Raw genomic sequence first — 288,358 nt, forward strand, 5'->3', positions numbered from 1 at the left:
TCATCTTTTTAATTGCTCATAGTCTTAGACTCCTCTGAGTTCATTCAGGCTATACTGAACTTTTTATAACTTAAGGAAACCATCAGCTCTCTTGTTTTGATGGGCTTAATCCCGAGGCCTTATCTATTCTTGTCACCTTCTCACTCATCTTTTCTAATCCTTACTCCTATCTAGCTAAAACCTTGTTGCTCTACCATACTTTAGCTTGCGACCTACACATATCTATTCATACTACTCGCAAGCTTCCTTTCACATGCTAGCACAATATACTTCCTTCCGCGCCTTCTCAGTTGTCTTTAAATGTAAGCAATTACTTTTCCTGGTCGTTCTCCCACTTACTGCATGGATACTTAGCTTATCTTAGTGCCCGCGAATACTGGAATTCCCTGTAACTCATATGATTTCAAATATCACTTTTGACTTTCGTTCATTAGTCACGATAGGTACCACTTTCTTATGGAGTGCATCCAATGTTGTAGTGAGACTATTATTACAAGACCATTTAATCTTCAAGTTACTATTCTTAGGTTGAAGCTTTATTCCTTATTTCCTCAGCTAGTCTTTCCTTGTAGTACTTAGGGAAGACACTCCGAGTCTTGTAAAGTTGCGAGCTTATTAGATCATATACCGAAGGGGAAGTGCCTCGGTGTATGTTTTTTGGTGATGATATGGTTCTGATTGATGAGATGATAGGCGGCGTTAACGAGAGGTTGGAGGTTTGGAGACAGACCCTCGAGTCTAAAGGTTTGAAATTGAGTAGGATTAAGACTGAATATCTGGAATGCAAGTTCAGCGATGTGACGTGAAAAGCAGAATTGGACGTGAGGCTTCTCTCACAAGTCATCTCCGACAGAGGTAGTTTCAAATTCCTTGGGTCAATTATCCAGAGGTTGGAGAGATAGATGAGGATTTCATGCATAGTATAAGGGTAGGGTGGATGAAATAAAGGTTATTGTCTGCAGTACTGTGTGACAAGAATGTGCCACTAAAACTTAAGGGCAAGTTCTATAGAGAGGTGGCTAGACTGGCCATATATTATGGGGTAGAGTGTTGGCCAGTCAATAATTCTCATATCCAGAAGATGAAAGTAGCAGAGATGAGGTTGTTCAGATGGATGTGTGGGCATACTAGGTTAGATAAGATTAGGAATGAGGATATTTAGGAGAAGTTGGGCATGGCTCCCATAGATGACAAGATGCGGGAAGTAAGGGTTAGATGGTTTGGGCAAGTGCAGATGAGAAGTCAAGATGATCCGGTTAGGAGGTTTGAGCGGTTGGCTTTGGTGTTATGAGAAGAGTAGAGGGAGGACTAAGAATTATTGGGGTGAAGTGATCAGGCAGGACACGGCTCAACTTCAGATTTTTGAGGATGTGGCTCTTTATAGGAAGGTGTGGAGGCCGAGCATTAGGGTTGAGGGTTAGGAAGGAGTCAAGCATTTTTCTCCTTTGTTCCAAAGGGGGGATTAGTCTCTTAGGGTATTGTCTTGGACTATTAGTGGTGTATGTTAACTCCGCACTATTTTTCCATTTTTTTACTGTACTGTGGCGTTATTACTGGTTGTTGTTATTACTTTTCCATCAATTTTCTTTTTCCTATGATGCTTATATTATTTTTCTGATTTTTCTTGCCATCACAGAATCTATTGTCGATTTTCGTCTCTTTGAGTTGAGGGTCTCCTAGAAATAGCCTCTCTACCCCTATGGGGTAGGGTTAACGTCTAAGTACATATGACATAGGCATCGCAAATGCAAAGCCTACCCCAACCCTAAGCCTATCGCAAATGCAACAACTGGTCTGCAAATGCGAACCTAGTAGGCTCGCAAGTGCTAGAAAGCAATCACAAAAGCGGCCTGCTCCAGTCCCAGCACCCCATTACAAATGCGATCAGGGGTTCGCATAAGTACTCATCGCAAATGCGATATTAGTTCCGAAATTGGAAAAGTTGGTCCCCTAGAGCAACATCACAAAAGCGAGCAGGATCTCTTAAATGCGGTAATCGCAAATGCGAGAGCAGAACAGCTGCAAAAATCCTAACATCTCTCAAACTCTCCGGGACATGTCCAAAACTCAGCCGAGCCCACAGGGCTCCACTCCAACCATTTGCACAAGTACATCATCATCATACGAACTCACTTGTGCGATCAAAATACCAAAATAACATCCAAAACAATGAATCAGACAACAAAACACACGAAAATTACAATGAAACTTAACAATTGCAAAAAGACAACATACATCTAATTCCTATTAAACAAAATCAGAATGACACCTAATTTTGCAGACATGTTCCAAAAATGAAAAAACGGAGTCGTACAAAGTCACAAAACTAAAATCCGATCCCGATAGACATAAAGTCAAACCATGGAAACTTAGGAAAATTCTAAACCTTCAAATTGTCAACTTTCGCCAAAGTACCAAATCAGCCTAGAAACCTCTGAATCCAATTTCGGGCATATGCCTAAATCCAAAATTACCATATGGCCCTATTGGAATAATGAAAACTTTGTCCCGAGGTCAAATACACAAAATTCAATCTTGGTCAACTCTTCTCACCTAAAGCTTCCTAGTTGAGAATCATTCTTCCAAATCAATCACGAACTGCTGACGAACCAAAACAAATGATACACACAAGTCATAATACACCATACATTTCTACGCATGACCTCAAACCACCTAACTGGATATAAATTCTCATAACAACTTGTCGGGTCAATACATTCTCCCCTACTTAAACATGTGTTGATCCTCGAACGTGCGAAGAATCATCCCAAAGCCATCATGTCACCGTATAAAATCACCATTCCCTTAACCATGGGTGATCTCACTTCATCCCAATCTATAAAAGTCTGACAACACAATCTAACTGATGATCATTACTTTAACATTAGCTCACAACGCTTAGAACCCAATCTCCAACTTCCCCAATTAATTATGACACACGATTCTCTCATCTATATTCTGTATAAGTCAGTATTAAACTGCATCAATATGTAACCATATCCCAAGTGTATTCAAATGATATTCCACATAACTCAGATACACATAGCCATAGCTTCCAACCACAATAGTCATTCAAATAGAAAATATTGTACCAGTATCTAACATCCTATCAATAAAAACCTTGTTCTAAATCTTCGAACACAACCAATGATGAAAGAAACATACATAAACTCATAATCCCCCATCACATCAACCAGTCATGGAGCCCTATTGCATGACGAGAACCAAAGCCAAAATCTAGGCTGAATAAAGACACTATAGTTCCAAATATAGCTTAATCAAATTTGATGGCACTCAATTCAGGCCCCAATAACTTCACCTCATCCAATACAAGCTGCTCTACCAATATGCCACACAACTCCTACATAGAGCCGCATACCATGCAATAAGTGCATCAAACAAGCAACAAATTCGATGTACCCAATAATTAAATAGAATCAAATGAGATAACTGCCCCGCAAGCTCAACAGATACCACCATGAAGCGCAATGCAATGAATCCATCACACATGGGATAAAAATAACACAAGAATTAAGCCCAAAGGATCATATCCCAATATAACTCTGATATGATGCGTGACCCAATCGAAACACCTGTACACATAGGATACGTCGAGCCGTGATGAAAAACCATATACACACATCAATAACAAACACGCAAAGTGCATGACCATAACCATGAAAAAATGGATAGCATTCAACACCCCGAGAATCATCTCGCTCGAATTTCGCCACAAGGCCCCCAACAGAATCGCATCAGGTAAAAGTAATCAACAGATCACAACACATCATAGCATATGAGAGTAACACATGGAACATATCAGAACACGAATAATATCCACTCAAACTGATAACACATCCCTCCACAATAAATGTGTTGGGTAGACAAATCCGACCTGATGTAGAATACACATTCTCATTAGGCCTACCAATGGCCTCCAAATAAATTCTGATCCTCCAAAAATAGGTAGATAACAATAGAAATTTGCACAATAATCGATCTATAACACATCCCTATGAGAATCCTCTTCGTCTTCAAATACCTAGAATACCATAATCCCCCAATCCCAACTACATTATTCAAATTACTGACATATTCATCATACACAATCGTTCCACGAGAAATACTTCCATAATTCCTTATTGCCACATAGATAAATCTAAACATCAGTATTCAATCAATCGGGCCATTAGCGTAATACATGTCAGGCATCTGCTAGTCAAAGCACAATACGCCTTTTGGAGTGCGTACCCTTCTTAGGTGGTACCAGATAATGATAGCATTCTTCTAAACATCAGAAACCGTCCATGCTATCTAGAACTTGTGACCCCATACAGGAGAAAACTCATAACACACAACATGTTCCTTATGTTGCTGGCAGACATCCTGCCCAAGCTGTCCTCGACACTATCAAGAACTATTCGAAACCCGTCCATACATAAATAAGCAATCAGAACTGAATTTTCCCAACATAACCATGTCTCGCAAGCCGTCAAACCCAAGTGTATTGACACAAAATACCAGTAAAGCATCACGACACAAAAGGAACACTAGGGAGTTGAAAGAAAATGCTTTGCAGAAAAAGGTATTTCTGTGTCCCACTATGCGGCTGCAGAATTGCTCTGTGGGCCGGAAAGTAGTCGCAGAGTGAGGCAGTCAATTGGGCAACTTTTGGATTTCATTTCGCGGCCAATTATGCTACCACAAAATGATTTCGCGGGACCGTACATCAATCGCAAAACTAGCATGGAGATTGTTTGGAGGAAAGTTTTGCGGCGCATTATACGATCGCAGAACGGGTCTGCGGGCCGCAAAACGGCCGCATACCCAGTCAGTGGTGCCCAGTTTCGGAGGGCCATTTCGCTGAATGCAGAAGTATTATGCGGTCGCATATGCGACCACAGACCTGTGTTGGGGCTCTTATTTTTCTAATTTTTGAACCTGAACCCATTCTAATAAAACACCATTGGGATCGTTTTAAAAGGGAAAACATATATTTCTAGAGTGAGGGAGTGTCATAGAGTTAGAAAAGGAGTTCCTAAGCTTCATCCACCAATTCTTACTCAAATATTGGAAGATTAATAAGGAATGCACACTAGGCAATTAGTAAGATAATTCATGGGTATGGGAGTTGTTTATTTTGCATGCATGTGTTATCAAGGGATGTAGGGACATTGTAGATCTAAAAATGATAAAGCATGGGTTGTGGGATGATGGAATCCTCCATAAAGGACCTTGAAACCATAATATGCACCTAGTGTTTGATAAAATGCTTGAATGAGCTAGAACCATGATCAACTTCCTAATTTTGGTTCAATTTGTTACATTTCTAAAATAGATCGAAGTTGCTAAGAATTCCAGAATATATTAAAGTCTAAAGAAGCTCAAGTGAGGTATGTTGGCTAAAATATTCTCTTAAAATTGAACCCCATAATATCCATGTAAGTCCTGAGTTGCTCATTATGAATTGATTAACCCGGATAAGCTGGTGTCAAAAGACATGTTTGATCAATATGTAATTCAATGCTCTTGTTATGTTGTACTACTATTTAAGAATGTGTTCAAAGTATGGGTTGCATGTCTAAATTACTTGACTTCAAGTTGTGTTTCAAGTGAAAGCTAATGAAAATTGTGTAAGAAACCGTAATGCGCCTAGGACTCCTACTTGCTCATATGTGTGCTTATATGTCTTGAATAGAAATGTGTTGTTGTTGGAAAGTCCATGATGATGGTTGAAAGTAAAAAGGTGTTCATGAAATATGAAACATGAAATACGAAATACGTAATGGGCAATGTGAAATATGAAACACGGCCAACATGCCAAGAGAAATAATACAATTGTGACCACTAGTGCCAATAAAATGAAGAGATGTGCAAGAAATATGAAACGGGATGATTGATAGAAAAAGATGATGTGTGACATGAAACGGCCTACCCGATCGGGTCGTGATCGGATGCCATGCCGCACACATGGTGGTGAATATATTGGGAATTGTAATCAAAACTATAAACAATGGTATATCGGTACTAAAGGTCTCCCAACTTAAAATGTGGAAATCTACTTGAAAAATTATCTCATTCCTAATTTGATATTTGGTAATTACTTGAGGCTTTTACTGATATCATGATTGTCCTAACTTGCATTACTGTTCGTTCTTATGAGAGGGTGTTTAGTCATATATACTAGTACTATTCGACAGTACTAATGTCCCTTTTCTGGGGGCATTGCATCTTTCATGGATGTAGGTAGTTCCACAGCAGGATGCACTGATCAGTGATAGTGACACACTCTTTTCCTAGCTGACTTAATGAGCCCCACTTCACTCGGGGTCATGTATCGTTTGTTCATTATATCATTATGTTTTGAGGTATAGCCAAAGCCTTGTTGACGGTACTATCACTGTACTCTTTGTATTTATTAGAGGCTCTGTAGACATAGTGTCGGTGTATATGGGTGTTGGGAAAGTCAAACAAATTATGTTGTGTTTTGATCACTTGTTCCACTTCAAACCATGAGAATGTATGCATTTTAAGACTTATTAAATGAACTAACTAATAGTAATGAATTTGGTATTGTCTACATGATCTTCTTATTGGTTAATTAACAAAGATACATGTTCTCTTTAAATCATGGGAGAGTTTGGGTAGAAAGAATTCAACGGGCTTGCTTGATCGGGTTCACTCGGTTGAGTGCCGGTCGCGCTCCCCGAGTTTGGGATGTGACAAACTTGGTATCAGAGCGTAAGGTTTTAAAGTGTCCTAGGTTGTCTCGGAGCCATGTCTAGTAGAGTCCTTCTTATCGGTGTGTTGTCGAACACATCTATAATTAGAAGGCTACTTGGACATTTAGGAATAATAACCTTCTTTGATGTTCTTGATCGTGCGATAAAGCTGATTGTACGATTGTTCCTCCTTTAAATCGTGCATTGCTCTAACTTTCAGTAAATGGCACCTACAAAGAAGACAAGAACTGTCTAAGAAGCCGATGTTACCCCAGGAGTGGCGGTTGATTCTATCATTGATGATGCAGGTGAATACCTGAGGGGTGAGGATATTCCCCTGATTACTACACCGCCTGGTTGTACTATTCCTGCTCAAGGTGCACCAATTCCTACTCCTGACGAGGGTGCAACAAATCCTCTACTTAATATTCTGGTTTCACCTCCATCCCCAGCTTCCGGTCCCGGTGTTTGAGATGTGTGAGGACTCCCGTGAGGAGGGGAGCCCTTCGGTGAGGTGGAGTGAGTTTGCCGACGCTTTCATGGATCATTTTTGCCTACCGAGACTAAGGCGGTCTATGGTGAGACATCCTAGCCGATCGGGTCGTGATCGAACGCCATGCCGCACACATGGTGGTGACTGTGTTGGAAATCGTAATCAAAATTGTGAATAGTGGTATACCGGTACCAGAGATTTCCCAACTTAAAATTTTGAAATTTATTTAAAACTTATCTTATCTATAATTAGATATTTGGTAATTGTTTGAGGCTTTAACTGATATTACGACTGTCCTTACTTGCATTACTGCTCGTTTCTTTGAGAGAGTGTTTAGTATATATACTAGTACTATTCAACAGCACTAACGTCCCTTTTGTCGGGGATGCTGCATCTTTAATGAATGGAGGTGGTTCCACAGCAGGCGACACTAATCAGCGATAGCACTACACACTTTTTTCAACTGATTTGGTGAGCCCCACCTTACTCTCAGGGTCATGTATCTTTTGTTCATTTTATCACTATGTTTTGAGGTATAGCCGGAGCCTTATTGCCGGCACTATCATTGTACTCTTTGTATCTAATAGAGGATCCGTAGACATAGCGTGGGTGGAATATTGGTATGGGGAATGTAAAATTGGTAATGTTGTAATTGTATCACACGTTCCACATCAAACTATGAAAGAGTGTGTATTTTGAAACTTATAAATGATGTAACTGCTTATAACGAGTTTGAGTTATTGTTTACTTGATCCTCCTCACCGCTTAATTAATAAAATGGATTTTATTGTTATTCTTAAATAAGTTCGGGTAGAAGGTAATGTACATGCTTGCTCAGTCGAGTTATCTCAGTTAAGCGCCGGTCGCGCACCCTGAGTTTGGGGCGTGACACTTACTTGCGTGGTTTCTCGGTCTTCTCTGTATAAGCGCATTAGAGCGCGTCAGTGTGACGACCCCTATTTGCTTGCCCTTAAAGACACAATACAACACGGCGATGCCAAGGAGGTTTCTATTAGAGATGATGGGGCCGGATATGTGTGCCTAATATGTATGGGTTTCATGAGTCTATCCTTGAGGAGGCTCACACTTCGCAGTATTCCATTCATCTAGGTGTCACCAAGATGTATCAGGATTTGAGTCAGCACTTTTGGTGGAGAAGAATGAAGAAAGATATAGTTGAGTATGTGGCTCGGTGTTTGAGTTGTCAGGAGGTGAAGTACGAGCATCAGAGGTTGGGATATTTGCTTCAGAGACTTGATATTCCAGAGTGGAAGTGGTATCGTATTACCATGGATTTCGTTGTTGGGCTCCCACAGACTTTGAAGAAATTTGACGCAGTGTGGGTTATTGTGGATAGACTGACCAAGTCTGCACATTTCATTCCGGTTGTGCCTTATATCCACGAGATTGTTCGTCTCCATGGTATTCCGGTGTACAATATCTCCAATTGAGGCACACTCTTCACATTGTATTTTTGGAGAGCTGTGCAGCGTGAGTTAGGCACAGAAGTTGAGTTGAGTAGAACATTTCAAACCACAGACATACGGGCAGTCCGAGAACACCATTCTAATCTTGGAGGATATGCTATGTGCCTATGTTATGGATTTCGGGGGTTCATGGGATCAGTTTCTATTGCTTGCAGATTTCGCCTACAGCAACAGCTACCTATCGAGTATTTAGATGGCTCCTTAGATGCCTTATTGTCATAATTCAATGATATTCTCATAAGTTTCAAGTATGGTTGTGTATTCTATGTTCCGAGTTGCTTCCAATAAATTAGATTGTCCCGAATAAGCAAAGTATCGAGAATTATGTATTCAAAACGTGTTCCGAATGTTTCTATCACATTATGTTATCTTTTGGGAATGTGTTCAAGAATGATATGTGTATTAGAATGCTATGTCTTTGAGTTGTGTTTCAAATGAAGGTTATGATGCCAAATTGTGTGAGAATATAAAGTGTGGCCCACGTGAATTGGGGATATAAAGTGTGGCAAACGTGCCAAGAGTGAAAGTTATACTTGTTGCCAATGGTGCCAATGGAATGAGAAGATATGAAAGAAGTATGAAATGCGATGATTGATATAAGTGAAATTTATACTTGTGGCCAATGGTGCCAATGAAATGAAACGATGTGAGAAATATTATGAAATGAGCTTTGATTCAACTATTCCAAAATTGACTTCGATAATAGAATTGACTAAAAGCTCATGAACTCAAGTGATGCCCATATGTGGCTGTTTTAGCTAATGCTATGCTTTGTGAGTATTTTTAATGTGTTTTGCGTTCTTACATGTTCGTGAGTGGAAATTTTGTATTCTACATTTTAGGGAGAAGTATTTCAAGAATAAATGATGTGTTACTTTTGTATGAGTTTAACTGGTGCTTCGACTCCCAATCATTTTACTCCATTTCTTGGAAAGAAATCCATTGTGTTTAAAGCCTCAATTACTAATGAACTTAAAGTTGTGATTTCCGAAATATTCTATTTGTTGATAATTATGATGATGATGATCCATGAAAGGGAATAAATGAAAGTGTGGAATATGAAATACGGCATTGTGCCATGAATGAAGAATCATATGTATGGCCAAGAGCCAATATAATAATGATGTTATAAGTGGTTAAAAGTACCAATAAAGCTATATACGATATGAAAGGTCATGAAGTAAATAAAATTCATATTTATGTTTTCTTTGTATGCAAATCAAATAAAATGTTATTCCCCTTATTCGGGAGGAGATTGATGTGTTAAAATGTTATTCCCCTTATTTAGGATGAAATGATTGATAGAAATGGATGATGTCTCGGAGGAGATGGCCTTGCTGATCGGGTCATGATCGGACGCCATGCCGCACACATGGTGGTAATTGTGCTTGAAATTGTAATTAAAATTATGATTGTGGTCGATGTCTCGTATTAGATGGCCTAGTCGATCGGGTCGTGATCGGACTACGTGCTAAAAGTATGGTGGTATTTGTATTGTGAACATTAATATTATGAACAGTGATATTGTGAACAATGGTATATCGGTGATAAAGATCTCCCAACCAAAAATAATATTATCTTCGTAGTTTTTAAATTAATATTTCTTAACTTGGAAATTGGTTATCATTGATTGTTGATTGTTGTTTCCATGGTTTTCCCTTTTATGTTGGCATTCTATTTTGAAAGAGGACAGTTAGCTTTACATACTAGTACTATTCCATATGTACTAACATTCTTTTTGCCGGGGGCACTGCATCTTCTATGGATGCAGGTGGTTCATCAGCGGGCAGCTTTGGTCCTCATTAGCAGTCACTCTCTATTCAGCAGGTTTTGCTGAGCCCTATTCTATTCCGGGCTTTAAGTCATCTACGTTGTATTTTGAACTATGAGGTATAGCCGGGGCCTTGTCGACGACACTTCCATTCTTCACTTTTGTTGCACTTAGAGGCTCCGTAGACAGGTTGTGGGTGGTATACAATGTTGGGAATCGAACTAGAAATGTTGGAATTTGGAAAACATATTTTTCATTATATCTATAAACTTGTAATAATTTGGAAATTATAAATGAAGCTACTAATGGAAATGAAATGGGAGTTGCTAATGAAATCTTTTCAATGTTTGATTAATGGAGTACATCTCCTCTTTATTCATGGATGAGTTTGGGTAGAAGGAAATCTAACAGGCTTGCTCGGCCGGTTCATTTGGTTGAGCGCCGGTCGCGCTCCTCAATTTCGAGGCGTGACAAACATGCTATCAGAGCCAGGTTTTAAAGTGTCCTAGGATGTCCTGGAGCCGTTTCTAGTAGAGTCCTTCTTATCGGTGTGTTGTCAACCACATCTATAATGAGTAGGCTACTTGGAAATTTAGGAATTTCACACTTATTTGGTACTACAGATCGTGCGATATATCTCAAGATAGGAAGTTAATTTCCTCGTCATGTCTCATTTTCCATATGAGTAACCCACGAGTTCGAGCTAGCAAGAAGTGGCTAGAAGATCCAGTTGCTAGGAGAAACTGTCCTTGTCTCTATTTTGTGACCACGCCACCAGATCATGTGGTTAGAACACCTAAGAAACGAAAGAGTTTTGTTTGTTCCATTAAGCTAGAATGCTATATTAGTAAGAAGCGCCACTTAGGGACGTGTTGGTTGACTCTTGAAATGTGTTATGGTAGTGGAATGAGAGGGCACAAGAAGAAAACATGCAATAGGTTGGGTACACCTAGATGGGTCTACCCGATATGCGGGCGGGAACATTTTGTGCCATGTTGTGAGTATGCGCATAAGTGTGTTAAGGGTGGCAAGCTTGGGAAATTACCAAGGCCCATACAGAAAACTGTTACAGAGATTTTTACTTCCGATGTGAAGTCCTGGAGCAAATATAAGAGGTATTCTTATGACTTATGTGAAAAGGGTAAATATTAGGTCAGTGGGGCGAGTCAACTTAGCGGACTTCATACCAGTTGCGTGTAATGTAGGAGATGTCATTCGGGGGGTATGTCACTATGATACCAATATATGTTATGGATATGGATTCAAGGGGCATCAGTTAAGATACTGTCCTATTAACCTAAAGTCATCAAGTAAGTCACTCGTTAGTACATCATTATGAACATGCATAATTTTTCCTTGTTGTATATGTACATAAATATGGTCTTAACAAGACGCTGAATTACAAAACTTTCCATGTACTTACTTTCTGAATGAGACGTATTATTCGTGAAGCCACTCTATCACAAATTCTCTTATTTACAACATCTTGTGGATAATTATTTCCTTGAAGTGAGTTATAACCCTAGGCTAATACTACCCATTTATTTCCCCAAGTTCTCAACAAAGGGCTATACCTGATGAATTTCTTATAGGACCTTCTGATTCAAATGGATAACATTTGCTCACTTATGCTTATGCATGCACAGTCATAAATTTTACCTATGTGGTATCAAATCCAGTGTATAGCGCCCCAGTGTTGATATCCTTCTTGAACCACTACTTTTTTCTCCGGTGTATGTGGCGCCTATGGTTTGAACAATCACTTTACTCTTTTGTGAATATTATCATCCTTTTCAACGTGTAGTAGCATGAGAGCATGTCTCAGCACCTATCATATGTGTACATGTCAATTGAAAGGGGTCACTTGTCTGCAAAAACATTTCTGGGAAATTTGAGATTTTCACAAATTCGTCACAGGAAGATCTTTTTGTTGGCCCATTTCAGTATGACTTTCATGTCCACTCAGATCATTCTGCAGTAAGTGGCTCACTTTGTTCCTATTATTGTAGTTTCCCATAAAGTGGCCTGGTATTGCAGCTTGAGAGTTATTATGGTAGAAACATGTCTGGCTCATAGCAAATTGTTCATTCTCTCTAACCAATATATGATTTCACCCCAATATTAAGATGTCCTAGCTATGCGGTTTCACTCGTGAAATGTTGAAATTAGATGCTTTCAGATTTTGGTACATACCGTACGCATATTGATTTGAAAGACAAAATTTTCGTATCTCTAGTCCTCTCATATAGGATCAACTATTGGCAAGGGTTAAACTGTCATAATGATAATAATCTCACAAGTGTTCAACTTCTTTTTTTCATCCTAATTGGCTTGTGGGATATCTATTCCTTATGTTAGTTAATGTTAAGAGCATAATGCAACCACATGTACTTTGAAACCCATATCACATTCAGGGTTCCAACATATTCTCACTTTGAGTTAAACGGATTTTCTCTACATTCCAAGAGGAGACTAGCATCACGTACTTGGCTATTTGTCTTTGAGGCATACTATTGCCAGACAAGGCACATATGGAATGAAACAATTGTTGTTGTCCTTTTCATGACTCATAGTCTTCCAAGAATAACTGATGCTAATGTCTTTATCCTCCCGATCATGCCTCCCAAAGATCACATGTCTAAAATGATTCACTTCTTTTACATCTTAAGATCATATACATGGTCCATACATTATTAATGCCCACTAGGCAACTCTATGCCTCATTTGTCGAATCAATGATGTCATCACAATGATTAACCATGTCAGCGCTATTGGTAGTATCTTTCATGTCTCTTAAGATATAACCACCTGAAATGCCCTGCAAGTACATTGATGGAATCTTGAAATAAAAAAACATTCCAGCCCAATCTCGGACCTCATTTTTCCTATTTATAGTAACCTATGGGGTTTGAAGATTCAAACATGTCAAAGAAGAAGCGTCATCCCGTGATCAAATATATTGGATAGGAAGTTTTATGTTCATATGCAAGCTAGCACGCCTTAGAGTAATTGTTGGAGGTCACCAAAGGTTTAATTGGGTGTTCGGCGTAGGGATTTAGAGTTGAAGAAAGTGAACGGGTTATTCTCAAGATTTTTACTATGAATATATTGGGTGAATTGTTAAGGAAGGTAAACTATGTGTAGTCACATTAGGCCTTATTAAATCTTGATGGAAATAGGACAAAATATGAGTATGATGTGTCCCTATTATTGTCCTCTGTGTACCCGGTGTTTCATGTGTCTATGTCTAAGGAGGTAGTTGGAAATACTTTGTCTGTCATTCCGGTGAAAGCTAGTGAAGGTGAAGTTAATGGATAATCGGATTATGAGGGGTATCTATTTGCCATCTTTGTTGGATAAGTCCAAGAGTTGAGATTGTCTACGTTGATGTGTTATGGCGAAGTAAGTAAGTTGAGGAGGCCACCTTGAGGGCCAAAAGTGTTAAGGAAATAAAATCTTCTCACTTTAGTGTATAGTCAAATGACTGTGGATCAAAAGGTACTTTCATTGTGTTACGATTTAAATATGTGCAGTTCATGTCCAGATGCTCCTTTTGATAATGTAATGTCGGTAAATGTTGAAATTTATATTATTTGTATGTTATGATGCTTTGTTGAGTTGTGGATGTGTTGTTAGGAGTTGTTTTGGGGTTACTCTGGCAGGTGGATAGGCCCAATTACAAGGTGGATAGTAAAATTTGGGAGCTTAAGATGTGTGGAAGAAGGATCGAGTTATGTTAAGTGTTTGGGGACGGACTCTACTCCTCATTCGAGGACGAATGTTCTTAAGTGGGGGAGAATGTAGAACCCCGGAAAATTTCGAAGTACATAAGGGCTATTAAGAAAGTTGATGTGTGCTAATTATATCATTTTGTGTGGAGAAGAGGACTATTAATATGATGGATATCAATTGGATATGATAATAAGTGTACGAGGCACATTATAAGTGATGTGGGGTCTAAAGAGAGCCCTAAGTCCAAGTCAAGTTGGAAATTACATAATAGACTAAAGTTCCAAATGAGTACGCACAAGACAAAACTCTGGACTATCATATCTACATATATATAGGGATTTATGTGATTAACAACCTATCAAATGAAATATCTTTGAGTCTAGTTTCAAACGCTTCAAACCGTTCATCAGTTGGACAATCATACAAGAAGTTATGGCCCAATTACAAAAGGCTGACAGAATGTGATTCTGCGGCCGCAAAATTATTCTGCGGACCGCAAAAGTGGTCTGCGGACAGTTGAATGATTGCAGACCTGACCAGTTTAGCCCAGTTCTTGGCACCAGTCTCATGGTCCATTCTGCGATGGCAGACCTGAGTTCTGAGGGTTCATTTTCCGATTTTTATAACTCGACCCCATTTTTAGAGAGAAGTGAGAGTATTCTTGAGAGAGGAAGAAGCTCAAGTGCTTTTTTCATCAAGATATTGTCAAAGCTTTGAAATCCAATAAGAAAATCTCACAAGATCTTCATTCAAGAGGTAAGGATCAAACCCTAGTTTTAAATTTCGAGTTTGGGGTACAAAATGGGTGATGGGAAGTATGATTCATGGGTGTAAGAGTATTATTTATACATGCATGTACTAATAAGGTTTGTGGGAATATTGTTGAGCTAAAATAAGTAAGGATTGGGTTGAGAATTTAAATAAATCTTGTGGAAGAACCTTGTAACCAATTTGCACAGCTACTGTTTAATAAATTGCTCGAATGACCTGAGACCATGAATATCTTCCTAATTATGGTTCACTTTTGTTATGTTTCAAATTAGATTTAAGTTGCTAGGATTTCCTGAATATTGTAGTAATTTATGGAAAGCTTAAAGCGAGGTATGTTGGATAAACTACTCTCTTATAATTGAATTCTAAGATTTTCCCGTAAGTTTCAAGTATGGTTGGTTTAAGTTCCTTATTCTCATGTTTCGAGTTGTTCCCAATAAATTCAATCATCTTGAGTAAGCAAAGTGTCGATAATTATGTATTCAAAATATGTTCCGAATGGTCCTATCACATTATGTTATCCTTCGGGAATGTGTTCAAGAATGATATATGTGTTAAAATGTTATGGCTTTGAGTCATGTTTCAAATGAAAGTTAGTATGCCAAATTGTGTTAGAAAAACTCAATATGCTTAAGACTCTTAATTTCTCATATGTGTATCTAAATTCTTGATTGGAAATGTCTTATTGTTGATAATCTATAAAGATGGTTGGAAGTGAAATAAGTGAATTGGGGATATAAATTGTGGCCAACGTGCCAAGAGTGAAAGTTATACTTGTGTCCAATGGTGCCAATGAAATGAAATGATGTGAGAAAGATTATGAAAAGAGCTTTGATTCAACTATTCCAAAATTGACTTTGAAAATAGAATTGCCTAAAAGCTTATGAACTCAAGTGATGCCCATATGTGGCTTTTTTAACTAATGGTGTGCTTTATAAGTAGTTTCAGTGTGTTTTGCATTCTTACGTATTATTGGGTGGAAATTGTGTATTTCCCTTTTTGTGGAAAAGTGTTTCAAGAATAAATGATGTGTTACTCGTTTATGATTTTAACTTGTGCTTCGATTGCCAGCAATTTTACTCCATTTCTTGGAAAGAAATCCATTGTGTTTAAAGTCTTCATTACTGATGATCTTAAAATTGTGATTTTCGGGATATTATATATGTTAATATCTATGATGATCATACATGAGAGGGATAAAATGGAAGTGTTGAATATCAAATATGGCCACCGTGCCTTGAATAATGAATCTCGTGAATGGCTAAAAGAGCCAAGGGAATATTGTTGTTGTGATTGGTTGAAACTACTAATGGAGATTTATACAATGTGAAACATGATGAGGTAAATATATTTGTATTTATGTTATCTTTGTGTGCAAACCAAAAATGTTTTTGGGAGTATCGATAGTCACCGAGGAAGGGTAGGTTCAAATAACCTAACCCCGAAACTAGATGTGCCGGTGTAGGAATGGATTGTGATTATTCCCTTTCTTTGGGATGAGATTGTTGTGATAAAATCATTTTCCCTTTATTGGGATGAGATGATTGATAGAAAAGGATGATGTCGATCCACACGACATTGTGGTTAGATGGCCTAGCCGATCGGGTCGTGATCGGACGCCATGCCGCACACACAGTGGTGATTGTGCTGGAAATTATAATTGAAATTGTGATTGTGGTTGATGTCTCGGATGAGATGGCCTAGCCGATCGGGCGTGATCGGACTCCGTGCTAGTACTATTACATATGTACGAACGTCCCTTTTTTCGGGGGTGCTGCATCTTCAATGGATGTAGGTGGTTCATCAGCGAGCAGCTTTGGTCCTCATTAGCAGTCACTCTCTATTCAGCAGGTTTTGTTGAGACCTACTCCATTCCGAGATTTAAGTCATCTTACGTTGTATTTTTTACTATGAGGTATAGCCCGGGCCTTGTGGCCGACACTTCTATTCTTCAGTTCTGTTGCACTTAGAGGCTCTTTAGACAGGTTGTGGGTGGTATTTGATGTTGGGAATCGAACTAGAAATGTTGGTCTTTGGAAAACATGTTTTTCACTATATCTATAAACTTGTAATAATTTGGAAATTATGAACGAAGTTGCTAATGGAAATGAAATGGGAGTTGCTAATGAAATCTTTTCAATATTTGATTATTGGAGTACATCTTCTCTTTGTTCATGGATGAGTTTGGGTACAAGAAAATCTAACAGGCTTGCTCGGCCGGGTTTATTCGGTTGAGCGGCGATCGCGCTCCTTTCGGGGCGTGACATGTTGATTGTTGATTGTTGATTATTGATTAAATGTGTTGTTTATCTTATGGGTGATTAAGAATGATATTGATTGTAACAATTTGAGATCTTAGGATTAACTAGGAGCAAGAGGATGGGTTATTGGGTGTAGAAACACCATTAATAAAGGCTATGATGCTTTATGCCTACCAAGTGTTTGATAAAATATCTAAGTGACTAAAACATGAGCATTATCGCTAATATTGGTTCATCTTGATATATATTGCCCTAGTGTATTGTTGAAAGAGGCAACGAGCTTTGTGATACGCTTAAAGTAAATGTATGTGAGGCAAAGTCTCTATGTTTGTGAATGTTTATGAATCTCCCTTTGTCTCATTCTTTATGACTATTATGAATTGCATCATAAAGTAATTATACCTCAATTCCATGAATAGTAGTAGAACTTTTGTTATCTATATAACATAGTTTCATAATTCATTCTATATCCCATGAGCCTCAGTTATGACATATCAATTTATTATGAATACATGTCTCAGTGCAGTTCTATTAGACATTCTAGTATTATGTAACTCAATATGATTCAGTATTGCACTATCATGTATTGTAGTATGATTTTCATTTCCTGATTTTAAACCCTGAATGATGAACACCTGTATTTGGGCCTGAGGCTGCAATTTATGCTTTATGAATCTGTGGGCGTGAGGCCGTTGTTTATGCTTTATGCATCTTTGGGCTTGAGGCCGTAGTTATGTATATGTACACTTGGGCCTGAGGCCGCAGCTTGTGCACATATATATTGAAAAGATGGTAGAACAGGTTGTAGAGAAGTCTTTTCAGAATGCAGGAACCATCAAAGCCTTGGAGCACAGGTTAGCAAGCTTGCAGTACGATATTTATCCGCTTGGTACTTCTCTTTTCCATTTCTTCCAGCAACACCAGAAATAGATGGTGTCTTTAAGAGAACAAATACACCACTTGAAAAGTGATCACTTTGTGCCCTAGTGCATTCTCACCCCAAAGATATTCCCCTCCTCGTCTTGATTATCCTTTTTCTATCTTTTTTTATCCCCAAAGAAAAAGCCATATAGCTGCTCATAACCTATTTGCTCAAACTACTAAAGAACCCAAATTTGATATTGCAAAATTAGTTTGGGAAAGTAAAGATCAACTTGCAGCCTAGAGACACGTGAAAAGAAGAGGGAGGTAGGAGAAATCTCAAAAAATGCCAACTATGAGAACCTCATGATCTCTACCCTTCAAATACCAAGCCTCTATGTTGTTGAACCACATAGTGATTTAGAGGAGGTAACATATCAAGGGTTTGATACCCAACAAACAGAGCAACTTACTTATGTTTCTATCCAAGAAGTTCCAACAGAGGATAGTTTTGAGGTAAGTACTATTTCCTCCCAATATTCTTCAGAAGAAGAACTTCCTCCCATTTTCATGAATCAGCCCATGGAGCCAGAGGTCTCCGAAGTTGAAGATGATTATTATGTGATGACTTATGAGTCAATTCCAGAAAGGAGATATGATTCGGCAATAGCCAAATAGATAGGTACTGGTTTCCATACCTTTACCTTGGATGATATAAAAGTCTCAAGATTTCCCCAAAGAATCCAAGATTTCTACACTTGGATGGTGACCAAGAATTTGGCAGAGCGAGAAATTTACATAATTCTATCAGAATTCACTTTTCACCGTTAAGGTATTCTTCGATACTGGTGGAATTCCCCTGGGTTGCAGGACAATAATGCTTTCCTTACTTCCAAAAATTTTACTTTTAACATTAGAATCTTGCATGAAGTTTTTTGCGGCGATCAAATTTGTATCATCCCTACCAAAGATGTTGACGGGTCGAACCATGACATCATAGAAGATAAATACCAGTCAATAACTGCTCCGAAATTAGTTACATTAGGCAAGCCATTTTTTATGCTCTTGATGATATATGTGCAAAAAGATCTACTCTAAAACAGACAATGAAGAATGATCCAACACTTGATAGAGCTTGCCCAGGTTGGACTTGATCATATGAAAGAATGATTTCTCATGAGAGGCGCCAAAGAAGAAGTTCCAAAGATTCAGGTTTCCAAAATTCTCAAGCGACATGTCAAAGTTCAGAAGGAAAAAAAATATTTTCGAAGGGGAAGGCATGGTAATGCAAGAGGAAATAGAGTATGTTTTATTTGTAATAAAATATGACATTTTGTGAGGAATTGACTGCAATCAAAGCAGTGTATTAGACTTCTCTCTAAAATTACAGACTACACATGCTTTCATTTTAGCAAAGATGACGATCATGAATCCGTTTCTCACTTGAAGATGAGCCCACATAAGAGAATCTATTTTCCCTGGATGTTTATCAAGAATATCATGATGATCATTACCAAATTTCAGAACCAAATCCAAAGGTCAAAGAAGAGATCCACAGCATCACGATGATCCTGCAAGAAGAAATCAAAGTCAATGCATCCAAGTGGGATAAATAAACACATGTCATAGCTTTCGACCACTCGCACCTTAAAAAGCCAATCAAGGATACTTTTGCTTTCCATATGATACATCCCATGTAGCACTCTCCCTGTGGATATAATCCAGAGTATTTCTTTGAATGAATAGATCGAAGCATATCTGACCATGGAATGGACTGTGCACTTTCACATCGAAGGTAGAAATGTGTAGTGGTTCAAGGTTCGTTTCGAATGTCACTACCCATGAGAAATTGAATGTTCCTTCTAAGAATGCCTTGAGGAGTTAATAGAACACTATCGGGTTCCCAAAAAGAAAAACAAGAAGAACAGAAATAAAAGGTGCAAATCATCTGCAGAATGCCTTCCATAAAGGTATAAATACCTTGTCAGCTATAACCTTCGGGAATGGCCAAAATTTCCAGAGAAAATGCCAGGCCAATCACCCTAGTTGGGAAGATGACGAGGTAGCCGCTTTTTCCAACAATCCTGAAATACTAATATATAGCCCTATTAGCGGTGGATATACCCATGATTTTGCACCTCTTGAACATTTCAGCAAATATGGTGCAGATCATGTCCCCAAAAATCCCCAAAAAGAATGTTGTTTTTCTCCAAGGAGAAAAACCACCATCTAGTGACTTTGAAGCAACAATCAATTGTCAGTCTGAAAATTATATTTCTCAAAATAGAATCTTGAACAACATTGATAGCACTGTTAAAAATATTTTACACACTCAAAATAAAATGCTTAGCAGTGTGGAAAATGAGAAAAAGGTCGAACAGGTTGTCGAAAAGTCTTCCCAACATACAGGATGCATCAAAGCCTTGGACCACAGGTTAGTAAGATTTCGGTACGATAATTGTCCGCTGAGTACTTCTCTTTTCCATTTATTCCACAAAGTGATGGTGTCTCTAAAGTGATGGTGTCTCTACACAACTACACCTCTTGAAAAGTGATCACCTTGTGCCCATGAAACCCATATGTACTCAGGTCACTTCTCTTCTTCCCACAAGTACATTCTCAGCCCAAAGTTATCCCCCTCCTCGGCTAGATTATCCTTTTTTTATCTTTTCCTCTCCCTAAAGAAAAATCCATATAGCTGCTCATAATCAATTTTCTCTAACTATTAAAGAATCCGAATTTGACATCGCAAAGTTAGTTTGGAAAAAATAATGCACTTGCAGCCTAGAGACACCCGAAAAAGAATAGAGATATAGTAGAAAGCTAAAAAAATGCTAACTATGAGAACCTCAAGATCTCTACCCTCCAAACCCCAAGCCCCTATGTTGCCCAACCACATAGAGATTTAGAAGAGGTAACATCTCAAGGGTTCGATACCTAGAAAAAAGAGGAGCTTACTGATGATTTGATCCAACAAGTTCCAATAGAGGATAGTTCTGAGGTAAGTACTAATTCCTCACAAGTTTCTTCAATAGAAGAACTTCCCATTTTCATGAATCAGCCAGGGAGCCAGAGGTCTTCGAAGTTGACGATGATCATGATGGCAGGACTGATGATCCCATTCCAGAAAGGAGATATGATTCCTCCGCAACCAAACAGATAATGAAGAATGCTCCAACACTTGATAGATCTTGCCGCATGTCATATTTAATCATCGGAATGAATGATTTCTCGTGCCAAGCACCAAGGAAAAAGTTCTAAAAATTCAGGTCGCCAAAATTCTCAAGCGATAGGTTCGAATACTAAATACTTCAGAAGGACACCTTATCTCACCGCATGCGTTTCGACCCTAATCCTAATACCACCGCATGCGTATCAATATCACAACATATCACAAATTGTACTTCAAGTGCCCAATATCACAAATTGCTAAAGAAGTCAACAACAATAGTATTTCCAAAATAAATAGCCCATGGCTAAACCACTATATGCATAGGAGTCTTAACAATAGTGACCGAAAGTGAATAACTCCACAAGAATGGTATTTCAACAATTTACAACGTTACCTCAATGTGAACTACGACCATTATAACTGAATACCAAATTCAGCAATAAGATATTCCAAGAAATAGCAACTTCAAGTAAGGGACTCATCTGTTAAATAATGAACAAGGAATAGAGAGGACAATAACTTCAACTAAACATGTGAAGACAATTAGCAAGTGTTGTGACAAGTATTAACGTTGACAGTAAAGCATGTGAAGATAGACTAAAGATGATGAATATAACATATTATGGCAACTCAATTAAAGGCATGAAAGGAAAATACATAGCTAAAACCGGTCAATTACAATATTTAGCACGTGTACACGCTCGTCACCTTGCGTACACGGCTTCCACATATCACAATTAACACAAAACAACACCAATCCTACGGGGTAATTCCTTGACACAAAGTTAGGCAAGACACTTACCTCATAACATGCTAAATCAACCCACTAGTAAGTTCCGACAATTATCCAACACGGAATGGCTGGAATCTTGCCAAAACAACTTCATACCATAAATACAAACTATAGGAAGCTATTCCAAACAATAAAGTTGCAATCTTTAAAAAGAAACACAAAGTCAACTTAAAAAGTCAACCCCATGCTCACCTCTCGGAACCCGACCAAACTTACAAAATATGAACACTCATTCGATTACAAGTCCAACCATACAAGAATTACTCAAATATGACTTCATATCGCCTTTCAAATCCCCAAATTTTAGTTTAAGAAGTTTCAAAAATTTTCCCAAAAATTTACAAGTCAAATCACTAATTAGAGGACAAAAATAAAAATAAATTCATGTAATATAGCCAAATCTGGGTTAGAATCACTTACCCCAGTGATTTCTTAGAAAATACCTCACAACATCGCCATAAACTTAGCTCTCTAGGTCCAAAAGATTAAAATGTGATAAACCCCTCGAACACCCCCTTTTCTGCCCAGCGGTTTTCGCTTTTACGGGCACACTAACGCACCTGCGGAAAAATCCATCGTAGATGCGATTCCAACTAATGCCATAAAATTCTGCTTCTGCGGAACCTCGACCGCACCTGCGGTCATTCACAAGCTCCTTATAGTTCTACTTCTATGAAATAACACTCGCGCATGCGGATGCGCATATATGCTCAGTTGTCCGCACCAGTGAACCCAGGGCTGGGCTGGCCTTCTCCATTCCTGAGATACACCCTCACACACCTGCATGTCCGCACCCGCGGCCAAAGCCTCCGCTGATGCGATGACACCGAAAGAACAGACCTCATCAATTCAACAAAGTCCAAAATTATACTGAATTCAATCTGAATCAGACCCGGGGCACTCGAGACCCCTTCCTAATATATCAAAACATTCCAAAACACATAACGAACCTACCTGTCACGCCCCAAAATTGGGGAGAGTGACCAACGCTCAACCGAGTGAACCCGGCCGAGCAAGCCTATTAGATTTCCTTCTACCTAAACTCATCCATAAATGGAGATAATGCATATTTTCATTAATTAGACAATAAGGTGATCATGTCTATAATACCAATTCATTACCAAAAGTTTCATCATTTTAAAGTCTCGAATTTTACACACATGTTTCATAACAAGTAATACAACCATAACATAACATTGTTTGACCTTCCCAGCACCAATATAATACCCAGACTATGTCTACGAAGCCTCTATAGATAAATAAGAGTACTATGATAATGCCGACAACAAGGCCCCGGCTATACCTCAAACACATTACACAAGGAACAAAAGATACATGACCCCAAAATGATGAGGGCCCACCAAGTCAGCTGTGAAGAGGGTGTACCGCTGTCACTGATCAATGTCTTCTTTTGTGGAACCACCTGCATCCATTAAAGATGCAGCGCCCCGGCAAAAGGGACGTTAGTACCGTCGAATAGCACTAGTATGTATAACTAAACACCTTCATAGTAGAATGAATAATATTACGAGGAGGAACAATCATAAAATCAATGGAAGCCTCAAACAATACCAAAACATCAAGTTAGAACCACATAAATTTTCAAGTAAATTTCCATATTTTTAAGTTGTAGATCCTTAGTACCGATGTATCATCGTTCACAATACCAATACCACCGTACTTTTAGCACGGAGTCTGATCACGACCCAGTCGGCTAGTCCATCTCATTTGAGGCATCAACCACAATCACTCTCAATACCAATACCACCGTACCTTTAGCACGAAGTTTGATTACGACCCGATCGGCTAGGCCATCTCATTAGAGATATCAACCACAATCACAATTTCAATTACAATTTCCAATAAAATCACCACCATGTGTGCGGTAAGGCATCCGATCATGACCCGATCGGCTAGGCCATCTCATTCGAGACATCAACCTTTTTATATCAGTCATTTCATTTCATACTTCTTTCACATATTTTCATTTCATTGGCACTAATGGCCACAATTATTAAAACATTATTGGTTTGATGCATTGGAAACTAGACTCAAAGATCTTTAATTTGATAGGTAGATTACCTCCTACGTCTTTATAGTTTGGTAGCACCATGCGTTTGATGTAGGATGTTGTGCGAACTGAGACATCCTTTCCACTTAATGTATCCAATTTGTTCCACACAAATGCCTGCCATTCACAAAACTCCTTAGTATGTTGCAACACACATTAAACACATATTTGCATTTCAAAATGATGTGGTTCTATCCCATGGGTCTACTTTAATACTCGAACACGTTATTCCCAAATACTGTTGGCGCACCTTAAAATCTTAAATCATTAGGAAATTTTAACGGAGCCTTACATTATCCCCCGCTTAGGATCATTCGCCCTCAAAGAGTGCGCCATTGACACCTAATGTGACTTAAATCTTTATCTACACACCAAAAGCTCCAAAATTTGGCTAACTCTACTAATTTCCAGAAATTTTGACAGAGTCTCCCCTATAACTGGGCCTATCCACATGTCAGAGAATCCCATAAACCATTCCTAATAACATATACATAATCTGATGACACAATATAACATAAAAACAACACCGATCGTTGACTCATAAGCAGTATATTACGAGAAAGGAACACCATTGGCATAAGTTGTACAAATGAACATTAGAAAGGAACGATTACATAGCTATTCAAACAAATAAGGGTACTTCTTCTTCATTTCTTCCTCGGCCTCCCAGGTGGCCTCTTCAAACTGTTGGTTTCGCCATAACACTTTCACAGAGGCAATTTCTTTATTTCTCAACTTTCGGACTTGGCGATCAATAAGAGAAACTGGAATCTCGGCATAAGTCAATTCCTCATTAACCTCAATAGTCTCGATAGGAACAATGAGTGTCGGGTCTCCAACTAGTTTTTTCAACATAGACATATGAAATACCGGGTGCACTAATGACGTCTCAGGTGGTAGCTCAAGCTTGTACGCCACCTCACCGATCATTTAAATGATTATGTAGGATCCGACATACTCGGGCTCAATTTTCCTTTCTTACCAAATCGCATTACACATTTAATAGGGGAAACTTTCAAGAATACCCAATCATCTTCTTTGAACTCCAAATCCCTACGACGAAAATCTGAATAGGACTTCTGACGACTCTGAGTAGTCTTCAACCGCTCCTTAATGATCTTAACTTTTTCAATGGCATGATGCACGAGGTCTGGCCCTATCAACTTTGCTTCTCCAATCTTGAACCACCCAATGGGAGATCTACATCTCTTTCTATATAAAGCCTCGAACGATGCTATCTGAATGCAAGCACGATAACAATTGTTGTAGGCAAATTCTATGAGTGACAAATGATAATCCCAACTACCTTTGAAGTCTAGAACACAAGCACACAACATATCCTCAAGCGTCTGAATAGTCCTCTCTGCCTACCCGTCAGTCTGCGGGTGAAAGGCTGTACTAAGATTCAACTGAGTACCCCGACCTTGCTGAAATGTCTTCCAAAAATAAGCTGTGAACTATGCCCCCCAATCAGAAATGATATAAACTAGAGTGCCATGCAACCTGACTATTTCTTTGATATACAACTGAGTATATTGTTCCCCTATATCGGTAGCCTTAACCGGCAAGAAGTGTGCTGATTTCCTGAGTCGATCCACAATCACCCAAATCTAGTCAAACTTACGAGGAGTAAGAGGTAATCCTACCACAAAGTCCATATTAATCATTTCCCACTTCCACATTGGAATTTCTATGTTCTGCACCAACCCACCGGGCCTTTGGTGTTCGGCCTTCACTTGCTGACAATTTGGACACTTCGCCACAAAGTCTGATACATTCCTCTTCATATTATTCCACCAATAGACTTCCTTAAGATCATGATACATTTTTGTACAACCCGGGTGCACGAAATACCTTGAAGAGTGAGCTTCAGTCATAATTCTTTCTCGATGACCATCCACGTTTGGAATACATAGTCGTCCTTAGTACCTTAGTGTACTATCATCCATGCCAAGAGAAAAGTCCATGGTCTTATGTTTATGAATTCCCTCTTTCAGTTGTGCAAACAATGGATCGTTGTATTGCTTCTCCTTCACTTCCACAACAAGTGATGATTCAACCCTATTTTGCACAATTACCCCTCCTTCACTAGAGTCCACAAGACGAATTCCCAAACTACTCAATCAGTGAACTTCCTTGTCCAATGGCCTTTGATATGCCTCCAAGTGTGCTAAACTAACCATAGATTTCTGGCTAAGAGCATCCGCCACAACATTAGCCTTCCCCGGAAGATATAAAATATCAATGTCATAATCCTTGAGTAATTCAAGCCATTTTCTCTGCCTCAGATTCAACTCCTTCTGTTTGAAAATAAATTGAAGGATCTTATGATTCGTGAATATATCCACATGGAACCCATATGAATAATGACGCCAATATTTCAATGCAAATACCACCGCTGCGAGTTCTAAGTCATGTGTTGGATAGTTCTTTTCATGATTCTTTAGTTGCCTAGAAGCATAAGCTATCACCTTCCCATGTTGCATTAATACACAACCAAGCCCGATCCTTGAAGCATCACAATATACAAAAAATTAATCTATACCCTCTGGTAGGGTCAACACCGGTGTCGTAGTCAATATTGCTTTCACCTCCTGGAAACTCTTTTCACAAGCATCTGACCATTGGAACTTAATTGCCTTCTGCGCTAATTTAGTCAATGGAGAGGAAAGAGTAGAAAAACCCTCCACAAACTTTCTGTAATATCCAGCTAAGACTAAGAAATTGCGTATCTCCGTAGGAGTTGTAGGCCTCGGCCAATTCTTCACACCTGCAATTTTCTAAGGATCAACCTTAATTCCTTCACTAGAGATGACATGACCCAAGAATGTGACAGATTCAAACCAAAATTCGTACTTTGAAAACTTTGCATATAAATTTTGATGGTTTAGGGTTTGTAGAACCACCCTGAGATGATCAACATGGTCCTCTTGCATACAAGAATGTTGTCAACGAACAGTATCACAAAGGAAACAAGGAACGGCTTGAAAACTCGGTTCATAAGATCAATGACGGATGCCGGGGCATTTGTTAGCCCAAACAACATCACAAAAAATTCAAAGTGCCCATATCAGGTTCTAAAAGCTATTTTCGGAACATCCTGCTCTCTGATTTTTAATTGGTGATACCCGGATCGTAAATCAATTTTGGAGAAGTACCTGGCACCTTCCAATTGATCAAACAAGTCATCTATCCTTGGTAGTGGGTATTTATTTTTTATTGTGACCTTGCTGAGCTGTCGATAGTCAATACACATTCTCAGTGACCCATCCTTTTTCCTTACAAAAAGGACATGTGCGCCCTAATGTGACACACTCGGCCAGATGAAACCTTTCTCTAACAAGTATCTCAATTGTTCCTTTAGCTCCTTCAATTCTGCTTGTGCCATTATGTAGGAAGGAATAGATATAGGTTGTGTGTCTGGCATCACATCAATCCCAAATTCAATCTCACTGTCTGGTGGGAATCCATGGAGCTCATCCGAAAAGACTCCCGGAAATTCATTCACAACAAGCACGGACTCAACTGTAGGTGCCTCAGCATCGGTGTCCGTAACCTGGACCAAATGGTAAATACATCCCTTGTCGATCATCTTCGCGGCCTTAAGGTAAGAAATAAACCTACCCTTCGGCACCACATCATCCCCCTTCCACTCAATGACTGGCTCATTTGGAAATTTGAACCTAACGGTCCTGGTTCGGTAATCAAGCTTGGCAAAACATGAATAAAGCCAGTCCATTCCCATTATTACATCAAAATTGACCATCCCCAATTCAATGAGATTGGACATGGTGTCCCGACCACGCAACGTGACAACACAATCCTTATAAACCCGCACGGCCAAAATAGACTCACCAATCGAAGTAGATACAAAGAACAGCTCATGAAGTTGTTCTAGTTCTATCCCAAATTCCATAGCAACATAAGGAGTAACATATGGTAAAGTGGAACTGGGATCAATAAAAGCAGACACATCATGAGATTGGACAGTCAATATACCTGTAACAACATCTGGAAAAGCCTTCGAATTATGACAGCCCCTCATAGCATAGAAACGGCCGGATCCTCCCAAAATCTGCGCTCCACCCCTAGCTGCACCACGCCCTATGGGTGTTGGAGTGCCTCGAGCTGGAGGAGGTGTTGTGGATGTAGTAGCTGCAGAATTGGCTGGTTGTGCTAGCCCCTACCTGCACCCTGGCGGGACGAATGGCAATCCCTCTGAATGTGACCCCTCAATACGCATCCATAGCATATGGGTAAGTCCATGTAGCATATTCTTAGGTGTATCTTTCTACACCTAGGGCATGGGGGCCTCCGCTGCTATTGGAATCTACCACCATGATGACCCTGCTGATAGGAGCCCTTGTTGCCCTGATTGGGCGTGAAACAGCTCCACTGCTGCTGCTGACTGGGCCTTGCTGATGGTGCACTAGCCGAACACTAAGAAAAGGACTGAGATGGCCCTGACGACCCTCCCTTGAATATTGACTTACCACCACCAGAAAGACAACCAAAGTGGCCTGTAGACCGGGCCTTATTGCTACCCTCTCACTCCATTCTGTTATTCAATTTGTGGCTCTCTGTGGCTTGAGCGAATGCCACCATCTTACCATAGTTCATATCAAAATTCCAGGTAGCTGTAGCGGCCTCATTAATTACCAAGGGACTAAGGCCCTGCACAAACCAGCACACTCTAGCCTCCATAGTGGGCAACATGTAAATAGCATACTTGGACAGGTACGCGAATCTCATATGGTAATCCCACACACTCAGGCTACCTTGCCTCAGGTTCTCAAACTCAACAGCACGGGTTGCCTTAGTCTCGGCAGGCAAGAAATGATCAATGAAGGCATCGACAAACTCACCCCACTTTGCCGAAGGGATCCCTTCTTCATGGGACTCCTCCCACAGTTTAAACCAAGAAGATGCCACCTCTTTTAAGCGGTAGGAAGCCAATTACACTGCCTCCGTTTCAGTAGCACACATAACTCGTAGAGGTTTGTGCATATCATCAATGAAGTCTTGAGAGTCCTCCTCTCAATTAGTACCCATGAATACTGGAGGATCCAAATAGATAAACATGTTCACCATGGAACTAGAAGAATCCCCTGGCTGATTGGAAGAAGTGGGTGCAACATTTGATCTCTGGGCCTGGGAAGCCACTATTTGAGCCAACATCTGTATGACTCCCCTAAGATCAACATCAGAAACACCAGAATCACAAGTTGGAATTGGAGGTGGAATTGGTATATTAGTTGGAGGGACCAGTGCACCCTCAGTTGGTGTAGGGACAGGTGCGGTCTGTTAAGTTGTAATAGAGTCAGGTAGTGTAGTAACTGGAGGAATATTCTCACTCCTTGGTTGCTCACCCGCATCATTAAATATAGAATCAATTGCCACTCCTGGGGAGACATTAGCTTTTTGGCCAGTTCTTGCCTTCTTCTTAGGTGTCATATACTGAAAGTTAAAGCAAAGCACGAGTTAAAGAAGGAACAATCTTACTATCAGCTTTATCGCACAATCGTGAACATGAAAGAAGGGTATTATTCCTAAATGCCCATATAGCATCCTAACTATAGATGTGGTCAACAACACACCAATAAGAAGGAATCTACTAGACATGGCTCCGAGACATCCTAAGACACTTTAAAACCTTAGTCTCTGTTACCAAGTTTGTCACGCCCCAAACTCGGGGAGCGCGACCGGCGCTTAACCGAGTGAACCCGGCCGAGCAAGCCTGTTAGATTTCCTTCTAACCAAACTCATACATAAATGGAGATAATATATATTTTCCTTAATTAGCCAATAAGGTAATCATGTCAACAATACCAATTCATTACCAATAGTTTCATCATTTTAAAGTCTCCAATTTCACATAGTCTGAAATGGAACAAGTAATACAACCACAACATAATATTGTTTGACATTCCCAGCACCACTATACAACCCACACTATGTCTACGGAGCCTCTATAGATAAATAAGAGTACTATGATAATGCCGGCAACAAGGCCCCAGCTATACCTCAAACACAATACACAAGGAACAAAAGATACATAACCCCGAAATGAAGTGAGGCTTACCAAGTCAGCTGGGAAGAGGGTGTACCGCTGTCACTAATCAATGCCTCCTGCTGTGGAACCACCTGCATCTATTAAAGATGTAGCGTCCCCTACAAAAAAGGACGTTAGTACCGTTGAATAGCACTAGTATGTATAACTAACACCTTCTCAATAGAATGAATAATATTACAAGGAGTAACTATCATAAAATCAATGGAAGCCTCGAACAATACCAAAACATCAAGTTAGAACCAAATAAAGTTTCAAGTAAATTTCCATATTTTTAAGTTGGAGATCCTTAGTACCGATGTATCATCGTTCACAATACCATTATTCACAAAACCAATACCACCGTAGTTTTAGCACAGATTCCAATCATGACCCGATCGGCTAGGCCATCTCAATAGAGACATCAACCACAATCACTCTCAATACCAATACCACCGTACCTTTAGCATGGAGTCCGATCACTACCCGATCGGCTATGCCATCTCATTAGAGACATCAACCTCAATCAGAATTTCAATTAAAATTTCCAATACAATCACCACCGTGTGTGCGGTATGGCATCCGATCACAACCCAATTGGCTAGGCTGTCTCATTCGAGACATCAACCTTTTTATATCAGTCATTTGATTTCATACATCTTTCACATCTTTTCATTTGATTTCAAATTCTTTTTCCACTTTCAAACGTCAACATCGTCATTAACAACAACAAGGCTTTTCAATTCAAGACTTTAAATATTCATGGGAGCAACTAAGAATCTTAGGCACATAGAGACTTTTCACATAATTTGGCATAACAACCTTCATTCGAACTTGACTTGAAGTCTTAACATTTTCAACACACATCCCATACTTTGAACATATCCTCAAATGATAAGATAACACGATAAAAACATTTGGAATTCATATTGAACATATATCTTTCAACACAAGCATATTCGAAATGGCCAATTTTATAATGATCAATTCGAGACTTACACAAATTACACGAACACCGTGGGATTAAATTCTAAGAGAAGAGTTTAGCCAACATACCTCAATTGAGCTTCCTTAAACTCTAAAATGTTCTGAAATTCTTAGCAACTTCAATCTATTTTAGAAATACAACAAGTTGAACCAAAATTAGGAAGATGATCATGGTTCTAGCTCATTTGAGTATTTTATCTAACACTAGGTGTGCATTAAGGTCTGAAGGTCCTTTTATGGAGGATTCCATCATCCCACAACCCATGCTTTACCATTTTTAGCTCACAATCTTCCTACACCCTTTGATAATTCATGCATGAAAAATAAATAACTCCCATAACCAAGAATTGTCTTGCTAATTAACCATTTTTAGATAAATTTCGAAATTTAGGGCTAGTGAGTTTTCCTTGTTAATCTTCAAAGATTTGAGCATGAATTGAAGGACAATTTGTTGAAGATCACTCTCCCACTCTAGGGCACTCTCTCACTCTCAAAATATTAGGTTGTAGCTCAAAAATGACTTAAGCCCTCTCTCTACCCGACCTTGGGGTTATTTAATGGGCTCCTACGTGCGCGGCCGCGCACCTGGGCAAGTGGCCGCGCACACAAGGCAGAAACTCCCAAATATGTGCGGCCGCGCATATGACATAGGTCCAGTACAATGGCCATAACTTTCTGTATACATATCCAAATGACGAACGGTTTGATGTGTTGGCAACTAGACTCAAAGAGCTTTAAAGTAGGATGTTGTTCGAACGGTTTGATGAGTTGGCAACTAGATCACCTCCTAAGTCTTTATAGTTTGGTAGCAGCATGCGTTTGAAGTAGGATGTTGTGCAAATTGAGACATCCTTTCCACGTAATGTATCCAACTTGTTCCATACAAATTCTTGCCATTCACAAAACTCCTTAGTATGTTCCAACACATTGTAAACACATATTTTCATTTCAAAATGATGTGGTTCTGTCCCATAGGTCTCCTTTGATACTCGAACACGTTATTCCCAAATACTGTTGGCGCACCTTAAAATCTTAAATCATTAGGAAATTTTAACAGGGCCTTACACTACTAGAGGCCAAAAATCACATCAAAAAACATCAATTCTATGAATCATAGCCTAATTCAAACCTATTGAAACTATGAACATCCGACTTCCAAAACTAATGCCGATTCATACCAAAACAACTCCGATTGACCTCAAATTTTGCACACAATTCATAAATGACATGGCGAACCTATTCTAATTTCCATAATTGGAATCCGACCCCAATATATATAAAGTCAACTCCCGGTCAATCTTCTCAACATTCCAAACCTTCAACTTTCTAACTTTTGCCAATTCAAGCTGAAATGACATATGGACCTCCAAATCACTATCTGGACATGCTACTAAGTTCAAAATCACCATTTGGAGAACAATCAGAACTCCATTCTAGAGTCCTCTAAATAAAATTAAAACTACGGTTAACTCTTTCAACTTAAACTTCCAACTTTGGGACTAAGTGTCCTATTTCACTCTGAAACTCACCCGAACATAAACCAAACACCCCAAAAAAGTCATAAAACCATAATACAACATATAGGAGAAAATAAATAGGGGATCAAAGTAAAAATACTTAAAATAGCAGGCCGGTTCATTACACCGATCACGAGGAGTAAGTCCCAAGCACGTAGAGTGTTCTTGATGGCAGGCAAAATGTACTTCAAGTACGCAAAGTGGTGACACATTTGCAAAGCGTTGGATGGGAGTGGTCATCGTGATCATGAGTGGATGGTTGCATTCGCGTAGAATGGTGAGTTCAGCTTAGGTGTTAGACAGTAAGCCTTCGCGACCGCAATGTTTTTCAGTGTTCGTGTAGTTCAAGAGTGTGTTGTGCTTTGTGATTGCAACCATGGGCTCGCGTTCGCGTAGAGTCTTTTGGAGGACCGGGAAGTTTGTTCTTTGTGATCGTAAGGATATGATTGCGATCGCGATGGGTATGCCTGGGCATACTATTTATCATCTAAATTTCAAGGGTTTGGTCACTACACCATATTTTGAGTTAGAGAGCTCGGTTTTGGGCAATTTGGGAGGGGATTTTATCATGATTTGGGTTAGGGTAATTACGTTTTACTTGAATTTATTTATATTCCATGATTCTATCATTGGTTTTAGCATATAATTGGTTAATTAAAGTGACGAAATTGGAGATTTTGGTAAAAATAATTCCTAAAGTTAAAATTTAGGATTTGAAGGTCATTTTAGGTCAGAATTGGATAAAATTGGTATGGTTGAACTTGCAAGTGAATGGGTGTTCAGAGTTCATGAGTTTTATTGGATTTTAAGTTGTTGTCTCGGGGTTAACTTTTCGGGATGACTTTTTGATTTTGATAAAGATCGAAGCTTTATTGTTTGAAGTTTTTTTCTACAACATTATTTGATGATATTAAGTTGTTGGTGACTAGATTCGAATTGTTCGGAGGCATATTCGCGTGGGAAGGGATTTTTGGAGTATTCACTCGCGCGTTTTAAGATAAGTAATATATCTAATCTTGGATTTGAGGGTAATTAACCCTGGGAACTATGTTACATGAGTCATATTGAGGATTTAGACTATTATGAGATTTGTTTTACTATCGTGGCTTGTTATAAACATATTGTCGGGAATGGGTGCGTGCAGCGAGGTATTCATGATTAGTGGTGGTTTTAGACTATTATGAGATTTGTTTTGCTATCATGCCTTGTTATATCCATGTTTTCTAGACTTGTAAGTTTATTTGAGCCATGATTCATGTTAGAAACCACATATAGGCTATGTTCTATTTGTTTGAAACATCATTGGGCTTGTTCTTGCTGTTTATGATCTATTTGGCTATATTGCACTCATAATCTCAGTCATGATGCTATGTCTGTGTATGATATCTTTGTCTCAATACTTTCTTATTTGATTCTTCACATGTTGTTGGTGCCTCATATGTGTAACACTGTTTAACTGAGTTTTGTGAGATGTGATTACCTGAGACTTGAATAGTTAATGACTAAGATTGGCCTGTAAAGCCGATTTGGTATTAATTTTGAGGTGACGTGTATGCCATGCTCACATTGGGCTAAGTGTTATTGTTTTGGGGTGACACGTGCACTAGGCCCTATTATTTGGGCTATGTGATTATCATTAGTGCTTGGGTAGGATCCGCCTATCAGGAGTCTGAGATGCCAACAGTAGGTGCAGGCATATTGTTTTATATACCTGCTTGATGATGAGTAGTTATGCCAGCACCTGTACAATGCTAAATGTGATTATTCTTGATGGGTCCATAGTGATATAGTTAAATTGACATGTATATTTGACATGTAATTTCCTCATGCTAGCTAGTAAATTTATTATCCGTGTTGGACTTTAACGGTTATATATGGAAAGTATGCCTAAATTCCTGATATGTGAACGAGCTGAACATGATATTATTGAGCTACATGCATACACTGTTTTTCCTTTTTATCAGGAGTTGTTATTAGTTATTAATATTGGTATCTTAATGTTTCTTCTTATCTCGTCACTACTTTCAGACCAGGGTTAGTTTTGTTACTTATTGCATGGGGTTGGTTGTACTCACACTACACTCTGCACTTTGTGTGCAGATCCAGGTACTACTAGACGAGGTGATCTCTAAAGTTCTTGTAATGACCTGATTAGTCATTTTGAATATTGTAGCCACGTTCCCCTATTTATTGTCTCTTCCTTTTTCATTTATGGTTACGTGACTTGCCAGGATGGTTGATTTGGTTCCGGATGAGTTTCGGAGTGAATTAGGACACTTAGTCCCAAAGTTGGAAGCTTAATTTGAAAGAGTTGGCTGGAGATTAACTTTTGATGGTTCCGATAGCTTCGTATATTGATTTTGGACTTAAGCATATGTTCGGATGTGAATGTGGAGGCCCGTAGGTTGTCTAACTTCAATTGGCGACAGTTAGAAAGTTGAAGGTTTGGGAAGTTGATAGGCTTGACCGAGGGTTGACTTTATTGATATTTGGCTCGGATTGTGACTTCGAGAAGTGGCATAGGACAATTATGATATTTGGAACTTGCATGCAAAATTTGAGGTCAGTATGATGTGTTTGGGTTTGTTCGCCGTTTGTTTTGAATTTGGAAATGTTCATTAGTTCATTAGGCTTGAATTGGGATACGATTTGTGGTTTTGTTGTTTGATGTTATTTGAGGCTTCGAGTAAGTTTGTATTGTGTTTTAGGATTTGTTAGTGTAATTGGCTGAGGTCCCAAGGGCTTCGGGTGTGTTTCGAATGGGTTTAAGACTTTCTTCATGTGTTGGAACTTTTGATTTCTATGCTTCTGGTATCCTTCTTCGCGATCACGAAGAATGGGTCGCTATCACGTAGAGTCTTTGCTAGCACATGGATTTTTTCACTTCGCATTTGTGAAGAGAAGGATGCATTCGCGAAGCCTTGGGGTGTTTGTTCATTGTGAATGTGAGTGTCGGGCCGCGTCCGCATAGAAAGAAGTCGAGGTTGTATGTTAGCAGGCATTGCTCATCGCGGTCGCAACGACGGAGCACCAATCATGAAGCCTGAGGACATTTTGTCACCACGTTCGCATTTGTAGCATCGTGTTCGTGTAAGAGGTTTAGGGATTTGGTGAAATTTGTTCTTTGCGATCACGAATTCTTTTCCGTGATAGTGGAGAGTTGGTGAAATATAGTACTTTATTTTGAGGGTTTGGTTCATTTTAACATATTTTGAGTTGTAGAGCTCAGTTTTGTGCAATTTTGGAGAGAATTTTCACAGTTTTGATCGGGGTAAGTATTTTTGACTCAGAATTGCCCATTATTCATGATTACATCATTATTTTTATTATTTAATTAGTGATTTGTGTTGGATAAATTTGGTGTTTTTTAAAAGCTTTCCAAAATTATAAATTGAGGATTTGAAGGTCGATTTGAAGTCAAAAATGGATAATTATTTTATGGTTGGACTCGTATTGGAATGGGTGCTCAATATTTGTATGTTTGGTCAGGTTCTGAGTTTCGAACCCGGGTTGACTTTTTTATTTTTATTTAAGATTGAATCTTTATTATCCTGTCACGCCCCGAACTCAGGGAGCGCGACCTGTACAATACCTTCTACCCGAACTTACTCATTTATGATAGTAAAATCCAATTTATTATTTAATCAATGGGGAGGATCAAGTAAAAAACAACACCAATTCATTATATCAGTTACATCATTTATAAGCTTCCAAAATACATACTTTTTCATAGTTTTATGTGGAACATGTGATACAATTACAATATTACTAGTTTGACTTTTCCCACCCCAACATACCACCCACGCTATATTTTTGGAGCCTCTATTAGATACAAAAGAGTACAATGATAGTGCGGACAGCAAGACTCTGGCAATACCTCAAAACAAGGTGATAAAATGAACAAAACATACATGACCCCGAGTGAAGTGGGGCTCATCAAATTAGTTGGGAAAAGAGTGTAGTGCTATCGCAGATCAGTGCCGCCTGTTATGGAACCACCTACATCCATTAAAGATGCAGCGCCCCTGGCAAAAGGGATGTTAGTATTGTCGAATAGTACTAGTATATATGACTAAACACTCTCTCAAAGAAACGAGCAGTAATGCATGTAAGGACTAATCATAATATCAGTTAAAGCCTCAAACAATTACCAAATATCAAATTAGAGAGAGTATAAGTTTTTAAATAAATTTCCAAATTTTAAGTTGGGAAATCTTTGGTACCGGTATATCACTATTCACAATTTCGATTACGATTTCCAACACAGTCAACACCATGTGTGCGGCATGGCGTTCGATCACGACTCGATCGGCTAGGTCATTTCATGCGAGACATCAACCAAATCACAATTTCAATTACAATTTCTAACACAATCACCGCCAAGTGTGCGGCATGGCGTCCGATCACGACCCGATCATCTAGGCCATCTCATGTGAGATATCACCCTTTTCTATCAATCATCCCATTTCATATTTCTTGCACATATCTTCATTTTATTGGCACTAATGGTCACAATTGTATTATTTCTCTTGGCACATTGACCGTGTTACATATTACACATTTTGCATTACGTGATTCGTATTTCATGTTTCGCATTTCATGCACACCTTTTTACTTTCAACCATCATCATGGACTTTCCAACAACAGACATTTATATTCAAGACATTTAAGCATACATTTGAGCAAATAGGAGTCTTAGGCACATCACGATTTCTTACACAATCTTTCATTAGCTTTCATTTGAAACATAACTTGAAGTCAAGGCATTTAGATATTCAACCCACACTTTTAACACATTCTCAAATAGTAGTACAACATAACAAGAGTATTTTAATTACATATTGATCACGGATGTCTGTTGACACCGGCTTATTCGGGTAATCGATTCACAATGAGCAACTCGGGACTTACATGGATATTATGGGGTTCAATTTTTAAGAGAAGAGTTTAGCCAACATAGCTCACTTGAGCATCCTTAACTCTAAAATGTTGTGGAATTCATTGCAACATCAATATTTTAGAAAAGTAACAAATTGGATTAGGAAGATGATCATGGTTCTAGCTCATTTGAGCATGTTATCAAGCACTAGGTGTACATTAAGGTTTCAAGGTCCTTTTATGGAGAATTACTTCATCCCACAGCTCCTTGTTTATTATTTTAGCTCAACAATCTCCCTACATCCCATGATCAATCATGTATGCAAAATAATCCACTCCCATACCCATGAATTATCTTACTAATTGCCCATTTATAGTTAAATTTCGAAATTAAGAGATAGGGTGTAGAATCTTACCTCTAGGATGAAGACCTACTGTGCTTCCCTTGTTAATTCTTCCAAGATTTTAGGTAAGATTGGGAAAAAATTGATTGAGGAACTCTCTCCCTCTCTAGGGCCCTTTCTCATCGTAGAGGTAAGATTCTGAAAATGGGTAATTAGCAAGATATTGTTTGGGCATGAGAGTTGTTTATTTTACATGCATGTGTTATCAAATGGGTGTAGGAAGAGTATTGAACTAAAAATGGTAAGGAATGGTTTGTGGGATGATGGAATCCTCCATAAAAGGACATTGAAACCTTAATGCACACTTAGTGTTTGATAAAATGCTCAAATGAGCTAGAACCATGATCATCTTCCTAATTTTGGTTCAACTTATTATATTTCTAAAATAGATTGAAGTTGCTAAGAATTCCAAAACATTTTTGAGTTTAAGAAATCTCAATTGAGGTATGTTGGCTAAACTCTTCTTTATGAATTGGAACCTCAATATCCTTGTAAGTTCCAAGATATTTATTACAAGTTGAGTATTCCGAATACGTTTTGTGACAAAGATATATGTTCAATTCATGTTTGAAATGATCTTGTCATGTTGTATTATAAATTGAGCATGTGTTCCAAATTATGGATTGTGTATGTACGTGTTATGATTCCAAGTCGTGATTTATATGGAAAACTATTATGCCAAACTGTGTAGAGATTGTGATTTTGGTTACACCTCCACCCGCATATATTGGGGTGAGGCGGCAAGGCCGCTTTGTGTATGATTTTGGTATTGTTGTTGCACCACCACCCACCTATATATATTGGGGTTAGGCGGCATGGACGCTTTGTGTAGGTATTGGTATCGTTAATGCATTTCCACCCGCATATATTGGGATGAGGTGGCAGGGCCGCTTGTGTGAAAATGGGTATTGTGTTTACACATCCACCCGCAAACATTGGGGTGACGCGGTAGGGCCGTTTGAGTAGATATTTGGTATTGTTCTTACACCTCCACCTGCATACATTGGGGTGAGGCGACGAGGCCGCTTTGTGTGAAAATGGTTACAGAGGATCTCATCTTAAATTCTATAAATATTAATGATAGCACTTGATGAGCTTGCTTTGGTTTAAACGGGTATATATGATATTCTATTGTCGCCTTGATTCATCATATTCATACTGTACTTTCGAGTTCTTAAATTGGTGTTTGGTTTGCATACTAGTATTATTCGACATGTATTAACGTCCCTTTTTCGGCGGGCGCTGCATCTTTAATGGATCCAGGTGGTTCCACAGCGGAGGATACTGACCGGTGATTGCAGTGCTCATTCTTCCCAGCTGACTTGGTGAGCCCCGTCTCATTCCGGGGTTGTGCATCTTTTGTTTAGTATGCGTTATCGTGTTTTGAGGTATAACCGGAGCCTTTTTGCCGGCCCTATCATTGTACTCTTTGGTATTTATAGAGGTTCAGTAGACTAAGTGTGGGTTGTATATGGGTGTTGTGAATGATAAACAAGTTGTGTTGTTATTAAATCACTTGTTCCACTTGTTCCACTTTGAACTCTCTCTCTACCCAGCCTTGGGGTTATTTAATAGGCACCTACGTGCGCGACCGCACACCTGGGCAAGTGGCCGGGCACACAAGGCAGAAACACACGCGTATGACATAGGTCCAGTAAAATGGCCATAACTTTCTGTAGAAATATCCATATGATGAACGGTTTGATGCATTGGAAAATAGACTCAGAGGGATTTAATTGGATAGACCTATCACCACCTATTCCATTATATAGAGGGAGTGCTATTCATTTGAATTCGGGCCTTGTGCCAATTGAAAGATCCCTTCCACTTAATGTATCCAATTTGTTCCATGTTCTTGCCATTCACAAAACTCCTTAATATGTTCAAAACACACCTTAAACATGCATTATCAATTCAAAATGGTGTGTCTCTATCCCACAAGTCACCTTTAATACTCAAATACATTATTCCCAAATAACATTGGCGCACTTTAAAATCTTAAATCATTAGGAATTTTTTACGGGGCCTTACATTCTCCCCCACTTAGGATTATTCATCCTAGAATGAGGAGTAGAGTCCGTCCCCAAAACACTTAATGTCCCGACCCAAACCGATGGGCCGCGACCGGCATCCAGTACCTTACTCAACCGAGTACCAACGTAACGTATCTTTTCATATCACATTATTATAGGTAAATGAACCAGAAAGGCTGTCATGAGATGACTAGACTAAATCATGAGGGAATACTCAATATAGGGTGACCCAACCTGATATGCCGACTTATGCATTTGACGTAAGGGCCTATAAGGCCAGCATGATCCTTAATATACTCAAAACATAGGCCAACAAGGCCATACAAATATCCGTATACATGACATCTGTCTACATGCCTCTAAGAGTACATAAATATCATAAAGGTCAATACAAGGCCCCACCATACTAATCTATACATGTCCAAATCATACTGACCAAATAAGCAACTCCGGAGCAAATGGAGCGCACCAACATCTTCCTCTGAGCTGATATCTTACTTGGAGGACTCTCAACATGTCTATCGGAACCTGCAGGCATGAAACGTAGCATCCCCAGGCAAAAGGGACGTCAGTACAAATAATGTACCGAGTATGTAAGGAATAAAAATCAGTAAATAAAAGACATAGAGAAACATGGAGTAAAAGACTCAACATGTAAGTCTGAATAGCTCTGTGAATCATTTCATATTTATAATGTCATGCATATGCGTATAAATGTCATACCATGCATAGGTATATGTATTCATAAGATCATCAAGCCTCTGAGGCCATCCCATCATATCATCTCGGCCACTGTGGGCAAATCATCAACGTATACCAGCTGATCAAGTAGTGGTGCGTATAAAACGTCATAACCTTTTCCCATATCCCATATACATATAATATACCTGTACATAATTCCATCTGGTCATGGGTCAATGTACATGCATTGATGCATGAAATGCATAAGAAGTGCGTTAATAAGATTTCTCTTAATGTCATAAGATCAATATGCCTTTCGGATAACTTTATCAACTACATATTTTTTTGATACCCATGAACAAAAGATATAATAATAAGACACATGGGGAATCAAGAATATAGACACCCCTAGTATTTTCAAGAATAGAGTCATTTATGAAAGTTGCGTATTTTACTAGTTTCGTTTGTATCATTTGGATCATACCAAAAGGGAGAAGGGATAGCCTTAACATACTTGAGCCGATTCTCTTGACAATCCATCTAACACACGTCAATCATGATGAAACACGTAATGGCGAGATTGAAGTAGGGAAAAAACCAAATGATATACTTGAGAAAGGTTATACCGGGCTCCCTTAGAATTGCAAATCTCGTTGCTATTACATTGTGTAGTCTCGTATGAATTCCCAAATCCCCTCACATTTTCGTTCTTTCCTTTACCCTTTCTACAACTCTTCCAAATGAAATTATGTTATGGATTGAAGATAAGGTGTAAGGATTACTAATATGCTAAAGATAATTCATGAATTCATGACTAATAAAGTGTAAGGATGACTAAAATAAACTTCCCTTTCTACATGTTTGCCATGTGCATATATGAATTGTCACCAAAGGATGACCAAGGACATTGTCCATGTGCCACCTAATTACCTAAAATTAAAGAGTCATCATGTAGTCTTAATTCATTTCCACTTGTTGCCACGTTATGTTTCCACCAAACTTATGCAAAGATTTTAACTACTTAATTAATTTCCCACTAAAAATCCATAATTACTCAATTATCCCCATAATTAAGAATTATCTCAAATTACTTAAAATACTACTCACTTTTAACACGCTTTGTACATCATACTATCATGGTCGCGTGGTAACTTGTATGGCACTAGTCCATACATACAAGGTATTATAGGTTGGATCGTATTTTATCTCAAAATGTCAAACTTTGACGAAACTCATTTTATTTGATTTTCTTACCCTCTCACCTTCATGAATGTACTTATATCCTCTAAATAATCTTATCCTTGAGTTGATGTCAATTACCCTACGCCAAATCTAACGTACAATACTACGTGGTGTAACATCATTCCCCCCTTTGGAACATTCGTCCTCGAATGTTGATTGATGCACTTTATCATTCTCATAACCCATAGCTCTTGCGAATACTTTAATACTCTCCTTTCCATTTAGGAAACTGTTCTGTGAATAAATCCAAATGCCAGGGCATTCCAACCTTTAGGCCTCTTTCTCACACCACGGCCTGTGGTCGGAATTCATCCAATCTCATAACTTTTGCTACCTTCTGTCATGCTGCCTGTACGACTTTTTCCTTGTATGTGCGCCAATGCGACTCTTCCCTCCAGATTTTAGCCAATCTCTAGGCCCCACTTTTAGAACAAATACAAAACTTGACAAGATGTCCGTCTGGGCATCTATAGGTGTACTGAAGTTCTTCGCTCGTTACTTTGTCGAATTTACAACTATTGCTATATCTTGTTTCATAAACCCAGTTATCTATCCATATGACTTTATTGCATCTAGGTAGGTCATACTATACCATAACTCTTACTTCGATTTATCGTTGCTGAGGTCTGCTACCAAACTCCAGGTTACTCTCGTTTCTTATCCTATATGAATAAATCTAAGTCCTATAATGCTTTCTCATTACTGTTCATCTTAAGAATGATGGCCTAATCTCATCTCATACTTTGCAACTTTTATCCATCCATTGTTGATTCACCTCAATGTTTATCTACAATTTACCACTGATAACTTGACACTTCTTACGTAATACATTGTCACTAGGGCTTACGTCTCATCAGGGAATATCTGTAGTGACTTGCCTAATCCACCTAGGGGCGATACTATACTTCAATAACCATTTTTTTTATAGAATTCCAACGTGATTCATCTTATGGGAGGGGACTCTAATCCCATGCCGTCCATGAAATCCCTTTTTTTCAAATCATTACTCAATCAAAGGCCCAAACGTCATCCTTTATCTATCACAATTACACCCTTATTCTACTACCATACTAGCATTCCATCTCTTTTAAATGCTATTAGTCTTAGACTTCTTTGAGCTCATGCAGGCTATACTGAGTTTTCTATAACTCAGAGAAACTGTTAGCTCTCTTGTTTTCATGGGCTTAATCCCGAGGACTTATCCATTATCGTCACCTTCTCACTCGCCTTTTGTTTCCTTACTCCTGTCTTCCAAAAACCTTGTTTCTTTTTCATACTTAGCTTGCGACCTACACATATCTATTTATACTACTCGCAACCTTCCTTCAACTTGATTGCATCATAGATTTCCTTATGTCATTCTTGAACATCAAGCGAGACATCACATTGTCTCTAACTCTTCTTTACTCTCTTAATTAAACTTCTTAATACCTAGAAACCATAGGCTGGAAAATATGCCACTAATGACACTGCTGTTACTAAATATCAGCGCTGCTAGCCCTCTATCTGAAGTATAGATTATTCACAACCTTCTGCACCTGAGTATCTCGTACGTTGCTCATCTTTACCTTACTTACCTTAAAATCTCGCATCACATATTCTATCCATTTCATGACCTTCCTTCCACATATGTATAATTCACATCCATATACTAACTTCTTATGAAGCTGGTACTCTTCATAGAATATGGTTGTTGTACTCTTGTACTTCTGATACTAAGAGTGATTCTGCAATGTTTTCAATCACGATTTCTATATTTTTCTGGGTCGAATAATCAGACCCCAGATTTACTTGGTTGATGTAACTCGTTAGTTTCTTCTTCCTTCTGATCAACCTTTATGTAGGATTAAGCTATCTTCCGATCTACGACTCCTGGTATTAGTTATTACTTTAGCCTTTCATGGGCGCTATGGAATATCCATGATACAATCTTATAACAATTCAATCCTTTGTCTATGACCTAGACTCAATTCTTTCTTTTAACTTATACCGGAGTGTTTTACGGCTTGTATGATTGTTAACATATATGCTGCATGGATAATACTCCGAAATCTTTAGTGCATTCGCAATGTAACTAACTCTGGATCATTGATCGAATAATTCCTTTTGTTCCTTCTTAACTTTCTTTAAATGTAAGAAATTACTTTTCCTGATCGTTTTGCTACCTGTTGCATGAATATTTGGCTTATGTTAGTGCCCACACATATTGGAATTCCATACAACCCATATGATCTTGAATATCACCTTTTGATTTTTTTTTCTTCTTCCCGTTCATTAGCCACGATAGCTTACTTTCTTATGGAGTGCATACATTGTTGTTGTGAGACTGTTGTTACAAGACCATCTCCTCTTCAAGTTAATATGTTTAAGTTGAAGCCTTCTTCCTTATTTCCTCAGCTAGTCTTTCATTGTAGTACTTAGGGAGGACCCTCTGACTCTTGTAAAGCTGCTAGCTTATTACATTATATACTCGACATAATTTGTTTTGTTGTCCTTCCTTGCCTATGATTATCCTTAGTTACTTACCTTCACGCCCTTGTGCTTGTTGGGTTGCTTCTGAACTGATATTTTGACTATCTTCCTAGTGGCACTCTCTTTTATTTCTGTAACACTCATACGGTACCTTTAACTCCCCCATCTCCTAACTGAATAATTTTCAAGGATCACGATGTCATACCTGCGAGACTGAATTCCCCATGTTGGGGTTCACTATGTATCTTGCACGATATGTTGATTTGTCTGTATACTCTTATCTAGCCATAACTAGGCTCTTGTTAAATCAACTACTAACTATTCGTTGACCCATTCTCATATCAACATTCCGCGTAATCTTTCTTGGGTTATTTCCTTTGTCTCGCACTGGCTCCTTATCTATTAGTAAAATCTTGGACGTGAACCCTTACTTCCTCTCCTTGACATCGTGTTTGCATAATGTTCTGGAATCGTTGCATATCTGTAGGATTTGAATGAGTGCAACCTCATCCCTTTCTCATTTTTATCACATTCTCCCTTTACCATTCCATAGTTACTAAAATCACTTAATTCTCACTTAATGCCACATCACTCCATATTCCCCCTTTTAGGGGAGTACTAAGATTTAGAGCTACAACGATCTACCTATAGATGTTTTACCACTTCATCTTTGGCATCTTTTCACATCATCGATAACCCTTACTCGCCTTGCAGTAATCCTTATGTACCAAGGATAACAAAATTCCTTACTCACGAGGGTGTCACCTACTATAGCTGGCACACATAGTCCCTTAAGCTTAACTTTGTGCACATTGCTTGCTTTAGGGAATCGTCTTCCTGAATGATCTTTAAAGGGTATTCTTCTATCGTCCATTCTGTTATCGCCGGAACGCAATCTCTGAAATTCTCATGATGCCGACTATTATCAAATCACTCAGTCCCTAATTCATATTTAGTTTACCTTGTTCACCAGCCCATACTGATTTGAATTACTATGGGGTCTAACTTTTCCTTATGGTAATCACGTTACAATCACGAACTTATTTCTCAAAATGAGGATATGACTTTATGGCCTATACTCTTTTATTGTCTCAAGACCTGTCACCTCTAGTCTTTTCCTTCACTTGACTATAGACTCTGTAATACTGTCATTATTTTGATCTACCGTTGTCATCCATGTATCACATCTTACTCGTAATGCTACATTAACTCACTTCTAATTTCCCTGCTAAAATTTCTGTCTATCACTTTATTCTGAAAACTTCAACAAGACATCCTTTTGCTTTTAGCTCCCCTTTGATCCATCCACTGGCTCTTCGGGTTGCCTAACATTCTCTCTCTACTAGGGACGAGAGCCACACTAAGATAATATTTATCCCTTCCAGGCTTCCAGTGCCTATCTTTGTAGTACTCATATCTAGCTGTACTATTTTAGAGTGCACCATCTAGGTGTCTCACAAGGAGATCTATTAGCACATTTGCAATATCCTTCTAGAATGTCAACTAATGCAAACAATCCATCCATAATTTTGGGTTACTCTAACCCCAGTCAGATCCTGATATCCCGTTTTTCTCTTAAACCATATCTGTTAACTCCTATAGGGCACAATTGAGATGGGTATGGTTGATTGTACAAACATCTATTATTGTTGAAGGTAACTCAAAAGGCTTATATTTCTCTGCCTGAGTTTTAAATCTTGATAATCTTCATTAACTAGGCGCCTCGTTCCCTTCTTCACCTTGCTTCTTTTACTTGTTGAAACTTGTATCTACCTTCTGAATCTCTCATCACTTTTCACCATATGGGTTTATATTCTTGCCTTAAGTCTCCTTATCAAGAAGCTTACATGTTTTAGTAGCACATGTTCTGCTGAAGACCTCACATTTATTCATCATAAGCATGATGCAAAATCGAGATCCTCTAACTCTACTCTTCAACAACCACATTCAATCTCTTACCAGCTGTCTTTTGGATGTAGGTATCATCTTATTACGAATAAAATAGAATTTAGGAGTCTAAATTCTTACAAGTGAGCTCTACCACACGATCTAGAGTAAGAAGAAAAAGTGACAGTCCTAAATTCCCTATAGCCTCTTGCTTGTAAGTGTGGTGCACAACACACCCATAAACAAGACTCTACTAGACACAACTTGTAGACTCCCTAGGACGGAACTGCTCTGATACCACTTTTGTCACGACCCAAATCGATGGGCCACGATGGGCACTTGGTACCTTACTCAACCGAGTACCAACGTAATGTATCTTTTCCTATCATACTATTATAGGTAAATGAACCAAAAAGCCTGCCATGAGATGACTAGAATAAAGAATGAGGGAATACTCAATATAGGGTGAGTCAACCTGATATACCGACTTATACATATGACGTACGGGCCTATAAGGCCGGCATAATCCTTAATATACTCAAAACATAGGCGACAAGGCCAAACAAGTATCCGTATATATGACATCTATCTACAAACCTCTAAGAATACATAAATATCATAAAGGTCAGGGCAGGGCCCCGCCATACTAATCTATATATCTCTAAATCATACTGACCAAATAAGCAACCCCGGAGCAAATAGAGCGCACCAACATCTTCTGCTGAGCTGATAACCTACTTGGAGGACTCTCAAACTATCTATTGCACTTATTTTTGTTGTTGTAACTTACGTCTCGCACTGGATCCTTCTTTATCAATAACATCCCGGGTCAGAACCCTTACTTCCTCTCCTTGATATCGTGCTTGCATAATGTTCTGGAATCGTAGCATATCTGTAGGATTTGAATAAGTGCAATCTCATCCCCTTTTCATTTTTATCGCATTCTTCCTTTACCATTCCACAGTTACTAGAACCCCTTAATTCTGACTTAATACCACATCACTCCATATTCCCCCCTTAGGGGAGTACTAAGATTTAGTGCTACGATAATCTACGTATAGATGTTTTACCTCTTCATCTTTAGCGTCTTTTCACATCATCGATGACCCTTATTTGCCTTGCAAAAATACTTTTGTACCAAGGATAATAAAATTCCTTACTCACGAGGGTGACACTTAGTGTAACTGGCACACATAGTCCCTTAAGCTTAACTTTGCTCACATTGCTTACTTTAGGGAAGCGTCTTCCTGGATGACCTTTAAAGGTTATTCTTCTGTCATCCATTCTTATCGCCGAAACGCAATCTCTGAAATTCTCATGATGCCGACTGTTATCAAATCACTCAGTCCCATATTCATGTTTAGTTTACCTTGTTCACCAGCACATACTGATTTGTATTACTCTGGGGTCTAAGTTTTCCTTCTAGTAATCATGCTATAGTCAAGAACTTATTTCTCTGCCTGAATTGGATCCTTATAAAGAAACTTACACGTCTTAGTACACAAATTTTATGCTGAAGACCTCACATTTATTCATCATAAGCATGATGCAAAATCGAGTTCCTCTAACTCAACTCTTCCACAACCACGTGCAATCTCATACCAACTTCCTTTTGGATGTAGGTATCGTCTTATTACTAATAAAATAGAATTTAGGAGTTTAAATTCTTACAACTGAGCTCTACCACACGATCTAGAATATGAAGAAAGAGTGATAGTCCTAAATGCCTTGTAGCCTCATGCTTATAAGTGTGGTGCACAACACACCCATAAACAAGACTCTACTAAACACGGCTTGTAGACTCCCTAGGTCAGAACTGCTCTGATACCACTTTTGTCACGACCCAAACCGATGGGCCGCAACAAGCACTCGGTACCTTACTCAACCGAATACCAATATAACGTATCTCTCGTATCATACTATCATAGGTAAATGAGTCGGAGAGACTGTCATGAGATAAGTAGAATAAAAAATGAGGAAATACTCGACATTGGACGACCCAACATGTAATACAAACTTATACATATGATATACGGGCCTATAAGACCAAAATGATCACTCGTACACTGAACATAGGCCGACAAGGACATACAATCTTTCATGTACATGATATATGTCTACAAGCCTCTAAGAGTAGATAAATACCATAAAGATCAGGACAGAGCTCCGCCATACTAATCAATACATGTCCAAATCATACTGATCAAATAAGCAACTCCGGAACAAATGGAGCACACCAACATCTTCCATTGAGCTGATAGCCTACTTGGAGGACTCTCAACCTGTCTATCGAGACATGCGGGCATCAAACACAGTGTCCCCAGGAAAATGGGATGTCAGTACAAATAACTTACCGAGTATTCAAGGAATGAAAATCAGTAAATAAAAGACATGAGAGAATCATGGAGAAAAAGACTCAACATGTAAGACCGAATAGCTCTATAAATCATTTCATATTTGTAATGTCATGCATATGCGTATAAATGTCATACTATGCATAGGTATATGTGTACATGACATCATCAAGCCTCTTAGGGCATCCTATCATATCATCTCGGCCGCTGTGGGCACAATCATAAACATATACCAACTGATCAGGTGGTGGTGCGTATATAATGCCATAACCTTTTCCCATATCCCATATAAATATAATATACGCGTATATAATGCCATCTGGTCATGGGTCAATGTACATGTATAAATGAATGAAATTCATAAGAAATACGTTAATAAGATTTCTCGGAATGTCATAAGATCAATATGCCTTTCGGATAAACTTTATCAAATACGTATTTTTTTGAGACCCATGAACATAATATATAATAATAATTCACATGGGGTATCAATAACATAAGAACCCCTAGCATTTCTATGAATAGAGTCATTTATGAAAGTTGCGCATTTTCTCGTTTCGTTTGTATCATATGGATTATGCCACAAGGAAACTCATTTTATCTCAAAATGTCAAACTTCAACGTAACTCATTTTCTTCCAATCATTTACCCTCTAACCTTCACGGCTTTACTTATCACTTGTTATAAATAGAATAATACTTATAACCTCAAAATAATCTTGTCCTTGAACTGATGCCAATTATCTTACGACAAATCCAACGTACAATACTACGGGGTGTAACATAGACGTAACACTGTGAGGCGTAACAACAACTCGGTACCTCTTATAAGCTAATTACCCATTAACTTCACCTCCAATAGTTTCCACCAGAACCATAGTCAAAGGAATTCCAACAACCTTATGGAACCTAGATACATGATGCATCTGGTGCATGGAGGACAACAATGGGAAAACATCATACTCATAGTTTGGCCTATTTCCTTCAATATTCCATAAGGCCTAATGTGACTACACATACTTTACCTTCCTTAACAATTTACCCAATATATTCATAGAGAAAATCTTGAGAATAACCCGTTCACTTTCTTCAACTCTAAATTCCTATGCCGAACACCCAAACTAAACCTTTGGCGACCTCCAACAATTACTCTAAGATGTGCCAGCATGAATATGATTATAAAATTTCCTATCCAATATATTTGACATATTTGAATCTTTAAGCCCCATAGGTTACAATAAATAGGAACAACCAGGTCCGTGATTTGGCAAGAATTTTTCAAGAATTCATCAATGTGCGGAGTAGGGCATTTCAGGAGGTTATATCCTAAGAGACATGAAGGATACTACCAACAGTGCTGACATGGTTAATCATTGTGATGACATCATTGATTCAAAAAATAAGGCATAGAGTTGCCTGGTGGGCATTGATAATGTAGGGACCATGTTCATGATTCTGGTATTTAAAAGAAATGAGTCATTTTAGACATGTGACATATGGGAGGCATGGTCTGGAAGATAAACACATTAGCGTCAGTTATTCTTGGAAGACTAAGAGTCATGAAAAGTACATCAACAATTATTTCATTCCATATATGATTTGTTCGGCAACATTAGGCCTCAAAGAGAAATAGCCAAGTATGTGATACCAATCGCCTCTTGGAATGTAGCGAAAATTAGTTTATCTCGAAATGAGAATATTCTGGCACCCTGAATGTGATATGTATTTCAAAATACCTATAGTTACATTACGCTCTTAATAGTATTTGACACAAGAAATCTATGCCACAAGCCCACGAGGTTGAAAAGGAGGTTGAACACTTGTGAGATTATTATCATTCTGATAGCTTAACCCTTCATGATAGTTTATAATATACGAGAGGACTATAGATATGGCAAACTTGTCTTTCAAATCAACATACTGATCATATGTTCCATAATCTGAAACATCCACCTGAAGTGGGGAGGGATAAGTCACGGTAAGGCTACTTAACTTTCAACCACACACTAGTGAAACCATGTATCTAGGACACCTTAATGTTAGGATGAAATCATGTATTGGTTAGAGAGAATGAACACTTTGCTATGAGCTAGACATGTTTTTTCCATAACACCTCTCAAGCTGCAATACCAGGCCACTTCATGGGCAACTGCAATACTAGGAACAAAGTGAGTTACTCACTGAGGCATGATCCAAGTTGACATGAAAGTCATACCGAGATGGGAAAACAAAAAGATCTTCCTGTGACGAATTTGAAAATCTCAAATTTCCCAGAAACATTTATACGGACAAGTGACCCCTTTCAATTGAAATTTACACATATGATACGTGTTGAGATATGCTCTCATATTACTAGACAGTGAAAAGGATTCATGATAATATTGACAAAGGAGTGAAGTGATTGTTCAAATCATAGGATCCATATACACCAGAGAGAAATAGAGTGGCTCAAGAAGGATCTTAACACTAGGCTTCCATACATTGGATTTGATACCACATAGGTAAACGTTATGACAGTGCATGCATAAGCATAAGTGAGCAGATATTATCCATTTGAATCAAAAGATTCTTGTAAGAAATTCATTAGGTATAGTCCTTTGTTTAGAATTTAAGGAAGCAATAGGAAGTATTAACCCAGGGTTATAACTCATTCCAAGGAAATTATTATTGAACTCAATTCCTCACGAGGTTGTAAATAAGAGAATTTGTGATAGAGTGGCTTTATGGATAATGCGTCTTGTTTAGAAAGTAAGTACAGGCAATGTTTTGTGATTCAGTGTCTTGTTCAAACCGTATTAATGAAGGATCTTCAATATGGATGTACATATACAACAAGGAAAAATTGTGCGTGTTCATAATGATGTACTAAGTATCGATTTACCTTAAGACTTTAGATTAACGGGGTAATGCCTTAACGGATGCCCCTCGACTCCACATTCGTAACATACATTGGTACCATAGTGACATACCCCTGAATGACATCTCCTATACTTCACGCAATAGGGATGAGGTCCACTAATCTGACTCGCCCCACTAACGTGATATTTACCCTTTTTGCATACATCATAAACATTCCCCCTATCCTTCCTCCAGGACCACGTAATGGGATTAACAATCTCTGCAACAACTCATTGTATGTACATTTGGAATTACCCAAATCTACCACCCCTAACATGCTTCTGAGCATACTCACAACATGACGCAAAATGTTCTCGGCCACAATTCGGGCATATCGGGATGGGTGTATCAGCATAACGGTATTTGTTCTACTTGTTCCACCTCTTTCCACAACCATAACATATTTAAAGAATCATCCAACATAAACCCGAGTGGCTCTTCTTTCATATCAAATATTCCGGCTTATTGATGCCAATAATCCTCTTTCATATCTTAGGTGCTCTCACCACATAATCTGGTGGTGCAGTGACATTAATAGGAACAAGGAAACTTCCCCTAGTAACCGGTACTTTCATTTCCTCTTCGTTGCCTCGAACCCGTGGGTTACTCATATGGAAAATGAGACATGACGAGGAATTTAGCTTCCTATTTTGAGCTTTAGCACATGATCTGGAATACCAAAGAAGGGTGAAATTTCTAAATGTCCAAGTAGCCTCCTCATTATAGAGGTGATCGACAACACACCGATAAGAAGGACTCTACTAGACACGGCTCCGAGACATCCTAGGACATTTTAAAAACGTAGGCTCTGATACCAAGTTTGTCACACCCCAAACTGGGGGAGCGCGACCGGCGCTCAACCGAGTGAACCCAGTCGTGCAAGCCTGTTAGATTTACTTCTATCCAAATTCATCCATGAATAAAGAGGGGATGCACTCCATTAATCAAGCACAAAAAAATTTCAATAACAACTCCCATTTTATTTCCATTAGCAGCTTCATTCATAATTTTCAAATTATTACAAGTTTATAGATATAATGCAAAACATGTTTTCCAAATACCAACATTTCTAGTTCAATTCCCCATATTAAACACCACCCACAACCTGTCTACGGAGCCTCTAAGTACTACCGAAGAGTAGTATGGAAGTGTCGACAACAAGTCCGCGGCTATATCTTAAAGGAAAATGTACAACTCAAATGATATCAAGCTCGGAATAGAGTAGGGCTCACCAAAACCTGCTGAATAGAGAGTGACTGCTAACGAGGACAAAAGTTGCCCGCTGATGAACCAACTGCATCCATTGAAGATGCAGCGTCCCCGGCAAAAGGGACGTTAGTACATATGGAATAGTATAGTATGTAAAGCTAATTGTCCTATTTCAAAATAGAATGCCAACATAAAAGGGAAAACCATGGAAACAACAATCAACAATCAATGATATCCAATTTCCAAGTTAAAACATATTAATTTCCAAAATACGAAGATAATATTATTTTTGGTTGGGAGATCTTTAGCACCGGTATACCACTATTCACAATATCACCATTCAAAATACCAATGTTCACAATACCAATATTCACAATACCAATACCACCCTACTTTTAGCACGGAGTCCGATCACGACCCGATTGGCTAGGCCATCTCAGTGGAGACATCAACCACCATCACTATCAATACCAACACCACCATACTTTTAGCACGGAGTCTGATCATGACCCGATCGGCTAGGACATCTCATTAGAGACATCAAACACAATCACAATTTCAATTACAATTTCCAGCACAATCATTACCATGTATGAAATCACAATTTCATATTCCACACCTTCATTTCTATCCTTTCATGGATCGTCATCATAAATATCAACATATATAATATTCCGGAAATCACAACTTTAAATTCATTAAAAATGAAGAATTTAAGCACAATATACTCTTTACAAGAAATGGAGTAAAATGATTAACAATCGAAGCACGAGTTAAAATCATAAACAAGTAACACACCATTTATTCATGAATTACTTTCCCCCCAAAAAGGTAATACACAATTTCCACTCACGAATATGTAAGAACCCAAAACATATTGAAAATACTCATAAATAGCATTAGTTAAAACAACCACATTTGGGCATGACTTGAGTACATAAGCTTTTAGGCAAATCTATCTTCGAAGTCAATTCGGAATAGTTGAATCAAGGCTCATTTCATAACCTTTCTCAGTATAACTTTCATTATTGGCACAGTGGCCACACTTTATATCTTCAAATAACTTCTTTCACTTTCAAGCATCTTTATAGATTATCAATAACAAGGCATTCCCAATCAAGACTTGAGGTACACATATGAGTAATTAAGAGTCTTAACCATATCGAGTTTTTCTCACACAAGTTGGCATCATAACTTTCATTTGAAACTAGACTCAAAGCCATAACATTTTAATGCACATATCATTCTTGAACACATTCCCGAAGGATAACATAATGTGATAGGAACATTCGGAACACATTTTGAATACATAATTCTCAACAATTTGCTTATTCGGGACAATCAAATTTACTGGGAACATCTCGGAACATATAATAAGGAACTTGAAACAACCATTGTTGAAACTTACGGGAACGTCATGGAATTCAATTCTAAGAGAGTAGTTTAGCCAACATACCTCACTTTGATCTTTCCTTAAATTACCACAACGTTTCGGAAATTCTAGCAATCCCAATCTATTTTGAGACATAAAAAATTGAACACAAATTAGGAAGATATTCATTGCTTCAGCTCATTTGAGCATTTTATCAAACACTAGGTGTGAAAATTTGGCTACAAGATTTCCTTCACTCCTCAACCCAATCGTAACTTATTTTAGCTCAACAATCTTCCCACAAACCTTATTGATACAAGCATGTATAATTAGTACTCTTACACCCAAGAATCATACTCCCAATCACCCATCTTTTACCCCAAACTCAAAATTGAAGACTAGGGGTTTGAATCTTACCTCTTGAGTGAAGATCTTGTGAGATTTCCATGTTGGATTTCAAGACTTGAACAAGATCTTGATGAACAAAATACTTCATCTACTTCCTCTCTCTAGAACACTCACACTTCTCTCTAAAATATCAAGTTTTAGCTCAAGAATTGACTTAACCCCTCTATCTACCCGACCTTGGGGTTATTTAATGGGATCCTACGTGTGCGGCCACGCACCAGGACAAGTTGCCGCGCATCTGGCCGCACACACAAGGCAGAAACTCCCAACTATGCGGGGCCGCGCATCTGGGCACACATATGAGATAGGTCCAGTAAAATGGCCATAACTTTTGGTTGAAATATCCAAATGATGAACGGTTTGATGCGTTGGAAACTGGACTCAGAGGATTTTAATTTGATAGGTATATCACCACCTAAGTCATTATATGGAGGTAGGTCTATTCATTTGAATTCGACTCTTGTGCCAATTGAAACATCATTTCCACTTAATGTATCCAACTTGTTCCATACAAGTTCTTGCCATTCAGAAAACTCCTTAGTATGTTCCAACACACCTTAAACATACATTATAAATTTAAAATTATGTGGCTTTGTCCCATAGTTCTTCTTTAATACTCAAATACGTTATTCCCAAATACCATTGGCACACTTTAAAATCTTAAATCATTAGGAAATGTTTACGGGGCCAACATTGACTTTTTGATATAAGGGTCAAAATCCGATTCTGGAAATTTGAATAGGTCACTTATGTCAATCGGATTTGAATAGGAAATTTGAATACTTAATTCATGACTTGTGTGCAAAATTTGAGGTCAATCAGATTCTAATAGTTAGGTTTCGGCATCAAATGTAGAGATTGGAATTTGTTAGTTTTCATTAGGCTTGAATTAGGGTATGATTTTTGTTTTTAGGGTGGAGTAAGCTATGCTTCACGATCACATGAAGGGATCCACGATCGCTTAAGGAAAAGTTTTGGCAAGGGAAAATTGTTCTCCGCGATCGCTTGAGTTGGTCCACGATCGCAGGAACTGACTGGGCAGCATAACTTAAGTTCTAAAAATGAGACTCCATTTCTGACGATATGGAACTCGGGGAGAGGTCATTTTCGGGAGAATTTCAAGGGAAGATTAGGCGTAAGTGTTCTTAACTCAATTTTGGTCAAATTACCCGAATTTATAGTTATTTTAGCATTTAATTGGTGTTTTAAGTTGGAAAACAATTGTGAAAACTCTTAAGGTTAAATTGAAGATTTGAGGGTCGAGTTGATATCAGAATTTGGTAAATTTTGTATGGTTGGACTCGTGGTTGGATGGACGTTCATATTTTGTGACTTTTTTCAGGTTCCAAGACGTGGTCCCACTAGCAATATTTGAGTGGAATTTCGGATTTTGTTCGAAAATTTGTATTTTGATATGGAATTAATTCCTATAATTTGTGTTGACTGTATCGAATTAATTGTGACTAGAATCGAGGTGTTCGGAGGCCGATTCGCGAGGCAAGGTCATATTGGAAGAAAGAATTTCACGGTTTGAGGTAACTAACACTTCTAAACTTGATTCTAATGATATAAATTCCCGAAATTACGTGTTATATGACTGGTTTTGAGGTGACGCACATGCTAGGTGACGGGCATGTGGGAGTGCATCATAGAATTCATGTCTTAATTGATTATGTGAAATTTTATAATCAAATAATTATGTCATTATCCATATATCCTCCATGTGTTAAAGGAATTGTGCTGAGACTCGTATTAAAGCTCATGTGTTAGACTACGTGCAAGGTCATGTTGTTGTTGAATTAATTGTTTAAAAATATAATTTATACTTAGTCACATCTATTATTTGCAAATCATATCTCAATCTCTGTTTCCATTCATTGATACATCATATCATTTTGACGGGCTGATTTTCATGACATTGTGAGCTCGAGAGACTGGAGAGGTTCATGACTGAGTGAGGCCGAGGGCCTGATTGTGAGTTATATTTATGGGATCGGGCTGCATGCCACAACATGCTTTATTGATTTATGCCTGGACTGGCTTATTATAGCGCTTGGGATGAAGGAGCCCCTCCGAAGTCTGCACCCTATGTAGTGAGCGCAGTGGATATTATATTTGGGATAGAGTTCCCTTGGCATGGAGTTGACCTATATATTCACATTTGGGATGGAGTACCCAGGGCATGGAGTTGCCTTATTTATTTATATTTGGGATGGAGTTCCTAGCGCATGGAGTTGCCTTATTTATTTACATTTGGGATGGAGTTCCCAGGGCATGGAGTTGCCTTCTTTCATTTATATCTAGGCTAGATTGGCCATATACACTACTAAGTGATTGACTGTCAGTTGCTATTTATATTGAGGGATGGATCTTCCCTGGGCTGGACCTGCACGTATAGTACTGAGTGATTCAGTACTCTGAGAGTGTCATTACATGATGTTTCCATGGTAGTATGCCATATACATCTGCATATTGGCATGTAGATATAGAGATGTCATATTCCTCGTATCATTCAGACTTGATATATTTTATCTGTTCTGAGTTTAATTGTTAAACTTGGAAGTATGTCTACATTCATGTACTCTGAGAGTGTCATTACATGATGTTTCCATGGTAGTATGCCATATACATCTGTTGAACTTGAAAACATGCTTACATTTCCGTACTGTTAGGCTGAAAGTAGCGATAAGCTCAACAGGTACAGTCCAATATGAAAGTCCAATATGAAAGGTGCGGCCTTATGAAATACATGGGGTCGGTTGTACTCATACTACACTCTGCACTTCCTATGGAGATCCAGGTACTTCCGGATACGGCGGCTGCTAGGTTTTAGAGATTATCTGTTGGAGATTATCGAGGTAGCTGCTTGGCGTCCGCAGACCTCAACTCTCTTTTCTTTTAGTTATATGTATTGTTCTATATTTCTAGATAGTGTTTTATCAGTCAGACTATGTCATCATTTAGATGGTCATGTATTCAGTGACTCCGCATTTTGGGAGTGTATTTGTATCTGTATTTGTTGGATTTTCTATTAAATCAAAATATTATGTTTTCAATCGTAAAAGAATTTGTGATTTATTAAGGTTGTCGGCTTTCCTAGTAATGAAATAGGCGCCATCACGACAAGTGAGATTTTGGGTCGTGACAAGTTGGTATTACAACCTAGGTTACATAGGTCTCACGAGTCATGAGCAGGTTTAGTACAGTTTTGCGATTCAGTACGGAGATGTCTGTACTTATCTTCGAGAGGCTGCAGAACCCTTAGGAAAAAATTTCACTTTCTTGTATTCTGGTCGTGTGACTTATTTATTCCATGAACTAAATCTCTATTATTATATTCTCTCGCAGATGGTGAGGACACGTGCTACCGGATCGGGTGAACAACCACCAGTACCACCAGTTTGGGCCACGAGAGGCCAGGGCCGTGGTAGAGGCCAGGGCCATGGTAGAGGCTGAGGTGCAACAAGCACATAAGATAGAGCAGCACTTATAGATCCACCAGTTTCTCCAGTTTAGGAGCGGATTACAGATGTAGATGATCCAGTGGGACCAGCTCAGGCACCATAAATGCCTATTGTGATTCCAGGCATTCAAGAGACATTTTTTTAGATATTGAAGGTTTGCACCGGCCTTGTTTAGGTGGTTTTGTCTAAGGTCGAACCTTCCACTTCTCAGGCCGTGGGAGGTACTCATACCCCCGTCGCACGTACGCTAGAGCGGGTAGTGTAGGGACTCCAGATACCAGGGGTACTACCAGTCTAGCTAGTTGCAACTGCTTAGGCCCATGTGAGTTTTATTATGAACAACGAGGAGCAGAAGAGATTAGGGAGATTTGGGAGACTCCATCCTCCATCATTCAGTGGAACTGAGTTAGAGGATGCTCAAAATTTCTTGGATAGGTGCCAGCGAATTCTTCATACACCGGGAATTCTGGAGACCAGTGCGGTCTCATTTACTACCTTTCAGCTTGACTGGGATAGCCTTCAGATGGTGGGAGGCTTATGAGAGAAGCAGACCAATTGGTGCAGCACTGCTTTCATGGGATGAGTTCTGAATTCTCATTTTGGAGAAGTTTGTGCCAGAGACCCGCAGAGAGGAACTACGCAGGCAGTTCAAACAGCTCCGTCAGGAGGACATGTAGGTTACCCAGTATGACATGAGGTTTTCAGACTTGGCTCGTCATGCAGTCTGGCTGGTTCCCACTTAGAGGCAAAAGATTAGGAGGTTCATTAATGGCCTCAACCAGCAGTTTCATTTTGTTACGACTCTAGGGAATTTAGTAAGTGCTAAGTTTGATGAGGTGGTCGACAGTGCTCGACAGCTAGAAATGGTCCGTACTCAGTAGCGTGAGGAGAGGGAGGCCAAGAGGTCTCGTGGTCCGGGTAATTCTAGCGGTGTTCCGTTTGGGGGACAGTCATATCACATCAGGGGTCAAACTTATAGAGTAAGTCATCTCTTAGTGCACTTCCCGCTCAAAGTTCATCTCGTGCACCATCAGTGCAGGGTCTATCTATACCAGATTCTTCTAGTAGTTATTTTGGTTCTTGAGGTCCACCTTAGTACTTACCGCCATTATCAGAGAATGGTTATTTTGAGTTTTTAGATTCGGGTCATATGACGAGACATTGTCCCCGCCTTTCGCGAGGTCCAGTTGAGCAAAGGAGTTAGGTTGCGGCTCCCGCACCAGTTATTCCACAACCCGCCCAGCAAGCATGGGGTGGGGCACATGCAACTAGAGGTCGCCCTAGAGGAGGAGGCAGATCAGGTGGTGGTCATTCTAGATTCTATGCTATTACTGCCAGGCCACATGCAGTTGCCTCAGACATGGTAATCACATGTATTGTCTCAATATGCCACCAGGATGCTTCTCTATTATTTGACCCTAGTTCCACATATTCCAATGTTTCACTATATTTTGCTCATTGTTTGAGATCGCCCCGTGAGTCCTTAGTCTTACCTGTTCATATATCTACGCCGGTGGGCGATACTATTATTGTACACCGTATGTATCAGCCGTGTGTGGTAACCATTAGGGGATTGGACACCAGAGTTTATCTTTTATTGCTCAGTATGGTCGATTTTGATATGATCTTGGGTATGGATTGGTTGTCTCTATGTCATGCTATTCTAGATTGTCACACTAAGACTATGACGTTGGCAATGCCAGGGTTGCCAAGGATCGAGTGGAGAGGTTCTCCAAATTTTGTCACAAGCAGGGTAATTTCTTATTAAAATGCCCAACGAATAGTTGGGAAGGGGTGTTTATCATATTTGGCCTTTGTGAGATATGTTGATGCAGACACTCCTACTATTCATTCTATTCCGGCAGTGGGATATTTTCCGGATGTTTTTCCTGTAGATCTTTCGGGCATGCCACCCGATAGGGATATTGATTTCGGTATTGACTTGATGCCGGGCACTCAGCCCATTTCTATTCCTCCATATCGTATCACACTAGCAGAGTTGAATGAATTAAAAGAGTAGCTTCAGGAACTTCTTAATAAAGGGTTTATTAGGCCTAGTGTGCCACCTTGGGGTGCACCGGTTCTGTTTGTGAAAAAGAGTGATGGTACTATGTGGATGTGCATTGACAACAGGCAGTTGAATCAAGTTACAATCAAAAACAGGTATCCTTTGACGTGCATTCATGATTTATTTGACTAGCTCCAAGGAGCTAGAGTATATTCCAAAATTGATTTGAGGTCTGCGTATTACCAGTTGGAATTCGGGGTTTAGATATTCTTAAGACAGCATTCAGGACCCGTTATGGACACTATAAATTTCTTGTGATGTCTTTTCGACTTACCAATGCCCCAGCAACATTTATGCACCTAATGAATAATGTTTTCCATCCGTATTCTTGATTTGTTTATCATAGTATTTATTGATGATATTTTGGTGTACTCACATAGCCATGAAGAGCATGCACAACATTTGGGAATTGTACTACAGAGGATGAGGGAGGAGAAACTTTATGCTAAATTCACCTTGTGTGAGTTCTGGCTTAGTTCAGTAGCATTCTTATGACACGTGGTGTATAGAGAAGGGATTTTGCAGATCCAAGGAAGATAGATGCAGTTCAGAGTAGGCCCAGGCCATCATCAGCTACTGAGATTCGAAGTTTTCTTAGGTTGGCTGGATATTATATTCGCTTTGTGGAAGGTTTCTCATCCATTGCCGCGCCTATGACTAAATTGACCAAGAAAGATGCTCCATACAGGTGGTCCGATGAGTGTGAAGAGATCTTTCAAAAGCTCAAGATTGCCTTTACCATAACTCCAGTTCTAGTTTTGCCTTCAGTGTCGGGTTCTTATACTGTGTATTGTGATGCTTCTCGGATTGGTATTGTGTGTGTCTTAATGCAAGAGGTTAGATTAATTTATTATGCTTCACTTCAGTCGAAGCCACATGAGAAGAACTATCCTATTCATGATTTAGAGTTGGCAGCTATTGTTCATGCATTAAAGATTTAGAGGCACTATCTCTACGGTGTGTCTTGTGAGGTATTTACAAATCATCGGATATTGCAACATTTATTCAAACAAAAGGATCTAAATTTGAGGTAGCACAGATGGTTGGAGCTTCTAAGGGACTATGATATTACCATTTTGTATCATCCCGGAAAGGCCAATGTGGTGGCCGATGCCTTGAGTAGAAAGGCAGTGAGTATGGGTAGCCTTGCATTTATTCCTATTGGTGAAAGACCACTTGTATCCGATGTTCAGGTTTTAGCCAATTAGTTCGTGAAGTTAAATGTTTCGGAGACCGGTCGGCTTCTAGCTTGTGTAGTTTCTCGGTCTTCCTTATATGACCGCATCAGAGAGCGCTAGTATGATGATCCCCATTTGCTTGTCCTGAAGGACACCGTTCAGCATAGTGATTCCAAAGATGTTACTATTGGAGATGATGGGGTGTTGAGGATGTAGGTTTGGATTTGTATAAGGAACGTATATAGTCTGCCTGAGTTGATTCGATATTCCATTCACCCGGGTGCCGCAAAGATGTATCATGACTTGAGGAAGCATTATTGGTGGAGAAGGATGAAGAAATTATAGTGTGGTTTGTAGCTCGGTGTTTAAATTATCAGTAGGTGAAGTACGAGCACCAGAGATCGGGCGGATTGCTTCAGAGACTTGAAATTTTGGAGTGGAAGTGGGAGCGGATCACCATGGACTTCGTAGTTGGGCTCCCATGGACTTTGCGGTAGTTTGATGTTATTTGGATGACTGTGGATAGATTGACCAAGTCCACGTATTTTATTCTAATCGGTACTACTTATTCTTCGAAGCGGTTAGCTGAGATTTATATCTGCGAGATTCTTCGCCTTCACGATGTGCCAGTGTCAATCATTTTAGATTGGGGCATACAGTTTACATCACATTTTTGGATAGCAGTGCAGCGAGAGTTAGGCACACAGGTTCAGTTGAGTACATCATTTCACCCTCAAATGGACGGACAATTCGAGCGCACTATTCAGATATTGGAAGATATGTTACGCACTTGTGTTATCGATTTCGAGGGTTCTTTGGATCAGTTTTCACAGCTAGCAAAGTTTGCCTATAATAACAGTAACCAATCGAGCATTCAGATGGCTCCGTATGAGACTTTATATGGGAGACGGTGTCAGTCTCCGGTAGGTTGGTTTGAGTTGGGAGAGGCTAGGCTATTGGGTACTGACTTAGTTTAGGATGCTTTGGAAAAATTTAAATTCGTTCAGGATCGAATATGCACGGTGCAATCTAGATAGAAGAGTGACCGAAAGGTTCGTGATGTTTCTTACATGGTAGGAAAGAAGGTACTACTTAGAACATCACCTATGAAGGGTGTTATGTGATTCGGGAAGAAGGACAAGTAGAGTCCTCGGTATATTGGGCCTTTTGATGTACTTGAGAGGATTGGATATGTGGCTTATAAACTTGTATTGTCGCCTAGTCTATCGGGTGTTCATTTAGTGTTTCATGTATTTATGCTCCGTAAATATGTCGGGGATCCATCTCATGTTTTGGACTTTAGCACAGTTCACCTGGATGTAAATTTGACTTATGATGTGGAGCCGATGACTATTTTGGATCGGGAGGTTCGAAAGTTAAGATGAAATAACATAGCCTTAGTGAATGTGCAGTGGAGAGGTTAGCCATTCGGAGAATCTGCTTGGGAAACTGAGCGGGAGATACGGAGTAAATAACCACACCTATTTGACACTCCAGGTATAATTCTAAACCAGTTCGAGGATGAACGTTTGTTTAAGACGGGGAATGTAACGACCCAACCGGTCATTTTGAGTATTTCAGCACCGTTTCCCCATTTACTTCTTACTCTGTTTTCAATTATAGTTATGTGACTTGTCGGGAAGGTTTCAAAATGAATTGGAACACTTAGTTCCAAGATTTAAAGCTTAAGCTAAAATAATTGACAGAATGAAGAATTATGTGTAAATGGCCCCGGAAAGGAATTTTGATGGTCTCAATAGATCCGTATGGTGAATTCTAACTTGGGAGTGTATCCGGATATTTATTTAGAGGTCTGTAGTAAAATTTTGCTTGAAATGGCAAAAATAGAAAATTTAAGTTTTGAAGTTTGACCGGGGAGTTGACTGTTTGATATCGGGGTCGAAGTCCGATTTTGGAAATTTGAATAGGTCTGTTATGTCATTTATGACTTGTGTGCAAAATTTGAGGTCAATCGAATTTGATTTGATAGGTTTCGGCATCAAATGTACAAGTTGGAATTTGTTAGTTTTCATTAGGCTTGAATTGGGGTATGATTCGTGTTTTTAGTGTTGTTTTATGTGATTTGAGGCTTCGACTACGTATTAAGTTTTAGGACTTGTTGGTGTATTTTGTTGAGGTCCAAGGGGTCTCGGGTGAGTTTCAGATGGTTAACAGATCGAATTTTGGACTTGGAGTGTTGCTGAAGTTTTTCTGGTGCACTATCTAGTTTCCTTCAACGCGATCATGTAAGAAGGTCTGCGGTCGCGCTGGCTAAATTAGACAGGTTGAATATTTGTGCTATGCGATCGGTTAGGTAACTCCGTGATTGCAAAGCTGTTGGCCAGTAGTACTGGGCGAATGCATGGATTAAGCCGCGTTCACATAGAGTGAAGGAGACAACTGGAAAATTCAGGCGATGTACTATGCGATTGCGTATGGCTGTCCGCGATCACGTAGGGTGGGGGAAGCTGTGCTTCACGATCGCGTGAAGGGATCCGCGATCACATAAGATAAAATTATGGCAGGGGAAAATTGTTCTTCGCGATCGCGTGAGTTGGTCCGTGGTCGCATAGTGGAAATGACTGGGCATAAGAACTTATGTTATGTTCGTCTCATTTTCCATTTTTGACGATTGGGAGCTTGGGGAGAGGCAATTTTTGGGAGATTTTCAATGGAAACATCGGAGTAAGTGTTCTTAACTCAATTTTGGTCATATTACCCAAATCTATAGTTATTTTTAGCATTTTATTGGTGTTTTAAGTTGTAAAAGATTTGTGAAAACCCTTAAGGTTAAATTGAAGATTTGAGGGTTGAGTTGATGTTGGAATTTGGTAAAATTTGTATGGTTGGAATCGTGGTTGGATGTGCGTTCATATTTTGTGACATTTGTCGGGTTCCGAGATGTGGGCCCCACTGGCGATTTTTGAGTAGAATTTCAGATTTTTTTGGAAAATTTGTATTTTTATATGGAATTAATTCCTATAATTTGTGTTGACTGTATCGAATTAATTGTGACTAGATTCGAGGAGTTCAGAGGCTTGAATCGCAAGTCAAGGTCGTATTGGAAAATAAAATTACACGGTTTTGAGGTAAGTAACATTTCTAAACTTTGTTCTAAGGGTATAAATTCCCGAAATTACGTGTTATGTGACTGGTTTGAGGTGACGCACATGCTAGGTGACGACGTGTGGGCGTGCACCATAGAATTTGCGACTTAATTGATTTCGTGAAGTTTCATAATCAAATAATCATGTCATTATCCACATATCCACCACATGTTAGAGGAATTGAGCTGAGACTAATATTAAAGCTCATGTTTAGACTACGTGCTGATATTTTTGGGACCTGTAGAGGTTATGATATTGTTCAATTAATTGTTTAAAAATTTAATTTATACTCAGTAACATCTATTATTTGCATATCATATCTCAGTCTTTGTTTCCATTCATTGATACATCATATTATTTTTTCTGGCTGATTTTCATGACATTGTGAGCCCGAGAGACTAGAGAGGTTAATGACTGAGTGAGGCCAAAGGCCTGATTATGAGTTATATTTATGGGATCAGGCTGCACGCCGCAGCATGCTCTATTGATTTATACCCGGACCTGGCTTATTATATCACTTGGGGTGAAGGAGCCCATCCGTAGTCTGCACCCCACGCAATGAGCGCATTGGATATTATATTTGGGATGGAGTTGCCGTGGCATGGAGTTGCCATATATATTCACATTTGGGATGGTGTTCCCAGGGCATGAAGTTTCCTTATTTATTTATATTAGAGATGGACTTCCTAGGGCATGGAATTGCCTTATTTATTTACATTTGGGATGGAGTTGCCTTCTTTCATTTATATCTAGAATAGATTGACGATATACAGTACTGAGTGGTTAGCTGTTAGTTGCTATTTATATTGAGGGATGGATCTTCCCTGGGCTAGACCTGCCCATACAATACTAAGTTGTTACACCCCGCATTTTCGAATGTTAAAGTTTCATCGTAAGTCAATCGACGTAAAGTTCGGGAATGAGAATATTTTTAGATTATAAGCATTATGTTATTTCAATAAGTGATCAGTAAATTCGTGAAGGTGAGAGGTAAGAAAATCGAAGAAAAGGGATTTCATCAAAGTTTGACATTTTGGGATAAAATACGGCCCGAGCTAAAATACCCGGTATTTATGGACTATTGCCATACAAGGTACCACATGACCATGATAGTAAGGTGTATAAAGTGTGTTAAAAGTGACTAGTATTTTAAGTAATTTGAGATAATTCTCAATTATGCAGGTAATTGGTTAATTATCGGGTAACGGGACATTACCTAATTACTTATTAAGTGGATAAAGGTTAACATTTCCCACCCCACCCCCACGTGGCAGCAAGCCCCTTATTAAGCAAATGACTCTTAGTCATTTCGTATGAGGTGGCATCCTAATACATTAATTACAAGACACCTCAAACTTTAAGACTTTCAAAACAAACAATACTACAATTCAGACATGAGCTTTGCATATTAGTAACGTGAATCCTTACAAATTCCTACAAAAGAATACTATAATCTGATTCTTACCTCATTCCTAATATTTTCAATACTAAGACATTACAATCAGAAGAGAGAAACGTTAGCAATTCTTCTTGCAACCAAACGATTCAACCAAGATTTAGCAACGTAAACTTTTGCGGTTCTAAAGGACTACGGTGCAACCTTTTCCAACAATATCTTACGAATGTTTTCCCTACTCCAGATATGTTAAGGCTAAGCCCTTACTTTATTTTTGCATGATCTCGTAATTACTCGTGTTTGATAATGAGTCATAAAGAGAAATTCATATTCCGGAATTTACGTATATTTTCCTAGTCTTGTAAGTTGCAATATTCTCTTTATCGGGACTTTCATATTCAATTGAGTATTTCCTTTTTTCCAGTCAAGAGAGCAGATAGTCTATATATATAGTATTACAGTATTTTCATTACCATCGAGCTATAATCGATGGGCATGCCCCCTATTAGGCAACCTCTGATCAGATGGTAAGTTATATACCGAGCCTACTGTGGCCGAGTGCCTATGAGCTAGCCCAGTTGGTCAAGATATAGAGCCTAGTATGGCTGAGCGCCTATGAGCGAGCCTACTATCGCAGGTCTCGATAGACAGGTCGAGAGTCCTCCAAGTAGGCGATCAGCTCAGCGGAAGATGTTGGTGCACTCCATTTGCTCCGGAGTTACTTGTATGGTCAGTATGATTTAGATGTGTATTGTTTGCTATGGCAGGGCTTTGTCCCTACTTTTATGAAAATTATGTATTCTTAGAGGCTTGTAGAAAGATCTCATGTACATAAAAGATTGTATGGCCTTGTTGGCCTATGTTCAGTATACGAGTGGTTATTTTGGTCTTATATGCCTATATGTCTTATGTATAAGTTGGTGTCACATGTTGTATTCTACCTAGCTCACAGCAGCCCCTCTGGCTCAGTTATCTATGATAGTATGATACGAAAAGGTATGTTATGTTGGTACTCGGTTGAGTAAGGTACCGGGTGACCGTCGCGGCCCATCGGTTTTGGTCGAGACAAAAGTGGTATCAGAGCAGTTCTTTCTTAGGGATGTCTACAAGCCGTGTCCAGTAGAGTCTTGTTTATGGGTATGTCGTGCACTGCACTTATAAGCAGGAGGCTACAGGTCATTTAGAACTGTCACTCTTTTTTCTTACTCTAGATCGTGTGGTAGAGCTCATTTATAAGAATTCAAACTCCTAGCTTTTATTTTATCCGTAATATGACGATACCTCCAGTTGGTAAGAGATTGAATGCGGATATGGAAGAGTTGAGTCAGAGGAACTCAATTTTTCATGATGCTTATGATGAATAAATGTAAGGTCTTCAGTAGATCATGTGTGTACTAAGACGTGTAAGCCTCTTGATAAGGAGACTTAAGGCAAGGATATCTATCCACCCCTATGGCGAAAGGCGATTAGAGATTCATAGGATAGTACAAGTCTCAACAAGTAAAAGAAGCAAGCTGAAGAAGGGTACGAGGCGCCCAGTTAATGAAGACTAACATTATTTACCATTCAGGACGTGAGATATAAGCATTTTGAGTTACCTTCAATGGTAGCAAGGGTATGTACAAAGGCCACACCCATCTCATTTGTGTCCTATGGAAGTTAACAAATGTAGTATAACAGAAGGAGGGATATCAGGATCTGGCTGGGGTTAGAGTGACCCAAAATAGGGGATGGAATGTTTGTGTTAGTTGACATTTCTAAAGGATAGTGCAAATATGCTAATAGTTCTCCTTGTGAGGCACCCAGATAGTGCACTCTAAAATAGTACGGTTAGATATGATTATTACAAAGATAGGCACTGGAAGCCTTGAAGGGGATAAATATTATCTTAGTATGGCTCCCGTCCCTAGTAGAGAGAGAATGTTAAGTGTTACATAGTCTATAATCGAGGGAAGGAAAAGATGAGAGGTGCCAGGTCTACAGACAACAAAAGAGTATAGGCCATAAGGTTGCATCCTCATTTCGAGAAATAAGTTCGTGACTCCAACGCGGTTGTCAGGAGGAAAAGTTAGACCCCAAATTAATAGAAATCCGTATGGGCTTGCGAACAAGATAAACTAAACATGGATTAGGGACTGAGTGATTTGATAATGGTCGACATCATGAGAATTTCAAATTTCATTCCAGCAATAATAGAATAGATAGCAGAAGAAGATTCATGAAAGATTCAGAGAATGGTCATTCAGGATGACACTTCCCTAAAGCAAGCAATGTGAGCAGAGTTAAGCTTAAGGGACTGTATGTGCCAGTTATACTAAGTGTCACCCTCACGAGTAAGGGATGTTGCTATCCTTGGTACAGAAGGATCAGTGCAAAGAGAGTAATGGTTATTAATGATGGGAGAAGACGCCAAAGACAAAGAGGTAAAACATCTATAGGTAGATCGTCATAGCTCTAAATATTCGTACTCCTCTAAAGGGGGAATATGGAGTGATGTGGCATTAAGTGAGAATTAGGTGGTTTGAGTAATTATGGAATGGTAAAGGAAGAATGCGATAAAATAAAAAAGGGATGAGATTGCACTTATTCAAACCTATAAATATTCTACGATTCCAGAACATTATGCAAACACGGCGTCACAGAGAGGAAGTGAGGGTTCTTGCCCGAGATATTATTGATGAATAAGGAGCCAGTGGGAGCGGTACGTTAAGATAAAGGAAATAACCTAAGAAAGATTACGCGGAATATTGATTTGAGAATGGGCCAATGACTAGTTAGCAGTTGATTCAGGAAGAGCCTAGTTATGGCTCGACAAGAGGTTACAGACAAATCAACAAATTGTACTAGATAAACGTAGTGAACCCCAACATGGGAAATTAAGTCTCATAGAAATGACATCGTGATCCTTGAGAAATATTAAGATAGGAGTTGGGGTAGTTAAAGGCACCGTACTAGTGTTACAGAAATAAAAGAGAGTCTCACTTGGAAGACAGTCAAAACATCAGTTCAGAAGTAATCGTACGAGCACATAAGTGTGAAGGTAAGTAACCACGGATAATTATAGGCAAGGAAGGACATAAAAAAAAAATTTCCCCGAGTATACGATATTATAAGTTCGAAGATTTACAAGAGTTAGAGGGTCCTCCCTAAGTACGACAACGAAAGACTAGCTGAGGAAATAAGGAAGAAGGCTTCGACCTAAGCATAGTAACTTGAAGAAAAAATGGTCTTGTAATAGTAGTCTCACTACAATATTGTATGGACTCCATACAAAAGTGGCACCTATCGGAGCTAACGAGCTAGAAATGAAACCAAAAGTAATATTTGAGACCATGTGAGTTGCACGAAAATTTCGGAATGCGTGGGAACTAAGATAAGCTAAGTATACACGCAACAGAGGGGTAAAAACACCAGGAAAAGTAATAGCTTATGTTTAAATGAAGCTCAGAAGGAACAAAATGGATTATGCACTTAAGACTTCAGAGTGATATCCATGCATCGTATATGTTGACATTCATACAGCCGTAGAAGACTCCGGTATAAGTTAAAAGAAAGAATTGAGCCTAGGGCATAGACAAAGGATTGTATTGTCAGAAGATTGTCTGATGGATATTCCATAGCGCCCATGAAAGGCTAAAGTAATAACTAATACCAGGAGCCGTAAATCGGAAGATAGCTTAAGTTGACATAAAGGCTGATCAGAAGGAAGAGGTAACTAAAGAGTTACATCAACCAAGTAAATCAGGAGTCTGATTATTGGACCCAGAAAATTATGGACATCGTAATTGAGAACATTGCAGAATCACTCTTAATATTAGAGGTGCAAGAGAGATAGTACAATAACCATATTCTATAACGGCCTTACCATAAAGCCCGTTAGAAAAGTACCAGCCTCATAAGAAGTCAGTATGAAGCTCCAACCGGATTGTGTAAGCACCAGAGGTGCAAGTATTATAATATAGCTTCAAGTTATGGACGTGAGTTATACTTATGTTGAAGGGAGGTCATGAAAGAGATAGAAGATACGATGAGAGGTTTTAAGGTAAGTACGGTAAATGTGAACAACGTACGAGATACTCAAAGGCAGAAGATCGTGAATAGTCCATACTTCAGATAGATGGTTAGAAGTGTTAGGATTCAATATCAAGGAATGATAGCGGCGACGTCAGTGGCGTACCTTCCAGTCTATAGTTTCTATGTACCGAGAGATTTAGCCAAGAGAGTGAAGAGGAGTTATAGACGGTGTGATTTCTCAATTGATGTTCCAGAATAACATAAGAAAATCTATGGTGCAAGCAAGTTGAAAGAAGGATGGGAATAGTATAAACAGGTATAGGTCGCAAGCTAAAGTATGGTATAGCGACAAGGTTAAGGGAAGACAGGGGTAAGGACAAGAAAAGGCGAGCGAGAAGGTGACGAGAATGGATAAGTCCTCAAGATTAAGCCCATGAAAACAAGAAGAACCGATGGTTTCTCAAAGTTATACAAATCTTAGTATAGCCTTAATGAGCTCAAAGGAGTCTAAGACTAATGGCATTTACAAGAAATGGAATGCTGCCCTGGTAATAGAATGAGGGTGTAATTGTGATGGATAAAGGATAACGTTCGGGCCTTCGATTGAGTAATGACTTGAAGAGGATTTCACGAATTGTACGGGATTAAAATACGCACGTAAGGTGAATCACCCTGGGATTCTATGAAATATGGTTATTCAAGTATACTATTGCCCCTAGATGGATCAATCTAATCACTTTAGACGCTTCCCCAATGAGACGTGAGCCCTAGTGACAATATCTTACGTAACAAATTTCAAGTTAACAGTGGTAAATTGTAAATTAATATTGAGGTGAATCAACAATGGATGGACAAAAGTCAGAAATTATAAGATGAGATTAGGCCACTATTCTTAAGATGAACAGTAATGACGAAACATTAAAGTACTTAGATGTATACATATAGGATAAGCACAAGAGTAACCTGGAGTTTGGTAGCAAACCTCAATAACGATAAATCAAAGTAAGAGTTATGGCAATAAATTCATACGGATGGATAAACGGACCTATGAAATAAGGTATAACGATATTCATAAGTTCAACAAAGTACCGAGCAAAGAACTTCAGCATACTCGTAGATGCCTAGAGGGACATCTTATCAAGCTCTGTATATGTTTACGAAGTGAAGCCTAGAGATTGGCTAAAAGCTGAATGAAAAAACAAAAGAAAAGTCGCATAGGCACACTTACAATGTCAGAGTCGAATAGGGTGCATGACAGAAGGTAGCGACAGTTACAAGATTGGAAGGATTCCGACCACAAGTCATGGTGTAATAAAGAGGCCTAAAGGGGGGAATGCCCAGGCCTTTGGATTTATTCACAAAATAGTTGCCTAGATGGCAAGGAGAGTACTAAATTATTCGGAAGACAAAGGTTATGAAAATGCTAAATGCATCAGTCAACATTCGAGGACGAATGTTCCAAAGGGGGAATGATGTTACATCCCGCTTTTTCGTATGTTAAATTTTCATCGTAAGTTAATCGATGTAAAGTTCAGGAATGATATTATTTTGAGATTACAAGCATTATGCTATTTTAACAAGTGATGATTAAATTCATGAAAGGTAAGAAGTAAGAAAATCGAAGAAAAGGGATTTCGTCAAAGTTTGACATTTTGGGATAAAATACGGCCCGAGCTAAAATACCCAGTATTTATGGACTAGTACCATACAAGGTACCACATGACCATGATAGTAAGGTGTATAAAGTGTGTTAAAAGTGAGTAGTATTTTAAGTAATTTGAGATATTTCTTAATCATGCTGGTAATTGGTTAATTACCAGGTAACGGGACATTAACTAATTACTTAATAAGTGGATAAAGGTTAACATTTCCCACCCCACCCCCACGTGGCAGCAAGCCCCTTATTAAGAAAATGACTCTTGGTCATTTCTTATTAGGTGACATCCTAATACATTAATTACAAGACACCTCAATCTTTAAGAATTTCAAAACAAACAATACTACAATTCAGACATGAGCTTTGCATATTAGTAACGTGAATCCTTACAAATTCCTACAAAAGAATATTACAATCTGATTCTTACCTCATTCCAAATATTTTCAATACTAAGACATTACAATCAGAAGAGAGAAATGTTAGCAATTCTTCTTGCAACCAAACTATTCAACCAAGATTTAGCAACGTAAACTTTTGCGGTTCTAAAGGACTACTGTGCAACCTTTTCCAATAACATCGTACGAATGTTTTCCCTACTCCAGGTATGTTAAGGTTAAGCATTTCCTTCATTTTTGCATGATCTCGTAATTACTCGTGTTTGATGATGAGTCATAAAGAGAAATTCATATTCCAGAATTTACGTATATTTTCCTAGTCTTGTAGGTTACAATATTCTCTTTATCGGGACTTTCATATTCAATTGAGTATTTCCTTTTTTTCAGTCAAGAGAGCAGATAGTCTATATATATAGTATTACAGTATTTTCATTACCATCGAGATATAATCGATGGGCAGGCCCCCTATTGGGCAACCTCTGATCAGATGATAAGTTATATACAGAGCCTACTGTGGCCGAGTGCCCATGAACGAGCCTATTACGCAAGAGCAGTTATATATATACCGAGCCTTATAGGGCCGGACATCTATTTTACTTACTATATTGAGAGAATTGAGTCAGTATCAGCAGGTAAGCATATCTTCAGATTATCTTTGACTCCCAGTTACTTTCAGTTGTTATATTATCAGTTCGGTTTCAACATTCAGTATATTGCCTTACATACTCGGTACATTATTTGTACTGACGTACCTTTTGCCTGGGGACGCTGCGTTTCATGCCCGCAGGTCTCGATAGATAGGTCGAGAGTCCTCCAAGTAGGCGATCAGCTCAGCGGAAGATGTTGGTGCACTCCATTTGCTCCGGAGTTGCTTGTATGGTCAGTATGATTTAGATGTGTATTGTTTGTTATGGCAGGGCTCTATCCCTACTTTTATGAAAATTATGTATTCTTAGAGGCTTGTAGAAAGATCTCATGTACATAAAAGATTGTATGGCCTTGTTGGCCTATGTTCAGTATACGAGTGGTTATTTTGGTCTTATAGGCCTATATTTCTTATGTATAAGTTGGTGTCACATGTTGTATTCTACCTAGCTCACGGCAGCCCCTCTGGCTCAGTTATCTATGATAGTATGATACGAAAAGGTACGTTATGTTGGTACTCGGTTGAGTAAGGTACCGAGTGCCCATCGCGGCCCATCGGTTTAGGTCGAGACAAAAGTGGTATCAGAGCAGTTCTTTCTTAGGGATGTCTACAAGCCGTGTCTAGTAGAGTCTTGTTTATGGGTATGTCATGCACCGCACTTATAAGCAGGAGGCTACATGGCATTTAGGACTGTCACTCTTTTTTCTTACTCTAGATCATGTGGTAGAGCTCATTTATAAGAATTCAAACTCCTAGCTTTTATTTTATCCGTAATATGACGATACCTCCAGTTGGTAAGAGATTGAATGCGGATATGGAAGAGTTGAGTCAGAGGAACTCAATTTTTCATGATGCTTATGATGAATAAATGTAAGGTCTTCAGTAGATCATGTGTGTACTAAGACGTGTAAGCCTCTTGATAAGGAGACTTAAGGCAAGGATATCTATCCACCCCTATGGCGAAAGGCAATTAGAGATTCATAGGATAGTACAAGTCTCAACAAGTAAAAGAAGCAAGCTAAAGAAGGGTACGAGGCGCCCAGTTAATGAAGACTAACATTATTTACCATTCAGGACGTGAGATATAAGCATTTTGAGTTACCTTCAATGGTAGCAAGGGTATGTACAAATGGCCACACCCATCTCATTTATGTCCTATGGAAGTTAAGAAAAGTAGTATAACAAAAGGATGGATATCAGGATCTGGCTGGGGTTAGAGTGACCCAAAATGGGGGATGGAATGTTTGCGTTAGTTGACATTTCTAAAGGATAGTGCAAATATGCTAATAGATCTCCTTGTGAGGCACCCAGATGGTGCACTCTAAAATAGTACGGTTAGATATGATTATTACAAAGATAGGCACTAGAAGCCTTGAAGGGGATAAATATTATCTTAGTATGGCTCCCGTCTCTAGTAGAGAGAGAATGTTAAGTGTTACATAGTCTATAATCGAGGGAAGGAAAAGATGAGAGGTGCCAGGTCTAGAGACAACAAAAGAGTATAGGCCATAAGGTTGCATCCTCATTTCGAGGAATGAGTTCGTGACTCCAACGCGGTTGTCAGGAGGAAAAGTTAGACCCCAAATTAATAGAAATCTGTATGGGCTGGCGAACAAGATAAACTAAACATGGATTAGGGACTGAGTTATTTGATAATGGTCGACATCATGAGAATTTCAGATTTCATTCCAGCAATAATAGAATAGACAGCAGAAGAAGATTCATGAAAGATTCAGAGAATGGTCATACAGGATAACACTTCCCTAAAGCAAGCAATGTGAGAAGAGTTAAGCTTAAGGGACTGTATGTGCCAGTTATATTAAGTGTCACCCTCACGAGTAAGGGATGTTGCTATCCTTGGTACAGAAGGATCACTGCAAAGAGAGTAATGGTCATTAATGATGGGAGAAGACGCCAAAGATAAAGAGGTAAAACATCTATAGGTAGATCGTCGTAGCTCTAAATATTCGTACTCCTCTAAAGGGGGGAATATGGAGTGATGTGGCATTAAGTGAGAATTAGTTGGTTAGAGTAATTATGGAATGGTAAAGGAAGAATGCGATAAAATGAAAAAGGGATGAGATTGCACTTATTCAAAGCCTATAGATATGCTACGATTGCAGAACATTATGCAAACACGGCGTCACAGAGAGGAAGTGAGGGTTCCTGCCCGAGATGATATTGATGAATAAGGAGCCAGTGCGTGAGGTACGTTTAGATAAAGGAAATAACCTAAGAAAGATTACGCGGAATATTGATTTGAGAATGGGCCAATGACTAGTTAGCAGTTGATTCAGGAAGAGCCTAGTTATGGCAAGACAAGAGATTACAGACAAATCAACAAATCGTACTAGATAAACGTAGTGAACCCCAACATGGGAAATTAAGTCTCGTAGAAATTACATCGTGATCCTTGAGAAATATTCAGATAAGAGTTGGGGTAGTTAAAGGCACCGTACTAGTGTTACGTAAATAAAAGAGAGTCTCACTTGGAAGACAGTCAAAACTTCAGTTCAGAAGTAACCGTACGAGCACATAAGTGTGAAGGTAAGTAACCACGGATAATTATAGGCAAGGAAGGACATAAAAAAAAATTCCTCGAGTATACGATATTATAAGTTCGCAGATTTACAAGAGTCAGAGGGTCCTCCCTAAGTACGACAACGAAAGACTAGCTGAGGAAATAAGGAAGAAGGCTTCAACCTAAGCATAGTAACTTGAAGAAAAAATGGTCTTGTAATAGCAGTTTCACTACAATATTGTATGGACTCCACACGAAAGTGGCACCTATCGGAGCTAACGAGCGGGAAATGAAACCAAAAGTAATATTCGGTTCCATATGAGTTGCACGAAAATTCCGGAATGCGTGGGAACTAAGATAAGCTAAGTATACACGCAACAGAGGGGTAAAAACACCAGGAAAAGTAATAGCTTACGTTTAAAGGAAACTCGGAAGGAACAAAAGGGATTATGCACTTAAGACTTCAGAGTGATATCCATGCATCATATATGTTGACATTCATACAACCGTAGAAGACTCCGGTATAAGTTAAAAGAAAGAATTGAGCCTAGGGCATAGACAAAGGATTATATTGTCAGAAGATTGTCTGACAGATATTCCATAGCGCCCATGAAAGTCTAAAGTAATAACTAATACCAGGAGCCGTTAATCGGAAGATAGCTTAAGTTTACATAAAGGCTGATCAGAAGGAAGAGGTAACTAAAGAGTTACATCAATGAAGTAAATCAGGAGTCTGATTATTGGACCCAGAAAATTATGGACATCGTGATTGAGAACATTGCAAAATCACTCTTAATATTAGAGGTGCAAGAGAGATAGTACAACAACCATATTCTATAACGGCCTTACCATAAAGCCCGTTAGAAAAGTAACAGCCTCATAAGAAGTCAGTATGAAGCTCCAACCGGATTGTGTAAGCACCAGAGGTGCAAGTATTATAATATAGCTTCAAGTTATGGATGTGAGTTATACTTATGTTGAAGGGAGGTCATGAAAGAGATAGAAGATACGATGAGAGGTTTTAAGGTAAGTACAGTAAATATGAACAACGTACGAGATACTCAAAGGCAGAAGATCGTGAATAGTCCATACTTCGGATAGAAGGTTAGAAGTGTTGGGATTCAGTATCCAGGAATGATAGCGGCGGCGTCAGTGGCGTACCTTCCAGTCTATGGTTTCTAAGTACCGAGAGATTTAGCCAAGAGAGTGAAGAGGAGTTATAGACTGTGTGATTTCTCACTTGATGTTCCAGAATAACATAAGGAAATCTATTGTGCAAGCAAATTGAAAGAAGGTTGGGAATAGTATAAACAGGTATAGGTCGCAAGCTAAAGTATGGTATAGCGACAAGGTTAAGGGAAGACAGGGGTAAGGACAAGAAAAGGCGAGTGAGAAGGTGACGAGAATGGATAAGTCCTCAAGATTAAGCCCATGAAAACAAGAAGAACTGATTGTTTCTCTAAGTTGTACAAAGCTTAGTATAGCCTTAATGAACTCAAAGGAGTCTAAGACTAATGGCATTTACAAGAAATGGAATGCTGCCATGGTAATAGAATGAGGGTGTAATTGTGATGGATAAAGGATAACGTTCGGGCCTTCGATTGAGTAATGACTTGAAGAGAATTTCACGAATTGTACGGGATTAAATTATGCACGTAAGGTGAATCACATTGGGATTCTATGAAATATGGTTATTGAAGTGTACTATCGCCCATAGGTGGATCAGTCTAATCACTTCAGATGCTTCCCCAATGAGACGTGAGCCCTAGTGACAATATCTTACGTAAGAAATTTCAAGTTATCAGTGGTAAATTGTAAATTAATATTGAGGTGAATCAACAATGGATGGACAAAAGTCAGAAATTATGAGAGGAGATTAGGCCACCATTCTTAAGATGAACAGTAATGAAGAAGCATTAAAGGACTTAGATGTATACATATAGGATAAGCACAAGAGTAACCTGGAGTTTGGTAGAAAACCTCAGTAATGATAAATCAAAGTAAGAGTTATGGCAATAAATTCACACGGATGGATAAACGGACCTATGAAATAAGGTATAACGATATTCATAAGTTCAACAAAGTACCGAGCTAAGAACTTCAGTATACTCGTAGATGCCTAGAGGGACATCTTATCAAGCTCTGTATATGTTTACGAAGTGAAGCCTAGAGATTGGCTAAAAGCTGAATGAAAAAAAAAGAGTCGCATAGGCACACTTACAATGTCAGAGTCGAATAGGGTGCATGACAAAAGGTAGCGACAGTTACAAGATTGGAAGGATTCACACCACAAGTCATGGTGTAATAAAGGGGCCTAAAGGGGGGAATGCCCAAGCCTTTGGATTTATTCACAAAATAGTTGCCTAGATGGCAAGGAGAGTATTAAAGTACTCGGAAGACAAAGGTTATGAAAATGATAAATGCATCAGTCGACATTCGAGGACGAATGTTCCAAAGGGGGAATGATGTTACATCTCGCATTTTCGTATGTTAAAGTTTCGTCGTAAGTTAATCGATGAAAAGTTCAAGAATGATATTATTTTGAGATTATAAGCATTATGCTATTTCAACAAGCGATCAGTAAATTCAGAAAGGTAAGAAGTAAGAAAATCGAAGAAAAGGGATTTCGTCAAAGTTTGACATTTTGGGATAAAATACGGCCCGAGTTAAAATACCCAGTATTTATGGACTAGTACCATACAAGGTACCACATGACCATGATAGTAAGGTGTATAAAGTGTGTTAAAAGTGAGTAGTATTTTAAGTAATTTGAGATATTTCTTAATTATGCTAGTAATTGGTTAATTACCGAGTAACGGGACATTACCTAATTACATAATAAGTGGATAAAGGTTAACATTTCCCACCCCACCCCCACGTGGCAGCAAGCCCCTTATTAAGAAAATTACTCTTAGTCATTTCTTATTAGGTGGCATCCTAATACATTAATTACAAGACATCTCAAACTTTAAGACTTTCAAAACAAATAATACTACAATTCCGACATGAGCTTTGCACCTTAGTAACGTGAATCCATACAAATTCCTACAAAAAAATATTACAATCAGATTCTAACCTCATTCCTAATATTTTCAATACCAAGAAATTACAATCAGAAGAGAGAAACGTTAGCAATTCTTCTTGCAACCAAACGATTCCAACAAGATTTTGCAACGTAAAATTTTGCGGTTCTAAAGTAGTACGTTGCAACCTTTTCCAAGAACATCATACAGATTTTTTCCCTACTCTAGGTATGTTAGGCTAAACCCTTCCTTAATTTTGGCATGATCTCGTATTTGCACGAGTTTGATAACGAGGCATAAAGAGAAATTCATATTTCGGAATTTACGTATATTTTCCTAGTCTTGTAAGTTACAATATTCTCTTTATCGGGACTTCATATTCAATTGAGTATTTTCTTTTTTCCAGTCAAGAGAGCAGAGAGTCTATATATGCAGTATTACAGTATTTTTATTACCATCGAGCTATAATCGATGGGTAGGCCCCTATTGGGCAACCTCTGATTAGATGGTAAGTTATATACCAAGCCTACTGTGGCCGAACACCTATGAGCGAGCCCAGTTGGTCAAGATACAGAGCCTAGTATGGTCGAGCGCCTATGAGTGAGCCTACTATGGAAAAGCATTTATATATTAACCGAGCCTTATAGGGCTGGAAAACTATTTTACTTACTATATTGAGAGAATTGAGTCAGTATCGGCAGGTAAGCATATCTTCAGATTATCTTTGACTCCTAGTTACTTTCAGTTATTATATTATCAGTTCAGTTTCAGCTTTCAGTAAATTGCCTTACGTACTCGGTACATTATTTGTACTGACGTCCCTTTTGCCTGGGGACGCTGTGTTTCATGCCGGCAAGTCTCGATAGACAGGTCGAGAGTCCCTCAAGTAGGCGATCAGCTCAACGGAAGATGTTGGTGCACTCCATTTGCTCTGGAGTTGCTTGTTTAGTCAGTATGATTAAGATGTGTATTGTTTGGTATGACGGGGATTTGTCACTACCTTTATGAAATTTATGTATTCTCAGAGGCTTGTAGACATATGTCATGTACGTAAAAGATTGTATGGCCTTGTCGGCCTATGTTCAGTATACGAGTGGTTATTTTGGTCTTATAGGCCCATATGTATTATGTATAAGTTGGTGTCACATGTTGTATTCTACCTAGTTCATGACAGCCTCTCCGGCTCAGTTATCTATGATAGTATGAAACAAAAAGATACGTTATGTTGGTACTCGATTGAGTAAGGTACCAGGTGCCCGTCGCGGCCCATCGGTTTGGGTCGTGACATAAGTGATTGAGTACTCTGGGAGTGTGAGTACGTGATGCTTCCATGGTAGTATACCATATACAGTATGCACATTGGCATGTAGATATAGAGATGCCATATTCCTCTAATCATACAAAGTTGATTTATTTTACCTGTACTGAGTTATCTGTTGAACTAGAAAACATACCTACATTTCTGTACTGTTATTTCATATTGGACTGTACCTGTTGAGCTCGTCACTACTTTCATCCCAAAGGTTAGTCTTGTTACTTATGAAGTACACGGGGTCGGTTGTACTCATACTACACTCTGCACTTCATGTGTAGATTCAGGTACTTCTGGATACGACGGCTGTTAGGTTTCGGATAATAATTGTTGGAGATTATCGAGGTAGCTGCTTGGCATCCACAGACCATGAATCTATTTTATTTTAGTTATTTATATTGTTCTGTATTTCCAGACAATGTTTTATCAGTCAGACTATGTCATCATTTAGAAGCTCATTTAATATAAATATTATGTTTTCAATCGTAAAAGAATTTGTGATTTATTGAAGTTGTCTGCTTGCCTAGTAATGAGATAGGCTCCATCACGACATGTGAGATTTGGGGTCGTGACTGTGTCACATGTTGATTGGGTGAGTATTTATAAGATTTATATGTTTACTACATCATTAATAGTGTTGGGAAGGTTTGGAACAAGGTTCTAGTTGATATAAAGATAGTTACCAGTACTAGGTTGGATTATGGGCAGCTATTGTGGCCGGTAATGTTGATATGGGATGATGGGTGATGTGTTTCATCGTGTGGTTATACCTTGTTGATTTATGCATGAGTGTTTATGTAGGGGTTGCGGTTGATACAATGTGATTTTGTGAAGATCGGGATTTTTGTGAAATGCTTGAATGTTGAAATTTGGTTCTAAGGCTTTTTAGTAAGGGTGGAAGGAATAATCTTCAGTTGAGGTGTTGTTGTTAGGCTTATGAAGATTGGGGTGACGTGGGATCACCCGTGAGAATGTGTATGGTTATTTCATTCAGTGATTTGATGACTTCAAAACGATTCTTGGCATGTTCAAGGACGAAATTGTTTTTTAAAAGGGGGAGAATATAACGACCTGGCCGGTTGTTTTATGTATTGTAGCCTCGTTCCCCTATTTATTGTCTCTAATATGTTCAGTTGTGGTTACGTGACTTTCCGGGGTAGTTGGTTTGGTTTCGGGTGTGAATTCGGACACCTAGTCCCAAATTTGGAAGCTTATGTTAAAAGAGTTTACCGGAGTTTGACTTTAATGTAGATGACCCCATAACAGTGTTTTGATTGTTCCGATTGCTTCGAATAGTGATTTTGGACTTAGGCATATGTCTGGATGGAAATATGGAGGCCCGTAATTTGTTTTGACATAAATAGGCAAAAGTTGGAAAGTTAAAGGTTTAGAAGGTTTATAGGTTTGACCGAGGGTTGACTTTACTGATATAAGGCTCAAATTGTTATTTCTGGAATTGGAATGGGTCATTTAGTTCATTTGGGACTTGCATGGAAAAGTTTTGGTCATTCTGAGGTGTTTAGGCTTGTTCGCCATTAGTTTTGCATTTAAAAATGTCTATTAGTTCATTAGGTTTGAATTGGGGCGCGATTCGTGGTTTTGGTGTTGTTTGATATGATTTGAGGCTTTAAGTAAGTTTGCATTGTGTTTTGGGATTGGATGGTGTGATTGCCTAGGGTCCCGGGGGCTTCGGCTGTGTTTCAGATGGGATTTAGAGAATTTCTTCATGTGTTGGAACTTTTGATTTCTTTGCTTCTGGTATCCCTCTTCGCGATATCGAAGAATGTGTAGCAATCGCATAGAGTCTTCGTTGGCAGGTGGCTTTTTGCTCTTCGCATTGGGGTGTTTGTTCATCGTGAACGCAAGTGTAAGTTAATCATGTAAGTTAATCGTGTTACTTTTGAGGTTGCAAATATTTAAGATCATGAACTGTATGTACCAAGAGGGTTTGAAGGATTAGAAGCTAAAATAATCGAAGAAAATAAATTTCATCGAAACGCCAAGATGGAAATGCTATAACCCGTATTTGGGGGTGATACTAGGATGATTAACATGATAAGGAGGTGATATTATTAGGTATTTTAGTGATATTATAGCCATGTGTTATATATTGAAGTCAAACGAGTTAGGAAACAAAAGTCGACAAAAGTTGTCGCAAGTTACGTTGATAATTTTACATAAATATTATGTCTAATGTTAGTGAGATTTTCTCTTAATGTAATTGGATTTACAAGGTGATCCAACAACCAAATTAAATATATACAAGTCTAGTTTCCAACGCATCAAGCCATTCGTCGAAGTTTTTCACATCGGAGTATACATATATTCTCTTTTTCACAAAACTGCACAAGCAGCACCCTTTGGGATCCACAAGTGTGGTTGAAGTTTATCTTGATATATAAAGTTTTAGCCTTCTTATATAAGGCTCACTTCGACCCAAATCAGACCTAAAAAGTCTCTCTAGACATCCTAAATACATTCTTTGGGTTTTGAAGCAATTCCATCATCCACAAATCAAAATCAAGACGCGAACACATCAACGCGATACTTACGACATAGGTAAGACTTTGTCAACCCCCTTTCGTGTTATAACTCATTTTTTTGAAAGAGATTCGTGGTTAAGGAATATTTTCACCTTTATATTTTACTTATACAAGCATAAGTAAGGTTTGTATAAAAGGGAACAAGGTTTGCAAGCAAGAACACAATAGGTATGTAGGGTTTTCGTTTTGTTTTCGGCAAGATTTAGTTTAACTATATTCTAGCCTTTCTTCTTGATCTTTTAGGGTTGTTCAAGGTAAATATCAGCATGTATTGTATCCTTGTATATTATTGAATTCCACATGTGAATTGTGGAAGGAAATAGTTTAGGTTGGAACTTCAAAACATAACAAGAGCGAAAGGGCAAATCCCACTTTGTCCTATGCCATCTACACTTTCGTTTGTTCCGTTCCTTTGATGTTTTATGTATACCTAAACCCCATATGATACTAATATATTCATTTAAGATTACATAAGCATAATTATCATGTGTTGATGCTTATATTATTCCTAAATATGATTTAGACTTTCATGTCACAAGTTAGCCACTATGAGTCGACATTACATTCACAATTTTGTTTTGTCGATCGTTTGACACTATTAAGGATAACTGGATCTCCTTTAGTTTGATGTTATTGTTACATCTTGCATTTTCGTACGTTAAAGTTTCGTCTTCAGTTAATCGATGTAGACTCGGGGATGAGATTATCTTGAGGTTATAAGCATTTATGTTATTTATAACAAGCGATAAGTAAGTGCCATGAAGGATAAAGGGGAAACGAATCAAAGAAAATAGGTTTCGTTGAAGGTTGTTGATTTGGGATATAATACGATCCGAGCCATAATACCCGGTATTTATGGACTAGTACTATACAAGGTACCCCATAACCACGATAAGTAGGGTGCATAAAGTATGTTAAATGCGAGTAGTATTTTAAGTGATTGGGGATAATTCTTAATTATGTGGGTAATTGGTTAATTATTGGGTAATGGCATATTACCTAAATAATTAAGAAATTATTGGATACTGGTTAAACCCCCTAACTAAGGAGTTATGTGGCAGCACCCCAATCCCATTTTAAGTGACTCATTATGTCTTGCATAGATGTCATACTTGGAGGGATTAAGAAGGCTTAGTCATCCAACAAGTGGGCCACACCCAAAATCTTTCTATAATTAATAAGACTATCAACTTACTCCACATTTTTGGCAACGTAAATTCATGTGTCTTACAAATCAAATTGAAACTCTTATAGAAGAGTGGCTGATCGTGAGCTCTTTAAAGAGCAAAACAAATCCGTACCAAGAATTGATAACGTTGGTTGATTGATTTTGTAAAGCATGAATTGCAAATTCTACGAGAATCGGTTTAGGTATGTTAAGGTTATCCCTTCTTTCTTTTGGCATGATCTATAAGATACGAACGAAACGAGCAAATGCACAATTTCCATAAATGACTCTATTAATAGAAATATTAGGGGTGTTTATATTCTTGATTCCCCATGTGAATTATTATTATATCTTCTGTTCATGGGTCTCAGAAAAATACGTATTTGATAAAATTTATCCTACAGGCATATTATTTTTATGACATTCTGAGAAAATCTTATTGACGTATTTCTTATGCATTTCATGCATTTATACCTGTACATTGACCCATGACCAGATGGAATTATATACGCGTATTTTATATGTATATGGGATATGGGAAAAAGTTATGTCATTATATATGCACCACCACCTGATCAGCTGGTACATGTTGATGATTGTACCCACACTGGTCGAGATGATATGATGGGATGCCCTCAGAGGCTTAATGATGTTATGTACACCTATACCCAAGCATGACACAACTATTGTACGCACGTGCATGACATTATAAATGTTTCAGGAATTACAAGTCATTTAGACTTACATGGGGAATTCTTTATTCCATGTTTCATCTATGTCTTTTGTGTACTGATTTTTATGTCTTACATACTTAGTACATTATTCGTACTGACATCCTTGTTTTCCTGGGGACACTGTGTTTCATGCAAGCAGGTGCAGGTAGGCAAACTGATGGCCCCCCTTCTTAGGATCCTTGATCAAATAGAGTTGGCATGCTCCATTTGTTTTGGAGCTGCGTTTGATTTTGGTACGATATGCTTGTATACATATATGGGTATGACGTGGCCCAGTCTCGTCCTTGTACAGTTGTATATTCTAATAGAGTTATATAGATAGTGTGTATAGTTGGATAGTATGTGGCCTTGTCGGCTTCCAATTTTGGGCATATAGTTATCTATAGCAGGCTTCTCGGCTCGCCTACGTATTTTGCATGTATATGTACATATGCATTTTGGGTAGGTTTCCTTCATGTATGTTATTCTCGTAATTCAGTAGATGTTATTCAGGTTTATATCTTAGATGAATGCTTAGGGGTGCTCGACAGGTAGGACTCGGGCACCTGTCACGGCCCATCAGTTTGGGTCGTGACAAAAGTGGTATCAGAGCAGTTCTATCCTAGGGTTATCTACATACCGTATCTAGTAGAGTCTTGTTTATGGGTGTGTTGTGCACCACACTTATAAACAGGAGGCTACAGGACATATAGGATATTATCCTCTCTTCTTATCATAGATCGTGCGATATAAGAATTCATGTTCCTAACGATATGTTATATTTTTAGCGATGCCTCCAAAGACTACAGCTGCCCAGAAGGGGAAGTTCATGGCTAGTGAGACTACTAGCCCAGCGCCACAAGTTATCAAGACTCGGGGAGAGTCTCATAGTGAGATTCCATCTCAAACTTCACATACCCCGCCCTCTCCAGAAGATCTCCAAGGGGTACCAGCTCCAGCGCCCGCCCCTGTATGTTCAGCCACTCAGCCAGATGCACTGGGTCAAGAGATGAGAGATGTTATTCAGCTGTTAACTCGATTAGTAGCCGCACAAGCTCGGCATCAGGAAATAGGTATTGGTCATGCAGATAGGTCTGTTAGTGCGAGGGTTCATGATTTCATTAATTTGGACCCTCCGATATTCACTGGGCAGATCCAAATAAGGACCCTCATGTATTTATTGATAGAATGCAGAGGACATTGAGGGTAATGAAGGCCACTATGACTGAGTCAGTTGAGCTAGCTTCCTATAGACTCCAAGACGTTGCAGTTAATTGGTACGAGTCTTGGGAATTGTCCAGAGGGGAGGATGCCCCTCCAGTGGTATGGCAGGAGTTTACAGAAGTTTTTCATCATCATTATCTTCCACCAGAGCTTAGGCAGGCAAGAGTTGATAGTTCTTGACCCTTCGGCAGGGTAACATGAGTGTGTGAGAGTATAGTCTTCAGTTTGATTCGTTGGCTAGGTATGCTCCCACTATTGTATCTAAGACGGAGGATCGGGTTCACAAGAACTAGTGAGTCATGGTAGAGGCAGAGGCGGAGCATCTAGCTCGAGCGGTCCTCAGAACCACATTTATGCATTAGCAGGACGACAGGATCAAGAGTCATCGCCTGATGTTGTTACAAGTATATTATCAGTCTCCTCATATGATGTATATGCACTGATTGACCCAGGTTCCACCTTATCATATTTTACTCCATTGGTTGCTATTGAGTTTGGAATAAAACCTGAATTGGTCAAAACTTTTGAGGTGTCTACACTTGTTGGGGACTCAGTGATATCTAAGCGATTATATAGAGGTTGTATAATAGTAGTTCATAGTCGATCTACAGTAGCGGACCTAATTGAGTTAGATATGGTAGAATTTGATTTTATAATGGGTATGGATTGGTTGGCTTGTTGTCATGCCAACGTTGATTGTAGATCAAAGATGGTCCGATTTCAATTTCCAGGGGAACTTGTTTTGGAGTGGAAAGGTAATACGGCATCGCCGAGAGGTAGATTTATTTCCTATCTCAAGGAAAGGAAGATGATCAGAAAGGGCTATATTTATCACTTAGTTCGGGTTCAGGATGTGAAAGTAGAGTCACCAACCATTCAGTCCATCCCTGTGGTTAATGAATTTCTCGATGTTTTTCCCGATGAGCTTCAAGGTATTCCGCCAGAGCGAGAAATTGAGTTTGTTATTGACCTACTACCAGATACTCATCCAATATCTATTCCTCCCTATAGAATGGCCCCTGCAGAGTTGAAAGAGTTAAAGGAACAACTAAAGGACTTGCTTGAAAAATGCTTTATCAGACCTAGTACATCACCGTGGGGAGCACCTGTATTATTTGTGAGGAAGAAAGATGGTTCCTTACGGATGTGTATTGATTATAGACAGTTGAATAAGGTGACGATCAAGAATAAGTACCCGCTCCTGAGGATTGATGATTTATTTAATCATTTGCAAGGTGCCAAGTGTTTCTCAAAAATAGACTTGAGGTCCGGGTACCATCAGGTAAGGGTTAAGGAGAAAGATATTCCGAAGACACCATTCGGGACTAGATACAAGCACTTTGAGTTTCGTGTTATGTCGTTCGGTGTGACCAATGCCCCAGCAGTATTCATGGATTTGATGAACCGTATGTTCAGACCCTTTTTAGATCTGTTCATTATTGTATTTATTGACGATATATTTGTGTTTCTCGTTCAGAGGCTGAGCATGCAGATCATTTACGTACTGTGCTCAGAGTTCTACAAAAAGGGAAGTTGTATGCAAAATTCTCTAAATGTGAATTCTGGTTAAAATCTATAGCTTTCCTTGGTCATATCATTTTGGGTGATGGTATCCAGGTTGATACACAAAAGATTGAGGAAGTAAAGACTTGGCCTAGACCCACGACACCGACGGAGGTTCATAGTTTTCTTGGTTTGGCAGGTTATTACATGAGATTTGTAGAGGGATTTTCTTCCATTTCAGCACCTTTTACAAAGTTGACTCAGAAGTGAACAAAGTTTCAATGGACTGATGCTTGTGAACGGAGTTTTCAGGCATTGAAGGACAGATTAACTTCAGCCCCGGTTCTAATGCTCCCAGAAGGGACCGATGGTTATGTTACCTATTGTGATGCTTCGGGCGTTGGATTGGGTTGTGTACTAATGCAACAGGGTAAGGTTGTAGCTTATGCTTCTAAACAACTAAGAAAGCACGAGAAGAATTACCCTACCCACGATTTAGAATTAGCCGCAGTGATTCATGCACTAAAGATGTAGAGGCACTACTTGTATGGCATTCATGTTGATATCTATACGGATCATAAGAGCCTCCAGTATATCTTCAAGCAAAAAGAATTGAATTTACATCCAAGGCGATGGTTGGAGCTACTTAAAGATTATGATGCTGATATTTTTTATACCATCAGGGGAAGGCGAACGTGGTAGCCGACGCCCTCAGCTGTAGATCTATTGGTAGCATGTCATATTTATAGACAGAGAAGAGGGGAATAACCCATGAGCTTCATCAGCTAGCTAGTCTTGGAGTTCGGTTACTAGACTCGGGTGATATTGGAATTAGTATTAAGGATACGACAACATCCTCGTTAGTAACTGAAGTGAAGGAACGCCAATACGAGGAACCTATGTTAGCTCATTATAGGGATACCACCCCTCAAAAGGAGGATACACCATTTGAGATTACAAAAGATGAGGTCCTCGGATATCGAGGATGATTATGTGTCCCTAATGTTGTAGGGCTACATCGGCGGGTTATGGAAGAAACTCACTATTCTCGTTATTCTATCCATCCAGGAGCAACAAAGATGTATCATGATATTAGGGAAGTATATTGGTGGGACGGAATGAAAAAGGATATAGCGGAGTTTGTTGCTCAGTGCCCTAACTATCAGCAGGTTAAGATTGGGCATCAAAAACCCAGTGGATTATTGCAGGCTATAGAGATTCTGATTTAGAAGTGGGAAGTAATCAATATGGATTTCATCGTAGGCCTACCTCGTACCCAGCGTAAGTTCGATTCTATATGGATGATTGTTGATAAGCTTACAAAATCAGCCCATTTTCTGCCCGTTAGGACTACATATTCCGTAGAGGATTATGCAAGGCTTTATATTAAGGAAATAGTATGACTGTATGGTGTCCCCGTATCTATTATCTCCGATAGAGGAGCTCAATTTACAGCTAACTACTGGAGGTCCTTCCAAAAGGTATTGGGGACTCAGGTAAGTCTTAGTACAACATTTCATCCACAGACAGATGGTCAAGCTGAGCGTACTATTCAGACACTTGAGGATATGTTACGGGCTTGTGTGATAGACTTCAAGGGTAGCTAGGATGATCATCTGCCGCTTATTGAGTTTGCATATAATAATAGCTATAATTCAAGTATTCAAATGGCTCCATACAAAGCTCTTTATGGATGGAAGTGTAGGTCGCCTAAAGGGTGGTTTGATGTTTGAGAAACTACGTTAGTAGGACCAGAATTGGTACAACAAGAAATCGATAAAATTAAGCTTATACATGAAAGGCAATTAGCAGCTCAAAGCCGTCAGAAGTCTTATGCACATATTCGACGGTGAGACTTGGAGTTTCAGGTTGAAGATTGGGTATTCCTAAAGGTATCACTGATGAAAGGTGTTATAAGGTTCGGTAAGAAAGGAAAACTTAGCCCTCAGTACATTGGAAAATATATGATCGATCATACGCAAGGTATGGTAGGTAGCATATGAGTTAGACTTGCCTTCGGACTTGGAGTCTGTACATCCAGTCTTTCATGTGTCTATGATCCGTAAATGTATCGGAGATCCTTCCAGAATCATGTCAGTTGATGACGTTTAGGTCACAGAGCAGCTATCATATGAAGAAGCTCCCATTGTTATATTAGATAGACAGGTTCGGAGATTGAGAACTAAAGATGTAGCTTCGGTGAAAGTACTTTGGAGAAACAACAATTTGGAAGAAATGATTTGGGAGGCTGAAGAAGACATAAAGTCTAGATATCCTCACTTATTTCCTCTTCCAGAGAAGGGTCCGACTGAGACATCACAGCCTTAAGGTCATTGGTCGTGTGAGGCCATTGTCGTTATCGATGATTGTTGTCCTATCTGACGTTGAATTATTGAGTTTCTACAGGAATAGTTGGTAGCAGTATTGTTACAAAGGTGGCTCTGCCAAAGTTTATATAGATCCCGGGGAGTTAAATAGTCGAGGATGAATGTTTCTAAGGGGGGAAGGATGTTACATCTCGCATTTTCGTACGTTAAAGTTTCGTCTTCAGTTAATCGACGTAGACTCGGGGATGAGTTTATCGTGAGGCTATAAGCATTTATGCTATTTATAACAAGGGATAAGTAAGTTCCGTGAAGGAAAAAGGGGAAACGAATCAAAGAAAACAAGTGTCGTTGAAGGTTGTCGATTTGGGATATAATACGATCCGAGCCATAATACCCGGTATTTAAAGGCTAGTGCCATACAATGTACCCCATAACCACGATTAGTAGGATACATAAAGTATGTTAAAAGATAGTAGTATTTTAAGTAATTAGGGATAGTTCTTAATTCTGTGGGTAATTTGTTAATTATTGGGTAATGGGATATTACCTAAATAATTAAGGAATTAATGGATAATGATTAAACCCCCCAACCAAGGAATTATGTGGCTGCACCCCAATCCCATGTTAAGTGACTCGTTATGTCTAGCATAGATGGCATACTTAGAGGGATTAGGATGGCTTAGTCATCAAACAAGTGGGCCACACCCAAAAGCTTTCTGTAATTAATAAGACTATCAACTTACTCCACATTTTTGGCAACGTAAATTCATGTGTCTTACAAACCAAATTGAATCTCTTATAGATGAGTGGCTGATCGTGAGCTCTTTAAAGAGAAAAACAAATCCGTACCAAGAATTGATAACGTTGGTTGATTGATTTTGTAAAGCATGAATTGAAAATTCTATGAGAATCGGTTCAGGTATGTTAAGGTTATCCATTCTTTCTTTTGGCATGATCTATACGACACGAACAAAACGAGCAAACGCACAATTTCCATAAATGACTCTATTCATAGAAATATTAGGGGTGTTTATATTCTTGATTCCCCGTGTGAATTATTATTATAAGTTATGTTCATGGGTCTTAGAAAATTACGTATTTGATAAAATCTATCCGACAGTCATATTATTTTTATGACATTCTGAGAAATTCTTATTAACTTATTTCTTATGCATTTCATGCATTTATACATGTACATCAACACATGACCAGATGGTGTTATTTACGTGTATATTATATGTATATGGGATATGGGAAAAGGTTATGGCGTTATATACGCACCACCACCTGATCAGCTAGTACATGTTGATGATTTTACCCACAGTGGCCGAGATGATATGATTGGATGCCCTCGGAGGCTTGATGACATTATTTACACCAATACCTATGCATGACACGACAATTGTACGCACGTGCATGGCATTATAAATGTTTCAGGATTTACAAGTCATTTAGACTTACAGGTGGAATTCTTTATTCCATGTTTCATCTATGTCTTTTGTGTACTGATTTTTATGCCTTACATACTCAGTACATTATTCGTACTGATGTCTCGTTTTGCCTGGGGATGCTACGTTTCATGTCCACAGGTGCAGGTAGGCAAGTTGACGGCCCCCCTTCTTAGGATTCTTGATCAACGCGAGTTGGCGTGCTCCATTTGATCCGGAGATGCTTTTGATTTTGGTACAATATGCTTGTATACATATATGGGTATGACGTGGCCCAGTCCCGTCCTTGTACAGTTGTATATTCTAATAGAGGTCTGTAGACAGTATGTATAGTTGGATACTATGTGGCCTTGCCGGCTTCCAGTTTTGGGTATATAGTTGTCTATAGCAGCCTTGTCGGCTCGCCCTACGTATTCTGCACGTATATGTACATATGCCTTTTGGGCAGGATTTCTTCATGTATGTTATTCTCGTAATTCAGTACATGTTATTCAAGTTTATATCTTAGACGAATACTTAGGGGTGTTGGACAGGTAGGAATCGGGCACCCGTCGCGGCCCATCGCTTTGGGTCGTGATAGTTATCATCTTGGCCGAGTATCCATTTCCTTGTATATTCTTGCTGTGGTTTTGGGGGATCAACAAGTTTTAGGGGAAACTCTGCCAAAAGTTTTTGAAATTCGAAGAGTTTGACAAATGTTGAGTTCCTTGGTTCTAAATTGATTATAGAGGTATCCTAATGAGTTAATTTATCTTAGTATCTCATGTACATACTCATTTTCTCCCTAAAATAGTGATAGGATCCTCTGTCCAACTTATGGACAACGAGCATTAGATTACGTTTGTGATTATGTTCATGGTTTCCTTCATGATCTCTTGAGTCCATATGATGTTGCCACATTTCTTATGCCTCATACACGCTTACATTGATTGTTCTTGAGGGATTTATCTCATAACACAAGCAAGGCCTATTGATTATATGTTGGGGGATATAGCCCATAACACCAGCCAGGCCCGTTGATTATATATTTACTTGCTTGGGTGGGGGGTATAGCCCATAACACCAATCAAGCATGTTATGTATGCGCATATAGCTAAAGTGTGCATTGCAAGACAATACACGAGGCTATTTCAATTTAATAGTTACCTGATGTCACGTCCCGATACTGGGGAGCGGGACCGACGCTCAACCAAGTAAACCCGGAAGAGCAAGCCTATTAGATTTCCTTCTACCCAGACTCATCCATGAATAAAAAGGATACATATTTTCATTAATCAAACAATAAGATGATCATGTCTACAATACCAATTTATTACCATAAATTACTTCATTTTAAGTTCCCAAAACACACACACACACCTTCATGGTTCAAAATGGAACAAGTGTTTTAATCAAAACACAACTTTTGTATCATTCACAACACCCATATACAACCCACACTTAGTCTACCGAGCCTATAAATATACCAAAGTGTATAATGATAGTGGCGGTAACAAGGCTCTAGCTATATCTCAAAATACGATAACACATATTAAACTAAAGATGCACAACCCCGGAATGAGATGGGGCTTACCAAGTCAGCTGGAAAGAATGAGCACTGCAATCACCGATCAGTATCCTCCGCCGTGGAACCACCTGCATCCATTAAAGATGCAGCGCCCCCGAAAAAAAGGACGTTAGAACATGTCGAATAGTGCTAGTATGAAAACCAAACCCCAATTTAAGAACTCGGAAATATAGTATGAATATGATTAATCAAGGCGAAAATAGAATAGCATAGATAGCCATTTAAACCAAAGCAAGCTCATCAAGAGCTGTCATTAACATTTATTGAATTTATGATGAGATCCTCTGTAAACATTTTCACACAAAGTAGCCCCGTCGCCTCACCCCAATGTATGCAGGTGAAGGTGTAAGAACAATACCAAATCTCTACTCAAGATGGTGAAAATGCATCAACGATACTAATACCTACACAAAGCGGCCATGCCGCCTCACCCCAATATATATAAGTGGGTGGTGGTGCAACAACAATACCAAAATCATACACAAAGCGGCCATACCGCCTCACCCCAATATATGCGGGTGGAGGTATAACCCCAATCACAATCTCTACACAATTTGGCATAATAGTTTTCCACATAAATCACGACTTGGAATCATAACACATAGATACACAATCCGAAATTCGGAACACATCCTCAATTTATAATACAATATGATAAGAGCATTTGAAACACTAATTGAACATATATCTTTGTCACAAAACTTATTCGGAATACTCACCTTGTAATAAATATCTTGGAACTTACAAGGATATTGAGGTTCCAATTCTTAAAGAAGGTTCCGGAATTCTTAGCAACTTCAATCTATTTTTGAAATATAACAAGTTGTACCAAAATTAGGAACATGATCATGGTTCTAGCTTATTTGAGCATTTTATCAAACACCAAGTGTGCATTAAGGTATCAAGGTCCTTTTATGGAGGATTCCATCATCCCACAACCCATTTCTTACCATTTTTAGTTCAATAATCTTCCTACACCCATTTGATAACACATGCATGTAAAATAAACAACTCTCATGCCCAAAAATTATCTTGCTAATTACCCATTTTCATATAATTTTTAAATTAGGGGTTAGGGTGTAGAATCTCACCTATAAGATGAAGACCTAGTAGGTTTTCTTTGTTAGTCATCAAAGATTCGAGCAAGAATTTAAGGACAATTTGTTGAAGATCAGTCTCTCACTCTGAACATATCAGATTTTAGCTAACAAAATAGTACAAATCGTCTATTTAACGAAGTAGGGTCGGGTTATAAAAACACCAAAATAAATCTTTAGAATAGGGTATGCGATCGCAGAATTGGTGTCAAAAAAATGGAAAAAATCTCCCTGGGTCTGCGCGGCCCGCAAACCTATTCTGCGGTCACGTAATGCATGCGGTCACAAAATGCATTGTAGACTTTCGCCAAAACTGCCTCACCATGGCTTCATTCTACGACCATTATGCGGTCCGCAAAGTGAATCTGCGGACGCATATTGGGCCATAGAAATACATTTTTCTGGCCAAATTTTTCCTTCACTTTCCAGTGCATTGTTCAACCCAAAGAGTCCGAGCCGCGGTGAGGTTGCGAACTGCGAAGAATTTCTACAATCCTCAAACACGTAAGCCTTTTCTAGCACTAATCTCTATCTTATTTATATTCTCAGTGATGCCTATTAGTACTAGACGATATGCGCCAGTCACTAGTACGGGTCAAACTCATCGAAAAATCATGGTTTTTATTGAGGAGGTTCAATCCGAGGATCCATATGAGTCATTTGTTCGAGTAGTTTTGATTTCGCCAACAACAAATGGGGTGAGAGGAGTTCGACATCACCAAGGTCCTTAGTTTAGTTATCAGGGCCAGTTGATCAGGGTATAAAGGGAGTGGTGCAGGGATTGGCATAGCCGGGTCACCCCCAGGCTGAAAAATATGTCAGGGTATTTACGGACACTAGCTTTTCTGACGAGCCAAATAGTTCATAATCTTCGGAGTTCATTAATCAGGGTTCGTCTGTGTATGTCATGGAATATGCGAATGAATAGGAGAGTTGTTAGGCCAAGAGGATGAAAGTGGCTGATAAGGATGTGAGGATTCCGCTTCGAAGTGTGTTCGATCGAAGCTCTCATGTAGGATCGAGGCAGGATGGTTAGAGGTACATTAATACCTCCACTGAAATTTCCTATATTATGAGCTCAGGAGGAAACATATTATTTGTTATACAAGAATGAATGTTATTCCAAGAGCAATAGACTGTGATTGTAAAATGTAAAGGGGGGACCAGAGTAGAAGTAAAGGGACTACAACACTGCTCTAGCAGGCTAATAAGATATGGGTTTTAGTTCAGTTTATAGAGAAGACCCTGGCAAAACTTACACAGGTCTCTAAGAGTTAGCATTCGAGGATTAAGGGAGGAGAGGGGACTGATCTAGCACCTTAAGAAGTTAGAACTTTGTTTGCTCTAATGCCCTAGGGAGGAAACCGTGGATAGTACACGACATTTTGGGGAAGTTAGAATAATGGAATAGAAAGTTAAGAATTTGTTTAATAAGTTTACAACCTGAAGGTGTCAGTGCCTAGAAGACTGATTAACAAGCTCATAGGTGACGAATGGATTAGGAAGTAGTTTTAAGGAGGGAGGGTGTCCTAACCCCATGAAAGCCCGATAGTTGTTTCATTGGAGTATAACCCAGGATGGTATATACATTTAGAATTGCTTAGTATGTCATATAGATCTGGAATGTTTAAAACTTAGAGGACTAATGTTTCTAAGGGGGAGGGGAAGGATGTTACATCCCGCTTTTTTGTACGTTAAAGTTTCGTTGTAAGTTAATCAACGTAAGCTCGGGAATGAGATTACTTTTGAGGTTATACGTATTTATGCAATTTATAACTAGTGATAGGTAAGTGTCCTGAAGTTCAGAGGATAAATAATCAAAGAAAATGAGTTTTGTTGAAGTTTGACATTTTGGGATAAAATACGGTCAAAGCTATAATACTCCGTATTTATTGACTAGGGCCATACAATGTAACACATGACCATGATAGTAAGGTATATAAAGTATGTTAAATTGGTGTTCACAGAGTGAGGCTTAGGATGAGATTACGCTGTCATTCTTAAGATGAACAGAATAGGGAATCATTAAAGGGCTTAGATTTATACTTGTAGGATAAGCAGGGAGAGAGTAACCTGGGGTTGGGTAGCAGACCTCGATAATAATGAATCGAAGTAAGTGTTATGGTATAATATAACCTACCAAGATGCAGAAATGCCATAAGATAATCGTGCATATGAAACAAAATATAGCAATAACCGTAAGTTCGACAAAGTACCAAGCAAAGAACTTCAGTACACCTATAAAATCCCAGAAGGATAGTTTGTCATAGTTATGATATGTTCACAAAGTGAGGCTTAGAATGATTGGATAAAAGCCAGAGGAAAAAGAAGAAAAATGTCACATAGGTGTGCATACAAGGACTTAGTTGTACAGGCTACTTGACAGAAGGTAGTAACAGTTACGATATTGGACGAATTCATAACACAGGCCGTGGTGTGTGAAAGAGGCCTGAAAAGGGTAATGCCCTAGCCTTTGGATTTATTCGCAGAACAGTTGCCTAGATTGAAAGGACAGTATAAAAAATATTCATAAGATTATAGGTTATGAGACTGATAACCACATTAGTCAACATTTGAGGACGAATGTTCCAAAAGGGGGAATGACGTTACACCCCATGTTTTCCCGTGTAAAAGTACGTCAAAAGTTAGTTGATGTATGCTCGGAAAGTAGATAATCTTTGAATGTACAGATAGTAAGTTAATCATGTTACTTTAGAGGTTACAAATATTTAATATCTGGAACTTCAAGTGCCAAGATGCTAAACAAGTCGAAGAAAATAAGTTTTGTCGAAACGGTAAGTTGGGAATGTTATAACCCATACTTTTGGGGTGATTAATATGATAAGGAGGTGGTATTATGAGGTATTTTAGTCATATTATAGTCGTGTGTTAATTTCGAAGTCAAACGAGTTAGGAAACAAAAGTTGACAAAAGTTGTCGCAAGATGCATTCATAATTTCACTTAAAATTTAGGTCTAATGTTACTTAGATTTTCTCTTAATGCAATTGGAATTACGGGGTCATTGTAAGGCCCTGATACAATTTTCTAATGATTTAAGATTTTAAAGGAGACATATGGGATAGAACCACATCATTTTGAAATGAAAGTATATGTTTAAGGTGTGTTAGATCATACTAAGGAGTTTTGTGAATGGAAAGAATTTGTGTGGAATAAGTTGGATACACTAAGTGGAAATGACGTCTCAATTAGCACAAGACCCGACTTCAAACGAATGCCACTCCGAAAATATAATAACTTAGGTGGTGCTATACCAACAAAATTAAAACCCTTTGAGTCTACTTTCCAACGCATCAAACCAATTGTCATTTGGATATTTCTACAGAATGTTATGGCCATTTTACCAGACCTATGCCATATGCGCGCCGAGATGCGCGACCGTGCATATAAGGAGGTTTCTGTCTTATGTGCGCAACCAGATGTGCGGTCACTTGATCAGGTGCACGGCCGCACACGTAGTAGCCCTATAAATACCCCCAAGGTTGAGTAGAGAGAGGGGCTAAGTCATTTCTTTGAGCTAGGGGTTGCATATCAAGGGGAACCCATCCTATACTTCCCTCCCATGAACCAAGGTAATGTTTTTGGAGAAATTTTGAGTTGATTACTACTCCTAAACACTTATATTAACTAGGATTAATCTTGAAGATCCATAGATTTCCATTCAAATCCCCAAATTGGTCAAGAACACTACAAGTTGGAATTTTCAAGAGTCTCACTACAAGAGGTATGTCTACCATCTCTAACTACTCTATGGTGATTATTTATGTATGAAATATATGTTAGGACTTATGGGATGGTGATTTGAAGCAATAGTTGCCTAACCTGGGTTGTGTTGGTGTTGTAGAGATTGTAAAATGGTTTAATTAATGAGATTGATGGTTTGGGTATGAATTGTTGGGCATGCGTGTGCTAATGGAAAATGTGGATGGCCTAGAAATGATGGTAAGGTGAATCATTGGAATGGAAGGTGGTTGTTAGGTGAAGAAATTCCAATGAAGGAGGTTGTTGAAAGATATCCACGTTAAATGTTTGATAAAAGGTCTAAATGACTTAAAGTATAGAAATCATAATAATATTGGTACAAATGTGTTGCATTGTTGTAGATTGAAGTTGTTTAGTGTGGTGGACCATCGTAGTATTATTAAAGGGCGAATTTCAGGTATGTTGGCTAAACTACTCTCTTAGAATTGAATTCCGTGATGTTTCCGCAAGTTTCAAGTATGGTTGGCTCAAATTCCTAATAAATTGGACTATTCCGAATGAACCTTGTGTCGAAAGATATATATATATATATATATATATATATATATATATATATATATATATATATATATATATATATATATATATATATATATATGTTCAAAATGTTTTTCAGATGCTCTTATCATATTGTGTTATCCTTCGGGAACGTGTTCAAAGTATGATATGTGTATTAATATGTTATGACTCTTAGTCGTGTTTCAAATAAAAGTCCATTATGCTTAACTATGAAAGAATACTCCATGTGTCCAAAACTCCTATTGCTCATATATATCCTTAAAACCTTGATTTCAAATACTCATATAGTTGATAATCTGTAAAGATGCTTGAAAGTGATATAAGTGAGTTGTAATTGTGTATTTCCCTTTTTGGGAGAAGTATTTCAAGAATAAATGGTGTGTTACTCCTCTATGATTTTAACTTACGCTTCTATTGCCAACCATTTTACTCTATTTCTTGGAAAGAAATCTACAACAACAACAACAAACCCAGTATGTTCCCACCAGGTGGGGTCACCAAATACTAGCAACAAGAGATACAATACGTGAGGCGAACAAAACTACATAACGTAATAAAAATCTAAGAATATGAAGGGACAAGCATGCTACTAAGACTATCGGTGAGCAACTAAAAACTACCCACTAACCTTCTACCTTAATCCTCGACCTCCACACCCTCCTATCAAGGGTCATGTCCTCAGTAAGCTGAAGCAGTGCCATGTCCTGTCTAATCACCTCTCCCCAATACTTCTTAGGCCTACCTCGACCTCTTCTCAAACTCGCCATGGCCAATCTATCACACCTCCTAACAGGGGCATCAATGCTTCTTCTCTTAACATGTCTGAACCATCTAAGCCTCGACTCCCGCATCTTGTCCTCCACGGAGGCTACTCCCACTCTGTCTCGGATAACTTCATTCTTAATCTTATCTCTCCTGGTACATCCACACATCCATCTTAACATCCTCATCTCTGCTACTTCCATTTTCTGGACGTGGGTGTCCTTGACTGGCCAACACTCAGCTCCATACAGCATAACCGGTCGAACCACCACTCTATAAAACTTGCCCTTAAGTCTTAGCGGCACGTTCTTATCACATAAAACACCGGAAGAGAGCCTCCACTTCATCCATCACACTCCGATGTGATGTGCAACATCTTCATCAATCTCCCCATTACCTTGGATAATAGACCCGAGATACTTAAAACTCGCTCTCTTGGGGATAACTTGAGCATCAAGCTTTACCTCTACGTCTGCTTCATGGGTACCGTCACAAAATTTGCACTCCAAGTATTCTATTTTGGTTCTACTCAATTTGAAACCTTTAGACTCCAAGGTCTGTCTCCAAACCTCCAACCTCGCGTTAACTCCGCTTCGTGTCTCGGCAATCAACACTATATCATTGGCAAATAGCATGTACCAAGGCACCTCCTCTTGGATGTGTCGCAACAGTACATCCATCGCTAAGGCAAATAAAAATGGGCTAAGAGCTGATCCTTTGTGCAACCCCATCACCACAGGGAAATGTTCTGAGTCCCCACCCACAGTCCTTACCCGAGTCTTAGAATCATCATACACATCCTTAATCACCCTAATGTACACTATCGGAATGCCAATAGCCTCAAAACACCTCCACAGGACCTCCCTCGGGACTTTATCGTACGTTTTCTCAAGGTCAATAATTACCATATGCAAGTCCTTCTTCCTCTCCCTATACTGCTCCACTAATCTCCCAACAAGATGAATCGCTTCTGTAGTCGAATTCCACGGCATGAATCCAAACTGTTTCTTGGAAATAGACACACACCTCCTCACCCTGGCCTCCACCACCCTCTCCCAAACCTTTATAGTGTGACTCAACAGCTTGATACCCCTATAATTGTTACAATTTTGGATATCACCCTTGTTCTTGTAAAGCGGAACCATCGTGCTCCACCTCCATTCTTCGGGCATCTTCTTCGTCTTAAAAATAACATTAAACAACCCAGTGAGCCACTCTAAACTTGTTTGCCCCGCGGTTTTCCAGAATTCCACCGGGATTTTGTCTGGCCTCGTCGCTCTGCCCCTGCACATCTTACGCATTGCCCCTTCCACCTCCTCTACCGTAATCCACCTATAGTACCCAACTCACCCAGCACAATGCGTCTATCCCCCTCTTCATTCAATAATTTATGGAAGTATGTCTGCCATCTTCTCCTAATACAATTTCTTTTTTGTATCTATGTTTTCATCAAGATTGATTATTTTTTGTACTATGTGGGTTTGCATTTTTATTCCATTTTTATCTATTTGTATTCCTAAAAATTCTATCTGATTCTTCATAATTTCTGCTTTGGTTTTGCTTAAGCTTATACCAGAGTTTTCTATAATATGTATGAATTTTTCTAATAATTTTATATGTTCATCTTGTGTTCTTGAATATAGTAATATATCATCTATATATACTATACAATTCTCTAGTTGGTTAAAATAATTATCCATAAAATGTTGGTATCTTCCTGGTGCATTTTTATATCCAAATGGTAAAACATTCCATTCATAAAATCCTTGTGGTACTGTAAATGATGTTAGTTTTTTAGATTCATCTTCTAGTTTTAGATGGTAAAATCCTAATTTACAGTCAAATTTAGTAAAGTAATTATAGCCTTGGATTTGTCTTATTTTTAATATCTTGTTAGGTATTGGGTAATTATATGTTTTAGTTTTTGCATTTAAATTTCTGTAATCTATAACCATTCTGCTTTTTCCTCTTTTTTGTTCACTATGTTTATTTACTATAAATGCTGGACTTGTATGTCTATTATTACTTTCTTGTATATACTTGTTATCTAATAATTCTTTTATATGCATTTTAAATTCTGCTAAATCATCAAAGTTATATTTTAAGGGTTTTTGTGTTATTATACTATTTTCTTCTATTAATTCTATTTTTATTTTTGTCTTATGTTTATTCCATCCTTTTAGAGGGTTATCATTATATAATTTTTCTAATTCATTCTGGATTATTTTTACTTTGTCTATTGTAAATATGATAATTTCTAATTGAGTAGTTGTATTTTTACTTATATTTTCTAGTTTTTGTGTGATTGTTTCATTTCCTCGTATCCATTCTGTAGTTTTTTGTTGTTTATTATTTACTCTTTTTGCTCCTACTTTATTTTTAAATGGTGTGGTAAACCACCAGTGTGTTCTTGTTATTATCTTTTACTTTATCTTGTCTGCCATAGTTTTTTGTCGTCTAGTTTGTCGTCTTCTTCTCGATTATTCCAGTTGTACGTCTGGAACAATGTTATCTTCTCCTTTGCATTTTGAGCATATGTGGTCTGGATATTTGTGACTGATTAGCTTGCAATATCTTGTTAACAGTTCTGGAGAAATGAAATTCGTCCTTATAGCTCTTGTAGTTGTAGGTTGTTCTGGCTTTAAAAGACTTAAGACCCATTGTCTTAATTCTTCCATATCTGCTTCTCGTATCTCTTTGCAATTTAAATATATCATTGTTTGTTCTCTTGAATAATAACTCCAAATAGCATTCTGATTTAGGTAGTTATTTGCTAGCTCATTTAGTATAGTGGATATTCCAATAATCCTTTAATTTGCATAAAAGTCTGGAATATTTATTTTTTCTATCTCTTATTGTTCTTCTATTTTTATCCTAGCTCCTAAATTATCTGTTAATCCTGCTTCATTCCAATCTTTTATTATTTTAGAATTAAAAGGTTCTGGTAATTTTGTGAAATATAATTTCCTTATTTCTTTGCCTTCTTCTGTATTATATGTTCCTTTATAATAATATTCTCTAAATGCACAAGTATATTCGTCTATATAGCACATATTACATATTGCTAATTTTGTTATTAGATTTCTATTTGTTTGTTTTTCCTTATTTTGTTCTTCAATTTCTGTAGTCATACTACTAAATTCGTTTCTTATGGCTATTTCATATTTGTATAATATTTCTATATTTGTTGTTGCTATTTCACCATTAAATTTTTTATTACTTCTTAAGGTATCTATAATTTCCTTTGTTAAATTGTGTAACTATAATTTTACTGTTCCTATGAGTGTTCTTTCTATATATCCTGGTGTTTCTGCCATTCCTATTTTATTATCTACCAATTGTTTAGATAAATATCCTATCCATAGTTGGATTGTTTTATTTATATCTGCTACGCAATCTAAATCTAAAAAGTTATATTGTTCAGATATTGGTTTTGGTGTCCATTTCCTGTTTAGTCTACTATCCCATAGTGTATTATTTCTATCAAATTATTCATAGTTAACCGTATAATAATTTGGGTTTATTCCTTTTGGATTTTTTACACCTGATGTACTAGGTTTTTCTTCCATTTTTACATCTCCTGTATTTATTTCTACATTTTTTTATTTTTTCTATATTTTCTAAAAGTTCTGTATATGTTTCACTTATTTCACTTGATTCTGACTTTTGGTCATCTATATTGTTATCTATTTCTTCAATTCTGGGAATTTCTTCTGGTTGTAATATTTGTTTAAATTTATTTATCTCATCTGTTAATTCTATTTCTTTATTTTTCTCTCTTTGCTTGTTTTCATATAGTGCTTTTAACATGTTTAATTCTTTTTCTAATGCTATAATTTTTGTGTTTTTAGTTTCCTCTAATTGTTGTATTTCCCTGTTTGCTTGATTTTTGATAATTTCAATTTCTTTTTTTCTTATCAATTTCTTCATTTTCTTTACTTATTCTTGTCTGTGAAAGTGTATGTATTTTGAAACTTATAAATGATGTAACTACTGATAACGAGTTTTAGTTGTTATTTACTTTATCCTTCTCACCGCTTAATTAATGAATTGGATTTTACTATTATTCTTGAATAAGTTTTGGTAGAAGTTAATGTACAGGCTTGCTCGGTCAGGTTATCTCGGTTGAGTGCCGGTCGCGCACCCTGAGTTTGGGGCGTGACACTTGCTTGTGTGGTTTCTCGGTATTCTCTTTATGAGCCATTAGAGCGCGTCAATATGAAGACCCCTATTTTCTTTCCCTTAAGGATACAATGCATAACGGCGATGCCAAGGAGGTTTATATTAGAGATGATGAGGTGGTACGGATGTAGGGTCGAATATGTGTGCCCAATGTGGATTGGTTTCATGAGTCTATCCTTGAGGAGGCTCGCACTTTGCGGTATTCTATTCATTCAGGTGTCACCAAGATGTATTAGGATTTGAGTCAGCACTATTAGTGGAGAAGAATGAAGAAAGTTATAGGAGAGTATGTGGCTCGGTGTTTCAGCTATCAGCAGGTGAAGTGTGAGCATCAGAGGTCGGGCGATTTGCTTCAGAGACTTGAGATTCCAGAGAGGAAGTGGGATCGTATTACCATGGATTTCGTTTTTGGGCTCCCATAGACTTTGAAGAAGTTTGACGCAGTGTGGGTTATTGTGTATAGACTGACCAAGTCTGCACACTTCATTCCAGTTGTGCCTACCTATTCTTTAGAGCCTCTGGCTCAGATCTATATCTGTGAGATTGTTCATCTCCATGGTGTGCCGGTGTACATTATCTTCAATAGAGGAATGCTCTTCACATTGTATTTTTGGAGAGCTGTGCAGCGTGAGTTAGGCACACAAGTTGAGTTGAGTAGAACATTTTAAACCCCAGATAGATGGGCAGTCCGAGCGAACCATTCTGATCTTGGAGGATATGCTATGTGCCTATGTTATGGATTTCGGGGGTGCATGGGATCAGTTTCTACTGTTTGCAGAGTTCGCCTACAACAACAGCTACCTATCGAGTATTTAGATGGCTCTTTAGAAGGCCTTATTGTCACAACCCAAATCGGAGGGCCGTGAAGGGCACCCTATGCCTTACTTAACCGAGTACCAATGTAACGTATGTTTCTTATCACACCATCATGAGTAAATAGGACAGAAGGTCCGTCATGAAATAACAAGAATAAAATGTAAAGGAATACTCGACATAGGACGATCCAGCATGATATAGAAACTTATACATGTGACATAAGGGCCTATAAGACAGTCATGAATATTTGTACACTCAAAACATAGGCCGACAAGGCCATACAAGTACCCATATACATGACATTTGTCTACAAGCCTCTAAGAGTATATAAAAATCATAATGGTCAAGACAGGGCCCTGCCATACCAATCAATACATGCCTAGAGCTTACTGACCAAATAGGCAACTCCGGAGCAAGTGGAGTGCACCAACACCTTCCACTGAGTAGATAGCCTACTAGGAGGACTATCAACCTATCTATCGGGACTTACGAGCATGAAACGCAGTGTCCCCAGGCAAAAAGGACTTCAGTACTAATAAAGTACGGAGTATGTAAGGCATGAAAAGAAGTATATAAAAGACGTGAAAGAAATATGGAGTAAAGGAATCGATTTGTAAGTCTGAATACCTCAGTAATCATGAAATCTTCATAGTGTCATGTATATGGGTATAAATTTCATATCATGCATAGGTATATGCATACATAACATCAACAAGCCTCTGAGGGCATCCCATCGTATCATCTCGGCCTCAATGGGCGAAATCATAAATGTATGGCAGTTGATCAAGTGGCTGGTGCATATATAACACTGTAACCTTTCCACATACCATATATACATATAATATATTCGTATATAATTCCATCTGGTCATGGGTCAATGTACATGTATATATGAATGCAATGCATAATGAAGTAAGTCAATAAGATCTCTCGGAATGTCATAAGTTAAATATGCCTTCGTTTAATATCGTGAAATAAAATTTATCAACTTATGTATTTTCTGAGGCCCATGAACAGACGATATAATAACAGGACACAGGGGAAATCAAGAACATAGGCACCCCTGTTACTTGTAAGAATAGAGTCATTTGTGAAAGTTGCATGTTTGCTCGTTTCCTTTGTATCATGTGGTTCATGCTAAAAGGAAAGAAGAGATAGCCTTAACAAGCCTTATCACAGTCTATCCAGTGACCACATTTAAAATGTCTCATCGTACTTTAATCTACAACAATGATAATAATGCTATCGTTAAGCTACGAAAGATGCAACTATCGTACAACACCTAAGTGGGTCCCATTGGGAGCTGCTAGTGCAGTCTCGCGTAAATGCAAATATATCTATACTCTGATGTCGTATCGACAAACGCTTTAATGTGTTAGAAACTAGACTCATAAATATTCAATTTTTTAGGTGCAGAATCCCGTAATTTCTTGTATATTGGGATAAGAGCTCCGCTATTTTGACCTAATTTTCTCTACATTTATTACTGTAATGTTTGATGAACTTTGCCAACTTTTGTTCCACAACTCGCTTAGCTTCAAAACATAACAGAATACTATCATATGACTAAAATAAATTATAACATAACCTCTTTATCATGTTAATAACCCTAGTCTCATCCCAAAAGTACGTGTTATAACATTCCCAACTTTGTTTGGCTTCTAAGCCATCCAACACTCTTTGTACTTGTTATTCATGATCTTAAATATTTGTAACCTCCAAGGTAACATGATTAACTTACTTTATGTTCTTCCAAATATAATCTCATTTCTGAGCTTACATCAATTGTCTTACGATGTACTCTCACGTATGAAAATATGGGGGCTAACATCATTCCCTCCTTTGGAACATTCATCTTCGAATGTTGACTTATGCGCTTATCAGTCTCAAAACCTATAACTCTTACGAATACTTTAATACTGTCCTTGCCATCTATGTAACTGTTCTGCGAATAAATCCGAAGGCCAGGGCAATCCCCCCTTTAGTCCTCTTTCTCACACCATGACTTGTGGTCGGAATTCATTCAATCTAGTAACTATTGTTACCTTCTATCATGCACCCTGTATGACTTTGTCCTTGTATGTGCGACTATATGACCCTTCTCTTCTTTTTCCTCCAGCCTTTAGCCAATCTCTAGGCCGCACTTTGTGAACATGTATAGAACTATGACAAGATATCCTTCTAGGCATCTATAGGTGTAATGAAGTCCTTTGCTTGGTACTTTGTCGAACTTACGACTATTTCTATATCTTGTTTCATAGCCTCAGTTATCTATGCTTGTGGCTTTACTAAATCTAGGTCGGTTATACTATACCATAACACTTGCTTCAGTTTATTATTACCGAGATCTACTGTCCAACTCCAGGTTACTCTCTCGCAGCTTATCCTATGTGTATAAATCTAAGTCCTCTAATGCTTTCTCATCACTGTTCATCTTAAGACTGACAGCCTAATCTCATCTCAAACTTTGTAACATTTATCCATCCATTGTTGATTCAGCTTAATTTTGATCCATAATTAACCACTGATAACTTGAAACCTCATACGTAATACATTGTCACTAGGGTACAAGTCACATCGGGTAACATTTGAAGTGATTAGCATGATCCACCTAGGGATGATACTATACATCAATAACCTTAGTTCATATATGCAAATGTGTTTCATCTTACAGGGGGTATTCTAATCTTTGCAATTCATGGTATCCATTTTTTTAAAATCATTACTCAATCAAAGGCATAAATGTTCTCCTCTTACCTATCACAATTACACCCTTATTCTACTACCAGGGCAACATTTCATCTTTTCTAATTGCTCATAGTCTTAGACTCCTCTGAGTTCATTCAGGCTATACGGAGCTTTTTATAGCTTAAGGAAACCATCAACTCTCTCGTTTTGATGGTCTTAATCCCAAGGCCTTACCTATTCTTGTCACCTTCTCACTCATCTTTTCTAATCCTTACTCCTATCTAGCTAAAACCTTGTTGCTCTACCGTACTTTAGCTAGCGACCTACACATCTATTCAAACTACTCGCAACTTTCCTTTAACTTGTTTGTACCATATACTTCCTTCCGTGCCTTCTCAGTTGTCTTTAAATATAAGCAATTACTTTTCCTGGTCGTTCTGCTACTTGCTGCATGGATACTTAGCTTATCTTACTGCCCATGAATACTGGAATTCCTTGTAACTCATATGATTTCAAATATCACTTTTGACTTCCGTTCATTAGTCACGATAGGTGCCACTTTCTTATGGAGTGCATCCAATGTTGTAGTGAGATTATTGTTGCAAGACCATTTCTTCTTCAAGTTACTATGCTTAGGTTGATGCTTTCTTCCTTATTTACTCAGCTGGTCTTTCCTTGTTCCGCTTGGGGCATCGATGTCATTGGACTAATTGAACCCGCTACGATCTTATTACATCATATACATAAGGGGAGGTGCCTTGGTGTATGTTATTTGCTGATGATATAGTTTTGATTGATGAGACGATAGGCGGCGTTAACGAGAGGTTGGAGGTTTAGAGACAAACCCTCGAGTCTAAAGGTTTGAAGTTGAGTAGGACTAAGACTGAATATCTGGAGTCCATGTTCAGCAATGTGACATAAGAAGCAAACTTGGACGTGAGGCTTGACTCACGAGTCATCTCCAAGGGAGGTAGTTTCAAATACATTGGGTCAATTATCCAGGGGGTAGAGAGATAGATGAGGATGTCACACATCATATAGGGGTGGGGTGGATGAAATGAAGGTTATCATCTGCAGTACTGTGTGAAAACAATGTGCCACTGAGAGGTGGCTAGACTGGCCATATATTATGGGGTAGAGTGTTGGTCAGTCAATAATTCCCATATCAAGAAGATGAAAGTAGGAGAGATGGGGATGTTCAGATGGATGTGTGGGCACACTAGGTTGGATAAGATTAGGAATGAAGATATTCAGGAGATGTTGGGCATGGCTCCCATAGATGACAAGATGCGGGAAGTGAGGGTTAGATGGTTCGGGCACGTGCAGATGAGAAGCCAAGATGATCCGGTTAGGAGGTTTCAGCGGTTGGCTTTGGCGGTTATTATAAGAGGTTGAGGGAGGCCTAATAAGTATTGGGGTGAATTGATCAGGCAGGACCGGTTCAACTTTAGAGTTTCGAGGACATGGCTCTTTATAGGAAGGTGTGGAGGTCAAGCATTAGGGTTGAAGATTAGGAAGGAGTCGAGCATTTTTCTCCTTCGTTCTGAAGGGGGGATTAGTCTCTTAGGGTATTGTCTTGGACTATTAGTGGTGTATGTTATCTCCGCACTATTTTTCCATTTTTTCACTATACTGTGGCGTTATTACTGGTTGTTGTTATTACTTTTCCATCTATTTTCTTTTTTCTATGATGCTTATATTATTTTTCTGATTTTTGTTATTGTCACAAACTTTGTTGTCTATTTTTTTCTTCTTGAGTTGATGGTCTCCTAGAAATAGCCTCTCTTCCCCTTTGGGGTAGGGTAAGGTCTAAGTACATTCTAACCTCCCATACCCCATCTGTGGGATTTTACTGGGTTGTTGTTGTTGAAAAGATTTCCAAAAACTTCTCTTTAAATTTGATGGATTAGATGTTAAATCTCCTAAACGATCATGTTATGTAATAAAAAAGGATCAAAATCACTTACCCAATAGGGCTCAAAAATGTGATGAATGAAGCTAAGTCCTGAAATACACTACATGTAATCAGCTGCAGATATCGCATTTGCGACAAGAGGTTCGCAAATGCGACACAGGAATCGCAAATGCAAAGAGCCTATCCTGAATGCGACAACTGGTCCGCAAATGTGAACCTAGCAGGCTCTCAAGTGCAAGAAAGCAATCGCAAAAGCAGCCTGCTCCAGTCCTAGCTCCCAATTACAAATGCAATCAGGGGTTCTCATATACGAACTCAGAACCCATCGCAAATGCGATATTAGTTCCGTAACTGCAAAAGTTGGTCCCCTAACGCAACATCGCAAAAGTGAGCAAGATCTCATAAATGCGGAAATCACAAATGCAACCATTTCCTCACAAATGCGAAGAACAAAACACCTGCAAAAATCCTAACCTCTCTCAAACTCTCTGGTACGCATCCAAAACTCACCCGAGCCCTCAGGGCTCCACTCCAACCATTTGCACAAGTACATAATCATCATTCGAACTCACTTGCGCGACCAAAATACCAAAATAACGTCCAAAACCATGAATCAAACAACAGAACACACGAAAATTACAATGAAACTTAACAATTGCAAAACGACAACATACATCTAATTCCTACTAAACAAACTTAGAATGACACCAAATTTTGCAGGCATGTTCCAAATGAAAAACAGATTCGTATAAAGTCACAGAACCAAAATCTGATCCCGATAGACATAAAGTCAAACCATGGAAACTTAGGAAAATTCTAATCCTTCAAATTGTCAACTTTCGTCAAAAGTACCAAATCAGCCTAGAAACCTCCGAATCCAATTTCAGGCATATGACTAAGGCCAAAATTACCATATGGCCCTACTGGAATAATAAAAACTCTGTCCCGAGGTCAAATACACAAAAATCAAACTTGGTTAACTCTTCTAACTTAAAGCTTCCTTGTTGAGAATCATTCTTCTAAATCAATAACGAACTGCTGAGGAACCAAAACAAACGATACACACAAGTCATAATACACCATACATTTCTATGCATGACCTCAAACCACCTAACTGAATACAAATTCTCATAACAACTTGTCGGTTCAATACATTCTCCCCTACTTAAACATGTTGATCCTCGAATGTGCGAAGAATCGTCCCAAAGCCATCAAGTCACAGTATAAACTCACCATGCACATACACATGGGTGATCGCACTTCATCCCAATCTATATAAGTCTGACAACATAATCTAACTGATGATCATTACCTTAACATTAGCTCACAACCCTTAGAACCCAATCTCCAACTTCCCAAATTAATTATGAGACACGATTCTCGCATATATATGCTGTATAAGTCAGTATTAAGCTGCATCAAGCTGTAACCATATCCCAAGTGTATTCAAATGATATTCCACATTACTTAGATACACATAGCCATAGCTTCTGACCACAATAGTCATTCAAATATCAAATATTGTACCGGTATCTAACATCCTATCAATAAAAACCTTGTTCCAAATCTTCGAACATAACCAATGATGAAAGAAACACATAGAAATGCATAACCCCCAAATATGATGGCACTACATTCGGGCCCGATAACTTCACCTCATCCAATACAAACTGCTCTACCAATATGCCATACAAATCCTACCTAGAGTCGCACACCATGCATAAGTGCTCCAAACAAGTGACAAATTTGATGTACCCAATAATTGAAGAGAATCAAATGAGAGAACCGCCCCGCAAGCTCAACAGATACCACCATGAAGCGCAATGCAATGAAGCCATCACATAAGGGAGAAAAACAACACAAGAATTAAGCCCAAAGGATCATATCCCAACATAACTCTAATATGATGCGTGACCCAATCGAAACATTTGTACACATAGGATACGTCGAGTCATGATGCTCACTATCAACAACCATATACATATGAACAACAAACGCGCGAAGTGCATGACCATAACCATGGAAAAATGGATAGCATAATATACCACAAATAGAAAGACCACAACCAAGGCGCAATCAACCATTCAACACCCCGAAAATTATCTCGCTCGAATTTTTCCACAAGGCCCCCAATAGAATCGCATCAGGTAAAATTAATCAACTAATCACAACCCATCATAGCATATGAGAGTAGCACATGGAACATATCAGAACACGAATAACCTCCACTCCAAACGATAACACATCCATCCATAATAACTGTGTTGGGTAGACAAATCCGACCTGATGTAGAATACACACTCTCATTAGGCCCACCAATGGCCTCCAAATAAATGTTGATCCTCCCAAAATAGGTAGATAACAATATAAATTTGCACAATAATGGATCTATAACACATGTCTTTGAGAATCGTCTTCGTCTTCAAATCCCTAGAATACCATAATCTCCCGATCCCAACTACATTATTCAAATTACTGACATATTCATCATACACAATTGTTCCATAAGAAATACTTCTATAATTTTTTATTGCCACATAGATAAATCTGACCATCAATATTCAATCAATCGGGTCATTAGCATAATACATGTCAGGTATCTACAAGTCAAAGCACAATGCGCCTTTTGGAGTGTGCACCCTTCTTAGGTTGTACCACATAATGCTAGCATTCTTCTAAACATATGAAATCGTCCATGCTATCTATAACTCGTGACCCCATACAAGAGAAATATTATAACACACAACACTAGGGAGATGAAGGAAAATGATTTTCATAAAAAGGCATTTCTACGACCCACTATGCGGCTGCAGAATCACTTTGCAGGCTACAAAATGGCCGCAGAGTGAGGTAGTCAAGTGGGCAACTTTTGGATGTCATTTCATGGCCAATTATGTGACCGCAAAATGGCCGCATACCCAGGCAGTGGTGCCCAGTTCCGAAGGGCCATTTCACGAACCACAAAGCATTATGCGGTCGCATATGCGATCGTACACCTTTGTCGGGGTTCCTATTTTTCTAATTTTTGAATGCGGCCCCATTCTAATAAAACTCCCCTGGGGATCATTTTAAAGGGGAAAAACACATATTTCTAGAGAGAGGGAGTGTCATAGAGTAAGAAAAGGAGTTCCTAAGCTTCATCCACCAATTCGTACTCAAATCTTGGAAGATTAATAAGGAAATCACACTTGGTCTTCATCCTAGAGGTAAGATTTTACACCCTAACCCTTAATTTTGAAATTTAACTAGAAATGGGCAATTAGTAAGATAATTCATGGGTATGGGAGTTGTTTATTTTTCATGCATGTGTTATCAAGGGATGAGGGAGATTGTTGACCTAAAAATGGCAAGGGATGGGTTATGGGAAGATGAAATCCTCCATAAAAGGACAATGAAACCTTAATATGCACCTAGTATTTGATAAAATGCTCGAATGAGCTAGAACCATGATCATCTTTCTAATTTTGAGTCAATTTGTTACATTTATAAAATAAATCGAAGTTGCTTAGAATTTCGGGACATTTTAGAGTCTAAAGAAGCTCAAGTGAGGTAGGTTGGCTAAACTCTTCTCTTAAAACTGAACCAAACGATATCCATGTAAGTCCCGAGTTACTTATTGTGAATCGATTACCCAGATAAGCTGCTGTTAAAAGACATCCGTGATCAATATGTAATTCAATGCTCTTGTTATGTTGTACTACTATTTGAGAATGCGTTCAAGTATGGGTTGCATATCTAAATGCCTTGACTTCAAGTTGTGTTTCAAGTGAAAGCTAATGAAAATTATGTAAGAAACCGTAATGCTCTTAAGACTCCTATTTGCTCATATGTGTGCTTAAATTTATTGAATAGAAATGCCTTGTTGTTGGAAAGTCCATGATGAAGGTTGAAAGTACAAAGGTGTACACGAAATATGAAACATGAAATACGAAATACGTAATGCACAATGTGAAATATAAAACACGACCAACATGCCACGAGAAATAATACAATTGTGACCTCTAGTGCTAATAAAATGAAGAGATGTGCATGAAATATGAAACGGGATGATTAATAGAAAAGGATAATGTCTCACATGAGACGGCCTAGCCGATCGGGTCGTGATCGGACGCCATGCCCCACACATAGTAGTGAGTATATTAGAAATTGTAATCAAAACTTTGAACAGTGGTATATCGGTACTAAAGGTCTCCCAACTTAAAATGTGGAAATTTACTTGAAAACATATCGCATTCCTAATTTGATATTTGGTAACTGCTTGAGGCTTTAATTAATATCATGATTGTCCTAACTTGCATTATTGTTCGTTCTTATGAGAAGGTGTTTAGTCATATATACTAATACTATTCGACAGTACTAATGTCCCTTTTTAGGGGGGCTGCATCTTTCATGGATGTAGGTGGTTCCACAGTAGGCTGTACTAATCAGTGATAATGATACACTCTCTTCCCAACTGACTTGGTGAGCCCCACTTCGCTTGGGGTCATGTATATTTTGTTCATTATATCATTATATTTTGAGGTATAGCCAGAGCCCTGTTGCCGACACTATCATTATACTCTTTGTATTTATTAGAGACTCCGTAGACATAGTGTAGGTGTATATGGGTGCTGGAAATGTCAAACAAATTATGTTGTGTTTTGATCACTTGTTCCACTTCAAACCATGAGAATGTGTGCATTTTATGACTTGTTAAATAATGTAACTAATGGTAATGAATTTGATATTGTCTATATGATCTCCTTATTGGTTAATTAACAAAGATACGTGTTCTCATTAAATCATGGGCGAGTTTGGGTAGAAAGTATTCAACATGCTTTCTTGACGGGTTCACTCAGTTGAGCGTCGGTCGCACCCCCCGAGTTTGGGGCGTGACAAACCTGGTATCAGAGCCAATTGTTTTAAAGTGTCCTAGGATGTCTCAGAGACATGTCTAGTAGAGTCCTTCTTATCGGTGTGTTGTCGACCACATCTATAATTAGGAGGCTACTTGGATATTTAGGAATAATACCCTTCTTTGATGTTCTTGATCATGCGATAAAGCTGATGGTACGATTGTTCCTCCTTTAACTCGTGCATTGCTCTAACCTTCAGTAAACGATGCCTAAGATGAATGCAATAACTGGAAAAGCAGCCGATGTTACCCTAGGAGTGGCAGTTGATTGTAATATTGATGATGCGGGTGAACACCCGAGGGGTGAGGATATTCCCTCGATTACTACACCGCCTAGTTGTACTATTCCGGCTCAGGGTGCACCCGTTCCTACACCTGACGAGGGTGCAATGAATCCTCCACTTAATATTCCAGTTCTACCTCCAGCCCCAGCTTCTGGTCCCGGTGTTTCTGATGGGGATGTTAGTGGAGCCATACTGATGTTTGCTCAAATAGTGGCTTCCCAGTCCTAGATGTCGATTGTTGTCCCCACTTCTTCTAGTCAGCAATGGAACTCTATTGGTTCCAGGTCTAATAGGTTTCTTCAGTTAGATCCTCCAGTGTTCAGGGGTACTAATCCCGAGGAGGATCCCCAGGATTTCATTGATGAGATGCACAAGACCCTCAGTGTTATGCGTGCTACTAAGGCAGAGGGATTGGAGTTGGCCTCCTACCGCCTGAAGGGGGTGCCCTATTCTTGGTTTGAGATGTGGGAGGATTCCCGTGGGAAGGGGAGACCTTCGGCACGGTGGAGTGAGTTTGCCGATGCTTTCATGGATCATTTTTTGCTTGACGAGACTAAAGCAGCCCGTGTTGCGGAGTTTGAGAACCTAAAACAGGGTAGCAAGAATGTGTGGGAGTACCATATGTAGTTTGCGCGCCTGTCCAGATATGCTATTCACATGTTGCCCTCTATGGAGGCTAGAGTGTGTCGGTTTCTGCAGGGCCATAGCCCTTTGGTTATCAATGAGGACGCTACAGCTGCCTTGAATTTTGACATGAACTATGGGAAGATGGTAGCATTTTCTCAAGCTACAAAGAACTGTAACTTGAAGAACATAATTGAGCGAGAGGGTAGCAGTAAGGCCCGGTCCGTGGGCAACTTTGGGAATTAATTTGGTGGCAGTAGGTCAACATTCAGGGGAGGGTCATTAGGGCCATCCCAGTCTTTTGCTCAGTCTTCAGCCAGTACACCTAGTGCTTGATAAAATGCTTAAATGAGCTATAACCATGATCATCTTCCTAATTTTTGTTCAATTTGCTACTTTTCTAAAAAATATTGAAGTTGCTAAGATTTCCGTAATATTTAGAGTTAAGGAAGCTCAAGTAAGGTATGTTGACTAAACTCTTTTCTTAAAACTAACCCCACTATATCAATGTAAGTCCTGAGTTGCTTATTGTGAATTGATTACCCGGATAAGCTGGTGTCAAAAGACATCCGTGATCAATATGTAATTCAAATGTTCTTGTTATGTTGTTCTACTATTTGAGATTGTGTTCAAAGTAGGTCTTGCATATCTAAATACCTTAACCTTAAGTTGTGTTTCAAAGGAAATCTAATGAAAGCTTGTGTAAGAAATCGTAATGTGCCGAAAACTTCTATTTGCTCAAATGTGTGCTTAGATGTCTTGAATATAAATGACTTATTGTTGGAAAGTCCATGATGATGGTTGAAAGTAAAAAGGTGTGCATGAAATAAAATACATGAAATACGAATCATGTAATGCGAAATATGAAATATGCAACACGGCAAATATGCTAAGAGAAATAATACAATGGTGACCATTAGTGGCAATGAAATGAAGAGATGTGCATGAAATATGAAACAGGATGATTGATAGAAAAGGGTGATGTCTCACATGAGATGGCCTACCCAATCGGGTCCTGATCGGATGACATGCCGCACACATGGAAGTGACTGTGTTAGAATTGTAATTGAAATTGTGATTTTGTTAATGTATCGCATGAGACGGCCCGGCCAATCTAATTGTGATCGGACGTCGTTCCATACACATGTCGGTGACTGTTTTAGAATTGTAATTGAAATTGTGATTTGGTTGATGTCTCGCATGAGACGTCCTAGCCAATTAGGTCTTGATCGGACGCCGTTATCAAAATTGTGAATAGTGGTATACCGGTACTAAAGCTTTCCCAACTTAAAATTTTGAAATTTATTTAGAACTTATCTTATCTCTAATTTGATATTTGGTAATTGTTTGCGGCTTTAACTGATATTATGACTGTCCTTACTTGCATTACTGCTCGTTTCTTTGAGAGAGTGTTTAGTCATATATACTAGTTCTATTCAACAGTACTAACGTCCCTTTTTCCGGGGGCGCTGCATCTTTAATGGTTGTAGGTGATTCCACAGCAGGCGACACTGATCAGCGATAGCACTACACTCTTTTCCCAATTGATTTGGTGATCCCCACTTCACTCGAGGTCATGTGTCTTTTGTTCATTCTATCACAATGTTTTGACATATAGCCGGAGCCTTGTTTCCGGCAATATCATTGTACTCTTTTGTATCTAATAGAGGCTCCGTAGACATAGTTTTAATGCCCCGCAAAAAGTTTCCTAAAAACTGGGGTTCCGTGATTCCGGAGTAGGCGTAGAGGTTAACAATAGTAGAAATTCTTCACGACGATCTTGCGAGCAGTGGTTCGGACTTTTTGGATTGAACAGTGTGCTGGGGAGTTGAAGACAAATGTTGGGAAGAAGTGGGCATTTCTGTGCCGCATTCTGCGGCCACTAAACCACTATGCGGATCGCAGACGGGTTGCAGAGTGGGGCAGTTTTTTAGGTCATCTCGATGTGATTTTCACGGGCCATTATGCGAACGCATAACTATTTCGCAGGCCGCACTCTTGTCGCATATCCCGTTTTGGGATTTTTTAGAGGGAGGTTCTGCGGTGCATTATTCGATCGCAGAACAGTTCTGTGGTGCATTATGCAACCACAGAATGAGTCTGCGGGCCGCATAGTGACCGCACACCTGGTCAGTTCCTTTCCAATTTTGGTACCCATATTATGTGGCCGATATACGGACTGCATAACCATTCTGAAGTAGCATATGCGACCGCATAACCTGTTACGAGGCTTCCATTTTGGGGGTTTTAAACCCTACCCTATTTTGTTAAAACATAAGCCATAGCTCATTTTGAGCACATTTCTGATATTTTAGAGTGAGAGAGAGTTCCTAGAGTGGGGGAGTGACCTTCAACCTAGTACCCATCAATTGTTGCTCAATCATTGAGGATTAACAAAGGAGTCTTCATCCTAAAGGTAAGAATATATGTCCTAGCTCTCAATTTCGAAAATTTACAAAAAATGGTATAATTAGAGAGACAGTTATTGGGTGTGGGGGTAGTTATCTTGCATGCATGTATTCTTGAAGTATGTGGGAAGGTTGTAAGCTATAAATGGTAGAGAATGGGTTGGGGAATGATGGAATCTTCCACAATAGGACCTTGAAACTTTAATGCACACCTAGTGTTTGATAATATGCTCAAATGAACTAAAATCATGATCATCTTCCTAATTTTGGTCCAACTTGTTATATTTCTAGAATAGATTGAAGTTGCTAAGAATTCCGGATCATTTTAGAGTTTGAGAAGCTCAATTGAGGTATGTTGGCTAAACCCCCTTCTTCTTACAATCGAAACCCCGGTGGTCATGTAATTGGATGTAAGTTATTGATCATTATTGAATTGGCTATTCCTAATATGGTTGTGTTGAAGGATGTAAGTTCAATATTTATTCTAAATTCTTCATCATGTCATCTTGCCATTTGAGGATGTGTTCAAAATGTGGAATATGTGGTAGAAATGTTAAGACTTCATGTCAAGATCGAATAAAGGTTATGCCAAATTGTATGAAAAGCCTCTATGTGCATAAGATTCCCAATTCACTCTTATATGAATTTAATGTCTTCAACGGAAAGACTTATTGTTGTTGATAATGATAATGAAGTTTGAATATGGAAAAGGGAACCGGAGTTACAAAATACGGCCAAGTGCCAAGAATGACTTTGTAATCATGATCACTAGTGCCAATGAATCGAAAAGATATGAAAGAAGTATGATGTGAGATGATTGAATGAAAAAGGTAACGTCTTGGGTGAGACGGCCTAGCCGATCGGGCCGTGATCGGATGCCATGCCGCACACATGGTGGTGACTGTGCTGAAAATGATAATTGAAATTGTGGTTATGGTTGATGTCTCAAGTGAGATGACCTAGCCGATCAGGTTGTGATCAGACTCGGTGTAAGAATACGGTGGTATTGTGAATTTTGGAATATCGGCACTAAAGATCACACAACCTAATAACGTAGGAATTGACGTGAAAACTTATGTGATCCTTAACTTGATGTTTTAATATTATTTAAAGCTCTTATTGAATTCTTGATTGTTCCCCCTTGTGTTATTATACATTCTATTGAGATGTTGTTTAGCTATACATACTAGTGCTATTCGATGGTACTAACATCCCTTTTGCCGGGGGCGCTGCATCTTTAAATGGATGCAGGTGGTTACATAGCAGGCAATGTTAATCAGCCATAGTGGTACCTCCTCTTCTCAGCAGACTTGGTGAGCCCCACTTCATCCTAGAGTCACGTATTATATCTTTTGTTCATGTTATTATCAAGTCTCACGGTATAGCTGGGGCCTTGTCTCCGGCACTATCATAGACTCTTTTGTATATTTTAGAGGCTCCGTAGACACTATGTGGGTTTGTATTTGGGTGTTGAGAATGTTAAACAAGTTATGTTGTGTTTGATCAGTTGCTCCACTCAAACTATATGAATATGTGTATTTTGTGACTTAAAGGCGAAATAGCTAATGAAAGATTTAGTATTGTGTGTATGGACTTCCTACTGTATAATTTATGAAATCATGTCTTCTCTTGATCATGGGTGAGTTGGGTAGAAAGTATCTAACATGCTTGTTCGACCTGTTTCACTCGGTTGAGCACCGGTCGCGCTTCTTGAGGTTAGGGCGTGATAAACTTGGTATCTGAGCCTAAGGTTTTACAAGTGTCCTAGGATGTCTCGGAGCCATGTCTAGTAGAGTCCTTCTTATCAGTGTGTTGTCGACCACATTCATAAGTTGGAGGCTACTTGGACATTTAGAAAAAATACCCTTCTTTGATATTCTGGATCGTGCGATGAAATTAATTGTGAAACTGTTCCTCCTCTAACTCGTGCATTCCCTTAACTTTCGGTACATGGCACAAGACGAGAGCAACAACTGGCCAAGGAGCCAATGCCGCCTTAGGAGTGGTAGTTGACCCTTTATTTGATGATGCGGGTGAATACCCGAGGGGTGAGAATAATCCCTCGACTGCTACACTACCTGATTCCACTACACCTGACCAGGCCACACCAGTTCCTGCACCTACTGAGGGTGCAACGGTTCCTTTAACTAATATTTCGGTTCCACCTCCAGCCCCAGCTTTCGGTTTTGGTATTTCTAACGGGGATCATAGGGGAGTTATCCAGATGTTGACACAAATAGTGGCTTCTCAAGCCTGGAGATCAAATGTTGCACCCACTTCGTCTAGCCAACAAGGGGATTCTAGTGGTTCCACAGTGAACATGTTTCTTAAGTTGGATCCTCCGGTGTTCACAAGTGCTAATCCCGAGGAGGACCCACAAGACTTCATTGATGAGATGCATAAGTCTCTCTGGGTTATGCGCGCTACTGAGATGGAGGTAGTGGAGTTGGCCACCTACCGCCTGAAAGGGGTGGCCTATTCTTGGTTTGACCTGTGGGAGGACTCTCGCGAGGAGGGGAGCCCTCCAGTGAGGTGGAGTGAGTTTGCTGACGCTTTTATGGACCACTTCTTGTTGGCCGAGACTAGGGCAGCTCGTGCCGCAGACTTTGACAACCTTAAGCAAGGATGTAAGAGTGTGTGGGAGTATTACATGGAGTTCACGCGTCTGCCTAATTATGCCATTCTCATGTTGCCTACTACGGAGGCTAGAGTGCGCCGGTTTGTGCAGATCTTTAGCCCCTTGGTTATCAATGAGGCTGCTACAGCTGTCTAGAATTAAGATATGAACTATGGGAAGATGGTAGCATTTGCTCAAGCCACAGAAAATCGTAAGTTGAAGAACATATTGGAGCGATAGGGTACTAGCAAGGCCCGGTCCGCGGGCAACTTTGGGGAGTCATTTTGTGGGGGAACATCAGCTTTCAGGGGAGGGTCATCATGGCCATCCCAGTCTATTGCTCAGTCTTCAACTAGTGCACTGCCAGCAAGGCCCAGTCAGCAGCAGGGGAGTCGTTACAGGCCCAATTAGGGCAGCAGGGGACCCCACCAGCACGGCCGATCAAGAGGGAGATTCCAGCAGTAGCGGAGGCCTTCATGCCCCAGGTGTGAGAAGATTCACCTTGGAATCTGCTACATGGACCTACCTATATGTTGTGGGTGTGGATTGAGGGGTCATATTAAGAGGGAGTGTCGTTCATACCGCCAGGGTGCGGGCAAGGGCACAACACAACCATCCAATTCTGCAGCTGCTATATCTTCAGCACCCCCTCCAGCTCGAGGCACTCCAGCACCAGTAGGGCTTGGTGCAACTAGGGGTGGTGCGCAGAGTTCAGGAGGACCCAACCGTTTATATGCTATGAGTGGTCGCCAGAGTGCAGAGGCTTCACCAGATATTGTCATAGGTATATTGACCATCCAATCTCATGATGTATATGCTCTTATTGATGCCGGTTCTAGATTGTCCTATGTTACCCCTTATGTTGCTATGGAATTTGGGATAGAACCGGAACAACTTCCTGAGCCGTTCTCTGTATCAACTCCGGTTGGCGAGTCTATTATGGCCGCACGGGTTTATAGTGGTTGCATTGTCACGGTACGTGGTCGGGAGACCATGGCCGATCTCATCGAATTGAGGATGGCTGACTTTGACGTAATTATGGGAATGGATTGGCTTTATTCATGTTTTTCCAAGCTCGATTGCCGAACTAGAATTGTGAGGTTTGAACTTCCTAAGAGCCAATCATTGAGTGGAAGGGGGATAATGTGATTCCAAAGGGTAGGTTTATTTATTACCTTAAGTCCACGAAGATGATTAATAAGGGGTGTATCTATCATTTGGCCCGAGTTACGGACACCGATGCTGAGACGCCTACACTCGAATTTGTGACAGTTGTGAATGAATTTCCAGAGGTCTTTCCTGATAAGCTCCCTAGGATTTCGCCAGACTGAGAAATTGATTTTGTGATTGATGTGATGCCAGGCACGCAGCCTATATCTATTCCACCATATAGGATGGCAACGGCAGAATTGAAGGAGCTGAAGGAACAGGTGAAGGATTTGTTAGAGAAGGGTTTCATCCGACCAAGTGTGTCACCATGGGGCACACCGGTTCTCTTTGTGAGGAAGAAAGATGGGTCACTACGTATGTGTATTGACTACCGAGAGCTCAACAAGGTCACAATCAAAATCAAATACCCATTACCAAGAATAGATGATTTGTTTGATCAGGTATAGGGTGCTAGGTACTTCTCTAAAATTGATTTACGGTCTGGGTACCATCAATTGAAGATGAGGGAGCAAGATATTCCGAAAATAGCTTTCAGGACCCGGTATGGGCACTTTGAATTACTGGTAATGTCTTTTGGGCTAACAAATGCACTGGTGACTTTCATGGATCTTATGAATTGGGTTTTCAAGCCCTTTGTCGATTCCTTTGTGATAGTATTCATTGACAATATTCTTTTGTATTCATGAGGTCAAGAGGACCACGCCGATCATCTAAGGGCAGTTTTGCAGACTCTTCATCAGCACCAATTGTATGTGAAATTTTCAAAATGTGAATTTTGTCTCGAGTCTATCACATTCTTGTGTCATGTTGTCTCCAGAGAAGGAATTAAGGTTGATCCTCAAAAGATGGCAGCAGTAAAGAATTGGCCTAGACCCACAATGCCAACCGAGATTCGCAATTTCTTGGGCTTAGCAAGGTATTAAATGATGTTTGTGGAGGGGTTCTCTACTCTTGCCTCTTCGTTGACTAAATTGACTCAGAAAGTGGTTAATTTCCAATGGTCTGATGCTTCTAAAATGAGCTTCAAGGAGTTGAAATTAAGATTGACTACGGCGTCGGTGTTGACCCATGCCAGAGGGGAAAGATGAATTTTTTGTATATTGTGATTCTTTAAGAATTGGGCTTGGATGTGTGTTAATGCAACACAGCAAGGTTATAGCATATTCTTCTAGGAAACTCAAGAATCATGAAAAGAATTATCCAACACATGACTTAGAACTTGCGGCGGTGGTTTATTCATTGAAAATTTGGTGTCATTATTTGTATGGGGTCTATGTGGATGTATTCACGGACCACAAGAGTCTTCAATATATTTTCAAACAAAAAGAGTTGAATCTGAGGCAGAGAAGATGGCTTGAGTTACTCAAGGATTACGACATCGATATTCTATATCACCTGGGGAAAGCCAATGTTGTGGCGGATGCTCTTAGCCGGAAATCTATGGGTAGTTTGGTTCACTTGGAGGTATGTCAAAGGTCGTTGACCAAGGAATTGGATTGATTGGATAGTTTGGGAGTTCGTCTTTCAGACTCTAATGAAGGAGGGGTAATTGTGCAAAATAGGGCTGAATCATCGCTCCTTGTGGAAGTCAAAGAGAAGCAATACAACGATCCATTTTTGGTGCAATTGAAAGAGGGGATTCAAAAACATAAAACTATAGCTTTTACTCTTGGCATGGATGAGGGTACACTAAGGTACCAAGGGCGGCTATGTGTTCCAAATGTAGATGATCTCCAGGAAAGAATCATGACTGAGGCTCACACTTCTAGGTATTCCGTGCACCCAGGTTCTACGAAGATGTATCATGATCTCAAGGAAGTCTATTTGTGGAATGACATGAAAAGGAATGTGGCGGACTTTGTGGCAAGATGTCCGAATTGTCAGCAAGTGAAGGCCGAACACCAACGGCCTGGTGGGTTGGCACAGAGCATATAAATTCCAATGTGGAAATGGGAAATGATTAATATTGATTTTCTGGTAGGATTACCACCCACTCCGTGCAAGTTTTACTCAATTTGGGTGATTGTGGATCGGCTCACGAAATCAGCTCATTTCTTGCCAGTTAAATCTACCGACATAGCGGAACAGTATGCTTAGTTGTATATCAAGGAATTCGTCAGGCTACATGGCACTCCAGTTTCTATCATTTCCAATTAAGGGGTTCAGTTCACGGCGAATTTTTGGAAGAAATTTCAGCGAGGTTTGGGTACTCAAGTGAATCTTAGTATAACCTTCTATCCACAGACCGATGGGCAAGCAGAGCGGACTATTTATATGCTTGAGGAAACGTGTGTTCTTGTGTTCTCGACTTTAAGGGTAGCTGGGATGATCATTTTCCACTCATAGAGTTTGATTATAACAACAACTTTCATGCTATTATTCAAATGGCACCATCTGAGGAATTATATGGTAGGAGATGTAGATCTCTCATTGTGTTGTTAGAAATTGGGGAAGCAGAGTTGATAGGGCCAGACCTTGTACATCAGGCTATGAAAAAAGTTAAAATAATTAATGAGCGGTTGGAGACTGCTCAGAGTCGTCAAAAGTCGTATTTGGATGTTCGTCATAGGGATTTGGAGTTCAAAGAAAATGATTGGGTATTCTTGAAAATTTCCCTCATGAAAGGTGTAATGCGATTTGGTAAGAAAGGAAAGTTGAGTTCGAGGTATGTAGGACCGTACAGAATCATTCGTAGGATCGATGAGGTGGCATACAAGCTTGAGCTACCACCTGAGATGTCATTAGTGCACCCGGTATTCCATGTGTCTATGTTGAAGAAGGTAGTTGGAGATCCGTCAGCTATTGTATCGGTTGAGGCCATTGAAGTTATTGAAGAACTATCATATGAAGAAATTCCAATTGCCATTCTTGATAGGCAAGTCTGGAAGTTTAGAACTAAAGAAATTGCCTTCGTGAAAGTGTTTTGGCGAAACCAACAAGTTGAAGAGGCTACTTGGGAGGCCGAGGAAGAAATGAAGAAAAAGTATCCTTATTTGTTTGAATAGCCATGTATTTATTAAGTTGTGTTCTGTGAAAATTCTAAGGGTTACCTTCTATGAATTATGTATAATTTGAACAAATGGACGTGGGGCAGAACCACTCTGCAGACTGCAGACGGGTCGTAGAGTGGGGCAATTTTCTGGGTCGTCTCGATGTGATTTTCGCGGCCCATTATGCGACCGCATAATCATTTCGCGGGCCGCACTCTTGTTGCATATCCCCCTTTGGAATTTTACGGAGGGAGGTTCTGCGGTGCATTATGCGACCGCAAAACAAGTCTCGGTGCATTATGCCATCGCAGAACGGGTCTGTGAGCCGCATAGTGACCGCATACCTGGTTAGTTCCTTTCCAGTTTTGGCACCCAAATTATGCGACCGATATGCGGACCACATAATCATTATTCGGTCGCATATACCACCACATAACCTAATCTAGGGCTTCAATTTTAGGGTTTTCAAACCCGACCCTAATTCATTAAAACATAAGCCATAGCTCATTTTGAGCACATTTCTAATATTTTAGAGTGAGAGAGAGTTCCTATAGTGGGGGAGTGACCTTCAACCTAGTACCCATCAATTCTTGCTCAATCATTGAGGATTAACAAAGGAGTCTTCATCCTAAAGGTAAGAATCTATGTCCTAGCTCTCAATTTCAAAAATTTACAAAAAATGGAATAATTAGAGAGACAATTATTGGGTGTGGGGGTTGTTGTATTGCATGCATGTATTCTTTAAGTATGTGGGAAGGTTGTGAAATAAAAATGGTAGAGAATGGGTTGGGGAATTATGGAATCTTCCCCAAATGGACCTTGAAACCTTAATGTGCACATAGTGTTTGATAATATGCTCAAATGAACTAATATCATGATCATCTTCCTAATTTTTGTCCAACTTGTTATATTTATAAAATAGATTGACGTTGCTAAGAATTCCGGATCATTTTAGAGCTTGAGAATCTCAATTGAGGAATGTTCGCTAAACCCCCTTCTTCTTAGGATCGAATCCTGGTGTTCATGTCAAGATCGAATAAAGGTTATGCCAAATTGTATAAAAAGACCCTATGTGCCTAAGATTCCCAAATTGCTCTTATGTGAATTTAATGCCTTGAATGGAAAGCCTTATTGTTGTTGATAATGATAATGATGTTAGAATATGGAAAAGGGAACTAAAATTATGAGATACGACCAAGTTCCAAGAATGACCTTGTAATCGTGATCACTAGTGCCAATGAATCGAAAAGATATGAAAGAAGTATGATGTGAGATGATTGACTAAAAAAGGTAACGTCTTGGGTGAGACGGCCTAGCCGATCGGGCCATGATCGGACGCCATGCCGCACACATGGTGGTGACTGTGCTAAAAATGATAATTGAAATTGTGGTTATGGTTGATGTCTCAAGTGAGATGACCTAGCCGATTGGGTCATGATCGGACTCCGTGTAAGAATACGGTGGTATTCTGAATTGTGGAATATCAGCACTAAAGATCACCCAACCAAATAATGCGGAAATTGGCGTGAAAACTTATATGATCCTTAAATTGATGTTTTAATATTATTTGAAGCTCTTATTGAATTCTTGATTGTTGCCCCTTGTATTATTATTCATTCTATTGAGATGATGTTTAGATATACATATTAGTGCTATTCGACGGTACTAACGTCCCTTTTGCTGGGGGCGCTGCCTCTTTAAATGGATGCAGATGGTTACATAGCAGGCAGTGCTTATCAGCGATAGTGGTACATCCTCTTCTCAGCAGACTTGGTGAGCCCCACTTCATCCCGGGGTCACGTATTATATCTTTTATTCTTGTTATTATCACGTCTCAAGGTATAGCAAGGGCCTTGTCGCTGGCACTATCTTAGACTCTTTTATATCTTTCAGAGGCTCCATAGACACTATGTGGGTTGGTATTTGGGTGTTGGGAATGTTAAACAAGTTATGTTGCGTTTGATCACTTGTTCCACTCAAACTATATGAATATGTGTATTTTGAGACTTAAAGACGAAATAGCTAATGAAACGATTTAGTATTGTGTGTATGGACTTCCTAATGTATAATTTATGAAATCATGTATTCTCTTAATCATGAGTGAGTTGGGTAGAAAGTATCTAACAGGCTCGCTCGACCGAGTTCACTCGATTGAGCACCGGTCGCGCTTGCCGAGGTTGGGGCGTGACAATAGCATGGGTGGTATGTTGGTATGGGGAAAGTCAAATTGGTAATGTTGTAATTATATCACACATTCCACACCAAACTATAAAATATTATGTATTTTGAAACTTATAAATGATGTAACTACTGATAACGAGTTTGAGTTGTTTTTTACTTGATCCTCTTCACCGCTTAATTAATGAATTGGGTTTTACTGTTATTCTTGAATAAGTTCAAGTAGAAGGTAATGAACAAGCTTGCTCGGTCGGGTTCTCTCGATTGAGCACCGGTCGCGCACCCTGAGTTTGGGGCGTGACACTTGCTTGCGTGGTTTCTAGGTCTTACATGTATGAGAGCATTAGGGCGCGTCAGTATGACGACCCCTATTTGCTTGCCCTTAAGGACACAATGCAGCACGGCAATGCCAAGGAGGTTTCTATTAGAGATAATGGGGTGTTGCGGATGTAGGGCCGTATATGTGTTCCTAATGTGGATGGGTTTCATAAGTCTATCCTTGAAGAGGCTCACACTTCGCGATATTCCATTCATCCATGTGTCACCAAGATGTATCAAGATTTGAGTCAGCACTATTGGTGGAGATGAATGAAGAAAGATATAGTAGAGTATGTGTGTCGGTGTTTGAGATGTCAGCAAGTGAAGTACGAGCAACAGAGGTCGGGCGATTTGCTTCAGAGACTTGAGATTACCTAGTGGAAGTGGAATCGTATTACCATGGATTTCATTGTTGGGCTCCCACAGACTTTGAAGAAATTTTACACAGTGTTGGTTATTATGGATAGACTGATCGAGTCTGCACACTTCATTCCGATTGTGCCTACATATTCTTTAGAGCAGCTGGCTCAGATCTGTATCCGTGAGATTGTTCGTATCCATGGTGTTTCGGTGTACATTATCTGCAATCGAGGCATGCTCTTCACATTGTATTTTTGGAAAGCTGTGCAGCATGAATTAGACACACAAGTTGAGTTGAGTAAAACATTTTAAACCCCAGATAGACGGGCACTCCGAGCGCACCATTCTGATCTTGGAGCATATGCTATGTACCTATGTTATGGATTTCAGGGGTTTATGGGATCAGTTTCTACTACTTGCAGAGTTCTCCTACAACAACAGCTACCTATCGAGTATTTAGATGGATCCTTAGACGGCCTTATTGTCACAACCCAAATCGGAGGGCCGTGAAGGGCACCCTGTGCCTTACTCAACCGAGTACCAACATAGAGTATCTTTATTATCACACCATCATGGGTAAATAGGATAGATGGGTTTTCATGAGATAACCAGAATAAAACGTAAAGGAATACTCGACATAAGATGATCCAGCATGATATAGAAACTTATACATGGGAAATAAGGGCCTATATGGACGACATGATCATTTGTACACTCAAAACATAGGCCGACAAGGCCATACAAGTACCCATATACATGAAATCTGTCTACAAGCCTCTAAGAGTACATAAAAATCGTAATGGTTGAGACAGGGCTCCGCCATACCAATCAATACATGCCTAGAGCATACTGACCAAAAAGGCAACTCCAGAGCAAGTGGAGTGCACCAACACCTTCAACTGAACAGATATCCTACTAGGAGGACTGTCAACTTGTCTATCGGGACTTATGGGCATGAAACGCAGCTTCCCCAAGCAAAAGGGACTTCAATACTAATAAAGTACTAAGTATGTAAGGCATGAAAAGAAGTATATAAAAGACGTGAAAGAAACATGGAGTAAAGGACTCAATTTGTAGTCTGAATAGCTCAGTAATCATGAAATCTTCATAGTGTCATGTATATGAGTATAAACTTCATATCATGTATAGGTATATGCGTACATAACATCATCAAGCCTCTAAGGGATCCCATCATATCATCTCGGCCTTAGTGGGCGAAATCATAAATGTATGCCAGTTGATCAGGCGGCTGGTGCATATATAACACTGAAACCTTTGCCCATACCACATGTACATATAATATACGCGTATATACCGCCATCTGGTCATGGGTGAATGTACATGTATATATGAATTCAATGAATAATGAAGTAAGTCAATAAGATCTCTCGAAATGTCAAAAGATAAATATGCCTTCGTTTAATATTGTAAAATAAAATTTATCAACTTATGTATTTCTGAGACCCATGAACAGACGATATAATAACAGGACATAGGGGTAATCAAGAACATAGGCATCCCTATTACTTCTAAGAATAGAGTCATTTGTGAAAGTTGCATGTTTGTTCGTTTCGTTTGTATCATATGCGTCATGCCAAAAGGAACGAAGAGATAGCCTTAACATGTCTTATCACGGTCTATCCAATGACCACGCTGAAATCTTCTCATCTCACTTTAATCTACAACAACAATAATAATCCATGATGCCAAATTTTCAATGCCAATACCACCGCTGCGAGTTCTAAGTCATGTGTTGGATAGTTCTTTTCATGATTCTTTAGTGGTCTAGAATCATAATCTATCACCTTCCCATGTTGCATTAATACACACCTATCCCGATCATTGAAGCATCACGATATACCACAAATCCATCTATACCCTCTGGTAGGATCAATACCGGTGCCGTAGTAAATCTTGCTTTCAACTCCTGGAAACTCTTTTCACAAGCATCTTACCATTGGAACTTAATTGCCTTTTGCGTCAATTTAGTCAATGGAGAGACAAGAGTAGAAAACCCCTCCACAAACTTTCTGTAATATCTAGCCAAGCCTAAGAAACTGCGAATCTCCGTTGGAGTTGTAGGCCTCGACCAATTCTTCAGAGCTGCAATTTTCTGAGGATCAACCTTAATTCCTTCACTAGAGACGACATGACCCAATAATCTGACAGATTCAAGCTAAAATTCACACATTGAAAACTTTGCAAATAACTTGTGCTGGTGCAGGGTTTGCAGAACTACCCCAAGATGATCAACATGGTCCTCTCAACTTCGTGAATATACAAGAATATTGTCAACGAACACTATCACAAAAGAATCGAGGAACGACTTGAAAACTTGGTTCTAAGATCCATGAAGGCTGTCGGGGCATTTGTTACCCAAAAAGACATCACCAAAAATTCAAAGTGCCCATATCAGGTTCTAAAAGCTGTTTTCGGAACATCCTGCTCTCTGTTGTTCAATTGGTGATACCCGGATCGTAAATCAATTTTGGAGAAGTAGTTGGCACCTTTCAAACCATCGAACAAGTCATCTATCATTGGTAATGTGTATTTATTTTTTATTGTGACCTTGTTGAGCTACTGTTAGTCAGTACACATTCTCAGTGACCCATCATTTTTTCCTACAAAAAGGACCGATGCGCCCCAAGGTGACACACTTGGCCGGATGAAACCTTTCTCTAACAAATCTCTCAATTGTTCCTTTATCTCTTTCAATTCTGCTGGTGCAATTCTATTTGGCAGAATAGATATAGGTTTTGCGTCTAGCATCACATAAATCCCAAAATCAATCTCCATGTAGGGTGGGATCCAATGGAGCTCATCCGAAAAGACTCCCGGAAATTTATTCACAACAGGCACGGACTCAAGGGTATGTGCCTCAGCATCGGTGTTGGTAACCCGGACCAAATGGTAACCACATCCCATTTTGATCATCTTTGCGGACTTAAGGTAAGAAATAAACCTACCCATTGGTACCAAATCATCCCCTTCCACTCATTGACTGGCTCATTTATAAATTCGAACCTAATGGTCCTGGTTTGGCAATCAAGCTTGGAAAAACATGAATAAATCTAGTCCATTACCATTATTACATCAAAATCGACCATCCCCAATTCAATGAGATTGTACATGGTGTCCCGACCACGCAACGTGACAACACAATCCCTATAAACCCACGCGGCCACAATAGACTCACCAACTAGAGTAGATACAAAGAAAGGCTCATAAAGTTGTTCTGGTTCTATCCCAAATTCCATAGCAACATAAGGAGTAACATATGACAAAGTTGAACTGGGATTAATAAGAGCATACCCATCATGAGATTGGACAGTCAACATACATGTAACAATATCTAGAGAAGCCTCCAAATTATGATGACCCCTCAAACCTTAAAAATGGCTGGATCCACCTGGACTATGTGCTCCACCCCTAGCTGCACCACACCCTGCGGGTGTTGGAGTACCTCGAGCTGGAGGAGGTGTTGTGGATGTAGTAGTTGCAGAATTGGCTGGTTGTGCTGGGCCCCAACCCGCACACTGGCGGGACGAACGACAATCCCTTTGAATGTGAGCCCTCAATCCACATCTGTAAAATATGGGTAAGTCCATGTAGAATATTCCTAGGTGCATCTTTCCACACTTAGGGCATGGGGGCCTCCGCTGCTGCTGGAATCTAACACCATGATGACCCTGTTGATAGGAGCCCCTGTTTCCTTGATTGGGCTTGAAGCGACTCCACTACTGCTGGTGACTGGGACCTGTTGCTGGTGAACTAACCGAAGACTGAGCTGGACCTGGCAACCCTCCCTTGAATGTTGACCTTCCACCACCAGAAAGACAACCAAAGTTGCCCGTAGACCGGGCCTTATTGCTACCCTCTCGCTCCATTATGTTCTTCAATTTGCGAGTCTCTGTGGCTTGAGCGAATGCCACCATCTTACCATAGTTCATATCAGAATTCAAGGCAGTTGTAGCGGCATCATTAATTACCAAGGGACTAAGGCCCTGCACAAACCGGCGCACTCTAGCCTCCATAGTGGGCAACATGTAAATAGCATACTTGGACAGGTATGCGAATCTCATATGGTAATCTCAAACACTCAGGCTACCTTGCCTCAGGTTCTCAAACTCAGCAGCATGGGCTGCCTTAGTCTCGGCAGGCAAGAAATGATCAATGAAGGCATCGACAAACTCACCCCACTTCACCGAAGGGATCCCTTCTTCACGGGATTCCTCCCATAGTTCAAACTAAGAATATGCCACTTCTTTCAAGAGGTAGGAAGCCAATTCCACTGCCTCCATCTCAGTAACACGTATAACTTGGAGAGTTTTATGCATCTCATCAATAAAGTCTGGGCGTCCTCCTCTGGGTTAGTACCCGTGAACATTGGAGGATCCAACTGGAGAAACTTGTTCACCCTGGAACTAGCAGAATCCCCTGGCTGACTAGAAGAAGTGGGTGCAACATTTGATCTCTAGGACTGGGAAGCCACAATCTGAGCCAACATCTGCATGGCTCCCCTAAGATCAACATTAGAAACACCTGAATCGGAAGCTGGAACTGGTGGTAGATTTGGTATATCAGTTGGAGGGACCGTTGCACCCTCAGTAGGTGTAGGGACAGGTGTGGTCTAATAAGTTGTAGTAGAGTCAGTCAGCGTAATAACTGGAGGAATATTCTCACTCCTTGGTTGCTCACCCGCATCATTAAATATAGAATCAACTGCCACTCCTGGGGTGACATTGGCTCTTTGGCCAGTTCTTGCGTTCTTCTTCGGTGCCATATACTGAAAGTTAGTGCAAAGCACGAGTTAAAGAAGGAACAATCTTACAATTAGTTTTATCGCACGATCGAGAACATGAACGAAGGGTATTATTCCTAAATGCCCAAGTACCATCCTAATTATAGATGTGGTCGACAACACACCGATAAGAAAGACTCTACTAGACACGGCTCCGAGACATCCTAGGACACTTTAAAACTTTAGGCTTTGATACCAAGTTTGTCACGCCCCAAAATTAGGGAGCGCGATCAGTGCTCAACTGAGTGAACTCGGCTGAGTCTACAATACCAATTAGCCAATAAGGTGATAATGTCTACAATACCAATTCATTACCAAAAGTTTCATCATTTTAAAGTCTCAAATTTCACACACATTTTTCATAGTATGAAATGGAACAATTAATACAACCACAACATAACATTGTTTGACCTTCCCAACACCAATATACAACCCACACTATGTCTACGGAGCCTCTATAGATGAAGAATAGTACTATGATAATGTCGGCAACAAGGCCCCGACTATACTTCAAACACAATACACAATGAACAAAAGATACATGAATTCGAAATGAAGTGGGGCTCACCAAGTTAGCTGGGAATAGGGTGTATCGCTATCACTGATCAATGTCTCCTGCTGTGGAACCACCTGCATCTATTAAAGATGCAACGCCCCCGCCAAAAGGGACGTTAGTACCATCGAATAGCACTAGTATGTATAACTAAACAACTTCTCAATAGAATGAATAATATTACGAAGAGGAACAATCATAAAATCAATGGAAGCCTCGAACAATACCAAAACATCAAGTTAGAACCATATAAATTTTGAAGTAAATTTCCATATTTTTAAGTTGGAGATCCTTAGTGCCGATGTATCATCGTTCACAATACGATTGTTCACAATACCAATACCACCGTACTTTTAGTACGGAGTCCGATCACGACCCGATCAGCTAGGCCATCTCAATAGAGACATCAACCACAATCACTCTCAATACCAATACCACTGCACCTTTACCATAGAGTCCGATCACGACCCAATCGGCTAGGCCATCTCATTAGAGACATCAACCACAATCACAATTTCAATTACAATTTCCAATACAAACACCAGCATGTGTGCAGTATGGCGCCCGACCACGACCCGATCGGCTAGGCCATTTCATTCGAGACATCAACCTTTTTATATCAGTCATTTCATTTCATACTTCTCTCATGTCTTTTCATTTCATTGGCACTAGTGGCCATAATTATAAAATCATTCTTGGTGCTTTGCCGTATTTCATAATTCAAATTCTTTTTCCACTTTCAAATGTCATCATCGTCATGAAAAACAACAAGGATTTTCAATTTAAGACTTTAAATACTCATAGGAGCAACTAAGAATCTTAGGCACATAGAGACTTTTCACACAATTTGGCATAACAACCTTCATTCAAACTTGACGTGAAGTCTTATCATTTTCAACACATATCCCATACTTTGAACACATCCTCAAATTATAAAATAACCCGATAAAAGCATTTGGAATTCATATTGAACATATATCTTTCAACAGAAGCATATTCGGAATGGCCAATTTTATAATGATCAATTCCGGACTTACACAAATTACACGAACACCATGGGATTCAATTCTAGTAGAAGAGTTTAGACAACATACCACAATTGAGCTTCCTTAAACTCTAAAATGTTCCGGAATTCTTAGCAACTTCAATCTATTTTAGAAATATAACAAGTTGAACCAAAATTAGGAAGATGATCATGGTTCTAGCTCATTTGATCATTTTATCAAACACTAGGTGTGCATTAAGGTTTCAAGGTTCTTTTATAGAGGATTCCATCATCCCACAACCCATTTTTTACCATTTTTAGCTCACAATCTTCCTACACCCTTTGATAACACATGCGTGCGAAATAAAACCACTCTCATACCCAAGAATTGTCTTGCTAATTACCCATTTTTAGATAAATTTCAAAATTTAGGGCTAGGGTGTAGAATCTTACCTCTAGGATGAAGACCTAGTGAATTTTCCTTGTTAATCTTCAAAGATTTGAGCAAGAATTGAAGGACAATTTGTTGAAGATCACTCTCCCACTCTAGGGCACTCTCTCACTCTCAAAATATCTGGTTTTAGCTCAAAAATGACTTAACCCCTCTCTCGACACGGCCTTGGGGTTATTTAATGGGCTCCTACGTGCGCGACCGCGCACCTGGGCAAGTGGCAGCGCACACTATGCAGAAACTCCCAAATATGTGCGGCCGCGCATCTGGCCGTGCATATGACATAGGTCCAGTACAATGACCATAACGTTATGTATACATATCCAAATGACAAACGGTTTGATGCGTTGGCAACTAGACTCAAAGAACTAGACTAAGTCTTTATAGTTTGGTAGCAGCATGCGTTTGAAGTAGGATGTTGTGTGAATTGAGACATCCTTTCCATGTAATGTATCCAACTTGTTCCACACAAATTCTTTCCATTCACAAAACTCCTTAGTATGTTCCAACACATCTTAAACACATATTTTCATTTCAAAATGATGTGGTTCTATCCCATGGGTCTCCTTTGATACTCGAACATGTTATTCCCAAATACTATTGGCGCACTTTAAAATCTTAAATCATTAGAAAATTTTAATGGGGCCTTACACTACCAGAGGCCAAAAATCAAAAATCACATCAAACAACATCAATTCTACAAATCGTAGCCTATTTCAAGCCTATTGAAACTATGAACATCTGACTTCCAAAACTAATGCCGATTCATACCAAAATAACTCCGATTGACCTCAAATTTTGCACACAATTCATAAATGACATGGCGAACCTATTCCAATTTCCATAATTGGAATCCGACCCCGTTATCTATAAATTCAACTCCCAGTCAAACTTCTCAACATTCCAAACCTTCAACTTTCTAACTTTTGCCAATTCAAGCTGAAACGACATACAGACGTCCAAATCACTATCTGAACATACTACTAAGTTCAAAATCACCATTTGGAGCTATTGGAACAATCAGAACTCCATTCCGGATTCATCTAAATTAAATTAAAACTACGGTCAACTCCTTCAGCTTAAACTTCCAACCTTGGGACTAAGTGTCCCATTTCACTCTGAAACTCACCCGAACATAAACCAAACACCAGCAGAAAGTCACATAACCATAATAAAACATAGAGGAGAAAATAAATAGGGGATCGGAGCAAAAATACATAAAACAACAGGCCGGGTCATTACAGCGATCACGAGGAGTAAGTCGCAAGCACGTAGAGTGTTCTGGATGGCAAGCGAAATGTACTTCGAGTTCGCGAAGTGGTGATGTATTTGCAAAGCGTTGGATGGGAGTGGTCATCGTGATCATGAGTAGACTGTCGCATTCACTTAGAAGGGTGAGTTCAGCTTAGGTGTCAGGCAGTAAGCCTTCGCGACCGCAATGTTGTTTCCGTTTACATGTAGTTCAAGAGTATGTTGTTCTTTGTGTTTGCAACCATGATCTCGCGTTCGCGTAGAGTCTTTTGGAGGACCGGGAAGTTTGTTCTTCATGATCGAAAGGATATGTTCGTGCTCACAAAGGGTATGCCTGGGCAGACTATTTAACATCTCTATTTCAAGGGTTTGGTCAATATAGCACATTTTGAGTTAGAGAGCTCGTTTTTGGGCGATTTGGGAGAGGATTTTATCACGATTTAGGTTAGGGTAAGTACGTTTTACTTGAACTTTTTATATTCCATGATTCTATCATTGTTTCTAGAATTTAACTTGTTAATTAAAGTGAAGAAATTGGGGATTTTGGTAAAAAAATTCCTGAAGTTAAAATTTAGGATTTGAAAGTCATTTCAGGTCAGAATTGGATGAAATTTGTATGGTTGAACTTGCAAGTGAATGGGTGTTCAGAGTTTGTGAGTTTGATTTGATTTCAAGGTGCGGTCTCGGGGTTGAATTTTCGGGTTAACTTTTTGATTTTAATAAAGATTGAAGCTTTATTGTTTGAAGTTATTTTCTACAATATTATTCGATGATATTAAGTTGTTTGTGACTAGAATCGAATTGTTCGGAGGCCGATTCGCGTGAGAAGGGATTTTTGGAGTATTGACTTGCACGTTTTGAGGTAAGTAACATATCTAATCTAGGATTTGAGGGTAATTAACACTGGGAACTATGTTACATCAGACATATTAAGGTGACACATATTCTAGGTGACGGGAATGGATGCATGCACCGAAGTGTTCATGATTAGGGGTGGTTTTAGACTGTTATGAGATTTCTTTTTCTATCGTGCCTTGCTATATCCGTATCTTATCGACTTGTAAGTTTAATTGAGCCATGATTCATGTTAGAAACAACATATAGGCTATGTCCTATTTGTTTGAAATATGATAGACCTTGTTTTTGCTGTTTATGATCTATTTGCCTAAATTGCACTCATAATCTCAGTCATGATGCTATGTCTGTGTATGATATCTTTATCTCAGTACTTTCTTATTTGATTATTCACATGTTATTGGTGCCTCATATGTGTAACACTATTTAACTGATTTTTGTGAGATGCGATTATCTGAGACTTGACCAGTTAATGACTGAGCTTGGGCCATATAGCCGATTTGGTATTGATTTTGAGGTGACGCATACGCCATGCTCACATTAGGCTAAGTGTTATTGTTTTGGGGTGACGCGTGCACTAGGACCTATTATTTTGACTATGTGATTATAATTAGAGCTTAGGCAGCATCCGCCTCTTAGGAGTCTGACATGCCAGCAGTTGGCGCAGGCATATTGTTTTATATACGTGCTTGATGATAGGTAGTTATGCCAGCACCTGTACAATGCTGTGTGTGATTATTCTTGTTTAGTTGACATGTATATTTGACATGTACTTTCCTCATGCTAGCGGGTAAATTAAATTTATTATCTGTATGAGGCTTTAATGGTTATATATGGAAAGTATGCCTAAATTCCTTATATGTGAACGAGTTGAACATGATATTATTGAGCTACATGCATACACTATTTTTCCTTTTTATCATGAGTTGTTATTAGTTATTAATATTGGTATCTTATTGTTTCTTCTTAGCTCGTCACTACTTTAAGACCAAGGTTAGTTTTGTTATTTATTGCATGGTGTTGGTTGTACTCATAATACACTCTGCACTACGTGTGCAGATCTAGGTACTTCCGGACGAGGTGATCTCTAAAGTTCTTGTAACGACATGATTAGTCATTTTGAGTATTTTAGCCACGTTCCCTTATTTATTGTCTCTTCGTCATTCATTTGTGGTTACGTGACTTGTCGGGGTGGTTGGTTTTGTTCCGGGTGAGTTTCGGAGTGAATTGGGACACTTAGTCCCAAAGTTGGAAGCTTAATTTGAAAGAGTTGATCGGAGATTGACTTTTGTATTAACGACCCCAGAACAATGTTTTGATGGTTACGATAGCTTAGTATAGTGATTTGGGACTTAAGCATATGTCCGTATGTGAATGTGCAGGCCCGTAGGTTATTCTGACTTGAATTGGCGAAAGTTAGAAAGTTGAAAGTTTGGAAGGTTGATAGATTTGACCGAGGGTTTACTTTATTGATATTTGGCTCGGATTGTGATTTTGGGAAGTGGCATAGGTCCATTCTGTCTTTTGGGACTTGCATGCAAATTTTGAAGTCATTATGAGGTGTTTAGGCTTGTTCGCCGTTAGTTTTGAATTTGGAAATGTTCATTAGTTCATTAGGCTTGAATTGGGATACGATTTGTGGTCTTGTTGTTTGATGTTATTTGAGGCTTCGAGTAAGTTTGTATTGTGTTTTAGGATTTGTTAGTTAAATGGCTGAGGTATCGAGGGCTTCGGTGTGTTTCAAATAGGTTTCAGACTTTCTTCATGTGTTGGAACTTTTGAATTCTATGCTTCAGGTATCCTTCTTCGCGATCACGAAGAATGGGTCGCGATCACGTAGAGTCTTTGCTAGAACATGGGTTTTTTCACTTCGCATTAGTGAAGAGAAGGATCCATTTGTCAAGCCTTGGGGTGTTTGTTCATCGTGAATGCGAGTGTCGGGCCGCGTCCGCATAGAAAGAAGGCGAGGTTGTATGGTGGCACGCATTGTTCATTGCGGTCGCAAGGACGGAGCCACGATCACGAAGCCTAAGGACATTTTGTCACCATGTTCGCATTTGCAGACTCGTGTTCGTGTAAGAGGTTTAGGGATTTGGTGAAATTTGTTCTTCGCGATCGCGAAGTCTTTTCCGCGATAGTGGAGAGTTGGTGAAATATAGTACTCTATTTCGAGGGTTTGGTCCATTTTAACATATTTTGAGTTGTAGAGCTCAGTTTTGTTCAATTTTTGAGAGGATTTTCACGGTTTGGATCAGGGTAAGTGTTTTTGACTCAGAGTTGCCCATTATTCATGATTCCATCATTGTTTTTATTATTTAAATCGTGATTTGTGTTGGAGAAATTTGGGGTTTATTTAAAAGCTTTCCAAAATTATAAACTGAGGATTTGAAGGTTGATTTGAGGTCCAAAATGAATAATAGTTTATGGTTGGACTCGTATCAGAATGGGTGTTCAATATTTGTATGTTTGGTCAAGTTCCGAGGTGCGGGCCCGAGTTGACTTTTTAATTTTCATTAATGATTGAATCTTTATTATCCTGTCACGCCCCGAACCCAGGGAGCGGGACCAGTGGTCAACCAAGATAACCCGGTCGAGCAAGCCCGTACAATAGCTTCTACCCGAACATACTCATGAATCATAGTAAAATCCATTTCATTAATTAATCAGTGGGGAGGATCAAGTAATCAACAACACCAATTCATTATGAGCAATTACATCATTTATAAGCTTCCAAAATATATACTTTTTCATAGTCTAATGTGGAACGTGTGATCCAATTACAACATTACTAGTTTAACTTTCCCAACCCCAACATACCACCTATGCTATGTCTACGGAGCCTCTATTAGATACAAACGAGTACAATGATAGTGCCGGCAATAAGGCTCCGACTATACCTCAAAACATGGTAATAAAATGAACAAAAGATACATGACCCCGAGTGAAGTGGGGCTCACCAAATCAGCTGGGAAAAGAGTGTAGTGCTATCGCGGATCAATGCCGCCTGTTGCGGAACCACCTGCATCCATTAACCAGAAGATCCGTAAACATGATAAGGACGATAAATTTTACCACACTAGTCTAAACACGTAGCAATTAGGCATAGGAAAGAGACAATATGAGAAAAACGGAAAAAACAGGGAAAGCAGGTAAATTGGCGGCGCATAAGTACTCGTCACCTCACATATATGCCGCTCACATGAATTTCACATAGCAAATAGTCTGAGGTTCATAATTCTCTCAAGTCAAGGTTAACCACGACACTTACCTCGCTCCGAAGGTCAAATAATACTCAATCACAGCTTTTCCTCTAGAATCCACCTCCAAACCACTCGTATCTATACAAAAACGACTCAATAATATCAAATATTTCTAAAGGAATCAATTACAATGCATAAATTTAGATTTTCCAAATTTTCCTCCAAAAAGTCAAAAATCGACCCCGGGCCCGCTTGGTAAAAACACGAGGTTCGGACCAAAATCAATTTAGCCATTCACCCTCGAGCCCAGATATATAATTGGTTTTGGAATCCGACCTCAAATTGAGGTCTAAATCCCCAAATTTTAAAATCCCTAATTTCTACGCCAAACCCCTAATTCTACCATGAAAACTCTAGATTTTAGATTGAATATTCATCAAATGTAATGGATAATTGAAAAAAATAGTTTAGAATCACTTACCAACACTTTGGGGAAGAAAATACCTCATGAAAATCGCCTCCAGCCCGTTTGATTTTTGAAAAGTTGAAGAAAAGGCTTGAGTCTCGTTTTGGGACTAATTTGTGCACTGGGCGGCAGTGTTCATCGCGTTCGTGAGGACACTATCACATTCGCGAAGAGCAAGTCTTTCCAAGCTTATGCGTTCACAAGACTCCTATCACGTTCCCAAAGGTTACGCCCCCTGGCCTTCGTATTCGCGATTCCTTGCTCGCGTTCGCGATGAAGAGTTACTGACACCTCCCCCAGGTCCCAAATGCTACGTGTTCGCGATGAGCTGGTCACGTTCGTGAAGGGTAAAGCCCCCATCACTTCGTGTTTGCGACCAATCGTTCGTATTTGCAAATAAGAAAATTCACCCCGACCAGCTTACCCTTAGCGTTAGTACCTTCGCGAACGCGAAGAAGAAAACACCTGAACAGTTGTTGCAGCAAAAATACCAGATTTTCCTAAGTTCAAACATCCCGTAGCCTATCCGAAACTCCCCGAGCCCTCGACGCTCCAAACTAAACATGCAAACTGGTCTAAAAACATCATATGAACTTGCTCGCACGATTAAATCCAAAATAACACCTAGAACTACGAATTGAACACCAAATCAAATGAAATTTTGAAGAAAGCTTTAAAATTCCTATTTTCACATACGGACGTCTGAATGACGTCAAACCAACTCCGTTTTTCTCACCAAATTTCACAAATAAGTCATAAATATTATATTGGACCTATACCGGGCTCCAGAACCAAAATACGGACCTGGTATCATCAAGGCCAAATATCAACCAATTCTTAAAAACCATTAAACTTTCAGACTTTTAATTTTCATCAAAAATTCATAACTCGAGCTAGGGACCTCCGAATTCAATTCCGGGCATACGCCCAGGTCCCATAGTTCAATACGGACCCACTAAGACCGTCAAAACACAGATCCGGGCCCATTTATTAAAAATGTTGATCGAAGTCAACTCAACTAAAGTTTTTAGGCAAATCTTTTTATTTTTATTAGTTTTTAACATATAATCCTTCCGGGCTAATACTCGGACTGCGCACACAAATCAAGGAGGGTAAAAATGAGATTTTTTAGGCTTAAGAGTGCAGAATCGAGTACTAAAACATAAGATGACCTTTTGGGTCATCACATTTTGATACAAACAATGGTTCGATCATGAGGCTGCGGCAAAACTGCCAAAGGTAGAGGAGACTCTTCTTGGGTTTGAGGCAGAGGTTCCTTGCCCCTCAGTGTGCCCAAGACTATTTGGAAGAAGGCCACAACAGGTAGAAGGAGAGGTGTAGACCTCTCCGAGTCGAGTTCTTATGCCCCATCTAGAGAGGCTTCCAAGGGAAACTCTGTGTCTATTTAGGAGGAACAGACAGTTGCATAATCCAGGCGACATAGGTGATCTAAGCCTTTGGTTGTTTCTTCATCGTCTCATAGCACTTCCGAGGTTTAGGAAAGTGATAGCCAGGCCTCCGAGCTAGCTGCTCAAGTGTACGGTCTGTAGGATATTACAGATGATGCAAAAAAGGGAAAAGGTACATCTACTGGGTTGAGCCGACAAAGAAGAAAGAAGCTTGGGAAAATAGATTTGTGAGTTTGGCTGCTTTTACCGATTTTCGGATGTTATGGCCGGTGAGATCATTAACACATGAGAGGCAATTTCTGTTTAGGGATCTTGATAGATACAACCCTGCAGTTTTGGAGCAGTGCAGGATAAGAAAGGGATGGATTTTGTTTACTGAGAAGGTCGTGGATGTCAAGGAGCACCTTGTCCACTAGTTCTATGCCAACATTTCACACATTCGCAAGGGGACAAAGGTGACCAAGGTACGTAACCTTAAGGTGAAGTTTTATCAGCACACGCTGAATGCATACTTGGTATTTAAGGACGTGGAGCCAAAGGTGTACCTATAGAAGTTGGCCTTGAAAGAAGAGGTTCGGCCATGGCTTGCTAAGATCTAAGTATTGGGACCATCTCCACCATAGATTACTGCTTGGGAATCCATCCAGCGGAGTGCATTAAGCTTTGAGGCAAAAGGTTGGCAGACCTTTGTGTGTAGCAGGTTTGACCCATGCCAGAATGAGAACAACTTGGCTGTTCCATATGCGGTTCTAGTGGCTTTTATGATGACCGTGTACCCGATCAACGTGGGTGCTCTAATGTCGGCCAACATCTCTTTGGCAGTGCGACAAACTAACATGGCTTACCCCTACCCCAGTACCATTACAGAGAACCTCACAGATGCAAAGGTAGAGGCAAAGACATTTGATACAAACGTAAAGACCAAGAAGCCATTTGAGTGGGATTTGTTGTAGGATCAGACCAACCCAAAGAAGAGTGCTCAGCCTTCTACAACTACAGGCCAACCAGATGAGCCGATAGTGGTGGTTTCTAACATAGATGATATTCTATCTACATTAGCTGATCCCTCAGCTAGTGCAGCAGCTATGCCTCCGCCTCCATCTTTGGCTCTGTCCACAGCTCCTTCCATAACTTCTAGGGCAGTCCCTACTCCGATTTTGAGGCTGGTGCCCATGCTTACAAGCCCACTTTCTGCTTTGCCAGTCTCCCAGAAATTGGAGAGTCTCAACAACTGGATGCAGGCAGCTACTTCGAAGCTTTCTGAGATATCTAATACTGTTGTAGGGCAGGAATCCACACAGGTACCGCAGGATTCTACTGAGCTTGATGAGAAGCTGGCCAAGATTCTAGACAATTAGAAGGTGATTCTGGACACTCTGGTATATCATGTTCAGTTATTGAGGGCTTGACCAAGTAGGTCAAGAAGATGAGGAAATGTCAAGTTGAGGTGACCCGGATAGCTGTAGCTGGGGATTTACTATTTGATATGTTTCTTGACCCAGACCAGTCCACCTCAGATCCATCAACACAGATTTCTCCTGCTGGACAATCTGAGGAGCCATGCCTTGCTGCTGACACTGCTGACGTAGTGTGTGCAATGTTCGCCACTCCCATATATGATGATGATGTTATACAGTTGGCTGAGTCAACAGGGGTTGATGCTGCTGGGGACACTAAGATGTCCAAGGCTGCTTATGGAGTTTCTTTACCCTCTCTTCTTTTACTCTTTTTTGGTTAAGCATTGGAAACCATTTTATTTAATCTATCTTTAGACACTTATTGCTCTCATTATCTTGTTCAATTGTTTACTTTGATTTTGTTTTTGTTATTAGCTTCTATTTATGTTAGTAGTTTTCATGTTTCTCGAAGTAGTATAGATAATAAGCCTTTGGTTTTCTTAATGTCACGGTTCTTTCCAAAGGTAGTCTTTTGTGTAAACCGGGTGACTCTTCTTGAGGATGGATGGTGTGACAACTTTCTTAAGAGAATGAGTCCATTTGTGTGTTTAGGTAATAATAATAGCAGTAGTAATGAATAAAATCCCTAATAGAGTCATTCTAAAAAAATGAGTTATGCATGCTTCATTTGTCACCAACACACTTAACTGCGTGCTTATGGTTTGAAATAACATTTTTGAAAGAAAATAGCTCTGGTTAGTGACTTATAGACTCTTGAGTTGATTTTTATAGTCATTGAGTGGTTGATCAGACCAAAAATTGATTGTGATTATTGTAGGCTTTAGACTATATCCTCTTTTACTGTCTAGTTGCATGAGGGGTGAGCTGATTTTTATTGCTAGTCCAAGTATTTGCGTGAATGGTCTAGAATTTGCCCCGAATGTGTTTCAAGATGAAGTTCTAGGTTTGCTTTGTTTGGAAGATGATTGTAGGCTCCTTCATCCGTTTAGGCTTTCTATTGCCACCTAATACTTGTTATCCCTAGTCAACCCCCTCTGAGCCTTTAGCCTTTCTTAATTGGTAACCATGATACAAGCATTTACCCGTTTTTATTGTAATCCTCTCTTGGCACACAGACCTTCCTTAACACTCTTTTGAAATAAGTGGCTTAAGGCATAAGTTTGGGGGGAGAGTTGAGGAATTTGAAAGAGGTATCAAGGAACCAAAAAGAGAAAAGAAATGATCTCTATGAAAAGAGAAGGCAAGAAAAGAAAAAGAACAAAAAGGAAATGCTAAAAAGAGAATAAAAAGGAAGGTTGATGGAATCAAAAGGAGGAAATTATCTCTAGTATGAGAATCAACGGAGAAAAAGAATGAAATGAATAAGATAGAGTGACGTCAAGTCTCTCTAGCCCCCAAGAAAAGGAAATGCCTCTAAGAGTTTGCAAATGTGAGCCAAGAAATGAAAATGTGGAGTGCTTAAGGAAGGGTGAAACCTCTTATCCCATATGGTATGCTACCGCAATCCAAAAGCCTTCATTACAACCCGAAAGAAGTCCTACTTGATTTTGAACCGTGTGAGCTTACATTAGTGGTCATCTATATGAGGGAAAAGCCTATGGTACTTGAAGCCTTACTTGTGACATTCTTTTGTGAAAGAAGAGTCAACCTTTCATTGATCTAAAAATTGAGTGCTAACTCTTGAAGTAAGCTTGGCAAATGGAAGGTGGAGGAGGAAGAGTTTGGAGTCCACCATGATCTGCATGATAGAGAAAGAGTCCTTGATGAGTGCAGTCAATTCTTAAGCTCAAGTATCACATTAGAGCTATATGTGCATAAAATGTGATTTGTCACCTTGTTGAAAATGCATGAGTATTATGGGTATGCATGAGTATGAATGGCTTACCATTGACTATTTGAAATGACCTGTAACTTTGAGGAGGTGGTAACTAATCTATTTTCTTGAGGACAAGAAAAGACTTAAGTTTGGGGGAGTTGATAACTGTTGATTTTAACCACTTATTTGTATCTTCTTAGTTTTAGTCCACAAGTGTTGATTTATGTTCCCAAAACTAATAAAATTGTGCAAATTGTAGGCATGTTGGAGAATTGGACCTCAACGAAGAAATCTAACTCAAAAAGGTGTGTTCCAGCTCATAAAGCAATAAGGAGTCCAGCAAGCCAAAAGTGCAGTTCGCAGAAGGAATTCTGCGGCCACAGAAGAAAGTATAGACCATAGAATTACCGCTGCAGCCGCAGATCTGGTACCTGAAGCTTAGAGTATATTTGGAAAAGTACAGACTGCACACAATTTGTAGGGCAGCACAACATGGTCGCACTGACAAGAACTCAAAAAGTTCAGAAAATATGCAAAACGACCAAGTGTGAAGCCTAGTCAAAAGTGCAGCTGCAGAAGGAAAAGTGCAACCGCAAAAACTGAAGTGCAGCCGCATACTGCCTCCCGAAGGACATTTTTGTCAGCAAATTTTGGGCCACTATAAATAGATGGGAAACACTTAGTGTTGTAGCTGTCATACTTTACTACTTTGTGTAATTAGTGACCATTTAAGGTGAAGAAATATTAGTTTTATCAATTTAATTTTGTTTTATTGCTTTATTTAGTTCTTCTTCTTTGTTTTCTTCAATTTCTATCATGATTGGCTAGATTTTCTCTAGGGTTGTGACCTAGCCCTAGTGTGTAAATCGTATAGGTGACTAATCTAATGGTTGTTTATGATTTGGTATTTATTATTTAGACTTGTTCATGCATTATTTAGACTTCCAGCCCGATTTGACTTTGTTCTTACTTGAGAAAGAGGGACTTAGTCTAGAAAAACTTGGCTAACAAAAATAGTTGAGCACATATCAACTATTTGAATTGATACCCAGTTGGGTTTGAGAAAGCCAATTTGGGCAAAATATCTCTATATTCGAGAGGTAGCGAGTGGGTAATTTAGATTTGAGAGTTATAATGCACCCTGGTCACTAAAACAAGCATTAACATGATTTACTCATTTGGCTAACACCTAGGTGAAGATTACATCCCTATGCCTTTTAGTTGTTTTCTAGTCTCTTTTCTTTAGTTAATCATTGCTAGGGTCAATTTTAGAAGTAAAAAACAAAATCCCTTATTTGGAAGAGCAATAGAGATATTTCATTTACGCTCATCAAGTGTACAGCCTAACACCCATATTTAACTTCCTGTGGAAATCGACCCCGACTCTTGTTGGTTACTATTCTTCCAAAGACCATTTCCACTCCCTATTGAGTGTGGATTGGGTGTGGATCAATTTTTGGCGCCGTTGTCGGGGAGTTTTAATAGTGTTAGCAATATATTTGAGTATATTTTTGAAATATCTTCTTTCCTTTCTATGTTACTAACTTGTTGAGGAAATCATAGGTACAAACATGGCGAACAATGAGCTCGGAAATATGTCGTAGGGGGGACTTGGACGGTGAGGAGGAAAAAATCGATGAGGTACCTCAAGTACCACAACCTAATCGACGAGGCCAGGTGCCCCAAGACAACGTGCACGTACCACCCCTACCTCCACCACCTCAACCACAAGTGGCACAATACCGTATATTTCCGAACAAAGGTTATGCTAGTGCAATAGTTCCCCCTCATATTAGGGCGGGCAACTTTCAAATTACCAATGTGATGCTTACTTTTCTTGAGCAACGAAGCTTTTTCACCGGTGCGCCAAGTCAAAATAACTATAAACATTTGAAGGGCTTTGTGGATACGTGTTGGGGAGCAAGCAAACTAATGTTTCCGAGGATGCTTTGAGGCTAAGGCTTTTTCCCTTCTCTCTACGTGGTAAAGCTTTATATTGGTTGGAACGTTTACCAAATCATTCAATACATACTTGGGATGAATTGGTAAATAAGTTTATTGCTAAGTTTTTCTCTCCCGGGCATATGGCTACTTTTAGGGATGTAATATTGGCTTTCAAGCAAGATCCAAATGAACCTTTGCATGAGATTTGGGAGAGGTATCGGATAATAGTAAAACAGTGCCCGAAAAATGATATGACCGACAATATGATCCAGCAAACTTTCTACCATGGTATCAATACTACGAACCAATGTATGGTAAATCAATTGGCTGGTGGCAGCTTTATGACAACACCTTATGCAGAGGTATGTGAGATTCTTGATTAGATTGTGGAAACATTATCGGCCTTGGAAATCCCGAGCTAATGTTACACAAGGTGATCCCAACATGATGCACCTCCACAAAGAGTTGCAAGGCCATGGGAAAGCCATTGCCGAATTAACAACAACCATGACTCAATTAGCAAAGGCCCAACTTAATCAAGTGCAATCTCCTAAGAAAGTGCATGCTATAGAGGGAGTAAATGTATTAGTGAACAAGAAGAGGACAAAGGGTCCACAAATGCACACCCGAGTGGAGAATTATGTGCAAGATGATGGTGATTTTTATCAAGATGATTCATATCATAAGAAAGAAGAGGAAGTTCAATATGTGAATAATTTTCAAGGGCAAAGAAGCAACTTCCACGGCTCTAATCAACAACAATGGCAACCACAAAATAACCAAGGCAATTAGAGTTCTAATAATCAAGGCAATTGGCATAATAACAACAGTCAAGAAAATTGGAGTTGAAACAATCAATGAAATTGGGGAGGTAACAATCAAGGTGGTTGGGGAAACAATCAAGGCAATCGGGGGCCGGGTTTTCAAAGGCCCCCAATGTATCAACAACCGAGCAACCCACCTCCTTATCCTTCCTATGGTTCAAGTTCTTCAAAAAATGAGATGGGTCATATTGAGAATATGTTTAAGCAAATGATGGAAAAGAATGCTGATTCGGATTACCAACTTGCCTCACACAGCATATTAATGCGTAATCTAGAAGTTCAAATGGGGCAAATCTCTCAAGCTCTAAGTTTTTGTCCAAAGGGTGCACCACCAAGTGACACGGTGTAGTTTAGACAAACTTGGTTCAAAATCCATTAGGACTTAAATGGTTGTAGTTTAGGCTTTTGGTTAATGTAGGGCACAATTTTGGTTAGAGTGACTCAAAACCTCCCTAAGCATTACAATGTTTCAACAGTCAAAGTACACTTCCTTCAGACACTTTTCCACCTTTTCTTCATTTTTCATTTCATCACCTAGTCTTCCATTTATTCGCAATTCCTTAATTTTCCTTCCTTTTTCTTCTTTCTTACTTATTTTTTTTTCTCAAACATCAAGGAAGGTTCCGCTATTTGTTTTATTACCTTTTACTTTTTAAGCAACTTCCCCATCACAACTTTTCCAACCTTCACACCAAACATAGGCTTTTAGACTATGTTTACACTTTTAAAGTACTTAGGGAGGTAGGACACAAAAAGATAGATCACTAAAGAACGAAGGGTTAAAGCTTGTAACATGGTTGCCAAAGAAAACGTTTAAAGGCTCAAAAGGGGTTGACTAGAGAAAATATGCAAAGGTAGGAAATTTAAGGCATAATGACGGTCCAAGGAAGGCCTAACAACATTTTTCAAACCAAGTTAGTCTAGGATTTCACCTTAAAGAACATTCTGGGAAAGTTCTAGACTATAAATAATACAAAAGAACTCACAATAAATCTCACCACACATGGAACATGAAAACTCGAGTAGAATTCAAATCCAAAATCCAATTGAAACCAATAAACTCAAAGAAGTCACATATAGCATAAGAGACAATTTAATGAATCAAAGAGCCAAAAATGGAGTCTAGAAGTCATGACAATGATCTTTACTTGAATCATATTTCTTTTTCAACGATCAAGAATTCATATGCCGAGGTTTAAATCATGTTGGTACCAAGCAAGCCACAAATTGGCCAATGGGCAAAAACCCCAACTCAAACCACTTATTCTTCCTAAATTAACAAAAACTATATCTAAACTATAGGACTAATTCCCTTAAGAAAGTCACCTAGCTATCCTTCATGGGGAAAAATCGACACAATAATTTACCAAAAATTACCCGGTTCAAAAAGAAATTTGGCATCCTCGGAAAAAGAACCGTGGTACAATGAAAACCAAGGATATTTCCAACAAAAAATAAACATTCTTTTTATTGAAAAAACAAGAAGCTAATAAACATCAAGTTAATAAAACATACTATATATAAAAACAAAAATTCAAGAAACTAGTAAACATACAAATTTAACCCATCACATGAAAATAAAATATCAATCTACCATATGAACAGTTATATAAGTAGCCATCCCCATCTAGAAATGTTGCAATGTCCTCAATGCAACTAAACAAAAAAGAATAAAATGGTGAAAAGTGCTCCCTAAATATTGCATCAAGTGCTCTCCTCGTTGTCGGACTTAGTCGCATCCTCCACTTCTTCCTCTTTCTCGGACCAATGAACTGGAGCATCATCATCATCTTTCGGCTCGATCTATGACACTGAATCTTGAGGCTTTAGACCTTTCCATAGCCCCTTCACACCCTTCCATATGCGGGTGAAGAATTTATCTCCTTTCTTCTTCCTCTTCTTTATCCTAGTGTGTGCATTTGCCAGCTTGGCATAAGAAGTACTCAAAGTATCGTGCGGCGTGGCCAAATTAGTGTATGCTTTCTCGAGCTTATTAAGGTGATCCCCCTGCTTCTTCTGATCATCAAGATACTTTTGAAATTCTTTCTTTGAAATGCATAGAGAGGCTCCCTCAGATGTCTCCACAGGTCCCTGTGGAAGGCCTGCTACTAGGTGGCAAATCTACCGCATTTCCTCGGAAAGCATAGAAAATGGTCCTCCTGTAGAAGATAATGGCTAGCTACCCTGGTCGTTCTAAGAAGAAGATCCCAACTTTCTCTTTTTTGCTTTTCACGGCGCTTCGCTCTCCTCTTTTCTTCAATGGAGCAATAGGCTTTCCCGGATCTATCTAGTTATCTTCCGGATCCTCCTCAACACTTGCAAGATGGCAATGACGCCAATTTTCGTGACATTCAAATCCACTACTAAAAATTAAATGGACATGGTCGCATGCAATATAATTTACCCAACTATGAGTGGGGGTCGAATCCCACAGAGAACAATAGGTAGGTGATTAGGTGTGTAAGAGAATTATCACTTATTATGCTAAGCCAAACACTTAGAAAGGTTTTGAGAAAATATTTATAACTAATTTATAAAATATAAACTAACCTAGAAAGCAAGTAAAATGATCAATGGCTACTAGCATGGATGCGATGGGAATTACACTCAAGTAACGATTCAATGTCTTTCATGATTTTACAAATATGAACGAGTTTATATTAATTAGCCTCGGTTAATAATTCTATATTAGCTTCTTCCGAAGACTAACAAGACTTCCTAATTGAATTATCCCTAAAACAATTAACAGATTAAACATACCCGAATATGGATACAAGTAGTTCAATCCTATCCCTAAGTAGAATCAATAAAGTAAGGGCTACCACCTCAAGTTCTTGTTAATTAATCTTTCCCAACCCCAAATTAGCTTTCCCAAAATTATTTCGAAGTGAATGTGCGGGTCCTAGGGTTAGCTAATCCCTTTGGAAATATTAAAGAACAAGAATAATTAAAGAAACAATAACTCACTTCAATATAAATAATAATCGTTCAATACATAAACACAACAAGATATTTAATCCACACTTTAAATACGAATATTCCCATAAACAAGTTTCAAGTGTTGGAAAAAATACTACACACTTAGATATTCAATACAAAATAAGGTAATGAAGAAATGAACATAAATGGGTAAGAAATTCTCAACCAAAAGCTTCAAATCTTCAAGACCCAAGTGTGTGTGCAATAACCCTAGCTCCAAAACTTGTGTTCTTTAGTCAAGAGACTGAAAAAAGCCAAAGATCTGCCAAAGATGTGTTTCTAATAAGCTAGGTCATGTATTAAAGGGTTTGGGGCCAAAAATGTGAAAATACAGAAGTGCCCAGAACTGAAGTGCGATAATCGCATTTGTGAAATGAGGATCGCAATTGCGAATAATGGCATTACTGTTGAGCATCGCATTTGCGGTCTCAAAGTTCGTATTTGCGAATTTAAGCATTGTGCACATGGTTTTGCATTTGCGAAGGTTGACTTGTCTGGTTGACTTTGCATTTGCGATTCCTCCATCACAATTGCGACTTTTGCTTGTCATGACCCGAACCTGGGGGCGAGACTGGCACCAGGTACCTCACTTAACCTAGCGTACCAACTTGCTATTGCGGGACTCTGAAAATACAATGTCATACTTTGGCCATAGGGCCACGTTGCAAGATAATTTGTGAAAAAATATATAAAACTAAATAGAAAATAGCTCTGACTAAACATCAATATAAAGATGGGTCAACAAGGCCGTCATAACACTACTACAACTAACAAACCAACAAAAATATACATACAAAGCCTACAAGCCCAACATACTGCACTTACTGACAGGATATGTCTACAAGCCTATATTGATAGATGTATTGTGTGTCGGTACAGGGCCCCAACCTATCCACAATATATACACAATATGTACTCAAAACCCTAGACTCGGCAACTCCAAACGACGTGAAGCTTACCGATCAAGCTGATCACGAACAGCACCTACGGAAGAGGTGTACCAGTATGTCTATCCGAACGTGCATGCATGAAATGCAGTGTCCCCGAGAATGGGACGTCAGTACAAAATAATGTACCAAGTATGTAAGGCAATAGAATAACTAAAATCTGAAACTAAACTGATAATATATTAGCTGAATATAACTGGGAGTCAAAGATGATCTGGAGATATATTTACCTGCTGATATTGACTCAACTCTCTCAATATAGTAAGTAAAATAGATGTCAGCCATATAAGGCTCGGAACATGTAACTGTTCGGCCATAGTAGCCTCGCTCATAGGTGCTCGGCCACACTAGGCTTGATCTATCAGCCATTCTGGGCTCGCTCATAGGCACTCGGCAACAGTAGGCTCGGTATATAACGTACCATCTGATCAGAGGTTGCCCAATAAGGGCCTGCCCACCAATTATAGATCGGTGGTCGTGAAAATAATATAATTATGTATATATATATAGACCTTATACCCTCTTGACTAAAAGAAGATAATACATAACTGAATAGAAAGTCCCAAAAAGGGAGAATGTTGTAACTTCTGAGACTAGGATAATGTGAATAAATTCAGGATTACGAATTTCTCTTTATGTCTCGTTATCAAACAAATGTAGTTACGAGATCATGCCAAAATGAAGGAAAGGTCTAGTATTAACATACCTTATCACAATCTTTCTAATAACCATGTTGAAATCGTCTATTCGCACCTTAATCTACAACAACGATAATAATACTATCATTAATTTATGAAAGGTACAACTATCGCATAACGAACAAAGGCTTATTTTATATTAAAACGGGGAGCATCTCCCCTATGATCTTTACTTCCTCCAAATTCAATATAACACCAACAACACAAGAACACAATAATAAAAATATATATACATTATTTTCCAACCTTATATACACCAAACAATACTACAAACAGCCCAACATACCCCAATCTCTTCATACACAAACCGACCATCGTAGTAGTGTCAAACAGCCAAAAAATGTTATAGAGAATGACAAGACCACCAACCTGCATTTATGTGGTGTTTCTCCACATCATTTCTCCTCCAAAACACCCTAAAAGAGTAGCAAAACACGCAATCCAATAGAAACACAAAACAATCCACTACAAGTTGAATAACTCGAACTCACTACTTCCGATCACCGTCCCTTGAGTTCTTACAAATATAGAACGACTTACCATACATTTACAGCAGAAAAAATGGATTAAATATAGAAGTAAACTTAACTTATTTGTTGAATAACTCAGCTCCTATCTTGGTTCTTCAAACTCTAGGTTTTTCCTCCAACTAGAACTTGGAAAGAAGAGAAAATCAATTAGGGTTTGTGTGCAATTTTTTGGAGGATGTTTGTAGAGGTTTAGATCTGGTTATTGTGCCCTATTATCAGTGTATTATATGAAGGAAATAGTCTTTTAAAATTTCTCTTTGGAAGACCCGAACTGACCCATTTTTGGACATATATAATCCTCTGATTTAAGCAAGTAGGCGACACACCTACTTGTCACCTAGCAGTCTGCGCAGTCTTGCAAAAACACATATATCTCTCTACTTTGATGTCATATTGACAAACAGTTTAATGAATTAGAAATTAGACTCATAGATCTTAAATTGTATGGGTGGAACACCCCATAACTCTAAGTATATATGGAGAAAATTGCAGTTACATTTAACCAAATTTCAGTAAAACTTATGAACGTAATATGTGATGACTTTCATCGACTTTTGTTCCACAACTCGCTTGACCTAAAAATTAACACATGACTATCATAAAACTAAAATAAATCATAACATAACCCTCTTATCATGTTAAGAACCCCAGTCTCACTCCAAAGGTACGGGTTACAACATTCCCAACTTGTCGACTTTCAACGAACCATTATTTTCTTCAATTCCTTTAGCTTTTGAACCTTCCAACCCTCTTTTTACTTGTTGTTCACGATCTTCAATATTTGTAACCTCCGAGGTAGAATGATAAATTACTTTATATAATTTCAAAGATGATCTCATTTTTGGTCTTACATTAGTTTGTTTACGACATACTTCTACGTGCGAAAATATGGGGTGTAACATCATTCCCCCACTTAGGAACATTCTTCCTTGAATGTTTACTCTTAGAGACGTGGGAAATTTTTTCCAGAGTCTCCTCTGTACACTAGACTAAAACCAACCTGCACGCAACCAAACAATATACTATACATGCCACACATGACCAATGTCTATAAATAGCAACACTTGGCCTCACACGACCATCAATCATAAATACTGAAAGTAAAAAATAAGAGCTTACCTGATGACCTACGGGCCTGAATAGAGTTGTGTTGAAGTATCCCATCTCGAGCCATATCTTCAGTTTGAAATAGGTGGGGATATTTAGACATCATTTCTTCCTCCACTTCTCATGTCATCTCTTCCACGTTCTTGCTTCTCCATAAAACTTTCACAGGGGTTACGTCCTTATTTCATAGCTTGCGCATTTGTCGGTCTAGGATGGCAACTGGAACTTCCTCCTACAATAAGTTCTTCATGATTTGTACATCATCAATGGGCATTACTCGGGTAGGATCACCAATGCACTTCCATAGCATAGATACGTGAAAAATTGGATGGATAAACTCTAATTCCGAGGGCAGGTCTAGCTCATATGCTACTCGGTCCGCTCTTTCAATAATCCTATAAGTCCCAATATACCGTAGACTAAGGTTGCCTTTCTTGCCAAAACTCATCACGCCCTTCATAGGCGACACCTTTATGAACACCCAGTCGTCAAACCCCAAAATCTAAGTCTCATCGCCGCATGTCAGAATATGACTTCTGACAACTTTGAGTTTTCAACAGTCTCCCATGGATAAGCTTTACTTTCTCTACGGCCTACTGAACCAAGTGTGGCCCATGTAACCCAGATTATACAACATCAAACCACCATATAGGAGATCTGCACTTATGCCCATACAAAGCCTTGTACGGAGCCATCTCGATACTGAAGTGGTAACTGTTATTATATGCAAACTCGATAAGAGGTAGATGTTTATCCCAACTTCTTTTAAAATCCAACACACATGCTCGTAACATATCTTCCAGTGTCTGAATTGTGCTCTCGACTTGTCCATCAGTCTGTGGATGAAAAGTTATGTTGAGATTCAACTGAGTCCCTAGACCTCTCTGAAATGACCTCCAAAAATGTGTTGTAAACTGGACCCCAGTGTCAGATATAATAGATACTGGCACTCCGTGAAGACGCACTATCTTCTTAATATATAACTTTGCATAATCTTCGGCTGTATATGTAGCTCTGACTAGTAAGAAATGGGATGATTTCATGAGCCTATCGACTATAGCCCATATAAAATCGAACTTACGATGAGAATGAGGTAAACACGTGATGAAGTCCATGTTTATCGCATCCCATTACCACGTCGGGGTCTCTATAGTCTGCATTAGACCTCTGGGATTCTGGTGCTCTACCTTCATCTATTGGAAACTAGGACACTGGGCGACAAACTGAACAATGTTATTCTTCATATCGTTCCACCAGTACACATCCTTAATGTCATGATACATGTTCGTCGACCCAGGATGAATGGAGTACCACGAATAATGTGCTTCTAACATAATCCTTTCTCGTAGCCCTGCTACATCTGGAACACACAGACAACCCCTGTATCTGAGAACCCCATATCCGTTGAGATCTAACAACGACTTCTTTTGCTACGGATTTTGCTCTCTCAACTCGACTAACTCTGGGTCCTCGTACTACCTTTTCCTTGACTTCAGCTATAAGAGATGATTTTACAATGTTTTGGAGTACAACTCCACTATCATCCGAATCTACTAACCGAACCCCCAAACAAGCCAATTGATGAAGCTCTCTAGCTATTTCTCTTTTCTCAGCCTTAACATGTTCTAAGCTATCCATAGATTGGCAACTTAAGGCATCTGCTACAAAATTAGCTTTCCCTGGATGGTAGAGAAAGTTAACATCGTAATATTTCAATAACTCTATCCATCGCCTCTGTCATAAATTCATTTTTTTTGCTTGAAGATATATTGCAGACTTTTATGATCTATAAATAATACACATCAACATCATATAAATAATGTCGCCATATCTTAAGTGCATGGACAACCGAATCTAACTCGAGGTCGTGGGTCAGATAATTCCTCTCGTTCTTCCTCAATTGCCTTGAAGCATACGCAATTACTTTACCATGTTGCATCAGGACATATCCTAACCCGATACTTGAGGCATCACAATACACGACATAACCCTGTGGACCCTCTGGAAGTGTTAGAACTAGCGATGAGGTCAACTTGTTTTTAAGCTCTTGGAAACTCTGCTCGCAAGCCTCTGTCCACTGAAACTTAGCCGCTTTCTGAGTTAGCTTCGTCAATGGTGCCAAAAAGGAAGAAAAACCCTCTGCAAACCTCCGGTAGTATCTTGCTAAGCCTAGAAAGCTTTGAACCTCTGTCGGAGTGGTGGGTCTAGGCCAGGATTTCACGGCCTCAATCTTCAGAGTGTCTACCTTTATACCTTCATCGGATACAATATACCACAAAAATTCTACAAACCTCGACCAGAACTCACATTTAGAAAACATAGCATACAACTTACGATCACAGAGGGTTTGGAGTACCGCGCACAGGTGGTCTGCATGCTCCTCCCCTGAACGTGAATAAACCAGAATATCATCAACAAATACTATCACGAACAAATCTAAAAATGGCCATAATAGGCTATTCATCAAGTCCATAAATACGGTGGGTGCATTTGTCAACCCGAAGGACATGACAAGGAACTCAAAGTGGCCATATCGGGTCCTGAAGACTGTCTTCGGAATATCTTTCTCCCGAACTCTGACCTGGTGGTACCCCGACCACCACTGCAACTGCTCAAACAAGTCATCGATCCTTGGAAGTGAATACTTATTCTTAATAGTTACCTTGTTCAGCTGCCTATAATCGATACACATACTCTGCAAGCTGTCTTTCATCCGCACAAACAGTACCGATGCACCCCAAGGTGAGGTACTGGGCCTGATGAAACCTTTCTCCAACAAATCTTTTAACTGCTCCTTCAACTCCTTCAATTTGATAGGTGCCATTCTATATGGAGGGATGGATATTGGTTGAGTTCCCAGAAGCAAATCGATGCTAAAATCAATTTCTCACTTTAGAGGAATATCTGGAAGCTCATCTGGAAACACATATGCGTACTCTCTGACTACTGGAATAGACTAAAGTGTAGGTATCTCAGCATCTGCATCTCTAACTCGCATAATATGATAAATGCACCCTTTTGCAATCATCTTCCTCGTCTTTAGATAGAAAATAAACCTACCTATGAGTCTCGTTGTATTACCTAGCAATTCAAGGACTGGCTAACTCAAAAAAATGAAATATGGTTGCATGTGCCCGACAATAAATTATGGCATAGTAAGCTGACAACCAGTGCATACCCATGATAGCATCAAAATCCATCATCTCTAGCTTAACTATGTCAGCTGAGGTCTTACGACTACAAACTATTACCGTACAACTGCGGTAAACCCGTCTACCAATAATCGATTCTCCCCATGAAATGATCAGTCAGTATTTCAGGCCCTATACCAAACCTCCCCATGACAAACGAGAAATATACGATAAAGTATATCCTGGGTCTATCAAGGCATAAGCATCGTGAGATCAAATGGTCAATATACCTGTCACAACGTCTGGTGAAGACTCATGGTCCTGTCGACCCACTAAAGCATAGATACGATTCTGATTACCACCTGAACTGGAACCTCTATCTCTTCCTCGACCTCTACCAGCAAAAGACTGAGACTCATGCCCTGAAGGATGCACAGACATAAATGATCATGTTGTTGAACTCGCTGGTTGTGTCGTACCCCCAAAATCTCTATTTGAGCAATCTCACATCATATGCCATGGACGCCCACATGTATAACAAGCATCAGAACCTGCTCGGCATTGGCCCAAGTGTCTTTTACCACAAATGTCATACCACGGTGGAAATAACCATGTCTTCCTTAATCCTCATTATCGCTGCAAACCCCATGCTTTTGAGCTCTCACCTGGTCCTGACTGAGCATAGCGGTCATACCTCTAACCTTGTAACTGAGGTGGTGGAGGCCTAGGTGGCTTTCCAACGTATTGGGGCCTATAACTACCCTGAGACTACTCGTGAGACCTAGAAAATCTCATTCTCTTTTGCTGCCCTTGCTCACTCCTCTTTGTACCCTGCTACCGACGCCTGCCCCTTTCTATATTCTAGGTGAATACCTGAATCTGGGAGATATCCATACTATCATGAAATGCAGCAGTGGAACATGCCTCGGTCAACTCTAGGGCCACCCCTACTATAAATCTGTGGATCTTGTCCCGTATAGTAGCAACTATGGATGGAGCATATCTGGCCAATGAGTCAAAATGGAGACTATACTCTCGAACACTCTATTCCCTACTTGAGGGCTAGAAACTGATCAACTCAAGCCTGTCGGATCTCCTGCGGTAAGTACTGGTCAAGGAAGGCATTTGAAAAATTCTCCCAAATAGCTGGAAGAGCATTACGTCCCCTGAACCTCTCCTATCCCTCGTACAAAAGGATGGCTATATCTCAGAGTCAAAAAATTGCTAGCTCAACTGCCTCTTTTTCTGTGGCATGCATAACCCGAAAGATCCTTTGAAGCTGATCTATGAAATCATACGGGTCCTCCCTCTGATCTGTACCCGTGAACTCTGGGGGACTCAAAGCAATAAACTGTCGGACCCTTGAACTACTAGACCCCTCAGAAGACCCTACACTAGCTGATGCCCTAGATTGTTGCTGGGTAGCTGCCAACTATGTCAACCAATACACCACACTCCTCAAGTCCTGATCTGATGGAAGTGGAGAGGGAATTGGATGTGCGGTATCCCTAGGAATCTCCTCGGGTGGAGGAGGAGCCTGTAATGGCTGAGTAGGGATCTCTCCCTAGGCCTCCGACTGGGCCCCATCTACAAGGGGTACCCTGCTGGTCTCCTCACCCGCTGTTATATCTCTCCTCTGACTAGTCGTAGTCTTCCTAGTTCCCGTCACCTCTGTATGCAAGCACCAATACGTAAGTTTAACTCAAATTTCCTATAACTCAGTTCTGCAGCACGATTTAGATTTTAAAGATAGGTAATCAACTCCTAAATGCCTTGTAGTTCCCTGCTTATAAAATGTGGTGCATAAGACATCTATAAACAAGACCCTACTAGACACGACTTGTAGACTCCCTAGAACAGAACTGCTCTGATACCAAGTTTGTCACACCCCAAACCTGGGGGGGAGAGCCGGCACCCGATGCCTCACGTAACCTAGCGTACCAACTTGCGACTGAGGGACTTTGAACATACTATGTCATACTTTGGCTATAGGGCCACGTTTCAAGATAATTTGCAAAACAAAATATAAAACTGTACGAAAACTAGCTCTAACTGAACATCAATATAAAGCTGGGCCGACAAGGCCGTCATAACTGCTACAACTGATAAACCAACAAAAATATACTTACAAGGCCTACAAGCCCAACATACTGAACTAACTGACTGGATATGTCTACAAGCCTCTACTGATGGATGTACTGTGGTCGGAACAGGGCCCTGACCTATCCATAATATATACACAATATGTACTCAAAACCCTAGACCCGGCAACTCTGAAGGATATAGAGCTTACTGATCAAGCTGATCACGGACAGAACCTATTGAGGAGGTTTACCAGTCTATCTCTCCATACCTGCATGCATGAAATGCAGTATCCCCGAGAATGGGACATCATTACGAAATAATGTACCGAGTATATAAGGAAATAGAATAACTAAAAGCTGAAACTAAACTGATAATATAATAACTGAAAGTAACTGGGAGTCAAAGATGATCTGGAGATATACTTACCCGCTGATACTGACTCAACTCTCTCAATATAGTAAGTAAAATAGATTTCTGGCCCTATAAGGTTCGGTATGTGTACTGCTCTGCTAGGCTCGCTCATAGGCTCTCGGTGATACTAGGCTCGGTATTTCGGCCATACTAGGCTCGCTCATAGGCGCTCGGCCATAGTAGGCGTGGTATATATCGTACCATCTGATCAGAGTTTGCTCAATAGGGGCCTGCCCACAGATTATAGCTCAGTGGTAGTGAAAATACTGTAATACTATATATATATAGACCCTATACCCTTTTGACTAAAAGAAGACAATATTTAACTGAATAGAAAGTCCCAAAAATGGAGAAGACTATAACTTGTGAGACTAGGATAATGTGAATAAATTCAGGAATACGAACTTCTCTTTATGTCTCGTTATCAAACATATGTAGTTACAGGATCATACCAAAATAAAGGAAAGGTTTAGCCTTAACATACCTTATCACAATCTTTCCAATAACCACGTTGAACCCGCCTTTTCGCACCATAATATACAACAACGATAATAATACTATCATTAAGTTACGAAAGGTACAACTATCGCATAACAAATGATAGGCTTATTTTATATTAATACGGCAGCATCCCCCCTTTGATCTTCACTTCCTCCAAATTCACGATAACACCAAAAACACAATAACACAACAATAACAACATATATACATTATTTTCCAACCCTATATACACCACAAAATACTACCAAAGAGCCCAACACACCCCAATTTCTTCATACACAGAACGACCACCGTAGTGGTGTCAAATAGCCCGAAAATGTTACGACGAACAACCAAACCACCACCCTACATTTATGTGGTGTTTCTCCACACCCTTTCTCCTCCAAAAGTCCTTAAAACAGTCGCAAAACACGCAATTCAACAGCAACACAAAACAGTCCACAACAAGTTAAATAACTCGAACTCACGGCTTCCGATCACCGTCCCGTGAGTTCTTACAAATATATAACGACTTCCCATACATTTATAGCAGGAAAATGGATTAACTAGAGAATTAAACTTACCTTATTTTTTGAATAACTCATCTCCTATTTTGTTCTTCAAACTCTAGGTTTTTCCTCCAACTAGAACTTGAAAAGGGGAGAAAATCAATTAGGGTTTGTGTGCAATTTTTGGAAGGATGTTTGCAGGGGTTTAGGTATGGTTATTGTGCCCTATTATAAGTGTATTTTATGAAGGAAAGAGGGATTTAAAATGTCTCTTTGGACGCCCCGAACTGGCCCATATTTGGACATATATAATCCTCTCATTTTAGCAAGTAGGTGACACACCTACTTGTCACCTAGAAGTCTGCGCAGTCTTGCCAAAACGCATATACGTCTCTACTCCGATGTCGTATTGACAAACTGTTTAATGCATTATAAAATAGACTCATAGATATTCAATTTTATGGTGGAAGACCCCGTAACTCTAAGTATATTGGGAGACAATTTCGGTTACATTTGACCCAAATTTCAATAAAACTTATGAACGTAACATGTGATGACTTTCATCGACTTTTGTTCCACAACTCGCTTGACCTCAAACTTAACACATGACTATCATTAAACTAAAATAAATCATAACATAACCCTCTTATCATGTTAAGAACCCTAGTTTTTTTTTACGAGGCACTTTTGCGTACAAAAACAAATAGGGTGTAACATTGCTATCTTTACTGACACTTCGCATTTGCCAAATTGATGTTGCAATTGCGACATCTGAGGCCATTTTCTAGATTTCTTCTTCTTAACTTCTTTTTGACTTATTTTCACTTGGTTTCTTCATGATTACTTCTAAATCATATATAACCTATAAAATAGAAGTAAACGACAATAAACACACAATTTTATCAATCAAACATAGGAAATATCTATGCTTAAAGACGAGATAAGTTGGTAAAATACCAACTTATCAGCCTCCACTCCCTACCCTTAATTACTTTCAAGCAAAATGGTGAGAATCATTTCAAGAAGTTTATTCAAATGATGAAGAGTCTTTCAATTAATGTGCCATTTGTAGAAGCTTTGGAACAAATGGCCGGTTATGCAAAGTTTATGAAAGATCTTGTGATTAAGAAGCGGTCAATGAATTTTGAAATTATCAAGGACACTCATTAAGTGAGTGCAATTGTACATTCCACGAACAATTGGGAGTGCCGAGTTTGCAAATGCTCTTTGTGATCTTGGGGCGAGTATCAATTTGATGCCCTGTTCGATTTTCAAAACTTTGGGAATTGGGAAACCAAGACCCATATATATGGGTTGCAAATGGCTGATCGTACCATGAAGAGGTCGTTGGGTGTGATTGAAGATGTTTTGGTCCGAGTTGATAAGTTCATTCTTCCGGCGGAATTTGTTATTCTAGATTGTGAAGTTGATGATGAAGTGCCTATCATTCTTCGGAGACCTTTCCTTGCTACGGGTAAGGCTCTGTGATGTGGAAGCTGGAGAACTCACTTTCCGGGTTGGTGATGAACAAGTGGTATTCCTTGTGTGTAAGTCTATGCCATAACCAAATAACAATGAGGTGTGTTTTTGTGGATTTTGTGACCAATATTATTGTTGATGATACAAGTGCTATAATAAATATTGGTGATATGTTGGAAGCTGTTTTGCTCAAATTTATGATGACGAGATGGATGGTTTCATTGAATGTGTGAATTCTTTGCAAGGAATGGGGTTGTACAACTATGCACCCCAGAAATTATCTTTGGATCTTGAGAATAGGAAGACTCATCCTACAAAGGCTTCTATTGAAGAGCCACCTAATTTGGAGTTGAAGCCATTACCTCCACACCATTGGTATGAATTTCATAGCCCTTGTTCTACTTTACCGATTATTATTTCCTCTTGTTTGACTAATGTGCAGGTTGATTCCACATTGGCGGTGTTGCAAAAGAGGAAGAAGACTATTGGGTGGACTTTAGCGGATATTTGGGGTATAAGCCCCGCCTTTGGCATGCATAAGATCAAATTGGAGGATGGTGTTAAACCGTCCATTAAACATCAAAGAAGACTCAATGAGGCTATGCAAGAAGTTGTCAAGAAGGAGATTATCAAGTAGTTGAATGTCAGGGTTGTCTAACCCATCACCGATAATTCACGGACCTCTACGGTTCAATGTGTCCCAAATAAAGGGGGAAAGAAGGTTGTTACCAATGATAAGAATGAGTTGATTCCTGTAAGAACGGTGGCCAGTTGGAGGATTTGTATGGATTATCGTAAGCTCAAAAAAGTTACGAGGAAGGATCACTTTCCACTTCCTTTATTAGACCAAATTCTAGATTGATTGGGCAACCAAGCTTTCTATTGTTTTCTTGATGAGTACCCGTGCTACAACCAAATTCCCATTGCTCCGGAAGATCAAGAGAAAATAATCTTTACATGTCCCTATGGTACTTTTGCTTTCAAGTGGATGCCTTCTGGTTTGCGCAAAGCACCGGTAACTTTTTAACAGTGCATGATGGTTATTTTCATAGACATGGTGGAGGACTACCTTGAAGTTTTCTTGGATGACTTCTCGATGGTTGGGGATTCTTTTGATGATTGTCTTGCAAATTTGGACAAAGTGTTGGTTGGATGTGAAGAGACCAGTTCGGTGCTCAATTGGGAGAAATGTCATTTCATGGTAGATGAAGGCATTGTTCTTGGCCATAAAATCTCAAGGAATAGAATTCAAGTTGACAAGGTGAGGATTGAGGTTATTTCTAACCTTCCACCCCAAACTTCGGTGAAGGGTGTGCAGAGTTTCCTAGGCCATGCGGGTTTCTACCGGAGCTTTGTCAAAGATTTCTCTAAAGTGGTGTACCTATTGTGCAAGCTCACTGAGAAGGATGCCAAGTTCCATTTCAATGATGATTGTATGAGGGTTTTTGAACTATTGAAACTCAAGTTGAAAACTACTCCTATCATTAACGCTCCAAATTGGAGTTTTCCTTTTGAACTAATGTGTGATGCAAGTCACGTAGCGGTTGGGGCTGTTTGAGGCCACGTATTAACAAATATTTTCATATGGTTTCCTATGCTAGTAAGATGATGAATAGTGCCTATGTCAGTTACACAGTTACGGAGAATGAGGTCCTTGCTATTGAATTTGCGATTGAGAAGTTCCGCTCATACTTGATGGGTGCGAAGGTTATTGTCCACACGGATCATGGGGCGCTTCACTAACTTATGAGCAAAAAGGATTCTAAAGCTCGGTTGATGAGATGGGTACTCTTGTTGCAAGAATTTGAATTTGATATTTAGGATAGGAAAGGTAGTAAAAACAAAGCGGCAGACCACTTGTCTCGTTTGGAGAAGGAGGGAGGCCACATTATGGCCTTGAAATCAATGACTCCTTCCCCGATGAGCAACTATTGGCAATTTCAATGAAAGAGGTGTCATGGTTTGCGGACTTGGCAAATTTTATTGTGAGTGGAATCATTCCGGATGAGTTCTCTTCAAACCAAAGGAAGTAGCTCAAAACAGATTGTCAAGATTATTATTGGGATGAACCATACCTTTTCCGGATTTTTACGGATGGGGTGATTAGAAGTTGTGTACCGAAGAAGAGCAAGGTGATATTCTTGGTGCTTGTCATTCTTCGCCATATGGTGGTCATCATGGTGGAGCAAGAACGACGCCCAAAGTTCTTAGTTTTGGTTTCTATTGGCCTACTCTTTACAAGGATGCAAGTGACTTAGCAAAAAGATGTGATGAATGTCAACGGGCCGGTGGAATTTCAAAGAGAAATGAGATGCCTCTCACAACCATCTTGGAGATTGATATTTTCGATGTGTGGGCCATTGACTTTGTGAGCCCTTTTATGAGTTCTTGTTGAAACACTTACATCTTGGTCGCGGTGGATTATGTGTCCAAATGGGTTGAGGCTGTTGCATTACCCAACAATGAGGCGAGAAGTGTAGTGGCTTTCTTGACGAAGATTAGTTTTACAAGATTTGGTACACCACATGCAATCATAAGTGTTGGGGGGTCACACTTTTGCAAAGAGGCTTTTGACACTTTACTTATCAAGTCTGGTGTTATTCACAAAGTCATGACTCCCTATCATCCACAAGCTAGTGGTCAAGTGGAAGTCTCCAACCCGGATATAAAGAGTATCTTGTCTGAATCGGTGATTGCTAATCGGACAGATTGGTCCAAGAAGCTTGATGATGCATTATGGGCGTATCGGTCGGCTTACAAAACACCTATCGGAATGTCTCCATACTGGTTAGTGTTCGGGAAAGCTTGCGATCTTCTAGTGGAACTAAAGCACAAAATGGACAGAAGAATGTCAGAAAGCTTTTGATATGATCAAAGAACATTTGTAAATTCCACATGTGTTAATTCCCCCCCCCTCCCCCCAAACCCTAGAAACCGCTGCTATTGTACATGTCTGTTCTGGATAATGCATTTGGATGCATGTTGGGAAAACACGATGAGACTGGTAGGAAAGAGCAAGCTATCTATTACATGAGCAAGAAGTTTACACTGTACGAGGCCAAATACACTTTGTTAGAGCGAACCTACTGCGCTTTGACTTGGATCGCTCAGAAGTTAAGGCACTACATGTAGGCATACACCACATATTTGATATCCCAATCCGCTCAAGTACATCTTCCAGAAGACGATGCATACTGGAAAGTTGGTTGAATGGCAGATTCAACACAAACCGAGTTCGATATTATGTGCGTAATGCGGAAAGCTATCAAGGGACAAGCATTAGCCGATCATCTCGCAGAGAACCTGATGGAAAAGGACTACGAGCCGCTCACTATGTACTTTCCGGATGAATAAGTATTGTTCACAAGGGAGGACATTGCAGAGTCGTACCCATGGTGGAGAATGTTTTTTGACGGAGCAGCAAACTTCAAAGGTGTAGGAATTGGGGCAGTCTTAATTTCTGAGTCCGGACAGCATTACCTAATTTCAACAAAGATAAGGTTTCCTTGCACCAATAATATATCTATGTATGAAGCATGCATCCTCGGGATTAGGTTGGCTATCGACTTGAACATCAAGGAACTTCTGGTCATAGGAGATTCTTGTCACGCCCCAAAACCGAGGAGCGCGACCGGCGCTCAACCGAGTGAACCCAGCCGAGCAAGCCTATTAGATTTCCTTCTACCCAAACTCATTCATGAATAAAGAGAATATATATATATATATATATATATATATATCTTCGTTAATCAAACAATAAAGTGATCACTTCTGCAATAACAATTCATTTCCAATAGCTTCATCATTTTTAAAGTCTCAATGGACAAGTAATACAACCACAACATAACATATTTTGTCTTCCCCAGCACCAATACACAACCCACACTATGTCTATAGAGCCTCTATAGATAAAGAAGAGTACAATGATAATGCCGGCAACAAGGCCCCGGCTATACCCCAAACAAAATACACAAAGAACAAAGAATTCATGACCCCGAAATGAAGTAGGGCTCACCAAGTCAGCTGGGAAGAAGGTGTACTGCTATCACTGACCAATCTCTCCTGCTGTGGAACCACCTGCATCTATTTAAAGATGCAGTGCCCCCGGAAAAAGGGATGTTAGTACCGTCGAATAGTACTAGTATGAAAACTAAACACCAATTTAAGAATTTAGAAATACAAGATAATTATGATGAACCAGTGCGGAAATAGAATAATATAGATAACTGTCTCAACCATAGCAATCTTATTAAAAGCTATCAACAACATTTATAGGATTTAAGATGAAATCCTATGTAACCATCTTTACACAAAGCGGCCCCGCCGCCTCACCCAATGTATGCAGGTGGAGGTGTACATACAATACCACAACTCTAATCAAGCGGCCCTTCCGCCTCACCCCAATGTATGCGGGTGGATGTATAGCCACAGTACCAAGAACTTACACAAGGTGACTATGCCGCCTCACCCCAATGTATGAGGGTGGATATGCATCAACGATACTAATACCAGCACAAAACGGCTATGCCGCCTCACCCTAATGTATGCGGGTGGAAATGCATCAACGATACCAATACCAACACAAAGCGGCTATGCCGCCTCACCCCAATGTATGCGGGTGGTGGTGCCACAACAATACCAAAACTATACACAAAGCGTTCGTACCGCCTCACCCCAATATAAGCGGGTGGAAGTGCAGTCCCACAATACCATAATCTCTACACAAAGCGGTCATGCCACCTCACCCTAATATATATGTAGGTGGAGGTGTATCATAGTCACAATCTCTATACCATAATCCCTACACAAAGAGGTTATGCTTCCTCACCCTAATATATATGAAGGTGAAGGTGTATCATAGTCACAATCTCTATACCATAATCCCCACACAAAGCGGTCATGCCGCCTCACCCCAATGTATGCGGGTGGAGGTGTATCACAATCACAATCTCTACACAACTTGACACCCTTCACCGATGAAAATATTTGTTACTACGTGGCCTCAAACAAATACGTTGCCCCAAAACTATTCACACATTAGTTCAAAAGGCAAACTCCAATTTGGAGCGGTAATGATAGGAGTAGTTGTCAACTTGAGCTTCAATAGTTCAAAAGCCCTCATACAATCATCATTGAGATGGAACTTGGCATCCTTCTTAAGGAGCTTTCACAATAGGTACACCACTTTAGAGAAATCTTTGACAAAGCTCCGGTAGAAACCCGCATGGCCTTGGAAACTCTGCACACCCTTCACCGATGAGTGTCCTTGATAACTTCTGAGCGATCCACCCCATCAAGTGGAAATACACCATGAATATGATGAATCATGGTAACAACAAAAGGGCTTGGATAGCCGTTAACGTCAAGAAACTTTATTAAGAGCTTCCATTAACATTTATAGATATTAAGTCAGGGATCCTCTACAACCACCTTCACACAAATCGGCCCTGCCACCTCACCCCAACATATGTAGGTGGAGGTGTATCACAATACCACAATCCCTACACAAAGTGGCCCTGCCGCCTCACCCCAATATATGCGGGTGGAGGTGTATCACAATACAACAATCCCTACCCAAAGCGGCCATGCCGCCTCACCCCAATATATGCGGGTAGAGGTGTATCATAATACCACAATCCCTACACAAAGCGGTCCTACCGCCTCACCCCAATATATGCGGGTGGAGGTGTATCACAATACCACAATCCCTACACAAAGAGGCCCTACTGCCTCACCCCAATATATGCGGGTGAAGGTGTAATCCCAATCACAATACCATATATAAACTCAAAGCGACATAGTTTGTCTTTACATTTAAGGTCGTAATTTCCCATATCATTGGAATACTTCACGTTTATGCTCATCAAGGAGAAACACAACGCATTACATTAGCACCTGCATGGTAAATCAATAAGCCAATTTTAATGGCACATGAGCCTAATTTCTTTTCTTAAGGTTCACTTTCATTTAGCATAGGACATCTCCCTTTCATCTCATTATTCACTCACTTGACATCTTGAGGTCATTAGCTAGATTCATGACTCTTGGGGACTTAACAATCGAAGTCATTTACATACATTATTTCAGAAGCATACAACTATATTGAAACCATTGGGACATACAACACCTCATAATTCTCATTTAGGCAACGACCACATTTCATGTTCATACTATCACTTACTTGTACTTGCCATGGGTGATCATAGAACATTTAAAATATTTAGGAACCCCATAGCCTCTCCTTATGAGGGCGTAGGAGCTTATAACACATTGGGAACATAAGTACAAATACGTTCATCTCATAACCTTTCACACCATATATCATTTCACATTACTTTCAACTACTTACAACATCATTATTTCATTGGCTCCCTTGGTCATACATATTATTCTCTATTTATGGAACTGTGGTCGTATATCATTTTCCGCACTTTCATTTCTTTACTTTCATGGGTCATCATCGTAAACATCATAATATAGAATACTCTTGAAATACCTTTCCCCAAAAGGGCAATACACAATTTCAACTCATGAATAAGTAAGAAATCAAAACATATTGGAAATACCTACCAAGCATAAAATTAGTTAGAACAACCACATTTGGACATGACTCGAGTACATAAGCTTTTGGATAATTCTATTTTCGGAGTCAATTTGGAATAGTTGAATCAAGGCTCATTTTATAATATTTCACACATCATTTCATTTCGTAGGCGCTATTGGCCACAAGTATAACTTTCATTCTTGGCACGGTGTTCATACTTGATATCCCCAACTCAGTACTACACACTTTATATCCCCAACTCACTACTTTCACTTTCAAGAATCTATATAGATTATCGACAACAAGGAATCCCTTATCACGACTTTTAGTACACCTATGAGCAATTAAGAGTCTTATGCACATTGAGACTTCTTACACAATTTGGCATAATAGCCTTCACTTGAAACACTACTTGGAGTCATAACATTTTTATACCCAACTCATGCTTTGAACACATTCCCGAAGGATAACATCATATAATAAGAGCATCCGGAACACATTTTTAACATATACCTTTCAACACAAAGCTTATTCGGAATAGTTGATTTATAAAGAATAACTCGGGACTTACAAGAATACCGTGGAATTCAATTCTAGGAAAGATTACTACAACGTTCCGGAAATTCTAGCAATCCCTCTCTATTTTAAGACATAAAAAATTGAACAATAGTTAGGAAGATATTCATGGTTTCAGCTGATTTGAGCATTTTCTCAAACACTAGGTGTGCAAATTTAACTACAAGGTTCTTCCTCAAGATTTTCTTCACTCCTCAACCCAATATTTACCCATTTGAGCTCAAAAATCTTCCAACAAACCTTATTGGTACATGCATTTCCTTGTTAGTACATGTATTTCCTTGTTGGATTTCAAGGCTCAAACAAGATCTTCAAGAACAAAACACTTTATTTACTTCCTCTATCTAGAACACTCTCACTTCTCTGTAAAAACCTTAGATAATTTCCCCAAAACAAGCCCTAAAGACTATTTATCAAAATGTGGTCGGGTTATGAAAATAGGAAAATTAACCCTCCAAACTCAGGTGTGCGGTCGCATAATGGACCGCACAATCGGTATGTGGGTCGCACAATGGACCGCAAAATTGATGCCCAGAACTGGGCTGCACTAGTAAGGTCTGCGACCATTTTGCGGTCGCATAACCACTTTTGCGATCACAAAATGATTGTGCGGTCGCACATCTGACCGCAGAATCACATTCTTCCAGCCTTTGGTAATTTGGCCATAACTTCTTGTAGGAGTGTCCAAATGACAAACAGTTTGAAGCGTTAGAAACTATGTATATATTCTCGTTCAATATTTGGTCTTGTGCGTACCTATTTGAAACTTTAGTCTATCAAGAAATTTCCAACTTGACTTAGACTTAGGGCTTACCTTAGACCCCACACCACTTATAGTATTACTCATACACTCATTATAATATCAAATTGATATCCATCATATTAATAGCCCTCGTCTGCATACAAAATAATATAATTAGCACATATCAACTTTCTTAATAGCGCTTAAGTACTTCGAAATTTTTTTCGGGGTGTTACACGTCAGCTGTATCAAAATAGGATGGCTAATGCATTCAACAAGAAGTTGAAACCTTGGTAATTCACACCAGGATAGTTATTTTTGAAGAAGATATTCCCTTATCAATAAGAAGCCAAAGGAAAGTTCGCGCCGAATTGGCAAGGCCCTTATGTTATCCATCAAGTGTTGTCGGGAGGAGCATTGATCTTAGAAGAAATGGATGGCAGAATCAGCATGAAGCCCATCAAGTCAGATGCAATCAATAGATACTACATTTGAAGACGATAGATGTAAGGCCCCGTAAGATTTCGCAAAGGAAAAATAATGTTTCGTGGTGCCGAACTGCACTTACGTGTTTGAGGAAATTAAAAGAAACATTTGGGCAGAAAAATGCATTTCTGTGGCTCACTATGCGGTGGCAGAATTACTCTGTGGACCGCATAATAGCTGTAGAGTGAGGCAGGGATGGGCCAGTTTGGAGGGTTTCATCCTGCCGAGTGTGTCACCTTGGGGTGCACCGGTCCTTTTTGTAAGAAAGAAAGATGGGTCACTGAGAATGTGTATTGACTATCGGCAGCTTAATAAGGTCACAATCAAGAATAAGTACCCACTGCCAAGGATAGATGACTTGTTTGATCAATTGCAAGGTGCCAGGTACTTCTCCAAAATTGATTTAAGATCCGGGTATCACCAATTGAAGATCAGGGAGCGGGATATTCCGAAAATAGCTTTTAGGACCCGGTATGGGCATTTTGAATTTCTAGTGATGACTTTTGGGCTAACAAATGCTCCAGCATCCTTTACGGATCTTATGAATCGAGTCTTCGAGCCTTTTCTTGACTCATTCGTGAAAGTTTTTATTGACGATATCCTTGTATATTCATGAAGTCAAGAGGACTATTCCAATCATCTCATGGTAGTTCTGCAAACCCTATATCTGCACACATTATATGCAAAGTTTTTGAAGTGTGAATTTTGGCTGAAATCTATCACATTCTTAGGTCATGTAGTATCTAGTGAAGGGATTATGGTTGATTCTTAGAAGATTGCGGCTGTAAGGAATTGGCCGAGGCCTACAACTCCAACAGAGATTCACAGTTTCTTAGGGACATATAGACCCCCTCCTCGAGTGTTCCGTGTAAAAAAGTTGGATATTACAGAAAGTTTGTGGAGGGGTTTTCTACTCTTGCCTCTTCATTGACTAAATTGACGCAGAAGGTAATTAAGTTCCAATGGACAGATGCTTGTGAAAGGTGTTCCCAGGAGTTGAAAGCAAGATTGACTATGACACCGGTGTTGACCCTACTAAATGGTATAGATGGATTTGTGATATATTGTGATGCTTCGATAATCGGGCTTGGGTATGTATTAATGCAACATGGCAAGGTGATAGCTTGTGCTTCTAGGCAACTCAAGAATCATGAAAGAACTATCCAACACATGATTTAGAACATACGGCGGTGGTATTTGCATTGAAAATTTGACGACATTATTTATATGGGGTCTATGTGGATATATTCACGGACCATAAGAGACTTCAGTATATTTTCAAGCAGAAGGAATTGAATCTGAGGCAGAGAAGATGGCTTAAATTACTCAAGGATTAGGACATTGATATCTTATATCATTCGAGGAAGGCTAATGTTGTGGCGGGTGCTCCTAACCGGAAATCTATGGGTAGTTTAGCACATTTGGAGGCATATCAAATTTCATTGGCCAAGGAAGTTCATCGATTAGCTAGTTTGGGAGTTCGTCTTGCAGACTCTAGTGAAGGAGGGGTGATTGTACAAAATAGGGCTGAATCATCACTTGTTGTGGAAGTCAAAGAGAAGCAATACAACGATCCATTGTTGGTGCAACTGAAGGAGGGGATTCATAAGCATAAGACTATGGATTTCTCTCTCATCTTGGATGATGGTATGCTAAGGTACCAAGGGCGGTTATGTGTTCCAAATGTGGATGGTCTCCGGGAAAGAATCATAACTGAGGCTCACACTTCTAGGTATTCCGTGCACCCGGGCTCTACAAAAATGTATCATGATCTTAAGGAAGTCTATTGGTGGAATGATATGAGGAGGAATGTAGCAGACTTTGTGGCGAGATGTCCAAATTGTCAGCAAGTGAAGGCCGAACACCAAAGGCCTGGTGGGTTGGCACAGAACATAGAAATTCCAATATAGAAGTGGAAAATGATTAATATGGACTTTGTGGTAGGACTACCGAGCACTCTGCACACGTTTGACTCAATTTAGGTGAATGTGGATCGACTCACAAAATCAGCACACTTTTTGACAGTTAAGGCTACCGACACTACGGAATATTATTCTCAGTTGTATATTAAAGAAATAGTCAGGTTGCATGGCACTCCAGTTTCCATCATTTCTGATTGGGAAGCACAATTCACTGCTAATATTTGGAAGAAATTTCAGCAAGGTTTGGGTACTCAGGTAAATCTTAGTACAACCTTTCACCCGCAGACTGACAGGCAGGCAGAGCGGACTATTCAGACGCTTGAGGATATGTTGCGCGCTTGTGTTCTAGATTTCAAAGGTATCTGGGATGATCATTTGCCACTCATAGAATTTGCCTACAATAATAGTTACCATGCTAGCATTCAGATGGCACCGTTCGAGGCTTTATACGGAAGGAGATGTAGATCTCTCGTTGGGTGGTTCGAAATTGAGAATGCAGAGTTGATTCTTGGCTATATGAGTTGGTTCTTTTGAGCTAAAAATGGTAAAGAACGGGTTGTGGGATGATGGAATCATCCTTAAAAGGACCATGAAACCTTAATGCACACCTAGTGTTTGATAAAATGCTCAAATGAGCTAGAACTATGATCATCTTTCTAATTTTGGTTCAACTTGTTGTATTTCTAAAATAGATTGAAGTTGCTGAGAATTTCGAAACATTTTAGAGTTTAAAGAAGCTCAATTGAGGTATGTTGGATAAATGCTTCTTTAAGAATTGGAACCCCAATATCCTTGTAAACTCCAAGATATTTATTACAAATCGAGTATTCCGAATAAGTTTTGTGGCAAAGATATATGTTCAATTCGTGTTTCAAATGTTCTATCATATTGTATTATAATTGAGGATGTGTTCCAAACTATGGATTGTGTATCTACATGTTATGATTCCACATTGTGATTTATGTGGAAAATTATTATGCCAAATTGTGTAGAGATTGTGATTGGTATTACACCTCCACTCACATACATTGGGGTGAGGTGGCAATGCCGCTTTGTGTATGATTTTGGTATTGTTGTTATACCTCCACCCGCATACATTGGGGTGAGGTGGCATGGACTCTTTGTGTAGGTATTGGTATTGTTGATGCATTTCCATCCGCATATATTGTGGTGAGGCGGCATGGCCGCTTTGTGAAGGTTTTTGGTACTGTGATTATACCTCCACCTGCAAACATTAGGGTGAGGCTGCAGGGCCGCTTGAGTAGAGTTTTGGTATTGTGCTTACACCTCCACCTGCATACATTGGGGTGAGAGGGCGGAGCCACTTTTTGTGAAAATGGTTTCAAGGGATCTCATCTTAAATTCTATAAATGTTATTGGTAGCTCTTAATAAGCCTGCTCTAGTCTAAACTATTATCAATGATATTCTATTGGCGCCCTGATTTATCATATTCATATTGTACTTCCAATTTCTTAAACTGGTGTTTGATTTTCATACTAGTGTTATTCCACGGTACTAACGTCCTTTTTACTGGGGGCGCTGCATCTTTAATGGATGTAGGTGGTTCCACAGCAGGAGACATTGATCAGTGATTGCGGTACACCCTCTTCCCAGCTGACGTGGTGAGCCCCACTTCATTCTGGGGTCATGTATCTTTTGTTCCTTGTGTATTGTGTTTGAGGTATAGTCGGGGCCTTGTTGCCAGCATTATTATAGTACTCTTCTTTATCTATAGAGGCTCCATAAACATAGTGTGGGTTGTATATTGGTGCTTGAAATGTCAAACTGTGTTATGTTATGGTTGTATTACTTGTTCCATTTGAGACTTTAAAATGATGAAACTAATGGTAATGAATTGGTATTGTAGACATGATCACCTTATTGTCTAATTAATGAAAATATGCATTATCTCCATTCATGTATGAGTTTGGGTAGAAGGAAATCTAACAGGCTTGCTCGAACGGATTCACTCGGTTGAGCGTCGGTCGCGCTCCCCGATTTTGGGACGTGACAATAGAATTAGGGTTTGGTTGTAATGGAACTATGCCAGACCTGACTTCCCACGGTGGTATATGTAGGCAACCCACGTAGGGTTCGCCCCCCCCCCCCCTTTTGTAATAGAAAATCCAAATATCATTATACTCGGAACTATACCACGACTTGATTTCATTTGGCGGCAATACGTAGGAAATCCTCATCAGATTCAATCAAATATTGTAATTAAACTATGTCTTGGCCTGATTCCATTTTGATACGTAGGCAGTCTGAGTTAGACTCGACCGCTTCATCTCAATTTCTTATCACCTTTCATCTATTGTAACCGAACTACGTTTTGACCTGATTCCATTTGGATATTTAGGCTGCTTGACTTAGGCTCGGTGAATATCATAATTCATTTATCATTTTGTTACCCTCGAATTATGATTAGACCTAATTTCGTTCGGATATGTAGGCAACCTAAAAAGATTGGTCATAACCCTAGGAAAACCTTTGTATTGCATTCTTTTAGATTAGGACGCAATCGTGATAGCAAGAAGCTACGCCAGCAGGGGCATCTCTAGAATTAACATCAATGGGATAGAGCTATCAACAAACAATGTTTGCATAAGAGGGAACTTCCAAACATGTCATAATCCGGAATGACTGCATTTGCCATAAAATGAACAATTTAAAAAAAATATGTTTTCTAGAAAACTATCATTCCACCTACCGAACTTCGTAGCATAATCTCATCAAACCCGGGGCAAGGCCAGGCCAGGCCTACGGTCAACACAAAACAACACTCCCTCTGCTATGATTTTTTCTTTGAACTCATGATCAACATGAAACAATGAATGCTGGGGCACGCTCGGAACAATGATAGACCCACTACCATCTCATGAACCCTTATCTCTCTTTTATTATTCAATCCATTTTCTCATATGATTAAAGACTAGCTTCGAATTCTTTGCAGGTACTTTGGAGCCAAGTCCTAGATGCAATCGGATCACACTGCATATAGCAAACCACTTGCTCAACCAATCCAAGCGCCTTGTATATAATGAGTCGCTGACCTCGCCAATCAGATCCATGTATATAGAAAACTGTCTGCTCAGCCAAGTGGAGAACCTTGTATATAACGAGTCGCTCGCCTCACAAGTCAGAGCCATGTATATAGCAAATCGCCAGCTCAACCAATCGGGGTGCCTTGTACAAATCAAAGCATTGTATATAGAACATTGTTCGCTTCGCCAACTGGATCACTTCGCACAGATCAGACCGTCACTCCGCCTTATTAGATATTCCAAGTAGATAGTTCTGCCAATTGATGGACGTAATTTAGTTTTGCAGTCAAGAGTATCTCTTGGGTATGCTCCTTATTTCATTGTTTTATCTTGAATGTTTTGACATTTTACTCATGTAGCTTACAGACATGTTACATTTTTCAACTTAAAAACTCCCATTATGTGGAGATACTTTACATTTCAAGTCAACTACTCCCATCGCATGGAGATACTCTCATCGTGAGTAGATATTTTACATTTCAAGTCAACTACTCCCATCGCGTGGAGATTCTCCCATTGTGTGGAGACTTAATGCTCTGAAAGTTACGGAATGGTACATAGCTCGGTTAACAATCAAGTCAAATTCAAAGGCCCATCCTGGTATCCCAAATAATGCTTCAGAACTTGGAGACATCAGATTCAAATATCCCATCACCCTGATCCCAAATAACAGCTAGCCGGCAGCCAGGAATCATTCGTTCATGCATCATTTACATCGTATCTTAACATATCTTTATTACGATATATAGATATGTGTGTACTTTGCTTTTGCAGGATCAAAATCTCAATGCAGAACTTCTTCTAAGCAGCAAACCAAACTACAATGCTACGAGGGACAACAAATTCATAGCCGGCCAAGGATCCAAACTCAAACTCGAATATGATCTGTAGAACTCTAAATCATCGAATCTTTCAAGTTTCATAATGAATCTGCAATCTGAAGTCATTCCGGGTGCCAGAAACTTCTCGTCTTGCAGTATTTTCATAATACGATACTAGGGCAATTCCTGCAAGCATCGCCTTCTCCAAATCATCATTTCAGAACTACATGAGCCCTAATCCTCGTTAAGCCCGAGGTATGTAAGCGATTCAAAGCCAGAATTTGGCCCCAATTTCCCAAAATTCTCCTAGAATCTTCCCTAATTCCCACAACTCATAATCATCCTCAAATCCATATGTCATTCCTGCAATACATGCCTGAAGTTGGGACAAAATTGGTCTTGGTTCAATTTCTTTACCCAAAAACTCTTTCATCGTCTCCAGTCAAAGAGGGACAGCTATTGATGACAAATTTTGACCCCTCTCTTTTAAAAGTAATTTATTTTACTTAATGATTTGCAATAAATGTGTTGAAAATATTTTCTAATTAATAATACTTATTTTTATACAAATATGACACAAATAGGTAGTTAATAGTGTTAAATAAATAATTCGGTATTAAATGTTTACAAAAAAAATTACATTTACTATTTTGAAATAATTAATATAACCGGGATTTTCTATAAAAAGATAAAAAAAAACCTAAACCCAAACCAAAAAAAACTTCCGCACGTGAAAACGCTCTCTCGACTTCATGGAGATTTGAGCAGCCATGGCTGCCGCAATCTCTCCCCAGCCTTTGGTTGTGGGAGAGCTAATCCAAAACCCTAAGGAAGCTACTACAAACCGTAGTAACAACCTCACATATGCAGCACGCGTAAATATCCAGCAAATAGTCGCACCTATCATAAAAGTTTAACTAAAACCTACGGTTCTTGTCCATGAAATTCCTACACTACATTTTACTTTGGATGAATGAGAACAATTTGTAAAGGAGGAAGGATTACACCAAGCTATTGTAATCAAGCTATCTTTTGGTGCACCAGATTTGCGGGTGTTAAGAAGTTTACTGCCGAAAATTATAGGTAATAAAGGTCATTGTGTTTTAGGTTTACTTGCTCAACAACAAATTTTATTGTTGTGATCAATATGAAAATTTTGTTTGTTCATTATCACGAGCTGTTAATTACGTTCAACACACAGGAAAGGAACACCAATATAGAATATTTCTCTGGAGTGTTGGATATAATCCTAAGTAGGAAACATCTAAGGCGGTAGTTTGAATTTCACTTCCAAATCTGTCACATGACTTGTTTGCAAGCAAACAGTTAATGTCCATTGCAGCCGCAATTGGTAGGACAATTGCTATTGATAAGGCCATACAAGTTAGTTCACGTCCGAGCACATCGAGGGTGAAGGTGATCTTGGATTTGCTAGACAAACATCTAGGGATGGTGAGGCTTCAATACATTGATGCCACAACTGGAAAGATTGTTGAGGAGTTCCAAACAATTGTGTATGATAATTTGCCTGCGTATTGCAGCCACTATAAGCATCAAAGACATGAATAAGTTCAATGTTATTTGCTAAAAGGAAAGACAATGCAATCTGCTCAATTTGGGGATGAAACAGTCAAAGAAGGTGATCAAGTTGTAGAAAAGTTGCAGGATAATGCAAGAGATTTTTTGAATGCCAAGAAACAACAAAAGCTTTCTCTTTCAAAACCTACAGATGTGCTAGGTGATGGTACACTTGATAGGTTAACACACGAGTAGGAGGAAATATCAATAAAGGAATAGGTTAACTCTAATACTATTTTGAATGGGACTGTTGGTGTTGTGCACGCTGCTGGTGCCTTTGATAGTGGTGCTATTTTGAATCGAGATACTAGTGATAATAAAAAAACAAGAGGTGGAGCAAGGAGTTAGGAGTGGTAAGATTGATGCTCTAGAAACTGGGCAAGTGAGTAGGGATCAACAGAAAATTGCTAAGAAATCCCTGTTGTTACCGCTTTAGCGAGGATTTACCAAGTTGTGGGTACTGCTTTACAAAACAAAACTATTATGATGCTCAAGTCGAGGGTGCTACTGTATGTGCGACTGATGGAGAGGTGAAGGTGTCTAAGGCCTATGCTACAATAATTGGACATAAAGAACAAGACTAGGTTACTGTGGGATCAAACTATAAGGCTGATGTTGCATTGAAAGCAGCTAGTAAATCTGGTAAGCAGGCACTTGTCACTACTGATGCTTTGAAGGTGGATGGTGATAGATCAAATACACTTCACTAAGTACATGCTGAAGCTTGGCAATCATGCAACATTAGGAAATAGAGGCTAAGATGCATTTTAGAATTTTGATGCAAAAAGAAGGCAAAAATGCTGGACATGAATGTGTTCAAGTGGCTGCAAATTCCAGTAGCAATGTTGATTCTACTGGGAATGTTAATGGACCTATTGCTAAATTGAATTCCTATGATTTGGGTAACAACAAGGAGGAAAATATGGAGGGAGGCTGGACTTCAATATCTGGTAAAAAGACAGCTGCAAAACAAATTACTCCTGGTCGCGACAAACTAGGAGGTGCTACTACTGTACATGATGAGGGGCAAGGTTTTGAAGGTGTAATTGACTTGGATAGTGCAGATGTTTCAGATGTTAGGGCAGTACTAGAAAAAGCTGGGCAATCAAACAAAATTGCAGCTGATCAATCTTGGGCAGTGGTCAATCGATCACCAAGCAAAAATAATTCTACAGGTCGTAAAAATCAGATTTTAGCAGCTAAGGACATTGAGGTCTCAAACTCTTCTGATTCATTGGTTAATGAGCACGATGGTGCAGCAAAGAAAACTGGGAAGGATTTTCAACAAGTGGATGATGAGGCAAGATCAGTAGCTGGAAAAACCAGCTCTACAATTTGCAAAAAGCAGCAGAAAAATTCAAATAGCATAGGTGCTCGAGTTCAGATCATAACTCTTGATGATCACACTGGTGAGGCAAGTCTAGTACCTAATGCAGCTACACTAACTCTCCATATCTCCAATCCGGAGTTAGCTAAAATGGTGAAGGATGACCATGCAGCTATGTTGATGAATACAACTCCAAAGATTAAGGCTCCATTGGTTACTTTGAATACGTTAGTTCATGAGGTTCCTTCATAATCTATGGAGTTGTTTCAGGAGCAAGGAGGTGATTCGGGGTAGCAATTGATATTTATAGGAAACAATCAACATGTGGATAAAGGTATGGCATCACTTCCACAATCAAATTCTACAAATGAGATAACTAGCTCTAAGGATCTACAAGGTGCGACGAGTGCAATTATTGTTAATCGCAAGACTTGGGCTGAGAAAGTTGAAAAGAAGGAAGAAGATTATGCAGATAGCATCCAAGATGAGAGTGACGATGAGGCAGCTCAATTTTCAGCAACTCCTCCATCAAAGGACAAGGCAGCAAAGGTGCAAAGCGAGCAGGTTTCTAATTCTATGGATAGTGTGCCAAAGAAGAGAGGTTTAAGTCCAAATGTTGCTTTTTTTGTACCTTACGAGCAGCAACAAAAGCTCAATAATGCATCAGCTTCGAAGGAGATAAAAATTTTGTCGATGCACAAGGCAGTAGCTACTGAAAGTACCAATGCAATGGCTGCAAAAAAAAAAAAAAATTTGACACCTACAAATATCCTCAATGCTCTTGTTTCTCATGATATGGAAACCTTGAGAGCTCTTGACAATCCACGGAGCGAGCAACAAATACTAGTGCCCGGATACAATCTTATTGAAGCATTTGGTGTGGATATGGGCCAAGGTTTCAGTGAAGAAGGGGAAGAGGAAGAACTTCTAGATGCATCATTTCCCAATGTAGCTAGGGAAGGAGATCTTTATCCTAGACACTTGAGAAGTGGTTCCAACAAAAGCAAGAAGAAGACACATGAGAGGCTACATAGTTGAGATGGTAAAGTAATACAAGGGCTGTCATTAGGCAACTTCCGATGAGGGTAGCAAAGCAAAAGGTGGCTGCCCCTACCACCTCCACAAGGTCCAATAAATCCAATCGATCCAAGAAGAAATGGTGAAGTTTGAAGACATTTTGAAAAGGGTTAATGAAGAAGACAAGGTTCTACAAGCTAAAGAGTTCACAAGAATAGAGAAGAAAGGGCAAGACTCTTATTTCTACATCATTATATTTTTTCCATTTTATTAGCATCGCCATATGTAATATCATCATAGAGCAAGTTATAAACTCTATGATGATGATAGAGTATTTAGTTCGTTCTAATTCTTATTTTTTACATGCTTGCTAGTAGATGAGGTTGTTCATGCCTCAATATGAATTATAAGGTAAGGTCTAGCTTAATAAGTGTTTGCTATATGTCCTATGCCTTTGGGAAATATCCAAATGGCCATGAGATCATTCGCCCTCGTGAGACTTTGCCGGTAACCACAACATGAGCCTCATCATGAGGCTGCCATCATAAGGCAATTGAGGCGCACAGGGATAATTATATAGACAAGGCATATAGGCAACACTACTGTAGCTTTTGGCCCTCTTACTTATACTCTTCCTTTGTAGTTTTTCTTTTTATTATTAATAAAATAGCTACTAGGCAGCTTGTCTAGTAGTATAAGTTTCAAAAACGATAATTAAAATAACCTCTCTATTTTGAAACATGAGTTTTACAATTAATTTAACAAATTAACCTTTGGTCCTTAATTAAATCATTTATTATCTAAATTAATCCAAAAATAGTTTTCCAATTTAGAAAATAAAGTTTTTAACTAGTAATTAGGTAATTACAGCAATTAGTGGTGTAATTGATGATTATATTTTCTGTCATATTTTATTAGAATTGATTAAGTTTTATTTGAATTAATTTTAAAGCATTAAAGACTAAATGGCTATAATTGCAATTTCACAATTAAATACAAATTGCTATCTATTAAATTAAAACCAGTCCAACAGTTGGCCAAATTTCCCCCACCTGACCCTGTCCAAACGACTTGATCCAACCCATGTTGGCAATCCATGAACTGCTCTCTAAGCCAATCAAATTGTGCCATGTAGCTCATCTTCCACACACACAAAACAAGCACAAAACGATCTGGGCCGTCGATTTAAACCATCGACTTTCCATATTTTATCCCCATTTTTCCTTTTATTTAACCTTCCCGTCAGATTTTATCATCACCATTGGATCACACAGATCCAACGGTTCCTGTATTTTTCATAAAAATATTCTTTAAACATTTAAATCCCCAATTTATCGGGACTGTTGATCTAATGATCCAACGACTCAGATTCTATTTCCCACCATTAACCCTAGAGATCAACCCTCAATTACCCAAACCCTAATTCATTTCCCCCATTGACCAGCATCCCCCTTTCCCCTTTTGCTCTCTACTCTCTCATATGCCCCAACACCATGTAACAACCTAGCCAATCGTTTTGAGTATTGTATTGATGCTCCCTTATTTATTTCTTATTCTATGTTCATTTGTGATTATGTGACCTTCCGAGATGGTTGGTTTAGTTCCGGTGATATTTTAGAATGAATTGGGATACTTAGTCCCAAGGTTGGAAGCTTAAGTCGAAAGATTTTGCTAGATGTTGACTTATGTGTAAACGACTCCGGAATTGAGTTTGTATGGTTCCAATAGCTTTGTATGGTGATTTTGGACTTAGGAACATGTCCGGATATTGATTTGGAGGTCCGTAGGTTATTTTGGCTTGAATTGGCGAAAGTTGAAGGTTTGGAAGGTTGAGAAGTTTGAGCGAGAGTTGACTTTGTCGATACTGGGCTAGAATTTTGGTTTCGGCATTGGTTTTAGAAGTTGGAAATCTATTAGTTTTGTTGGGCTTGAATTGGGGTGCGATTCGTATTTTGGATGTTGCTTGACGTGATTTGATAATTCGACTAAGTTTGTATCATGTTTTAAGATGTGCTGGTATATTAGGATGGGGTTTCGAAAGCCTCGGATGAGATTCAGATTGATTTCGGATTGGTTTTGGACTTGGAACTTGGCTGAATATTTCTGATGTCTGGTATGATCACACCTGCGAGAATGGGGTTGTAGAAGCGACAAAAGGCCGCAGGTGCGGAGGCTGGCTAAGTTGGGCAGATGTAACGACCCGCCCGGTCCTTTTGATAGTAATAGCCCCGATCCCCTATTTTCAGCTTTCCCCGTATCTGTTTCTGCTTATTTGATATGCTGGGAGGTCTTGTTTTTGGTTTTGGAGTAATTTGGGACACTTAGTCCCTAAAACGGAAGCTTAAGTCTTAGGAGTTTGACCGTAGTCAGAACTATGTCACGACGACTCTGAAATGGAGTTTCGTTGGTTCTGTTAGCTCTGTTGGGTGATTTTGGACTTAGGAGCGTGTCTGGACTGTGAATTTGAGGTCTGTAGCTGATTCAGGCTTGAAATGGCGAAAGTCAAATTTTTGGAGATTTTGACCGGAAGTGGACTTTTTGATATCAGGGTAGGATTCTGATTCCGGAAGTTGGAGTAGGTCTGTAATGTCAATTTTGACATGTGTGCAAAATTTGAGGTCAAACGGACGTGGTTTGATAAGTTTTGGCATCGGTTGTAGAAATTTGATTAGAGGGTGATTCATGTTTTTGTTGTTGTTAGACGTGTTTTGAGGGCTCGACTAAGTTCGTATGGTGTTTTAGGACTGGTTGATATATTTGGTTGAGGTCACGGGGACCTCGGGTGTGTGTCGGATGCTTAACATATTGAATTTAGACTTAGGCTAGTTGCTGAAGATTTTCTAGTTTCTGGTGTTTTCGCACCTGATGAGGGGAGACCGCAGGTGCGGGCGCGCATGTACGATTCGATGAGCATAGGAGCGGAGTGGAAAGGTTTGGTCAGGGGTCACTGGTGTGAGGAAAATGCCGCAGATGCGACTCCCGCAGATGCGCTAGAGGAACTTCATGCGTGAAGGAAGACCGCAGAAGCGGACCATTGTCCGCAGGTGCGCACACGCAGGTGTGACCACCTGATCGCAGAAGCGGTCCCAGTCACCTTAAGTTATTTCCGCACCTGCAAGGGAAATTTCGCAGGAGCAGCAATGCAGGTGCGACAGTAGGTCCGCAGATGAATCGCTGGGCAGGAAAGATCAAGTTCGAGGGTTTGATTCCCATTTTCAATTTGGGACTTTGAGAGCTCGGTGTGAGGCGATTTTTTGGGGTTTCTTCAAGGAGATTGTTGGGGTAAGTGATTCTAACCCTGATTGGACTATATTTCATGAATCTATTGCTAATTTCATCTTTTAATTAGGGATTTGAGTTGGAAATTTGGGGGAAAATGGTAGAAACTTCTTAGACTAAAATTATGAGTTTTGGAAGGCAATTTGAGGTCGGATTCGAGTAATTCTTGTATGGTTTGACTCATGAGCGAATGGGTGTTCATATTTCATGAATTTTACCCGATTCCGAGACACGGGCCCAGGGAGACCTTTTGGGGCGATTTTCTAATTTCTTGGTTTAGCTTTGATTTCATTAATTAGATTAGTTTCTTATAGTTGTATTTATGGTATGTAATTGATATTGGCTAGATTTGGTCCATTCGAAGTCGGATATTCATGGAAAAGGCATTGTTACCGATTGATTGAGCTTGGTTCGAGATAAGTGGCTTGTCTAACCTTGTGTGGGGGAAATCCCCTTAGGATTTGGTACTGTTGTGATATGTGAGCGTCGTGTGCATGAGGTGACGAGTACGTACACGTGCTATTTGTTGTACAACCTGATTTATTTTACTAAGTAGTAATCTGTTTTTCCTTTAATTTTAGTTATACCGTTAAAATGAGTATTAGTTTGTTTTCATTCTTAATTGAGCTATTCCAATATTTGTAGGTATCCTGTTTATTCTAATATCGCATGTTTACGCTATTTAACTACTTATTTGAACTCTGTGAAGCATGCTTAGTTCATTTCCTGCTTTTCCTTGTTCTTTATTAGTATAACTGTAGAAATATTGCTGTTAACTATTGTATTTATCGGTTTGAGTTGTGTATTTACTTTTGAGACTAGGAGGCGGTTCCTCGGGAGTTCTCCCTGCACATTTACTTTTGAGACTATGAGGCGGTTCCTCGAGAGTTCTCCCTGCATATTCACTTTTGAGACTACGAGGAGGTTCCTAGGGAGTTCTCCCTGCACATTTACTTTTGAGACTACGAGGCGGTACATCGGGATTTCTCCCTGTACATTTACTTTTGAGACTACGAGGCGGTACCTCGGGAGATCTCCTCGCATATTTACATTTGGGACTATGAGACGGTATCCCTGTTGTTATCACATTGTTCATGTGTTGTTGTTTCTCGTTGAATTCTTGCTGTTAAATTCTCCATTTTTACTTCATTTTTAGTATATCGTTTGTTTTATTATTATATCCCAGTAGGGTCTGGATCTGACCTCGTCACTACTCTACCGAGGTTAGGCTTGGCACTTACTGGGTACCATTATGGTGTACTCATGCTACTCTTCTGTACATGTTTTGTGTGAAGATCCAGGTACTTCTTATCAGCTCGCTATTAGCTGAGTGTGATTGCTACTGTACGGAGACGTCAAGGTACATCTGCCGCGTCCGCAGACCTCGAAGTCCCCCTCTATTCTCTCCTATGTAATTTACCTTCCGTACTTCTTTTGTTAGACTCTGGTGCATAGAGATACTAGTTTCCTTCTGTAGCTTGTGAATTACAATGTTTCGGGTTTTTGGAAGACTGTGTATTATAGAGTATTGGTTGTTGTACATGCCGAGCGGCATTGTTACTAGTTATTCAGTTATCCACTGCTGTTAGTTGCCAAGTTTTACTTTTGTATTGTTATTTCCGCAATTTGTTCGGCTTACCTAGTCATAGAGACTAGGTTCCGTCACGACGTTATGCCGAGGGAGTTTGGATCGTGACAAGTTGGTATCAGAGCTCTAGGTTCATAGGTGTCGTGAGTCACAAGCCGATTTATTAGAGTCTCGTGGATCGGTACAGAGATGTCTGTACTTCACTTCGGGAGGCTATGGAACTATTAGGAAAAAGTATACTTCTTTGATTCCTTGTCGTGCGAAATTTGTTGACAAAACAAAGTCTAAACTTCTGAATTCTATTCTTTCTTATAGATGGTGAGGACCCGTACCGGAGGATCTGATGACCAGGCACTCGTGCCCTCTGCTAGATCCGCGAGAGGCCGGGGCTGGGGTAGAGGCCGAGGACGACCACGCGGTGCAGCCAGAGCACCCGCGCATGCTGCGACAGAGGATCCCCCAGTAGCTCCAGCTGGAGGGCAGGCACCTAAGGTGCCTATTGCTGTACCACCTCTCTAGGAGACTCTAGCCCAGTTTCTGAGCATGTTCAGCACCTTAGCTTAGGCTGGACTGATTCCACTTGCTCCTGCCATATCTCAGGCCAAGGGAGGGGCACAGACTCCAGCAGCCCGTACTCCTGTCCAGGTTAACCAGGCCCCAGAGTTCATCCCAATGCAGCCAGTAGCTCCGGTTCAGCACGAGACTAGGACATCCTCTTCTGAGGTGGAGCAGCTCAGACTTGAGAGGTACAAGAAGTACCACCCACCTACCTTCAGTGGATTGGCTAGAGATGATGCTCAAGGTTTTCTGGAGGAGTGTCATCGTATTCTCCATACTATGGGCGTAGCAGAGATGAGTAGGGTTTCTTTTACCACCTTCCAGCTTAGAGGAACAGCCTATCAGTGGTGGCGTGATTATGAGTTGAGAAGTCCGAATGGGGCAACTTCACTTACATGGACTCAGTTCTCGGACATGTGTTTGAGAGAGTATGTCCCTCACAGCCTCAGGGACTCATGGCGCGCGGAGTTTGAGTAGATGCACCAGGGTGCTATGGCTGTGTCAGAGTATGCAGTCTGCTTCAATGATTTCACCCAACATGCGCCGACCTTGGTTGCCACAGTTCGAGAGAGGGTTCGACGGTTTATTGAGGGACTCCACCCTAGTATACGCATTAGTATGGCCAGGGAGTTGGAGATGGATATTTCTTATCAGCAGGTTATGAGTATTGCCAGAAGATTGGAGGGCATGCTTGCTCGGGATAGAGAGGATAGGGAGTCCAAGAGGTCTCGAAAGTCTAGCACATACAGTGGTACTCGTGCCCCAGTTGCAGTTCGCCATTATAGGGGTTTATGTGAGTCGCCCCACATTCAACTCTTCAGCCGCCAGTGGTGTTCCAGCCCCTACTAGGACCTAGGAGCCTTATTATGCATCGCCAGTATCTAGTGTGCCTCCTTCTCGGGGTGTTTTTAGCGGCCAGTCCAGCAGCCACACCCTCTGAGGGGTTGTTTTGAGTGTGGCGACACTCGCCATATGGTGAGGGATTTCCCCAGACTTAGGAGGGGTGCACCTCCGCAGACTTCTCAACTACCATGTGCTCCACCGGGTCCTCGGTCTATGATTCCAGCACCAGCTACCACCCCACCTACTCAGCCAGCTCGAAATGGAGGTCGGGGAGGTCGAGGTCGCCCTAGAGAAGGAGGCCAGGCCAGATATTATGCTCTTTCGGCTCGTATAGAGGCAGACGGTATAAGGGTGGTGATATCGATACGCATGCAACGAGATAAGGTGGGATTGATACGCGTGTTGCTAGAAAGGGATATTACTTTAAGCCACGCGGCGAGATAAGGGGCCTAAAATGCGTGAAGCTATTTCGGGAATAATGTTTTAAAAAATCCAATGTAAAGCTCACGCGGCGATATAACTAAAATTTATGATTTATGACTTGTGATTTGTGATTATGAGGTGTGGTACCTCAGAGTGATTCTTGTTGGAAATCTCATGTTGAAATGGCTTGATTATTTAGACCGTCATTTGTTTTCCTAACTTTGCTTCACCCTTATTTCTATTTTTGTATGATTATTTTGCGGCTTTATCACATGTTTACTTCATGTTGTTCTATGTTGCCTATATTTCCGTATTTAGCTTATATTAACGTTCTCTACATTGTTAGCCTGATCTTGATATTCGTTTCTCTGTTAGCTTTATATTAATATTTTGTTCAGATTTTCCTTGTCTAATAAGTGTCTTGACTTACCTCGTAACTACTTGTAAGGCCCCGTAAAATATTACCTATAACCCAGAGTTTTGTGGTACCAAGGTAGGCTAATGTGTTTGAAAGTTGTTGAAAACGCGTCACGATGCAAAAATTTTGGGTTGTACAATGTATTGGGGAGTTAAAGGTAAATTATTGCAGAAAATGGCATTTCTGCAGTCCGTCGTGCGACCGCAAAATCACTCTGCGGACCGCATATCCGATGCAAAGAGAAGCCGAAAGGTGGAAAATTTTGAAATAATTTTGTGGCCATTCTGCTGGCCATATAATGATTCTACTATAGCATAATGGCCGCAGAATGATTATGCTATTGCAAAATGTCATCGCGGAATGGACCAGAGGCAACCTAGAAATTGAAAATCATTTTGTGGCCATTCTGCTGGCCACATATTGATTCTGCTATCGCAGAATTGACATGCCATTTTGTGTCCATTCCGCTGGCCACATATTTATTCTGCTACCACATAATTGCACCACAAAATTGATTTCGGGGGTCATTTTGGAAATTTTCTTATCCGACCCAATTTTGATATAAGGCCTTAGGGGGTCATTTTGCAAGGTAAAATCTGATTTTTAGAGAGAAGTGAGAGTATTTTATAGAGAGAAGGAGAATACCTAGCATGCTAATCATCCATTCTTGCCCAAATCTTCAAAAATAAAGAAAACTAATCACTAGATCTTCATCTAAGAGGTAACGTTGTACCCCCTAGCCCTAAAATTTCGGGATTTGGACTAAAAGTAGGTAATAAGAAGTATGATTCTTAGGTGTGGATGTTGTTGAACTAAAAAGGGTAAATGATTTGTTGTGGGGTGAAAGGATTCCAACATATAAACCTTGTAATGGAAATTGCACACATAGTGCTTGATGAAATGCTTAAGTGAGCTAAAACCATGAATCTCTCCCTAATTATGGTTCAATTTTGTTATATCTCTAGTTGATTGGAATTGCTAGAAGTGTTGGGGAGTTGTGGTAATTTAAGGGAAGCTCAAGCAAGGTATGTTGGCTAAACGTGTCTCCTAGAATTGAATCCCATGATGTTCTTGTAAGTCTCGAGTTATTCATTATAAATTAACTATTCCGAATAAGCTTTGTGTTGAAAGGTATATGTTCAAAATGTATTCCGAATGCTCTTATCATATGTTGTTATCCTTATGGAATGTGTTCAAAGCATGAGTTGGGTATAATAATGTTATGACTACATGTAGTGTTTCAAGTGAAGGCTATTATGCCAAATTGTGTAAGAAGTCTCAATATGCTTAAGACTCTTAATTGCTCATAGGTGTACTAAAAGTCATGATTAGAGATTCTTTGTTGTCGATAATATATAAATATGCTTAAATGTGAAAGTAGTGAGCTGGGGATATAAAGTGTGGACACCGTGCCAAGAATAAAAGTTATATTATGGCCAATAGCGCCAATGAAATGAAATGATGTGTGAAATAATATGAAATGAGCCTTGATTCAACTATTCCAAATTGACTCCGAAAATAGAATTATCCAAAAGCTTATGTACTCAAGTCGTGTCCAAATGTAGTTGTTCTGACTAATGCTATGCTTGCAAGGTATTTCCAATATGTTTTGAGTTCTTACATATTCCTGAGTTGAAATTGTGTATTACCCTTTTGGGGAATGGTATTTCAAGAGTATTCTATATGATGATGTTGATGATGATAATCCTTGAAAGTAAATAAATGAAAGTGCAGAATATGATATACGGCCACGGTGCCATGTATGAAGAATAATATGTATGGCTAAGGGAGACAATGAAATAATGATGGTATAAGTAGTTGAAAGTAATTGTGAACTGATATATGGTGTGAAAGATTATGAGATGAACGTATTTCTACTTATGTTTCCAATGTGTTATAAGATCCTACGCCCTCATGAGGAGAGTCTATGGTGTTCCTAATATTTTAAATGTTCTTTATGTCCTATGATCACCCATGGCAAGTTCAAGTAAGTGATGGTATGAACATGAAATGTGGTCGTTTGCCAAAATGAGAATTACGAGGTGTGGTATGTCCCTATGGTTTCAATCATAGTATGTATGCTACTAAAATAATTAATGTAAATGACTTCGATGTTAAGTCCTCAAGAATCATGAACTTAGCTAATGACCTTAAGATGACAAGAGAGTATATAATGAAGTGGAAGAGGGATGTCCTATGCTAAGTGACAATAAATCTTATGGATAACGTATTTGGGCCATGTGCCATTGAAATTGACTTATTGATTTACCATACATGTGCTAACGTAATAAGTTATGTTCCTCCATGATGAGCATGAACATGAATATGAAGTGTTCTAATGATCCGAGAACTTACGACCTTAAATGTAGCGCTAGTCATGTCACTTTGGGTTTATATATGGTCATGTGCATAATGATGTGTTTTGATCCTCGATGGTCTATGAAACACATAGGTGTATTGTGTAAGTAAACACTTTGGACGGTCTATGAAGCACATAGGTGTATTGTATGGTATATGTGAATCCTATGGATGGTCTACGAAACACATAGGTGTACAGTATGATATGTGAACACTATGGACGGTCTATGAGACGCATAGGTGTATAATATGACATGCAATCCTATGGACGGTCTATGAAACGCATAGGTGTATTGTGTAAGGAACACTATGGACGGTCTATGAAACGCATAGGTGTATTGTGTAAGGAACACTATGGACGGTCTATGAAATGCATAGGCGTATTGTACTGTAATATATGACCCCATAGACGGGCTATGAAACACATAGGTGTATAATGGTATAGGTGAACCCTATAGAAGGCCTATGAAACACATAGGTATATAATGTAGTATTGTATCCTATGGACGGACTATGAAATGCATAGGTGTATGATATGTGAATACTGTGAATGGCCTATGAAACGCACAGGTGTATTGTCTAAGTAAAAACCGTGAACGATCTAAGAAAAGCACAGGTGTATTGTATAGGTGATACTGTGAATGGTATATGAAATGCACAAGTGTATTGTGTAAGTAAACACCGTGAATGGTCTATGAAACGAACATGTGTATTGTATAGGTGATACTTTGAACGGTCTATAAAACGCACAGGTGTATTTGTGTAAGTAAACAATATGAATGGTCTATGAAATGCACAGGTGTATTTTGTATGTAAACAATATGAACGGCCTATGAAACGCACATGTGAAATGTATAGGTGTAAGATAAGAGAGGGATATGGACAGTCTAGTGAGACGTATTGTTAACACATACATTAAGTGCCACTTTCAGTGGCCTTGTTTGAACATGTTGTTTAAATTACTTTATATTATGTATTTCACGCATAGTTCATATGGCTCAGTTAATCCTAAATGGAATTTAAAATGATATAAGCATAACGAGACTTTAAATGTTAATATATGGGATATTTCGTAGTTCTTGATATACTTTGTATGCCTCTTATTTGAATTACCATCATTTCATATGTTGTTATGTTGCCCTTACATGCGAGTACTATTCCACATGTACTCACGTCCCTTTTGCTAGGGACGATGCATGTTTTAATGGATGCTGATATACTTCTACAGGATGATATAGATCTTTGATAGGGATCTTGTGCGCACCAGATTATGGTGAGCCCACTATAATTCCAGTGGGTATTCGAGTCTAGTTGGTTTTATGTACTTAGGTATCTATTTTCATAGAAGTTCCATGTACAGTATGGGTCATGTACTTAAGTTTTGAGTTTCGTCATGTATTTATTTTCACATTTATTAGTGAAGCTATGTAGCCATCACGAGAGAAACATAAAAAGCAATTTATGGATCATTGAGCCAAATGTATTCAATATGAAAGTCAAGATCTAATTATGTTTTGATAAATCATGCATGAGTTATGATGAGAGGTTGATTTAGCGTAGGATTTCTCAACAGGGTTCACTCAGTTGAGCGCCGGTCATGCTCCCCAAGTTCGGGGTGTGACAAACTTGGTATCCGAGCATGATTTACGAGTCCTAAGGTGTCATGGAGTTGTGTCAGTAGAGTCCCTCTTATCGGTGTGTTGCCGGCCATACTTATAATAGGGAGGATACAATGGCATTTAGGAAATGTTTCTCTTCTTCAATCCTATATTGTGCGTTAAGGTTCCGAGTTAATCTAGAAGTTCCTTTGTTAATGTCAAGGAATATTTGCACGTCGTGATATGAAATGAGAAAGGCCTAAGGATTAAAGGAATGGAGCACATAACATGTATAATGTGTGAGGTACCCAATTCTCACCATAATGGAGGAAGGAAAAGTCAAGGATACGACCAAGTAAGCAAGGTTATAGAGTTAGCCCCGAGAGTTATGGTTGTTGTTATTTTCATGTATATGGTGCGATGTAGCCAAGGAAACTCTATCAAAATTTCTGGAATATTCGGGGAGTTAGTCAAATATGAGACTAGGGAATGTGACTAAAAGAGCTAAGTCATATTGGGGTGTTTTGTGGCATGACCTAACCGTCATTCTAGGATGAGTGATCCTAAGTGGGGGTGTGTGTGTGTGTGTGTGTATATATATATATATATATATATATATATATATATATATATATATATATATATATATATATATATATATATATATGTATGTATATATATATATCCAAGAGTGAAATATAAAGTTGGCAAATTTTGAAATCATTTTGAGTCCATTCAACTGGCCACATAATGATTCTGGTATCGCATAATGGTCGCAGAATGATTATGCTATTGCGAAATGTCATCGCGGAAAAGACTAGAGGCAACCCAGAATTTGAAAATCATTTTGAGTCCATTTCACTGGCCACATATTGATTCTACTATCGCGGAATTGCATCGCGGAATTGACATGCCATTTTGTGGCCATTCCACTTGCCACATATTGATTCTGCTACCACATAATTGCACCATAAAATTTATTTCGGGGGTCATTTTTTGTAATTTTCTTATCCGACCCAATTTTGATATAAGGCCTTAGGGGGTCATTTTGCAAGGTAAAATCTGATTTTTAGAGAGAAGTGAGAGTACTTTATATAGAGAAGGAGAATATCTAGCATGCTAATCATCTATTCTTGCCCAAATCTTCAAAAATCAAGGAAACCAATCACTAGATCTTCATCTAAGAGGTAAGTTCTACCCCCTATCCCTAAAATTTCGGGATTTTGACTAAAAGTAGGTAATAAGAAGTATGATTCTTAACTGTGGAGGTTGTTTAACTAAAAAGTGTAAATGATTTGTTGTGGGGTGAAAGGATTCCACCATAGAAACCTTGTAATGGAAATTGCACACATAGTGCTTGATGAAATGCTTAAGTGAGCTAATACCATGAATCTCTCCCTAATTATGGTTCAATTTTGTTATATCTCTAATTGATTGGAATTGCTAGAAGTGTTGGGGAGTTGTGGTAATTTAAGGGAATCTCAAGCAAGGTATGTTGGCTAAACGTGTCTCCTAGAATTGAATCCCATGATGTTCTTGTAAGTCTCGAGTTATTCATTATAAATTAGCTATTCTGAATAAGCTTTGTGTTGAAAGGTATATGTTCAAAATGTATTCCGAATGCTCTTATCATATGTTGTTATCCTTCTGGAATGTGTTTAAAGCATGAGTTAGGTATAATAATGTTATGACTGCAAGTAGTGTTTCAAATGAAGGCTATTATGCCAAATTGTGTAAGAAGTCTCAATGTGCTTAAGACTCTTAATTGCTCATAGGTGTACTAAAAGTCGTGATTAGACATTCTTTGTTGTCGATAATCTATAAACATGCTTGAATGTGAAAGTAGTGAGTTGGGGATATAAAGTGCGGACACCGTGCCACGATTGAAAGTTATACTTGTGGCCAATAGCGTCGATGAAATGAAATGATGTGTGAAATATTATGAAATGAGCAGTGATTCAACTATTCCAAATTGACTCCGAAAATAGAATTACCCAAAAGCTTATGTACTTAAGTCATCTCCAAATGTGGTTGTTCTAACTAATGATATGCTTGCTAGGTATTTCCAATATGTTTTGAATTCATACAAATTCATGAGTTGAAATTGTGTATTGCCCTTTTAGGGAAAGGTATTTCAAGAGTATTCTATATGATACACAGCCATTGTGCCATGAATGAAGAATAATATGTATTGATTTTTGGCAATTAGATTCTCAAGGCAGGAGGTTAGTTAATAAGGATAAGTTGCAATGTCCATATTTAAGAGTGAAGGTGGCAAAATATTATGAGTAGAGGAGGAAACAGGGGGAGTAGTAAGCTGGAGGCAGATGGAGTATTTGCAGTCATAGGGGGGTTGCAGCTGGAAATCATAATGAGAAGTGAAGATCATATGGATTGTTGTGATCGAATCCTTAGGGAGGAAGTCATAGCATACTGGCTTTTGACTAACATTGTGTTCTTTTTTGCAGGAAGTTTACAGTCACCATGCCTCACCTAGTGACTAAATTTCTTTGGGTGGTATTAGCACTATGTGCTCATTCCCAGGAAGGAAGGTCACTGGTGTGCATAAGCATGGAATCATGGAGGTACTCCAGTACACAAGGGAGTGAAATCAACATTCATTATCATAGTGTGACAGGACATCAAACTGGTCACACAAAGGTTTCATCAAGATACTGCTGGAGATCACAGGACATTCACCTCAAACAGTGCATGGAGCCAGACATGATGCTCTCAGAACTGCACAGGGGAACAAACATAGGCAATTCAAGCCACTGGTTTTGGCAGGTATTTCTGGACAATATGGATGCTTTCTGGATGAAAATCTCAATGCAGCATCATAATAGAACAACTTAAAAACCAAAGCATACAAAGATCTCAATAAGACTCGCGAGACAAGCACACGAATTGGGATACAAAAATAGTATACCAGAACACTTTTATACAGTACAAGTGATAGGGCCCTAATACTTAGTTTGAAGACCAAGTGCCTTTTACTTCAAAGAGGCACACAAAACTGGACTAGAAATAGAGGACTACCCAAAAAAATAAGCACTACACTAAGGGCAAAAACAGAAATTTGGGTACCAAAATTGGGATCAAGGAATGTGTTGTGGAGTAAAACCATAGTGCATTTCACTAGCTCAATATCCCATGAATGGTTTGACATAGAAAACCATCAGAATATGTCTGTAATTCACGTGAGATCATCATCACATTAGGCATGCAAGAACGACTGCCCAGATTTTCATGGACGAGGCAGTGTTTTTCAACTGGTCGTATGGAAGAATTGAATAATACCAAATGAAGCTGCTTATCATCTACAACAAGTACGATGTACGAGGAAGATAATTTGATAGGAATGTCCTATTTTCAAACAAGGAGCATGGCTGAAATTTGGACGCAAAAATGCACAATCATCACGACCATATGTTGTTGGGCAGTGCTTGGAACATCAAACATCCACAGTTTGACATTAATGGAATGCAGATTCTATGTACACATGATGCAGCTGTTAGTAGTGGATATGGAATACACAAGTGCTGAGAATTACATCTGGATGGGTCATAATGCCAAACAAGTGCGCACAAATGCAAAAAATAGCTATAATTGTAATACTCTAGTTTTTATTCATGATTTAGGCTTTATATTCTTGTGACGACCCGACCGGTCATCTTGAGAGTTATAGCCCCTATACCCTATTAACTATTTTTCTCGTATACTTTTCTGCTACTGTAACTTGCCGGGAGGTTTTGTTATGGTTTTTGGATTATTTTGGGACACTTAGTTGAAGTTGAAGTTGTTTTTCTGTTGAAGTTGAAGTTGAAGTTGAAGTTGAAGTTGTATCCTATTAACTGTTTTTCTTGATTCACTAGTTGAAGTTGTTCTTCGCATTCGCGAATATGGGGACGTGATCGCGTAGGTTGGTCAGGTTGTGCATCGCGAATGCATGGGCTAGGCCGCATTCGCGAAGAGGAAGTAAAGCAGCAGTGGAATTCAAGTGTTGTTCTTCGCTTACGCGTGGGGTTGTTTGCGATCGCGTAGGTATGAGGGCTAGTGAATCGCATTCGGGTTGAGTTTTTCGCATTCTTGTAGGGCTAAATTATGGGGCAGTGAAGTTATGCTTCGCGATCGCGAGGCCATTTCCACGATCGCGATTAAGGAATCACTGGGCAGTATTAAACATTTCTAAAATGAGGGTTTGGCCATTTTTATCAAAACTTAAGTTTGGGAACTCTGATTTGGACGAGATTTTGGGGGATTTTCAGAGACATCGATTGGGTAATGATTCGACACTCTATTTTGGTTATATCCTACTAATCTATCATTAATTTCATCTTTAATTTCGTATTTTGGGGTTGAAATTTGGGAAATATTGGGAGAAGTTCTTCAACTAAGATTTAGAGTTTTGAAAGGGGATTCGTGGTCAGATTTGAGTAATTTTTATATGGTTGGACTCGTGAGTGAATGCGTTTTCATATTTTGTGACTTTTACCCGATTCTGAGAGCGTGGAGGTCTTTTTGGGGCGGTTTCTTAATTTCTCGCTTTGGATTAGATTTCATTGACTAGATTAGTTTCTTATAGCTATATTTATGGTATGTAATTGATGTTGGCTAGATTTGGGCCATTCGGAGCTGGATATTCGTGGGAAGAGCATTGCTACCGACTGATTTAGCTTGGTTCGAGTTAAGTGCCTTGCCTAACCTTGTGTGGGGGAAATCCTCTTAAGATGTTTTACTGATATTACTATGTGAGCGCCGTGTACGCGATGTGATGAGTGCGTACACGAGCTATTTGTTGAAAACCCTGATTTTTACTGAGAAATTCCATGTTTCCACCTTAATTGAATATACTAGCATGCGTAGTTACCCTGTTAGTTTAGAATAACATGTCTACGTACCTTATTTGCTTAATTGAACTCTTTGCAGTATGCCTATTGAATTCCTGCTCTTTTCCCGACTTGTACTTAGTCTAGATTGTAGATTCTCTTGTTGTACTTGTCGTTTGTAATTGATTGCGCTGTGTATTTACTTTGGGACTACGGAAACGGTATCCCAGGAGATCCTCCTGCATATTTACTTTTTGGACTATGGGATGGTATCTCGGGAGATCCTCCTGCATATTTACTTTTCGGACTACAAGACGGTATCCTGGGAGATCCCCCTGCACATTTACTTTGAGACTACGAGGCGGTGCCTTGAAAGTTCTTCCTGCATATTTACTTTTGGGACTACGAGATGGTATCTCGGGAGATCCCCTATCGCTTAATTTCGTGCACTGTTATGTTATTAACCTATGCTTTCCTTTGTTGAACTTTAGCTTCTTATTATACTGCTTATTCTCCAATTTTTATTATTATATACCAGTGGGCCTGACCTGACCTCGTCACTTTTCGACCGAGGTTAGGCTCCGCACTTACTGGGTACCACTGTGGTGTACTTACGCCCTTTCCTGCACATGTTTTTTGTGTGCAGATCTAGGTTCCTTTTACCAGCCTCGCCCTTAGTTGCAGTCGTTATTGTTTCGGAGAACTTCAAGGTACATCTGCTCGCGCCCGCGGATCCTCGGAGTCCCCCTCTATCCCCCTATGTTAATTTTTCCTTCTTTCTATACAAATGATGTACAGAACGGTTAAGACTTCTTAGTAGCTTGTGACTTATGGTATTCCGGGTTTTGGGCAAAATTATTTTGTACATTTTTAGAGGTGTTAATTTTATATGCCGAGTGGCATTCAATTGCTTATTAAATATTTGTTACTGTTAGTAGTTAATGTTCATGCTTTAGTTTCACTTTTGCGAAAGTTTTAGGCTTACCTAGTCGTAGAGACTAGGTGCCATCACGACGGTTCACGGGGGAAGAATTTGGGTCGTGACAAGTTGGTATCAGAGCTATAGGTTCATAGGTGTCGTGAGTTACAAGCCGGTTATTAGAGTCTCTCGGATTGGTACGGAGACATTTGTACTTATCTTCGGGAGGCTATGGAACTGTTAGGAACAAACATACTTCTTTGATTCCTTGTCGTGCGAGTTATTGGCATCAAATTCTAAAAATTCTCTATTCTATTCTTTCTCGCAAACAGTGAGGACCCGTACTGGAGGATCTGATGACCAGGCCGGGGTAGATTACGGCCACGCGGTGCAGCCAGAGCACACGCGCGAGTTGCGACAAAGGAGCCCCCAGCAGTTCCAGCTGGAGGGGAAGCACCAGAGATTCCTATTGATGCACTAGCCCTCCAAGAGACTCTAGCTAGTTCATGAGCATGTTCAATACCTTAACTTAGGCTGGATTGATTCCGTTAGCTTCCGCCGCATCTCAGGCCGGGGGAGGGGCACAAATGCCCATAGCCCGTACTCCTGAGCAGAGGGTTCTGGTTGATCAGGCCCCAGAGTTCATTCATATGCCGTTGGTAGCTCCGGTTCAGCACGAGACTAGGACAGCCAATTCTGAGGCAGAGCAGCTCAGACTTGAGAGGTACAAGAAGTACCACCCATCCTTCAGCAGATTGGATACAAATGATGCTCAGGGTTTTCTGGAGGAGTGTCATCATATTCTCCGTACTATGGGCGTAGTGGAGATGAGTGGGGTTTCTTTTACCACTTTCTAGCTTAGAGGAGCAGCCTATCTGTGGTGGCATGCTTATGAGTCGAGTAGTCCGGATGAGGCAGCCTCACTTACATGCACTCAGTTCTCGGACATATTTTTGAGAGAATATGTCCCTCAGAGCCTCAGGGACGCATGGCGCATGGAGTTTGAGCAACTATGCCAGGGTGCTATGACTGTGTCAGAGTATGCAGTTCGCTTCAGCGATTTGGCCCGACATGCACCGGCCTTGGTTGCCATAGTTTGAGGGAGGGTTTGACAGTTTATTGAGGGACTCCACCCTAGTATCCGGATTAGTATGGCCAGGGAGTTAGAGATGGATATCCCTTATCAGCAGGTTGTGATTATTGCTAGGAGATTGGAGGGCATGCTTGCCCGAGACCGAGAGGAGAGAGAGGCCAAGAGGTCTCGAGAGAGATAAGTTATTATTCTGGAGCTCGTTCCCCAGCAGCTCGCCATGGTAGGGGTTATGTGATTCGCCCCATTCATTCAGCTCTTCCAGCCGCCGGTAGTGTTCCAGCCCCTTCTATGCCCCAGGAGCCTTATTATGCACCGCCAGTATCTAGTGTGCCTCATGCTTAGGGTGCTTTTAGCGGCCAGTCCAGCAGACCTGGCCCGAGTCAGTCGCAGCAGCCACGCCCTTCGAGGGGTTATGTTGAGTATGGAGACATCCGCCATATGGTGAAGGATTGCCCCGGACTTAGGAGGGTTGCACCTCTATAGACTTCTCAACCACCATGTGCTCCACCGAGTCCCCACGCCATGATTCCAGCACCAGCTACCGCCCCACCTGCTCAGCAAGCTCGAGGTGGAAGTCGGTGAGGTCGATGTCGCCCTAAAGGGGGAGGCCAGGCCGGGTATTATGCTCTTCCGGCCTGTACAGAGATAGTTGCTTCCGACTCTATCATTACAGTCATTGTTCATGTCTATCATAGAGATGCGTCAGTATTATTTGACCCAAGCTCTACGTATTCCTATATGTCCTCTTATTTTGCCCCACATTTGGGCGTATCTTGGGATTCTTTGAGTTCCCATGTTTATGTGTCTACTCCTGTTGGACATTCTCTTATTGTGGACAGAGTGTATCGGTCATGTTTGATTTCTCTTAGTGGTTTTGAGACCAGAGCCGACTTATTATTGCTCAGCATGGTAGATTTTGATGTTATCTTGGGCATGGACTGATTGTCTCCCCATTATGCTATTCTTGATTGTCATGCCAAAAATGTGACGCTGGCTATACTAGGTGTACCACGAGTAGAGTGGAGAGGTACCTTAGAGTATACTCCCAGCAGAGTTATTTCATTTCTTAAAGCTCAACGAATGGTTGAGAAGGGGTGTGATGCGTATCTAGCTTATGTGAGAGATGTCAGTATTGATACCCCTATAGTTGAGTCTGTTCTAGTAGTGAGGTACAACCCAGATGTGTTCCCAGTTGATCTTCCGGGCATGCCGCCCGACAGAGATGTTGATTTCAGCATTGATTTGTTGCCGGGCACCCAGCTCATCTCTATTCCTCTATAGCATATGGCTCCTCCTTAGTTGAGAGAGTTGAAGGAACAGTTGCAGGAGTTTCTTGATAAGGGCTTTATTCAGCCCAGTGTGTCACATTGGGGTGCTCCTGTCTTGTTTGTGAAGAAAAAGGATGGTTCTATGCGTATGTGTATTAATTATCGCCAGTTGAACAAAGTCACAGTGAAGAACCGGTATCCCTTGCCTCGTATTGATGACCTATTTGATCAGCTACAGGGTGCCAAAGTATTTTCCAAGATTAACTTGCATTCAGGTTACCATCAGTTTAAGATTCGGGAGCCAGATATCCCGAAGACTGCTTTCAGGACTCGGTATGGCCATTACGAGTTCCTTGTGATGTCATTTGGGCTGACCAATGCCCCAGCAGCCTTTATGCACTTAATGCACAGTGTGTTCCAGCCCTATATTGATTCTTTCGTCATCGTATTCATTGATGACATTCTAGTGTATTCCCGAACTCGGGAGGATCATGAGCAGCACCTGAGGACAGTGCTTCAAACTTTGAGAGAAAAGAAGTTGTATGCAAAGTTCTCAAAAGGTGAGTTCTGGTTAGACTCCGTGACATTTTTGGGTCATATTGTGTCGAGTGAGGGGATCAAGGTAGATCCGAAGAAGGTGGAAGCAGTGCAGAGTTGGCCCAGACCGTCCTCAGCTACAGAGATTTGGAGCTTCCTTGGTTTAACGGGGTATTACCGTCGGTTTATTGATGGATTTTCATCTATTGCAGTGCCTATGACCAGGCTGACCCAAAAGAATGCTCCATTCAGGTGGATAGAGGATTGTGAAGAGAGCTTTCAGAAGCTTAAGACAACTTTAACTACAACCCTAGTAATGGTATTGCCTTCAGGTTCGGGGTCTTATACAGTTTATTGTGATGCGTCGCGAGTTGGCCTCGGCATGGTGTTGATGCAGGACCATAGGGTGATTGCCTATGCCTCCAGACAGCTGAAGGTGCATGAAAAGAACTATATTTTCCATGACCTTGAGCTAGCAGCTATTGTTCATGCTTTGAAGATTTGGAGGCACTATTTGTACGGCGTTCCTTGTGAGATCTACACTGATCACCAGAGTTTACAGCATCTGTTCAAGCAGAAGGATCTTAATTTGCGTAAGAGGAGGTGGTTAGAGCTGCTTAAGGATTATGACATCACCATTTTGTACCACCCGGGGAAGGCCAATGTGGTGGCCGATGCTTTGAGTCGCCGGGCAGAGAGTTTGGGGAGTTTAGCTTATCTACCAGCAGCAGAGAGGCCCATGGCGTTGGATGTTCAGGCCTTAGCCAACTAGTTTGTGAGATTCTATATTTCTGAGTCGAGTCGAGTATTGGCTTGTGTGGTCTCTCGGTCTTCTCTGTATAATCGTATCAGGGAGCGTAAGTATGATGACCCCCATCTGCTTGTCCTTAACCATGTCCTTAAGTATACGGTTCAGCACGGTGATGCTAAGAAGGTCACTATTGGGGATGATGGCACATTGAGGATGCAGGGCAGGCTATGTGTGCCTAATGTAGATGGTTTGTGTGAGTTGATTCTTCATGAGGCTCATAGCTTGCGGTACTCCATTCATCTGGGTGCCGCGAAGATGTATCAGGACTTGAGGCAACATTTCTAGTGTAGGAGAATGAAGAAGGACATAGTGGAGTATGTAGCTCGGTGCCTAAATTGCCAGCAGGTGAAGTATGAGCATCAGCGACCGGGTGGGTTGCTTCAGAAGTTAGAGATTCTGGAGTGGAAAGGGGAGCAGATCACTATGGATTTCATTGTTGGGCTCCCACGGACTCAGCGGAGGTTTGATGCGGTTTGGGTGATTGTGGATAGGCTGACCAAGTAAGCTCATTTCATTCCTGTGATGACTACCTATCCTTCCGAGCAGCTGGCTCGAGTTTTTATTCGAAAGATTGTCAGACTTCATGGCGTGACGGTATCTATCATCTCTAACCGGGGCACGCAGTTTACATCGCGATTCTGGAGAGCCGTACAATATGAGTTGGGTACTCGAGTGGAGTTGAGCACAGCTTTTCACCCTCAGACGGACGGGCAGTCCGAGCGCACTATTCAGATTCTTGGGGATATGCTCCGTGTGTGTGTGATGGAGTTTGGAGGTTCTTGGGATCAGTTCTTTCCACTTGTGGAGTTTGCCTACAACAACAATTATCAGTCAAGCATTCAGATAGCACCGTATGAGGCTCTGTATGGTAGGCGGTGTTGGTCCCCACTGGTTTGGTTCGAGCCGGGCGAGGCTAGATTATTGGGTACGGACTTGGTTTAGGATGCCTTGGAGAAGGTGAAGGTGATTGAGGACATACTTCACACACCCCAGTCCAGACAGAAGAGCCATGTGGACCGGAAGGTTCGCGATATTGCATTCATGGTTGGAGAGCGGGTCCTGCTTTGAGTTTCACCTATGAAGGGTGTTATGAGGTTCGGAAAGAAGGGCAAGCAGAGCCCAAGGTACATTGGTCCTTTTGAGGTGTTGAGGCGTGTTGGGGAGGTTGCTTATGAGATTTCCTTGCCTCCCAGCCTTGCAGGGGTTCATCCGGTATTCCACGTTTCTATGCTCTGAAAGTATCACGGCGATCCGTCTCATATGTTGGATTTCAGCTCAGTCCAATTGCATAAGGATCTATCCTACGATGAGGAGCCAGTGGCTATTTTGGACAGGCAGGTTCGGAAGCTGAGGTCAAAGAACATTGCATCAGTAAATGTTCAGTGGCGCTAGCCGATCGAGGAGGTGACTTGGGAGACCGAGCAGGATATGCACAACTGTTATCCTCACCTTTTCACAGCTTCAGGTATATCTCTATACTCATTCGAGGATGAACAATTATTTTAAGAGGGGGAGGATGTGACGACCCTGCCGGTCGTCTTGAGAGTTATAGCCCCGATCCCCTATTAACTATTTTCCCCATATCCTTTTCTGCTATTGTGCCTTGCTGGGAGGTTTCATTTTGGTTTTTGGAGTGTTTTGGGACACTTAGTCCGAAAATGGAGGCTTAAGTCTTAGGATTTGGACTATAGTCGGAACTGTGTGAAGACGACTCCGGAATGGAGTTCCGTCGGTTCCGTTAGCTCCGTTAGGTGATTTTGGACTTAGGGGCATGTCCGGATTGTGTTTTGGAGGTCTGTAGCTTATTTAGGCTTGAATTGGCGAAAGTCGATTTTTTGGAGTTTTGGACCGGTAGTGTAAATTTTGATATCGGGGTCAGAATTTGATTTCGGAAGTTGGAGTAGGTCTGTAATGTTCAATCGGACGTGGTTTGGTTGGTTTCGGCGTCGGTTATCAAATTTTGAAGTTTCAAGTTCTTTAAGTTTAAATTGGAGGGCGATTCATGATTTTAGCGTTGTTTGATGTGGTTTGAGGGCTCGACTAAGTTCGTATGGTGTTTTATGATTGGTTGGTATATTTGGTTGAGGTCCCGAGGGCTTCGGGTTGATTTCGGATGATTAACGGATCATTTTGGACTTGGGGAAGATAGCAGATTTTCTGGTGTTTTGTTGCAGACTTTTTCTTCATTGCATTCACGAGAGAGGTCTCGCGATCGCGTAAGCCATCTGAGAGGCCAGCTGAATTTGTTCTTGGCATTCGTGAATATGGGGACGCGATCACGTAGGTTGGTCAGGTTTTGCATCGCGAACGCGTGGGCTAGGCCGTGTTCGCAAAGAGGAAGTAAAGCAGTAGTGGAATTCAAGTGTTGTTCTTCGCGAACGCGTGGGGTTATTCGCGATCGCGTAAGTATGAGGGCCAGTGAATCGTGTTCGCGTAGGGTTAAATTCTGGGGCAGCGAAGTTGTGCTTCACGATCGTGAGGCTATTTCCGCGATCGCGATTAAGGAATCACTAGGCAGTATTAAACATTTCAAAAATGAGGCTTTGGCCATTTTTATCAAAACTTGAGTTTGGGAGCTCGGATTTGGAAGTGATTTTGGGGGATTTTCAGAGACATCGATTGGGTAATGATTCTACACTCTATTTTGGTTATATCCCACTAATCTATCATTAATTTCATCTTTAATTTCGAATTTTGGGGATGAAATTTGGGAAAATTTGGGAGAAGTTCTTCAACTAAGATTTCGAGTTTTGAAAGGGGATTCGTGGTTGGATTTGAGTAATTTTTATATGGTTGGACTCGTGGTTGTAACTTTTACCTGATTCCGAGACGTGGGCCCGGGGAGTTTATTTGGGGCGATTTCCTAATTTCTCGCTGTAGCTTAGATTTCAATGACTAGATTAGTTTCTTATAGCTATATTTATGGTATGTAATTGATTTTGGCTAGATTTGGGCCATTCGGAGCTGGATATTCATGGGAAGTGCATTGCTACCGACTGATTTAGCTTGGTTCGAGGTAAGTGGCTTTCCTAACCTTGTGTGGGGGAAATCCCCTTAGGATTTGGTACTGATTTTACTATGTGAGCACCGTGTACACGAGGTGACGAGTGCGTACACCGGCTATTTGTTGAAAAACCTGATTTTTACTGAGAAATTCCCTGTTTCCACCTTAATTGAATATACTAGCATGCGTAGTTACCCTGTTAGCTTAGAATAACATGTCTACGTCCCTTATTTGCTTAATTGAAGTCTTTGCAGCTTGCTTATTGAATTACTGCTTCTTTCCCGACTTGTACTTAGTCTAGACTGTAGATTCTCTTGATGTACTTCTCGTTTGTAATTGATTGCGCTGTGTATTTACTTTGGGACTACGGGACGGTATCCCGGGAGATCCTCCCGCATATTTACTTTTGGGACTACGAGACAGTATCCCGGGAGATCCCCTGTATATTTACTTTTGGGACTACGGGACGGTATCCCGGGAGATCCCCTACACATTTACTTTGAGACTATGAGGCGGTACCTCGGGAGTTCTCCCTGGATATTTACTTTTGGGACTACGAGACGGTATCTCGAGAGATCCCCTGTCGCTTAATTCCTTGCATTGTTATGTTATTTCACTGTGCTTTCCTTTGTTGAACTTTAGCCTCTTATTATACTACTTATTCTCATGTTTTTATTATTATATACCAGTGGGCCTGAACTGACCTTATCACTAATCGACCGAGGTTAGGCTTGCCACTTACTGGGTACCGTTGTAGTGTACTCACGCCCTTTCCTGCACATGTTTTTCACGTGCAGATCCAGGTTCCTTTTACCAGCTTCTTCCTTAGTTGCAGTCGTTTCTGTTTCGGAGAACTTCAAGGTACATCTGCCCGCGCCCGCAGATCCTCGGAGTCCCCCTCTATCCCCCTATGTTCATTTTTCCTTCTTTCTGTGGAAGTGATGTATAGAACGGTTAAAACTTTTTAGTAGCTTGTGACTTACTATATTCCGGGTTTTGGGGGAAATTGTTTTGTACATTTTCAGAGGTGTTAATTGTATATGCCGAGTGGCATTCAATTGCTTATTAGATATTCGTTACTGTTAGTAGTTAATGTTCATGCTTTAGTTTCACTTTCGCAAAAGTGTTAGGCTTACCTAGTCGTAGAGACTAGGTGTCGTCACGACGGTTCACATAGGGAGAAATTGGGTCGTGATAATTCTATTTTTATACTAGATCATAATGTAAATTCCATTTTGGGTATCACAAGCCCGAAATTGATAATAGGATCTATGTATTTGTCAAATTTTATCTCTTTCATCATGTGAGACCTACTGACTTTCGTTTTTTGTTTTTTTTGGAGTTATATATATAAAAAACTAGCCCTAAAAAAACATGTTGTCTCCTCTCTCTTAGGCTTTAAGCGAGTGCTTATGGGGGACTAGCGCAGCCATGGCTGCCACGATCTCTCCCAAACCTTTGGCTGTGGGAGAGCCATGTTTAAACACTAAAGAAAACCCCCCTAATAAATCTACATATGCTGGATGTCTCAACCAAGCCAATCCAGATGGTATTTTGAATCAAACTCAACTAAAATCAATCGATTATGTTCATGGAGAACCAACGATTTGCTTTGCCATAGACGAGGGGCAACAGTTTGCGAGAGAAGAAGGATTGCATCAGGCAATTGTGGTAAAATTATCTGCTAGCGCACTAGCCTTGCAGCAACTTCGATCTCTTCTGCCTAAACTTCTTGGAGTTAAGGGTCATGTTTTAACTGGATGGTTAGCTCCAAGGCAATTGTTGATCAGGTTTGATCAATTTGAGGATTTTGTGATGTCGTTATCGCACGCAGTAAACTATTATATGCAGAACGAAGATGAACGTCAATATAGGGTGTTCCCATGGTCTATTGGATTCAATCCAAAGGAAGAAACAACCAAGGTTGTGGTGTGGATATCTTTACCAAACTTTGCGCTAGATGTTTTTGCGATGAAAGCTCTATTATCTATAGCTTCAGCAGTAGGCACTCTAATTGCTATTGATAAAGCTACCCAAACTCATTCAAGACCTAACACTGCTAGGGTTAAGGTAATTCTTGACCTCTTAGATAACCTGCCACAGAGAATAAGATTGCGGCATGTCGAAAATAAAACTGGAAAAGTGTCCGAGTTCTTCCAGCAAATCATATATTATAATTTACCAGCGTACTGTAATGTTGGTGTCATTTGCTGTTGAAGATGGTTCAAAAAGAAAACCAGTTGGATGATCGTGATGTTGAAACTGCTGGAGAAAACTTTCAAGGAGATTTGAGACAAATTTTGGATGCCAAAAGATTAAGGAATGCTGCCGAAGGAAAAGGTTTGGAGTCAACAAATAATAGTGGTGAAAATTCACATGCTTCTCATCAAGGATCAGATAATAAGATGGTGCAACATACAGCTGTTGTTAATGGGATTACTACAGTTCTAGTAAAAGCAGTTCAAAGCAGGGTTGATGAGGAGTTGCAAATCAATGTGCAGGCTATTAAAGACCCCAAGGCTAATCGTGTGTCAAATGGGAATCCTATGGTGGAAATTGCAGGAAAGGTTGATAAAGATCAAGTTGTTGTGAATGCCACAGCTGATCAAGTTGATGCTACATATACAAAGGGAGTTGATCAAGGATCAGATACTATTAAGTCGCATCATATATCAGCTGTTGATAGTGTTGTAATAGTTCCAGTTGCAGTAACTCTTAATAGGTTGCTAAAGATCTGAAGGTTGCTACAGGTGTTGTGTTTGATCGAGGTTCTGCTGGTCTTTGTAAGGGTACAGGTGCTGGGCAAAACTTTGCTGAAGCTGGGCATCAAACATCTAAAGGACAGGGACTGCAAAAGTTAACAGAAGGGAAGGAGATAGGAGCTGGGCAGCTTAAAGGTTCAGGCAATGAACCTGGGCAGCTTCAGCAGATAGTGGACAACACTGCAATAATTGGAGCTGACCAAGTAAACACTACTAAGAATAGCGGAGTGGTAGCAGTGTTAGGACATCTTGAAAAAACAGAAAGGTAACCAAAAATTACAGGTTTAACTTGGAGGTTAAAAATCCATTGAATGAATCTGGTAATAGACCTAGTGCTGCCATTGTCAAAGCTACTAGTTCACAGTGTGTTCTCACTGAAAAACAAACAACTGTTGCATTACATAAACTAGTAGATAAATCAACAATTGTAGCAGTTACTGCTGGGAAAAATCATTTTGATATTATGGAGTTAGAGTATGTAGCAGGCTACACCTAGAGTTTTGACAACCACAACTTTCATCTGGAATGCAGCAGGCTACACCTAGAGTTTTGACACCAACTGGTGCATTGAATATAAATGTGGATCGAGCCACTCCAAGGGCAGTACATTCAATGGCGAAAGGTGTTGGGACGGTCCGTGCCATTCAAGGAAAATCTGGGAACAAAATCTAAATGTGAAACAAATAATAAAGATGGGGAATATTGTGTACAACCATCATTGAGCAACAAGAAAAATCCAGTTCACAAAGCCCAGATCAGTGTAGCAAGGAATGTTACTATCTCTAACTCGTTCGATGCTTTGATGAATGAACAAGTTCTGGAGAACACTAGGAAGAAAAGGCAGTAGGTTGATCGTGAGGCAATCACAAACTATAGGCAATCTCCAACAAGTGGAAAACAGTAGCAGCACGCAAGTAACACAGATTTAGTCCCAGTGTCCAGTAGTAATAAGGGAGATCAAATCAGCAACAGTGCAAAACAACAGTTTGAATATGAGACAGCTTCAGAAAACATTCATTCAAACCTTCCACGCAGTGCTAAACAGAACCAGATCTCAAAAAATACAGCAGCCCCAACTAATGTCTCAACTGACATTGTTCTTGTTAACGATCCAAACGCAGTGGCAGCTACAGTAACATGCTGGAACATTGTGGGGGAAGATATCTACATGCTGCTTCAAGAGTTCCATGGAGGGGCACCACTCCAAAAGTCCATAACAAACACTAATCTTGTTCTACTGCCTAAGAAACCTCAAGTTAAAACATTCTCAGACTTATGACCAACAAGTCTAAGCAATTTCATCAACAAGGTAATATCAAAGGTATTACATGACAGAATGGAGAAGATACTTCCCTTGTTGATTTCGCCCACCAATTTGGCTTTGTTAAAGGAAGGATTATTTTTGAAAATGTTTTGCTTACCCAAGAGATAATAACCGAAATAATGTTGAGAGGGAAACCGTCCAATGTTGTAATCAAGCTTGATATGGCAAAGGCTTACGACAGGGTTTCTTGGAAAAATCTTCTACATGTTTTGAGGAAGATGGGGTTTGCTGAGCATTTCATCAACATGATAGGGAACCTACTAGTCAACAACTGGTACTCATATCTTATCAATGGCCAAGCAACAGGGTTCTTCATGTCCAGCAGAGGGGTGAAACAAGGTGACCCCCTTTCTCTGGCATTGTTCATTCTAACTGCGGAAGTTCTATCTAGATCTCTGAACAATCTGTTCTAAGACAAGAAATTCAAAGGATCTGGAATGCCCAAATGGACAGATCCATTAAACCATTTGGCTTATGCAGATCACACTATAATATTTTCATCTGCTGATCCTTACTCTCTGAAGAAAGTAGTTGACGTGTTCACAAACTATGAACAGATTTCTGGACCGCAGATCAATAAATCAAAGACCTATTACTACATGCATACAAAGGAGTCTAGAAATTTTCATGAATTAGTTAGTTCAATCACTGGCTTCCAAAAAGGAGCATTCTCGTTCACTTACCTAGGTTGTCCAATATTTTACACATGGAGAAGGAAGGATTACTACAATCATCTCACCAAGAAGGTGAAGGCAAAACTACACTCCTACAAGGGGAAACTATTGTCTTTCTGAGGCAAAGCAACACTTATTACCAGCGTGCTTCAGAGTTTACCTAGACACATTCTTTTAGTGTTGGACCCTCCAGACAATGTTATTAAACACTTACACAAGATTTTTGCGAGATTCTTTTGGAGTTCCAACGACGAAGGCAGAAGCAGGCATTGGATAAAATGGCTAAACTTGTGTCTCCCTACTGAAGAAGGAGGATTGGGGTTCCGATCACTATTTGATATATCAAAATCACTGTTTGCAAAGTTGTGATGGAAATCCAGAACATCGAAGTCATTGTGGTCAATTTTCATGTGGAATAAATAGTACAAGAAGGAAATTCCTACTGTCGTGCAATAAAGGGAGGGATCACATGATTGGCGAAAAGTGTTACAAGCAAGAGATAAGGTCGAACATGAAATCATGTGGCAATTACATAGGGGTTAAACAAATGTTTGGCAAGAAAATTGGACTGGAATTGGAGCTCTATATCATCAGGTACCACCACAGTTCGACATCAATGAAGAGTTACAAGAGGTGTCAGACTTAAGAACAGAAAATGGTTGGGATAATCAGCTGCCACAAGAGGTGTCAGACTTAAGAACAGAAAATGGTTGGGATAATCAGTTGCTGGATCAAACATTCCCAGCAGATATAGCCGACTACATCAGGTAAGAGGTACCCTTTGAAAATATAGATGACTACTGGGACACCTATATGGATGCCAACACCATCGGGTAAATTTATAGTTGGGAGTGCATGGCACATCTTGAGGCATAGAGAAACAGCAAATCTGGAGCATAATTCAATATGGACAAAAGGATTACCCTTCAAAATTTCTCTTTTCCTATTGAGATTATGGAGAGGCAAGGTGCCAACTGATGACTTATGGAGGAGAAGTGGAGATCAAATTGTTTCAAAATGTTGGTGTTGCTTTCCACCACAGGAAGAAACATTACAATATATTTTCCTTACAAGCACAACTGCCTCACAAGTGTGGAAGTACTTTTTACAGACTGATGGAATCGTGGACAACATGTTATATATCCACCGGGTCATTAGAGCTTGGTGGAATTCGTCTTGCTATTCAAAACGTAAGCCACTCTTCCAGACTGCACCAGCAATTATATCTTGGGAAATTTAGAAGAGTAGGAACGCTATGAAGCATGGAGGCAGAACAGTTTCGATCAAAAGGGTGGTACATAAGGTTAAAAATACACTTCATAATCTTGCTAAACTAAGGTTTTATTGGCTACCAAGTATACCTCTTCTCTGGCCGGATATGATTAGGTTTTTTGAAGCTTATAAACCGATTGTTATCACCAAAAGAGTTACCTGGCAGCTTCCTAATGAGAGATGGTTCAAGTGCTACACTGATGGAGCTTCTAGAGGGAACCCAGGACCAAGCTCATATGGTTTTTGTGTGAGGAATTATGTTGGAGATGTGGTCTTTACAAAGGCAGAACAGATAGGGAATATAACTAACATGGTCGCGGAGGTGAGGGCAATAATGCAAGGACTTTCTTATTGTATTTAAATGGATCTTCATCCTCTAATCATTGAGACTGACTCAATGGTTATGAAGAAAACCATTGAAAGAGAATGGGAGGTGCCCTGGTGCATCAGCAAAGAAGTGAAGAAGATTAATCAAATGAAGGGGCAATTCAATATGCTTTTCCAACATGTCCTTAAGGAGGGAAACACCATGGCTGATTTTCTAGCTAACATTGTTTTCTCTTTTGCAGGTACATTAGAATTCCAATTTTTCAATGAATTGCCTAAGACAGGAAAGACACTGATAAATCAAGACAAGAGTCAAATACCTAATCTAAGGATTAGGGTCGCAAGAAACAGAAATACTGACCATGTCTGACTTTTTTATAATGATGCCTACCATGACTACCCACAGATTCACCTTCAGCTATCAAAGCACTGACTTGCTACACATACACACACACACAAGCAGTGTGCATGGAGCTGCTGGATGACTGGCTTTCGAAGGAGTTTTGCCAATTATTCAATTGGACTGCTGCTGCTCAACTACTTGATGATGATGGTTGAATCAACAGGTTACATTTAGGATACAACTTGCAATGTGCTACATCAGCAACATCGGCAAAAACATATAAGTTTACCTTTGGGATAGAACTTGCAGTGTGCTACATCAGCAGCACAACTGCTGACAGGAAAATCAAGAGGCACTGTGTACGCATGTCACACTCTACTGGTGTGATTATTGGAGTGTGCAATTCAAAGATGTAGTCTTCTAAGTGCATAATGTACCTTACTACTGGAAGAGTATGGCAGTATCTGGGCCTATCGAAAAAAAGTGAGGGCTTATCACATGTTTGTTTCAAGGATTATAGAAACTGGAACCTTATTGTTGTTACTACAGCAGCAACTAGAAATGTACTGTCACCAGGTTACACAGATAGGTTCAGAACTTTAATTCATCTGCATGGGGTGTATCCAATTGACATTTTGGTACAAGTGATGGTGTTTTCAGCAAAAACACATAAGTCCTCTTTTACACTGAAGCTGCAACTAACCATCACACAATACATCAACAGAAGATATTTCATCAGAAAGATCAAGCAGGACTCGAGCAGGATCTGTTTGAGAACCTGGAAGTCACAGCAATATGGAACAGTATTGTTGATGCACAACAATTTTGGCTTGGAAGTTACTGACTGGCTGTCTCTTGTTGTGTCAATTCCCAGTGGAATTAACATGTTACCATGCTCAGTCTGGGTGTTGGTCAACAAATTACAACATCAATACTTCAAAAGGGCAAATCTCAGTTACCTCTATTATTTGGAAGGGATTAACTCTGCACAAAACTGGAAGATATCAATACACTATCAATACTTCAAAAGGGCAAATCTCAGCTGGAACAGTTGGATGAATTGCTTTTGACAGAGTTTAACCAACTGTTCATTTGGAGTGTTGCAACTCAACTATTTGATTAAGATGGTTGATTCAATATGGTGCTACAATTACAGCAGCAGCACAACAACTGACATGATAATTATGCAGCTTTGTGAATGCACAACTCATTCTTGTGTTATGAAGATTGGACTGTCCAATTCAAAGATAAAGTTTTCTAGTTGCATAACATACCTTAATATTGGAAGATTAAGGCAGTGTCGGAGCTTCTCCAAATGGCTACAACCTTTAAGCTCACCACAGGTTTATGTCACTGTTTGTAGCAACTATAATCTTTCAGCTATTACTACAACAGTAACTGGAAAGGTACTATCCAGCAGTTCAATCAAGAATGCACCAGGGCTTTACTGGTTTATTACAGATGATTGTACACAAAATCATACCAATGGATCTTGGAAACTAAATTATATCATCCTTAAGTCCATCAACATGACAACCAAGTCATACAAGAACAACTGTACTACTGATCCAATATATCTTGGCACTACTGAGCCAATGTATCTTGTGGTTTGGAAGATACTACATGGTTGTGTGCAATCTAGTTACTTATCCGTGGTATTAACATGGTATCAAGCTTATTCGAGGGGTGGTTTGATGAAATACAACAATGACATACCAACAAGACTGAACCTACAGCATTACATAGTAGCAGAACTTTTCCTACTAACTTGTTTGCTAATTTTTGCAGGTGGCAGATATAGATTCAAATTATTACTGCTTCGACAAAACTTCCTCAGAAACATCAAACTGGAGTCGAGCAGGAGTTGTTGGAGTCCACAATCTACCCTTCATCACATCTACCAGAACACACAAGAACCTGGGGGAAGAATCTTTCCTACTAACCTTTTTGCTACATTTTGCAGGTTACAAATACAGGTTCAGTTTTTTAATGCAGATGCATGGTATGGATCCATTTTACATCTCACAACTATAATTGAGCATCTCAGAATACATCTACAGAGGACATTTCCACAGAAAAATCATGTTACACTCCAGCAGCAGGTTCCAGAATATATCATGGTTCTTCCTGTACCAGTTTCAATTGGAAACATAGCAATTGGGATTCAGCAGCACATATACATAAGTGTTCATTGATGCTACAGTTGCAACACTTCTTCTTCTACAACTGCATCAACAAACCATTATTTCAAAGAATGATCAATCTGCTCTACCAATCCACCACACATCATTGTTGTAGCTGCATTTGATGCAGTGCCACAATGCTCATTATGGGAGTTGAACAACACATTAATGCAACAACACTTCAGCAACACAGATGTCAGATACATCCCAAGCAGCTTGGCTTGGACAACAATCTGATGTACCTACAAAGACATTTATCACATGCCATGAGCTTTACTACAGTGTAATGTTTGTGTGGTGTTAGACTATTACTCAGTGGTATTAGCATGTTACCATGCTCATTTTGGGGGTGGTTTAACATCATACAAAACCACGGAGTCAAGAAGGCATCTCACAAGGTACATCATGACTTCAAAAGGCAGTGCTGTCTCTATCCTGATTTCATCTAAAATTCATGTTCAATGTATCAACAATGATGCTGGAATTTTCAGCCCCAAGTTCACAATGTCCAAAATACTTTTCTTTACAACTACTGGATTTAAACATACCTACTCCTTTAGATTGCAACAAATGGTGACTGGTGAGAACTTTGTAGGTGCTACAACAAATTGTTGGCAACTGGTGTGTACATTCATGGTCGTCGGCAACAATTGGATGTTTCAAATTACTAGCTTTCTATTTTCCATGTTTCATTACGCTACTGCTACATTGTATTCGGTAGCAATAGCCATTGGATTTCCTTGTCGTGTTGTTGTTTGTAGTTCAGTTGAACATTTTGTAAGTTTTACCCAATTTGGGATTTGTTATATATAATAGCTACTAGGTGAATAACCTAGTAGTATATTTGCTAAAAAAATAAAAAAGCCAAGAGTGACCCCAAAATACTCTCTTCTCTCTCATGCGATTAGGGTTGAATAGTAATGGGACATGCCTTTATGGCATCCGTTCCTATATCCGGTGGCCAAAAACCACCGGATTTGTCGTAAAACACCCACCTAGATGTAGCGCATACTACCCAATTATTTCCTTCACAAAATCACTCCCCATCTGCTGAAATTCTCCAAAAATTAGACGCGTCTACTGTAGCTCCTAAGCGACTGGGTTCAATCGACAATCACCAGGACAATTCTGGATCAGTTTATGCAATTCAAATCAATGGATATGGTATTCAAGCTCAAGATTCATGATTTAACCAACAAAATGCATCGCCAGTTGCTTCAATTGTGCAAGAGAAAGACGTGATTACTGTAGCATCAAAGCAACTGGGTTCATGCGATAATCTCCGAGCTATGTCTGGGTCACGTCTTGAAATACAAATCAACGGAGAGGGTACTGAAGCTCAAGAATCACTTCTCAATCAACAATCAACTGAATCCAACGTCGAAATTACTGAGTCAGATGCTCTACAACCTTCGACAAAGCCCCATTTGGTCGGATATGGTGTTCTAATGGTCCAAGTTACTAGCAATCAATGCCAAACAGTTACTGTTAAGGAGAATACTACAAACAATAAGACATCTACAAATTTTAGGGAGCCAATAGCAACAATTTTACAGAATACAACTTCTGCAGAATTGTGTAGTTCACCTGTTCGACGAAATGCTTCACCCAATTTAGCAGGGCCAATTGTTGGGCAATCAAATGATCAACCTTCCAAACATCCTAACGAACGCAGTCGTCAAGTTACATGGCAAAAATATACTCGAATAATTGATGCTCATGCTTTGCAATCTCCTCAGCGCATACACTCAGTTAAACTCACTGAAGCTGATGCACACAAGGTGCAACCACACATGGAAACATCCTTTGTTAATGAGGTAACTGTAGTAACAGAAACTACTATTGTAACTCTTACTCCATAGGTTACTGCCCATACATATCCTGTCCTCCAACCAGCTAGCACAAAACCACTAACCACATATACACCAGCTCCACACACATACCCAAAGATCTCAACCAATTTTGACAAACGAAGTCAACCTTTGACAGTTAAACAAACTGCAAGTACAAGCCAAAATGTCCCCCAGCAGATCATCTCAACAGATAATCCACCAAACTTCCAAGCACTTAACTTCACACATAACAACAAAGATACCAATGTCCAACCAAGAAAACCAGTGACTTACCCTGTTCCACCACCTCCCACTATCACTCAATCCCTTACAACCAAGCTACGAGCAAGGCATACTGAAGAGCTAACATCAATAGAGTTTACACCACCCAATATTACTACAAAACAGGGCCAACTAACTGTTATTTTCACCAGGCAAGACTACATGGTCACACTAGCTACTAGGTGCCAATACACCATCATTGGAAAATTTCTCAACACAATTCCTCGAATGGAAAACATCAGTAGAATCTTCATATCTCAAACTAAACTTAGGGGAGGAGTGAAAATAGTCCATTTCAATGCTCGGACAGTGTATATTGATCTAGACAACGAGTACGATCACACAACTATTTGGACAAAAAAATTCATATACATCCAAGGCCAAAGAATGGACCTGCAAGCTTGGACACCAAACTTCAATCCTAATGAGGACAACCCTACAGTACTTGTTTGGGTAGTTATCCCTGAACTCCCATGGAATTTCTACTACAGAGAGGTACTATCAGTTGTGTTATCACCAATTGGCAAGGTGTTGCACCTAGACCTTTCCTCTATGCAGAAAACTAGGGGGAGTGTTGCAAAAGTAAAGATGCAGGTGGACTTAACTCAGGATAGGCCACATCATGTTTGTCACGCCCCAAAATCAAGGAGCGCGACCGGCGCTCAATCGAGAGAACTCGGCCGAGCAAGCCTATTAGACTTCCTTCTACCCAAACTCATCCATTAATAAAAAGGAGATGTACTCCATTAATCAATCACTGAGAAGATTTTATTAACAACTTCCTTTTAATTCTCATTAGCAGCTTCATTCATAATTTCCAAAACATTACGAGTTTATAAAATTAATGAAAAATATAATTTCGAAGTACCAACATTTCTAGTTCAATTCCCAACATCAACCATAACCCACAACCTCTCTACGGAGCCTCTAAGTATAATAGAAGAGTAATATGGAAATGCCGGCAACAAGGCCCTGGCTATACCTCAAAACACAGTACATGAGAAACAAAAGATACTTTACCCCGAAATAAAGTGGGGCTCACCAAATCAGTTGAAAAGAGAGTACTGCTATCACTGATCAATGTCGCATGCTAAAGAACCACCTGCATCGATTAAACATGCAGCGCCCCCGGCAAAATGGACGTTAGTACGGTCGAATAGCACTAGTATGTATAGCTAAAAATACTCTTTCAAAATAGAATGCCCATATAAGAAAAGGCAACACATAGAAACAGCAAGTCACAATCAACAATATCCAAACGTCCAGTTAAAACATAATAATTTTCAAAATGCGAACTTCATATATAATTTTGGTTGGGAGATCATTAGCACCGATATACCACCATCTTTGTTAGCACGGAGTCCGATCACGCCCGATCGGCTAGGCCATCTCGCCACGAACAATGTGGTTTGAAATGTGATGCGAAAGAAAGTTGTTACAAAGAGTAGTACCACCATATGCGCAATATGGCGTCTGATCTCCACCCGATCAGCTAGGCCGCCTTCCCACATATGCCGTGTCGGTTGACTTTTCCAATCCTCAAAGGTTCCAGTTTCATCCCAATTAAGGGAAATAATATCACAATTTCCAAAGATTCCAATTTCATCTCAAATAAGAGGAATAATCCCAATTCACCCCTACACCGGCACATGTAGTTTCAGGTGTGGGCCTTATGACCCACCCTTCCTCGGTATTGCTAATGATGCTCCCAAAAACCCAAAAATAGTTTTGATTTGATTTTCAAATAGAAATATCATAAATACAATTGTACTCACCTCAACATCTTTCAAATTGTATGAATTCTCATTAGTATTTCCAGTCATTCACAACGACAATATTTCCTTGGCTCATTAGGCCATTCACAAGATTCTTTATTCCTGGCACGATGGCCGTATTTCATATTCCACACTTTCACCTCTTACAATTTCAAATATCACCATCAAGTATCGACATATAGGATATTTCAGAAATCATATACTTCAAATCCATTTGAAATGGAAACTTAAAACACAAATGGTTTCTTCCCAAAGAATGAGGCATACCAACCAATAATAGAAACACACATGAAAAATCATAAACAATCAATACACCATTTACTCTTGCAATACTCTTCCCCATAAATGACAATGTACAATTTCAACACATGAGTATATAGAACTCGAATCACACTGGATATATTTATAAATCAAAGCATTAGTTAAAGCAACCACTAATGGGCATGAATTTAGTACAAAAGCTTTTAGACAATTCTATCTTTCATTGAAACACGACTCGAAGCCATAACTTTTTAATACTTAACCCACACTTTGAAACTTACATAAACATTATGGAATTCAATTCCAAGAGAGAAAGTTTAGCCAACATACCTCAATCGAACTTCCTTAACTCAAGAATGATCCGGAATTCGTAGCAATCCTGATCTATTTTGAGACATAACAAAATTGAACCATAATTAGGAAGATATTCATGGTCTCAGCTCATTTGAGCATTTTATGAGACACTAGGTGTGCAAATTTAACCACAAGTTTCTTCTACAAGATTTCCTTCACTCCACAACCCAATCCTTACTTATTTTAGCTCAACAATCTCCCCACATTTCTTATTGGTACATGCATGTATAAATAATAATCTCATAGCCATGAATCATACTCCTAATCAACCATCTTCTACCCAAATTCGAAATTGAAAACTAGGGTATGGAACCTTACCTCTTAGATGAAGAACTTGTGGGTTTTCCTTGTTAATCGTCCAAGATTTGAGCAAGACTTGATGAATAATTAGCCTAGGGTTTTTCTCTCTCTCTAAAACACTCACACTTCTCTCTAAAACATCAAATTTTTGCTCAAAAATGACCCAAAGCGTGTATTTAACGAAGTAGGGTCGGGTTTTAAAAACCCAAAAATGGAGCTCCGGAACAGGTTCTGCGGTCGCATATGGATATGTGGACCGCATATTGGTCGCATAATTATAGACCAAAACGATCAAAAATATGTCCGTGTATACGGTCACTATGCGGTCCGCATAACTGTTATGCGATCGCATAATGCATTGCATAACAGTTATGCGGTTGCACAGCCGACCGCATAATAGCCCCCAGACTGGCCCTTCTCCTGCCCACTTCTGCGGCCATTATGCGGCCCACAGAATGATTATGCTGTCGCATAATGGACCGCATAAACGCGCTTTTCCGCCAAAAATATTCCTTTACTTTCCGGTGCATTGTTCAACCCAAAAAGTCCGAACCGCGGCGAGCTTGATTTTATACCATCCTCAAACACGTAAGCCTACTCCGGCACCACGAAACCTTGAATTCACTTGCAAAATTTACGGGGCTTTACACTGAAATACTTCAAAACTTTCCAGGGTGTTACATTCTCCCCCGCTTAGGATCATTTGTCCTCGAATGAGGGTCAAAATCCATCATTAGCATTTAATGTGGTTCAACTGTTAGTTCATACACACCAGTAGTTTTAAAATTTGGCTAACTCCCTAAATTTCCAAAAATTTCGCCAGAGTCTCCCCTGTAACTGGGCCTATCCACCTGCTAGAGTAACACCAAAACAATTCCTAACAACATATCCACAACTTGACAAACCATCACTATGTATAACAACATCTCTAATCTCATCATTACATGCATTATACTATCAAGAGTGGTATCTGGACATGAGCTGCACATATTTAAATCATAACACACAGAAGTACCTTTCAAATCATAATCATTTAACTATACACTCAAGTGGAAACATTTTATTTCCTTAACACTTTTGCCCCTCCATGTGGTCTCCTCGACTTAAAGACTTCGCCATAACACATTAACAGAGACAATCTCAACTCCCGGACTTTTCTAAGAAGGATAGAAAATTTTTTCTCCTCACAATCCCATTATCCCTTATCTTCACCTTATTAGACATAGACACATGAGACATCGGGTACACGGAGAACAATAATAGGGAAGCATCATACTCATAGTTTAGCCTATTTCCTTTCAAAAGTCCATAAGGCCTAATGTGACTTCACATACTTTATATTTATTAACAATTCACATAGCATCCTCATGCAGAAAATATTGAGAATAACCCATTCACTTTCTTCAACTCTAAATCTCCACGCCGAAAACCCAAACTAAACCTTTGGCAACCTTCAACAATTTCTCTAAGATGTGTTAGCTTGACTATGACCATAAAATTTCCTATCCCATATATTTGATCACGGGATGATGCTTCTTGTTTGACATGCCTGAACCTACAATACTCGAAATATTTGCTACAAACAGGAGCAACAAGGTTCGAGATTTCACTAGAAATTTTCAAGAATCCATCAACGTGCTGAGCACGACATTTCAGGAGGTTATATCTTAAGAGACATGAATGTCACTACCAATAGCATTGACATGGTGATTCGTTGTGGTGACGTCATCGGTTCAACAAACGAGTCATAGAGTTTCCTAGTAGGCATTGATAACGTAGGGAAAATGTTCATGATTTTGAGATTTAAAGGAAATGAGTCATGAAAAGGACATCAACAATTGTTTCATTCCATTCGTGCCTTATTTGGCAATAGTAAGCCTCAAAGAGAGCTAACACTTATGTGACACCAGTCGCCTCTTGGTATGTAGGGAAAAATCAATTTAACTCAAAATGAGAATATTCCAGCACCCTGAATATGATATGGGTTTCAAGATACACAAAGTTGCATTACACTCTTAACAGTAACTAGCACAAGGAATCTATGCCACAAGCTTACGAGGATGAAAAGAAGTTGAACACTTGTGAGATTATTATCATTCCCACAGCTTAACCTTTGCCAATATTTGATCCTATGTGAGAGGACTAAAGATATGACGAGTTTGTATTTCAATTCAATATGCTCATCATAAGGCTACTTAACTTTCAATCTCACACAAGTGGAATCATGTAACACTTTGCCGTGAGCTAGACATGTTTTTGCCATAACAACTCTCAAGTTGCCATATCAGGCCAATTCACGGGGAACCACAATACTGGGAACAAGGTGAGTTACTCATTGAGGCATGATCTAGGTGGACATGAAAGTCATACTGAGATGGGTAAACAACAAGACCTCCCTATGATGATTTTGTGATAAATCTCACGTTGCTCAGAAACTTTATGCGGATAAGTGGCCCATTTCAATTGGCATGTACGCACATGATAGGTGCTAAGATATACTCTCATGTTACTAGACAATTAAAAGGATTCATGATACTATTCTTAAAAGAGTAGAATAATTGTTCCAACCATAGAAGTCACATATACCGGAGAGGAAAACAATGACTCGGGAAGGATTTCAACACTAGGCTGCTTTCCATTGGATATGATACCGCATAGGTAAATATTATGGTGATGCATGTATAGGCACAAATGAGCAGATGTTATCCATTTTGTACGAAATTCATCAGGTATTGTCCCTTTTTGAGAATTTAGGGAAGCAGTGGGAAGTATTAACGTAGGGTTATAATGCAATTCAAGGAACCCATTATAGAACTCAATTTCTCAAGAGGTTGTAAATATAAGGAATTGTGATAAAGAGGCTTCACGAATACACGTCTCGTTCTAAGAGTAGATACAGAGAATGACTCATAAAGTTGTTTCGGTTCTATCCCAACTTCCATAGTAACATAAGAAGTGACATATGACAAAGTGGAACCGGGATCAATAAGAGCATACACATCATGAGATTAGACAATCAATATACATGTAACCACATCTGGAGAAGCCTCAAACTTTTGACGTCTCCTCATAGCATAAAACCTGTTGGGCCCTCCCGAACTCTAAATACCACCCCTAGTTGTTCCACGCCCTGCATGCATTATAGTGCCTCTAGCTGAGGGAGGCGTTGTGGATGTAGTAGCTATAGAACTGGCTGGTTGTGCCATACCCTTGCCCATGCTCTGGCAAGACAAATAACAATCTCTTTGAAAGTGGCCCATCATACCACACTTGTAGCATACCTTTGTACCATAGTGACACACTCCCGGATGGAATCTCCCACACTTCACACAATGGGGATGAGGTCCGCTGAACCGACTCGTCTCACTGACCTGATATTTACCCTTTTTGCATACATCATAAGCATAACCCTTATCCTTCCTCCAAGCTTCCAATGCGGGATTAACAATTCCAGCACCAGATTACTGTGTGGGCCTTTGGAATTGCCCAAAGATACCACCTCTAACGTGCTGCTGAGCATACTCACAACACGATGCCAAATGTTCCTTCCTACATGACGGACATAACTGGATGGGTGTACCCAACCTAGGGCATTTGTTCTTCTTGTGCCCCCTCTTTCCACAGCCATAACATATTTCAAGGGTCATCCAACATGTTCCCAAGTGTCGCTTCTTACAAATCACACAATCTAGTTCATTAACACCAATAACCCTCTTTCGTTTCTTAGATTCTCTCACCTCACGATCCGGTGATGCGGTGACAGTGGTAGGAATAAGGACACTTCCCTTAGCAACAAGTTGTTCCAACCCCTCCACGGCTCGACACATTTTCCCAACGAACTCTTGTGTAATCTCCCCCAGATTTAATGGAGCGGTCATTCCCTCCTCATTATTTTGAACTCGTGGATTACTCATCTGAAAAATATTATGAGACATAACGAGGAAATTAGCTTCCTATCTTGAGCTCTATTGCACGATCTAGAGTATCAAAGAAGTGTGAAATTCCTAAATGTCCAATAGCCTCCTCATTATAGATGTGGTCGACAACACACCGATAAGAAGGACTCTACTAGACACGGCTTCGAGACATCCTAGGACACTTTAAAACCTTAGGCTCTGATACCGAGTTTGTCACGCCCCAAACACAAGGAGCGCGATCGTCGCTCAACCGAGAGAATCCGGCCGAGCAAGCCTATTAGACTTCCTTCAACCCAAAATCATCCATGAATAAAAAGGAGATGTACTCCATTAATCAATCACTGAGAAGATTTTATTAACAACTTCCTTTTCATTCCCATTAGCAGCATCATTCATAATTTCCAAAACATTACGAGTTTATAGAATTAATGAAAAACATAATATCCAAGTACCAACATTTCTAGTTCAATTCCCAACATCAACCATAACCCACAACCTGTCTACGGAGCCTCTAAGTACAATAGAAGAGTAATATGGAAACGCCGGCAACAAGGCCCCAGCTATACCTCAAAACACAGTACATGAGAAACAAAAGATACATTACCCCTAAATGAAGTAGGGCTCACCAAATCATCTGAAAAGAGTGTACTTCTATCACTGATCAATGTCGCCTACTGAAGAACCACCTGCATCGATTAAAGATGCAGCGCCCCCGGCAAAAGGGATGTTAGTACTGTCAAATAGCACTAGTATGTATAGCTAAAAATCCTCTTTCAAAATAGAATGGCCATATAAGAAAAGGCAACACATAGAAACAGCAAGTCATAATCAACAATATCCAAACGTCCAGTAAAAACGTAATAATTTTCAAAATACGAACTTCATATATAATTTTGGTTGGGAGATCATTAGTACCGATATACCACCATCATTGTTAGCACGGAGTCTGATCACGCCCGATCGGCTAGGCCGTCGCCCCACAAAAAATGTGATTTGACATGTGATGCGAAAGAAAGTTGCTAAAAAGAGTAGTACCACCATATGCGCAATATGGCGTCTGATCTCCACCCGATCAGCTAGGCCTCCTTCCCACATATGCCGTGTCGGTTGACTTTTCCAATCCTCAAAGGTTCCAGTTTCATCCCAATTAAGGGGAATAATATCACAATTTCCAAAGATTCCAATTTCATCTCAAATAAGAGAAATAATCCCAATCCACCCCTACACCGGCACGTGTAGTTTCAGGTGTGGGCCGTATGACCCACCCTTCCTCGGTATTGCTAATGATGCTCCCAAAAACCCAAAAATAGTTTTGATTTGATTTGCAAACAGAAATATCATAAATACAATTATACTCACCTCAACATCTTTCACATTGTATGAATTCTCATTAGTATTTTCAGTCATTCACAACGACAATATTTCCTTGGCTCATTAGGCCATTCACAAGATTCTTTATTCCTGGCACGATGGCCGTATTTCATATTCCACACTTTCACCTCTTTCAATTTCAAAGATCACCATCAAGTATCAACATATAGGATATTTCAGAAATCATATACTTCAAATCCATTTGAAATGGAAACTTCAAACACAAATGGTTTCTTCCCAAAGAATGAGGTATACCAACCAATAATAGAAACACACATGAAAAATCATAAACAGTCAATATGCCATTTACTCTTGCAATACTCTTCCCCATAAATGACAATGTACAATTTCAACACATGAGTATATAGAACTCGAATCACACTGGATATATTTATAAATCAAAGAATTAGTTAAAGATGCCACTAATGGGCATGAATTTAGTACAAAAGCTTTGAGACAATTCTATTTTTCATTAAAACATGACTCAAAGCCATAACTTTTTAATACGTAACCCACACTTTGAAACTTACAGAAACATTATGGAATTCAATTCCAAGAGAGAAAGTTTAGCCAACATACCTCAATCGAGCTTCCTTAACTCTAGAATGATCCGGAATTCTTAGCAATCCTGATCTATTTTGAGACATAACAAAATTGAACCATAATTAGGAAGATATTCATGGTCTCAGTTCATTTGAGCTTTTTATGAGACACTAGGTGTGCAAATTTAAGCACAAGGTTCTTCTACAAGATTTCCTTCACTCCACAACTAAATCCTTACTTATTTTAGCTCAACAATCTTCCCACATTTCTTATTGGTACATGCATGTATAAATAATAATCTCATACCCATGAATCATACTCCTAATCAACCATCTTCTACCCAAATTCGAAATTGAAAACTAGGGTATGGAACCTTACCTCTTAGATGAAGAACTTGTGGGTTTTCCTTGTTAATCTTCCAAGATTTGAGCAAGACTTGATGAATAATTAGCCTAGGGTTTTCCTCTCTCTCTAAAACACTCTCCCTTCTCTCTAAAACATCATAGTTTTGCTCAAAAATAACCCAAAGCGTGTATTTAACGAAGTAGGGTCGGGTTTTAAAAACCCAAAAATAGAGCTCCGGAACAGGTTCTGCGGTCGCATATGGATATGCGGACCACATATCGGTCGCATAATTACAGAACAAAATGATCAAAAATCTGTCTGTGTATGCGGTCACTATGCGGTCTGCATAACTGTTATACGATCGCATAATGCACCGCATAACAGTTATGCGGTCGTATAGACGACCGCATAATTGCCCCCAGACTGGCCCTTCTCCTTCCCACTTTTGCGGCCATTATGCGGCCCGCAAAATGATTATGCTGTCGCATAATGGACCGCATAAACGCGCTTTTCCGCCAAAAATATTCCTTTACTTTCCGGTGCATTGTTCAACCCAAAAAGTCCGAACCGCGACGAGCTTGATTTTATACCATCCTCAAACACGTAAGCCTACTTCGGCACCACGAAACCTTGAATTCACTTGCAAAATTTACGGGGCTTTACACTGAAATACTTCAAAATTTTCCGGGGTATTATATTCTCCCCCGCTTAGGATCATTCATCCTTGAATGAGGGTCAAAATCCGTCATTAGCATTTAATGTGGTACAACTGTTGGTTCATACACACCAGTAGTTTTAAAATTTGGCTAACTCCCTAAATTTCCAAAAATTTCGCCAGAGTCTCCCCTGTAACTGGGCCTATCCACCTGCTAGAGTAACACCAAAACAATTCCTAACAACATATCCACAACTTGACAAAACATCACCATGTATAACAACGTCACTAATCTCATCATTACATGCATTATACTATCAAGAGTGGTATCTGGACATGAGCTGCACATATTTAAATCATAACGCACAGAAGTACCTTTCAAATCACAATCATTTAACTATACACTCAAGTGGAAACATTTAATTTCCTTAACACTTTTGCCCCTCCATGTGGTCTCCTCAACTTACAGACTTCGCCATAACACATTAACAGCGACAATCTCAACTCCCGGACTTTTCTAACAAGGATAGCAAATTTTTTCTCCTCACAATCCCATTATCCCTTATCTTCACCTTATTAGACATAGACACATGAAACATCGGGTACACGGAGAACAATAATAGGGAAACATCATACTCATAGTTTAGCCTATTTCCTTTCAAAATTCCATAAGGCCTAATGTGACTTCACATACTTTATCTTTATTAACAATTCACATAGCATCCTCATGCAGAAAATATTGAGAATAACCCATTCACTTTCTTTAACTCTAAATCTCCACGCCGAACACCCAAACTAAACATTTTGCAACCTCCAACAATTTCTCTAAGATATGCTAGCTTGACTATGACCATAAAATTTCCTATCCCATATATTTGATCACGGGATGATGCTTCTTGTTTGGCATGCCTGAACCTACAATACTCGAAAGATTTGCTACAAACAGGAACAACGAGGTTCGATATTTCATTGGAAATTTTCAATAATCCATCAACGTGCTGAGCACAGCATTTCAGGAGGTTATATCCCAAGAGACCAAAACGTCACTACCAATAGCGTTGACATGGTGATTCGTTATGGTGACATCATCGATTCAACAAATGAGTCATAGAGTTGCCTAGTAGGCATTGATAACGTAGGGAAAATGTTCATGATTTTGAGATTTAAAGGAAATGAGTCATGAAAAGGGCATCAACAATTGTTTCATTCCATTCGTTCCTTATGGCAATAGTAAGCCTCAAAGAGAGCTAACACTTATGTGACACCAGTCGCCTCTTGGTATGTAGGGAAAAATCAATTTAACTCAAAATGAGAATATTCTAGCACCCTGAATATGATATGGGTTTCAAGATACACAAAGTTGCATTACACTCTTAACAGTAACTAGCACAAGGAATTTATGCCACAAGCTTACGAGGATGAAAAGAAGTTGAACACTCGTGAGATTATTATCATTCCCAAAGCTTAACCTTTGCCAATATTTTATCCTATGTGAGAGGACTAGAGATATCACGAGTTTGTATTTCAATTCAATATGCTCATCAGAAGGCTGCTTAACTTTCAATCTTACACAAGTGGAATCATGTAACACTTTGCCGTGAGCTAGACATATTTTTGCCATAACAACTCTCAAGTTGCCATATCAGGCCAATTGTCTAGTATTCATAGTATTTACAGTATAGTGTCATATCATTGTCTAGTGGTATTAGTGTGCATGCAGGCTCAATATGGAGATGAGAAAATACTATATTGTCATCATGTCTCAAGCAGGCAGTACTGTCTCTATTCTGCATTCATCTCAAATTCATTTGGAATGTATGAACAATGATGCTGGAATATTTCATCCCCAAGTTCACAATGTCCAAACTGTTATGGTTTACAACTACTGGATTTAAACATACCTACTCCTTTAGATTGCAAAAAATGGCGCCTGGTGAGAGCTTTGTAGGTTCTACAACAAATTGTTGGCAACTGGTGTGTGCATTCATGGTCGTCGGCAACAATTGGACGTTTCAAATTACTAGCTTTGTATTTTCCATCTTTCATTACGCTACTGCTACATTGTATTTAGTAGCAATAGCCATTGGGTTTACTTGTCGTATTGTTTGTTTGTAGTTCACTTGAACATTTTGTAAGTTTTACCCAATTTGGGATTTGTTATATATAACAACTACTAGGTGAATAACCTAGTAGTATATTTGCTAAAAAAAGGAGGGGATTAAGTTTTTTAAGAAAACACTCTCTCCTCTCTCTTCTATTTGGGTGTCTTTGATGGAATAGTGAGCCATGGCTACCACGATCTCTCCCCAACATTTGGATTTGGGAGAGTCTTCCAAATTAACAAATGAACAAAGCCAAAACACACAGCTCAAACAAACATACACTGCTTAGATTCAACATACAAAAACTGCTTCTAAAATTAAAAAAACTGATTTGATTCCCATTAAACTTATTGATGGAGAACTGACGATTGAGTTCACCTTGGAAGAGGTTAATGATTTCACTATCAAAGAAGGATTGCATCAAGCCGTCGTCATCAAATTCTCTTATGGAAAACCATATCTGCGCGACCTTAGGCAGCTATTTTCTAAGCAGTTAGACATTCATGGTGTGTGTAATATTGGCCAGCTTGAATTCCGTCATGTACTGGTGCGATTTGATTTATATGACGATTATGTTCAGTTCATTTCAAGATCGATAGGATATGTTAAAGCAAAAGGTGAGGAATTCTTCTTTCGGACATTTCCATGGACGCTAGGATTCAATCCTAGGGAAGAAACATCAATGGCAGTCGTTTGGATTTCATTTCCAGATCTGCCACCTAACTTCTTTGCTAAAAAGTCCTTAGTATCGATAGCATCAGAAGTTGGCAAACCATTGGCAGTGGACAAAGCAACAAAAGATCATACTAGACAGAGTGCCGCAAGAGTTAAGGTATTTTTAGACCTACAGAACAAGCATCCTAGTAAAGTGAAGCTCAAGATTGTTGATAGTAAAACTGGGAAAATTGTTGAATTTTATCAGCAAATTATGTATGATAATCTGCCAAAATATTGCTCGTTCTGCAAACATCAAAGACATGGAGAACGTTCATGTCGTGTAATGCAAGGGAAGGTTAACAAATCTGAAAAAAAAAAATTGTTGATAGTATAATGAATGTTAATGAGCTGAGCAATGTGGAACAATACAAGGGTGATGCTCGAGAGTTATTGAACGCTAAAAAAACAGAGCAAAACGATGTTATGCAGCAAGTTGATGCAGACAGAGCAGCTACTGTCAAGGAGATTGATCATGTGGTTACAGGGAACAAGGCAGCAATTGTTGTGAACAGGGTAGTAGAACTTGCTCCTAATAACGATAATGGAGCTGCTTGGAATCAGGTCAAGGATAATAGACCTAGGCCAAACAATAATAACAAAGACAAAGACACTTCTGGTAAACAACTTGCTCTGTTCGAGGCAATAACTGTAGCAGGTGCAACTACAACTGAGGCTATGACAGTTGCAAATAAATTTGTAGTACTTCAAGAGGGAATGGAAGACATTGAGCAGACAAGACAAATGACAATGATGGAAGATACAAGAGAAGTTCAGAAGGTGGCTGAGAATTATACTAATTTGACAAGGAAACAAGACATTAGGTCGGTGACCACGAAGCTTAACTATAAAGCCCCTACTTTCAATCCTAGGGAGTAAGGCAAGACTGCAAAAGGAATCAATAACACAATGGGTAAATAGAAATTTTGGGCAAATTGTTACTACAAATCAATCCTGCAAATAAATTCCTTCACAAACTATTGATTCAGCTGCAACAGGGGACTTGAACAATGCAGCTGACAGAACACAATTGGTCACTAGTAAGTTGTGGTGTGATCAAGCTAAAGAAGATTTGAAAGAGTGAGAATTTGGTTTTGAAAGTGAATGAAGAAGGTCCTCTAGAGGATCAAGTACAACAAGCTAAAGAGCAAAGTGTTAATGGTGTACAAGTGAAGCAACAAAACAAGTCAGGGAAGGATTGTAATGATCATGAAAAAGCAGAGGATACAGAGGGTGTGGAGCTGCAGAAACCAACTAACTACATTGATCAAAACAATTTGGTTGGGAAACCTGCAATGACTGATATTCAAGAGAGTGCAGCTGACACTATCAAAAAATTCACTACTTTTGGATGCACAAAAAAAGCTGATGACATACAGAAGGAAAGGGATTTTATCTCTAATGAAAAAAGGGAGTGATGATTAATGGAAAAACCACCTGATGATAGTGGTAGCTTCAAATATGTCACCACGAAGGCCAGCCAGAATACACGGGAAAAAGTAACTCTTCTTTGAGTCAAAAACCTGTCAAAACACAGATTGTTGCACAATTTCAACAAGATGAAGACCAGGGAAATCTGGAATCTAAAGGGAAATATTTAGATGAAGAATCCACCACACAAAACTTTATAAACATAGCCAGGCAAGGAGATATTTCACCAAGGCATATTGAGATAGGGAAATCCATTGGCAAGGGGACAAGGAAGCAACAGAAGGATATTAATATTTTGCAACCGGCAGGTGTACAAACGAGAAGGACAATCTCAAAATTAAATTTGTTGCAATGAATGCGCTTATTTGGAATGTGCGATCCGTTAACACGAAGAAAGCCTTTGAAAGGACCATTTTAATGAATAGGCAACACCACTTCCAATTCATAGGATTAATGGAGCCAATGCATCCAGCTAGAAAGTTAGAGAAATACAAAAACAACAACAACAACAACAACCCAGTATAATCCCACTAGTGGGATCTAGGGAGGGTAGTGTGTACGCAGACCTTACCCCTACCGTGGGGTAGAGAGGCTATTTCCGATAGACCCTCGGCTCCCTCTCTCCAAGAACTCCCCACCTTAATCTTGGGGTGACTCGAACTCATAACCTCTTAGTTGGAAGTGGAGGGTGCTTACCACTAGAGCAACCCACTCTTGTCTAGAAAGTTAGAGAAATATAGAAGAAAAATTGGAATTGCTCAAGCATTTGGAAATGTATCAAATGAGATCTGGGAATTCATTGATCAAGCATATAAGGTTAGTAATTTGTTCGATCTGGAGTAGTAGCTTACAATGCATATGCTTAACACTGAAGATAACAAGGAGTTTATTCTTACATTGGTTTATGCAAAATGCGAAGCAACTGAACGCATTGAGCTTTGGGACACAATGTACTCTCTTGCAAGAGACATGTCTCTTCCATGGCTAGTCGGAGGGGATTTTAATGTGATATGGGATGAAGAAGAAAAATTTGGAGGACTACCTGTGCATATAAATGAGGTTTTGGACTTTAGACACTGTTTGAATTTTTCAGCCCCAAGTTCACAATGTCCAAACTGCTTTGCTTTACAACTACTGGATTTAAACATACCTACTCCTTTGGATTGCAAAAAATGGCGCCTAGTGTGAGCTTTGTAGGTGCTACAACAAATTGGTTGCAACTGGTGTGTGCATTCATGTTCGTCGGCAACAATTAGACGTTTCAAATTACTAGCTTTGTTTTTTTCCATCTTTCATTATGCTACTGCTACATTGTATTTGGTAGAATAGCCATTGGATTTCCTTGTCGTATTGTTTGTTTGTAGTTCACTTGAACATTTTGTAAGTTTTACACAATTTGGGATTTGTTATATATAATAACTACTAGGTGAATAACCTAGTAGTATATTTGCTAAAAACAAACCCCAAACTTCAAATTCTCTGTCTAAAATAAACGCTCTCTATTCTCTCTTCTATTTGGGTGTCTTTGATGGAATAGTTAGCCATGGCTGCCAGATCTCTCCCCAACATTTGGCTGTGGGAGAGTCTTCCAAATTAACAAATGAACAAAGCCAAAACACACAGCTCAAACAAACATACGCTGTTTAGATTCAACATATGAAAACTGCTTCTAAAATTCAAAAAACTAGTTTGATTCCCATTAAAGTTGTTGATGGAGAACCGACGATTGAGTTTACCTTGGAAGAGGTTAATGATTTCACTATCGAAGAAGGATTGTATCAAGCCTGTATACGGTCGAAATAGATTTCGGCCTTCGCACGTCTGCTCGAGTTCGAATGATAGTCGATCGAAGTGAGACTTCGAGATGATTTCTAAAGACGGAGCGAACAAGCCTCGAACCCGAGGGGCCGATCAATGTCGAGTTCTATATCGTTATTGAGCTCGAATCTAAATCGAACTATAATGTAGAGTAAAGCTATCAAGCTTATGAGCCGGAGACCAACCAACATCGACCCCGAATCAAGTCAAGGGTCCAAGTCAGAATCGAGCTTAAGCCAAAGACTAAGAGCTCGAGTTAGAATCGGGCTCAAGTCGAGATCAAAAGACCGAGTCAGAGCGGACTCACAGACATAAGCCGTTGCAATCCCACTAGGTGAGGGAATCTTGGAAGGAATTGAGGAAGAGACAATTCATCATGGGTCCTCCACTATATGCTTTGTTTTATTATAAATAAAGTAGGATCCCTCTACTATAAAAGGGGAGAATCCATGTAAGCATAGGGCACCTCAAAAACTATAACAAAAGATCACTTCTCAGATTGAAAGATATCTCCTTGTGCTTGTTTTACTTTATCTTATTCATTCTTTTTTGCTCACTATTCTCATTCTCATAGTCAGGAATACACATATTTCTATTTCTCTAAACGATTTGTATCAAATTGTATCGCATATCCTTAGAACCATACACAAATTTAACGTTATCCAACTTTTCGGGTAAATAGTTTGGCGCCCACCGTGGGGCTAAGGGTAACAGTGGTTGTTTGATGCAAATCTACATTACACACCAGTTTACAACTTCAAATTAGCAATGGCTTTACCTATCGACCACGAAGCAGGCCTTCAAGATGAAACCAACAACTTGGTACCCGAGGCCGGAAGGCCACTTGACGATGGAACTGAAGCTCGAATCAAAGTACCTAAAACTCGAGCCGAAGTACCGCTAGATGTCAATTCGCAAGTGGCTCTTGAGACGAATCAACGTTCCGAACCAGAAAGAAGCGTTCAGGGCGGAACTCGATTCGTAGCTCGAGACACCCATAACGTGGGGGAAATCGGAGTCATCTTACGTATGATATTCGAGATGTTACAAGCCCAACAAGTAGCGATAGCTCAGTTGCAGAGCCAAACTCAGATACAAAGCAGGACGGATCCCAATCTGCTTCGAGAAATCACCCCTAGAATGGAGCCCGCCATAGTGAAGTCAAACGAGCAAGAATCGGGGACCACTCCCGAGATTACTATATTGCTCGAGGAACTCACAAAATGAGTGGAAGCCAATGATAAGAGAGTGGAAACATACAATGCCAGGATCGATCAGATCCGGGGAGCTCCACCAATAATAAAAGGGTTGGATTCGAAAAAGTTCATACAAAAGCCTTTTCCCTCGAGTGCGACCCCAAAACCAATCCCCAAAAAATTCCGTATGCCCGAAATTAATAAAGATAATGGCATGACCAATCCTAATAAACACGTCACCTCTTACACATGTGCCATCAAGGGTAATGATTTGGAGGACGATGAGATCGAATCCGTGTTGTTGAAAAAGTTCGGGGAGAACCTCACGATTCCATTGATTCTTTTACCATGTTAGAAAATTCGTTCGTAAAGGCACATGCTGATGCCATCAAGGTTGCAACAAGGAAATCAGACCTCTTCAAAGTAAAGCAAAGGGGTAATGACATGCTGAGGGAATTCGTATCCCAATTTCAAATGGAACACATGGAATAGCCACCGGTCACAGACGATTGGGCCGTCCAAGCTTTCACCCAAGGGTTGAATGAGCAAAGTTTGATAGCATCACGTCGGCTAAAGCAAAATTTGATCCGAGTATCCAGCAATAACTTGGGCAGATATACACAACCGATATCAGTCGAAAATTAGGGTCGAAGATGACCGGTTGGGAGATTCGTCTGGATCCACGCATCAGAACAGGATAGCTACTAAAAACCAAATGGAGATCGACAGAGATCAAAGGTCGAATAGACACCGATATCAACCGTACGTCACAGATCGGATGGACAATGGTTCAACATGCAATACCTCTTAGAACAATCGAAGGAGTGATCGAGGGCATAATTCTCGGGGACTTATGAGCAAGAGTGGCTTTGATAAATATGTCGATCCTATAGAAGCACCTCGGTTATCGGAATATAACTTCAGCGTTGATGCATCTTCCATCGTATCGGCTATCGGTCGCATCAAAGACACTAAATGTCCTTGACCCATGCAGACCGATCCTGCCCAAAGGAATCCCAATCAAATGTGCGAATATCGTGGCACCCATGGCCACAAAACAGAAGATTGCAGGCAACTAAGAGAGGAAGTAGCCCGGTTATTTAATAAAGGTCACCTTCGGGAATTTTTGAGCGATAGGGCGAGGAACCATTTTAAAAACAGGGATTTCGGCAAGCAAACCGAGAAGGAAGAACCACAGTACGTCATTCACATGATCATCGGCGGTGCCGATACCCCTCAGGGACCAGTGCTTAAATGCACTAAAACATCGATTGTGAGAGAAAAGCGATCTCAAACTCAGGATTACACACCCATAGGAACTTTGTCCTTCAATGATGATGATGCGGAAAAGGGCCATACAACCTCATAATGATGCACTGGTAATATCCGTACTCATGAATAAAACTAAAGTTAAGCGTGTGTTGATTGATCCAGGTAGCTCAGCCAACATCATAAGATTGAAAGTCGTAGAACAGCTCGGCCTGCGGGACCTGATCGTACCCGCAACCCTGGTTCTAAACGGATTCAACATGGCATGTGAAACCACCAAAGGCGAGATAATTCTACCAATAAATGTGGCCGAAACCATCCAGGAAATGAAGTTTCACGTGATCAAAGGTAAAATGAGATACAACGCCCTTTTCGGAAGGCCATGGATCCACAACATGAGAGCTGTACCTTCGACCCTACACCAGGTCCTCAAATTCCAAACATCGAGAGGAGTCAAAACAGTGTACGGAGAACAACCAGCTGCAAAAGAAATGTTCGCCGTCGAGGAAGCGAAACCAATATCCTCGCCTTCGTCAATAAAGGGATCGGGCTCAGAAGGAGAACGAGACACCAAATAGCAATCACAGACATTGGCTTTGACCCAACCAGATAACCAGATGATCGAAGAAGATGATGATCAGAGGGTCCCTCGATACTTCATGATTCCCGATGACTCCAACGCCACCAAATCAACAATTGAGGAACTGGAGCAAGTCACACTAATCAAGCACTGGCCCGAACGAAAGGTATACCTGGGAACGGGGTTGAGCCCCGAACTCAGGAAGAAACTTGTTCAATTTCTTATCGATAACATTGATTGTTTTGCCTGGTCCCATTTAGATATAACAGGGATTCCACCGGACATAACGACGTATCAGCTAAGCTTAGACCCTAAGTTCAGACTGGTGAAGCAAAAGAGAAGACCCCAGTCCGAGGTAAAACACTCATTCATAAAAGACAAGGTAACCAAACTTCTAAAGATAGGGTCCATTCGGGAGGTGAAATATCTCGAATGGTTAGCCAATATAGTTGTAGTTCCTAAAAAAAGAAACAAACTTAGAATGTGCGTGGACTATAAGGATTTAAACAAAGCATGCCCCAAAGATTCTTTTCCGCTACCCAACATCAATCGCATAATCGATGCCACAGCCGGTCACGAGATCCTCACTTTTCTCGATGCCTATTCCGAGTATAATCAAATCCGGATGAACCCGGAGGACCAGGAAAAGACTTCGTTTGTCACCAAATATGGAACATATTATTATAATGTGATGCCCTTCGGGCTAAAAAATGCGGGGGCTACTTACCAACGCCTAGTAAATAAAATATTCGAAGAACAAATAAGTAAATCAATGGAAGTTTATATTGATGACATGCTAGTTAAGTCCCTGCGCGCAGAGGACCATCTGACCCATTTGCAGGAAACGTTCGAGATTTTGAGGAAATACAACATGAAGCTCAACCCCGAAAAATGTGCTTTTGGGGTCGGTTCGGGCAAGTTCCTCGGCTTCATGGTGTCAAATCGGGGAATTGAGATTAACCTCGATAAAATCAAGGCCATTGAAGACATCACCATCGTGGACAGCGTAAAAGCTTTACAAAGGCTAACAGGACGAATTGCGGCCTTAGGCCGATTCATTTCGAGATCATCAGATTGAAGTCACAAATTTTTCTCCCTACTCAAAAAGAAGAACGATTTTGCTTGGACCCCAAAATGCCAACAAGAATTGAAGGAACTGAAACAATATATGTCGAGCCCACCACTACTTCACACTCCAAAAGCAGACAAAAAACTTTGCTTATACTTGGCAGTATCAGAAATCGCAGTAAGCGGTGTCCTAGTTCGGAAAGAGCAAGGTACGCAATATTATTATATAAGTCAAACCTTAGGAGAAGCGGAAGCTAGATATCCACACCTAGAAAAATTGGCACTTGCACTGATAAGCGCCTCTAGAAAGTTACGACCGTACTTTCAATGTCACCCCATATGCATATTAACAACTTACCCACTTTGTAATACTTTGCACAAGCCCGAACTATCAGGCCGATTGGGAAAATGGCCATCGAACTCAGTGGGTATGATATCGAATATCAACCCCATATGGCCATCAAGTCTCAAATTTTAGCAGACTTCGTGGCCGATTTTATGCCAACCCTCATACCCGAAGTCGAAAAAGAATTCTTGCTGAAATCGGGTACATCCTCGAGGGTATGGACCCTTTTTACGGACGGGGCCTCGAACGTAAAAGGGTCCGGGATAGGCATAGTTTTAAAGCCACCCACAGGTAACATTATTAGGTAATATATTAAAACTACCAGGTTGACTAACAACGAGGCCGAGTATGAGGCCATGATTGCAGGTCTCGATCTAGCTAAAAACTTGGGAGTAGAAGTCATCGAAGCCAAGTGTGACTCTTTGCTGGTGGTAAATCAAGTAAACAAAACCTTTGAAGTTCGAGAAGATAGAATGCAAAGGTATTTGGACAAATTATAGGTTACTTTGCACCATTTCAAAGAATGGACTTTACAGCATGTTCCACGAGAGCAAAACAGTGAGGCTGATTCACTTACGAATTTGGGATCATCGGTCGAGGAAGGTGACTTGAGCTCGGGAACTGTCGTTCAGCTCTCGAGATCCGTGATTGAAGAAGGTCACGTCGAGATAAATTCTACAAGCTTAACCTGGGATTGGAGAAATAAGTATATTGAATACTTAAAGAACGAAAAGCTTCCATCGGACCCTAAAGATTCAAGAGCCCTACGGACTAAAGATGCTCGATTCATGGTCGCTTTAGATGGAACGCTATACCGAAGAAAATTCGATGGACCATTGGCAGTATGCTTGGGTCTGGGAGATACCGATTACATCCTATGCGAAGTGCACGAGGGCACTTGTGGGAATCACTCCGACGCCGATCCATCAGTCCGAAAAATAATCCGAGCAGGGTATTATTGGATCGATATGGACAAAAATGTGAATGAATTTATTCAAAAATGTGACAAATGTCAAAGGTTTGCACCAATTATCCATCAACCCAGAGAGCAGCTTCACTCAGTCCTATCCCCATGGCCGTTCATGAAATGGGGAATGGATATCGTCGGCCCTCTGCCATCGACCCTAGGTAAAGCCAAATTCATTTTATTTATGACTGACTATTTCTCTAAATGGGTTGAAGCGCAGGCATTTGAGAAAATAAGAGAGAGAGAGAGAGAGAGAGAGAGAGAGAGAGAGAGAGAGAGAGAGAGAAGTTATAGACTTTATCTGGGATCATATCATATGTCGATTCGGGATACCTGCCGAAATAGTATGTGACAATGGGAAACAATTCGTAGGCAGCAAAGTGACGAAATTCTTCGAATATCATAAAATAAGAAGGATATTATCAACACCGTACTGCCCCAGTGGGAACGGACAGGTTGAATCAACGAACAAAACTATCATTCAAAACCTAAAGAAGAGGCTGAACAAAGCTAAAGGAAAATGGAGAGAAATCCTACCCGAAGTCCTTTGGGCATATCGAACAACGTCAAAATCTAGTACAGGGGCAACCCCGTTCTCCTTAGTATATGGGTCCGAAGCATTGATACCAGTCGAAGTCGGCAAACCCAGTGCCAGATTTCGATACACGACAGAAGAATCAAATAACGAGGCTATGAACACTAGCCTCGAATTATCGAACAAAAAACGAGAAGCTTCTCTTGTCCAATTGGCCGCCCAAAAGCAACGAATCGAAAGATACTATAATCGAAGAACCAAGATCCGCCATTTTATGCCCGGGGACTTAATGCTTAGGAAAGTCATGCTGAATACCCGAAATTCGAATGAAGGAAAACTAGGACATAACTGGGAAGGACCATACCAGGTTCTCGAGAACGTCGGAAATGGATCATACAAGTTCGGCATGATAAATGGTAAATAGCTATCAAGCAATTGGAATGTGTCACATCTAAAACGATACTACTGCTAAGGTACAGCCCTTCCATATTCATTTACATTTCAAAACTGACCCCTGTAGAAGTACGAGCAGGAGATAAGATGGATCCTTCGATACGAAGCCATAGATCTGAAAGCACGCGTTGCACTCTTTTTCCCTTAGACCGGTTTTATCCCAAATGGATTTTTCGGCAAGGTTTTTATTGAGGCAACCAATGATCGTGCTGCACTTACAACAGTATCCGAGGCCTCTTTACAATCAACCTCGAATACTGGGAGGGCATTAGCCCTCAAATATATCAAGTTCTGATGCATGAAAGTTATTTCGCAACAACGGGGTTCCAATAGGAAACGTTGTAAGAGCCAAATGGTCAAAACGAACCATGCTCACATAATTGGCCCAAACCCAGGTGCGAAACATGAACACATGTACAGTGACTTGCAAAGAAAGTTCTTTACCGACATCTTATATCCAAGAAAAATTCCTCTATTCGGAGATTTATTACACAAACAGAATTAAGATAAATTCGACCATTACGCCTACGGGCTACATTACATCGAGTTCGAATCATTCACTCGACTACTAAGCCTACGGGCTACTTTTTGTTTGAGTTCGAGCAAGCACTCACTCGACCATTAGGCCTACGGGCTACATTACATCGAGTTCGAATCATTCACTCGACTACTAAGCCTACAGGCTACTTTTAGTTCGAGTTCGAGCAAGCACACACTCGACCATTATGCCTACGGGCTACATTACATCGAGTTCGAATCATTCACTCGACTACTAAGCCTACTGGCTACTTGTATTTCGAGTTCGAGCAAGCACTCACTCTACCATTACGCCTACAGGCTACATTACAACGAGCTCAAATCATTGACTCAACTAATAAGCCTAAAGGCTACATCACTTCAAGTTCTCGCTCGATTATAGAGGCTACGAAGTCCAAATTTGATTAAGTAGGAATGTTTTCACAAAAAAGAAGGAAGTCGGAAAAATTGTCTATATACAAATTAGTCTACATGATTGATTACAACGTAAAAATTAAGGACTAAGCTTCCTGGTCATCCTCAGGAGCGGTCTCTTCTCTATCGGGCTCCCCCCCGTTCTCGGATCCGCTCTCACTCCCATCATCATCATCATCATCATCATTGTCATCATCATCGCCATCGGAAACCAGGACTTCAAGTTCTTTGGTCCTTTTTATCTCTTCAGCGAGATCGAAACCACGAGCATGGATCTCCTCAAGGGTTTCCCTCCGAGATCGGCACTTAGAAAGTTCGGCAACCTAATGTGCTCGAGCATCGGTGGTCTCGGCTGCCTCTCTTGCTTGGACCTGGGCAGTCTCAGCATTGGCCCGATAGATGGCTACGAGTGCATCCGCATCGGCCTTTGCCTTTTCGGCATCAGATTCGGCCTTTGCAAGTACAGAGGCCAACCGAACCTCGAGCTCCTCTATTCTTCTTGCTTGAACTATGCCCTTTTCATTCATTCTTTGAAGTTGGGTTTTGGCCGATGATAACTGGGCTCAAGTAGTTTCTTTCTCTGCAGCAAAGCGGTCCATACCTTCTTTTCACTGCAAAGACTCCGCTTTTATCACGTCGACCTCCTCACGAAGCTTCCCGATCATCTCAATTTTTTTCTGCAACTGTGAGACCAAAAATTTAGCCATCATTCCGGTATCAAGCCCATAGGCTTTTAAAAGTGCCATTATCTGCTCAGACAAGTCGTTCTGATCTCGATAAGCCTTGGACAACTCAGCTCGTAGGTCTTTTATTTCCTCTTCTCTCTGCCCTAAAAGAAGTGTTAGGGATTTCCTCTCATCAGTAACCCATTGAAGGTCAGCCTCATATCGACGCAGCTCATTTTGGGATCGAGAACATGTTTCTCGATGAACTGCCGCTGCCTACAAAAGAAACAGGAAGCGAAGTTAACGAAAAGTAAACATGAAGATAGTACCAACAAAATAATTTTAAGTCTTACCTGATTCAAAGCCTGCCGCACCCGATGAAAAAGATCCGGTTCATCACCAGTACTGGCAATGCCCTCGACACCGGTAAATATGTCACGAAAGGGATCCTCTCCATCGTGAGGTCTGTCTAGATCGAGGTCCCCCAGAGCTTGAGCTTCCCGAATCACCCCTTCGGAAAAAACGGGAAAGGTGGGCGAATCTTTGATTGTTGCTGCCCCAAAATAATCACTTAGAGCACTCTTTTCGGTATGAAGGGATTCGAGGGCCCTTTTAGATGTATCCCCCATCCGTTGGCTCCGATGAGATGAGTCTTCGATCTCCGATAATTTAGGGATTCCACCCGAAGTTTTCTCCGATATATCCTCAGTTTGAGGTGGAGCCTCATGAAGAATCATCGATCCAGTAGTTGATGGGGCATCGGTGGTTCTCTTCGTTTGGGCCGCCAGCACGGACCCATCATTTTCTTCTTATTCATCATCTCTTAGACGCAGAACTGATTCCACGGTCAAAGAAATGGAATTTTTGTTCGGCTTACGAGCCGTCCTCTTCTTCGGTTTTGGATCTTCGGTAATGGTGGCTCTTTTCCTTTTATTTCCCTTCACCGACTTTGGGACAGAGGCCAAAGTTTCTTTCTCGTTGGACAAGGGCTTAACCGCATCTTTACCCAGACCTGCATATGGAAAATTTTGCTAAGATATTCGGAAAACTACCTCGTTCGAACTATCAAAGAGTATGAGAAAGGGGCTTACCATGATTTTTGGCCTCCCACCAACCCTTTGAGCGCTCGGCGTATGTGGAGGTCGAAACAAGAGATCATACCCAGTTCTTGAGATCGGGAACTGCTCTGGGCATCTAGGGAACCGCTACATCACAAAAAAAGAAATGAAAGAACAAAATAGAAGCAACAGTAGGATCACACTTATGTTTCATATTCCACTCCTCGGGAAAGGGCATCTTTTCGTTTGGAATCAGGTCTGAAGTCCTCACTCGAATGAACCTACCCATCCAACCCCGATCCTTATCCTCGTCAATACTCGTGAACAGAGCCTTGGAAGCCCAACGCTGAAGTTTTATTAACCCTCCTTGAAAGAGTCGAGGACGATACAATCGGATAAGATGGTCGAGGGTGAATAGCATCCCCTCGATTTTGCTCACGAAATATCGAATCAGGATAACAATCCGCCAAAACGAAAGATGGACCTGGCCTAGGGTTATTTGGTATTGACGATAGAAGTCAATAATAACGGAATCGAGGGGACCTAACGTGAAAGGGTAAGTATACATATTCCAAAACCCTTTCACGTAAGAAGTGATATCCTCGTCAGAAGAAGGAATCATTATTTCTTTTTTATCCCAATTGTAATCTTTCTTTAGCTGTTGGAGGTGCTTCTCGATTATCGAACATATGTACCTCGATACTGGTTCACATCGGCCAGGGACCGATGAGCCTTTATCGACCTTAAAATCAGAAGCAAAGACACACGCCCCGGGAATGCACTCCTCAGGTCGTGGTTATGCCGGTGTATCATCGGCGGCACATTGTGAAGATGAAGCCTTCTCTTTCTGAGGAATGGTTTGTGACATTTTTGCCATTTTTGAATTCAGAGGTGAGGAATAGAGGAAAGTGACAAAGATTTGGTAGAATTGAAGAGGGGCTTTTGCAAAAGGAAATCACAGATTTACGGCTAAGTTAGAGAATACGAAAAGGGACTTGGGAAATTTTGAAAATAGAAGATGTAAAAATGGTAAATGATAAAAGGAAGGGTTATTTATAGGTTCAAGCGATGGCGGTTCAGTATCAGCGGTGGTCTACTACCACCTGACATGCATTAAATGCCTTGGAAGACTAAACTGACGGAACAACTATCATATGCATCACGGTCGAACCCGATTGAAACGTCAGGTTATAATCCGATCGAGCCGTTAAAAAATCATATCATTTCTCACCACATTCTTTCTGAGAAATGAGGGGACTATCTATATATGGTCGAAATAGATTTTGGCCTTCGCACGTCTACTCGAGTTCAAATGATAGTCGATCGAAGTGAGACTTCGAGATGGTTTCCAAAGACGGAGCGAACAAGCCTCGAACCCGAGGTGCTGATCAATGTCGAGTTCGGTATAGTTATAGAGCTCGAATCCAAATCGAACTATAATGCAGAGTAAAGCTATCAAGCTTATGAGCCGGAGACCAACCAACATCGACCCCGAATCAAGTCAAGGGTCCAAGTAAGAATTTAGCTTAAGCCAAAGACCGAGAGCTCGATTTAGAATCGGGCTCAAGCCGAGATTAAAAGCCCGAGTCAGACCGAACTCACAGACATAAGCCGTTGCAATCCCACTAGGTGAGGGAATCTTGGAAGGAATCGAGGAAGAGACAATTCATCATGGGTCCTCCACTATATGTTTTGTTTTATTATAAAAAAAGCAGGATCCCTCTACTATAAAAGGGAGAATCCTTGTAAGCATAGGGCACCTCAAAAACTATAACAAAAGATCACTTCTCAGATTGAAAGATATCTCCTTGTGCTTGTTTTACTTTATCTTATTCATTCTTTTTTGCTCACTATTCTCATTCTCATAGTCAGGAATACACATATTTCTATTTCTCTATACGATTTGTATCAAATTGTATCGCATATCCTTAGAACCATACACAAATTTAACGTTATCCGATTTTTCGGGTAAACAAAGCTGTCGTCGTCAAATTCTTTTACGAAAAACAAGATCTGCGCGACCTTAGGCAGCTATTTTCTAAGTAGTTCAACATTCATAGTGTGTGTAATATTGGCCATCTTGAATTCCATCATGTGCTGGTGCGATTTGATTTATATGATGATTATGTTCAGTTCATTTCAAGATCTACAGGATATGTTAAAGCAAAAGGTGAGGAATTCTTCTTTTGGACATTTCCATGGACGCTAGGATTCAATCCTAGGGAAAAAACATCAAAGGTAGTCATTTGGATTTCAGTTCCAAATCTGCCACTCAACTTCTTTGCTAAAAAATCCTTACTATCGATAGCTTCAGCAGTTGACAAACCATTGGCAGTGGACAAAGCAACAAAAGATTGTACTAGACCGAGCGCTGTAAGAGTTAAGGTGTTGCTAGATCTACTGGACAAGTATCCTAGTAAAGTGAAGCTCAAGATTGTTGATAGTAAAACGGGGAAAACTATTAAATTTTATCAGCAAATTATGTATGATAATCTGCCAAAATATTGCCTGTTCTACAAACATCAAGGACATGGAGAACATTCATGTCGCGTAATGCAAGGAAAGGTTAACAAATCTGGAAAAAAAAATTGTTGATAGTATAATGAATGTTAATGAGCTGAGCAATGTGGAACAATACAAGGGTGATGCTCGAGAGTTATTGAACGCTAAAAAAATAGGGCAAAACGATGTTATGCAGCAAGCTGATGCAGACAGAGCAGCTACTGTCAAGGAGCTTGATTAGGTGGTTACATGGAACAGGGCAGTAATTGTTGTGAATAGGGTAGTAGAACTTGCACCTACTAACGATAATGGAGCTGATTGGAATCTGGTCAAGGATAATAGACCTAGGCCAAACAATAATAACAAAGACAAAGACAGTTCTGGTAAAGAACTTGCTCTGTTCGAGGCAATAACTGATGCAGCAAGTGCAACTACAACTGGGGCTATGACAGTTGCAAATAAATTTGTAGTACTTCAAGAGGGAATGGAAGACATTGAGTAGACAAGACAAATGACAATGATGGAAGATACAAGAGAAGTTCAGAAGGTGGCTGAGAATTATACTAATTTGACAAGGAAACAAGACATTAGGTTGACGACCAAGAAGCTTAACCATAAATCCCCTACTTTCAATCCTAGTGCCCAAGGGAGTAAGGCAGGACTGCAAAAGGAATCAATAACACAATGGGTAAATAGAACTTTTGGGCAAGGTGTTAGCACAAATCAATCGTGCAAAGAAATTCCTTCACAAACTATTGATTCAGCTGCAACAGGTGACTTGAACAATGCAGCTGACAGAACGCAATTGGTCACTAGTAAGTTGTGATGTGATCAAGCTGAAGAAGATTCGGAAGAAGGAGAATTTGGTTTTGAAAGTTAAGAAGAAGGTCCTCTAGAGGATCAAGAACAACAAGTTGAAGAGCAAAGTGTTAATGGTGTATAAGTGCAGCAACAAAACAAGTTAGGGAAGGATTGTAATGATCATGAAAAAGCAGAGGATACCGAGGGTGTGGAGCTGCACAAACCAGCTAACGGCATTGATTAAAACAATTTGGTTGGGAAACCTGCAATGACTGATATTCAAGAGAGTGTAGCTGACACTATCAACAAAGTCACTACTTTTGGATGCACAAACAAAGCTGATGACATACAGAAGGAAAGGGATTTTATCTCTAATGAAAAAGGGGAGTTAGGATTAATGAAAAAACCACCTGATGATAGTGGTAGCTTTAAATATGTCACCACGAAGGCTTGCCAGAATATACGGGAATAAGCGAACTCTTCTTTGAGTCAAAAACCTGTCAAAACATAGATTGTTGCACAATTTCAACAAGATGAAGACCAGGGAAATCTGGAATCTAAAGGGAAAGATTTAGATGAAGAATCCACCACACAAAACTTTATAAACATAGCCAGGCAAGGAAATATTTCACCAAGGCAGATTGAGAAAGGGAAATCCATTGGCAAGGGGAGAAGGAAGCAATAGAAGGATATTAATATTTTGCAACCGGTAGGTGTACAAACGAGAAGGCAATCTCAAAATCAAATTTGTTGCAATGAATGTGCTTATTTGGAATGTACGATCAGTTAACACGAAGAAAGCCTTTGAAAGGACCATTTTAATGCATAGGCAACACCACTTTCAATTCATAGGATTAATGGAGCCAATGCATCCAACTAGATAGTTAGAGAAATATAGAAGAAAAATTGGAATTGCTCAAGCATTTGGAAATGTATCAAATAAGATTTGAGCATTCATTGATCAAGCATATAAGGTTAGTATTTTGTTCGATCTAGAGCATATGCTTAACAGTGAAGATAACAAGGAGTTTATTCTTACATTGGTTTATGCAAAATGCGATGCAACTGAACACATTGAGCTTTGGGACATAATGTACTCTCTTGTAAGATACATGTCTCTTCCATGGCTAGTCGGGGGGGATTTTAATTTGATATGGGATGATGAAGAAAAATTTGGAGGACTACCTGTGCATCTGAATGAGGTTTTGGACTTTAGACACTGTGTGAATTTTTGCAACCTGTTTGATCTTGGTTTTAAGGGCATCATTTATACATGGTGGAATGGGCGTGCCGAAGAAGATTGTATTTTCAAGCGTTTGGACAGGTGCCTGGCCAATATTGAATTCCAACAGCAATTTCCTGGACTGCAGGTCACGCATCTCTCAAAGATAGGGTCTGACCACAGCCCTTTATTGCTGACTAGCACGCCAAACATAGCTCCAATTAAGAAATCTTTTAGATTTCTTAACTTTTGGACTAAACATCCTACATTCAAAGCTGCCGTCAAGGAAAACTGGAAGGCTGACTTTGAAGCAACTCCCTACACTCTTTTTAATCATAAACTCAAGAAGGTAAAGAAAGCTCTATCATATTGGAGTAGGGCAACATATGGTGATATATTTAAAAAAAATTGGAAGTTTGGAAGAGGTTGTCACTGTAGCCGAGGTCTAATTTGAGGTGAACCCAACCAAACAAAATCAAGAAAGGCTTCAAAGAGTGCAGGCTGAACTGATTAAATATCTGACATTGCAGGAAGAATTCTGGAAGCAAAAATCAGGAATGGCTTGGTTTAAAGATGGTGATAGAAATACAAAGTTTTTTCATGCTCAAGTTACTGGTAGGAGGAAAAGATTACAATTAAATGGAATTCAAAACAATACTGGGAGTTGATCGAAGATAATGAGGCTATAGCTAATAAAGTTGTACATGTTTTCCAGTCACAATTTAGTGAAGACAAAGTTCCTACTTCATTTGGGATCATTGATCATGTGCCCAAGATAGTAACCATGGATCAAAATAACAATTTGCTGAAGCAACCTACAAAAGAAGAATTAAAACAGGCAGTTTATGGACGGAATGGTAATAGTGCAGCCGGACCTGATGGGTTTACAGGATGTTTCTTTCATATATGTTGGGATATTAACGGGGACGACGTATTTGAAGTGTTAAGGCTTTCTTTAATGGGCATGAGTTGCCTAGATTTGTGACTCACACAAATGTAGTTTTAATACCAAAGAAAAAGGAGGTCGTCACATTCTCAGATATGAGACCCATAAGTCTCAGCAATTTTATCAACAAAATAATTTCAAGAGTACTTCACGAAAGGCTTGTTGGACTACTTCCTGGTCTTATTTCAGATGAGCAATCAGGTTTTGTTAAAGGGAGAATTATTGTCAAAAATATTTTGTAAATGCAAGAGATAATAACGGACATTCGATTGAGGACAAAAACAGGGCCTAATATCGTGATCAAGTTAGATATGATGAAAGCTTATGATAGACTTTGCTGGCTATTCTTAACCAAGGTTCTAAGGAAAATGGGATTTAATGAGAGGTTTATAGGCTTGATTTGCGGAATCATCTCCAACAATTGGTACTCCATCTTAATCAATCAACAACCATTTGGATTTTTTAAATCAACTAGAGGTATCAAACAAGACGATCCATTATCCCCTACCTTATTTATTCTTGGAGCAGAAGCTCTGTCAAGAGGTTTAAATGCGCTACACTCGAACTTGTTCTTTTGTGGTTTTGGAATGCCCAAATGGAGCCCTAAAATCAACCATCACTTATGCAGATGACACAATTATATTTCTATCCTCAGACGCGAGATCGCTACAACTGGTTGAAACTTTAACAGAGTATGAATTTGCCTCTAGGCAGCTGATCAACAAAACAAAGTCAGCACTATATATGCACGAATCTGCTCCAATAGAGGTTGTGCATACGGTGGAAAGAATTACAGGCATTGGCAGTCAAGAATTCCCTTTCACTTACCTTGGTTGTCTAATATTTTACACAAGAAGAAAGATAGATTTTTTTGACGCTTTGATCAAAAAAGTCATGGACAAATTGCACTCATGGAAAGGTAAATTATTATCTACTAGTGGTAGGGCTATTTTGATCAAGCATGTGTTACAGAGCATGCCCATCCATCTCTTGCCAGCTGTGAATTCACCACCTTCTGTCATTAATAAGTTGCACAGGATGTTCGCTCAATATTTTTGGAGTAGCTCTATTGGTGGTAGGAGCAGGCACTGGGCTTCTTGGGACACTTTGTGTCGACCTTATGATGAAGGAGGGGCTGGGTTTAGGTCACTACACGATATTACTAAAGCATTATTTTGTAAGTTATGGTAGAATTTTCGGATAAAACCAAGTTTATAGAGTTCCTTCACGAGTCAGAAATACTGTAAGAAACTTAACTCAATTGTTGTGCCTTGGAGAGAGGGTTCACATGTTTGGGGAAGGATGCTTGAATGTCGCGACATCATTGAACATCAAATTGGTTGGCATCCTAAGATGGGATCATCACGCTTTTGGTATGAAAACTGGACAGGGCTTGGAGCTTTATACTTCCTTATTCCTCAAGATTTTGTAGTTGACGAATCTGTTAATAATGTGTATGATATGGTCGATGGGGGAGCATGGGATGCAAACAAACTGATTGAAATTCTACCTGAGGAATATGCCATGCACATTATAGAAACAGTAAAGCCTCCAGGAATACAAGATGCCCTCGATAAGCCTTTTTAGAGTCTAGAAACTAGAGGAAACTTTTCTGTAAAGTCAGCTTGGGATTTTTTGAGAAAGAGAAATGATCCAGCAACTGCATTTGAGAAGATATGGGTGAAAGGTCTGCCTTTTAAAATCTCTTTCTTTATGTGGAAGTTGTGGAGAGCAAAACTACCACTTGATGACTACATGAGGAAGCTAGGGTATTTAATGCCATCGCGACGTTGGTGTTGTACACAACCAGATGAAGAAACACTGACGCATCTCTTTTATAAATCATATGCAGCAAACAAGGTATGGACTTAATTCTTAACTGCAACAGGTATTAATAGAGAAGATAACTTTGCATCAGGTGATTGTGAAATGCTGGACATTAAAGACCATCCCAAGATTGCAACCCATTTTTCAAGCACTACCTTCTATTATTACATGGGAGTTATGGAAGAGAAGAAACAGTTACAAACATGGAGAGTCGGTAACAATTTGCAGAGTCATTTACTAGATATCTACCACAATACAATCACTTGTTATGGTAAGGAAACCTTCATTGTCAACCGTACCTCACAAATGGTCGGACCTACTTAACATGATGGAGCGATACACACCAACATTGAAGGTAACTAAAGTACTTTGGGAGCTACCTCCAATAGGATGGATTAAAGTAAATATAGACGGAGCGTCAAGAGGTAATCCAGGAAGAAGCTCCATTGGTTTTGCATTGAGAGATGCGCAAGGAGATATAATTTTTGCTTCTGGGAAAGGTATACAGGATTCAACCAATAATGAGGTAGAAGCTTTGGAAATTAAGGAGGCACTAAGGTACTGTGAGGAGCAGGGATATGTGAACATTCTGATACAAACAGACTCGCTACTGCTGAAGAAAGTCATTAAAGGAATATAGGTTGTTCCATGGGTTGTTGCTGAACAAGGTGAAGAAATAACTTCTATAATGACAAGGTGTAATATGAGGGTATCACATATTATGAGAGAGGGCAATTGCTTGGCCGACCATTTGGCAAATTACACCCTTGATAAGGGAGATATCGAAGCTCATTCTTTTGCTGAGCTTGATGTGCAAGGTCGTAGAATTGTCAATAGTGACAAACTACAGTGCCCATACTTAAGGATTAAGGTTGCACGAAACTAGAGATGCAGACACAAGTAATAGGCAGGTTCAATGGGGGGGATGAAGGAGATGGAAGTATTTACTGGAGATCAGTCTATCTTTATGATCAACTCCTTGAGGAGGAGAGCATATGGATATCCTTTTAACACTAACATTGTTTTCTTTTTTGCAAGAACAGAAAATATGAACATGTCAATCTCGTTGCTTCAACGTCCATGGGTCGTATCAGAAATTCTTGCTAATTACCATAAAGAGAGATCATTGATAGGAATAACATTACTAGTTTTGCGAAGAACAGGGCAGTATCGTACAAAAACTGTTACTCAAACACGCAATTTTGGTATCTCAGAACTCAGTTATTTAAGGTTACATTTTATTGTACAAAGTACATGTACTCTAGGAATCAACTGGGAAGCAAACAACAACTTTGGAAAACAACTCACGTGTACTTGAACTGCAGTACAGTTACTGTGTTGGACAACAAAATACAATGCAAGGAAACTAAAGGAAGGCATTAACATGGAATTGAAGGTCATTTTTACCACTGACATCATGTACAGTATGTACCCGCAACAACTGGATTACAAGAGAAGGATGCCCAGGCATTTAAACAGTCAAAGCAATGGAGTTACAAGAGAAGGCTGCCTTGTTCAGCCACAGGTTATGGCTGATATTTTCCAAAACTTTGACAAATAACAAGAAGCTAGAAAATCGAAATACAGGGCGGTAAAGCAATCAAGCAGTTCCTATATAGAGTCACACCAACAGAGAGATACACATGGGCTACGCCATGGCCAGTTTTAATCTTACTTTCCAGTTATTTCTAGAACTTAATATGTAATATCATTGTCGAGTTCATCATTCAACTTTGATAATAGGAGATATGTAACTTGCAATTTTTATTTTTTTATGTTAACTTTGTAAAACTCGACACTGTTTTGTTTTGTTTAATTTTTCGAAATATATATAAAATATCTACTAGGAAATATGCCTAGTAGTATAATATGCCAAAAAAGAAACCCAATGATGATCATAAAGTACTTAGTTCATTCTTCTTCATATTTTTTACATTCTGGTTAATAGTTGAGGTTAATAATGCCTCAGTAGGAGTTGTAAGGTAAGGTTTAGCGTAGTATGTGCTTGCTCATGTCCTATGACTTTGGAAAATATCCATAAGGCTATGAGATCATTCGCCTTCGTGAGACTATGCCAGCAGCCTTTTGAGGTTGCGTAAGGGCATTGGAGGCGCAGATGGATGATTATATATCAAAGGCATAGCAGCAAGACTACTACTGCTTTTGTTCCTTTAATTGTACTCTTCCTTTGTGATTTTTCTATTTACTATTAATAAAAAAACTACTAGGCATCATGCCTGATTGGTGAACTTCTGACGCACTGCCTCGGCAGTGTCGACAGCAAAGTCTGGCTCCTCAGACTGGCCAGATGGTGCCACTGGTTCTGATGGTGTTGCAGGAGCTGGGACTGAAGGGTGTGGGTCGATCAACATGTCAAAAGGGATATCTACGGCTGCAGCAAGCTTGGTCACCTACCTCTGGAGCTTGTCCACTGACTTCTTACTGGCCTAGTACTTTCTCATCTTCTTTACTTCTTTGCCAAGCTCTTCGATTATAGACCCGTGTTGTACCAAGGTAGTCATGATGGTGTTCTGGTTCTCTAGGATCTTCTTCAATGTCTCCTCAACTGTCGGGGGAAACGGAGGTGCATGAACAGTAAACTGTGCTGCAACAGCATTGGATAAGTCAGACAGCTTTGGAGTTGTTATCTGCATCCAGTTGTTGAGGCTCGCCAATGTCTGGGAGACTCTCAGCGCAGAAAGGGGAGCAGTAGGCATGGGCACCGGCTTCAAAGCTGAAGTGGTAACTATGGCAGGAGCTGTAAAAGGGGATGTGGATGATGGTGGAGGCATAGTTGCGGCACTAGAGGAAGGTTCGGCCGAATTGGATGGAACATCAACTGCCTCCACAACTACCACAGCTGGCTCATCAGACTGGCCTGTGGTGGTAGACGACAGACTTTTTCTCTTTGGGTTGTTCACATCTATAAGCCTACTATAGAGGTTCCCATCTCTATAATAGATAGTTGAATAGCAACAACAAAATGATGTAACAGTAGTAGCCTTCCTCGTGTGTGAGCTTGAGAAAGGCTAACCCAGTAGTGTTTGTACGTATGGGTAGTCAGAGATTGACGAAGTATAATACACCAACTGTTGCAGGTAACATTTTTCCACAGTATAACCATGCAAATACCACTAAGTGATGGTGCACCTCCACATCGCAAGTAATATGTGCAGAACTGATATAGCATTTTCTCTATGCACCACTCAATTTGATGTGTACACTGTAAGCAGCATAATTTTACTTGTCGTGTTTGATTCTCCTCACACCATTAGACCACCCCGAGACTGAGCATGGTAACATGCTAGTACCACTGGGAGGCAGTGTAACTGTGCGTAGATAACCAGCATCAGTAAATATACCAATGTGTTACTTGTTGAGTACGACGCAGAGAATTTTTCGAAATATATATAAAATATCTGCTAGGCAACATGCCTAGTAGTATAATTTGCCAACTCAACAAGTAGTTGATGCACAGGTTTCTAAGCCACATCAGATTTCAAGGACAAAGCAAAATTATCACACTACCCCACAACATGCTATAGACAGTGTACAACATCCCAGTGTAGATCCCCCAATCACAGCAATTACAGTAAATGGGGAACTAAAAACTGCTCAGGAAATACAGAGATCTCAGAAATCTGGGAATCCAAATGGTGTCAGTTCTTCTCACTCATTGCATGGGATAACTGATGCAACTGCTAACCTTAGAAGGGAAAACATATCCAACATTTCTGCCTGTCAAAATAGACTTCAACAACAACCAATTCTGGAAACAGGAAAATGTGCTACATCAAGCACTAATAAAGATCTAAGGGACAAGAAAGTTCCTCAACAACAAGTGCAAAAAATAATGGAATCAAATATGAATGAGCATATTGAGAAGGCCAGGAATGTCGACAATTGAAGCTCCAACATTAAAGGTTCTGGATGTATAAAGAACACACCCAATGATTCTGCTGGGGTTAGTAAAAGTCCTACAATAGTTGCTGCAGGAAAAAGGGGAACATCACCAAATGTGAGGACAGTGGACTGAGTTCGCGAGACTTTTGTAACACAAAAGGAACCTCTTAATATACCAATAAATCACTCATGTCATGAGATACCCTCTCAGAATTGTTTGGAATCTCCAACATCAACTGCAGCAACAAGAATTGATAAACAAATATGGAGTGATACCTGCCAGGATTCAAAGTTCAGAGCAGATACAAACACAACTACAAGACATGGAGATGAAAGGTGCAACACACAGAGAGAACAATCATACCATGTAAACAATAAAATTGTTGTCAACACTGTCCCTGGAGAAACCCCTCTCCCTACTGAACATTCACTGTTTGCTTTGTTAGCTGGAGAGCACATCCATAATAATGATGCAGACATTTCATAAGATAACTTATCTTCATATCTTAAAAATAATGGTGACAAGAATAAGCAATCAACTAAAATAGCAGTAATGCAACATAGTGCAACAGTCCATCATTGCTTGGAATCTACAGATGAGTTGCAATTCAGAATGTTACAGCACTGATCGAAAGATGGAGATCAAAACTCCTTATTCCTAAAGAAATAAAATGTAGATGAGACTCATAATTCTATGATACTCCATCATGGAAGCACTGCAGACCCAATTCCCAGTCCATGTGATGCAGATACTGGACAACCCTTTCAAATTGAGCTCAATTTTCCTTTACAAACACCTCTACATGTTCTGTATGATATTGTAACTCATAATGTTGCACCAGTTATCATGCAGCCAGCAAAGGTTGGCATCAAACAATTTGACGAAGAAGGTGATGATGAATCCACAACTGGGAACTTCAGGGCAGTAGCAAGGGAAGCAGATTTATCCCCTAGGGCTGGGGATAAAACAGGTAAAAAGCAAGAAAGCAAGGTCAACACAAAGACATACAACAACCAAAAGAATCTTGCCAAGAAGGGCAGCCTCTCATACTAAATGATGATAAAGTCCCTAATTTGGAATATAAGTTCAGTCAATATACATCAGGCTTTTCAAAGAGTGATCAATATGAAAATAGAACATAGTTTTATGGTGATTGCACTGATGGAACCTTTCCAGAACTATAAGCACATTCAAACTTACAAAAGGAGATTAGGAATGGAAGTTGTTATGTCAAACATCAATGGTAAAATATGGCTTTTCTTTGATGTTGTTGTAGAATGGGAATTAATTATGGACACCGAGCAGCAGGTTACTATCAAGGTATTTCATCAGGATATACCAAGCCACATCATCATGACCTTTGTATACACAAAATATTCTTCACTTGAAAGGCTGGAACTGTGGGACTATTTATATTACTTGGCTAGTGATATGGATATGCCTTGGGTCGTTGGAGGAGATTTCAATATCGTCTTACATGAAGATGAAAAGATAGGAGGACTACTAGTGCACCCACCTGAATATGAAGACTTTGCCTTTGGTGTAAACTCTTGTGAGTTGTTTAACATTGGCTACAAGGGAAGTCCATTCACATGGTGGAATGGTAGACCAGATGAACAATGCATCTTCAAGCGACTTGATAGGATCTTTGTCAATCTATCTTTCAAGAAACTCTTCCCAAATATAGAAGTAGAACATCTGATACAGACATGATCAGATCAAGCTCCTATGCTGATGAGCTGTGGGCAGGAAGCTATATAATTTGTTGAACATTTTAAGTTCCTTAATTTCTGGACAAAGCATGACACTTTCAATTAAGTAGTCAAGCAAAACTGGTTGGCAGATTTTATTGGGGATCCTTTCTTGATGTTCAAACAAAAATTAAAGAAAGTGAAATCTGCCCTTTCACAAGGAAGTAAAGCTATGTTTGGAGACATCTTTAAGCAGTTGGCTATTAGGGAGGATATTGTCAGAGTCAAGGAAATGCTATTTGAGGAGGAACTAACATCTGCCAACAGAATTGTACTTCAACAAGCACAGGCAGAACTGAAAAAATACCTGAGCATTGAAGAACAATACTGGAAACAAAAGGCAAGAATGAACTGGTTTGCTGAAGGGGATAGAAACACAAGGTTCTTTCACAACCATGTAAACGGCAAGAGGCAGAAATTGAACCTCAAAAAGATACAGGGCGTAGATAGTAATTGGCTTGAAACACAGGAACTTATGGCAAATGTTGCACTGGAGTTCTACAGCAACCAGTTTACACAAACAGGGGATACCACTAACTATGCAATGCTTAACAATATACCTACTATGGTGACACTTGAACAAAATTTGGAGTTGTGCAAATATCCTACAATCGATGAAGTGAAGGATGCAATTTTTGCTCTGTCTGGGGATAGTGCAGGTGGACCAGATGGTTTCATTGGCTTGTTCTACCAAACATGATGGGACATTGTGGGGGAAGATATCTACATGTTGCTTCAAGAGTTCTATGGTGGGGCACCACTCCCAAAATCCTAACACACATTAATCTTGTTCTACTATCTAAGAAACCTCAAGTTCAAACATTCTCAGACCTACGACTAATAAGTCTAAGCAATTTCATCAACAAGGTAATATCAAGGGTATTATATGACGGAATAGAGAAGATACTTCCCTCATTGATTTCACCCAACCAATCTGGCTTTGTTAAAGGAAGGAGTATTTTTGAAAATATTCTGCTGACACAAGAAATTATCACCAACATAAGGTTGAGAGGGAAACCAGCCAATGTCGTAATCAAGCTTGATATATCGAAGGCTTACGACAGGGTTTCTTGGAAATATCTTCTACATGTTTTAAGGAAGATGGGGTTTGCTGAGTATTTCATCAACATAATAGGGAACCTATTGGTCAACAACTGGTACTCATGTCTAATCAATGGCCAAGCATCAGTGTTCTTCAAATCCAGTAGAAGGGTTAAACAAGGTGACCCCCTTTCTCCTACATTGTTCATTTTGTCTACGGAAGTACTATCCAGATCACTGAACAATCTGTTCTTAGACAAGAAATTCAAAGGATTTGGAATGCCCAAATGGACAGATTCATTAAACCATTTGGCTTATGCAGATGACACTATAATCTTTTCATCTACTGATCCTTACTCTTTGAAGAAAGTAGTTGACGTGCTCACAAATTATGAACATATTACTGGACAGTAGATTAACAAGTCAAAGAGCTCTTACTACATGCATACAAAGATGTCAAGGAATTTGCATGAGTCAGTTCGTTCAATCACTAGCTTCCATAAAGGAGCATTCCCGTTTACTTACCTAGGTTGTCCAATGTTTTACACAAGGAGAAGGAAAGATTACTACAATGATCTCACAAAGAAGTGAAGGCAAAACTACACTCTTACAAGGGGAAACTACTATCATTTGGGGTCAAAGCAACACTTATAACTTGCGTGCTTCAGAGTTTACCTACTCACATACTTTCGGTGTTGGATCCTCCAAACAATGTTATCGAACACTTACGCAAAATGTTCGCTAGATTCTTTTGGAGTTCCAACGACGAAGGTAGAAGCAGGCACTAGTCAAAATGGCTAAACTTATGTTTCCCGGCTGAGGAGGATTGGGGTTTAGATCGCTGTTTGATATCTCAAAGTCACTATTCGTAAAGTTGTGGTGAAAATTTAGAACATCGAAGTCATTGTGGTCAAATTTCATGTGGAATAAATATTGCAAGAAGGAAATTCCTACTATGGTGCAATTCAGGGAGGGATCATATATTTGGAGGAAAATGTTACAAGCAAGAGATGAGGTCGAGCATGAAATCATGTGGCAATTAAATAGGGGTTCATCAAATGTTTGGCACGAAAATTGGACTGGAATTGGAGCTCTATATCATCAGGTACCACCACAGTTCGACATCAATGAAGAGTTAGAAAAAGTGTCAGACTTAAGAACAGAAAATGGTTGGGATGATCAGCTACTGGATAAAACATTCCTAACAGATATAACCGACCACATCAGGCAAGAGGTACACTTTGAAAATACAGATGATGGTTGGGACACACCTATATGGATGTCAACACCATCGGGTAAATTTACAGTTGGGAGTGCATGGCACATCTTCAGGCATAGAGAAGCAGCAAATCCGGATCATAATTCAATATGGACAAAAGGATTACCCTTCAAAATTTCTTTTTTTCCTATGGAGATTATGGAGAAGCAAGGTGCCAACTAATGACTTATGGAGGAAAGATGGATATCAAATTGTTTCAAAATATTGGTGTTGCTTTCCACCACAAGAAGAAACATTAAAACATATTTTTCTTACAAGCACAAGTGCCTCATAAGTGTGGAAGTATTTTTTACAGGCTGCTGGAATCGTGGACAACATGATACAAATCCACCAGGTCATTAGAACTTGGTGAAATGTTGTCTGTTGTTCAAAACTTAAGCCACTTTTCCAGGCTGCACCAGCAACTATATCTTAGGAAATTTGGAAGAGGAGGAACGCAATGAAGCATGGAGGCAGAACAATTTCGGTCAAAAGGGTGGTACATGAGGTTAATAATACACTTCATAATCTTGCTAAACTAAGGTTTCATTGGCTACCAAGTATACCTCTTCTTTGGCCGGATATGATTAGGTTTTTTGAAGCTTATAAACTGGTTGTTATCACCAAAAGAATTACCTGGCAACTTCCTAATGAGAGATGGTTCAAGTGCAACACTGATGGTGCTTCTAGAGAAAATCCAGGACCAATCTCGTATGGTTTTTGTGTGAGGAATTATGTTGGAGATGTGGTCTTTGCAAAGGTAGAACAGATAGGGAATACAACTAACATGGTCGCGAAGGCGAGGGGAATAATGGAAGGACCTTCTTATTATATTCAAATGGATTTTCATCCTCTAATCATTGAGACTGACTCAATGGTTATGAAGAAAATCATTGAAGGAGAATGGGAGGTGCCCTGGTGCATCAGCAAAGAAGTGAAGAAGATTAATCAAATGAAGGGGTAATTCAATGCGCTTTTCAAACATGTACTTAGGGAGGGAAACACCGTGGCTGGTTTTCTAGCTAACATTATGTTCTCATTTGCAGGTAAATTAGAATTCCAATCATTCAATGAATTGCCTAAGACTGGAAAGATACTGATAAATCAAGACAAGAGTCAAATAACTAATCTAAGGATTAGGGTCGCAAGAAACAAAAATATTGTCCATGTCTGACTTTTTTATAATGATGCCTACCATGACTACCCACAGATTCACCTTCAGTTATCAAAGCACTGACTTGCTACACATACACACACAAGTAGTGTGCATGGAAGTCCTGCTGCTGGATGACTGGCTTTCGACAGAGTTTTGCCAATTTTCCAATTGGACTACTGCTGCTTAACTACTTGATGACGATGGTTGTATCAATAGGGCCAATGATTTACTGGGATAGGAAACATCAGTGCTTTATAAGAGCATCGACAAAAACAAATAAGGTTATATTTGGGATAGAACTAGCAGTGTGCTACATCAGCAGCATAACAGCTGACAGGAAAATCAAGTTGCACTGTGTACGCATGTCACATTCTATTAATATTGGAGTGTGCAATTCAAAACTGCAGTTTCCTAAGTGCATAATGTACCTTACTACTGGAAAAGTATGGCAGTATTTGGGCTTCTCAAAACAAATTCGGGGTTTACCACATGTTTGTTTTAGCAACTGGAACCATACTGTTATTACTACAGCATCAACTGGAAATATACTATCCAGCAGTTCATTAAGGAATTCACCAAGTCTTTATTGGCTTATTACTTCTGCATGTGCACAAAATCATACAAATGTATCTTGGCAAATGGTTCTTCAATGCTACTGTGAGTACACCATCTTCAATTCCACCAGCATGACAATTAAGTTATACTACAACAACAGCACTACTGATAATGTGGTTTGGAAGATACTACATGGTTGTGTGCAATCTAATTACTTCCCAATGGTATTACCAACAAGACACAACTAACATCATTACCTCGACACTCAATACCCAATATTATTCACTGCTACCAGTACACACAAGAACCTGGTAGCAGAATGTTTACTCCTAACTTATTTGTTACTTTTTGCAAGTTGCATAGATAGGTTCAGAACTTTAATTCATCTGCATGGAGTGGATCAAATTGACATTTTGCTACAAGTGATGGTATTTTCAGCAAAAACACATAATTACTCATTCACACTTAGTCTGCAACTGAGCATCTCACAATACATCAACAGAAGACATTTCATCAGAAAGATCAAGCAGGACTCGAGCAGGAGCTGTTTGAGAACCTGGAAGTCACAACAATATGGAACAGTACTGTTGATGCACAACAATTTTGGCTTTGAAGTTAATGACTGGTTGTCTCTTGTTGTGTCAATTCCCAGTGGTATTAGCATGTTAACATGCTTAGTCTGGTTGTTGGTCAACAAAGTACAACATCAATACTTCAAAAGGGCATATCTTAGCTGCCTCTATTATTTGGAAGGGATTAACTGTGCATGAATTTGGAAGATATCAATACACTGCTCTACATGGCTTTAGCAACTGCTATATTTACTCTACTATTTGGAGAATAATGTGCTCTCTTATTACTTACCATCACCTGCTTCAACCAATGCACCTTTGCTTCCTCTTTCTCTCTTGTACTATTCCAAAATAAAGAATTCAAAGAAGATGTAGCACCAACAGAATTCCTCCTTCATCCACAACCTAGCCTTCCTCACATCCCCCAGAACATACAAGAACCTGGGGGAACAATCTTTCCTACTAACTTGTTTGCTATATTTTGCAGGATCCAGAGATAAGCTCGGGGTATTGAGGCATCTGCAAATAGTTCTTTTCTCAACATCCTGCAACTGTCACCAATTTCATATACTTGTACCAGGTTCAATTGGAGCTAAGAAGTATAGCAATTGGTATTCAGCAGCACAAATACAAAAGTGTTCATTGACGCTACAGCTGCAACACTTATTCTTCTGCAACTGCATCAACAAACCATCATCTTAAAAGATGATCAAGCTGCTCTACCAATCCACCACACATCATTATTGCAGCTACATTTGATGCAGTGCCACAATGCTCATTATGGTAGTTGATCAACACATTACTGCAACAACACTTCAGCAACACAGATATACTAGCTGTGATTTGGTTATGCTGCATTTATTCATAGAAATATATGGCTGCAAATATGATCAGCTTCTTAGTGTATGAATTGTTGTGATGGAATATTAAATTGAGGATATCTATTCACATGAAATACAAGGAAAACTGATGTCTGCATCTATTCTTAGTATTTACAGTATAGTGTCATATCATTGTCCAGTGGTATTAGGGTGCATGCATGCTCAATCTGGAGATGAAAAAATACTATATTGTCCTCATGTCTCAAGTAGGCAGTACTGTCACTATTTTGCATTCATCTAAAATTCATTTCCAATATATCAACAATGATGCTGGAATTTTTCAGCCCCAAGTTCACAATGTCCAAACTGCTTTGCTTTAAAACTACTGGATTTAAACATACCTACTCCTTTGGATTGCAACAAATGGCGCCTGGTGAGAGATTTGTAGGTGCTACAATAAATTATTGGAAACTGGTGTGTGCATTCATGGTCGTCGGCAATAATTGGACATTTCAAATTACTAGCTTTATTTTTTCCATATTTCATTACGCTACTGCTACATTGTATTTGGTAGCAATAGCCATTGGATTTCCTTGTCGTGTTGTTGTTTGTAGTTCAGTTGAACATTTTGTAAGTTTTACCCAATTTGGGATTTGTTATATATAATAGCTACTAGGTGAATAACCTAGTAGTATATTTGCTAAAAAAATAAAAAAGCCAAGAGTGACCCCAAAATACTCTCTTCTCTCTCATGCGATTAGGGTTGAATAGTAATGGGACAGCGTAGTAATGGCCACTGTGCCATCGTCCGGTGGTGAAAAGCTGACGGACCACTCCCCAAAAATGCACAATCCAAAGGCGTAAATAACCTAGCTTGGCGCTCCCTTAAATTTAAACCTAGATTCTGCACATCTGTATTTGGGTGACATGGTTACTGTAGCAATAACTCGAAATGGAACTGCTAAAAGTTTCCAGCATGATTTTGGTTCAGATTTTGCAATTCAAAGCCATAGGATTTGTTCTCCACATCAAGAGCTATCTCTCAGACAAAAATCAGGCGATTTCATTGTAGGAATAATGAGCTCTAAGAATGATGATTTGAGTAATTTCAAGCCTGCCATGGACGAGCAGCTTTCTCCCAATCCTTTAGCTGTGGGAAATACTAATTCTAACCCAAATCCCATTTCTTCATATGCCACAAGGGTAACGACAAACAGGTCAGTCCAAAATCCAACAAAAATGAAGCTAAATCCAATTGAGCTTATACATGGAACTCCAACTCTAAAGTTTTCTATGGAGGACCGAAAAGAATTTGCAAGGGCAGAAGGATTACACTAGGCCATTGTCATCAAAGTTAATCAATCTGCACCAGATTTGAAGATATGGAAAAATCTACTGCCTAAGCACTTTGGCGTAAAGGGCAACTGCTTGATAGGTTTACTGGCTCGTCGGCAACTTTTGATTTGTTTTGATCAATATGATGATTTTGTTATAGCTTTATCGAGATCAGTAAATTATCTACATGCAATGGGGAAGAACATCAACTTAGAATATTTCCATGGACACTTGATTTCAATCCTAAAGAGGAGATCTCAATGGCTGTAGTGTGGATTTTGCTTCCTAATTTATCACCGGACCTATTTGCCAGAAGAGCTCTAGTGTCCATAGCAACAGCTGCTGGGAAACCAATTGCAATCGATAAGGTGACACAAGCAAAGACACGACCAAGTACAGCTAGGGTAAGAGTTATCCTAGATTTAGTAGCCAAACATCCAAAGGAAATAAAATTGCAATTCTTGAATGACTGCACTGGGAAAATAGTTGAAACAGTTCAGCAGATTGTATATGATAACATGCCTCTCTACTGCACTTGTTACAAACATCAAGGGCATGGTGAAAGCATGTGTCGCTTAATTTTGACAAGGAATCATGATAGTGCTCTGAATGAGAAAGCAGAGGAATGCGAGGATCAAGCCACTGTGCAGAAGTTTCAAGGGGATTTGCAACAAATTATCAATGAAAGACGACAGATAAATGGTGCAAGTGCAGGGCAGATATTGCAGCAAATGGTGGTTGATACAACTTCTAAGATTGTTTCAATCACTGTTCAAGGTTTAGATGCTGGGCATATTTTTGAGCAACCTAAAATTGCTGCAGTTCCTACTGAGAAGGATTGATCTAAGCCAAATTTTGATGTACCTACTTCTACAGTTCTGGCAAGGTTGCATCAGGCTATTGTTGTTGAGAAGAGTTTACCTATTCTAGCTATTCCTTCAGTACATGGACATCCATCGGCTACTGTGGTGTCAAACCTGGATACGACTGCTCCCTTGAATGTTACAGTTGATAACACTATGGCTATGGGTGCAGCTACTCATATTGTGACTGGAAGTGTGCCAGTGGTTATTAATGTTGTTGTGCAGGATGGTAAGGAGCTTGGTCGAGTTGCATCAATTGGGCAGACTACAATGCAACAAGCAGCTACAAGTGGTAAACAAACAGACCTGAAAGGTACTAATGTCCAAAAGGAGGGGCAGGAACTGAAAGATGCAGCTGCTTTGTTTCATGTTCCAGCTGTGGTTGTTAAGGTCCTAAGGAATTGATAAGTAAGGCTGTGCTTTCAAGGCAGGAGGATACTTTTGCATTGCCAACAGCAGGTGATGTTAAACCTACTGTTACTTTGGGTGTGATGGGATCGAAGAATGCAGCCTACACAGGGTATAATGTGGGGAATGTAGAGGCTAAAAAAGTACAATGTTCAGCTGGAATAGAGCAGGCAGCACATGGGATTTCGACCCCAAATGTTTGTTTGAGAAGATCTGTGAATCAAACCACCCAAGTGCCTGATCAGGATAAAGGTTCATGGCAGGTTATTGACACTCCAATGCATTCATCTACAACTCCAAGCAAATCGCATACAAAGAGTAACAAATGGACAGGGGTAACTAGATCACCTAGCAAGAAGCAATCCCCAGGCCTTCAATTGCAGATTGTACCAACAACAGCCATTGGGATTTCAAACTATTTTGATGCTTTGTCGAACGAGGGTGAGCATACTATGAATGAGTTTGAAAATGATGAACAACAATTGGATGATAAGCCACAACAAACTGGGAAGGGACTAGCTAATACTAGTTCGAATTGGGAGGACAATGTTGCACACAGTGTTTCTACTTTTCTAGTTGTACCTGGGAGTGTTAAAACTGTAGCTGCAGATGATCTTGCTGAAATAACATCATCTTCTATAGATTCTAATGTACAGAAGAAGGGACAAGAACTGGAAGGTGTTAGTGTATTGCAAAATAATGCTAATAAATGTTCTAAGAGAATGCTTGAACACGCTAAACAAACTCCAAATAATGTTTCTGATGCGCAACAAACTGATTTGAAGGCAGAGGACTGGGCATTGCAATTTGATCCAGTTGTGGATGATGTTGGGAAAAAAGTGCAGCAGCTTCAACATGAGGCAGCCTCAAGAAACAGTCATTCAAAGGCAACACGCAGTGCAAAATAGAACCAGATCTCAAAAAATACAGCAGCTCCAACTAATGTCTCAAAAGACATTATTCTTGTTGACAATCCAAATGCAGTGGTAGCTACAAGTACAGTAACATCAATACCAACAGTACATATCTGCAATCCAGATTTGAATAAAATGATAATGGACTCAAACGCAGCTATGTTGCTGCATACCATTCAAAAAATTAACGCCCCATTGGTTACATTGAATACCTCCGTTCATGAGATCCCTTCGCAATCGATGGAGTCTTATGGTGAGCGAGAAGTTGATTCTGGATAGCAACTACTGTCAACATGTAACAATCAACAAGAATCAAATAACATGGTAGGTCATAAAACATGGGCTGGCCAAGCAGAAGAGTATAAAGAATTCATACCTGCATTTTCTTGAGAGACGGCAAGGTAACACAAGAGGTTGTCATTAGGAAACCTCCAATGAGAAGTGCAAAACAAAAGGCAGTTGTCCCAACCACCTCCACAAGGTCCAATAGATCAAAAAAGAAATGATGAAGTTTGAAGAATATTTGAAGATAGTGGAAGAAGAAACCAATGAGATACAAATTGAAGAGTGCACAACGTTGAAGAAAGAGGGGCAAGACATAATTTTTTACCTTGTTTTATTTTATCATTTTTTAAGCATCATCATTTGTAATATCATCACAGAGTATGTTATAAACTCTGTGATGATCATACAGTACTTAGTTATTTCCAGTTTGTATTTTCTTCATGTTGGCTAGTATATGAGGTTATTATGCCTCAATAGGATTGTAAGGTAAGGTCTAGCCTAGTATGTGTGTGATATATTCCTATGCCTTTGGGAAGGTCCAAGCGGCTATGAGATTATATGCCCTCGTGAGACTTTTGCGTGCAGCTACACCATGATCCTCTACATGAGGCTGCCATCTTAATGCAATGGAGGCGCAGAGGAGTGATTATATAGCCAATACATAGAGGCAACACTACTGTTACTAGCCCCTTACTAGTACTTTTCCGTTGTGGTTTCTTTTTACTTTTATTATTAATAAAATAGCTACTATACATGCCTAGTAGTATAATTTGCCAAAACAAAAAAAAACCCATACCCCCTAGAATTATTTCTCTCAAGAGCCACCTGCTATAGTGCCATGAATAGTAGCATGCGAGCCACTATTCATCGCAAAAATCTAGCGATTTGAGCTCTAATGGCCACCATGGCCGGCGGCTAGCCATCTATTCCAGCTGGTCACCCACCCCCCCCCCCAACCAACACCTAAACAAATACAGCCACAAATACCAATCCCCAGCCTCAAGATTACTCAAAAGTATTGAAACCCAGTACAATCAATGCTCCAGTGAACATCACTGCTCAATTGTCAGTCCAGCCCATTCCAATAAGACGAGCTTTGTTCTTGAATGACCAACCTTTAGTCAAATTCACAGAGGCAGAAGTAGATCACATGAATGTAATCGAAGGACTACAATATGCTGGTGTTGGTAAATTATCCTACGTATGTCTAGAAATTAACGAGATGTGCATAATCATCCCAACTCAATATGGAATTAAACGAGAGTGTAGAGTTGGGTTTCTTAGAGATCGTCATGTTTCTCGCGGCCCCGTTTTTCTAGCGAAAGTAGGCTTCGACGTGTGACAATTATTTTAAATGGGTATTAAAAGAGAAGAGTTGCCACCTAATGATTTTGAGGTGCATTAGGGCACTTATTATGCAGATAACTCTATTTGACTAGTCAACGCCACCAAAGATCGGGTAAGGGCTCAAGTTACGTCAAAGAGAAGGTGCTAGGAACTCTTCGAGGTCCACAACTATGGGTCCCGGCCGAACTTAAGATTATGTGGATTACGATTAAGCTAGGTGATCAAGTAAACAAAGGGAATTCAGAAGTCAAAGAACTTTATTACAACATGATTAATATAGACCTTAGTACGAATATAGAGATACAACTATTTAGATCTAATAACAACGTATAAAGAGGAGGGGGTATTACTCATATTATTCAGAGGGCACAGACTATCATCTTCTGCTACCCGATTACTATGTTAAAGTTGTTACCTAAAGCGCACTAATTCAATTATAAGTCGTACCTTATGCGTGCACTACCCGTACCATACCTATGGTCCAGGAGGTATTGGACCTCTATTTTCGGTGGTTCTAGACCTCACTTAGGCTGCTCAGAAATGTTAAAACTAAGCAACATAAAAAAAGCACATTAAACCTCATATATGGACAGTTAAGGGCTCAAGTTAGCCTCCACACTTAAACAATAAATGCACACAAAACAAGTTTTTCATGTTAGGCAGTTCAGAATTAAGGAACTTAAATCCATATAGACATGATTTCTATGTGATAAGGCATCAAGGCATGCAAGCAGTTTCAGGAACCAGTGTTGTTCATAGTTATTAGTCCTGTAGATGTTGTGCCTAGGTGATTATGTAACAAATATAGTAGAATCTATCGAGAGAAACCCAGAATTACTCATGCCCTTGATAATGGCCTAAGAGAGCGATGAACAATGTTGAGAGGGGGCATCATTAACAGTTATTAAGGTGAACAGTGGTATCCTATAGACAGGATTCTAACGATTAGCACTTGGGAACCTGATTTTTATTGTTATACTTTAACCTTATAGGCAGGTTTACTAGGTGAACAATGTGATGCAATAACAAATGAAATGATTAGAGTCCTATAGGCATGATCTCTAGTGGATATGTTGCAGCAATGCAAATTAAAGGGAAGTTCAACGGTATTTATTTCCTATGGGCAGGTTTTCTAACAACATGTAGCAACAAGGATAATTGAAGCATTTGAGTTCATGCTTTGCTAGTAGACAAGTAGTGCAAGTGTGTGCTTCTCCTAATGGCATGATTTCTATAGTGTGCATAGAGAGTGAACGACATATATAGCAAATATATCATTAAGTCCTATAGGCATGTTATCTACCCATCGCATGTAAATATTAAAATCTACCCCATTTCCTTTTACTAACAACCTCAATTGTTTATACAAAGATTATTACAGGACCAATAATGAGTAAAAGTAACAGTGTTACATAACAGTAATAATAGGCCCACAGCAGGCCCAAATAAAATAACTAAATACCCAGCCTTACTGGGCCTTCAACAAAGATCCACGTTCAATACACGATCATGGGTCCATAGAAGAGCCCATACCAATTCAATTATCCATAGCACCAAGTGTTTCACCACTTGGAACAACCAATATAGATATAGAGTACATGACAGGGAAGTAGAGTATTAGGGATAGTTTTGGAGGTTAAGAGAATGACTAGGACCAAGCCCTAGTGTGTCAGAGTTGACAAAGGCCTCAATTGGACCCCAAGCAGTGCTCACACTAGGGAGGCCAACAATGGAACCTGGATAGGCTTGGCTTTCAGCCGGCTAAGAATTGGAATTTAGAATATCAGAGTAGCAAGTATGGAGAGTGGACAAAAATCAAGTAATATACCAAATTGTGCATACAGTACAATTGGTCAAGCAGGCCAGTAGGTTCAGCAAGGTTTACATAGCAAAGTACCACATAGACAACCTCATAGGACTTAGGAGAAGAAAACAGATTTGCAGACATACATAGGTTATCATGTATAGATGCATGAAATTGAACTAGTTGAAACCTAAAGATCCAAATTAAGTTAAATCTAACCTAATTCCTTATTAATCAGTATTTAGACATGATGGAGGGACATATATTGTGATAATCACAGAAAGGATAGGGTAGCAAATGAACCAAGGCATGTGGAAAACATATTAGCATAGGAGCAAAGTCATAGTTAATAGAAAAATAGAGTATTTATCTCTTAAAAATCAAGACAGCATGAAACATGCTTAAAGCAGCATTCCATAGAGTTGGGACCAATACACAAAGGGCAATCCAGTATACACAGGACTTAGCACTAAAAGATTCATTCAAGTGGGGATGGTTCCCATAAAGTTATGGTAGCACCCAAAACAAAGTATGAAGAAATTTTGTAACTAACAACATACAATCACAGTAGTGAGGCTCATATCAAATATAGACTTTCATTGAAGTTCAAAACTAAACATACTAAGATGCTAAATGGTATATAACCCATTTCAGAAGATAAAAAATTACAAAATGTAAATTATAGTGAAGAAATCGTATTAGCATATCACAACAGTAAACTATCCCATGCATTTACTTATCACAGAATGACATCAGAGTATTGAACGTTATCATGCTCATGTAATTCAAATACATATGCAGAAAGAAAGAAAGAAATTGAACATTGCAAAGGTTTAAAACACTAACCAGTAGCAGGATCAAAAGAGTAAAGAGCGTAATAGCAAAACCCCCAAGTCCCCAATGCTTCAGAGTTCACAAGAGCCTCGAGAATGGGCTCCGAGCAGTGCTTGCACCGGAGGAGGTTGTTTAATGGCCTTAGCTTTCAGCCAGCCCCGAATTCAATGATTTTAGAGAGTGTTCGAGTGTAACAGTGAGTGAGTGAGTGAGTGAGTGAGTGAGAGATGAGAGTAGTGAGAACAGTAGCAGGGATTAGCAGATTCAAAAGGTCTGTTCAAGGGGTTTTAGGGGAGAGGTTTATATAGTAGCAGATTTAACACATAAAATAAGGAAACACGATAAATTAAACACAGAATAAGGAAAATATGGCATGCCATAATCAATTAGAGTCAATTTAGGGCAAATAATACATAGAATAGGAAGTTCAGTAAATTAAACGAAGAATTAGGAAAACTAACATGCAAATAACACTTAAAATAAGGGAATACAATAGATTGAACAGGGAATAAGGAAAATATCATACGAAAATCAATTAAAGTCAGTCTTAGGGCAAATAAAAGTAAAAATAGGGAAATACAGCGGGTTAAACAGAAATAAGGAAAATATTGGTCAAACACGAGAAAGGGAAGAGTATCAATCAAAAATCGGTAAAGAATAAAGGAAAATCTTGAACCCTAGTTCAAAAGGAAAGCACATATGGTCGAAAATCTCACTGAATCGGACCATATAGCCTGATAGTGAGTGTATATAGATGAAATATCGTCTAAATCTCAAAGGTTGAAGGCAGTGGAATCCAATTTGAGGACTGGTACTTGCCAAAATTGGGGCAAGTACTATGTAACACCATAGTCTTGCAAATAATACTGAGGTAACACATAAAAGGCAAGAGAATCGTGGAAGGAATCCATGATTGAGATGGATTCGGAGAAGATTGAAAGGGCGGCTAGGGTTTCAGTGGGAGAGAGGGGAGAGGATTTTAGGGCGGTTGTTCAAGAGGGAATGGGGATTAGGGTTAGGGGTTAGGATAATAAAAGGGGGGATTGATTGTGGGCCGTTGATCTTAGAGATCAACGGCCAGGATTTTAAAAGAGCTAGGTCGGGTTAATGGACGGGTATAGGGTATTGTGTCATTGGTGTTGGGCTTGGGGTAATTGGGGTGTTGGGCTAATGGTTTGGGCCAAACTTTGGTCCGAAAATTAGCCTGTTTTGGGCCAGCTCTTGAAACCCTTGAAAATTAATCAAAAATAAATTATTAAAACTTATAATAAATGGTAAAAATAATATTTATGCTGTAAAACTATTTTAAAAATAATAACTCAACCTTATAAAAATATAAAATAATACTTTGGCATAAATAATATAATAAACGCAATTATTTGTAGAATATAGGCCATTATTACAAAATTAGATAAATAGCTTAAAAATGCTGATGTAATTATATGGAATGAAATAAAATGTTTGAAACATATATTATAGGTTTAAAACAATTATTTTAGGCAACTAAGTCGTCACAAAAATAATTTAAAGGATTTTATCTATAATTAGAATATAAGAAAAAATTAATTTAAAGCTCTAAATATTATGGAAAAATTATAGAAAATGCTTGTATAGGTTTATAAACTAAATAATGATGAAAATATGCTATTTTGAAAGTATATATGTATTTGAAAAATATGAGGGAACAATTGGGTATCAACAGCTGCCTCTCTTTACCCGAGAATGATGAAAGAGTTGTCGGGTAAAGAAAATGATGACCGATTTTAACCAAATTGAACGGGGCATAATATGATTTGAAAAAATGGGGGCCGAACCCTGGTTCCTGAGTTGCCTACATATCCCTAGTATTACTGGAATCAGGCCGTGTGTAGTTCTGGATCCATCGATGAATTGAACTGATGAAATTGTTATAGGAATAGTCGTATATTTCGGAAAGGGTTCTTTTGGGTAGAACAATATAAGATGAATTTACGCGAAATCATAAATGTGAATCTGAAAAGTTATAGATGTATCTCAAAATGAGTATCTAAACGATTATCGAGTAAAAGTGGGTAACTGATGGTGGTTGGTTGCGTTTGAAATAAATGCAGGATTCGAATGTTGAACAGAAACTGGAGCGAAGATTGCTCCGTTAGGAGAACGGTCACTTCCTGGATTACCTGCAAAACTTAAAACACAATGCATGTAAGTATATATGGGTTATTGCGAGAATTTAAACATGGTGCAAATTCCCTTTGGACCATGAAAGTTGTCTTTGGACGGTGAGGATGATGTCCTTAGACCATGATGTCCTGGGCCATAAATCATGTGATAAGGGATTCGCATGCCATGAAATGATGTCCTCGGGCCATGAAAATGGTGCCTCTGAACCACGATGCCTTTGAATAATAATGTGTAATATTGAGAGATCCTCAGGCCATGGAATGGTGTCTTCCGGCTATGAGGATGATGCCTTTGGACTATGACGCCTTTGAACAAAATGGAGATGTTTCAGCCCATGAGATGCAAATATATGATGATCGGTCATATGCGAAGTAAAACAAGACAGAGCTTAGTCTTTTATAAGATTAGGGATGTGTTAGGCCTAGGCAAATAAAGGATAGTATTAGGTTTTAAATGGCGTGGTGGAGATAGCATTTGGTCTTATGCAAGGACAAGGCAATGCTTAGCGTTAGGCAATTGAGGAGGCAGTGCTTAGCCTCATGCAATAAGAGGAGATAATGCGTAGTCCCGATGCGAGGGAAGGCAGTGCTTAGCCTTATGTAATTAGGGAGGTCGTGCTTAGCCTCGTGCAAGAAGAGGAGACAGTGCTTAGTCTCAATGCAAGGGAAGGTAATGCTTAGCCTTATGCTAGGAGAGGAGACAGGGCTTAGCCTCATACAAAGAAAGGCAGTGCTTAGCCTTATGCATTTGGAGAAGCAGGGCTAAGCCTTATGCAAATAGGAGACAGTGCTTAGTCTCATGTAAAGAAAGGCAATGCTTAGCCTTATGCGATTTGGGAGGCAATGCTTAGCCTCATGCAAGAAAAGAAGACAATGCTTAGTCTCATGCAAGGAAAGGCAACGCTTAGCCTTATGCAATTAGGGAGGCAGTGCTTAGCCTCATGCAGGAAGAGGAGACAATGCTTAGTCTCATGCAAAGAAGGGAGACAGTGCTTAGCCTCATGCAAAGAAGGGAGACAGTGCTTAGTCTCATGAAAAAAGGGGAGACAGTGCTTAGTCTCATGAAATTAGGGAAGCAATGCTTAGCCTTATGCAAGAATAGGAGACAATGCTTAGTCTCATGCAGGGAAAGACAGTTCTTAGCCTTATGCAATTAGGGAGGCAATGCTTAGCCTCATGCAAGAAGAAGAGACAATGCTTAGTCTCATGCGGGGAAAGGAAGTTCTTAGCCTTATGCAATTGGGGAGGCAATGCTTAGCCTCATGCAAGAAGAAGAGACAATGCTTAGTCTCATGCGGGGAAAGGCAGTGGTTAGCCTTATGCAATTGGGGAGGCAATGCTTAGCCTCATGCAAGAAGAAGAGACAATGCTTAGTCTCATGCAAAGAAAGGCAGTGCTTAGCCTTATGCGGGAAAACAATGAGTGATAGCAGAGTATTTCTTAGTTGAAGATGTGTTTGCATTTGGAAACTTTGTCATTATGAAAGTAGTGGTTCTGACGTGTGTATGTGTTTGTGTATATTCCTGTTATATTCATTGTGCCTGTATCCAAAGAAAAATCATGAGTTTGGGGGGAAGGTTGGTCTGTGCTTTCGCCTTCTCGCTTTGCTTTTGCTCCTGTCTTGAGATCCTATTTGAGTTACCCTGGGTAGCATCTAGCTGTTTATAAAAGTTTTAGAAAAATATGCGGGCATTTGATGAATGTAATTATTTAAATATAGTAATATGTAATATCAAGTAAATTTAGATGAACTAATGACTGTGACATATTTTGGAAACATTGCAACTTCTTTGCTTTAGAATTTTGAGGGTCCTCCTCAAAATTCTGCCCCAGTTTAAAAGCAATTCTTTGACTGTTCTGTGTATAACGAATTTGGCTGGACTTGCTTCAAAATTTTGAGGGTCCTCCTCAAAATTCTGCCCCAGTTTCTGACCATGGCAAAATGAAGATCTTATTAAGATGTGACCTAACCCACAGGGTTGCCTACGTATCCCCTCTTAAATGAGAATCATGTCAAGCGTAGTTCAGTTACATCAAGTGAAGAAATATAAATAATCCTAAACATAATATCTCTTGACTACATCTAGTTGATAGGTTTTGGCCAAATCTCTCTGTCCATCTCTGCAAGTATGAGTGGTCCTCCTGTTAGTACTCTGTGAACTATGTAGGGCCCTTGCCAATTGGGTAAAAATTTCCCTTTGGCTTCATCCTGATGCGGGAAGATCCATTTTAGCACCAACTGCCCTAGTGTGAATTATCTGAATCTGACCCTTTTATTGAAGGCTCTGGACATTCTGTTCTGCTAAAGTTGACTGTGACATACTGCATCAATGAGAGCCAGTTGTTCATAATGACTTCGTATCCATTCTGCATCACTGAGTTCAGCCTCTTGTATGATTCTCAAAGAAGGAATTTCTACTTCGGCGGGAATTACAGCTTCAGTACCATAGACCAGCAAATAAGGAGTTGCCACAGTTGATGTGCGAACCATGGTGCGATATCCAAGTAGGGCAAATGGTAACTTCTCGTGCCATTATTTGTGATTATTTATCATCTTCCTTAGTATCTTCTTGATGTTCTTATTGGCGGCTTCCACAGCCCCATTCATTTGTGGCCTGTATGACATGGAATTCTTATGCTTGATCTTGAAGGTTTCACACATGGATCTCATCAAATCACTGTTAAGGTTGGCGGCATTGTCGGTGATGATTGACTCTGGTACCCCGAATCGACAGACAATACGATCCCTAACGAAATCTGCTACGACCTTCTTAGTTATAGCCTTGTAAGATACGGCTTCAACCCATTTTGTGAGATAGTCTATGGCCACTAGAATGAACCTATGCCCATTTCAAGTGGCGGGTTCAATTGGACCGATGACATCCATCCCCCAAGCGGAGAAAGGCCAAGGTGCACTTGTTGCATTGAGTTCATTGGGTGGCACTCGTATCATATCAGCATGTACTTGGCATTGATGGCACTTTTTGACATACCTGATACATTCGGTTTCCATGGTAAATCCAAAAATACCCTGCTCTTAATATCTTCTTAGCTAAGATAAAGCCATTCATGTGTGGTCCGCAAGTTCCGGCATGTATTTCTTCGAGCAATTTGGATACTTCCTTGGCGTCAACACACCGTAATAACCCCAGATTTGGAGTCCTTCTATACAGAATCCCTTCGCTTTGGAATAAGTGGTTAGATAATCTTCGGAGTGTGCGTTTCTGAGTATGATTTGCGTGCTCTGGGTATTCTCCTTTTGCCAAATATTCTTTGATGTCATGGAACCATGGATTTCCATCAATTCCTTCTTCAACGTGAGCATAATAAGCTGGCTAGTTATGAATCCCTATCGGGATAGGGTCAATAAAATTCTTGTCTGGGTGTTGTATCATGGAATATAGAGTGGACAATGCATCTGCGAACTCATTCTGGACTCTCGGAACATGTTTGAATTCTATCTTTGTGAATCTCTTCTTCAATTCTTGTACATAGTACAAATACGGCAGTATTTTGGTATTCTTTGTAGCCCATTCTCCTAGAATCTGATGTACCAAAAAGTCTGAGTCACCAATTACCAGTAATTCCTAACCATTCATGTCAATGGACAACTTGAGTCCCAAGATGCAAGCCTCATATTATGCCATATTGTTGGTACATGGAAACCTGAGCTTTGCGGATACTGGATAGTGTTGACCTGTCTCTAATACTACAACTGCTCCAATACCCACTCCTTTAAAATTTGAGGCTCCATCGAAGAACATTCTCCAACCATCATAGGTTTCGGTGATATCTTCTCCTACGAGTGATACCTCTTCGTCGGGAAAATATGTTTTCAGTGGTTCGTACTCTCCGTCTACAGGATTTTATGCCAAATGATCGGCCAACGCTTGCCCTTTGATAGCCTTCTGAGTTACATAGATGATGTCGAACTCACTTAATAATATCTACCATTTTTCTAACTTCCCCGTGGGCATGGGTTTCTGGAAGATGTATTTTAATGGATCCATCATTGATATGGGATATGTGATGTAGGCACAGAAGTAGTACCTCAACTTTTGAGCTATCCACGTCAAAGAGAAGCAGGTGCAGTCCAACAAAGAATATCGTGCTTCGTAGGGTGTGAACTTCTTGCTCAGATAGTATATGGCCTATTTATTTCTTTCTGTCTCGTCATGTTGTCCCAAGACACAGCCAAAAGCCCCATCTAGTACAGATAAATTGAGTAGCAGAGGTCTCCTAGGTTCTAGTGGGACCAGAATAGGTGGTTTGGATAAATATTCTTTGATCTTGTCAGAGGCTTTCTCGCATTCTTCAATCCAACTTGTTGCAGCGTCTTTCTTCAACATTTTGAAAATCGGTTCTCAGATCATAGTTGATTGTGCTATGAAACAGCTGATGTAATTGAGACACCCTAAGAAACTCATCACATCTTTCTTGTTCTTTGGAGGTGGCAAATCTTCGATAGCCTTGACCTTTGACGGGTCTAGCTCAATTCCTCGGCGGCTGACGATGAACCCTAACAGTTTTCCAGTAGGGACTCTGAAGGCATATTTTGCGGGATTCAGTTTCAGGTTGTACCTTCGAAGTCGATCAAAGAATTTCCTAAAATTTTCTATATGATCTGTGCTTCTCTTGGATTTGATGATGACGTCATCCATGTACACCTCTATCGCCTTGTGTATCATGTCGTGGAAATTGGTTGTCATGGCCCTCATATAGGTGGCTCCAGCATTCTTTAGGCCAAACAACATCATTTTGTAACAATATACTCCCCATGGTATAATAAAGGCTGTCTTTTCGACATCTTTTTCATCCATCCAGATCTGATGATATCCCGCGAAGCAATCCACAAAGGATTGAAGTTCATACTTGGCACAATTGTCAATCATTATGTGTATATTGGGCAAAGAAATCATCTTTGGGACTTGCTCTGTTTAAATCCCGATAGTCGACACACACTCTGACCTTCCCATCCTTCTTTGGATCCGGCACAATGTTATCCAACCAGGTCGGATATTCAACCACTCTGAGAACCTTGGCTTTGATATGCTTGATGACTTCCTCATTTATTTTCAGACTCATATCTAGTTTGAACTTTCTGAGCTTCTGCTTTACAGGCGGACACATAGGGTTGGTAGGTAGTTTATGAGCCACTATGGACATGCTCAAATCGGTCATATCATCATAGGACCATGCAAAAATATACTCATACTCCTTCAAGAATGGGATGTATTCTTCTTTCTCTGACGTCGATAGGTGAATGCTTACACGAGTTTCCTTGACTGTTTCGGAGTCTCCCAAATTAACAATTCCAGTCTCATCCAAATTGGACTTAGGCTTGTTTTCAAAATTTTCCACTTCTCTAAAGATTTCCTCGGGTATTATATCCTCTTCCAGATCCTCTAAATCACTATCCTTATGTTGCGTTATCTCGTTACATGTCACAGTCGTAGGTTCATCGGGATAGGTAATAATAATGTTATAGAGAAAAAATGTAAAGAATAATAATAAATACTAAAAATAGCAATGCATTAAATAAATCTTGAAAACGTCAAACAAGTACGGCTCGATCACTCGAGCAATTATTTCAAAACAAAATACGTTCAGAACAAAATATTGAAAATGTCTCAGATGCTCATAAAATTGCTTTAAAAAATAATTGATGCTAACTGCCAGGCTACCCAGGAACTCGACGGACCCTTGATGGCGCAGCAGTCTAATTCTTGAGAACAGCTCCCTTCTCCATTGTCTGAATAATAAGGTCTTCCTCCTTCTCCTCCTCAACTACAATGCAGTCCATGTCTTTGTCATCCAGAAATAGCTTCCTTATACCAGCTAGAGCTTCATCTTCTTCATACCCCCACATCATGTCAGCTTGATGAAATGACTGGCTGCTCTAGAGGGTAATATGGACCACACCATGGTGGCGACCAATTTTGATACTCGTGCCAGGTGTATTCATACCCAAGCCCAAACGTTGTGCCGTGACGCTTTGGCTGTATCGCTTTGGTGATCCCCTGGATATTCTTACCGAGACCCTTGCCAGGTTCATACCCTGTCCATGCCAATATGCCTTCTATCTTACTGCTCCACCATTTATCTTTTTCAATTGCGTTGACGCGCTCGACGTGATGGTATATTTCTCCACCCAACTTCCTTCTATTCTCGACGACCGGAACAGTTTGATTGGTGTAAATGGGATTAGTTTCGTCCCCATGGATGATCACTTCCTGATGGTTCCACTCAAACTTCACGGCCTGATGTAGAGTAGAAGCCACGACCCCAGTGGCATGTATCCATGGTCGCCCCAACAACAGATTGTATGTAGCAGATATATCCAATACTTGAAACTCAACATCGAACCAGATCGGGCCTATCTGTAGGCTGAGGTTGGTCTCCCCAGTTGTGGCCCTTTGAGACTCATCAAATGCTTTCACATTCATACTCCCTGCTCGTATCTCGTGCAGACCTTTACCCAACCTTTTCAAAGTAGTTAGTGGACAAATGTTAAGACTCGAACCCCCATCTATCAGGACCCTAGAAATGAATTTGTCCTCAAACTGCACGGTGATATGTAGTGCCCTGTTGTGACTTAGTCCTTTAGGGGGTAGCTCGTCTTCATGAAAATTGATCTTGTGGCTTTCTAACACTTGCCCTACCATGTTGGCCATATCTCTAATGGTGATGTTATTTGGTACATAAACTTCATTCAACACCTTCATCAAGGTATTCCTATGTGCCTCGGAGTTTTGCAGCAGTGATAAAATGGATATTTGAGCAGGGGTTTTGTTCAGATAATCAACCACAGAATACTCTCTCGCCTGCACCTTTCTCCAAAGATCATCTGGGCCAGTCTCAATGACAGGCGGTTTAGAGGTGGCTCTTTGCTTGTTCCTCCCAAATTCTCGGGTGTATAAACCCTACAAGTTCTGGTCATGCCTTGTGCTGCACCTGTTTCTTCCATTTTTGCCTTTCCTTTCCTTCTTGCTTTCGCAACATAATCCTAAGGTATAGCATTAGACTTAAAAGATGGTGTGGGTGCCACCATCATGGTGAAGGGTGTTGTTACCTCAACATTAAATGGAGTTGGTGCGACTACCTCATCTTCAATCGGTGCCTGAATCTGTACCACGATAGGTGTGAGAGTGACTGGAGATGTTTTAGGGTTATCCCCTTCTCGAATGAGTCCAATTGTCCCCTATGAGTCCCATTCTTCATCGGTCTCTATCACGTTTACCCCTTCACCCCTGTGATCCGGGAGAGGATTATAACGGACATTGGGTGCAGCCTCCTTTGCCTGTATGACTTTGGTGTCAATTAATGTCTGAATCTTATCCTTCAAAGTACGATACTCATCAATAGTATGACCATTCATGCCTGAGTGATAGGCACATATCTTATTTGGATTAATCCACTGGGAGGAGTTTTCCATAGCAACAGTGGGAATGGGAGTGACATAACCGGCAGCCTACAGTCTCTCGTATAGTTGGTCTATGGGTTCAGCAATTGGGGTATATTGTCTAGGTGGTCTACGGTCAAATTTCGGTCTAGGTTTTGGTAGTTTTGGCGGGCTGGTGGTTAGTGGTAGTATGCTGGTTGGGTGTTATAAGTATGGTAAGTGGCGGTAGGTTGTTGGTATCTGGGAGGTGAAGGCTGATATGAGGGTGGGGGTGTTTGGTATATAAGGGGAGACTTTGGACCTTGGGCTACCATCACCGCACCTACTTCTTTCTTCTTGGAGATACCTCCTGACTGTAAGGCTTTTTATGGCTTGGAGAGCTTCAAAATTTGTCACCATTCCGCTTTTGATCCCTTCTTCTATTCTTTCTCCCAATTTGATGATGTCAGAAAATTAATGGTTTTCAATAACCATCAGTCTTTCGTAGTATTGTGGATCCTGAGCTCTGATGAAGAACTTATTCATCTGTTCTTCTTCCAGTGCTGGCCTTACTTTTGCAGCTTCCGACCTCCACCGAGTAGCATACTCGTGGAAAGTTTACGATGGCTTCTTCTTGAGATTCTGAATGTAGAAAATGTCTGGTGCGTTTTCTATGTTAAACCTGAACCGATCTATGAAATCTAATGTCATGCTCACCCAATTAACCTATTTCTTTGGGTTCTGACTGATGTACCAAGACAGGGCGTCTCCGGTGAGGCTCCTCATAAAAAGCTTCATGCGGATTCTTTCATCCTTGCCAACTCCCACAAGCTTGTCACAATACGTTCTCAAGTGCACCTTCGAATCACCAGTCCCATCGAACATTTTGAACTTAGGAGGTTTGTAACCTTCTGGCAGTTCTACATTTGGTTGAATACACAAATCTTCATAATTCAAACCCTCAATGCATTTGCCCCCTTCGACACTTTGAACTCTGCCAGTAAGTTTCTTGAGTTCTTTCACCATGTTCTTGATGAGCAGGTCCTTCTCGGCAGATTTGGGTATGTATAGGGTCTGTTGTGGGGTATGGGGTAAAGTTTCCACATATATGGGATTTCTTTGGTGGACTCTGGTAATCTGGGCGTAATGGTGGTCATTGGTTGAGTTTTGCGGGTCAGGAGTAGGCTGTGGTGCATTCTGAGGGGTGTGGTATGTGATTGTTTGTGGGTATTGAGTTGGGTGGTGATGGTGTTGTTGACGGGTAGGTACCGGTGGAGGGTTGTGGTTCTGAGGAGGTGTGGCGTATTGATGTGGTGCGGGAGGATTTTGCAGATTTTGATTATGTGTGTTTTGGGGAGGTGGTGTGTTTTGGGCGTTTGTGTTTTATTGGTTAATGTCGGGGACGTTTAGGGTGAGGGAAAGATTTGCCAAGTTCTGGACCTGCTCTCAAGTTCCCCTTGTAGCTCCAATATTTTCTGTTCCAGACGTAGGACTAATTCATTCTGTGCTAGAGTATTTCGACCGTCTGAAGTTTCAACGCTCTCTGCATTGTCCTTTCTCATACTACTTAAATCGTCCATCTTTCCTTTCCCTTTGCTTCTGCCTTTAGGATCACTTAGTGGAGGAGGAGATGGAGGAACTCTGAATCTAGTGTGCTATGCGGATGATGCCAGTATGCGCGAACCAAACTTTGGGGAATGAGAATAAACAAAGCAAAGGAAAAACAAAAAAGTAACCAAGTCAGTAAGGGATATTGAAAGAATGCTTGCAATGTTGAACATGCTTTGCAAAATCATGTAATAGATTCGCGTCCTAATTTGGGGACCTCGTTGTGCCCGAGGTAGGCCTAAGCAACACATAGACTTGGAGAAAATTGATGCCAATAATTGTGTCATTTCATTAATGCGAAAATGAATCAGATCCTTACTAAAACGACAATAATAAGAAAAATTACTAATGTCATTTGCCTTATTACAATCGAAATCTAAAACTAAGCTAAAAAGTAGTAAAGAACGTCATTTCCTAATCTACTTGGCCCCAGAGGGACCTTCTCCATGCTTGGCCTTCTTGGATCCATCAATCAAGTTCCCTAGGTCGCGCATGTCCAATAGTAGGTAAGCCCTTGCTAGATGCCCTCCCTCATTGCCTTCCGTATTTTGACAATCCGAGAGCATCTTCCTCATCTTCCCCTCAAGTTCCATTAACTCTTGCTCCAAATATTCCAATATTTCTGTTGATTTAGTAGCGATTTCTTTCCATTCGTTGATTGCTTCCATATCCACTTTGTGTTGTTTCAAATGCCTAGCTTCAGACTCGAAAACCCTCTTGTGCAGCATCCTATACTTGACTTGTGCTTCAGCAGCGTCATCTATAACCCTATTTTTCAGATTAATTCTTGGCTTGACATCTCCCGCTATATCATCTACCAACCATGATGGGTAGAAGTATACGTGGCCGGCATGGTACCTGTCTGGCTCGATAGTGTCTTTCTCTATGATGACCTTTTGATTCCACATATGATGTGCCTCGAACTTGAATGGAATGATGTTCCCTTTAAAGTCTGCTTTGTACTGGACCATGTTGGAAACCCGAGGTATAACCTGCTTTCTTCTCGCTTGCCTCATTACCCTTATAGGAGCATAAGGATAGATTCCTCTTAACCCGATCAGCACTAAATGAGTGGTTTCTCTTGACCTGATGATGAACTCGCTGCTAGGGAACCATTCGAACATCCAATGTACCTTTTCGTCAGTCAAATTTTTGAAGAAACACACCCAGCTCACAGCACTTCCAGGTTGCGCGAACCTATCTGGGATAAATGTCATTCATTTTGGATGATGGTAGGCTATGTAGTCATTCAATGGTCATCGCAGAATCTCCTGATGATATTCATCTCTCTAGAAATGTTCTAATAACCAAACCTGCAGTAACTGATTACAGCCCTCGAAGTGCCCATACCCCTGCTTGCATCGATCTAGAGCTCGGTACATTTCATCCAAGATCATGGGGATGATAGTGTAAGTTTGTCCCTCAATTCCTTCCATTAGATTCCTAGCGATTATGGCTAAGCGAGTGTGGATCTTCCCCCCTTTCATTGGAAATATCAGCAACCCCAAGAAACAGACAATGAACACAAAAACTTGGCGGTGTGTCCAACCCAAAGAAGTAACGGCAAGTTCATCACAGTAAAGGCGATATGACTTGCTATGCCATAACGTTCGTAAAGGAATTCAAGTGGTATGTATGACTCCTTCAGACAGAGTAACTCATCATTTTTCTTGAAACCCATCATTTTTAAAAAACCACGGGGAGTGCAATATTTTAGTACTAATAAACCCAGACTATCCCATGGCAGCCTAGTGAAGCCTCATATTTCCTCTAAGAGAGGGGTCATTTCTACATCACCAAAGAGAAAGACAACTCTTTTCTCATCCCAAAACATAGTAGCGGCCTTAATCAATGCGTTATTTGGCCAAATGTCCAATAAGGAAAGTAAATTTTTGAGGACCCTTTTCACATGATTTTTGTCACTAGGTGAGAGGTTCTTCCACCAATCAAGCAGCAAAGGTGGGATGTTTTGAACCATGCCGAACCTGGGGAACTCGTGCCTTATTTTCTGTAAAAACAAATAGAGTTAGCCCGTTCCCCCTCTGGGTCTGATTATTTACACATTAATGATCAACATACCAGCATGTTTTCTCCAAGTAATGCACATAACGTGATGGTGTCCATTGGGATTATAGAAATCCTGTCGGGCTTTGGACAAGGCTTATCTTAGTGGATTGTCACACGGACAACGTTCTAACCCATACTAGGTTTGACATGATGCATGCAAAGTTGATATTGGAGCAATGTTTCTAGAAGGGTCTAGACTGGTACTCTCAAGTTGAAAACTTGAGAGGAAAAGGCATGGAACCATTGATTGTACTGCTGATCGACTAGTTTACCGCAAATAAGCCTTTCCAATTTAAAGGGTAATTTTGGAAGAGCGCGGACACTCATCAAGTGCCACTATGGTATTAGTTGGGAACTAGTGGAATATGATGTGGAGCATGCTTTATACAGCAATAATAACACTTTTTCAAGTATTTGCATGATAAATATGTGAAAGCAATAAACGCAATATTAAGATAAAACATAAAGGACGTAAAAAGAAAGACAAAAGAAGAAGTTAGTTCGTGGAATATAGGGAATATAATAAAGTAAGCAAGGGAGTAGGGGTGGGAGAGACATGATATAGCTAATAAATAGCAGTTAGAGCAACTAAGGGCGAATAGGGAAAGGGATGTGCATGTTATAACAAATTTAAGCAAATAAAGGTGAAGAAGGGAAGGGATGTGCATGTTATAACGGTTTTAAACAAGTAAAGGTGAACGGGAAAGGGATGTGCATGTAATAGCAAATCTAACAAATAAAGATGGAAAATGAATGTGCATTTTATAACAAAGAAAACTAATCCACATAAGCTAAGTTCATTATGGTAAGAGCCTAAGTGTAAATCTCCAGCAGAGTCGCCATGCTATCGTGGCCCCATTTTTCTCGCGAAAGTGGGCTTCGACGTGTGATAACTCTTTTAAATGGGTATTAAAAGAGAAGAGCCGCCACCTAACAATTTTTAAGGTGCGTTAGGGCACCTATTATACAGATAACTCTGTTTGACTAGTCAACGCCACCAAAGATCGGGTAAAGGCTTAAGTTACATCAAAGAGAAGGTGTTAGACACTCTTCGAGGTCCAAAACTATGGGTCCTGGCCGAACTTAAGATTATGTGGATTACGATTAAGCTAGGTGATCAAGTAAACAAAGGGAATTCAGAAGTCAAAGAACTTTATTACAACATGATTAATACAAATCTTAGTGCGAATATAGGGATACAACTATTTAGATCTAATAACAACATATAAAGAGGAGGGGGGCCTATGTTTTTTAGCCTAAAGGATCACCCCGTGCAACATAAATAATACTTCGTAACTCCCTCAGGATGGGGTGTTACTCATATTATTCAGCAGGCACAAACTATCATCTCCTGCTACCCGATTACTATGTTAAAGTTGTTACCTAAAGCGCACTAATTCAATTATAAGTCGTACCTTATGCCTGCACTACCCGTCCCATACCTATGATCTAGGAGGTATTGGACCTCTATCTTTGGTGGTTCTAGACATCACTTACGCTGCTCATAAATGTTAAAACTAAGCGACATACAAAAAGCACATTGGACCTCACATATGGGCAGTTAAGGGCTCAAGTTAGCCTCCACACTTAAACAACAAATGCACGCAAAACAGGTTTTTCATGTTAGGCAGTTTAGATTAAGGAACTTAAATCCCTATAGACATGATTTCTATGTGATAAGGCCTCAAGGCATGCAAGCAAATTTAGGAACCAGTGTTGTTCATAGACAGGATTATAAAGGGTGTTGCACACTGATTTTTGAAATTGCAGATTCCCAGTCATTAGTCCTGTAGATGATGTGCCTAGGTGATTATGTAATAAAGACAGTGAAATCTATCGAGAGAAACCGAGAATTATGCATGCCCTTGATAATGGCCTAAGCGAGCGATGAACAATGTTGAGAGGGGGCGTCATTAACAATTATTAAGGCGAACAGTGGTATCCTATAGACAGGATTCTAATGATTAGCACTCGGGAACCTGATTTTTATTGTTATACTTTAACCTTATAGGAAGGTTTTCTAGGTGAACAATGTGATGCAATAACAAATGAAATGATTAGAGTCCTATCGGCATGATCTCTAGTGGATATGCTGCAGAAATGCAAATTAAAGGAAAGTTAAACGGTATTTATTTCCTATAGGCAGGTTTTCTAACAACATGTATCAACAAGGATAATTGAAGCATTTGAGTTCATGCTTTGCTAGTAGACAAGTAGTGCAAGTGTGTGCTTCTCCTAATGGCATGATTTCTATAGTGTGCATAGAGAGTGAACGACATATATAGAAAACATATCATTAAGTCCTATAGGCATGTTATCTACCCATCGCATGTAAATATTAAAATCTACCCCACTCCCTTTTACTAACAACCCCAATTGTTTATACAAAGATTATTACAGGCCCAACAATGAGTAAAAGTAACAGTGTTACATAACAGTAATAATAGGCCCACAGCAGGCCCAAATAAAATAACTAAATACCCAGCCTTACTGGGCCTTCAACAAAGATTCACGTTCAATACACGATCATGGGTCTATAGAAGAGCCCATACCAATTCAATTATCCATAGCACCAAGTGTTGCACCACTTGGAACAACCAATATAGATAGATAGACAGTACATGACAGGGAAGTAGAGTATTAGGGATAGTTTTGGAGGTTGAGAGAATGACTAGGACCAAGCCCTAGTGTGTCAGAGTTCACAAAGGCCTCAATTGGACCCCGAGTAGTGCTCACACTAGGGAGGCCAACAATGGAACCTAGATAGCTAAGAATGGGAATTTAGAATATCAGATTAGCAAATAAGGAGAGTGGACAGAAATCAAGTAATATACCAAATTGAGCATACAGTACAACTGGTCAAGCAGGCCAGTAGGTTCATCAAGGTTTACATAGCAAAGTACCACATAGACAACCTCATAGGACTTAGGAGAAGAAAAAAGGTTTGCAGACATACATAGGTTATCATGTATAGATGCATGAAGTTGAATTAGTTGAAACCTAAAGATCCAAATTAAGTTAAGTCTAACCTAATGCCATATTAATCAGTATTTAAACATGATGAAGGGACACACATTGTGATAATCACAGAAAGGATAGTGTAGCAAATGAACCAAGGCATATGGAAAACATATTAGCATAGGAGCAAAGTCATAGTTAATAGAAAAATAGAGTATTTATCTCTTAAAAATCAGGACAGCATGAAACATGCTTAAAGAAGACTTTAAAGCAGCATTCCATAGAGTTGGGACTAATACGCCAAGGACAATCCAGTATACACAGGACTTAGCACTAAAAGATTCATTTAACTGGAGATGGTTCCCATAGAGTTATGGTAGCACCCAAAACAAAGTATGAAGAAATTTTGTAACTAACAACATACAATCACAGTAGTCAGGCTCATATCAAAAATAGACTTTCATTGAAGTTCAAAACTAAACATGCTAAGACGCTAAATGGTATAGAACCCATTTCAGAAGATAAGAAATCACAGAATGCAAATCATAGTGAAGAATACGTATTAGCATAACACAATAGTAAATTATCCCATGAATTTACTTATCACAGAATGACATCAGAGTATTGAACGTTATCATGCTCATGTAATTCAAATACATACGCAGAAAGAAAGAAAGAAATTGAACATTGCAAAGGTTTAAAACACTAACCAGTAGCAGAACAAAAGAGTAAAGAGCGTAATAGAAAAAATCCCAAGTCCTCGATGCTTCAGAGTTCACAAGAGCCTAAAGAATGGGCTCCGAGCAGTGCTTGCACCGGAGGAGGTTGTTTAATGGCTTTGGCTTTCAGCCGGCCCCGAATTCAATAATTTTAGAGAGTGTTCGAGTGTAACAGTGAGTGAGTGAGTGAGTGAGTGAGGAGAGTAGTGAGAATAGTAACAGGGATTAAGAGATTCAAAAGGTCTGTTCAAGGGGTTTTAAGAGGGGGGGGGGTTTATATAGTAGCAAATTTAACATATAAAATAGGGAAACACGGTAAATTAAACACAGAATAAGAAAAATATGGCATGCCAGAATCAATTAGAGTCAATTTAGGGAAAATAATACATAGAATAGGAAGTTCAGTAAATTAAACGGAGAATAAGGAAAAATAACATGCAAATAACACTTAAAATAAGGGAATACAATAGATTGAACAGAGAATAAGGAAAATATCATACGAAAATCAATTAAAGTCAGTCTTAGGGCAAATAAAAGTAAAAATAGGGAAATACAGTGGGTTAAACAGAAATAAGGAAAATATCAGTCAAAAACGAGAAAGGGAAGAGTATCAATCGAAAATCAATAAAGAATAAAGGAAAATCTCGAACCCTAGTTCAAAAGGAAAGCACAGATGGTCGAAAATCTCACTGAATCGAACCATATAGCCTGATAGTGAGTGCATATAGACGAAATATCGTCTAATCTCAAAGTTTGAAGGCGGTGGAATTCGATTTGAGGACTGGTACTTGCCAAAATTGGGGCAAGTACTATGTAACACCATAGTCTTACAAATAATACTGAGGTAACACATAAAAGGCAAGAGAATCATGGAAGGAATCCATGATTGAGATGGATTCGGAGAAGATTGAAAGGGCGGCTAGGGTTTCGGTGGGAGAGAGGGGAGAGGATTTTAGGGCGGCGGTTCAAGAGGGATTAGGGTTAGGGGTTAGGATAATAAAATGGGGGATTGATTGTGGGTCGTTGATCTTAGAGATCAACGGCCAGGATTTTAAAAGAGCTGGGTCGGGTTAATGGACAGGTATAGGGTATTGGGTCGCTGGTGTTGGTCTTGGGGTAATTGGGGTATTGGGCGAATGGTTTGGGCCAAAATTTGGTCCAACAATTAGCCTGTTTTGGGCCAGCTCTTGAAACCCTTGAAAATTAATTTAAAATAAATTATTAAAACTTCTAATAAATGGTAAAAATAATATTTATGCTGTAAAACTATTTTAAAAATAATACCTCAACCTTATAAAAATATAAAATAATACTTTGGCATAAATAATATAATAAACGTAATTATTTGTAGAATATAGGTCATTATTGTAAAATTAGATAAATAGCTTTAAAATACTAATATAATTATATGGAATGAAATAAAATGTTTGAAACATATATTATAGGTGCAAAACAATTATTTTAGGCAAATAATTCATCACAAAATAATTTAAAGGATTTTATCTATAATTAGAATATAAGAAAAAAAATTAATTTAAAGCTCTAAAAATTATAGGAAAATTAAAGAAAATGCTTGTATAGGTTTATAAACTAAATAATGATGCAAATATGCTATTTTGAAAGTATATATGTATTTGAAAAATATGAGGGCAAAATTGGGTATCAACAATGTTCTACTTAGATTAACTCTATGGGAAGATTTCATCCATTTCACATCAAAACATGCTTACTATGTTAATGCCAACGATGGGTATGAATATCAATTGCGACCTCTTATTTACGATGCAAAATTCAATATGGGAGAAAAACTCCGATGGCGATGGCGTGGATTTCTTTTCCAGGCTTACTGCCTACTTTCTTTGTGAAGGAAGTGTTGTTTTCAATAGCTTCAGCTGTGGGAAAGCCGATGCATCTTGACATGGCTACAATAAATAAAACTAGGCTTAGTTGTGCAAGAGTCAAAGTCCTAGTTGATTTATTGGGTGAACTACCTAAGAAGGTGCATATGGACATCGAAGATGAAGTTACTGGTGTGGTCAGAACAGAGTGGGTAAGGATTCAATATAATTTGTTACCTAAATATTGTAAAGCGTGTAGATTACAAGGTCATAATGAATTTGAATGTTGGTGTTTACACCCTGAGTTAATGGAGACTAGAGGCAGTGATAGAAGGAATCCTACTGATGAAGAATAGGACAAAAACAAAAATAATGCTCCTTTGATGATTCTCACAAGTGGAAAAGTAGTAGGGAATGTAGGTGAACAATGGAAGGAAGTTCGAGATAATCGAGTGATGAACAAAGCAAAGTAGAATCAGGAAAGGGAAAAATTGGCAATGAAATCGTTCTAGTTGATAGTGCAGTTCAGCAGGCTCAGACAACAAATAAGTTTGCTCTTTTGGAGGTTGAAGAAGGTCAGAAAAATGAGTATAATCAGTTGGTGTTACTAGAAGAAAGTAGTGTCCAAAGGAGTCCTATAAAAAATCCTAACACATATGGGATTTTGAACCATGAGGCAGCTATGTTTACACCAAGGTCAACTGAGACTGCAAAATCAAAAAAAAAAAGAATAATGTTAATCCTAATGAGAGTGGGAATGCAACAGCTGAAGTTGTTCAAAAGGAATTAATCGTTCAATGGGTTAATAGAACTTTTGGTGGTAACCTTGTGCCAACCAACCATTCGTGTCAAGAAATAACCTCGCAGTCAATTTATGGTGTCATCAAGTTGAAGAATGCTCTGAGGATGGGGAATTACCAGAGGGTGTCATTGGTGAAGATGAATCAACAGATGAGGAGGGGAATAAGAGGAACAAAGTATGAATGGGGAGAGACTGATATCCAATAAATATACTACGTTGATTTCTAAAGACAAAACTGGAACGAAACATTTAGGTGGATCAAACAAGGGAGATGCATCAGCATATGACATTATCGCAATTGCTGTAGACAATTTGGCTGACAGAAATATGTAGAATGCACAGCCTAATAGGGAGATAGGTGTACTTGGAAAATCTGGAGGTACTGTTCCATTGCAAACAACAATAAGGAAACGTGACAATGTCAAAATGAATACTAATGGCACCAAGATATCTAAAGTACATAATAACACAACTGAGGTTCACTTAAATATTATCGGGGATGAGGAAAATATGGTCAAAAAATCTACAGACATTGTTGAACAACCCACAGAACACATGAAAGCTCAAGAAAATGAGAAAGGTAAGGAAATGGAAAAGGGAGCTAAGGTAATAGATACCCAAGGTGTTGAGGATGTTGTCAACAAAAAACCAGCTACTGGTGCACATAAGGGGAGGAATCTGGAATTTCAGGAGATAAGTCTGATGGAAAAAATTAAAGCCAAGGGAGGAGATCTGAAATACGCAAAGGAAGTATCTGTCCAATTGGCCAAGGAGAAATTGAATTCTAGGTTGATATCCAATCTAATAAAAAAAAAAATTGTAATCCAACATGAGGAACACAATGTACATGATGGCAACATGGCAGGTAAAGGAAAAGATTTAGACGAGGAATCAACTGCGCAAAACTTCATGAATGTGGCTAGACAAGGTGATTTATCGCCTCGACTCATTGACAAGAAGAGGTCTACTGGTAAGGGTAGGAAGAAAAAACAGAAAGATATCACCAATTTTTAGCTAGCTGGAGTTCAATCACGAAGAACCATATCTAAATCCAATTTGTTGTCATGAATGCACTCATTTGGAATGTCAGATTGGTAAACACTAATAAGGCCTTTCAAAGGACCATCACAATGCATAGACAACATCATTTTGAATTTATTGGATTAATGGAGCCAATGCAGCATGCTAGAAAACTGGAAAAATATAGGAGGAAAATTGGCTTTGCTCAAGCATTTGATAATATCTCTATCAAGATTTGGGCTTTTGTTGACGAAATATACGATGTTATGGTCTTGATGGATATGGAGCAGCAACTTACTTTGAAGCTACATAATGTTGACACACAAAAGGTTTTTACTCTTACGTTGATGTATGCAAAATGCGATGCAATAGAAAGGATTGAACTATGGGACTCGATGTATAACCTTGCAAATGATTTGGCTTTACCATGGATTGTTGGAGGAGACTTCAATGTTATATGGGATGAGGAGGAGAAGCTTGGTGGATTGCCAGTGCACATGAATGAAGTCCTTGACTTTAGACATTGTGTAAATACATGTAACTTATATGATATTGGCTTCAAGGGAAGTATCTACACATGGTGGAATGCATGAGCTGAAAGGGATTGTATTTTCAAGCGACTGGACAGATGTCTAACCAATGTCGAATTCCAGCAAGCATTCCCAAGAATGGAGATTAACCATCTCTTAAAAATAGGATCTGACCATAGCCTGTTGCTGTTGACTGCTTCGACAAACACTGTTCCAATCAAGAAATCATTTAAATTTCTAATTTTTTGGGCAAAGCATGACTCTTTTATGGAGGTGGTCAAGGAAAACTGGAGTGCCGACTTCTGCGCAAGTCCATTCTATCTCTTTTAGTACAAGATGAAGAAGTTAAAGAAAGCTCTATCAACTTGGAGTAGGGCAATATATAGGGACATTTTTCAAAAGATTGCCAGCCTCGAAAAAATAGTCCTTGTTCATGAAGCTCAGTTTGAGATGAACCCAACTCAACAGAATCGACAAAGGCTTCACAGAGTAGAGGCTGAACCGATACGGTACCTAGCATTAGAAGAGGAGTTATGGAAGAAAAAGGCAGGCATGGCTTGGTTCAAAGACGGGGATAGGAACACAAAGTTTTTCCATGCTCAGGTTAATGGCAGGAGGAGATGATTACAACTAAAAAGGATCCAAAATGAGGTTGCTGACTGGATCGAAAATAATGACGAAATGGCAGAAGAAGTTGTGAAGTTTTTCACTGCGCAATTCCACGAAGACAAAGTCCCTAATGCTTTCAAAATTATTGACCATGTACCTGACATGGTTAATAATGAACAGAACCGGGAATTATTGACACAACCAACAAAGGATGAAGTTAAACATGCGGTATTTGGATTAAATGGTGAGAGTGCAGGGGGTCCGGATGGCTTCAATGGGTGTTTCTTTCAAACCTGCTGAGATATAATTGGGGAAGATGTATATAAGATGGTTAATGCATTCTTTTGTGGCCAAGAATTACCAAGATTTGTGACACACGCGAATTTGGTGCTACTACCAAAAAAGAAAGAGGTGAATACATTTTCCGACATGCGACCTATCAGTCTTAGCAACTTTGTGAGCAAAATATTCTCAAGAGTTATACATGAAAGGTTAGTTGGTCTTCTTCCTAATCTTATTTCTGACGAGCAAGCAGGATTTGTTGAGGGAAGAAACATAATAGAGAATGTGCTGCTAACTCAGGAGAGTATTACTAACATTAGGTTGAGAACTAAAGCACGACCTAATGTGGTGATAAAATTAGACATGACGAAAGCCTATGATCGAATATCTTGGATAATTTTTACTAAGGTCTTGAGGAAAATGAGATTTGAAGAAAGGTTCATAGGTTTGATTTTTGGTATCATCTCAAATAACTGGTACTCAATTTTACTTAATGGACAGCCGTATGGATTCTTTAAATCGACAAGGGGAGTGAAGTAAGGAGATCCACTATCTCCTACTTTATTCATTTTAGCTGCAGAGGCAATGTCTAGAAGTTTGAATGCATTACACAATAACTTATACTTTTGTGGTTTTGGACTGCCCAAATAGAGCCCAAAAATAAATCACCTAGCATATGTAGATGATACCATAATATTCTGTTCCTCGTGTGTAATATCTTTACAATTGGTGATGGATGTACTGGCTGCCTATGAAGCTGCATCAAGTCAACTAATTAATAAATCAAAATCTGCTATGTACATGCATCATTCTACTCCATTTGAGGTGGTAAGCAAGGTTCAGATGATCACAGGCATATGGAGACAAGAATTTCCATTGACTTATCTTGGCTGCCCCATTTTTTATTCTAGAAGGAAGATGGAATATTATGAAGGTCTCATAAAAACAACCATGGACAAAATGCAATCATGGAAAGGGAAGTTGTTATCCATTAGTGGTAGAGCTACATTGATATCCCATGTCTTACAAACCATGCTAATCCAACTCTTATCTGCAGTTAACCCACCTTCTTATGTTATCAATAAATTGCACAAAATGTTTGCTCAATTTTTCTGGTGTAGTACAGTAGGAAGTAAAAGCAGGCATCAGGCATCATGGGATACCTTATGTCTGCCATGTGAAGAAGGTGGGGTGGGCTTTAGATCACTTCATGATATGGCCAAAGCCCTCTTCTGTAAGTTGTGATGGAAATTCAGAACAAAGCCTAGTTTGTGGAGTTCGTTCATGAGCGAGAAATATTGCAAGAAGCTTAACCCTATTATTGTACCTTGGAGTGAAGGATCTCATGTATGGAGGAGAATGCTTGAATGTCGAGATCTCACTGAACATCAAATAGGGTGGCACCCAAAAATGGGATCATTTTTATTTTGGTATGAAAATTGGACAGGACTTGGAGCCTTGTACTTTCTTATGAATCTAGAGTTTGCAATTGAAGAATCTGTTAACAATGTATATGATGTGATGAAAGAGGACTCATGGGATGTTGACAAGCTACTGGAGATTTTACCAGAGGATTATGTCATGCACATTGTGGAAAATGTTAAGCCACCAATTATGCAAGATGTACTAGATAAACCTTTTTGGATGCTGGAAAGTTGAGGTGACTTTACTGTGAAGTCGACCTGGGAATACTTGAGGAGAAGGAAGGAACAAGGGGTTGCATACAAGAAGATGTGGGTATAGGGACTGCCTTTTAAGGTTTCTTTCTTTTTATGGAAGGTACGGAAATCAAAACTACCACTAGACGACTTCATGCGAAGGTTAGGCTAATGCATGCCTTCCAGATGTTGGTGTTGCGATTAGGAAACTTTGTCACATTTGTTCTTCAAATAAGAGGTTGCAACAAAGGTATGGTCTTATTTCTTAACAAATGCAGGAATTAGCATGGAGGGGCTAACAATACATCAAGCAATCGTGAGATGTTGGACTGCAATGGTTATTCCAAGACTTCAACCAATTTTACAAGCATTACCAGCTGTGATAATCTGGGAGTTGTGGAAAAGAAAAAATAGTTTTAAACATGGTGAAGTAGTAACAATTAGCAGTCATTTATCAAGTGTCAACTTCCTTACAATCGATTGTGAAAATAAGGAAACCTACAATGCAGAATGTACCTCACAAATGGCCTGTCTTATTGCAAAACCTGGAATAATACACTCCACTTTTGAAGGTAACCAAGGTGATTTGGGAGTTCCCTACCTCGGGGTGGATCAAAGTAAATACAAATGGGGCATCGAGGGGTAATCCAGGAAGAAGTTCCGTTGGATTTGTATTGAGGGATAAGAAAGGAGATGTTGTATTTGCAAGAGGAAGGAGATACATGAGACCACAAATAATGAGGCAGAAGCATTGGCTATACTTGAGGCATTAAATTACTGTGTTCATCACCAGTATACTCAAGTTATGCTACAAACAGATTCTTTACTCTTGAAGAAGGTTTTAGAGGGATTGTGGATAGCTCCTTGGAATGTGGCTGAACTTGTGGAGGAAATAAATAAGGTCAGGCAGAGATGTAATGTTACTGTCTCGCATATACTGAGGGAAGGTAATAGTTTAGCAGACTACTTGGCTAATTATGCACTGGATTTGGGAAATGTTGAAGCCCATAGTTTCACAGAGCTGGGCACGCATGGTAGAAGGATTGTAAACAATGACAAAATGCAATGCCCTTACTTGAGAGTGAAGCTTGCAAGAAACTAGGGAATATGATGAAGATATTTTATGAAAGAAGGCGAGGAGTAACAGATGACTGTGTCAGAATCATTGGGGAAGATATCAGAGTATAGTGGTTTATAACTAACATCATACTTTTGTGTGTGGCAGGAAAAAAACATGAATCACCATGCGATCAAATTCCTATGACTGAAGGTACTCAATCCAGGGAAAGGAAGTCACATATATGCACCAGCATGAAATCGAATATTCAAAGGAAGATCACAATGAACAACATCACTCTATTGACTGTTTTGAAACTTATGTGGCAGACTACATTTCATAAAAGTTTGGGAGTGCAATCACAACATACAAGCATCACTACTTTAATTGGGGCACTGGAGTGCAACAGACGTTTGCTCAAAAAGTGCATGAAATGTGAAGTTTGGATGATGGTCAGTAGGTATGACAGGAGGCAGACTATGGCTATCTATGCGACAATGTCCACATACCAAAGGGACATATATTTGATGCTT

General features: G+C 39.6%; 3 protein-coding genes across 3 annotated transcripts; all 3 read left to right on the forward strand.

Annotated features, from left to right (window-relative positions):
* Window positions 1–15,903: 15,903 nt before the first annotated feature.
* Window positions 15,904–211,033, forward strand: LOC142176325 (uncharacterized). The gene is made up of 2 exons (XM_075243477.1): window positions 15,904–15,914; window positions 208,279–211,033. The coding sequence occupies exon 2, from the start codon at window positions 209,142–209,144 to the stop codon at window positions 210,210–210,212; it is 1,071 nt and encodes a 356-aa protein (XP_075099578.1). The 5' UTR covers window positions 15,904–15,914; window positions 208,279–209,141; the 3' UTR covers window positions 210,213–211,033.
* A 39,080-nt stretch (window positions 211,034–250,113) lies between these two features.
* LOC142176568 (uncharacterized) lies at window positions 250,114–250,641 on the forward strand. The gene has a single exon (XM_075244550.1). The coding sequence runs from the start codon at window positions 250,114–250,116 to the stop codon at window positions 250,639–250,641; it is 528 nt and encodes a 175-aa protein (XP_075100651.1).
* A 2,182-nt stretch (window positions 250,642–252,823) lies between these two features.
* LOC142176572 (uncharacterized) lies at window positions 252,824–253,290 on the forward strand. Its single transcript, XM_075244562.1, has 2 exons — window positions 252,824–253,200; window positions 253,287–253,290. The coding sequence occupies exons 1-2, from the start codon at window positions 252,824–252,826 to the stop codon at window positions 253,288–253,290; spliced, it is 381 nt and encodes a 126-aa protein (XP_075100663.1).
* The last annotated feature ends 35,068 nt before the right edge of the window (window positions 253,291–288,358 follow it).

Source organism: Nicotiana tabacum, chromosome 22, assembly GCF_000715075.1.
Source record: "Nicotiana tabacum cultivar K326 chromosome 22, ASM71507v2, whole genome shotgun sequence".
In the NCBI taxonomy this organism is placed as follows: Eukaryota; Viridiplantae; Streptophyta; class Magnoliopsida; order Solanales; family Solanaceae; genus Nicotiana; species Nicotiana tabacum.

Excerpts from the sequence above, each read along its gene's own strand:
- LOC142176325 (XM_075243477.1), top strand. The coding sequence starts at position 209,142 with ATGGTTGATTCAATATGGTGCTACAATTACAGCAGCAGCACAACAACT.
- LOC142176568 (XM_075244550.1), top strand. The coding sequence starts at position 250,114 with ATGTTTGGAGACATCTTTAAGCAGTTGGCTATTAGGGAGGATATTGTC.
- LOC142176572 (XM_075244562.1), top strand. The coding sequence starts at position 252,824 with ATGATTAGGTTTTTTGAAGCTTATAAACTGGTTGTTATCACCAAAAGA.